The sequence below is a fragment of the Lepidochelys kempii genome, chromosome 27, assembly GCF_965140265.1.
Source record: "Lepidochelys kempii isolate rLepKem1 chromosome 27, rLepKem1.hap2, whole genome shotgun sequence".
Taxonomy (NCBI): Eukaryota; Metazoa; Chordata; order Testudines; family Cheloniidae; genus Lepidochelys; species Lepidochelys kempii.
In genome coordinates this window covers 19,054,594-19,341,263 of record NC_133282.1, presented here as the reverse complement: position 1 = coordinate 19,341,263, position 286,670 = coordinate 19,054,594, and the positions used below count along the sequence as shown (strand labels likewise).

At 47.0% G+C, this 286,670-nt stretch overlaps 6 protein-coding genes across 17 annotated transcripts in view; 2 read left to right on the top strand and 4 right to left on the bottom strand.

Moving 5' to 3' along the window:
• The window catches only part of DHX8 (DEAH-box helicase 8), an 18,190-nt gene extending 5,832 nt beyond the window's left edge, over window positions 1–12,358 (bottom strand). The window contains exons 1-18 of the mRNA XM_073326403.1: window positions 12,175–12,358; window positions 10,346–10,431; window positions 9,632–9,704; window positions 9,124–9,209; window positions 8,049–8,158; window positions 7,627–7,944; window positions 7,100–7,244; window positions 6,297–6,500; window positions 5,360–5,447; window positions 4,902–4,999; window positions 4,158–4,305; window positions 3,582–3,763; window positions 2,997–3,191; window positions 2,573–2,758; window positions 1,773–1,983; window positions 1,404–1,585; window positions 460–600; window positions 6–161 (exon numbers count right to left, since the gene is read on the bottom strand). Coding sequence (XP_073182504.1) covers window positions 6–161; window positions 460–600; window positions 1,404–1,585; window positions 1,773–1,983; window positions 2,573–2,758; window positions 2,997–3,191; window positions 3,582–3,763; window positions 4,158–4,305; window positions 4,902–4,999; window positions 5,360–5,447; window positions 6,297–6,500; window positions 7,100–7,244; window positions 7,627–7,944; window positions 8,049–8,158; window positions 9,124–9,209; window positions 9,632–9,704; window positions 10,346–10,431; window positions 12,175–12,286 — 2,721 coding nt within the window. The 5' untranslated portion in view covers window positions 12,287–12,358. The remainder of the gene's footprint in view (window positions 1–5; window positions 162–459; window positions 601–1,403; window positions 1,586–1,772; window positions 1,984–2,572; window positions 2,759–2,996; window positions 3,192–3,581; window positions 3,764–4,157; window positions 4,306–4,901; window positions 5,000–5,359; window positions 5,448–6,296; window positions 6,501–7,099; window positions 7,245–7,626; window positions 7,945–8,048; window positions 8,159–9,123; window positions 9,210–9,631; window positions 9,705–10,345; window positions 10,432–12,174) is intronic.
• A 101,871-nt stretch (window positions 12,359–114,229) lies between these two features.
• On the bottom strand, window positions 114,230–116,048 carry ARL4D (ARF like GTPase 4D). Its single transcript, XM_073325914.1, has 2 exons — window positions 115,924–116,048; window positions 114,230–115,403 (listed from the first exon to the last, which is right to left on the bottom strand). The coding sequence occupies exon 2, from the start codon at window positions 115,380–115,382 to the stop codon at window positions 114,777–114,779; it is 606 nt and encodes a 201-aa protein (XP_073182015.1). The 5' UTR covers window positions 115,383–115,403; window positions 115,924–116,048; the 3' UTR covers window positions 114,230–114,776.
• Window positions 116,049–119,386: 3,338 nt separating this feature from the next.
• CCDC200 (coiled-coil domain containing 200) lies at window positions 119,387–122,797 on the top strand. Of its 2 annotated transcripts, none has more exons than XM_073325727.1 (4): window positions 119,387–119,635; window positions 119,835–119,922; window positions 121,843–121,922; window positions 122,574–122,797. In XM_073325727.1, exons 1-4 carry the CDS (start codon window positions 119,558–119,560, stop codon window positions 122,598–122,600), a joined length of 273 nt encoding a protein of 90 aa, XP_073181828.1. In that variant the 5' UTR covers window positions 119,387–119,557; the 3' UTR covers window positions 122,601–122,797. The 2 variants fall into 2 exon arrangements, with proteins under 2 accessions (XP_073181828.1, XP_073181827.1); XM_073325726.1 differs by having other exon boundaries at window positions 119,390–119,635; window positions 121,840–121,922.
• Window positions 122,798–124,223: 1,426 nt separating this feature from the next.
• On the bottom strand, window positions 124,224–138,795 carry TMEM106A (transmembrane protein 106A). The gene is made up of 8 exons (XM_073325725.1): window positions 138,702–138,795; window positions 131,751–131,988; window positions 131,225–131,288; window positions 130,520–130,679; window positions 129,777–129,917; window positions 129,275–129,318; window positions 128,082–128,135; window positions 124,224–126,175 (listed from the first exon to the last, which is right to left on the bottom strand). Exons 2-8 carry the CDS (start codon window positions 131,968–131,970, stop codon window positions 126,055–126,057), a joined length of 804 nt encoding a protein of 267 aa, XP_073181826.1. The 5' UTR covers window positions 131,971–131,988; window positions 138,702–138,795; the 3' UTR covers window positions 124,224–126,054.
• A 2,447-nt stretch (window positions 138,796–141,242) lies between these two features.
• Window positions 141,243–169,968, bottom strand: NBR1 (NBR1 autophagy cargo receptor). Of its 4 annotated transcripts, none has more exons than XM_073326075.1 (22): window positions 169,673–169,968; window positions 167,933–168,043; window positions 164,555–164,617; window positions 163,165–163,183; window positions 162,357–162,379; window positions 161,326–161,544; window positions 158,973–159,047; window positions 157,594–157,811; window positions 156,391–156,555; window positions 155,567–155,773; window positions 154,163–154,322; window positions 153,328–153,619; window positions 152,693–152,841; window positions 152,080–152,155; window positions 151,421–151,531; window positions 150,350–150,511; window positions 150,088–150,222; window positions 147,813–148,176; window positions 147,447–147,541; window positions 146,606–146,687; window positions 145,635–145,740; window positions 141,243–143,663 (listed from the first exon to the last, which is right to left on the bottom strand). In XM_073326075.1, exons 2-22 carry the CDS (start codon window positions 168,032–168,034, stop codon window positions 143,487–143,489), a joined length of 3,000 nt encoding a protein of 999 aa, XP_073182176.1. In that variant the 5' UTR covers window positions 168,035–168,043; window positions 169,673–169,968; the 3' UTR covers window positions 141,243–143,486. The 4 variants fall into 4 exon arrangements, with proteins under 4 accessions (XP_073182176.1, XP_073182173.1, XP_073182175.1 ...); XM_073326072.1 differs by lacking the exon at window positions 169,673–169,968 and adding an exon at window positions 169,546–169,663; XM_073326074.1 differs by lacking the exon at window positions 169,673–169,968 and adding an exon at window positions 169,546–169,663 and having other exon boundaries at window positions 141,243–143,660.
• Window positions 169,969–170,264: 296 nt separating this feature from the next.
• BRCA1 (BRCA1 DNA repair associated) lies at window positions 170,265–272,815 on the top strand. Of its 8 annotated transcripts, none has more exons than XR_012156403.1 (24): window positions 170,266–170,432; window positions 172,855–172,954; window positions 178,016–178,069; window positions 178,423–178,503; window positions 179,015–179,103; window positions 180,886–181,031; window positions 182,050–182,155; window positions 183,141–183,186; window positions 186,404–186,552; window positions 187,935–191,396; window positions 192,585–192,670; window positions 194,935–195,109; window positions 200,060–200,192; window positions 203,212–203,411; window positions 204,180–204,505; window positions 205,501–205,588; window positions 207,191–207,268; window positions 207,582–207,622; window positions 211,705–211,788; window positions 215,185–215,239; window positions 218,100–218,173; window positions 218,733–218,793; window positions 219,909–220,081; window positions 272,748–272,815. XR_012156403.1 is itself a non-coding variant. In XM_073326067.1 (24 exons), exons 3-24 carry the CDS (start codon window positions 172,875–172,877, stop codon window positions 220,013–220,015), a joined length of 5,721 nt encoding a protein of 1,906 aa, XP_073182168.1. In that variant the 5' UTR covers window positions 170,266–170,432; window positions 171,625–171,696; window positions 172,855–172,874; the 3' UTR covers window positions 220,016–221,126. The 8 variants fall into 8 exon arrangements, 6 of the variants coding, with proteins under 6 accessions (XP_073182172.1, XP_073182168.1, XP_073182167.1 ...); XM_073326067.1 differs by lacking the exon at window positions 272,748–272,815 and adding an exon at window positions 171,625–171,696 and having other exon boundaries at window positions 219,909–221,126; XR_012156404.1 differs by lacking the exons at window positions 219,909–220,081; window positions 272,748–272,815 and adding an exon at window positions 214,189–214,337 and having other exon boundaries at window positions 218,733–218,758.
• Window positions 272,816–286,670: the final 13,855 nt, after the last annotated feature.

Below are 286,670 nucleotides of genomic sequence, written 5' to 3'. Positions count from 1 at the left end.
CCTACCTTAAGGGAGAGCACTGTGCTGGCCAAGTTTGTTCTCTGGATTTCAGGCACGTTGGTGGTTAGCATTTCATCTCGGTAAGCGCGCTCCGTGTAGAGTCTGTAACACTTTCCTGGCCCTGTTCTTCCAGCTCTTCCTGCTCGCTGCTTTGCCTGTGCCTGTAGGATTTCAGAGGGAACACAACATCTCAGAGGCAAGTAAGCATTATCCAGGACAATGGTTCAGTCAAGAGACTAAGTGAGAGAGGAATGAAGGGTTAGTTGTCTGCAGTTCTGTTAACATTATTAGGGGGCTCCTAACGCAATGCAAGGAGACATGATGCGCTAAACATAGTCTGAGTGTGATGCAAGACATTGTGTGTGGGAAAGTGGTATTTATTTCCCCACCTTGTTTCCATAAAATTTCCTCTAAGCCACAGATTTACTTCCCATACATTATCAAACATATGCTGTGTACCTGGGAAATTGGTGTAACCACCAACTGATCAATTCCAGTCTTGGAGTTATACACTTTCTGCTTCACAAACCCAGGATCTACCACATAATAGATTCCATCAATAGTCAGGGAGGTCTCAGCAATGTTGGTAGCAATGACAACCTGTAAGCAAGAGTACAGTCTGATTCAGATACTATCTCTGCTTGCCAACCAGACAGAAACAGAACTAAGCTAAACGAGTGTTGCTCTGTTTATACAAACCATTCAATATGGTATAATCAGACTGTTGCTGACACAACTGCTATGATTTAAAATTATTGATTATTCTCCTGCCAATATGTGTGAGCAGAGTTCTCCTTTCACCCATAAAAATGGCCAGATTTTAAACATTTGCACCCTGTTTTAAGCTTTAGGGCAGTACGTGATGTGAACACAGTGGAACTCATTGATAAAAACAAGGAAAAGGTTACCAATTTCTGCTCAAATAATTTTATGTGATCCATAAAAAGTATTTTTTTGCCTGGCTCTGCAACATAGCCCTTATGAGACAAGAAACTACCACAGAACGTGCTTCAAGACAATTACTGCCATCCTCTGGGAGCTGCTTCTAGACACACCTTTCAGAAACTCCGATTTCCGCAGAGGACAACAATGACCTTGAAAGGTAGCATCTAGAGAATCTTTCTGCTGAATCAATGTTATTTATAAAGCAATTCTGCGCAAAAGGGTTTGGGTTAAAATAAAACAGAAGAATACTTAAATGCCAAAAAATGGAGAATTGGCCAAGAAAAGTTCTGTGAGTTAAGCCACATAAGAGCTGCTGTTTCAAAGCTACAGAGCATAGTCTATAATTACTCTCCTCCCCAACCCATAGCAAATAAGATTCTGAATGGAATGAACAGTGTAACAAGTCCCACTATTAAGTGTTTCATCAGAGGGGGAAGCCGCCCTTTGCCTGGCATTACCTTCCTGCTGCCTGGTGGGGCTGGGTCAAAGATCCTGGTTTGCATCTCGCTAGGTAAAGCTGAATACACGGGAAGGATAATTAACTCTGGCACGTCGGGTCCTAGAGATTTCATTCTCTCATAAAGGATCTCGCAAGCTGTATCAATCTCCTCCTGACCAGTCAGGAACACTAGGATGTCACCTACAAAAGGGAATGTGTCAACAGAATTAATCCTGCTCCACACAACTTCTGTCTAACCACTCCCTTTGCTTCCTTCTTCCCCTCTTCTCTTCCATGTAGAAAGATCTCCCGTTCAGATGTGCTCCTTATCAAGCCATATGACCCCATGACACAGGACCCTGCCACCGCCAAATTTTATCAAACTTACCTGGTGGCTCCGTCAAATGGATCTGCATCACTGTGATCAGACTCGCATCCAGATAATCAGTCTCTGGTTCTTTCGTGTACAGAATTTCCACAGGGTATGTTCTGCCAGGAATTGTGAAGATTGGAGCTTCATAGAAATACTGGGAGAATTTCACAGCATCTAATGTTGCCGAAGTTACAATCAGCTTCATATCCTGACGTTTCTGCACAGTCTGTAGCAGGAGAGAACATTCCCATACCACGTTAATAGTGACAAGGGCAATAAATAAGGGCTTCAACAAGCCCCTTCGCTCAGTTACATTTTATTCCAGGTAACAAGAGGCTTCAATCACCTCAGGGACTTTGGTGGATTCGCAGAATCATCTAAATGCAAAGGAGGATACACTGTCCTTCTCAGAGAGGCAAAAGGCCAGAATCTCATGCAATTTAAAGCTAAGGCCATATTTAAAATACACTTCTCTTTTTTCCTAGTTAAGGGAACTCCCAGCACAGAGACCTTTTGTGAGAGGCAGACTGGGTTAAGTGAGACTGTTTCCTTATTCTGAGAGAGTTGCCTATTCATCCCCAGAAATGTTCTGAATTAAATGACCTTCATCTGTTGCCAAAACTCCATTTAATTTACAGTCAGAGCTAAGACCAGGTGAACTACTCCTGTAAAGGCACAGTCACCTTCAACCATAGCTCAGTTCTCACAACTGACCGTTTTAAGACATGAGGGTCTCAAAAGGCAGACATGCCTGTCTTCCTGCATTCTCTCCTGATATAACCTGCGGAGAGACCAGGGGCCAAACATAACATTACCTTTTTCAGAAGCCCAAAGAGCACATCAGTGTGAATGGTCCTCTCATGAGCCTCATCCAGCATGATGATGGCATACTGGGTCAGGTCCGGGTCAATCAGGCACTCCCGCAGTAACATACCATCCGTCATGTACTTGATGACGGTCTCGGGGCTAGTGCAGTCTTCAAATCGAATCGTGTAGCCAACCTACCAAACAAGAGATGGAAGCAGAACAATGGGTTTGAATGAGTAATTATGTCTCCACCCCTTACACTAAACTAACTGAATTGATGAAACAAAATTGTTGGCAATGATAATCCCAGGTTGAGTTATTCTGCCCCTCAATTCAAACTTGCCATAGACCATAGGTCAGTTATCCCATTACTGATTTTTCCCCACTTTTCATCGTGTTTATGCAGCTGCCTCCTCCAACACAGAACTTTACCTCCTGTCCCAAACAGCAACCAAACTCCTCAGACACTCTCTTGGCAACAGACATTGCAGCCACTCTGCGAGGCTGGGTGCACCCAATCTTTCCTCTTGACGTGTAACCTGCCTCAGCCAGGTATTGGGTGATCTGTGTCGTTTTCCCAGAGCCTGTCTCACCAATAACAATCAGGATCTGATTGTCATGAACTGCCTGAAAGAGGACATGTTAGAAAGTGCTTGTTAGGATTCTTTTTTTTAAATACAGTCAATCTAAGACTAGATGTAGCCCCCAAGTGCCCTCACTCATGCTGGCTCGGACAAAGTGTTCTGGCCTAGGTCTTGCTAACCAGCAAGCCAGTAAACTCTTTGACCACTCAGAGGACTCACCCTGCCATAAAGACTTGTGTCATTTGGGATCTTAGCTCCAATATTGGCCCTACTGCAGTTTTATAAAGATTTACAGAGAAAAATTATGATTTTAAAATACAATTTCATTCTTAAAACTCTCAAGTGGCTACTAATTTGTCAATAAACAGACCCAGTAACATTCATATTAATCCTTCCCACTCCAAGGAGAAGGCGGTTCCTGCATGGGACTTACCTGAATCAGCTGCTCCTTTAATCTGAAGATTGGGAGACTCTCCCTCTGCTCAATGATGGAAAGTTGGGTTTTTTTACCATAGGAGGCTTTGTTGCCACCGAATGCATGTTTCTTCCACTCTGGGATATCATTGGGCATCATTCCAATACCCCGCATGTTGGCAGCTATTTGTCTCCCATCCACTAAGAAAAAAAAAAGAGAGAATTTAGTTATCGCTCTTCAGCTCACATGGCACAAATGCAGTAATGAGCTAGATACAGTAAAAAGGCATTTTATAGATAACACTACAATCTGCCTGTTTAGAATTCGAATGAGCTGTTCTGGCATATTGATTGTGATTTTGGGCCTACTACGATTTTTGCCATAGTTCCATCTGTGCATCACTTGGTAATATGCTCAGTCCACTCTCCCATCACACTTTGACTAGAAGACTAAACATATAAGCTAAGCTCAAGATGAAAAAAGTCTTAAGTGAAGCGGCCACATACATAGACACCAAGATACTCTCCTGGAATGGTTCAGCTCCCACAGTGAATGGCACAGTAGATACTTAAACAAAGACAAGTCAGAACACACCGTCAGGAAGAGGATCCACCCAGTGTGTATTAAGTCCCATGGGGATAGAGTCCATCTCTGCTTCCCTTTGAGCTTGTTTGAGTTCTCGCCTTTCTTTGGCTAAAGCACTTTGCATCATTGCGGCCTGGGACAAGGAGCCATCAGGATTCTGAAGAACAAAAAACAACATACAATTACAAGCACTATCCAGTCCTGGAGCCTTTACTACCCCTCTCCTCTGTACACCTTTATTACAGCCCAGCCCATCTGTCCTCAAGCTTGAAGGCAATCTCTTTCCCACAACTACTTCAAAGGCTTTTAAAACTTTATTATTTCACAAATGCAGAAATATTTTTGATGGCTAGATTTCCAGGATGCAGGTGGCTGTGACTGTAAAATAGCAGACTCCCTTCATAGTCCAATCAAGGATGAGCTTACTGGTACTGAGGTGAGAAGGATAGTTTCCTGGCTATCCACACCTCATCAAAAACAAGAGGATGAGTGGGGCAGAACACCGCTTGGTTCTACCTCATTTTCTGTTAAATGTAGGCCGCATGTTAACCTTGCATTTCTATTCCATGATCTCATCTCACTATTACCAATGAAATTAAAACCCAACTATGTATAATAAAAAAAAGATCTCCAGCCCAGCGCTCCTGATTTTCTGGGCTATGGATACCAAGATTCCACTCATTATTGCTAATTCCAGAGCATTTACATAAAACCACCATGCAAGTTTTCAATCATTAGTCTGAAATCTCTTACCTTCACTATTTTAATGGGACTCATATCCATGCTTTGCTTGGTATGCCCTCGCAGGAATGGTGGCTCTTCTTCAACCAGCTCAATCTCAAGGTCCTCATCTAAAACACACAAATAATTCAGGTTTAACAAGGAGACAGATGCAGCTTTTTTTCAAACAAACTTCCACCGCAGGAAAAGGAAGCTACATTGCTGAAGTGTTTTCTGTGCATCCTGTTTACTGTATAATTACATATTCTACAAAGGTAAAAATGTCACAGGCAAGGAGAGAGCTCCCGGCCAAAGGCAACCAGCACTTCATTAACCAAAGGGAACCAGCACACCTGCCAGCTCCAGGTGTTTAGAGCTACTGCTAACTCAAACTCCTTACACTTGCTTGCATCAGAAGCTCCTTTTTGCATAGATCGCATACACAGAAAGGAATCTATTATACCCACAGTGAAACTACCAGACAATATTACCTTCTTCATCATCAACTTTAGGGAGGATCCCAGTCTCCTCATCAAAGTCAGGAAACTCTTCTTTCGAGAGCACGTTAGCAGCAATCATCTGGGAAAGGAATGGAGAGGGGAGGATTAGTTCCCACATGTGAACATCATTCAAGGGTAGACTGGCCCATTTAAGATTCTACAGCTCTCTGGGATGAAAGAAGGGTTCACTTTGCAAAGAGATAGGAAGTGTAAGTTCTCCCAGGACACTGTGGCACTGGGATTGTCTGAGGGGACTAGTGCCTATTAGTGTGGTACAACACAGTATAAATAGGAAAAAATAGGATGAAATTAAGAAAAGGACATTTACAATTAATATCAGATAATACATCCCAACAAGGTGATATACTGGGTTGTAGACTCCTCCCAAAAGAATTCAATTGTGACTTTAAAACTTCTCTGGACACAACATTGGTAGATGTGCTGCCTGGAACAACCCAGCATCAGCAGAGATGCATTAGTATGCCTAAACGGGCTTTTTAATCTCTGACACCTTGTCTTTCCTGGATTTTAGTGGTGAAAGATGCTGGAATGACAAGTGACGCTTCTAACAAAGATGTGTCAGTTATTAAAAGCACTGGTCAGATTTATGAATCAGGGATATAGGAGTGAGAGGCTCCACATTCCATTATGGATCCCTGCGGGGGGTTCTGAATACTGGCAAAGAGAGACACTAGTCTTACACTTAACTGGATCACACTATTAGCCAAAGACTACTCAAAGCCTTATGAGGTCAGAGCTTGGGAAACCCATATTTCAGACAGCTTATATCAGTGAGGAGGATGTACCCAAGAAACCATGGACTATTAAGAAAAATGGGAAGCTGGATGGTAATCTTTGAAGCTCCCCTACAACCACACTGAATGACATCGCCCCAGACACCCCAGTATGAGTTGGTAGTGCTTTACACCTGTTTGATTTCCCATTTCTCTGGGTCTGAAATCCGGGTGAGACGCTTCCGTTCAAGGCTATCATCCTCCACTTCAGGGGCATTCACCAGGGAGAGGTGACTGGGTCTGTCTGGATTCCTCATAGAGGTCTCTTCATTGGTCTCTCCAACTAGGTTTCTGCGTCGGTTTGGGTTCAAGTCTTCCCCAGTCTCTTGATCAACATCCTATATCAAATATGATTGACAAATTTATTAATCACTGTCCCACCTTTTCCCGAGATACCTGACCTGGACCTCCTTCCTCTACCAAGCATATAAAGGCAAGGATCTCTCCGTTTCCCAGAGGGGCCAAGCCCAAACACAGCCCATGTATGTGAAGACATTTCACTATTGTTTGTTTTTTAAATTAACATCTCAGAAGTGATTAAGTAGTCTGTGATCAGAAACACATTGTAGCCTGTAATTTAAAATAAAATGCCTTTCTCATGCAGTGAATGGAGGATGGGCATAAACGACAGCTTGGGGTCTGTCTGGGCACCTGACTAAAGACTTCAAAGTTACCACTTTATTTGGTTCAATGAGTGGTACAAACAGAGTTGAATGTTTAGAATCTTTATATGCAAGGCATCTGAAAAGAACATGTGGAGAAAACAGGAGTAGGAACCAATGGGTGGCATAAATACAGAACTATAACTTACAGGCTTTAAGTATTAAAATATGATACTTTGAAGGGATTCAAGTTAGTGTACAGCAATATTTGAAATACTAGAACTGTAAACACTCTCTTTCTCCACCATAATTTGATCTATAAAATTCTTCCATACCTTCATGCTCAGGCTGGTTTTGGACCCAGTAAATGATAGCACTTTGACCTTTACTCTTTGACCTTTGCTCACAACATCAGCAACATTAGCAACACGTCCCTCTCTGCGAAGTTCAGAAATATGAACCAAGCCTTCCCAGCGTTTCCTGTGGGTCACACGTGGAGAGAAGAGCATGAGATACTGTATATTACTCTGGGAACCAACTCTTCACATATCATTTAAGCACTTAAATGTCTTAAAACGTTTAGTGCTGAGAGGTTTTACTGTGTTTATAAACTGTCTCTGGAAAGAGGAACATTCTTTACTGTCAGCTTTACTTTTTTGAAAGAGAAAATTCACTGTGGTTGTGAAATGCAGTGTGTATCACTGGCATACCTGCCTTCGCCTAATAAGGCATCATACCTTTTTTCCTTTTTTTTTTTTAAGTCATATTAATAACTGAAATTGAAGCCAATGTTTATAATACACAAAGGAAGGATGATGGTACAAGAAGTGATAATGGCTCATTGTGAAGGTGAGATGGGTACCTTAATCCTTCCAGCTGCACAAAGCACCCAAACTGCATTATACTTGTGACTTTGCCGTTGTAAATTTCTCCAATCGAAGGCTCTTCAGGTGGGGGCCGATCCACATGCTTGTCCCTCCATCTGTCATTGCTCTTCTCTGCATATTTCTCTCGATCCTTACGGTCCCTGCTGGGACTCAGACTCCTGCTCCTTGAGCGGTATCTGGATTTCCCCTTGTTCTTATCCAGAGTCCTAGAACGTGACCTGGAATGGGATCGGTGTCTCCGTTTCCTGTCCCTGTCTCTGCTGTGACTGCGACTCCTCCTCTTCTTTTTTGCCCTAGCAAACATTAACAATCTGTGTTCAACTTTCATACAAGAGAAGGTCATGCAGACAGAAAATTTACTGGCTAGCCATGGCCCAGAGATGCGCTGGAAACTTACCGGCGGTCATTATTCCTTTGTTTTTCCTGCCCACCTGCACTAGGCATTAAAGCTTCAAGTTCCTTAAGAGCATCAACAGCCACTTTCACATCATCTTCATCCAGCATAGTCTATAGACACAGAGAATACCTCTTTAAAATGGCTGATTAAAATCCTATCACCAGCACAGAGCATTAATCTGTGCAATGGGACAATCACCAGAAAGAAGGAAAGTAGGAGAAAAGATCAGAGAAAATGTGATGTAAAGAAGCAAAGATATGGGGATCATTAACCAGGAGTCTCAACGCCAAAGCCTTCTCTGCCACATGGCTCTACCAGGTCTGCCTCTATGTATGAATTTGGAGACTGACTTTTTAAAATTGTTACTGAAACTTTAATATGCATGTTACTAGTAGGCATCTTGGGTAGCCTAGATTTTAATCCTAAAGTTTTGACACAAATTAACTTCTCCATAAGTAGATGCTTATTACAGTTCCCAATCTGATTAAAGGTATATGCTAATAATTCATTTCATCCACCTCACCTTCAAACCTCTGCACAGTTCCCACCTCTTCCTCTGCACTCTTCTGGATCTTCTGTCCAATCTACCATCTTCAGCTTTCCTGCTCTTTGTACCTTCTATCATGCAACCCCTTATAGTAGGTGTATAAGGGCCTTTCAATCTCAGGTGCCAAACACGTTCCTTCAAAACCACTCCTTAAACAAAGTGTCCTACAGTGGTCTCAGTGTCACCAGGCAGTCTTGCACCTGAAACATTATCTGCTTATTATGTTGTCTGAGTTAGACTGTGAATTTGTCAGGGTAGGGTCCTTGTTTTGTTGGGTGTTCTGCAAAGCAATGTTTGCCCTAAGAGAGCTATATTAGCAATAGTCCCCTGCAACTAACCTCCAGCAATCCCAAACCAACTACTTACTTCCCACTCCATTCTGCATTTTCATTTCTCATACCCCATCACATTTTATGCATTAGAAGCACAATATAGATGGTTATGTTAATGTAGCAACTGCAAACCAAGAGTGAGAAAACAAGCATATTTCCATTCACTGATTGTTAATGTGTGAAATTGCATCCTTACCCTGATGGTGGGATTGTCTGGCCTGCAAAGGGCTGGGAACAGGTCCTTCAGCTTTTCCTTTTCTGTTTTGGGTTTGACAACTACCTCTGTTTTTAGAATAAAAAAGGGTAAAAAAAAAAGTTAGAAGTGCACCTTTATCACATGGCTAGAATAATTTTCTACTGTCATTTCTGAAACGGAGTATTCATTTCATCTCTGAATGTAAATTTTACTGCAGCTTTTAAAAGGTGAATTAAAAGTAACTACATTTCCCCTCACAAAGGAAATTCTGATTAAATGAGATAGCAAAATATGCAATATTCTGAATTCTGCACTGACTCAGGCTCTCTTCGAGTAGCCCCAAAGCTTTGCACCAGCACTTCATGTAACACAGAGAACTCCACTGGAATGATAGTAGATAAGATATAAGAATAGCGATTTCATCTGTCATACCCACAATGTCCAGCAGATGCTGAAAGGGTTAGGTCTGTTTTCTATTGAGCTGCTGGAGCAGTGAGACTGTATTTACCTTTGCCTGTAGATGGCTTCGCTGGAGGCCGCATTGTCTGTATGAGACGTAACAAATTACTAATGAGGGAGTCCTGAAAAATTTGATAAAGCACAGAAGATTTTTTTAAGTGATTGCAATATTTTTGCACATTAGCACAAGGAGGATTTGTTAGCAGGGAACAAAAGCTCAATCCCAACTTCTAAAGATGTAGACGTATAGGGCCATAGCCACAAGAAATCACACGTACACCATAAAAGTTCAGTTGTAAAGAACTAAGACAAAAAGTGACTTGATTTTACAACGTTATGAAAATTCCATTTAAGTGACTCTCCACACCAGTCACTGGTTCTAACTAGGACAATCATTTTGACCTGTTTCTAAGGTACTTATCAGCCTGGTGTGTGAGCACCATAAAAAGTTTGTTTTCATGACACGTTGTTTTTCTTGCACTACATATGCATAGTAATAAGACACCAAAGAGCCCAAATGAGTCTTCAAAATTGCATAGTGCTTCACAGACTGCATCAAGCAAAGTTAAATAACGCTTAATTAGACAGAAGTGTGTGGAAGCCAGCATGTATGAACTATTAAATGAAAATAATTGCACATTAATAAACACAAATACTTAATCCTTGCAACTCTCTTTTAAATAAAAGATTCTCTCTGTGTTTACTTAATCCTTGCAACTCTCTTTTAAATAAAAGATTCTCTCTGTGTTCATATCTCACTTACTGTGAACTCAGCGCCATTCTTTGTAAGGGCAGTCTTGAATGTGTCAAATGTGGTGTTTTTCTCAGCAAGATTTATCACAAACTCAGCTGCAAAGAAAAAGTGATTGAGAGTGAAACAAACAAAAATAATTTGAAGTCAGGTCACATGCATTTCACTCTGAGGAAAGGGGCTGGCTTGGCAACCTGAAGTCCCTCATCTAGCCAGAGAACATGGAATGCATGGTCTGCAGCAGTGCAAGTTTCTCTATCTACACTGCCTTAAGTCCATTTTCAGGAACCCAGACCTGGAGGGATTGTGTCTCAGGATGAGAGGAGAGCTCATTTTCTAACTCAGACTGTCAACTCTTTGGGGGCTGGGACTGTCTTTTTGTCTATGTTTGTTCAGCGCCTAGCACAACTACTGGAGCTCAAAGATACTACCACAATACACACAATCAATAACGGACGTGTCAGGGCAATGAGGCTGAAGCTGGTTCCTTGTTCCCAATTCCTTATTTGATTATATAATAAATATTTACATAATTACACATTTACTTTTTTACCACAGTCACTCCTGTTAGTCTGATGAAATTTCTAAAAATGTAAATCTTACACTGAGGTTCTTGAAAACAAACCCTGTTGCCTTCTCTGTCCCCATATCTGCACCATCATGGGACCCAACCCCACCAGCCACACCATCAGGGGCTCATTCACCTGTACATCTACTAATATGATATATGCCACCATGTGCCTCCAATGCCCCTCTGCCATGTACATTGGCCAAAATAGACAATCTCTACGTAAAAGGATAAATGGACACAAATTCAGACATCAGGAATGGTAACATACAAAAGCCAGTAGGAGAACACTTCAATCTCCCTGGACATTCAATAACAGATTTAAAAGTAGCCATCCTTCAACAAAAAACCTTCAAAAACAGACTTCAAAGATAGGTTTCAGAGTAACAGCCGTGTTAGTCTGTATTCGCAAAAAGAAAAGGAGTACTTGTGGCACCTTAGAGACTAACCAATTTATTTGAGCATGAGCTTTCGTGAGCAAAGAGAAACAGCAGAGTTACAATTCATTTGCAAACTTAACACCATCAATTTGGGCTTAAGTAGGGACTGGGAGTGGCTGGCTCACTACAAAAGCAATTTTCCCTCTCTTGGTATTGACACCTCCTCATCAAGTATTGGGAGTGGACCACATCCTCCCTGACTGAACTGGCCTGGTCAACACTAGTTTTCCCACTTGTAAGGGTTTCCACTGAATGCACCCGATGAAGTGAGCTGTAGCTCACGAAAGCTCATGCTCAAACAAATTGGTTCGTCTCTAAGGTGCCACAAGGACCCCTTTTCTTTTTACGGACACAGACTAACACGGCTGCTACTCTGAAACTTGTAAGGGAACTCCCTTCTCTTCATGTGCCCGTATATATTCATGCCTGTACCTGTAACTTTCACTCCGTGCAGCTGAAGACGCGGGTTTTTCACCCACAAAAGCTTATGCCCCAATAAATCTGTTAGTCTTTCGGGCGGCACCGGACTCTCCTCGTTGTGCCTGTGGATACAGGCTAACACGGCTACCCCCCCCCCCGCGACTTGAAAATAACGTTGGCCTCTGAACAAGGAGCTGGGGACCAGGATCCAACTTCAGCCGCGTGTCCCGGCAAACGCCCAGCCTCGCATCAGCGCAGCGGCTCCCGCCGCCCGCCCCTTCCTCCTCCGGGGGGGGTCCCCTGGCTCCTGCCCCCCGACCGGCTCCGTCCTCCTCTCCCGGGGGTCACCTCAACCCCCCCCAGGGGACGCCCCCCGCCCCGCCGCGCCGCTCGCTCCCCGCCGGGCCCCTCACCCAGGTCCTTGTCGTTGATGCCCAGGTGATTGTCCAGCTCGGTGCAGACCTTGGACACCAGCGACAGGTACTCGAGCTTCGCGAGCTCGTCGGCGCCCGCCGGGTCCCCCATGGCCCCCGGCCCCCGGCCCCCGACTCACAAAGCGCAATCCACTTCCGGGTGCGGGCCGCGCCGGGGCTACGTCACGTACGTCACTGCTGGGGGTCACGCAAGGCGCTGGCCATAGAGACGGCGGCGCTGGCTAGAGCGGCTCAGGCTGGGGCCTGGGAGGGAGTCAGCGCCTCCGACTCTATGGTCTAGGGTGGCTGGGTTGGCGGGCTGGCCCTTTTCTTCCCGCTCTCTTGGAGGGCCGGGGTGGGGAGAGAGCTGTAGTGCCTGGCACAGTGCTGCCCTCAGCACTGCGGGGAGGCGATTCGCTGCCCCAGTGTCAGTGAAGAGAATCGCCCCCTCAGGAGCATATCCGTGAGGAGATTCCCCCCTCACTGTATGGGTCCCCCCATCCGTGAGGAGATTCCCCTGTCCCCCCCCCCAGTATCCGTGAGGAGATTCCCCCCTCACTGTATGGGCCTCCCCATCCGTGAGGAGATTCCCCCGCCCCCCCCAGTATCCGTGAGGCGATTCCCCCTCACTGTGTGGGGCCCCCCATCCGTGAGGAGATTCCCCCGCCCCCCCCTCCAGTATCCGTGAGGAGATTCCCCCCTCACTGTATGGGCCTCCCCATCCGTGAGGAGATTCCCCCGCCCCCCCCTCCAGTATCCGTGAGGCGATTCCCCCTCACTGTGTGGGGCCCCCCATCCGTGAGGAGATTCCCCCGCCCCCCCCTCCAGTATCCGTGAGGCGATTCCCCCTCACTGTGTGGGGCCCCCCATCCGTGAGGAGATTCCCCTGTTCCCCCCCCAGTATCCGTGAGGCGATTCCCCCTCACTGTGTGGGGCCCCCCATCCGTGAGGAGATTCCCCCGCCCCCCCCTCCAGTATCCGTGAGGAGATTCCCCCTCACTGTGTGGGGCCCCCCATCCGTGAGGAGATTCCCCCGCCCCCCCCTCCAGTATCCGTGAGGAGATTCCCCCCTCACTGTATGGGCCTCCCCATCCGTGAGGAGATTCCCCTGCCCCCCCCAGTATCCGTGAGGCGATTCCCCCTCACTGTGTGGGGCCCCCCATCCGTGAGGAGATTCCCCTGTTCCCCCCCCAGTATCCGTGAGGCGATTCCCCCTCACTGTGTGGGGCCCCCCATCCGTGAGGAGATTCCCCCGCCCCCCCCCTCCAGTATCCGTGAGGAGATTCCCCCTCACTGTGTGGGGCCCCCCATCCGTGAGGAGATTCCCCCGCCCCCCCCAGTATCCGTGAGGCGATTCCCCCTCACTGTGTGGGGCCCCCCATCCGTGAGGAGATTCCCCTGTTCCCCCCCCTAGTATCCGTGAGGAGATTCCCCCTCACTGTGTGGGGCCCCCCATCCGTGAGGAGATTCCCCCACCCCCCCCAGTATCCGTGAGGCGATTCCCCCTCACTGTGTGGGGCCCCCCATCCGTGAGGAGATTCCCCCGCCCCCCCTCCAGTATCCGTGAGGCGATTCCCCCTCACTGTGTGGGGCCCCCCATCCGTGAGGAGATTCCCCTGTTCCCCCCCCCAGTATCCGTGAGGAGATTCCCCCTCACTGTGTGGGGCCCCCCATCCGTGAGGAGATTCCCCCGCCCCCCCTCCAGTATCCGTGAGGAGATTCCCCCTCACTGTGTGGGGCCCCCCATCCGTGAGGAGATTCCCCCGCCCCCCATATCCATGAGGCGATTTCTTCCTCCACTTTCACAGCATTTTGTCACCCTGTTACATTCGGGCTTGTAACTGAGGAATGAGCCTCTGTCCCTACCTTCCCCTGCGGATGCTCATTCACAGACCTTTACAATACACACCAAGGGAAAAAGCTCGTCTGCTCCAGGAACTTTCCAGGCTGACTCCAGAACCTGAGGCTGAACCCTAAATTGCCACAAAGTAGCAGTCTGAGGGAAAACATCTGGCTCAATGAAATCCCTGCACCAGCCCATCTACTGTAGGGTGAAAACAAACATGGAGCCAGGCCTTCCTCACCCTACCTGCTTCACTAGGTCCACTACCTAGGGCACCAGCTAAACAATCAGAAATAAAATGATGACTGTCTGGTGGTAACCATTGCACATGAGATCTCCATCCATTTTGCCAGCCTACTGCAAATCAAGGGCTTGCCAAGTCATCCTGCAACCAGTACCAACAAAGTCACATTGTTTTTGGAGAAACCTCAACACAAATTTTGTTAGAGACAGAGATATTGAGTGTATGTTAATTAGGCACCTGGGCCAATTTAAAAACTCATCAGCATTTGGGTTGGATCAAAGCATTAGAAGAAAAAGCTGTCGGCTTTCTCTGGCATACAGAAATCACTAGAGAAATACAACCCAGTGATAATGCTACTGCTAAACCTACTGGACAGTATATATAAACCTTTTGTATTGTATGGAGTGAAGGCAGGGACCCGACCTTAGCAAATATGCTAGCTGGGACAAAATGTCACAGAAACCTTACATGCATAACTCTGCAAGTAACTATTACAACATTTATTCAATGGGCTGCAGAGCAGAGGTAGATGATTTCCACGCTTCTGGTGCCACCTCAACCGAAGCAGCAAACACTTCTCCTCTCTAAAGCACTAGAGAGCCCAAAACGAAATCCAAACAAAATCCAAACAAAATTCACTGCTATCTAACATAACCCTTGCAGCCCAGGAGCACTAAGCTGCTGAGCAATGGAACAAACAACCATCCCAGACAAATTATACAATACACCAAAAACACCAGTGTCAGAGTGACTGTGAAGAAAAGTTCGGAAAAGTTTGTTCAGAACTATCACCCTGCACATATACCTCACCGCAGTGAAATGTGCATAGCTAAGGTAGAATCTTACCAAATACAGAAACAAAGTCAGTAAACAATAGGTTGAAACTGGGAGACATAAAGCAGAGTGCAAGCCCAATGAGTAACAGCTGGCAACTAATGTGACAGAGAAGAGATCAGGATAGTGAGACACTTTGTACTCCTAATGTCCAAAATATGAGGGAATATGAAAATAACTACAAGTGGAGATAAAGGATAAAATCCCTAATGCACTTGTGAATCATGTTCTAAGGGACAGTCAACGTACCTATCTGTTTCAGGGGATAACAGGTGTACCTGCCTCAATCATAGCCTAGGCCCTGGGACCTGTGTCTTGAAAAAGATTCTGTTAAACACTTTATGGATTATAAGGAAAGGCACATAGATGACAGACATGTTGGGGAAGAGTCAACATGGCTTCTGTAAAGGGAAATCATGCCTCTCCAATCTATTAGAATTCTCTGAGGGGTTCAACAAATATGTGGACAAAGGAGGTGTAGTGGACATAGTGTACTTGGACTTTCAGAAAGCCTTTGACAAGATCCTCTCGTGCATCAGTAACTGGTTAAAAGATAGGAATAAACAGTCATTTTTCAGAGTCCTCCAAGGATCTATACTGAGACCAGTGCTGTTCAACATATTCATAAATGATCTGGAAAAAGGGTGTAAACAGTGAGGTGATAAAGTTTGCAGGCAGTATAAATTACTCAAGACAGTGAAGTCCAACACAGATGGTGGAGAGTTACAACAAAGGGATCTCACTAAACTGGGAGACAGGCTAGTAGGTGAGATGGATCATTGCCCTAACCTAATATGGCCATTCTTATGTACTACAACTGTAGTGTGGACAGTAAAATCCTGGGATGGAAGGTATTACAGGAGTACAAAGTGTTTCTGTTTTGCACTTTGTGTCAATGAGACTTAACTGATGTGTCATGGGCTGCAAATGTGTCTGCTGTCTTCCCACAAGAAAAATTAGGGCTGTATGTCTCCACAGCATTCCTTTGTCAAATAGTACATAGCAATTTAAAAGAAAAATCCAGACCCTGTTGTATATTGCATTTGACAGAGAGGAGGAGAGGCTGGGAAATTGAATGGCAAAGTATCAGCATTGAAGGAAAAGAAAAAATCCCTATTTCCTTCCAGCCCCAGTATTCTGCTGGAAAAAAGCATTTATGGAACTCTTAGATAAGAACCCATTCTGAGAAAATTAGAGTAAAATAGAAAAGACACTAGGCAGAAATTTAGTATCTTTTCATGAAATCTTAGATTTTTAGGAAATAGCACTAAATACATTCAAAACTGCAGAGACACCCTTAAATTCCAGGATCCACTATTTTTTTTCAGTGGGATTCTCTTCGTCCATTCATAATGATCCTAACCATGGTTATAAATCTGTTGCATATATTTCTGCTTCCACGGCTCTCTGCCTACGGAAGTAGAGTCTGCTAGTGAAGTCCCCCATCCCATGGCTATACTTGCTACGTGTGTCCAGTAAACACATTACTACAGGTGCTTTGCCAAGTCTCAGTGGTAGAAGTTGGGCTGATCTGCTCTAAGATGGACACAGTTGTAGGGGGCTTTAGGTATATATCTCGCTTCCAGTGAACATGTGTCTGTGCTTCACTACAGCTGATTAGACATCAAAGGAGGGTATCATTCCCCTGACTTTACAAAGCCAGTCGTTAGCATGACAGAAATTGGTCAGCAGCTGTTCCCGTCTTTGCCAAATGACAACTGCCATCCCTTCATTAATTGCTACTCTGGACTCTGCTCTTGGCAGCACTGACTTATTTGTATGCATTGACATCCAACTTCACCATATGATAATTCAGCAGCTAAAATGTCTTGTGTTGATGGCCAGAGGGAGAGGCAGATGGACGAGAAATTCAGAGCCTTGATTGGATTTCAGGCAAAAGCAGTTCAGCTGGACAGATAGTGAGCACCTTACCACCCCAAGGGGGTTGGAACAATAAATTACCCTTGAACAGAGAAATAGAACATAAATATTCAAATTGAATGCTGATGGAAACAGGCCTTGGTTATAATTTGCTTCCAAATATGCTAATGAGTCAAAAGGTCCCTGTAGTGTCTGAAGGAGATGCATAGCGACATTGCAACAGAAATGCTGGATTCTGCTGTCCTATCCCATCAATGTTCATGTCATGCAGGAATCAACTTTTTCCATAGGAGACTGAAGCCCAAAACCATTCCTCTGCAGCATGTCCTAGCTGGGAACGTAATGTTAATAGAGTCAATAAAAGTAAAAAAAAAAAAATCCTGATGTTTTAATACTGCATCTTGTATCCAAGGTGAATGTTTGTAAGAGACTTTACGATGCTAACTATGGATTCTGAGTTCTGTCTGAACAAGTGATAAAACACCGTCTATTAAGACGTTTATAAGTGGACTGGACAAAGTACTGAAGAATACACTATGGTACATAAATTATGAGATGCCATCACTTTACTAAGTGAGCACACCAGCACATCAATCAGCCTTTCAGTTATCAGCTAACTGTGCTAATCACTTGCATTGCAGTATCAGCTGCCTATATAGAATAGGGGAAAATCCTGCACTGGCCAAGGGAAGGGCAACAGATATTTTCCATTTCTTTGTTTCTGAAGCTGTTGCCTTAAGGCATGATGAAGAGAACTGTATAAAACTATTATACTTCAATGAGTATTTCATCTGCTCTCTGGGAGTTTTGTTTTTCATCAGCCTCTATATTTCAGACTGTTTGGAGCACAACATGGAAATAACAACATGGAATGTGACCTTGGAAACTTTGAATTTACTGTGTGTATGTAATTGTATGAGATTCTATAGTCTTTAGTTTTCACTTCCCTTTCACTTCAGATGCCCAGTGTGACCTTCGGTGGCCCTAATTCAAACTAAAGATGGCAGCATATTGGAAGGTATATTCAGAATTACATTATTTCAGATGCTGCTGAGTGAACTGCAGAGAGAACACACAGGGAGTATGTCTCATGCAGTTGGCCTCTGAGGTCTCTCTTCCCTTAGATTTGAGTTCTCTTAAAAAAATCTACCTTTTAAGACTTCCTACATGCAATGCAGATGCTGTGTGGCTCCAGCAAATATAAATTTCATGGCTCATTGATTAAATAGGTCATAAAAGAGTTCTAGCCTTGTATGTCTTGACAGTCTTCCAGGAGAAAAGTAAAATTCCAGCCAGCATTCTATGGTCATTCTCTTCTGTGGTCACATTCAAGGAGTGGAGAAATCCATGAAAAGTTAGAGAAGTATTATTTTTGCTAGACACATTCAGGGGGCCTGGTATATCCCATTGTGAGTGTGCAACCTCCATTAGTGTTATTTAAATAGAACTTTTCATTTTAATCAAAATGTCCCACCCTAATGTTCAGTCTCTTATTAAGGAAAACCCATTGTATGTGGACCAATGAGTGGTTTATATGGCGGAAGCCAAGCTAATTTCTCCCACCAAACTCTCTGTGCCCTGGCTCAGAAACATTCACTAACTTGCTAGCCAGAGAACAGATTTTCTTCTTGGCTCTATACATCTATAGTCTGCATGATAATAAGAATGGCCACTGGTTTAGGCCAATGGTCCATCTAACTAAGTATCCTGTTTCTGACAATGGCCAGTACTAGATGCTTCAAAGAGAATGAACAGAACAGAGCAATTATTGAGCGATACATCCCTTGTCGGCCAATCCTAGCTTCTAGCAGTCCAAGGTTTAGAGACACTCAAAGCATAGGGTTGCATCCCTGACCATCTTGTCATTGATAAATCTATCTTCCGTGAACCTATTTAATTCTTTTTTGAATCCAGTTATATTTTTGGCCTTTGAGATATCACATGGCAACAAGTTCCACAGTTGACTGTGCATTATATGAAGTAGTACTTTCTTCTGTTTGTTTTAAACTTGCTGCCTATTAATTTCAGAGGGTGACCCCTTGTTCTTGTGTTATGTGAAGGGGTAAATAACTTTTCTATTCACTTTCTTTATACCATTCATGATTTTATAGACCTCTATAATATCCCTCCTTAGTCTTCTCTTTTCTAAGTTGAACACTCCTAGTGTTTTTAATTTCACTAACATGGAAGCTGTTCCATACCCTTCTAAGCATTTTTGTTGCCCTTCTCTGCATCTTTTCCAGTTCTAATACCTATCTTTTGAGATGGGGTGACCAGAACTGCATGCAGTATTCAGGGTGTGGGCATAACATTGATTTATATAGTGGCATTATGATATTTTCTGTCTTTTTATCTATCCATTTCCTAACTACTCCTAACATTGTTAGCTCTTCTGACTGCTGTGCACATTGAGCAGATGTTTTCAGTGAACTATCCCCGATGACTCCAAGATCTCTTTCTTGGGTGGTAACAGCAAATTTAGACACCATCATCTTGTCTGTATAATTGGGATTGCTGTTTCCAGTGTGCGTTACTTTGCACTTATCAACAGTGAATTTCATCTGCCATTTTGTCACCCAGTCACCCAGTTTAGTGAGATCCCATTATAACTCTTTGCAGTCAGGTTTGGATTTAACTATCTTGACTAATTTTATATTTTGCCATCTCACTGTTTACCTCTTTTTCAAATAATTTATTAATATTTTGAACAGCACAGGTCCCAGTACAGATCCTAGGGGGATCATGCTATTTATCTTTCTCCATTGTGAAAACTGACCGTTATTCCAATCCTTTGTTTCCTACTTTTTAATATCCATGGTCGCTTGCCCAATTTATTCTGAAAAGCTATTGACTATCACATGGATGAGGATCCCTGTCTGCACTGTGCTCCCACATACAAGTGCTGGCCCAAAGATTCTCTTACACAGCTTCTCTCAGGGCCCCTGAATGTTCTGAGTTGGTGTTGCCTGTCTCTGTTGTTCACCACCCCCCTTGTTAAATTCACTTTCTGAGGCTGTGTTGAGAAGGGGAGGACAGGGATTTACATCACATGTAATTCTCAGGAGCAAAGTCACCAGATCTATTCAGCCCTTATAATAAAATAAAATACACAATGGGCAAAACGTCTAAAAAGGTTTTGGGCAGCATGTTCATTATACGGATGCCTGGATCTTGTCATCTAAGAGTTACATTTTTGAAGCCAGGAGAGAGAGATGTGTGATTCACTTTGGCCAGTGGGGGGCAGTAAAGGACCTGTCTATGTTTTTTAAAAGCTGGGATTTCTGAAAGGTGCTGGTATTTTTTTGAGGTTACATATGTACATAGGATTTGCCATACCTGGTAAAAGTACTGCTCCACCTAATCCAGGATACAGCCCCCAGCAGCAATGAATCATAGAATCATAGAATCATAGAATATCAGGGTTGGAAGGGACCTCAGGAGGTCATCTAGTCCAACCCCCTGCTCAAAGCAGGACCAATCCCCAACTAAATCTATAAATTTATGCTGTGTGTTCAGTTAAAAATCAGAGTTGTCTAAGATGTTTGCAGTACTTGCCACAGCAAATATGTGCTCTGAAGATCAGAGAGTTGCAAAGCCTGCTCTGAATGAGGAATCATCAGTTTTGCAACATTAAGATGTATTTTTCATATTCTATGACATTACATAAAAGTAAAACTACTTCCCCCTTGCATATACTACAGCTGGTTAATTTTCAAAGGTAAAATAAAAGTAAGCCTGTTTGAATTGAATAAGTAACAAAGCTTATTAGAGATACCTGATTTATATATCAGTGTCAGTTAGAAACATAACTTATTCCAATATTAGTTCATAGAATCATAGAATATCAGGGTTGGAAGGGACCCCAGAAGGTCATCTAGTCCAACCCCCTGCTCGAAGCAGGACCAATTCCCAGTTAAATCATCCCAGCCAGGGCTTTGTCAAGCCTGACCTTAAAAACCTCTAAGGAAGGAGATTCTACCACCTCCCTAGGTAACGCATTCCAGTGTTTCACCACCCTCTTAGTGAAAAAGTTTTTCCTAATATCCAATCTAAACCTCCCCCACTGCAACTTGAGACCATTACTCCTCGTTCTGTCATCTGCTACCATTGAGAACAGTCTAGAGCCATCCTCTTTGGAACCCCCTTTCAGGTAGTTGAAAGCAGCTATCAAATCCCCCCTCATTCTTCTCTTCTGCAGGCTAAACAATCCCAGCTCCCTCAGCCTCTCCTCATAACTCATGTGTTCCAGTCCCCTAATCATTTTTGTTGCCCTTCGCTGGACTCTCTCCAATTTATCCACATCCTTCTTGAAGTGTGGGGCCCAAAACTGGACACAGTACTCCAGATGAGGCCTCACCAATGTCGAATAGAGGGGAACGATCACGTCCCTCGATCTGCTCGCTATGCCCCTACTTATACATCCCAAAATGCCATTGGCCTTCTTGGCAACAAGGGCACACTGCTGACTCATATCCAGCTTCTCGTCCACTGTCACCCCTAGGTCCTTTTCTGCAGAACTGCTGCCTAGCCATTCGGTCCCTAGTCTGTAGCTGTGCATTGGGTTCTTCCGTCCTAAGTGCAGGACCCTGCACTTATCCTTATTGAACCTCATCAGATTCCTTTTGGCCCAATCTTCCAATTGGTCTAGGTCCTTCTGTATCCTATCCCTCCCCTCCAGCGTATCTACCACTCCTCCCAGTTTAGTATCATCCGCAAATTTGCTGAGAGTGCAATCCACACCATCCTCCAGATCATTTATGAAGATATTGAATAAAACCGGCCCCAGGACCGACCCTTGGGGCACTCCACTTGATACCGGCTGCCAACTAGACATGGAGCCATTGATCACTACCCGTTGAGCCCGACAATTTAGCCAGCTTTCTACCCACCTTATAGTGCATTCATCCAGCCCATACTTCCTTAACTTGCTGACAAGAATACTATGGGAGACCGTGTCAAAAGCTTTGCTAAAGTCAAGAAACAATACATCCACTGCTTTCCCTTCATCCACAGAACCAGTAATCTCATCATAAAAGGCGATTAGATTAGTCAGGCATGACCTTCCCTTGGTGAATCCATGCTGGCTGTTCCTGATCACTTTCCTCTCATGCAAGTGCTTCAGGATTGATTCTTTGAGGACCTGCTCCATGATTTTTCCAGGGACTGAGGTGAGGCTGACTGGCCTGTAGTTCCCAGGATCTTCCTTCTTCCCTTTTTTAAAGATTGCCTTATATTTCACAGAAAGGTGGAAATTCCCTGACTCGCACTTAGCCCAAAGTAGGCTAGGTCTTACCATGCACCAGTATAAACTTCCTGCAACAGCCCAACCTGGGACCTTACGACAAAGTCCTGCAGAAGTTTGAAAGGAAGAATGGATCATCGAAAGGAAGAATGGAGCATTGTGAGGAAGTGAAGTGAGCTGTAGCTCACAAAAGCTTATGCTCAAATAAATTGGTTAGTCTCTAAGGTGCCACAAGTACTCCTGTTCTTCTTACAACAAACACCATTGCCAGTAGCAGGTCGATCAAACCCCATGTTTATCGTTTCCTATAACAATAATAGGTTTGAATTGACCAATTGTTTTTCTCACAGATATTTCCATTTTCTCTGGGAAGGTTTTTCCTGTCCTACCATAGCTTTGCCAGAATTCTTAAGTCCCTTTTTACACCTATATAGTTAAATATAAGAAGTACCAAAAGTGCATTAAACAGAGTTGACCTGCTCAGGCCACTCAGTGCCTCAGCCCTGCTGTAACTCCACTGACTCCAATACATTTATTCCTACTTACACAAAGTCTGACTCTGTTGGGCAGCAGATTAGCCCCCATCATATTGTATGTATAGTTGGGGTTATTTTTTCCAGTGTGCATTACTTTACATTTATCCACATTAAATTTCATTTGCCAATTTGTTGCCCAATCACTTAGTTTTGTGAGATCTTTTTAAAGTTCTTCACAGTCTACTTTGGTCTTAACTATCTTGAGCAGTTTAGTATCATCTGCAAACTTTGCCTCACTGTTTACCCCTTTCTCCAGATCATTTATGAATAAGTTGAATAGGATTGGTCCTAGGACTGACCCTTGGGGAACACCACTAGTTACCCCTCTCCATTCTGAAAATTTACCATTTATTTGTACCCTTTGTTCCCTGTCTTTTAACCAGTTCTCAATCCATGAAAGGATCTTCCCTCTTATCCCATGACAACTTAATTTACATAAGAGCCTTTGGTGAGGGACCTTGTCAAAGGCTTTCTGGAAATCTAAGTACACTATGTCCACTGGATCCCACTTGTCCACATGTTTGTTGACCCCCTCAAAGAACTCTTATAGATTAGTAAGACGTGATCTCCCTTTACAGAAACCATGTTGACTTTTGCGCAACAATTTATGCTCTTCTATGTGTCTGACAATTTTATTCTTTACTATTTCAATTAATTTGCCTGGTACTGACATTAGACCTACTGGTCTGTAATTGCCAGGATCACCTCTAGAACCCTTCTTAAATATTGGCATTACATTAGCTATCTTCCAGTTATTGGGTACAGTAGCTGATTTAGAGGACAGGTTACAAACCATAGTTTATAGTTCTGCAATTTCACATTTGAGTTCATTTCTCCTTTAAAAGAATAATTTTGTTGAAGTTCTTTGAGACTGAGTTATGTGTCTCTGGTTGTGCTACCCAAGACATGCCTGCTGACACTGAGGCCTGACCAAGCTGCACATGACACCAGCATCTGTCACAATGACCCTTAACAGAGCAACAGGGAGAAGCCAGCATTGTTCTGCTAGCAGCCAAATTACCCTTTGCTGGAGTGGTGAATTCCTCTGGAGTCTTGTGACGTACACTCAGTGATCTACGTACAGTGCATGACATTTCTCTGGGCACACTCTTATAGCTAGTGTTCATGAAATGCCTCAATCTGACCTCAAGTGCTTTTCCTAGGATGGGGAGACTGATTAAAAAAATATGTAAAGCCAGCATGACTTCATCATTTCCATTATCCATTTTCAGAGAGTCTTCATTGGACATAAGTAATCCACCATCCATAGAATTAGCCTTAAAGGGTCCTATAAATCTAATTTCTCCCACATCCAGTACCCCCTGCCCTCCTAAACTGGAGGGAGCTCAGAGAAGAACAACAAAAATGATCTGTGGTTGGAAGTACTGATGGGGTAAGGCTAAAAGAGCTAAACATTTATAAGTTTCAGAGTAACAGCCGTGTTAGTCTGTATTCGCAAAAAGAAAAGGAGTACTTGTGGCACCTTAGAGACTAAACAATTTATGTGAGCATAAGCTTTCGTGAGCTACATCCGATGAAGTGAGCTGTAGCTCATGAAAGCTTATGCTCAAATAAATTGGTTAGTCTCTAAGGTGCCACAAGTACTCCTTTTCTTTTTGCAAACTTTTATAACGCAGCTGGGAGATGACAAAGTGGGTTCATAAATCATATCTGCACATATCTGAAGGATGTAAAAGCCAAGAAGAGGAGCAATGATTTGGGGTTGTACACTGGGGTACAATGAGACTGAATCAAGAAAGGGAACATGTATTATTTTATTCTTCATTCAATCTCTGACATGAACTAGGCACTCTAGGCTGGCTCTCAGGAAAACCTCCCCGACAGTGAGATGTTTCAGTCTAGGGAATAGTCTCCGAAGGGAAGCCAAAGAAGTCCTGTTGCTTGGGCTTTGAAAACTAGACTGGACAAACCACTAGAAAAAATGGCCTATGGGAATCAATCCTGCTGTAGTATGGAGTTGGACCAGATGGCCTAGCAAGGCTTTCCCAGCTTTCACATCTGTGATCAAAAAGCTGGTGCTCTTACAGAGCTCTAAAGGGAGAGAGAGGGAGTGACTATATTTTGTTGAAGCTTTGCTCTCCAAGGAAAGGAGTAAGGAAATGAAGGACAGTGCTGACAATTCCACTGCAGTCAGGCTGTCACGCTTATTAATGTTTAACAGGTAAATAAGCCACCTCCATAGTAAGTACACTGGGGCCCATTCAAGCAATGCTACATTGCCTCAGCACATCACATGTCTCTATCAGCAGAAATGATGGATCAGAACAATTTACCTCCTCTGTAGGAGCACTGGCTGGGTCCATGCATCTGTCCTCGGACTGATGAATGAATGAGACACCCCCATACTTCCTACTTGCACTGTTTACACTTTGCCCCCCGGGAACTCAACCCAGCTGCGAGGATTTTGAAGGATGAGAGTGCCATAACCCTGTTAATAGTAGCAGACCAGGGAGGGGAATATCCATGTGGGCGCCCTCTGGGGAGTGACAGGAGTGCATCAGGTTTTGTGACAGCTGAGGCAGGTCAGTTATATCAGATGGCTGCTATTTGGTGGAAAACACAATTGCTTTAGGCCAGAGAGATCAGAATGACCAGATGACAAAAGGGAGGCCTCTTTCTGCACTCAGAAAAAACTGGGGGCACTAATACATGCTCTAATGCCCACTGCCATGGAAATCCAGCACTAGTGAAGTAATTGGTATTGTTTGGCTTTCACGTTGACTTGCACACTTACATGAAATCCCGTGCTGAAATACAAGAGACTCTGGAGTAACAAAGTGTGAGGGACTGTTGTTGATTGGAATGTATACAAACTGTTCCTGCTATCTGAGGGTTATGCTGCTGTAGCCAAGGAGTGAATTCCTCATGTATTGACGAGGTTCTGCTGCTGTTTCCTTGGCATCTGTTAATTATTTTAAAAATGCCCCAAAAACTCCAGGTCTAGTCCTGATTGTCCTGTCTGCTACCTGAACAAAGAGGTGATAGGAGAATATCTGATTAGACCATAAATCTCATAGGAAACCATCAGAATTCACCTGAAAGCAGTGTTACACAAACAATAGGATGTGATGAGAGCATTATAGTGTCAGCATCAGTTCATCGCCAGGTTAGGTTTACTGCAATCAGTTATTTTTGTCATTCCAGTTTATCTTCTTATGCCAGGACACAATCTAACATGGGCTGGCCTCGGCTTTTGTGTATTTGACCTGAAATTCCCTCTTTAAAGAGGAATGCCGTAAGTTTTATAACCTGCTGCCCTCTAATAGACATTCCACCTCAGAGTAGTCCCCTTAACTCTCATTCTTGCCAGAGCCAGAGGCAACACATATGTGTGTGTGGGGTGGGGGGGATGGGGATGTGGGGTCATGCCCCCCCACCCTGATTTCTGCCAGGGTATATATGCCCTGCCCTGAAACCCACTTCATACCACCAGAACCTTTAAATTGTTCAACCTTCCCCTCCCCCACCCCTCCCAACTAGCAACAGTTAAACATAGTCTTTGGCCAGCTGTATGAGTTAGATGGATACAGCACAGTTCACTCTTGGTATGTGGTTCTACTATGCCAAACTCAGAAGTGCTGTGCATGCTGGAGAGAGCTAACATCTCTCTCTCTCCCCACTCCACCTCTTTATTCAATTTATGACGCTGGATTCTTCCCTTTATGTGGCAAATAATACAAAAATCCTGAGGAGAGAAGCTAAATTTCCAAATCTTGAGCCAGCAATGCACAACGAGTCTATACACAGAGAGAGCCAGAGATGCTGTGTTTCTTTGAGCATCCCCTATCAGCTTATACACACCATGTATGTGGAGCAAGGTAAGGCAATTTCACTTAACCTGCCTACTCCAGGATCAATGCAATCACCTCACTGCCAAGTAAAGCAGAAATTGGAAGACTCTGTGCAGTGCTATGCATGAAGTCTGAGGGGCTCAGCATAGCCTGCTGCCCTGATGTGATCTGAAATCACTGAACACACTGACCTGAGCTGGGAGGATCCAGGAGATTCCCCCACTAAACAGTGTTTGTCATGGTGTTAGACAGTCCCATGCCCAGCACAGGGCAGCATCGGTTCCCCTTAGAATCCTGCAGTACTCAGCATTCATATGACAGGTTTAGGTTAAGGGGGAGAAGTTACATTTTGATCAAATCAAGGAATTCTCCCCCTCGAGACATAGGCACAGCAAAGACTGGAAAGAGCCAGCCAGCCTCCTGTAACACAGACTCTTTATTCCAGGGCACCATGGCATCATCTTGACCATATCTGACCCATTAGGGGAGCTGGGTCGTGATATTTTGGTGGAGAGGGGAAGCTCAATCGAACACTCATCAATGAGTGCAAATACAAGCAATTGAAAAGCTATTGCTGGGGGCCAGTGTGGTCTCCCAGGCTCTACAGAGAAGCTTCACACCATTTCTTTCCCTTCCCTGGTGAGTGTGGACCTTTTAACATGATTCATGCACAATTCTTTGCATGTGATTTCTAATGTCTCTGTGACTCAATTAAATACTTCTAGAGCTGGACTGAAGCAGATCTGCCGTGGGGACTGCCAGAGGGGCTGAGCACCAAGAGGGCCAAAAGACAGGCTGATGTGAGAATGAGAGAATAATAGGCAGGAATGCATCAGTGAATGGATTCACTAGACAAGGCTCACATTGTCGTGACATCAAGGTCACAGGTAAACCCAGAGGCCTTCATGAACATTGATTTCCAGTCTCTGTTTCACTCCAACTCCCAGGTCTTTTTGAGGTCTCAGCTGTAATTACCTGGTGGAAACACCACAGATATCACTGGCAACTGCCTCCTCTTTACAGGATCACAGTAATTATGTTGATTTATGCTGTTGAAGTGAAAATGAGCAATCTGGTGATGTAACTGAAATTACTGTGTCCCCGTCCCTGCTCTATTCCACCTGGCTGTGCTGCAACTTGAACCGTCTCCCACTGCAATTAAGTGCCACAGTCACTGAACCCAGAACAGGAAGAGAACACTCCCACTGACTTTTTGTCACATTTCCCTTGTGTTATCCAGACCGGTGACCTGCTAGGTCACTCTAATCCTTGACTCTGGGAGCCAGCCAATCTCTCTGGTCCCAGACACAACCCTAGGAACCTCTGTCTTGCAGTGTCCAGTTATGCCCGCTGGATGTTGCAAGCTTATATGAGTTCATCAATTTAACAAAGAAATTGATATGTACCAGGCTTATTATCCCAAGGGAGTCTCTGACACGCTTCAAACCAAACACACTGATTCAGGTAGAACAAACAAACAGATTTATTAACTACAAAGATAGATTTTAAGTGATTATATGTCAAAGCATAACAAGTCGGATTTGGTGAAATAAAATGAAAGCAAAACGCATTCTAAGCTGATCTTAACACTTTCAATGCCCTTACAAACTTTTAGATGCTTCTCACCAGAGACTGGCTGGTTGCCCTTCGGCCAGGCTCTCCCCTTTGATCAGTGCTTCGGTCGCTTGGTATGGTGTCTGTAGCTGTGGGTGGAAGAGAGAAAGAGAACACGGCAAATATCTCTCCCTTTTATCATGTTCTTTCTTCCCTCTTGGCTTTCCCCCCCCCCCCAGAGTAAGGTGAACATTACCTCATCGCAGTCCCAAACTGACCAAAGGAAATGGGGGGTGACTCACTTGAGAGTCCAACAGATCCTTTTGTTGCTGCCTAGGCCAGCATCTTTTGTTCCTGTGAGGCTGGGCTGGGTTTGTCCCATACATGCCCTGATGAGGTGTGAACTGCCTCTCTGCTCTTGGAGAGTTTTTGCCTGGGCTTATTTTAAGCCATGAGGACACATTTTCAGCCTCATAACTATATACATGAAATTATAACCTATAACATTACTGTAACAACAATTACTATAACATCACTATAACAACAATGCTTAGTGCATCATGAGCCTCCGAAGACACCCAACATGACAAACTTTGCATTGAATACCACACAACCATTTTACAAGGATGAACATGGGGGTGTTGGGTGTTCCACCGAGGTACAGAGCGTCACATTTTCAAAGCCAATTCTAATAGTATCAACCTGTCGCTCACCTCACAAAGGAGATGGACAGTGCAGGGTGCTGAGCAATGAGACACATCTGCCACTCTGCTATCCCCAGTCTATGTACATGGAGAGAGGGATTGAAATAATAACACATGGCATGGTTGATAATGTCAGTATAAAAATTCCCATTGCCTTCCGTGGTACAGGATCTGGCCCTACATCACTCCATCACCTTGAAATCCTCTGCTTGGTGGTAGCATTGCTGCATGCTCACCATGGAAACCTGGCAGCGTGGATTCCCCCACACGCTGTAGAGGACTGCAGCATAAGAGATGTCGTGTGGTCCTGGGGCCCCACGTTTGCATACATTGTGTTGGTATGGCAATGTATATAGTGTCTTTAACACCTAGGCGCATATGTTCCCAGAAGACACTGGACAGTAGACAAAGTATAATGAAATTGTCTGGTTTCTCTGGTAACAGGGATGTGTGGCACAATGCTTTGCATTGTAACTCTGTAGGAGACATATCCTATGCAGAGGATCTGGAATTTCACTTCCTACACCAAAGCAATCTCCTTTCCCACAAACCAGTAAGGATGAGAGTCCCCTCATGGTGCCCAGTAACCTCAAAATCCTCAGCCTTGTTACAGTGGGCATGATGGACACATGGCCATCTTTAAATCTGCCCCTTCATTTTAAGCTCACTCTGCTGCAGCTGCTGCTGATCCACCACACAGACGGGGCTCTGAGCTGACTGTGCCACTGGTGAGTCTACTAGCCTTTTGGGGACAACTTGTCCTGACAGTGAATGAGGGCAGAGTAGGGATAACATAACAGATTAACCAAAAGGAGGGGTGGAGAGGGAACGTTATCTAACCCCTCTGCCACTGCATGTCAGAAGTCAGAAAATTGGAGCTCAGTACTTAGGTACCACAGAGATGAACAATTTAAATGCCAAGGCAGAGAGGAAGATCCAGGGCTTGCCAGTGTCAAAGTGCTGGCTCGTTTGCAAGGCTAGTCTGCACACAAATCACCATGTTTGTGGAGGTGGACCAAAAACCCAGTGATCACATGGCACAGAGGTCAAGCGTTCTGACAAGGGATGAGAGAAACTGGACAGTCATCACAAGGGCCCATAAGAACATTCCCCAATGATGACTAACAAATACATTTATCAAGCACACACCTGCAGTTTCATTCCATCAGCTGATCTTCAGGAACCACGGAAAGGACAGAAGAGGATGATTCCATACAGAACAAAGCTGCATGAAGGGTGACTACTCTGTGCATACCTATAATTACATATAATAGTATTATACCCTGCTATTAGAAGCCAGCTTCAATAGACACAGCATTATATCTCCCAACTATCCTCCACATCAGAGTAGTTGCTGGTATATTTATTGTGTGACATAAACAGCTCCTTTCCACCTAATACATATTTATTCCAGAAATGAAAGCAGAGTGTGTTTTGCCTTAAACACCCAAGGTTTGTAGCAGAATAGGACTGCAAAGTAATGCAGTGCTGTGCCTTTAAGAAAAAACAGGCTTTATCCAGCAGAAAATGTCTGCTGTTCAGAGAGCATTGGGACTCAATTTTGAAAAGACAAAGCAGCAAACACATATATCACACAGTCACATGTAAGCGCACACACACCTCCCCACAGCTTTTCATTAAAGGTGTAACGAGACCAGCCTATAGTGCATTCACTGACTGCCAATAGGGACCAGAGAGACAAGGTGGGGGAGGTAATGTCTTCTATTGCACCAACTTCCAATTGGTTGGTGAGAGAGATGAGCTTTTGAGCCACACAGGTCTCCCTGAGGTCCAGAAAAGGTACTCTGAGTGTTACAGCTAAATGCAATCTCCTTTCCTGCAAACCAGATTGTTTATCATAAGTAATTACACATATTTCCAGGGATCATTCAAGGTGAAGGCTACAACAACATTGCATGCACTAAGGCACAGAGACAGAGCAGAACCAAGACATGGAGAAATGTCCCCTTGAACTTTGGGGCATTCAAAATCCAGACTGAAATTGTGCTACTATTGCGCTGTCAGTCTGGTGTGTGTGCTTTGAGAGGCAATTTCCTGTCATTATTTAAGGACCACAGGAACCAGGAAAGAGGCTGGACACAAGCTTTGGGAAGACTTTGCCCAGTCCTATGGGGCCCTCACATCAGATAGTTCTGAAGTAGTTTGGGAGTGCCCTAACTAAGGGTATGTCTACACTATGAAATTAGGTCAAATTTATAGAAGTCGGTTTTGTAGAAAGTGTTTTTATAGTCGATTGTGTGTGTCCCCACACAAATGCTCTAAGTGCATGTAGTCGGCGGAGTGTGTCCACAGTACCGAGGCAACCGTCGACTTCCGGAGCGTTGCACTGTGGGTAGCTATCCCACAGTTCCCACAGTCTCTGCCGCCCATTTGAATTCTGGGTAGAAATCCCAGTGCCTGATGGGGCTAAAACATTATCGCGGGTGGTTCTGGGTACTGGGTGGTTCTCCCTCCTTCTGTGAAAGCAAGGGCAGACAATTGTTTTGCGCCTTTTTTCTTGAGTTACCTGTGCAGACGCCATACCACGGCAAGCATGGAGCCCGCTCAGCTAACCGTCACTGTATGTCTCCTGGGTGCTGGCAGACGCGGTACTGCATTGCTACACAGAAGCAGTTTATTGCCTTTTGGCAGCAGACAGTGCAGTATGACTGGTAGCCGTCATCAACGTAGTTCTGGGTGCTCTTTTAACTGACCTCAATGAGGTCAGGGGCACCTGGGCAAACGTGGGAGTGACTCAGCCAGGTCATTTCCCTTTTAAGTTTCGTCTCATGGCGATTGAGACCTACTGGCAGTGCACTGTCTTTTAATCAGCAGCCAGTAGAAGATGATGGCCAGCAGTCATACTGCACCATCTCTGCCGAGCACCCAGGAGATGACGTTGGCTAGCGGTCGTACTGCACAGTCTGCTGCCAGCAAGATGTATAAAGATACATGAAGTGGCTCAAAACAAGAAATAGACCAGATTTGTTTTGTATTCATTTTCTCCTCCCTCCCTCCGTGAAATCAACGGCCTGCTAAACCCAGTTTTGAGTTCTATCCTTGAGGTTTTGAGTTCTATCCTTGAGGGGGCCATTCTGTTTCTCACAAAGCCACCCCCTTTGTTGATTTTAATTCCCTGTAAGCCAACCCTGTAAGCCATGTCGTCAGTCACCCCTCCCTCCATCAGGGCAATGGCAGACAATTGTTCTGTGCCTTTTTTCTGTGCAGATGCCATACCACAGCAAGCATGGAGCCCGCTCAGATCACTTTGGCAATTAGGAGCACATTAAACACCACACGCATTATCCAGCAGTATATGCAGCACCAGAACCTGGCAAAGCGAAACCGGGTGGGTAGGCGACGTCAGTGCGGTGACGAGAGTGATGAGGACATAGACACAGACTTCTCTCAAAGCACGGGCCCTGGCAATGTGGGCATCATGATGCTAATGGGGCAGGTTCATGCGGTAGAACGCGGATTCTGGGCTCAGGAAACAAGCACAGACTGGTGGGACCCGCATAGTGTTGCAGGTCTGGGATGATTCCCAGTGGCTGCGAAACTTTCGCATGCATAAGGGCACTTTCATGGAACTTTGTGACTTGCTTTCCCCTGCCCTGAGACGCAAGAATACCAAGATGAGAGCAGCCCTCACAGTTGAGAAGTGAGTGACAATAACCCTGTGGAAGCTTGCAACACCAGACAGCTACCGGTCAGTCGGGAATCAATTTGGAGTGGGCAAAGCTACTATGGGGGCTGCTGATGCAAGTAGCTCACGCAATCAAAGATCTGCTGATATCAAGGGTAGTGACCCTGGGAAATGTGCAGGTCATAGTGGATGGCTTTGCTGCAATGGGATTCCCTAACTGTGGTGGGGCCATAGATGGAACCCATATCCCTATCTTGGCACTGGAGTACCAAGCCAGCGAGTACATAAACCGCAAGGGGTACTTTTCAATAGTGCTGCAAGCACTGGTGGATCACAAGGGACGTTTCACCAACATCAACGTGGGACGGCCGGGAAAGGTACATGACGCTCGCATCTCCAGGAACTCTGGTCTGTTTCAAAAGCTGCAGGAAGGGACTTTATTCCCAGACCGGAAAATAACCGTTGGGGATGTTGAAATGCCTATAGTTATCCTTGGGGACCCAGCCTACCCCTTAATGCCATGGCTCATGAAGCCATACACAGGCAGCCTGGACAGTAGTCAGGAGCTGTTCAACTACAGGCTGAGCAAGTGCAGAATGGTGGTAGAATGTGCATTTGGACATTTAAAAGCGCGCTGGCGCAGTTTACTGACTCGGTTAGACCTCAGCAAAACCAATATTCCCACTGTTATTACTGCTCGCTGTGCACTCCACAATATCTGTGAGAGTAAGGGGGAGACGTTTATGGCGGGGTGCAAGGTTGAGGCAAATCGCCTGGCCGCTGGTTACACGCAGCCCGACACCAGGGCAGTTAGAAGAGCACAGGAGGGCGCGGTGCGCATCAGGGAAGCTTTGAAGACCAATTTCATGACTGGCCAGGCTACGGTGTGAAAGTTCTGTTTGTTTCTCCTTGATGAAACCCCCCACCCCTTGGTTCACTCTACTTCCCTGTAAGCTAACCAACCTTCCCTCCTCCCTTTGATCACCACTTGCAGAGGCAATAAAGTCATTGTTGCTTCACATTCATGCATTCTTTATTAATTCATCACACAAATAGGGGGATAACTACCAAGGTAGTCCAGGAGGGGTGGTGGAGGAGAGAAGCACCAGGAAGGGTGGTGGAGGAGGGAAGGACAAGGCCACACAGCACTTTAAAAGTTTAAAACTTTAAAATTTATTGAATGCCATCCTTCTGTTGCTTGGGCAATCCTCTGGGGTGGAGTGGCTGGGTGGCCGGAGGCCCCCACCCCCACGTTCTTTGGCGTCTGGGTATGGAGGCTATGGAACTTGGGGAGGAGGGCGGTTGGTTACACAGGGGCTGTAGCGGTGGTCTGTGCTCCTGCTGCCTTTCCTGCAGCTCAACCATACGCTGGAGCATATTAGTTTGATCCTCCAGCAGCCTCAGCATTGAATCCTGCCTCCTCTCATCATGCTTCCACCACCTTTTCAGCTTCAGCCCTCTCTTCAGCCTGCCACTTACTCTCTTCAGCCTGCCACCTCTCCTCCCGGTCATTTTGTGCTTTCCTGCACTCTGACATTGTCTGCCTCCACGCATTCGTCTGTGCTCTGTCAGTGTGGGAGGACAGCATGAGCTCAGAGAACATTTCATCGCGAGTGCATTTTTTTCGCCTTCTAATCTTCACTAGCCTCTGGGAAGGCCTTTTATGATGAGATTACTGGTTCTGTGGATGAAGGGAAAGCAGTGGATGTATTGTTTCTTGACTTTAGCAAAGCTTTTGACACGGTCTCCCACAGTATTCTTGTCAGCAAGTTAAGGAAGTATGGGCTGGATGAATGCACTATAAGGTGGGTAGAAAGCTGGCTAGATTGTCAGGCTCAACGGGTAGTGATCAATGGCTCCATGTCTAGTTGGCAGCCGGTATCAAGTGGAGTGCCCCAAGGGTCGGTCCTGGGGCCGGTTTTGATCACTATCTTCATAAATGATCTGGAGGATGGTGTGGATTGCACTCTCAGCAAATTTGCGGATGATACTAAACTGGGAGGAGTGGTAGATACGCTGGAGGGGAGGGATAGGATACAGAAGGACCTAGACAAATTGGAGGATTGGGCCAAAAGAAATCTGATGAGGTTCAATAAGGATAAGTGCAGGGTCCTGCACTTAGGACGGAAGAACCCAATGCACAGCTACAGACTAGGGACCGAATGGCTAGGCAGCAGTTCTGCAGAAAAGGACCTAGGGGTGACAGTGGACGAGAAGCTGGATATGAGTCAGCAGTGTGCCCTTGTTGCCAAGAAGGCCAATGGCATTTTGGGATGTATAAGTAGGGGCACAGCGAGCAGATCGAGGGACGTGATCGTTCCCCTCTATTCGACATTGGTGAGGCCTCATCTGGAGTACTGTGTCCAGTTTTGGGCCCCACACTACAAGAAGGATGTGGATAAATTGGAGAGAGTCCAGCGAAGGGCAACAAAAATGATTAGGGGTCTGGAACACATGACTTATGAGGAGAGGCTGAGGGAGCTGGGATTGTTTAGCCTGCAGAAGAGAAGAATGAGGGGGGATTTGATAGCTGCTTTCAACTACCTGAAAGGGGGTTCCAAAGAGGATGGCTCTAGACTGTTCTCAATGGTAACAGATGACAGAACGAGGAGTAATGGTCTCAAGTTGCAGTGGGGGAGGTTTAGATTGGATATTAGGAAAAACTTTTTCACTAAGAGGGTGGTGAAACACTGGAATGCGTTACCTAGGGAGGTGGTAGAATCTCCTTCCTTAGAGGTTTTTAAGGTCAGGCTTGATAAAGCCCTGGCTGAGATGATTTAACTGGGAATTGGTCCTACTTCGAGCAGGGGGTTGGACTAGATGACCTTCTGGGGTCCCTTCCAACCCTGATATTCTATGATTCTATGATTCTAAGGAGAAGATCCTGTGATCCTTGAAACACATGCAGCTGGTGGAGGAAAAAAAAAGGGACAGTGGTATTTAAAAAGACACATTTTATAGAACAATGGGTACACTCTTTCACGGTAAACCTTGCTGTTAACATTACATACATAGCTCATGTGCTTTTGTTCCAAGGTCGCATTTTGCCTCCCCCCAGCGCGTGGCTAGCCCCTCCACTCTCCCCCATCCCTGTGGCTAACTGCGGGGAACATTTCTGTTCAGCCACAGGCAAACAGCCCAGCAGGAACGGGCACCTCTGAATGTCCCCTTAAGAAAAGCACCCTATTTCAACCAGGTGACCATGAATGATATCACTCTCCTGAGGATAACACAGAGAGTTAAAGAACAGATGTTGTTTGAATGCCAGCAAACATACACTGCAATGCTTTGTTCTCCAATGATTCTTGACTACGTGCTACTGGCCTGGAGTGGTAAAGTGTCCTACCATGGTGGATGGAATAAGGCTGCCCTCCCCAGAAACCTTTTGCAAAGGCTTTGGGAGTACATCCAGGAGAGCCACGAATGCCAGGACAAATTAATAATTAAACATGCTTGCTTTTAAACCAGGTATAGTATTTTAAAAGGTAGAATCATAGAATCATAGAATATCAGGGTTGGAAGGGACCTCAGGAGGTCATCTAGTCCAACCCCCTGCTCAAAGCAGGACCAATCCCCAACTAAATCATCTCAGCCACGGCTTTGTCAAGCCTGACCTTAAAAATATCTAAGGAAGGAGATTCCACCACCTCCCTAGGTAACGCATTCCAGTGTTTCACCACCCTCCTAGTGAAAAAGTTTTTCCTAATATCCAACCTAAACCTCCCCCACTGCAACTTGAGACCATTACTCCTTGTTCTGTCATCAGCTACCACTGAGAACAGTCTAGAGCCATCCTCTTTGGAACCTCCTTTCAGGTAGTTGAAAGCAGCTATCAAATCCCTCCTCATTCTTCTCTTCCGCAGACTAAACAATCCCAGTTCCCTCAGCCTCTCCTCATAACTCATGTGTTCCAGTCCCCTAATCATTTTTGTTGCCCTCTGCTGGACGTTTTCCAATTTTTCCACATCCTTCTTATAGTGTGGGGCCCAAAACTGGACACAGTACTCCAGATGGGGCCTCACCAATGTCGAATAGAGGGGAACAATCATGTCTCTCAATCTGCTGGCAATGCCCCTACATATACATCCCAAAATGCCATTGGCCTTCTTGGCAACAAGGGCACACTGTTGACTCATATCCAGCTTCTCATCCACTATAACCCCTAGATCCTTTTCTGCAGAAATGCTGCCGAGCCATTCGGTCCCTAGTCTGTAGCGGTGCATGGGATTCCTCCATCCTAAGTGCAGGACTCTGCACTTGTCCTTGTTGAACCTCATCAGATTTCTTTTGGCACAATCCTCTAATTTGTCTAGGGCCCTCTGTATCCTATCCCTACCCTCCAGCGTATCTATCTCTCCTTCCAGTTTAGTGTCATCTGCAAACTCGCTGAGGGTGCAATCCACACCATCCTCCAGATCATTTATGAAGATATTGAACAAAACCGGCCCGAGGACCAGCCCTTGGGGCACTCCACTTGATACCGGCTGCCAACTAGACATGGAGCCATTGATCACTACCCGTTGAGCCCGACAATCTAGCCAACTTTCTATCCACTTTATAGTCCATGGATGGCCACACTCTTGATGTAGTGTTTGGATTGGGTTGGAGGTGTGAAATTTGGAAACTAAGCCCCTCAAAGAGCAACCACAACGTCCATTGATCAGAGGTTAGGTACACTCACCAGAGGTCCCTTCTCCGTCCCTTCTCCAGGAGGCAGCCTTGGGTCAGTTCGGGGGGTACTGGCTCCAGATCCAGAGTGAGAAACAGTTCCTAGCTGTCAGGAAAACTGGTTTCTCCGCTTGCTTGTTGTGAGCTATCATCTTCCTCGTCCCCAAAACCTGCTTCTATGTTGCCTCCATCTCCATTGAAGGAGTCAAATAACACGGCTCGGGTAGTGGTGGCTGAACCCCCTAAAATGGCAAGCAGCTCATCATAGAAGCGGCATGTTTTGGGCTCTGACCCAGAGTGGCCGTTCGCCTCTCTGGTTTTCTGGTAGGCTTGCCTCAGCTCAAGTTTCACGCAGCACTGCTTTGGGTCCCTGTTATGGCCTCTGTCCTTCATGCCCTGGGAGATTTTGACAAATGTTTTGGCATTTCGAAAACTGGAACGTAGTTCTGATAGCACGGATTCCTCTCCCCATACAGCGATCAGATCCCATACCTCCTGTTTGGTCCATGCTGGAGCTCTTTTGCGATTCTGGGACTCCATCATGGTCACCTGTTCTGATGAGCTCTGCGTGGTCACCTGCAGCTTCCCACGCTGGCCAAACAGGAAATTGAAACTCAAAAGTTTGCGGGCCTTTTCCTGTCTACCTGGCCAATGCATCTGAGTTGAGAGTGCTGTCCAGAGCGGTCACAATGGAGCACTCTGGGATAGCTCCTGGAGGTCAATACCATCTAATTGTGTTCACAGTACCCCAAATTAGACCCAGCAAGGCAGGTTTCAGCGCTAATCCCCTTGTTGGGGGTGGAGTAAGGAAATCGATTTTAAGAGCCCTTTAAGTCGAAAAAAAGGGCTTCATCATGGGGACGGGTGCAGTGTTAAATCGATTTAACGCTGCTAAATTCGACCTCAACTCTTCGTGTAGACCAGGGCTAACTGTTTGCTGGCTGCACTTCAGTGGGGTCGCCCAACTGTCCTTTCGAGTAGCATATGAGACAGCACTTTGACACTGAGACCCTTAGGAATGAGCCTTGTTTGGCAGGCTTTTTCCAGTGAAAGTCTCCCATTTATGTCTCACTATAACCTCCCAGGTGTTTAGTGATCTCATAGCGTAGCCGTCGCTGCATTATTGTATCCACTGTTACCTAGCTGTCCCTGTTTGCTTGGTGCACTCAGCATGTTCTCTCTGCATGAGCCACCTTTGCTATCTAGCCTTCAGGAGTTCTCCAGAGAGAGCTTCCCAAAATCCCAGGGCAAAGTGACATCATCCACAATGATAAGGTGACTTAGGCCCCGCGTTGCTAGTCTATGTGAGATAATAGGCTGTTCTTTTAATGATTTGCGGTATGAATAACCAGCCACACTGAATTTCTCTCAGGGCTACTTTCACTTAGAAACACAGACAGGGCTGTTTTGTTGTGCACATGCTGAGCTACATAATGTGCTAGTCCAAGTATGCTATCTGAATATGTTCCAGGGCTGCCAGGCTGCAGCCTTAGCCTCGCAGCAAGCTGGTTGATCAGTTCCAAGCTGTAGAAATAAAAAGCCAGCCACCTAAGGAAGCCTTTATTTCTGCTTATGTGTTGATGTATCTGTGAGCTGCAGAGATGATGAGAAAGGGGAAGGAGGGTGTTTACATCTGTCCAAGCAGACTGGTAGCTCTGTGTCCCTTCCTCCCCAGTCCCACACAGCCACACTAACCTGGAGAATGTCCTTGTCAGGTACTGTGGTAGGGTAACTTGTGGCTGTGTGCATCTAGGGACGGTGGGGGGCAGACACAGCAGGGTCAGCAACAGAATTATTGACCTTCACCACAATACAATTTTCTGCCTGGCCAGTTTAAAGAACAGCTCCATTGACTCAGAAAAAAAAAGTAAGAGATAAACACGGTCAGGTCTGACATACCCCAGTGCACACGCACACAGTCCAATACTTGGGCAAGGAAAATAACAAAACACAACTCTTTAAACACCAGCTTTGTTGGGATGAGGAGTGCTCACCTCATTTCACAAAAGGTACTGGTACTGTACCCTTCATTATAAAGCATTTAGGAGATCGGGCCTTGGAAGCTCTTTGCATCTCACAGACATGCTCCCATGACTGCAGGGGCTGGCAAAGAAGCTACTCAGCCCCAAGCTAGAAACTCCATTAGTCAGTTTTGGCACAAAATGAATGTTACTGGAAAGATCCTGTTAATTTCCCAGAGGTCTTCCCTGTGAATTTTTACCATTAGAAGCATAGAATCTATTTTTGTATTAGGGCTTTGTACTGGTGCCCATCACCATAGTATCTGAATGTCTCTCAGGGTAATAGATTGGCATAGTGAGGTTGCTGGTGGATTTCCTGGTGTTAGAGGATGCTTTCCAGAGGCTTTGCTTGATTCTTGGTTCTGTTGATCCATCACAAGCAAAGCTGAATCTAACATTTTGTCTGTCACATGTTCATGTGTCATGTTATGTACAAATGATGGATCTGACCAGTCAGTGATTTCCTCTGGGAGGGAGAAGAGACTGTAAAGTAGAGACATTAGTTGTTTGAAAATAAAGAAAAGAAAAACATCATAAAACTGAACTGGGAACGTGTTCGCCCTCCAAGAACTGCTTGGTATTAATAGAAGATGCTGTCAGCAAATTCCTTGCAAAAAATGCAAAACAATACTAAAAAAACCAACAACGCCTACTTCTCAGCTTAGAGCTCTCTGTCTGAAGCTGAATTAGGCAGGCTGCTGGTTTTTGTCATGCCAGCTCCACCCCTGACAGAGCAGAATGCAATGATACAATTATAATTGTCCTGTATTAATAGGGAGGGTCTCTTTTTTTAATTACAGAGGACACCTAAATATCGTGCTTTGAAGTTCTTTATAAAACATTATAGATGGCCTTGCTTGTAAACCCCTGACAAGGGGAATTGGCAAATGGAATTTAAATGTAACCTTTATAGGGTATAAAAATGAATAATTTATGAAGGCTTGTTAAATATCTGATGTTCCAAATATAAAGGAGATGTACACTTTATGCAGGCAGCTCTTTAGGGTAACACAAGACCTTGTGAACCCATCTGCAGCTACAGATAGTTCAATATTTTATTAATAGTTTCCGTTCTTATTGATATCCAGTTACCATGACATACCACAAAAGTAAATGAATTAAATAAGTTTATCAAGAGTCTACAGACAGGACAGTAACTTTCCATTATGTATGCTTTTATAGGTAGAATGCTTGGACTTATACTACTCCCACAAATCAAGCTCACTTCCAATCTGCTCAGTGAGGAAGGAGTCACATGCTCCCCAACATTATGCTGTGCAATGAATATAGGATAATCTTCCTAGGACACAAGAAGGTTATTGGCCCATATAGCATTCTCAGATATCATGGTGATGGGCATATTCTATAAAGCTGGATGAGGTAATATATTTTATTGGACCAACTTCTATTGGTGAGAGAGACCAGCTTTAGAGCTAGAGGTCTGGGAAAGATGCTCAGAGTGTCACAGCTAAATAAGAAAAGGAGTACTTGTGGCACCTTAGAGACTAACCAATTTATTAGAGCATAAGCTTTCGTGAGCTACAGCTCACTTCCTCAGATGCATATCGTGGAAACTGCAGCAGGCTTTATATATACACAGAGAATATGAAACAATACCTCCTCCCACCCCACTGTCCTGCTGGTAATAGCTGCAGTTTCCACGGTAAACATCTGATGAAGTGAGCTGTAGCTCACGAAAGCTCATGCTCAAATAAATTGGTTAGTCTCTAAGGTGCCACAAGTACTCCTTTTCTTTTAGCTTATCTAAAGTGATCATCAGGTGGGCCATTTCCAGCACAAATCCAGGTTTTCTCACCCTCCACCCCCCCACACAAATTCACTCTCCTGCTGGTGATAGCCCATCCAAAGTGACAACTCTTTACACAATGTGCATGACAATCAAGTTGGGCTATTTCCTGCACAAATCCAGGTTTTCTCACATCCCCCCCACCCCCATACACACACAAACTCACTCTCCTGCTGGTAATAGCTCATCCAAACTGACCACTCTTCAAGTTTAAATCCAAGTTAAACCAGAACATCTGGGGGGGGGGGTAGGAAAAAACAAGAGGAAACAGGCTACCTTGCATAATGACTTAGCCACTCCCAGTCTCTATTTAAGCCTAAATTGATAGTATCCAATTTGCAAATGAATTCCAATTCAGCAGTTTCTCGCTGGAGTCTGGATTTGAAGTTAAAAAGCTAAATAAAAATCAAACAGATAGTTTAGCATAAGTAGTTAGCACATTTTGTAAGGGACCATTCAAGGTGAAGTGGCCCGTTAACACCCCTGTAGCTGTGACACTTGGAGTACCTTTCCCAGACCTGGGGAAGAGCTCCTTAGAGCTCTTGTCTCTTATCACCAACAGAAGTTGGTCCAATAAAAGATTACCTCACTCACCTTGTCTCTCTAATCTCCTGGGACCCATACAGCTAAAACAACACTGCATATATAAAGCTGAACAGAACAGTGCGTTTAAGGTGCAGGAACAGTTTCTTCAGGGAATTCATTTTCTGCTACAGCTGCAGTTCTAGATATGTGGGTGGGAGATGAGCAAATGCATCACATGTATCTGTAAGCTGCTCTCTTCCTGGCAGTGAAGATGATGAGCACATCTGCAGCATTGCCAACATCTGCAAACTAGTTTCTTGCTGGCTGTGAGCCACCTTGGCCACTCATTCAGGGACTTGTTCTTGTAGAACTTCCAGTGACAAAGACATTAATTACAGTGGCATAAGGGGAGTTTCTCTCTCTGTCCCAGGTTGGTGTATGACAGCAGTCTCCTTCCGCAGAACTTGGCCAAGGATTTTGCTTTCTTGGTATCAGATTATGTGATGTTTACATGAGCTATAGGTTCTTTTTCTATGGCTGTGTGTAAGGATGAGTCAGAGCCATAAACCAAGGCAGCAGGGACTGCAGCCATGAGAATCAATAACATAATTTATCATTATGTTGGCACAATACTAGTATACAGTTTTCCAGCAGAGTCTGTTCTTTTTCCACATAAGCCTATGGAGCAGTCCATCGATTTTCTTAAACTAGTTTTCTAATAGCACTAGGGAGCTGTTGGGAAGCAGGCGTCTCATCCCACATGTCCTGCAGAGCAAAGAGCACACTGACATTCTGTACATTCCACAAGACTCATTTCGGAGATAAGAGCAAATGCACCATCTATCAGTTTTTCTACTGAGTCCATCCCAAAGTGAGGAAGTGAAATCTCCAGTTTATTTACTCCAGGCCAGAAATACAAAAAATAGCTGGCCTAATTCACTAGTACTATATGTCCCTAATTCTCTCCACAGTGCCTGATAGAGGTTTATTATTACAGTGAAACCCAGACAAGAGACCATCTTTATTAAACAACCTCCCTCCCTAGGAAACTTCCCTGGAAATATCCCCAAACGTACTGAGTACAGTTCCGATTCACCTTCATTAGCAGATCAGCTTGGTCACTGGTCACTCATACTGTATAATACTATACTTCGTGTTTCTATAGGACTTTGATTAGAGGAGCTCAGAGAAGATGTGTGTATTATGTTTATGATTTCTATATTAATGTAACCCCAGTGAAGAATGGAATTCTCCTATCGGCATCTCTCCCATATCTGGAGACATGAGAGTGTGGCAAATTGCCAGCACTACTTGGATGGGTCTCACACTTTCTCTTCTTGGGGAGGGTTCAGGGCACTGTTTCTCACCCCTGAGCTTGGGTATTAACTGCCCCACTAGTATCCTAGAGGAGGGGAGTGGAGAGGGAGGGACCCAGGCCTACCCTCTACTCCGGGTCCCAGCCCAGGGGCCCTAGGAATAACGGTAAACCACTTGAACTAGTGGTTCCTTCCCCTGAGCTACTTCCCTCTCCTGCCCTTCAGCTTGTGGGGCTTCCTGCCCTCTCTCTGCACAAACCAGGTGCCCCTTTGCCTAGGGTCTTGGTCTTCTTAGCCCACCGCAGCATTTCTCCAAACTCTCCTCTGCTTCCCTCCAAACTGCTCTCTGCTCCAACACCAATCCACTCTGCTTCAACTCCTCCAAACTGCTCTCTGCTCCAACACCAATCCACTCTGCTTCAACTCCTTCCCTTGTCTGATTGAAGCAGGGAAGGGTTTATCAGGTGCTTTAATTGGCTTCAGGTGCTTTAATTAATCTTAGCAAACTTTCTTCCCTCTACAGGGAATAAGGCTCCCTTCTAACACCCTCTTGCTTCGAGGAGCGGTGAGCGCTGTCCGAGGTTCTCTGCTCGGTGACCCCATCCAGTTCCTCCATCTGACCCTTTGATTGAGGGGAAGAGCGAGAGACCCCAGTCCCAGCCGTTGCCGCTGTGGATACCATCATCACTGTCACCTAGGAGGGGTCCTATCCCACGTGGTGTACGTCCTCCCCACCCCCCAAACCGCCCACCCCGCAGCCGTGCCCATCTTGTCGGGCACCCTCAGCAGAGGAATAATCGGTGACACTGGGCGTGGTAACTCGAGGGGGTGGAAGACCATGAGTGTCGAAGAAGCCCCCCGCTCTAGGCCACCAGGTAACTCAGGAGGGTGGAAGACCATAAGTGTCGAGGAAGCCCCCCTGCTCTGGGCCCAGGCTAGCCTGAACACTTCTCCCTCCTGAAGGCTGCTGTGTTATACCTTGTGTTTGCTTTTGTTTTGTTGCATAGTTTTGCTTTATTCTTTTTGGTGATTCTTTGTAAGTGTTACACAAATAAAATTCTTTTCTGCTTCAAAAAAAACCACCCTCTTGCTTCGAGGAGTGGTGGTCACTGTCCAAGGTTCTCTGCTCGGTGACCCCGTCCGGTTCCCTCCTTCTGACCCTTTGATTGAGGGGAAGAGTGAGAGACCCCAGCCCCAGCCCCAGCCGTTGCTCCTGTGGATACCATCATCACTGTCACCTAGGAGGGGTCCTATCGCACGTGGTGTACGTCCCCCCCCACCCTCAAACCGTCCACCCCGCAGCCGTGCCCATCTTGTTGGGCACTCTCAGGAGAGGAATATTCGGTGACACTGGGTGGGGCACTAGGTAACTCGAGGGGGTGGAAGACCACAAGTGTCGAGGAAGCCCCCCCGCTCTGGGCTCAGGCTAGCCTGAACACTTCTCCCTCCTGAAGGCTGCTGTGTTATACCTTGTGTTTGCTTTTGTTTTGTTGCATAGTTTTGCTTTATCCTCTTTGGTGATTCTTTGTAAGTGTTACACAAATAAAATTCTTTTCTGCTTTAAATAAAAACAAAACAAAACACCCTCTTGCTGCCCTCTGGCCATGCTGTATCACAAGAGTTATTGGGGGAGGAGAGGAAACCAAGAACGTGGTGCTATTTGGAGTTTGTGAAACTGCTGGAACAGTTCGTTCCTCCCTCCCTAATTTGAGGGTTTATGAAAATTTTGAGTTTCATTCATTATTTTTCCCCTTTATTTAAACTGTTGATTTTTCAAGGGGAACAATGAGATGCTCAAGCCTTGCAAACCTGCTCATGCATATTCCTCAGGTATTAGGGTTACATTTATTAAATGCATCCACACAAGAGCATCTTACTGATCTCTAGCGCTCCAGCAGAAGCTCAGTGTCAGATTCTCAGCTTCACTGATACTCTTGGTGAAAAGTCAAGGCCTCTTGATCCACAATGGATACAAATCCTTATAGAACCAGAGTCTTCCTTTACTAAATCTGGCCAGGTAATAAGCTGTTTTTCTGCCACATTAATGTCAGTTCCTTGCTTTGCCATAATTAAGTCATCTGGCTGTCACTTTGCTGTCATGTGTGGTCTGTATTTGAAGCACAGTGGAAGCTTATATTGTAATATATATTACAATTGATAGTTCCTTATATCTTATGCAAGTTGGGAAGATCTGTCTGAGGCCAAGACAATTCCCTTTCTGCATTTTAGCTACTGACCTTTAATATTATAATTATTGTTTGTATTATGGTTGCATCTAGAAGTCTCAGCTGAGGCCTGAATCCTGTTTGCTAGGCACTCTACAGACACAGAGTGAGAGAGGCCCTGCCCCAGAGATCTTACAATCTAAATAGACAACACAGACACAGGGTGGAAGGCAAAGCAGAGGCACTGAGAAAGGAAATGGTTTGTCCAAGGTCACACAGCAAGTCATTGACAGAGCCAGGAATAGAACCTATGTGTCTGTGCAGTGCCCAATCTGCTAGACCAGGGGCGGCCAATCTGAGTCTAAGAAGGAGCCAGAATTTATCAATGTACATTGCCAAAGAGCCACAGTAATACACCAGCAACCCTCCCCCATCAGCTCCTCCACCCCGCTCCCAGCACCTCCCGCCCACTGGCAGCCCCGCCAATCAGTGCCTCTCCTCCCTCCCTGCACCTCCCGATCAGCTGTTTTGGGCTCGGGGGGCGGCAGGGAAGCACATATTAATTTCTGAAGAGCCTCATGTGGCTCTGGAGCCACAGGTTGGCCACCCTTGTGCAAGACTACACTGGTTCTATACCTTAGGTTAGAGCATGGAGCAGCAGCATCCAGAATACCCATTAAGAGCCCAGCCAGATCCCATTGTTTGGGTCAGGGACAGCCCCTGCATCAGAACTACTGAGGTATTACCAAAAAGAAAAGGAGTACTTGTGGCACCTTAGAGACTAACCAATTTATTTGAGCATAAGCTTTTGTGAGCTACAGCTCACTTCATCGGATGCATACCAAATTCATGCAGAAGATCAATGGCAGAGCCCGGAAGAGAATTGCGGTTACTGAAGTCCCATGTCAATGCTTCTCTACTGGATGGTGCTACTGGGGCCTTCACATCTAGATGTTGCTCGTGCCAAGTCACTGGCCAGGTGGCCTGGACACAAGAGTGGAGCCGAGTCGTTGTCAGATGCGCATCCAATGTTCCTGGAGGGTGGTCGTAGAACCAGAGGTATTACCAGATCTTAATGACCCTGACAGTCGGGCATTGGACCTCTGTTAAGCAGTGTTTGCAACAGCAGGGATGTAACACATGGTGACCTGTAATTTAAGATGCCTCTCTCTGCTCTTCCTCAATCCCACACTGCAGATTCTGTCTGGGAGAAGCTCAGAATCCCACAGAGCAAAGGCCTTGAGGTGACCCAGAACTATTTCTTTGACAACATGATGGGAGCCACTCCTCATCGCAGGAGGCAGGATACAATGCCTGCTTGGTCGAGGAACAGGATTGTGTATATCCCTATGAAGTGTATAACATTTCACAGGTACTGCCTCGAGAGTCCGTTCTGCAGCTCTGGCTGTGGTTCAATCAGAGTTTAGTGCATCACAAACACAGAAGACACTGGTGTCTCTTCTTCTCTTCCCACCATCATTCTCTGTTGTTAACACCTGCAGAAGTTGGCTCAGTGAAGCTGGCATTCAACAAAAGGACTGGAAACTGGCAGCATTTCCAAATCCCGGTTTACTTCATGTGTTGCCAGTTAATTACCATCCGCTGATGCCTGCCCTGGTTTGGATAACTCCATACCAGCTCCAGCTTTAGATCTGGCTCCCTGAGCAGGAAATAATTAACATTAGAAGAGTGCTAAAAGGTTGGAAATGTACACGTAAGGATCAAAGCACCAACAGCTCAGTAAAAAGATGGCTGGCTCAAGTCACAGTCCCTGGCCATTTGAATTTCTGCCTTTTGTTGAGGTTAGTCACAGCTTTAATATGCTTTAATGTTTTTCCTTTTCATTATGATGAAGCCTCAGTGTGTATTTGGTACACAAGATGAGACTCCTCAAAAAGCTCCTCCTGAAAGCTCCTGAAGTGATCCATCTTGCTCTCAGGAAGGTAGACCCAACTTTAGCCTGATTTACAGCTGCTAGAACTCAATGGATCCAATCCTTTGGATTCTAAACTTCTTTCCATGTCTGTCTGCCATTCATCTCTATGGGCCTGATCCAAAGTTCATTAAAGTCAACAGAAGTTTAGAGACTGGGAGTGGATGGGTCGTTCCTCAGACATTCTTGTTAACTGCTGGAAATGGCCCACCTTAATTATCACTACAAAAAGCTCCCGCTTTCCCCCCCCCCTTTGCTGGTAATAGCTCACCTTAAGTGATCACTCTCTTTACAGTGTGTATGGTAACACCCATTGTTTCATGTTCTCTGTATATATAAATCTCCCCACTGTATTTTCCACAGTATGCATCCGATGAAGTGAGCTGCAGCTCACGAAAGCTTATGCTCAAATAAATTGGTTAGTCTCTAAGGTGCCACAAGGACTCCTTTTCTTTTTGTGAATACAGACTAAGACGGCTGCTACTCTGAAACCTGTAATACATATAGTGCTCAGAGCAATATCGCCCTTTGCTGCCACTACAAAAGTAATACCCTTCTGTTCTCCTGGAGACGGCTTTTCCTCCCAACCCAATTAAAAGTTTTAAAATGCTACAAGACGTATATGTCAGCTGAAAGATATGAGAGCTCCAAAGGCCTGGAATGCAGCTTCCTATTCTTACTGTTCCTGCACAGTAATCAGGCTACAAGCTGCCCTTTTTATAACCCTCTCAGAGCCTTCCATGTATCACCTCTTACAAAGCAGCCTGGAACAAGACTAGTTTTTAATTAACTTTAGTATCTATTAAAGTGTTAGAAACGGCAAAATAATTCCCCTTGAAATAACACTGTTACAGACATGCTTAACGTGATTTAGCAGCGCTACAAAGATTCCTCAGACCAAAGGCATCCTCAGCTTCCCACCTCGCTTGCTTTTTTTGACTCTTTCAATGCATGAAAGATATAGGGCTGGGTGAGCTCCAGGGCAATACACAAGGTGCCAATTGCTGTGTTGTTTCTGGCCTGCGCAGGAAGGGGCGATTGACTCTTTTAACTATGCCCCAGGAACCCCAGGGCAGTGTCTCAGCCACGTCTTACCGATAGCCGTGGGTGTGTGTGCAGCCAGGAGCTGTACACCACCGAAGCCATCAGTGTGATGCACCCTATGAGAATGTTAGGTAAACCCATATCTTTTAAAAGCGACTAGAGTTGAAACTGAACATGAGTATGGAGCAGCAACACCCAGGACACCCATTCAGGGGCAAGCCAGATTCAGTGCTTGGATCTCATCCATGGGGATGTAGCACTTGCTAGACTAGGCAGTCCATGTTGTCTAGCATCCTGTTTCTGATAGTGGCCAGCATCAGATACTTCAGAGACTGGAGCAAGAACCCATTGGGGGTAAACTGTGGAATAAACTGCCCCTAGAAGTATCTGCCTGACCCCATCCAGTTAGAGGTTCATTTATACCTTCCGCAGGAGGATTTAGATTCCTTTCACACTCCAAAGGTTTTTGGTTTATAGTCCTGTCACATGCAACAGGATGTTCTCATCCACATAGGTGTGCAGTTGTAATAAACTCTCTGTTCTATTGAAACGAGCACCAACATTGCTTTGTTTTAAGGACCCCTTAATCTCTGTTCTTAAGAGACCCTGTCCATCTCTCTATGTATTTCTAGTGCATGTTATCTAAGCCCCAGTGACTGCTCATGGTTCCATCTGCCACGTCAGGTGGTCTAGCCTGCTCTATATACTGTTTGTGCCACATGGCGGTGGAGGAGTAAGATTGTTTGACTGCTTTGTCCCTGCAACTCTGCTGGGGATGAGCACTATGGGTCTGTACCTCCAGTGAGAAAAAAATACAAGCCAATGCTGCCATGCTCTGGATCTGATCTCATTCTCCCAGGGAGATCGTAAAAGGGCAGAACTCAGAAGAATTAAAGAGAGGGTCAGGGTGATGGATCAAGGGTCTGACATCTGTGCAAACAGGAGAATCCTGTTGTGTTAATTTAGAAAGAATCAAGGGGCCCAAAGAGTAAAAGTGTCAACATGACTCTGTTTTACTGTCCAAACTTAAACAATGTTAAACAAGGCTTGGGGTTTGATATACAGAGACCTCAACCCATAGGTGCTGGAACTTGGAGTGTGGGGGTGCTTGAAGGAGTTTCCATTATATACAGGGTTTACAGATTGGTTCAATGGCTCTCAGCACCCCCACTATAAAAATTGTTCCAGTACCCCTGCCTCCACCTGCTTAGTACCATGGCAGACATACCATTCAAATTCTTTTTAACTTTTCAGAAAAGATACAGAAAAAGGAAAACCAGTTAAAACATTTGAAATGTAAAGTATTAAATAGGCTTTATTTTAACAACATGCCTTGTTCCCTTTCACTTTAGCTGTAGAGTCTTTAGAAGAAAAAATGCCATGTTTGACAGTCTCTTTGATGGTCCTAACGATCATTTTAGGGGAAAAGACTGTATATTATATACAGTCTTTAAGATGGGCTAGAGCTGTTGTTGTTAAAGTTCGATTAAGTTTCCTAGAAGATGAAACAAGGCGAACACACACAAAAGAGGGAGAGAAAAGATAAAAAATGCAGCTCTGTCTATGGTTTTGACTTTCACTCACAACCTCACTGCTGAAGAAGACAGGCAGAGCACCTGGTCTTAGCAGCCACGCCAAGACCTTGCAAACCTGGGGCATTGAATTGAGTTGCCTCTTTAATGACTCTGATCCTTTCCTCTTTCCAGCTAATTGTATTTGTTTTTCCAAGAAAGTGACTTTAGAGAAATGCCATGCAACTGGGACCATCATCAGGTTGTTCCCATGACTGACACAATCCAATGTATTGCTTCAATGACCTAGAGATGCAAAAGCCCTGTTATGCCCCATCTGGTCCTATCCCTTCAGACAACAAAGGATCATTTTCACAGGGCTTCATCCTGCCCTAGTTTTAAATGTCCAAGGCTGTGGGGCTACTATCACTTCCCATGGGATATGATGCCACAGGCTAATGCATTTCACTTTCACTAAATTTCTTCTGACATTAGTCCTAAATTTCCCTGTCTTAATTCCATCCCATGACTCCTAGTTATACCTCCTTGTATAACCCTGTACAACCTTTCCCTTCTGGGATTCACCCTTCCATTTTTTCTTACCTTGTTACCATGTCCCTGTCACCACAGCTATCCAGATTTAGGGAATGATTTTGAAAAGCGCCTAAGTTACTTTGCCCCTGATTTTCAATGGAACATGTGCTCCTAACTCAATTAGGTGGACACGTTGAAATTCCCATCTTTAGCTTTTTCAAATGTCTCCTCAGGAGTCAATGGCTCCTTTCTGAACTCCTTCCTGTATGCCAATATCTTTCTGGTAAGGTGGTGCTCAGAACCATCCCAGGTACATTCTCCCCAGAGCTGTAGAGAGGGACGCTATGACCTGCCTGCTTCTTGGTCTCTGCATATGTAGGCTCAAAAATTGTACCAGCCCAAAATAAAAAGCAGCATCAGTTTGAAAATGGCTTCACATCAATCCACAACAGCTGCTCAGTTGTTATTCTGCAGCTAGACAACGTGCTCACGGGGATTTGGGCTTTAGGCAAAAGCTTATATGAAAGCCGGCATTACACTGGAATCTCATCACCGAGAGCAAAGCTCTGCTTGTGGCTTCTTTTAAGCCTATTTCAATTCACCTCCTCTCACAAACAAAACAATCTATGTTTTCTTCATTGCACAGGTCTCTCATTAAACACAAACAAGGTTTTCTGCAGATGAGCAAATCTGCACGAGGAATTTTATCCAGAAGTGAAGCAAGGCGAGATGTTAACCCACCTGGGAGATCCCATCACTGCAACAGAGCAGGTCCCACCTGTTCACAATATCTTTATTGTGTACCACTGTCAATAATCCAGTGGATAATACATCATTCAAATGCAGCTACACAATGCACCAAACTGGCCAAAGAATACCAATGGAGCAGCACCCAGGCCCCGGTGGTTGGGGTAGTGATGGCACACTGCCAGCAGGTAGGATAGCAATGGGGCAGGGCCTGAGCCCCAGCAAGTGTGCCAAGCAGTGCCAGGGCTCCCTTGTCCTTAGTGCTGCACAAACACATAGAGACAGTCCCAAATCCTGGAGAGGCAGGGGGCACTGCATGGTCCCCAGTAGATGGGGGAGTTTGAGGATGGTAGCTCACACATATTGACAAATTCTGTGCCTTCACATGATGGAAATCCTGAGGTGGACAGAAGGAAGCTGCCAAAATATCCCCTGGCACTCACATGGCTTGAGATATTTCCATCTCATTTTATTCTGCGTATAGGAGGAGACTTTCAAAAGTACAAATTGGAGGTAATGGGAATTAGGCCCCTGATTTTTCATGGAAGTTGGGAACCAAGCCTTTGAGAATAATTCCTTCTGTGGACATCGGCGCAGCACCGGGCATCGAAGCGTATGCGTATGCGGAGTGTGCGAGTTATTTTCTACTCAAAATTATCTGTTCTCCAAATGCACCAAAGCAGTGAAAACCCAACAGGGAAAAGCAGACAAAAGGCTTCAAGACAGAGATGTAATCTTGACATAAAGATCATTGAGACACCAGTAAATGCTAAATTCAGCACCAAAAATGCTACAAGCAAAAAGGCAGCAAGGATGGTCCCTCATTCCCGTGGCTGTATTTCTGTTAGTATATTTTTATGCTAGATTGCACCTGCCTTTGGACCTTTAATCTGGATTCTGATCCGGCTCCACCCTTGACTCACTGTGTGACCTTGGACCAATCTATGCTTCTTTTATCAAAAAATCCAGGGTAATAATGATCCTAAACTACTTCAGAGAGGGGTTGCAAGACCATGCTCCTCTCTGGTGAATGGTTCACATCAGCTCTGCGCCAATTATGTTTCCTGTAGAACACACCCCAGAATGACCCCTAGGGAGAGGGCCCAGAGGTGCAAGGGTCTCTCTTTCTTATCAGATTTCTTTCCAGTCTGGAAATCTGGGGGAAGAGTGGGAGTGAAGACACTGGAATGAAAGAGGTTGCCATGTAAAACCAGGCCCTTCACGGGGAGGTGGCAAGACAGGATGTGTGGAAAAGGCTTTGCCCTCTTCAATTAGGATGTGTGATAGCCACAGGAAATGACATACCTCTGTAATCTTCAGAGTAGCACACACCTGCCAAATGGCAACTTGTCTTCAAGGGATCCCACTGGGGTTTCACACCTGAGTGTGCCAGAAATTACAGACCGAGAGCCCAATTATCAAAGCCTGTATAATTACCAGATGAGTTACCCTGAGCAGGCCAGACTGTCCTTTAAAGGGGACACTATTGTTCTATGGGTCAGAGAAACATGATTTAAATACAAATCATGGGAGCAATGCAGCATTATTTCTCTCTCTCTGATGTATCTGTACTTCCAGAGCGGGGATAAATGGCAAACAGGACATTCAGAAAGGGGTCCAGAAAGGGGTCAGAAAGGGGTAGAGATTCAGAGGCAAGGCAGAATAATGGAAGCCTAACACCTAGATCCCATCCCCAGGTTCATACATTACGGATGCTGGCTCCAGAGGGAGTCAGAACAGATCTCGGCTCCATTCCTGCCCTTTTACAGGGATTCATCTCATACAGCAACCACACAGGTTATTTTCAGTCTGTTCTTTAATTGCAGACGTCACCAGGCAGACCACTTTCAAAGCAGCCAGCCTGTGTTACAGACAGTGACCAGTCTGTACTTGACGGTGAGCCTCCTCCGCTGCCCCCTGACCTCACAGCTTTCCAGACTGACAGTGGGGAAGTTGCAGGAAATCCCAGGCTGTTCTGCAATGGAGGAGTAAAGCGAATCTGCTCCCTTTTTACCTAGAAAGAGTAGGTAATCGTTGTACCCTCCTGGGTCAGCCAGGGTAGGGGAAAGGAAACAGTAAATGGCACCTGAGTGCTGAGCGGGAACCTGTGGACTGGAAACGGGCAGGAGCGAGGGAGCATCAGAGAATGCTTCATGTCATTGGGGATTTAACATTGAGGGTCAGAGCTAGGTAGGAAGCAGAATGTGAGAGAGGGCTAATGGCTGCTGTGCAGTCAGCTGAATAAGTCTGTGATGTGTCGTAATAGCCATGGCGTATGGCCTGCAGCTCCCCCTCCTCCCTGACTGGGCTACTCTATCAGTTCTCCAAAGGGCCCTCATAATAAACTGCAAGCCACAAACTCCCAGGCCAGGGCAGCCACAGAGTCTGAGCCAATGGCCGTTGGTGGGGTGGGGATGCTGCACACACTCAGTAAGCTGGAATTCATGCACTGTGTTCACCTCTTTTGTCGACTGATTCCTTTTGTCGTTGAGGAAGGTGACGTCGATGGCTCCTCAGTTTATGAGTCTCAAGTACAAACTCACAGCAAGGTGAGAGACCCCCAAATGGGTAAAGGAGTCACCCTGCCCCCTGCAGGTTGTACAGACCATGCTTTTACAGCAGCCCTGGTGCAAGGCATGTCAGCCAAGCCAATCTGCTGTCAGACCCCTCGCCATCCAGGGTACACTGGTGTCATAAATATAAAGGGAAGGCTAACCACCTTTAAATCCCTGCTGGCCAGAGGAAAAACCCTTTCACCTATAAAGGATTAAGAAGCTAAGATAACCTTGCTGACACCTGACCAAAATGACCAATGAGGAGACAAGATACTTTCAAAGCTGGAAGGGAGGGGAACAAAGGGTCCTTTCTGCCTGTGCGATGCTTTTGCCAGGACCAGAGCAGGAATGCAGGTCAGAACTCCTGTAAAGAGTTAGTAAGCAATCTAGTTAGATATACGTTAGATTCTGTTTTGTTTAAATGGCTGATAAAATAAGTTGTGCTGAATGGAATGTATAATCCTGTTTTTGTATCTTTTTATAATTTAAGGTTTTGCCTGGACGGATTCTCTATGTTTTGAATCTGATTACCCTGTAAGGTATTTACCATCCTGATTTTACAGAGGTGATTCTTTTACTTTTTCTTTAATTAAAATTCTTCTTTTAAGAACCCGATTGCTTTTCATTGTTCTTAAGATCCAAGGGTTTGGGTCTGTGTTCACCTATGCAAATTGGTGAGGATTTTTATTAAGCCTTCGCCAGAAAAGGGGGTGTAGTGCTTGGGGGGATTTTGGAGGGGAGACGTTTCCAAGTGGGCACTTCCCCTGTTATTATTGGTAGACACTTTGGTGGTGGCAGCATTTAACCTAAGCTGGTAAGAATAAGCTTGGGGGTCTTTCATGCAGGCCCCCACATCTGTACCCTAGAGTTCAGAGTGGGGAAGGAACCTTGACAACTGGCATCAGTGATTTGGCCCCACCTTTTGCACTCATCCTTTGCTAAGTGAAGATATAAGTAGCAGACTGAGCTCCCAACCTGACCCATCATCGATCAATCACTACTGAAATGTTGACCCACACCTCTGATTGAACCATAATGCCAGCCTCTGTCACCCACTTGTTACATCTGCAAATAAGCACTTTTGTGCTTTCTCCCAGGCTCCCCTCCTGCTTGGGAGGAGCTCCCCAAAAAACATCTGCAAAGCTACTTCATTGTCCACCTTCAGAGCCCTCCTCAAAACTCCCCTTCACTGTGATGCCTACAAAAACCTTGGCAATGATTTGACTGCTAGTGCGCTGAGACCACTGTCTGTCAGGCTGACCAATAGCATCTCATTGTTTTCTTGTGCTCCCCTATCTGTCTATCTGGCTCCAGCTGTTGTCTCCTGTTACCCTCAGATTGTCAGCTCTTTGGGGCAGGGATGGGCTTTTTGTATTGTGTTTGTAAGGCGTCTAGCACCATGGGGGCCTGGCCTATGATTGGGGCTCCTTGGCACTATGGTAGGAGAAATAATAATGCGGATTTACTGCACTGATGTCATGTTCAGCCACTAATTTCTCCATAAAGCTATCTAGTTAACTTCACCACCAGATCCTCAGCCAATATACTGAGCGGGTGAGCGGCAGGACAGTGTTCTCGCTTCTTGGAATCTTCTGCTTTGAACCATGGTTTATGGACTTGGGCAGAAGCATTGAAACAATATGTAAAATTGGGGGGCTGAGAGCCATTGAACCAAACTGTAAATCCTGGATATGTTGGAAACCACTTCAAGCCAGGGGGTGCAGCAGCCCCCACAGCACCTCGACTTCCAGCTCCCCTGGAAGTGGGTGCTCTTAATTCTTCAATGGAGCTCAGTCCTCGTAAGTCTCATTTGTGCAGGAAGTACAAGGTGTACAGCTACTTGGCAGAGTGGCTTGCAGAGCGCCCTTTGTTCAGATGTCCATGTGCTGACCCCTAACGGGTGCAGCTACAGAAGACATGCTCTTAAGTAATCCATACTAGCAGAGTGAGAAATAAATTGGTTAGTCTCTAAGGTGCCACAAGTCCTTCTTTTCTTTTTGCGAATACAGACTAACACGGCTGTTACTCTGAATACTAGCAGAGTGTGATTTTTGTCTCCTTCTAGTGGTTGGTCTAGGTAAGAGGGTACGAAGGCCCTAGGTTCGAACTCTGCTGATGACTCAAGTAGGGGGGCCATTATGAAAAGCTGGTACTAGGTCACACCTACTCCTAAGCATACGGTGTGCCTCATAGTCTGTCAGGTTCAGGACCAGGGCTGGAGAAGCTTTATGGACCACCCATACCCCCAACAGGCCTTGTGCCTTGAAGAGGGTAAAGGAGATGAACTCCAGAAAGGAGAAGCAGAGAGAAGGAATATTCCCTCCCCACCAATGCAGACAGCAGCAGAGCCCGCTGCATTGTGACAGCCTTATTACGGTGATTAAATTGTCCAGCAATGGTGACAGATTGGGCGATGCAGGAGGCAGGTTAAAAACAAAACAAGGCAGCTCATAAAATATTCAGCATCTTACTCAGCAAACAAAGTAACCCATCCATCACTCCCAAGGCTGTCAGGGTGCATCACAGTCCCGCAAGGTGGGCTTCCTTGATAAGACAAAGACAGACTCTGCCAGGATGAGATCATTATTAGCCAGCTGTTAACTTCCCTCATTTGCATCTCTATTTTTTTAATTATTAGCATAAACTGAAGGAGGTGGAATGGTCTGATGCAACCCAGCCACTTTGTTTCCAGCAGAGCCAGGCCAGTCTGGTTCAACCAGTGCCAAACTGGTCTCCCAGTGCCAGACTGGTCTGGCTCAACCAGAGCCAGACTAGACTCCCAATGGCAGACCGCTCTGGTTCCACAAGTGCCAGACTGGACTCCCAGTGCTAGACTAATCTGGTTCCACTTGTGCTGAGCTGGTCTCCAGTTCCTGGCAGCATCTTCATGGCAGAAGCCTCCTGGATATCCATGCACTTATTTTAACGGATATGCTACATCATACATGCCCTTCATTGTCTGTTGAACTAGATGTCCCACCTGTGTTCCAGAGGCAAGCTGGGTCATAGAATCATACCATATTAGGGTTGGAAGAGACTTCAGAAGTCATCTCGTCCAACCCTCTGCTCAAAGCAGGACCAACCCCAAATAAATCATCCCAACCAGGGCTTTGTCAAGCCGGGCCTTAAAAACCTCTATGGATGGAGATTCCAACACCTCCCTAGGTAACCTATTCCAGTGCTTCACCACCCTCCTAGTGAAATAGTTTTTCCTAATATCCAACCTAGACCTCCCCCACTGCAACTTGAGACCATTGTTCCTTGTTCTGTCATCTGCCACCACTGAGAACAGCCTAGCTCCATCCTCTTTGGAACCCCCCTTCAGGTAGTTGAAGGCTGCAATCAAATCCCCTCTCACTCTTCTTTTTTGCAGACTAAATAAGCCCAGTTCCCTCAGCCTCTCCTCATAAGCCCAGTTCCCTCAGCCTCTCCTCATAAGCCCCAGCCCCCTAATCATTTTCATTGCCCTCTGCTGGACTCCCTCCAATTTGTCCACATCCTTTCTGTAGTGGGGGGCCCAAATCTGGATGCAATACAGTCCTCTAGATGTGGTCTCACCGGTGCTGAATAGAAGGGAATAATCACTTCTCTTGATCTGCTGGCAAGGCTCCTACTAATAATGCAGCCCAATATGCCATTAGCCTTCTTGGCAACAAGGGCACACTGCTGACTCATATCCAGCTTCTTGTCCACTCTGACCTTCCCACCAAGTAGTGTGGTAGAAGAGTAACCTCTCTCCCTGCGTATGCAAGTAACCAACTGCATGCAAGCCCCCAAAACAAGAGGATTCCAGCAATAACAAGAGAATGTAGCTTCATCCCAGGCTGCTCAGATACCTAGCACACATGTGAATGTTCTCCAGAGCTATATAAAGCCTGCTGCAGTTTCCACGATATGCATCTGAGGAAGTGAGCTGTAGCTCACGAAAGCTTATGCTCTAATAAATTGGTTAGTCTCTAAGGTGCCACAAGTACTCCTTTTCTTTTTGCGAATACAGACTAACACGGCTGTTACTCTGAGAGCTGTGTGAATTCACCTCAGCTCCAGCAGTCCCCTGTGCTTCTAGCCCTTCAGGGCAGGGCTCTGTAACTGATCACACACATTCTCCTGTTTCACCATGCCACATAAATAACACTAAATCCAATGCCTCAGCTGAAAGTGGGTACCATGACTCAGTGACCTGTTCCCTGGGAGGGCCTGGTTGCAAGCAGAGCAGAATTCAGCACCATGCCAGGCACAAGAAAATCTTTTGTTAAATAATCTTTTGTTAAATATTTTGTTAAATATTTTGCACAAGTGATGCCGTTGACTTCAGTGAGACAGCTCTAGCCCCAGGAGTGAGGGACTACTCGACCTGAGAACAAACATCAGAACCAGGCCCTTCCTACCGAAAATCTGCACAGATTTGGAGCACCGCTGGTCTAGATAGAACAGCCACTTTTCTGGCAGGTTTTCTGAGCCCTACTAAGAGTCAGGCTACTCGAGAGTTTCTGAAAACAAAACTGAAGCAAAGGCATCGGACAATGTTGCCTCTGTAGCCAAAGGGATTGTCCCAGTGAGCCATGCCACTAATGGGTTTGAAAGTGGCTGGGGCATTGATAAACAACAGCCTCCCTGTGATCATAAGACTCCACTCTCTCCCCGAAGGCCAGCTGTTGTAGCTATCCATCCATCCTAGGGTTTTATTCTGTCAGACTGTCATAGTGAGCACTTCACTGGGTCATGAGCCCTTCTCCCTTCCTGTTTGGGGTAGGAGATTCCTTTCAGGGGGAGGGGGTAGAGGGCGTGGCGGTTATTGCTGCTCTCTGCTCCGTGTGCCTATCCCAGCGCTAAGCTGTAGCCCAATGCTGACACTGGCGTTCCTCCTAAATTCAGGAGAAGTGGCAGTGACTAATGCTGAGGCAGGGAGGAGTGCAAGGTGATGAACACTCTCTGAATGAAAGTGCCTGCGTCTCACACACCTTTCCCTTAGGTGAGCAGGTCACTGGCACCCTCTCTCATGGGAAAGAGGGGAGGGGAGCCAGAGTTTGAGGTATTATTTGAAAGAGAAAACAAACAGCTTCTGTCAGGTTTGAGGGGCAGCCTCGCTGGAAAGGGTGACGTACTTGGAAAAAGAGAGGGAAAGGACAAGCTTTGGCATCAGACCAGACATTTCATCTGCCTTCATGCCTGTCCAGCTGCCCTGCGACTGGCATTCCTTGCTGCTGAAGCCTTGCCAGTCCTGCCCCTCTCTAGCAGCCGTCTGGAGAATGAGGGACTGCGCGTCACATGCCTAGTGAACACTGCATCATTCAGCTACTATTGTCACTATTAACACACGCACATGGCCCTGTAGAGTGGATTAAACATGAGGAACAAATAACCAAGTCTCCCAGCACATCACATGGGTGCAGAGTGAGCCCTGGACTGGGAAGTTTCGCAGGGCAGGGGATTCTTCAGGAAGATTTCTGAAAATTGCTTGGTGCAGGAATTTAAGATGATCATGTTTCCCAAAGGGAAAACAGGACACCCGCAGCCACTCGCCTAAGCCCTTCCTTTCCCCTCCCCTCCCCTCATCTTCTCCCCCCACATGAGACTGTTGCCCTGTTGCTGGCCCCCTGCCGGCCCCCTGCCTGCTGGAACACTGCCTCCCACTCTGGCATCTCCGCTCCCCTTCCCCTCACATTGCTCCACACCGCATCCCACCTTTTTTTTTTTTTTTTTACAAAAGTGGGCATTTGTCCTGTTTGCTTTTGCCCACTGATCCAGTCAACATGAGCAAACAGGACAAATGCCCACTTTTGCCAAAAAAGTCAGGATGGGTGGGACAGGGATTAAAAAAGGGACTGTCCTGGCACAACCAGACGTATGGTCACCCTATGCAGGATGCTAGCATGGGGGTATTGCCCGCAGCTGTGTACACTGCACGATGTTCCTCCCAATTTCCACCCACATGTCAGGTGAGCTGCATCGTGAGCTGCAGGTGCAAAGGCTGCTTTTGCTGCTGCCAGTTATTCTGATGTTACTAAGTGGTAGTTGCGTGCATGGGGCTGTATAAACAGGTGACCATGAGCCAACAGGACATAGCACCATTTCTGGCAGCGCCACAGGCTTTCAAAATGAGAACAGGGGAGACTCTGGTTTGTTGTCTCAAGAGATGATTTTCAAAGGCACAAATGGTAGCTGGATACCTGGTGCTCGCTGACGTTCCATGGCAGCTGGGCACCTAAAATCCTCCCTGTCTGGGTCCTTCTCACAACTGAACCTGCCTGGCTGGGATAAAAGCTTTTCACTTGCTCACAAACCTGTTAAGAGATTTCCTTTCTTCAGGGCTAGTGTGTTTCCAGCATCTTCTTTTCATTGGGGCCCTAAAGCTGCCGGTCTGGTACATCAGAGGTGGTGCCTTTGTGGTCATTTTCTGCCAGCAAGTCATGATCTGAGCCTGTTACTCACCCATATCTGCACAGTCCCGCTGGGTCAGACATCTGCTCTTCTCAAGCCACAGTTTAAGCCCTGACCCTTTAATTAAACCATCAGCAAATCTTAACCTCAGAGTTCACAGTCTGAGATTATTATTACAAACCCTGAGCCAAAACCTTTTCTGAGCCAGGATGTTAAATAACTGCAACAGGCAGGGCAGAAGGTCCCTGCTAAAAATTGTTATGCTCAAAATTCTTGCTTTGCACTTCAGCAAACGTAGTTGGTTTATGTGCTGGATCTTTGAACTATTGGTATCAGCTTCCTAAATCTTATCCCCATGCACGGAATGGCCAGTTGTGTTTGTGAATCAATATTCTACCTGCAGTTTTAGAGAACAGTATGCAGCCTGCAAAGGAAGAATTCTATGTGCACAAACATACAGAGAAATCCCACAGAGCACTGTGTGTATATTACTGTCTCTTGGGCTGATTAACAGTGGAAAGTGTTTTTATCCTTCAAACCTGTAGATCTGTTACTGAAGCAACATTATTCATTCTAAGGCCAGAATTAGAATAGAATTTATGTGATCTGAACACTGCCACCTTAATGAATCTGATAGGTTATGGCCCATAAATCATGTGTTGGGATGTAAATTACTATGCTAGATGCATTCATTCCACTGCTGGTATTCACACAGTGAACTTTCTGACCCACTCCAGAGGGATATTAAGAAAACACAAATGGAGAATGAATTGCCACAGCACAGGAAATGTTCCATTTGGAGCCAGTTCTGCTGGATTTATTTAAAGAGATGCTAGACAAGTGTGTTTATAACCAACTCCAATGAGAAGTCAGCGTTATAGTAAGTGGGGGAGAGCTGGCTATATATACATGGCAATCCAAATCTCCCCTTAGCTGAGGCCTGGCAAAGAAAGTTGGTGATACTGGTGCACACAGACAATAGCCTGTATGCTTTGCAGCTCCAGAGGCCATTTTCCAAAACATGGCACCCATTAAATGGATTAAAAACTGGCTAACTGATAGGTCTCAAAATGCAACTGTAAATGGAGAATTGCCATCAAGCAAGTGTGCTTCCAGTGGAGTCCTACAGGGATCAGTTCTTGCCCCTGTGCTATTTAAAATCTTTATCAATGACCTGGAAATAAACATAAAATCATCGCTGATAAAGTTTGCACATGACACAAATATTGGGAGAGTGGCAAATAAAGAAGAGGGCAGGTCATTGATTCAGAGTTCTAGATCACTTGGTAAACTGGGCATGAGCAAACAATAGTCATTTCAATACAGCTAAATATAAATGTATACATCGGGGACCAAAGAACATTGACCATACTTACAGAATGGGGGACTGAATCCTGGGAAGCAGTGACTCTGAAAAAGATTTGGACATTGTGGCGGATAATGAGATGAACATGAGCTCCCAGTGAGATGCTGTGGCCAAAAGAGCTGAAGTGATCATGGGGTGCACAAAACGGGGAATCTCAAGCAGGAGTAGAGAGGTTGTTTTACCTCTCTATTTGGTATTGGTGCAACGGCTGCAGGTTTGGTGCCCACAATTCAAGAAGGATGTTGATAAATTGGAGAGGGTTCAGAGAAGAGCCACTGGAATGATTAAAAGATTAGAAAGCCTGCCTTATAGTGATTGACTCAAGGAACTCAATCTATATAGCTTAACAAAAAGCAGGTTAAGGAGTGACTTGAATACAGTCTATAAGTACCTACATGGGGAAATGTGATGGGGCAGCTGCCCCACACTAGCAGAAAAGGGGTTAAAAGCAGCCCTAAGGAGGCTGCACCGGAGGCACCCAATTAGAAAGGATCCTGCAAAGCCTCTTCAGATTTAGGACCACAGCTTGACTTCTCTGCTGGGCCAAACTTTGAGAAAAAATCAGTTTCCTGCTTTTAGTTTTGTGCTCTGGGCTTCATGAGTCACAGTGCATGGGGAGGGCAGGGTGACCCTTCACTAAGAGACACTCTGGTAAATCAGGTAAGAGCTAACAGGGGAGAACCAGGTGACCTGCTGGGCTGACAGCACCTTCTGCTAATGGGACTGGACTTATGGCTGAGCCTAAGGGAACATCTGTAAAATTCCTCTACTGAAGGGTGGATTTCATATACCTCTAGAGCTAAGGCATTCTCTGAGCCCAAATACACCAGCTTGTATCCACTCTGAGGCTGTTCTTAGCTCCCCTTCCAGAACAGCATGTCAGCAATCATGCCTGCCTTTAGAGTCTGAGAGAAATGCTACAAGCAGACATGCCTGCTCAGTGCAGGGGAGTTTCCATCCAAACACACAGGGGGTCCTATCTAGACACATCCATGTATTTGGAAAAAGAAAAGGAGTACTTGTGGCACCTTAGCGACTAACCAATTTATTTGAGCATAAGCTTTCGTGAGCTACAGCTCACTTCATCGGATTCATGTATTTGGGGGACTTTATCCAAGCACACACATAATCTTCACCACTCCTTTCTGCCAGGGAAACTTACAAATGTTAAGTCCAGAGCAGAAGCCAAACTAATAAAATAAATGTAAATTGAAGACATTTATGTTCATAATGGCTTTGGAAGCAGGTGATTCACAAGACATTAGAACGCAGACAGCTTTAGTATCTGCCAGGACAAATTACACCATCGCTGTCAGAATCATTGCAAAGTTCATGTAAAATATGGCATTGGACACAATTAGCTCTTGTTTTTCATTAGTAAATTATTAACTGAACGAGCAGAGATGATGTGGCATTCAGTTCCGGTGTTTGTTCTGTATCTGCATGGAAAATCACTTCATTATTCAGAATGGATTAGCCATGTAAAGTACAAGTGCATGGCACAATCTCCCCCCCCTATGAAATATCACACGAAAGTACCTGATGTGTTTTCCTGTCTGTGTGTTGTGAGCAAAGTGACACAGGTAGATTGGGTGCTCCTATTCCCGTCTCTCATGACACAAGAACAAAGGGACAGTCAATGACCTTGAAAAACATATTTAAAACTGACACCAGGGAACACTTTCAGAATGTACTGTTAGCCTTTGAAACTCATTGCCACAAGATACAATGGAGGCCAAGAGCAAAAAGGATCCAGAAAGGATTGAGTTTTAATATATATAACACCACCACCCAGAATTGCATTAGTGCAGATGGGCGTGAGGGTGCATGGGATCAAAAGCTTCATGCTTCAGGGAATAAGCCAATTTCTAACTAGTTGGGTTCGGAAAAAAATCTCTCTGTGGGCATGTTGCTCCATTACTGCCCAGTGCAGAATTTCTTGCACCATCTTCTGACACATCCGGTACTGGGCACTGTTGGAGATGGACCCCTGGGGCTGAACCAGTTTAGCAGTTCCTATGTTTCTATTAAAAAAAAAACCTTTGGAATAATTAAAACTGCGCCTGTAGTAGCCATAAGCCAAGGGGGGGCTGCATGGCCCAAAGGACTAGCAGAAGGCGAGGGAGCCAAGAGTTGGGGGGATCTCAGTCCATTTCCTAGTGAGAAGGTGCCCCCATCTCAACTCTCCCCCTGGTTGGCAACTTGAGTGAAATTTAGTCACGATACCTGTCAATACTGAAAAGGCACCACAGTGATTTGTAATGAGGGGGAGCCAGGGCAATTCTCATGATCTATCCCCTGAGAGGCTCTAATGGGATTCCCCCTCCCCTCACTATCTTTTAGCAGTTTGTTCAATATATTACAGAACATCCACTTCATCTGGAGCTTCAAGACCCTACATTGTCCTCCCACTGTCTCCAGGAACATCACCAATTAGAACAGCCGCATTAGGTCAGGCAGCCCAATGGTCCATCCAGCCCAATATTCCGTCTTCCCTCAGTGGCCAGTGCCAGATGCTTCAGAGCTATGAAGCCCAGAGGAATTTGCGGGGGATTATTATTCTCATTGAGAAAAAGAGTACTTGTGGTACCTTAGAGACTAACAAATTTATTAGAGCATAAGCTTTCGTGAGCTACAGCTCACTTCATCGCTCACGAAAGCTTATGCTCAAATAAATTTGTTAGTCTCTAAGATGCCACAAGTACTCCTTTTCTTTTTGCGGATATATACTAACAGGGCTTCTACTCTGAAACCTATTCTCATTAAGAAATTCAAACCTCCAGCAGCTTCTCTCTGGCTCTTAGATCCCTGTAATCCTTAATGAGATCCCAGCTGCAAGCTGCAGAAATCAATAAGCATCTTCTTTGTTTTGTTGAGTTTTGAAGAAGGAAGGGTGATTTCCCATTAGAACTCACTGATAAGCCCATTTGTATGGATGTCTGTGCAGCAGCCCAGGGCCAGGGGACGTTGATGCGAGTGCTGGGGGTGGGGGGGGAGCTGAGGGGTATGTTCCGATTTGTCAGTGATAGAGAACAAGAAAAGGCCACATTTATTCCTCATCTGCAGGCTCACACTAGGCACTGATACATGCAGCCTAATCGGTTTGCCAAGATACAAGCAAGCAGGAGACTTGCCATGGGCTGCTGCTTATCCTAGTATCTGACATCAGACTCTCTCTAAATTGAAGTCTGCTCTTGATAACAAGCCATCCTGTATGCGTCGCACCTCAAGGAGAAAAGGAGAATTTCAGCACAAAAGATGTGAGAGTCTCTTGAAACTGCTTGTTTAAAAGTGATCTCTCTGAAAGCAAAGGACACCACTGGCCCTAGAGCTGGACTGACCTTCAGAAAAGGGTGTGTTAGTGGCACATTGAAAAGGTTCACAGAGCACCCTCAGTTTCTATAGCCACCTCCTCTCAGGCACAAGACAATGGGGAAATAATAAGCTATTCTTGCTTATCCTTGCCCAGGACTCACTATCATTTTATCATTCCAGAGCTTGTCTTTTTAGAAACAGTTGCTAGCTGGAAACATTTCTGGTTTAATCAATAGACTAGGGACCCTGTTCAGTACAGAAACTGTCCTTTGCAGCCAGAGGTCTGGAATGTGTCTTTAGGGAATGACAACACAGAGGTAAGGTCTGTTTTAAGGAAATGCAAAGGAAGGAGAGTGATTTTACAACAGCACTAAAAATACAAGCTCCATTATTCTCTGAGGAGGAAAGATATGCCAGCAGTGTTTATCTGCAATCAAGGGCTATTCACTTATCACCTCTCTCATGCAAATTCTTCATCAGCCTCTTCAGTGTAGCTATTCATCCCTTGAATTGATGGCATTGACACAAGAAAACTGTGATAGCTCTGAACAGGAAAACAAATTCTAAAATGCAATAGAAACTGTCAGGTTTCAGAGGAACAGCCGTGTTAGTCTGTATTCGCAAAAAGAAAAGGAGTACTTGTGGCACCTTAGAGACTAACCAATTTATTTGAGCATGAGCTTTCGTGAGCTACAGCTCACTTCATCAGTGAGCTGTAGCTCACGAAAGCTCATGCTCAAATAAATTGGTTAGTCTCTAAGGTGCCACAAGTCCTCCTTTTCTTTATCCAGTATTTGGAATTCTACTGCAAACAGCAGAGCTAGCAGAAGTTGCCTATAACTGCATGGACTAGCCTATAGCTCATCTTCTGTACAATTTTTTTAAACATTATTTGTAATTGTGCTGGATATGGATGCAAACTACAAAAACAGCATCAAAGCCATTGACAAGCCCTAGTTAGGCAGGGTCCTGGGTACACTGCTCTCAGCTGTAGTGCAATCATGGGAACTCAGCAGTTTCCTAAGGGCTGTGACCCAAGGTGGGTCATGAGGGAGTGCACAGGGCACATCCTAAATGGCTGGGATGGAAAGCAGAGTGAGACAGAAGAATCCTTTCCCATTGGAAAGGGCACTAACGGGGCTCAGGCACTTCATTACCATCAGGTCTGTATTTTAGCAATATTGAGCTGTGTTCTAGAACAGAGACAGGGAACAAGGAAGTCACTGGCAAGGAATATTCTGCTAGAGGCAACCTTTGGAGGAGGAGCAAGGAATTGTACAGAATGCTGTCCCTCCCCCTCCCCCCCCATAGATACCAGCAGTTTAGTGCTCAAGAATGTTCTGCTACTAATTACCAGCCCTTGGTTTTTCCAGGTAGCACAGTAATTAGATAGAAATCTGCCCATTAAATGCAACCAGAGGAAGGATTTTGGCTACGTAGTGCTTACGTAGTGTGTGTCTCCGAGAGTCTGGAGGAAGAGCTTTGTTCTGCCCCAACTGCTTCCTTGGGATAGGTAACAAGATCAGCAGTCAAATCTGGACAAGGCAAGTCTGTGCTCAGCCGCCCTCCCGGAACTGGTGCACAAATACCTGCAACCAGCAGACTTGCTCTTACCACAGGGCATCTGGGAGAAAATACTTTTGGCTGAGCTCAGAAGCCCTAAATATTGGAGCTTGTTATGGAAACAGTAATGGACACTGTGACAGCTCAGGTTATAAATGGTGTTCATAAACCAGAAGCAATCCAGAGAAGGGCCAAGGAACTGATAAAGGGATTGGAGGAAGGGGGTTGAGAATGAGATGATGAAATGCATCACTCGTGGGGATAAATTTCTACAGGGCCTCACTGTGGGGGAGAAGGGAAAGGAGGAAGGGTGTACTTGGAGGGTAAACCAGGAGCATCTGTTTATAAGACATGACATACTCAAAGCAGTAAAAAAGTTCAGGATAGTGAACATCTAGAACTTACAATAGTCTCCCAAGGGCAAGCGGAGCCAACAACAGAGATACCCGGGTACAGGCTAGATAAAACCCTCATGAACATTCTAGAGCCGCAAGCCTCCAGACAGCAGGGGGAGGGCCGGGTGACCTGTCAGCCCTTTCCTACCTCTGATTCTGTGATTAAACCCCCCTTCCTAATGAGCTCAGCCCAGGAGAAGAAATCAATTGCGTAATTTCACCATCTGGACTATAATCACTCCCCATCAGCACCAAATGATGGGTTTGTGACACGCATCAGACCCTCCCTCGACACCTGGGATTCAATCCCGTGAATTAGCTAAATCAGCTGAAGTTTGGGTATTTACTGCAATTGAAATAACATAAAAGCTTTCCACACTTAACATCTCAAATGCATTATGCTTAATTTGCAAGGAATAAATGGGACAGAGAATTCAGCAGAAGCCCAGACAAGTTTGCCTCTGTATAACTCGAGGTTGCTGCTCTGCAGACTAGGTTCGGAGGTGCAGGGAATGTGGAAGATGCATTGTTTCCTGTGATGCCATGTTCAGTTCTGAATTCAGAGGTCCAAGCTCCGTAATGTTTCACTCTGCAATAGGATTTTCCACCAGTTGAAACACCAACACCTCAAAACATTACAGTTCTCCAAGCAATAATAAATATTATCCATCAGGAATGCAAGGCCTTCTCTGTTGCGATATCTGCATTTTACTCTGTGGTATCATGCCCTATATTTATTGTTGCAATTTTTCCACACAATAAGTTTATTTAATTTGTAATATGTCCTAGGGATTGTAGTAGGAGGAGTTTAGGTGAGCTGTAGCTCACGAAAGCTTATGCTCAAATAAATTGGTTAGTCTCTAAGGTGCCACTAGTCCTCCTTTTCTTTTTGCGAATACAGACTAAGACGGCTGCTACTCTGAAACCTATTTTTGGTATGTAATTTAACTCTTTCCCTTCTCTCTACCATTTGTACCACACAGAAAATGCAGGTTTCAGAGTAGCAGCCGTGTTAGTCTGTATCCGTAAAAAGAAGAGGAGTACTTGTGGCACCTTAGAGACTAACAAATAAAATGCAGTTTTCTTTAATGGGGAATAATTTATTGGAATTCTAAGCCCAAAAATGTTTTAGCGAATCCAGCTCTTTAGTGACTTTCTCTTATTACTGATTGGCCCGACTGGCTACTGGCACACAGCAAAAATCTCATCCCTCCCTTGTAGCTATTCACTAAGGCCAGGATCCTGAGCCTGAGCCAAGTAGCAGGCAGGGTGCTTGAAGGAGCCCTAAGAGAACTATAAGGACCCCCTCTTTACTCTGTTACCTCCAGTCAAAAGGAAAAAGGGGTTTGTTCCAGTGCATGGCCCTGGCAGACAATAATTGAGTTCAGTTTGGCTGCATAGGAATGACATTGCTGCCCTGGGCATGATGTAATACTGCCCACTGTGAGTTTCAAGGATATTATGCAGGGACATTTGCTTATTGAGAGAACCTCTTCCAATGGCACTGGGAAATCAGCTCAAACCTATGAAAGGACACAGAGCATGTGACGGGGCTGCTCTCCTCCAAGAGTGGCCAAATCCTCTATGCTCTGAGAAGAAACTTGTCAAAGCCAATGTAATGTGACTGAGTTCCAAGGGCAGCAAAACAGGGTTGTGAAGGCAACAAAGATGCAGGTTTGAGGTGGCCTCAGGTGCCGTGGGGTCCCTTGCAGTTCAGCAGTTTCTTACTCTTCAGGTTGTGTATGAATGAAAGGAAGCTTTGAGTTATAGAAAGTGCTGGAGAGTGAAGGTCTGGAGGTGGAGCTGACTTGAGCTGCCTCCTCACCTTGTGTCACCGGAGCCTTTACATGTTTCTCATGCAGGATCCTTTGATCTTATTTCTTCAAACATTCCAAAGGCTCAAACAGTTTAACCCGGAGCACCTCCTGACTCACATTCTCCCCACATGCTCAATACTCCATGCTTTCCAGACTGTCCTAGAGTCTTTACTCCTGAGCCTACAAGCAGACCAGGGCACTCCCCCCTGCTTAAAGTGACAGCTTCCAATTCCAGCACAGTCCTCAATACTCCACAATGGTCAAAGGGGGATGAGGAACAAAAAACTGTCTCGCAGGCCTACCCCAAAAGACCAAGACCAGCCATCACGTGACATACTGACATGACAGTCAGGCATCAGGGAGTAATTGAAGGAGCTGCCAGAAACATCCCCTGCTTCTTTATTACCGGCACCACTGGCAGTGTCTCCTATAGCAAGGCCGCCTCGCACTTTCCATCACAAGACTCCATGTTCAGTTGCTTATAATTTGGCCAAGCTTAAAACTGTTCAAGGCTGAGATTTTCCATGCCATGTGCCTGCCTCAGGCTGAAAATGTGTGAAAAGATTCGGCTAAACCAGTTCAGCTGTTTCTGACAGGAGGTTAACGAAAAATACATTGTTTTGTCCATATTAAAAAATTCTTACAATTGTTTTGTTGCATCCCCAGGCTTTGCAGGAAGGACTTGGCATTTGGCAGGGTGATTGCCACAGTGTCAGGGATGTGCCTTTTGCCATCCCTGTGAACATCTGCCCAAATGTGGCCAAGTTATAAGTCTCTGAAAAATGCACATGCTCAGTAGAAGTTTATTGACTACAGACAGCACTATTCTCCTAAGATCCTCTCTCCACTGAGCATGCTCCATCACCTTGCAGCTCCTAGTCACCATCATAACAAAGCAACTGGGAATGCTACATCCCAGGACTTCAAGGGATGAGCAGGGCTTTCCTTGCAATCACCTGAGTCCTTTGATAGGAACCCAGCCAAATCTTAATGCTCCTTTAACACAGTTTTATCGGATGCCATTAAAATAACACCATACATCGTAAATGTGCTGGTCTGGGAGGACTGTGCCAAGCAATTACAAGTCACACACTCCAAACAGAACAATCCAGGCCTGCTTTTAAATTCACAGGCCCACAATATAAACTACAAAACTTGGGGAGAAGATGCTGTATGGCACCAGCAGGGCTGTGTTCATGCCTTTTTGCCACGCCTGATATATTTGGGCTGTCAGACAGGGACACAGCAATTTGCATAAGCAGCCACTGTTGTGTTGTGGTCTCTGAGGGAGGTTTAAGGGCGTCTGAGCTAACGGTTGGCACAGGATGCGCAGCTCCTTACGCCTCACATAAATCTGACAACTTTAATTGAAACCTGTCACACTGCTGAAGGCCTGCTGCAAATTACATTCATCAACAAATTACAGCAATTAAAGTAAGGGACTCCAGATGACTGTGGGTGGCAAGTCCGGCACATGGCAGCCATTTATTAGTAATTAAGCCTTAGCAAATAAAAAAATCAGAGGCATCAGTCTGCCAGCATATGTGACAAGCTAGAAAGGAAGTGCCTGCCACTGGGCTGCTAAGTACAGAGACAATGGGGAGCCTAGACAATGAAATTGCCATTCAGTGAGGGTCCAGGAGCACCATGTCGCAGGCAGACTGGTATTCATAAATGACCTCCGAAGGCCTGGCCCCTGGGACAGGAGTGGAAATCTGATGGCCCGCAGAGGTAAGGATGCACTAAGTCATGAGATTGGATGTGCAGTGAGCTGCCCCCTACTCCTCTAGCCAATCTGCACAACAGAATGAGGAGCCATTCAGTCCAGAGGGAAGAGGAGGTACCTGCAAACCTTAATTTGCTGGCCAGGTCCTTGCCACCAGACTACTGCGATCAACACCATGCAGTCCCTACCCTGCAAGTACTGCTCACATACCTAGGCATGAATCTCAGCTAGAACAGGCAGCTGGATTGGAATTCCCTCCTCAATGTAGAGCAGACACAAACCTTCAGTTCTTCTCCAAGAGAAACCCAGATTATTTAGTTGAGCCAAAGGCTGTCACCTTCCTCCCCCTGCATTCTCCACTCTTAGCCTCCCAGACCCAGGCTGTGCAGCTGAGCATCACTATAGTATGGAGCAGCCTGACTCTGACTCCATCCCTTGTGCGGCACCAAATCTTGTGGTGGTTTGTTTGGGCAGACAATGACCAATCGCTGTCCGCCTTCCCCTGGGCCGATACCAGCTATTAGTGAGGTGGGAATTAGGAAGAAGATGTAAAGGAGACAAACAAGCCAGATGAATTGATTGGTCCCTGAGCTCAGTGCACTTGAATTCCCTGGAACTTGCGGCATGGTGCAGAACTCTGGCCAGGAGCAAAGAGAGGCTGAGGGGCAGCGTCTCTGAGGAGGAGGGGTCCAGGTGCATGCCCCAGTCTGGCTGCATCAGCTCTTCTATTTTTCTGAAGTTACTCTGTATCAGCAGCTATCATTGCAAGATCAATGAGGGATCTGAGGTTTGTTAACTCTTGGGAGACCATAGGGCAGGGGCTGGGCTCTGAAAGGGGACTTCCTGGGAGCAGTTAGTGCTTAGTTTAACAAAGTTCTTATTTGCAGACAGCCTCAGAGTGGTTCCTTTCCGAGACAGCCACCTCAGATCCCCAAGGAGCACAGAGCCCCAAGGCTGGGGCACAAATCTGTGAATTTCAATCCATCTTGATGCTTATCCGTCCCCCCTCACCACAGTTATCAGAGCCTATCACAGAAAATAATTGAATTTATCCCACCAACCAGAGTGAAGTAGGGAACTACTGTTAACTCACTTTATAGGAAGTGTAAGTGACTGGCCCAATGTCACAGAGGGCAGCTTTAGCAGAGTAGGAAACTGAGCCCAGATCACCTGAGTCCCAGCCCAGTGCCTAAGCACAAGTCCAGCCTTCTCCCCTTTCCTTCCCTTCCATCTAACATCAGAACGTTTCTCAGCCACGGAGTTCTGGACTCCATTGAAACGATAAGTGGAGCCTGAAAGCAGAGCGCATTGCAGCGCCAGCTGTTGTCCCTGAAAAGGGGCATTCTCAGCATTCAGTTTCCTCTCCTACTCTGCACCAGGAGGCTTCTGTGTATTTCACAATCAGGAAGACAGAGGAGGTGCGATTCCTCCATCTGTCCTGCCCAAAGGAGATTTATGACTCACATATTAACAGCCAAGCAAGACCCTGCTCAAATGGGCCCTTCTCAGGCTGAGGTCTCCACATGAGGTGAATAACAGAAATCCTTCCAGGTGGAGCCATGCAGTCTTGTCCAGTGAGGGACAGTCTAGCCGCACCAGGAAAGCACTTGGTAACGAAGCAGGCCCTGCTCGGAGACAAAATTCCAGTCAGGTTCTAGGATGCAGGATTCTGCAAAAATTCTTGTGGGAAAATGCAAAACTTCACTCAGAAAACATCTTATTTGCTCAAACACACACACACACACGCCCTGTTGGTTAGCTAATGTTGCCTGGATTTAATCGGTTTAGTCACAGTTCGCTGTGACTGGTATCTCATGTTGGTTGCATGAGAGGATGGAGTTTGTGTTGTGCATGGACATACACTGCCGCGTGGCACAGAAAGCCATGGTCACATGTGTGCACAGACACAACACACATGAACATCTGCATGCTGAGCAGGACAGGCAGTTCTGCATATTCATAAAGAACTCCTGTTTCCTGCTGTGAAGTTGCAGAAATTAATCTGGTGCCATTGGAAACTGTCCCAAGGGATTTCCATGAGGGATGGTAAGGCTGGTGGTTTGCCCAGACAGCAGCCACTAAAAAGATGTGTTTGCAAGAGTGACGAGCAATAGTTTCCACTGGAGAGACATGGGGCCCTATCATGGGACATTAAAACTCTCAAGAGAGATGGAGAGTTGGAGGCAAAGGAGGGCCATTCCAAACAGTTAGGGGCTCCCAGCCTGATGGAGGGGAGGCTCCTCGCTGCCAGGAGCAGCACCACCTAGGCCAGGAAATTCTGAGAACCAGTGTAGGCCACCCCCAAGCAGAGCTCAGAAGGGAAGTGCCTAGCAGAATGGGATTCTTGAATGGAACCTGGGGACTCATAGGTCTCAGAGCAGCCTCCTGCTGGCTTTTAGCGAGAGGTGAAGTGAGGGGTGGATTGGCATCAGTGTACAGTGAGGTGCACAGTGGTCACACCGAAGGCATTGTGTGGGCAGAGCAAATGCACCATCCAGCACACAGCACAAGGTGAACATGCCTTCCACGCTACAGGACACAGCGCGGGAGCGGCACGGAGCGAATGCACTGGCTGGGCTACAGGGTGTCACGCAGGGCAAACACCCTCCAGGACACAGGGTGCAGATCTTTCCTCTCCCACAGCCCAGGGGACAAGGAAGAGGAGAGTTCTGGGGAAAAGAAAGCCAGGGATTCCCAGACAAGCTGCCTGAGGAAGAGCTGGGAGACCAGCCCTGACCACCCTAGCAAATTGTTTTCCTGAAACAAAGGCAGCTGGGAAATACCTGGCCACGGCTCATTGTGAAACCCTTGGAAATCCCTGGTTCCAGACAGTGCTGCCTCCTCCCCGCTATGGTTCCAAACAGTTCCACCCACCCAGCGCTTCTGCACTCAGCCTTTCACAGCTGATTGCACCTTGCTCTCCTCCATGCTCTCTGCACCTTCCCTTTTGCTGGGGTAGCCATCCGCCTCTTGTATTCCCTGCATCCTAGGGCCAATTGCGGGTGAATGCCGCCACCTCCATCCCACATCAGTTATAGCAGACTTGGGGCTGCTCTAGCTTGTCACTGATTCCCTGATCCAGCAGTGCTATGCCAGCAAGGGAGCCCTTTCAAACAGGGGTGTTCCCTGCAGGCTGTTTCCAGTCCCTGATGCTGCAAAGGTGGCACAGAGAGGCCGCAGCACAGGGGAGGATCAGCCCCCTCTATGGCACAAAGCATCTCCATGACTCTCATTCCACATGTTTGCTCCCTGCATTAATTCCAAGGGAACAGCCCTGAGTAGCTGGAATCCCATAAACTAGGGTGAAGCCCATTACATGCAGGGCTCAGCCAGTGGAAATTGCTTTATCCTACCCCGGGCTTCTCATAGCATTCTCTGCTAGGGCAATGAGCCCATGGAGTATAGATCTGCTGGCTGCCTCCAGCCATACCCCAGGACTGCAGAGGGGCTCAATAGCTAAGCCCTTGCAATCAGGATTCAGCACTAATCTCTGACACCTGCCTGGTGGCCTCTTGCAATCACTTATCCCTGTCACATGAGCCTTTCCATCTGATAAGGAGGCTGCAATTTATTTACTAACAAGGAAATGGAGGAATTTTGCCATGAAGGAATCCTATAATCTGGAGACAGCCTGTGTCTGGCTGGTGATAGCAAGCGCATTCCTGCAGCCTGCACAGACACCCTGCAGGCCTGTGGGTTAGCTAGACACAGCTGGCTTGGTGGGGAGAAGGGGGGAGCCTTCCATGGGCTCTCATGGGGAAGGGGCTTAATGCTTTGTACCCTATATAAGGACCCCACCGGTGCCCTAGCCTGGGCTGCCCTGGGCCAAGTCTGGGTAACACAAGAATTGACGTGGAGTCAAATAAATGGGGAGCCCTGGGAAGGTGTCATTTGTGTCCGCTGCCCCGGAGCCATTTCTCATCTGTGTACATGTATCAAGACACTAGAGCATCCCCTGCTGGCAGCACTGGCATTTGGAGCCAGCGGCAGGCGTTATGGGCACAGGCATCCTGAGGACGAGAACAGCCATAAAGCCGCACTGGTTAGAAACCATTCAGCTCTGAGCTGTCTGCGGCTGGCTTTACACAGCAAGGAGTTTGCCATCTGGCTCAGTTCATATCCCACGCGTCATAATCTGTCTCCCTCCCCAAGCCCCCATCGCTGTCTGATTCCCCCTTGATCCCCCACCACTGTCTGCCTCCCCCTGAACAACCACAGTCTCCATTCCCTATTAGTTTGTTTTCCCTGCAATCCACATGTTCCTTCACCCCCCACTCAGCTTTTATGCCCCGCACCTCAGTATGGGTCTGAAACCCTACTTGTCCCTCCCTCCTCACACTTACCCTGCCTGCATCTGTGTTCCCCCCCACACACACACACAGTGTAACTGAGAGGAACCAATCAGTGTTGCCAACTGTCACAGTATTGGGGGGGTTTCTTAAAGCCCCAGCTCCTGGTGTTATTACCTGGAAATCTCAGCTTTTGTTAAAAACAAATGTTTCTAGCCTTGAGGAAAATGTGATTTGATTGCACCCTAAAAGCTCTGAAACCAGAAAACAAACAAAATGACCTCATTTGCCCACGGTTCTGCACAAACACTGGGACAGCCAGTCCCTGCCTCAAAATGTTCACAGCTATGGGCTATCACCAGCAGGAGAGTGAATTTGTGTGAGGGGGTGGAGGGTGAGAAAACCTGGATTTGTGCTGGAAATGGCCCAACTTGATGATCACTTTAGATAAGCTATTACCAGCAAGACAGTGGGGTGGGAGGAGGTATTGTTTCATATTCTCTGTGTATATATAAAGTCTGCTGCAGTTTCCACGATATGCATCTGATGAAGTGAGCTGTAGCTCACGAAAGCTTATGCTCTAATAAATTGGTTAGTCTCTAAGGTGCCACAAGTACTCCTTTTCTTTTTACAGCCATGAGTGCACACCTGCCCTCCGGGCATGTCAGAAGGGGACACAGGCAGAGGAAAGCAGACTGTAGCCCTCACACAGGACATTGGAGCACGTGCATGTTTTCACCAACTTAATTAAAACTAGTGGGAACTTGACCTAAACCCACATGGGGGGAGTCCATCCAGAGTGATCCCTGGCGGGTGCAGCGGGGGTTTCACTCTGCAGCATGGTGTGCAGTGCACCCCTCCCGATGTGGGTCACTCATTAGCTCAAGGTGCCCTTCAGCGCTCTCTCCGCGATGCCATCTCTGCAGTCCCTTTATTGAGTTATTTTTACTAATCGAACAATTTAGGTTTTCTCAGCACCAGTTAATGACATTAGTCTCGTGTGAAGTTAAGAAAACAAGGAATTTTTTCCCAAGTGCCACAGGTTCAAGCTGGTATTTTCCCCATAAAGCATCTTTCAGAATCTTACAAGTGAAAGCTGTAACGACCTAAAGGTGTTGGGATAGTGCCTATTCCTGTGGTAAACAGGGCCTGGGTCACTACCAAGGATGCAGAGACAGCTGCAGGTCTCTCTCAGAGCAGGTAACCCAGGACACTCCTATGAGAGCTGTATGAGGCTCCTTGGTTTAAAACTAACAGAAAAATGCTGAATAAACAGCTGTGAATAACGCAGAGAAAAAGATGAAGCTAAATGTATCTTCCGTTGATTTGTTTTTTTGGGGGGGGGGGTGCCCAGAGGCAGGAAGTATTCTGGGTCTGTCCTAAGACAATGCCAACGTAGAGCATGATGGCTAGACTTGCATGTAGGGCTCTCTATGAAACCCAGCACATGACTGTCAGGCACAAGAGGAAGGACTGTGCAATAAACAGGCGCAGCTCACTTTCCTGCTGCCCTAGGCATGGCGGACAGTGGCTTCCAGCACCCACTCCTGCTGCAGTCCCTGAACGGCAGATGCAATAATTAGGGGCATGGTTCCAGGTCATGAACTGTTGTGCACTAAGAGAAGATACTGGAAAGGGCATCTTACAAGTATATGCCATGGGTTGAAAAGCCAGGGGAAGGGATTGTTCTGTACAGAAACTTCCAGGGGCCTCAGCGCTGGCAGGAGGCATGTACTACATGCTGATTATAAGGATGGATGATGAGAAGAAACAACAGAAGAAATCTAATAAAATGAAGAAACTGTGAAGGCAGCTTCAAAGAGCTTCATTAATTCTTTAAAGTGCGAGCAAGTGCACCGGTTTACAAAGGCCATCGCTGCCTGTAGCATTTGGAGTTTTGCAAACTTGATATCTGGTGACCAGCTGGTCTCTAAGGAAGAGTCTCTAATGCACTTTGCAGCACTTGAATTGGATACATCCTGCCAGGGGATATCCTGTTGAAGGGGTCACATGCCCCTGACTGTTTGCAAACAGGCCCTGCTGAGTTCACCATATGCTTATTTGTGTCCTGCAGCGGGATTCTCCGCATCCCAGGGACTAAATCAGTCCTTCTTTCTCAAGCCAAAGAATGACACTCCACTCTCCACAACAGACCCCACCCCTCCCTCTGGACCCTGCTAGGAGTGACAAAACAAACATGACATTTTTGGCAGCTCTTAGAAGCTCTCACCCCAAAAAAAAATACATCTGAGAAATAAATACCAGGGAGCAAGAGGAGTGATTCAAGCGTCAACATTGGCACAAGAACAAATGGATAGAAACCGGCCATGAATAAGTTTAGGCTTGAAATTAGACAAAGGTTTCTAACCATCAGAGGAGTGAAGTTATTGAACAGCCTTTCAAAGGGAACAGTGGGGGAAAAAACCTAATTTGTTTTAAGACTGAGCTTGAGAATTCATGGAGGGGCTGGTATGATGAGGTCGCCTACAATGGCATATGGCCCATCTGCAACTGCTATTAACAAATGTCTCCAATGGCCAGAGATGGGACACTAGATGGGAAGAGCTCTGAGTTACTATAGAGAATTCTTTCACAGGTATCTGGTTGGTGGGTTTTTCCCACATGCTCAGGGTCTAACTGATCACCGTATTTGGGGTCAGGAAGGAATTTTTCCCCAGATTGGCAGAGACCCTGTGGGGGGTTCACCTTCCTCTGCAGCATGGGTCACTTTCTGGTTTGAATAAGTGTAAATGGTGGATTCTCTGAAGACTTCAGAAACTCAGCCAGAGTTTAGGGGTCTGTTACAGGAGGGGGTGGGTGAGGTTCTTTGGCCTGCAATGTGCAGAAGGTCAGACTAGACCATCATAATCGTCCCTTCTGGCCTTCAAGTCTATGAGTCTAAAAAAGTAAAAAACAGTTCTTAGTTATAAAGCAGCCACTGATTTTGGGGGCCCAGCTTAAGATCTCTTTATCATGAGGAGCTCCCAGAAGGGTGCAGAACAGTAGTTTGGGGAATGGAATCATCTGAACTTCCAGGGTGAGAGTATTTCATACTTAGTCCTCAGCAGCAGGAAGCTCCCTGCTCCTCCTTGGCAGCTCCCTCAGCTCTTTGCTCTCCCTTGGCTATTCTTTAACTCTGGGAAGCATGTTGAGTTACAGCTTTTGAAGAAGGACACTGTGCCATATACCTGCACAGGGAGAAGGTGTCTGATAATAGAGGGCTCTTGAATCCAGCAGCCAAAAGCGTGACAAGATTCAGTGGCTGCAGGCTGAAGTTACACTCAGTCATTTGTGTCTTGTTTCAAACTGGAAATAAGTTGCATATTTTTAAACAATGAAGGCAATTAACTATTGGAACAAAGCATGAGATAAATTCTCCATCTCTTGGACATCTTTCTATCTGTCTTAGGTGCTTAGCTGGCACCCATTACCATGTAATCTGAACATCTCTAAATCTTTATTTATCTTCACAAAATCCGCATGAGGAAGGACAGTGCTGATAGCCCCATTTCCAAGATGGAACACTGAGGCACAGAGACTGGGACTTGCCAAAGTCAAACAGAAAGTCTGTGTTGGAGCGAAGAATTGAATGCAGGTCTCCAGGTTGAAGGCTAGTCCCTACCACTCTTGTTCTAAAATCCACCTCTTGTTCAGCCACAAGTGTTTGGGCTTGACATCACTAGGTGGAATTCCCGGCCCTGTGCTGCAGGAGGTCAGACTAGATCACCTCAATGGGCCCTTCTGGTCTTAAAATCTATGGGCCAGATTCTCTCTTTCCCTGCAGCTTGTGCCCTCATTTGCACTAGTGCAAAGTGGCAGTAGAAATTTATGAGTCACAGCGGTAGTGTTCTGTGCCTTCTTTTCACTGGTCTAATTGACTACTCCAACAGGCTACTCCAACAGGGACTCTGGCCCTATGAATCTAGTAAGCGAATTTGCTCTGTTTAATTAGTGTTACAAGGAATGGTGCCAATTAGCGGCTAAGTGTACCTGTTGCATTATCCCTCCCTGCTGCCCAGGCTGCACCTCCCTCCTGTGCACACCAATCAGAATAATTCCCATGCCATCCAAAGTAGTGTATAGTGCGAGCAAGTCTCCACCATCCCTGTGTCTCCTGGGCCGCTCCCTGCATGTTCTCTGCGTTGTTAAATCTAATAAGCTCTCCCTCACTGGGTGCTGTTCAGTGGAGGCATTTGCTCTGTCAGCCCCTTTTACATGCAGCTCCAGCTGCCCCCCTTCCTCCCTTGGTGTGCCAGTTCCTGGTCCTCAATGCATCCTCAAACGGCAACAAAGGCATCTTGGAAGAACTTGCCTCCTGCCTCCCCCCACCAGAATGACACATGTGTCTGGGCACCAAATGGAAAGTGCAGGCATGAGGCATCCCAGTGGGGACCCGGCTGAGGTCTGCCTTTATTGAGGGTTTCCTCCTTGCCAACAGGACGTTAGCCACAGAAGAGAACCTGAGGCCTTCTGTGAGGCACGCACACACACAGAAGGGTTTGAGACTGGAGTTTCCTGCAGGCCTCTGCAGAATTCCTCCCATAGCGCCATGTGTCCTCTGGGGCCTGCACCACTCTGGTGCCCATAAGCTTATGAACCACCTAAGTTCTGTGAGAGCCCGCTGCCACAAGCATGACTTTCACGCCCAGCCGATTGCCCAGGCAGCATCGCCTGCTTTTGCTGGGCACACCTTGCACTTGGCAATGCAAATCGCCACCTCAGTTTCGATGCTGCCCCAGTGACAGCAAAAACAATAACAGGGAGCAGCCAGGGCGCCACGCCGGGCGGTGGCCTTGTTGTGATCTCTGAAGGGATTAAAGCGTGACAGCTCAGGCTCTTCCAGGAGCAGTGGGGCAGGGAGCTGGGCTTGTGTCGACACATCCGCAGAGCTTCCTACCTGCCAGGATGCCACCGCACGAGCCTTGCCATGTTCTTGGCTGCCTGCTGTTGCGTCCAGGGATCTCCCCATGCTGAGCAGCGTCAGCAAGAGGGGCTGCAGCACAATCCTAAGCCCTAGTATTTTATTTAGTTATTTGGGATTAAAATACTAACGTGGCCTGTTGGCACCAGCGCTGTTACCTGTAAAACAAAACCAATTAAATCTCAGCAGCATTAAAAGGATCAGAGCTACAGGACCCGCTTCATCAGCCAGGAAGCAATCCCACGCACCTTCTCCCACAGGTGTCTTTTGCAGTGCTCCTGAGAGTCCCCAAATCTGGACCAAGGCAGGGGGTAGGTTCCAGAGCCTCGAGCCCTCACGGAGGAACTTCAAAAAACAGGAAGGAGGATTTTAAAAGCAACCAAGGCCTGAGCCCACAGCAAGAGTCTGGGAGCAAAATCTAATAGAGAGAGATCAAACAAAGAGCCATCACTGCTACCCATTGGCCTCCCCTCCCTCTTCCTGGTGTGTCAGGGCCCAGTTAGCCTGTATAGGGCCTGTCCCCATCAAATAAAGGGTTGGGGAAGGAGAAGCCAGTCAGGCGCCAAGGACTTTATTGAAAAGGCTCCCTGCTACCCAGAGCGAGGGGAGGAGAAATACTAATGTCTGGATGATTAAAAGGATAAAAGGTATTGTTAGCCAGCACATTTGAACTAACACTCCAATGCCCTGGCGGAGACAGAGCAAGTTGTATTTTAACTTCGTGAACACTTGCAGGGAGCCTAGGTTGCAATGCTATCAGCTAATCACGTTCAGTTGTAACTTGCGCTGTTTAGTGTACTGGGGTGTCAATGGTTTTTAAAGCCAGCCCTTTGTCCCCAGTGTTTGTGCACAGGGAGGACCCAAGAGGCCTCTGGGCACTGCTGCAATGCAAATAAAAATACCAGTAATGGGTCAGAGCTGCTCCTCTCCTTGTATTGCTGGAGAGGTTCCCCACCGCCCTGTCCAACTCCCCAGTCCCACACGCTTGCATCCCACTAGTTCTATCTAGCAGCGCCTGCAGCCTCCCCTGCGGATTCACCCAGGAGGAGGTGGCTAGGGAGCAGAGCCGGGGATGCAACTGACCTTTGAGATGCAGCATACTCTGCAGAACTGTTTGCTCATTCAGCTCTGAGCTGATGCTAATGATTCCTGACACGTGTATGAGGAGCTGTCTGAGTCAAAAGCATCTAGCAAATAATTGACTGGGGAGACTTTTGAAAGTAGGGCAGGAAAGCTACAGCAACAGGGAAAATGTGACTCTCTGAACAGCTGCAGGCAAAACCAGGTCTCTTGTGTCTGCCTGTCCCCTCGGCTCCTGTGACACCTCACAGCCCACTTAATGGAGCTCCCTGCTAAGGGAAGAGAAGAGTTAAAATGTGCTTCCCAGCGTGCCAACCGAGCACCTGCAGCAGTGGAAATGCAGAAAAGCAATAAAGTTGCTAAATAACTAGTTCCAACCTAGCTACACCCATGATGTGCTGCATTCCTCCACGCCAGACACAGATCTGACTCTCCATTCACCAGAGAGGGAGCAAATGCCTTGCTAAGCTCTCCTGCTTCACATCCCGGACCAAGAGGTGCTAAAGGCCTAAAGCACAAGTTTATTGCAAAGGCTCCTGTGACCCAGGAGGTGGGGAGGAGAAATAATAAAATACTGATTGTCAATACTTATTTTTATTTAAAACAGCAACAACACCTCTCCCAAAAAGAAAAGGAGGACTTGTGGCACCTTAGAGACTAACCAATTTATTAGAGCATAAGCTTTCGTGAGCTACAGCTCACTTCCTCAGATGCATATCGTGGAAGACACCTCTCCCAAGCTCTAGACGCCTGCCATCAATTAACAATGCAGTCCATAGGCATAGATGCCACCCCATCAGCAAATGCAGATTGACAGCACCATATCCCACACCTCAGCCCACCCCAAAGAGAGAGTTCTTCAGCCTGCATTGAAGGTCAATAAACGAGGGTTGTTCCAGGCTGGAGTGGGGGGCAGTGAAAATTCCAGGCGAGGCTCCTTCCTTGGGAGCATGCTAATAGGCAGGATCATGCTCATAGCAGCGCAGGGGCTGGACGGTTGCTTGGCAGTGGGAATTGTTAGTGGTTTATTTTTTGGTATTTCATGGGGATGGGGGCAGGAGGAGCTAATGTGGGTGATTTTACTAATAGTGTGTTACAAGCTAAACATGTCATTTTAAACCTAAACTATGTTAATTGGAAGATAAATAAATTCCGGAAACGTTTGCTCAGCAAAGCACTAAAAATTGCTGAAAGGCCTAGTGCTACAAACATGGAAATCCAACAAGCACCCAACAATTCAAGAGAGGAACATAGCCAGCATAAGCTTGGCCACCATAGAAAGAACTGTATACTGTCACAGAGATACCGAGAAAACTTCTCAGAGATATAGGGTGCTTTCCCGGATATACCTGAATGCTCCTGTTAAATAATTGGGGGGGGAGGGGGCTTGCTTCACCCTCTACTCTTTCTCCCTCCTCTGAAATTTGCTTCTGTTCTTTATTCTATGTTAATATTTTTTCTTTAATTTCTCCATACATAAAATAAGGATAAGGCAGAATAAGATGTAAAACTAATTGGATTTAGTTAAGGTTAGAAAAGGTTCAGAAAAGGGCAACTAAAATGATTAGGGGTTTGGAACGGGTCCCATATGAGGAGAGATTAAAGAGGCCAGGATTTTTCATCTTGGAAAAGAGGAGACGAAGGGGGAATATGATAGAGGTATATAAAATCATGAGTACTGTGGAGAAAGTGAATAAGGAAAAGTTATTTACTTGTTCCCATAATATAAGAACTGAGAGCCACCAAATGAAATTAATGGGTAGCAAGTTTAAAACAAATAAAAGGACATTCTTCTTCACTCAGCACACAGTCAACCTGTGGAACTCCTTGCCTGAGGAGCTTGTGAAGGCTAGGACTATAAAAGGGTTTAAAAGAGAACTGGATAAATTCATGGAGGTTAAGTCTATTAATGGCTATTAGCCAGGACGGGTAAAGAATGGTGTCCCTAGCTTCTGTTTGTCAGAGGGTGGAGATGGATGGCAGGAGAGAGATCACTGGATCATTACCTGTTAAGTTAACTCTCTCTGGGGCACCTGGCATTGGCCACTGTCGGCAGACAGGATACTGGGCTGGATGGACCTTTGGTCTGAGCCAGTATGGCCGTTCTTATGTTCTTATGTTTTATGTTGATTTTTATAAACAAATTGTGTTTGTTTGTAAACTGTGTAATACAAAGAACTGATTTAGTGTGTGTATGTGTGTATAAATTGAGAAAATGGTGGGGATTTTACACAGTTTTACAGTCAGCAGCGTGAATATAAAATGTGAACAACACACAGTGGGTTCCTTCCAAACTGATGCTTTGTGCAGCACAAAGCTGATCATGCCCCAGAACTTGTCTCTGCTTTTCCCACTCGGGATCCACATGGGCCCTTGCTCAACATGCAGCCTGTCGGAGCAGGGGGCCACCAGCTGCCCTAGGCTAAGCGCAGCTGGAGGCTCCCATATCACTGTTAAATGCCAAGTAACCCCCCGATTTTGGGAGGTGGAAGATCCCCATTGTGGTAGTGCAAAAACTCATTTACTTCCCAGTTAAAAACTTTCCCTTTCATCACAGATTCCTCATGCAAACCAGCTTGCACCTTCCTGGGTCTGATGGGAGGATTATGAGGCAGAATGACAGCAAATGAAAATGTGATTTCGGGAGCCTCGCTGTAATCAGACAGACTGGGGTTGTTCCAAGCACAAGAGCCTCATCACAAACCATCTCACGAGAGATTAGCTGCAAGCAGCTGCTGCTGTCCAGGCTCTTTGCAATCACCCAGGCAAGTTAAGATTCATGCAATGCACAGATGGAGCCCAGATCCCCCTGCCGCTCCTGCCTCTACAGATTAGCTATTATGTAAGGAATCTCCGGCCTGCAGACAGACGGATGGACCAGTGGGAAGGGATGTGGGTGAGGGGGGATGTGGTCAGTTCCAGCCCTAGAACTGCTCTTGACTCTGATCAACATGACGCTTTCAGTTAAATCTCCAAACGAAACAAACGCTGGACGCTGCAGAGTTTGTCCTAGGACCAACATTGCTCCGGTCGCCCTGCATGAAAATAAATTTTTAAAAAGTAAAAAAAAAAAAAAAAAGGACAAGATTGCAAAACCTGACACCTTGTAACTGTGTAATGACACCCTCATGTTCCCCCAAAGCCCCCAGCAATTAAGCAATGGGAGCAGGTTTATTTTCCTTTTTTTTTTTAAATCTCCACTTCCTAGACCAAGTAAGAGAGGGAACAGGAGACAGAGGAGAATGGGAGGGGTGGGGAGACGGAGAAAGAGCAGAGAGCACCTCTGCAGAGCACGCAGGGAGGGGAACATGAATCAGATGACAGGGTATTTACAAAACACCATTAATTGGACATCCCAGATTTTGGCAGTTTCAGGTTGTCTGAGCATCACCCACAAAGGCCTTGTCCAGGGGCTTATTTCCCTGGGAGCAATAACAGAATTTCCCCCTTCCCTGACCATGATTTATATCTTCAGGGGCTTGACTAGAAAAGAAGCCCCCGCCACTTACACATACATCCATGCACCTCCCTCCACGATCATAGCTCTGGGTTCTGGGGGTTAAAGAAAACCCCCTCTCGTGGGATCACAATTATTACCAGCCTGGCTGGGAACCTGGCAAAGGGCTGGGGACATCTGAAGGTGCAGTTCTTCGTCGGATGGGTCCGCCAAGCTGCAGCAATTGGATCATACTCAGTGCTCCCTGTAAGGCACTGGGAAGAGTATTTTGGGGTAACGTGTTGAGACAGGCTCTCCTCCATTTCCAGCTGGGCAGGAGCAGGCAGGCCCCTCTACCCCTGGGGAGGAAAGGGTGTTGTGAGGATTCATCGCTGGTGTCTGTACATGGCTTGGAGCTGCAAAGCACTGTAAATGCTGAGTGTTTTCCCATCCATGGTAATTGCTTAAGACTCACCTCGCTGCTGACGCAAGGCCTTTCCATCCTTCCCGTTATGATTCAGAGTGGTGCAGGCTGCCAATGCTGGGGAGAGCACAGTGCACTCGCCCCAATCACCGCAGGTGTGGTAGCTCTCTGGTAAAATCTCTCCAGGGCTGGAGAGGTGCCCAAGCCCAGCACTGAAATGCACCAGGAGGCCTGGCGGAGCTGCTTGCTTAAGAGACGGGTCTCAGGAGCTGTGCATTGTCTCTGGCAGAGGGACGGGGGCCTGTATTGGGAGGTGGATTACTCACAGATGTAGGGAAACATGGGACTAATTCCTGCGAGAGTTCAGCCATTATCACGTTTGTGAGAATGAAGGGCTGTCAGCTCCCCGCACCCACCCCGTCCCACTGTCTTCTTTGCCACCACCCTGGGGGAACACGCCTCCCAAACCTGCCCCTAAAGCCACTGCCCAGTCCTCCTCCAAACTCCTCCTCAAGCCGCACTTACCTGTCAGAGCAGAAGGGAACCTGCCAGATGAGGATGACTAGGGAGGTGGCCAGTACAAATGACTGATATTTACTAGATACTGCTAGGCATGCACAGGGGAATTCATGCAGCCATGTGCTCCTGCTACCCTTAGGCCCCAGTTATCTGGTACCCCCCACTGCTTCAGTAGATGGTAAGCACTTTGGGAGAGAGGCTGTCTGTCATTACATATTTGTCCAGCACCCAGTACAAAGTGTCCCTGATGCTGAATGGGGCCTCTGGTGGCTACCACAATACCAATAATAAAGGAGAAGACCGTAACACCATAGGGAGTCTGGGAAAACCCAGTCCTGGTGCAGACTTCCAGCCGGTGACTCCTGGCCAGCAGTTCCTCTGTCTGGGCCAGGGCCTGACAATCTCACCAATTTCTAACGTGGACAGATGGCCACTAGGCTGAGTGCCAAACTTGTTTTCACTTCTGTGACCTGAACTGGACTGAATCTCCAGGCTCCAGTGGTAGCTGGTTAGGCAATGCCATCAGTATGGCACAGAATCCGCCTGCACCACGTCCTGTAACAGCAACCCAGAGCATATTGCTTCTGTGCATTGCCTCTGCATTGGGCTTAGCGTGGCTGGGAAGTGGCTAGCAGGACAGCAGGCAGCGCTGGAGTCTCCAGTAATTTGCACCTTGTGCATACGACCTCTCTCCTCTAAGGAACTCAGAGCCCTTCACACACTCCAAAGTGCCAGTACCGAGGAAAGTGCCAAGGTTCTTGGGTTCATGTTTCCTGTGTCTCAGGCGGGTGAGTGTGTGCTGCAGAGGGTGGAGCAGCTCTGAGTTAGGGTGTGGGTTTCTTTCCCAACATGAACCCAGCACACCTGCCCTGCTGGAGGCATTTTCCATTGAGGCAGGTGGGAGCAAGGAGTGCTTGGAGAGGCTTTCTGCAGCGGGGGAAACCCTCAAAGTTTGAAATCTTCCACAACAAGATTTTGGGTTTTTTAAATCGAGATTTAGTGACATCCCCAACTGCAAACAGGCTGAATTGTTCAGTCTCTTCTATAAACCGGGCTGCAGGGTCTGGATGCAGAGCTGTGTAGGAGCAGAGTCAGCCCTGGGCCTGTTCTGTCTGCACTTGCTGTGGGACACCTCTGCTACCTCAGTCTTTTAAAGTGTTTTGGACCAGAAGACAGATGCAAACCACCAGCTGTTTCTCCCTTGCAAACCTGGGTGGGTTTGAGGGTCAGGTAAAAGCATTTATACATTTTCCCAAATCCAGAAGAGCTGCAGAAAAACCCCAATGTGCCAAGGAGACGGAGAGCCCCATAAACCTATTTGTAAAGATTCTTCCTTCGCTGCACATGCCTGACAGAGTCCCCACGCAGGACCTCTCTGCTTGTATGAAATCAAGTTCTGTGCAGCTTCTGCCACTGCTCTGAGAACCATGCTGGGCTCATCCTGACCCCGCCCACAGCGTGAAGGGCTGCTCCCAAGGAACACGTGGACTTTCTCTGCCCCAAAGCAGCTGCACTAAGAATGCCCTGGCTGTGCTGGGGCCTCATGTATCAAAAGCAGCATGTCTGGACTCCCATTTCTTGGGTTCTCAAGGTGTATCCTTATACAGCATCATTAATCCCCCTCCCCCCCACTTGTTGCACACAGCACCCTGGCTCTGTCAGGGCACCTCTGCTAATTTGTCTGTTGCCAGGGTGCTGCAAAATCATATCATGCTTCTCAGTCCAGAACAGATGTTTCTGAAAGAAAAGGGAACAAACAAACTGCCGTGGAGAACTGTGGATTGGAACTTCTCGTTGAGTCACTGGTTGCATGGCATCAGCCAGGATATAGAGAGATATATTTAGATTCCTCTTTTCTATAAACAGCCTGAGATCTTAGCCACTTACATGTCCGCAGGCCTATGTATTGGATTGGCCTTAGTATCTGAGTTACCATCAGCAATCACATTTCCTGTGAAAGGTATCTGCCTCCAAATAGCAGCCACGCTGATGTTCAAAACTCTGGCCAAAACTTTCAGTAGATCCGGGTGCCTACAGATAGGTCAACAGATCCACATTTAGGTACTTAAGTAAGGGTCTAGATTTTCAGGACTGAGCACCCAATGTGGATGTCAGCAGCAGCTGCAGGTGCTCAGCACCTCTGAAAATCAGCTAATTTTTATCTACCTCCTTTATATGGATTTAGGTGACTCATTTTTAGGTATTCAGATTTGAAAATTTTGCTCTATGAACATAGTGTGGATAGAATTTTACCCCCATTTCCAGCTCTCAGAAATTCTTGCTTGTCTGGCTACTGGCTACTTCCTCCCCAGCTGCAGCCACAGCGTCTCTTGGCCTACGACAATCAGATCCGCAGAGGTTCTGTTCCAGAGAGACCCAGCAGCAGCCCATTTGCCTGGATTTCTGCCCTGGCAGTGTTCGACCTGCTACTAGGGCTGTGGCATGAGACCTCTTCTTAGCATCACGGGGCTCAGTCTTTCCTTTGTAACCATTTCCAGCTTGTGACCCTTTGGGACTGCCAGCCTCTTCCCTTGGTCTTTCTCAGGTTCCTATTAATTTAAAGCCTGGATTATTTTGCTCAGATGGTATATTATGTGCTATTCTTCCCACTCCGCTCCAAGACTAACCCTGGCTCCCTTTGCTACACAGATGGTATGTAAATCTAATTGCTGCCTTCATTGATATGCAGATGATATGCAAATCTATTTGCAATTTTTTTTTTCTTGACCACTCCAAAGCTGTATCTTCTTTCAGGGCTTGTTTGGACAGTTTGGGATCCTGGCTCATCATCCACAGCCCAAGTGAACAGCAGATGGGGTGGGCTCCTCAGAAGCATGCACCGTTGACCACACCCTGCTCCCACTGCAAACCAGTGGTGAAACACGCATGGACTTCAAGGCCTGCCAAGTTAGGCCAATGCTTTGCTCTTTAAAAAAAAATCGCTCCTGATGTGTATTGCCTGCCGAATTTGAACCCCACCTCCTGCTAGTCTCTTGACTCAAACTCACGCTCAATTTGCATTTAGAGACAGTGGTCCCTAGTTCATCTTTTGTAGCTCACTAAACATATTGACTAAGGCTGCTCTTTGGTGGCATGAGAACATTTTGTCTCTTTGCACGAGAAGGGAGGGCTGGGCACTAGACACAGGATGTGGGGACATGAACTAGATGGCTTCTAAAAGGGATTGGCCCTTTATTTGGGTATCAGGAATATACAGCGTTATCGTTCATTCTTACAAAGATCTGGGAGAGATAATAACCCTTGTGCAGGAGAGCTTATGCTGCTTTCTGGCTGAGAGACCAGGCTGACTGGGGGTTTCTTCCACCTTTCTCTACAGAGCTGGTGCTGGCCACTGTCAGAGACAGGAGACTGGACTAGATGGACCTCGAGGCCGATCCAGTCTGGCAACTGCTATGTTCCTATGGTACTCTATCAGCATTCCCCAGCTGTGATTTCTGTGATCTCTAGAAGCTCTCACTCACACACACGTACACGTACACGTACACACACACACCCCTTTGTGATCCACTGCGGTAAAATCATTTCCCCCAGTTCCTTTCAGAGAAACAGATGAATGGATTTCAGCTGGTGCAGGTCTTAGTGGCTCTCTCTCTCTCTCAGCCAAGTGCCAAGGCTGCATATGCCTGAGCACTGAAGACAGTTATTGCTCATCTCTCTACATTTTTATTTGTTGCTCATCACCATGATATGGTCCATTTACCCAGCTTGCATTCCAGCGTAAGACATCCATGTTCTGGCACTGTGGCTTGTGTAAGTTGCTAGGAATTGTGAGCACTCCAGGCTGCCAGCAGGAGCTACGAGCGATAAATGCACACCATTCCTGCTGGAGTCTTGTAGTTTTAGACAACTCCTTTAAACCATACTTCTGTGTCTGCAAAAAGAAAAGGAGGACTTGTGGCACCTTAGAGACTAACCAATTTATTTGAGCATAAGCTTTTGTGTCTGCGGGTGATCATTGCAGCTGTGTCCCAATGACATGCATTGTCTCTGCACTGCTGACTGCACTCCGGAGCCAAGGGGTGCCTTGCTACCAAGGTGAGGGTGGCTCACCAATCTGTGGGCTTTTCTGACTTGCTGGTGGTTTTCCTGTTCCTCCCACTGTTTTCTGCCAAGCTTTATTTCAAGAGCAGCTTGCCACATATGTGACATTCAATAGAAGAAAATACGTGGGCAGCTCTTTAGGTTAACATTGAATCTCATGCACCAGTTACATCCTGGCACGTTGCATGTTGCTTTCAATCAAGGAGCAGGGGCGTGTGCAAGGGGGAAGCAAGCATGGCACAGGGCCCCCCAATAATCGTCAGGGGCACAGAACTTCTCTGGCCCTGGGGCCGTGGAGGCAGGGAAGATTGAGCTCCTGCTTGGGCCGGGCTGGGGCAGGGTGGAGGGAGGGAAGATCAAGCTCATCCCTGGGGCCAGAGGGGAAGTGGGGGGGCAGCGAGCTTCTATGCCCTTCCAAAGGGGGTCAAATTTAAATTCCTGCACACGCCTCTGCCAAGGTGTGACTTGGGGTCCAGAGCACAAGACTGAACTGGGAGCACAAGTTTCCCACTGCAACCTGCCAGTGCACCTCTGTCCTTCCACACCCCCCCACTATCACAGCTCACATGCTCACCTCTTCACCCTGCCAATGCACCTCAGTCCAGCCCCACAGCAGCCCCTAGTGTGCCAGCCCTGATCACACACAGCTCTGCCGCTGCACCACAATGCTGACCGCTTCACACACAACCGTTGCAGTGCTGTCACGCACTGGTTTTGGTGTCCTCTGTATTACGTGGGGACTGAGGCAACCAGAAACCTTCACCTGTTTGGAAGCTCTAAACTGACCCTGGTTTGCAGTGACCTCATTTTTAACAGAATCTTTCTGTAAAAGAAACATGATCTTGGAGGAGCCAGCAAACTCTGCACACACCTCAGGGTTGGGAAAATGTGCCCTGTCTGAAGTCGGGGAGGAGAGCCCAGACAAAGCAGAATGAATACAGCGGTCCAGCGCAGCCCCAGGGGGTGCCATTGACTTCAGGAGAGCTCCCCAGGGATGAACAGACCTGGCATGTGATTAACGAATGGACCAGCAGCAGCAGCATGTGGGTTGGGGTCAGGGGAGGTCTTGGAGCAGCATTTTCCAAGGCCAGCGCTGACTCTAATGTGTTTCAGAATGTCCAGCACCCACTTGGCCCCTTATTTTCTCCTTTTAATTTTAAATACTGGCAAGGAAGAGACATTGCTCAGTGCAAAGGCTTCAGTTTGGTACTTCCCCTGAATCTTCTCCCTCCATCCCGGTGGCAGTCCTCCTCTCACTGGCTTGTCAGCTTCCACATCAGGTTCAGACTTCAGCCTCTTTTCCTGCTCAGCCCCTGCCTGCATCTCTGCCTCCACTTCCTATTACGGGCCTGTCCACTCAGGGGCTGCACCAGCCTCTCCTGACTGCTCCCTTTGTCCACTCTGACTGCAGCATGCTCCTCCCCTCTGCCTAGCGGCTTGGAACAGCCTGCCCCTGACTGTTGGCCAGACTCTTGTCCATGGAACCTGCTGTGTAGCTACTCACTTGCCTGCCCCCGGAAGATGCTTGAGGCTGGGACTTGCTGAGCTGCTCAGCACCATGTGCCTTTCCAGTGCTGCATAAACTAGAATTGTTCAGAGGCTGTTTGGAACAAACCCCACCCCCGCCACCAGAACAGGGCCACTGATTGTTCACAGCCACAGCCAGTGGTCTAGAACAACCCAGGAAGTCAGACCACCTTTCCTTTCTGTGTGGCCACGTGGGTGATGGCTCCTGAAATATCTTCTGTTGTAACATGGGGTCCCAGTCTGGAAAAGGCTGAGAACCCTTGTCTAGCTAAAACAAAGCCTGGGGAACCAGACTATTAATAATGCCACTCATGAGCCCTACTGGTGACCAAACTTCATCTCTACCCCTGCATCTTGCCTCCAAGAGCTCAAGGATTGTTCTGATTGGCCAGTGTTCTTTCTTCTAGGCAGGGAATCCAAGGAGCGACAAGCAACTGAAATCTCCAAAATAAAATAACTTGCCTGGCAGCCCCCGGCCTTCCCAAGGCACCTTTGGAGCAGAACTCAGCTCAGTGACCTGCCCTATGACCCACCCTGTCATTCATAACAACACCTGGCACCCTTGGTGCCCTTCCTCCAGGGAGCTCATTTTGCTTTACAAACACAGGCAACAAACTCTGCCTAGTTCCCCGGGCACCTTGCTGAGTGCGAGAGGGACAGGTCAGGGGATGGGTTCCCTGAATGGCCAGGATGCAAAGTGCGGTGAGGAAAGATCATCTCCCACCACTTGGGACGTGAGGCCAAGTATCCCCTTGTCTGCCCCGTCAGCTGTGGCTGCAGTGTCGTGTATAACTACGCAAAACCAGAGGAGAATCCACCTTCCATCACAGCAGCTTCCGGCGCAGAGCTGCTCCGCAGGCAGCGTGATCACCGATGACATCAGCCTGGCTTCGTTACAGTCAGATTCACAGCTGGAGCTTGTGCAAAACAAAACCCTGCCCGCGGCCAGCACCCGGCGGGCAGGTCTGTGTCGGCTGCATGGATGCACTGAGCCCAGTGGACCGTTTCATTCTTTAACCTGTCTGTCTATCTAAGAGCCTTCTCTGGCCTGCAGTACAGTGGTATCTGAGCACCGCACCGTCTGTGATGTGTTTCTCCTCCCAACAGCCCTGTGAGGCAGGGCACAGCTGGGAATTGAAGCACAGAGAAGCTAAGTGACTTGTCCACGGCCATACAGGAAGTATGTGGCAGAATATAGATTTGAACCTGGGAGTTCCAAGTGTCAGGCTAGCACTGGACCATCCTTGCTCTCCTTCAGACTGGGACCCAAGAGCTGTCACTGTCAGTCTGTGTGTAATTTATGTCAGCAGCGTCCCACATGTGGCAGGTACCTCGCTCCTCTCCAAAGCACAGAGACAAACCCAGGTACAGTCGCCCAGATGTAGTAGAACAGGGGTGGGCAAACTTTTTGTCCCGAGGGCCACATCGGGGTTGCGAAACAGTGTGGAGGGCCAGGTAGGGAAGGCTGTGCCTCCCCAGACAGCCTGGCCCCTGCCCCCTATCCGCCCCCTCCCACTTCCCGCCCCCTGATTGCCCCCCTCAGAACCACCAACCCATTCAACCCCCCTGCTCCTTGTCCCCTGACTGCCCCCTCCTGGGACCGCCAGCCCTAACTGTCACCCCGGGACCGCACCCCCTACCCAAACCCCCCCCCGCTCCCTGTCCCCTGACTGCCCCGACCCCTAGCCACACCCCTGCCCCCTGACAGGCCCCCGGGACCCCCAATCCATCCAACCCCCCCCCACTTGTTGTCCCCGACTGCCCCCTCCCGGGACCCCATCCCTAATTGCCCCCCCCAATCCTCCCCATCCAACCCCCCCTGCTCCCTGTCCCCCCCTTCCCGGGACCCCACCCCCTATCCAACCCCCCTGCTGCCTGTCTCCTGACTGCCCCCCCAACCTCCTTCCCATCCAACCGCCCCCTATCCCCTGACTGCCCCCAGGACCTCCTACCCCTTACCCAACCCCCCAATCCTCCTACCCCCTTACCAGGCTGCTCAGAGCAGCAGGACAGGCTTATTGGAAAGCCTGGGAGGTGGGTGGGTACAAGCTGCACTGCCCGCACAACGGCATAGCTATGGGGGAGCGGGGACAGCGGGGGAGGGGCCGGGGGCTAGCCTCCCTGGCCGGGAGCTCAGGGGCCAGGTCGGACGGTCCCGCGGGCCGGCCATAGTTTGCCCACCTCTGCAGGAGAGCCTTTTCTATTGTTTCCTGCTTGAGTCATCAGGAAACATCCCAGCTATTAATGGGAGCTGGCATCTTAAAGCCCTGAAATTGGAGGCTGCAGGAGGTTGGGGAAGCTGAGAGTTTACCTCTCAGTGTCGCTGCGAACAGCCTCCTTCCACTTACTGTGCGTCACCAAAGTCTCAAGCAATTTCCATTGCCTCCAGCGTGGTGTGAGCTGGGGCCTCAGGTTAATGGCCCAGGACGGAACATTTAATTCCCAGGCTGCTTGGGGGCAGGGGCCTGCACTGTCCCATTCACTGTTAATTCTGCATCGGATTGGGGAGGAAAAATCCTGCCACCCGGCTGTGCTCCAAAAGGTCAGGTTAATAGTTATCCCATGCCACAGCCATGCTCAGATTAACCCTTCCTGCGCCAGGGGGACAATGCTGGGGGTGTGGAGGGGGTGCAGTCATACTCCATAGGAAACGCTTCTGAGAGTGAAGCAACCTCCTGAACACGGAGTGGGAGCTCTAGTGCCTGGGAGCCTGAACTCCTGGGTCCTTACCCAGCTCTTCCACTGACTTTCAGTAGGATTTTGGGAGAGTCATTTCTTTAGGTTGTAAGCGCTTCTGAGCAGAACCATGTCTTCCTGTGTGTTTGGGCCATGCCAGCTCAGCCCCACTCCCTGCAGAGCTCCAGCCTTCGTCCTGTACCAAGCCCACGTAGCTCCAGTCCACTCTTGGTCTAGACATGCCCAGGAAACATCATCTCAGCCCCCTTTCTCTGCTCTCTCCCAGCTGTATCCGGGCCTTGGCACCCGCTCCCTGCAGGGAGCTGGGAAGTGCAGAGGCCCTTGGCTGCAGGCAGCCAAAAGAGAGAAACCGCAATTAGGGAGTGGCATGAAATGCCTGAGCAACATGCCTGCAAAGCCAGGGGAACACATGGGAGCAGGAGGGATTGCAGCAGCTGGGGCTTCTGAGCTGGCATGAGTTGACCCAGAGCCAGGCACAGGGCCATGTCTGTCAGACCTGATACACATGAGCCCCCATTGAACTGACTGAGGCTGCAGGTGGGCAGAGGCAGAGCACAGGGTTTGCACTCATAACACCTCATAACTCTCACTTGGCAGCGCATCCCGCGATCGCAGAAGCTGAGGCTGGGGCTGGGGCTAGGGCTGGGAGCAGACGCAGATCTGACAGAGGCACTGAATGTCTGAGGAGGCTCGAGTTGTCCCTCAGCGATGATCACCCAAGCTCTCTGCCTCATTCCCTGGAGCCACATCTGCACAACACTGGAGCAGTTGCCCTCACCTGGGGGGGGCAGCTACTCCTGATGCACCCCATAGGCTGGGGCAGGGCGTCCCCACTGCAGAGCTGTATGCAGTCTGAGCACGGGCTGGGAGACAGGACTGAGTCCTGAGTTCTAACCCCAGCTCCGACTCCGATGCCCTCTAGGACCTTGGGTTCATCACTGGCCTTCTGTGCCTAAAGCTCGCTGCCTATTTGATGGCCATAATAATACACGGCTGCAGCTCAGAGGGGTTGTGAGCTGCTGCTTGAGAAGCACCATGGATGTGCAGCATATTATTATCATGGTGTATCCTACAGTGGCTCACAGACTTTGACACCGATGCAGCTTTCCTATTATTTACTTTTATTACTTAACCAACAGATTCAGCCTGAGGTGATCTATAACTGTAACTTCTGACAAGCACAGGCAAGAATCTGGGATTCTGGCATCTGACCCTTTATCTCTGTTGCAAGAAGCAAGGTATGAGTTCCACTTTGCACAGGTGGACGGCATTACTGAATACCTAAATTACAGCACAGCTCTCTGCAGTGCCCTTGCAGCAATTAGCAGCTAATGAGCACTGCACCCCTTGATAACATTCAGCTTTAGCTGAGCAGTGACACTCACATCAAATCCAAACTGTTCCTGAAGCTGATTTGGAAATGAAAATATTAAGTATCTTCTGACACATAAAGGGCCTCTTGATCGACATTCCCATTTGATGCCCTGCTGCTTTCAGATCTTCTCTCTGTTGGGGGGCAGAGGAGGGGTTTTCCCTCGGTTTCTTACTACTCCGGAAATTTGCTTGAAAACAGGATCTTTATTTCCTATAAGCTCCAGCTGCTTCCTCCCTCCCTGACATCACAGTCCCTTGTTTGTGATGTCACCATTGGTTGCTATAGAGATTATTCTGACATCACAGATTCAGAAGCCAGCTGGGGACAGATGCTGATGGACCCATCAAGGAAAAAAGATCATACAAATGCCTCTTGAAATGCCAGTATGTGGGGAAGAGAAATGCAGCAATGTACGGTTATGAGGCAGAAGAGAAATCACTCCAGAGAAGGCATTAGCAGATCTCACCTTTATTCCTACATAAAACAAACTTCAGTGCAGCCTTCTACTAATAAGTTATCCTCATCAGTCACTTAAGATTTGGCACCTCTATAAAATCCTCCCTTCAAGGATCTTGAAGTGCTTCAGAACATACAGGGACTAAGTCTCCAGCTGTGTTGAAGATAGTGCAGTGTTATTGCCCTCTTCTCATAGGCGGGGGAGCCAAGGTAAAGAGAAGCGAAGTCATTTGGTCACACAGCTCTTCTCTGTAGACTTGAGGCTAGAACCCAGGAGTCCTGACACCTGCTCTGTGCTCTGACTTAAACTAGCCCAGGCTTGTCCCCCTCAGTTCAGGTCCTCAAAAGGGAATTAACTTTATGTGGATTAAAATCCCTATTTCTGTATTTTTCCCTTCAGGGCCAATCCAGCAGCACCAGGCCTGGCACACAGGAACCCAGGGCCTGCGTCGCAGCGAGAGGCCAGCCCCTGAACCTTGGTGCGTGAAAGGGTCCACACCAGGAGCACAGTCTGTGCGCAGGATCCAGGTGTGAGTGGGAAACGCCCAGGTGTGCAGAGCTGTGTCCCAAGATCCCATTTACTCAGCTTCCTACACAGCTGGAAACACCCACCCAGAGCCAGCCCTGGTTGCAGACACGCCCTCACTCATCCTTCAGGACTCTGTTCCATGCTCAGCCCACGTTTGAGAGGTTTGGGGTGAGATAGGACACGATGCTGCCAACACCTCATTTATTCCGGGACCTTCCTGCCTGCATGGGGCTGAGACTGGGCGTGGGAGGGAAGCAAATCATGGACAGTTTCTCTCTTGAAGCTACAGAGGTTTTTGTGCTAATCCAGTGCTTGTGCATTTTCCCCACAGGGGGATTCCTGCTAGTTCCTGTCACTGAACTTGGTCCCCTTCCCCGGGCAGGCGCTGCCTCCCAGATACTGAGCTCAGCCAAGGGAACGCTGCTGCCTTCCTGCAGGAGACCCTCGGAGGTCCCCATCCACCTGCCAGCTGCAGAGACTGCTCCCTGCGTGATACATCCTGTGGGCTGGTTAAGCACTCAGGGACAGGGGTGCTGTGAGCACAGTTCTCTCAGTGCTAGAAAATCCACCATCTTTGGGTACCAGCCTCCTCCAAATGGAATGGATGGATGCAGCCTTGCCAAGGTTGTTGTAGGTGTGTGGTCCCTGCATGAAGGTTACCAGGGTCCTCCTTGTCCCTCCCATTGGAATATGGGCCATTTATGCCAGGTGGACTGGTGCAAAGGGACTGCAGACCAGGTGTAAATCCCCTGGCACAGGAGAATCTCTGCAGCAAGCTGCGGTGCAAGGGGCATTTGGGACTGGAAGGAGACAGGGGCAGGGCACAGGAAGGAAGGGTGCATCAGGGCGAAGTTCAGGTGGACCTGCACCCTGCTGGTTCTCCACCCCTGCAATGCCCCAGAGAGGCCAGTGAAGCAGGTGCACAACCGAGGGCTTCCCTGGCCTGCACTGGGGACCACACAAGCCCCTACAAACAGAGGCGCAAGCTGCCTTCCCTCTATTCCTGCACCAGCGTGGGCATGAATCTGGCTTTGTATCCCGACCAGCTGCTCCTTCATAATCTTTCCCCACCCCCTGAAATCTATACAAAGGATCAGCCCAGGGCCACCCTCTGGATTTAGTAGGTCACCTGGCTGAGCCCGCAGTGCCCAGCACCTGTCCTGCCGCCACCCCAGCAGTGCCGGTTCTTCCAGTGTTGTCCTGCCAGCCTGCCCGGGTGAGTCATCTGGGCAAAAGCTGCAGAGACTCCATCCTGTGCCACTTACAGCCAGCCCCACATGACATGCACGAGGCTGCTCCTGGGAGGGGCAGCAACAGCCCAGGAATGATCAGAACTGGCCTTCCCTTGGAGTCTCTCCTGGTTTGGGGTGCACGCCTTACCGAGCCCCCTGCAGGGAGTGGCTCTGCACAGCTCTGTGTGTATAAGAGAGGGATTCTGTTCAGAAGACCGACAGGCAGCATTCAAAGCTCATGAGTGACGGTTGCCAACCCGCCAGGACTGGCCTGGAGTCTCCAGGAATTAAAGATTAATCTTTAATTAAAGATGATGTCATGTGATGAAATCGCCAGGAATATGTCCAACCAAAATTGGCAACCCTATGTGGGGAACCCCCAGGGCTCCAGCAACCAGGAGCCTTGGGAGTGCTTAGCCCAGCCATGAGCAGAGAGTGCACCGTGTTCCCCAACTCAGGGAGGGGATGGAAATTAGACAACACTCTGCAATTCCTCGCCAAGGTCACAGCACAGCTGCAGCCCTCCCCTGGAGCACTGCAGGCCACACAGCTTTGGAATGTGCCTCAAACTCTCCCAGGTGAAAGCTGGTCTTGTTTATTAATTAGGAATTAATTCTTCTGTATGTGATGGCTCCTCTAATTATCCAGGAGCAGGTTCTGCTCTTCCCAGGACAGGGAGCAGCAGCCTGTCCAGAGGCCAGCTTCTTGCGGGTGGCTGGGCCCCAGCGCGAGATGTTAGCTGGGGGAGCGTGTAGCGCCATGGGGCACAGTGCCCTGTTGTGCTGCGGTAGGGCCCAAAGGCTCCTGTCAAGAGAGGGGCACCATGGCCCTGGGCCTTATGCACACACTGCTGCAACACAGACCCAGCAAGGAGCTGTGCCTCGCACTGGAGGTTCCACAGCGTCCAGGCACTGTAACAGAGCATCTCAGGACAAGCTCCCCCCTCCAGGAGCCTGCTGCAAAGTACTAGGTGTGAGAGCCTACCCTACGGTGGCTCATGCTCCCAAGTGCAGGCGAGCACCAACCCCCAGGCCAGCTGCAGTCTTCACAGAGGCCCCCAGGACTTGCATTTTGCTAGGGAGGAACAGAGAAAATATGAAAAAGAGGAAATATATGGCTGCAGAGCAGAGCTTCTTATCACAACCTGGGACGCTCGCTTTCCCTGCCGCTCCCTCTCGGTTCTGGGGTTTCCTCTGGCTTCCATTTGCCCTACATTTTCTTCTACTTTGGACAAGGCTGTGCTAACACAGATCCGGGGGAACCAGCTACAAATGACCCCATCCACCTGGGCTGCTGGCATGTGTCTCTGCACAATGGAGGGGAAGAGGCCCTGGCTTTTAAATTATCAGTAACACTACACTCTGATCCAGTTCTCCTACACGGTTCCTCTTCTCCACAACATCTGTCTGTCTCTCTGCCATGACTGTTACAACCCTGCATGCTGCAGTGTGCTTCCTTAAAAGAAACTCTGAATTAGGCAGTGCAGACACGCCAGGCAGCACAGTTAGTGCTATGATTGATACACCACAGGCTTGCTCATATCTGGCTGTGCTCTGGCCAGCCCCGCAGTCCTTCATTCAAAAGAGTCAGCCCTGCATGTCAGAGGCTCTCAGGCCGCTGCATCCTTACACATGGGAGGAGACCCGATTCAGAGGTACCCAGAGCCTTGCTACGTCCCCATGTCATGCACCAATATCAAATGCTGGGGTTTCATGTCTGGTGAGTCCTTGCCAAGCTATTAAATAGTGCAAGAGAAAGGTTTTTTAAAGAGAGATTCAAAGCGGTTTTGGCTGGGTCAAAACCCAGCTGACCCCCTGGGCCACAGAGGGAGCGATTTCAATATCTATAACGCATCCCTGATGGATGGCGCTGGCGCGTCTGCTCCCTCCCTCGGCAGCTCCTCCCATTCCCAAAGCTGTTCCTAGATGTGCCAAATTCCCCTGATATTTAACCTGTCTTCTCCCTGTGCAGCAGAGTCTCGCTCTGGCCACACTGACAAATGGGGACCTTGTGACATTAACCTGAACAAACTTCCAGCTTGGAAGCTACCCAGGAAACAGGTCCAAGCTCTAGTAACAACGGCTGGAAGGTGATTGATGTGGGCAGAACTGTGCCTGTAGACCCCAAACCGGAAGGCTCCTGCCTCCCAGCTGTTCTGCAGCTCTGGGAGGGACGGGGGCTCTGAAATAATCCATAAACACAGTGGTCAGCAGCAAGGCGGGCGAAAGGCTCTAGATTCATCAGACTGTGATCCAGGCTAGGAATGTGACTTGGCTCATATGGTTTCCTTATTTTAGCTGCCACAATCATTATGTGGGCTGCAGATAGAACCTGGGGGAGCAGTGATAAATGTCAGGTCTCTCCCGCGGGCTCTAAGCTCCCTGCTCGCCATGCCAGTGTTCTCAGTGCTCGTCCCCTGGCAGCGGCCACTCAGCACCTTTGCTCTCCCATCCAGGGGGATGTGGGCCAGAAGCTTTGGTGCAGTAAGCCAGGGCAAAGTGGCCTTACACCAGCCAGAGCTTCTCAGTGGAGAATTCCCCCTGCAGGGGGGGGATCCCCGCAGGTGTCGCGTCCTGGAGGGAGGTGAGCCACCCAGGCCGCACCTCTGACATAAGGGGGCATATCGGGGACTGTGTAGGGAGCTGAGCTGCCCTACACATGACCTCCACCAGCGCAAGGGCCTTTCAACAGGCTCTCTGCAGCCACCTCTCTGCCACGTCCAAGCAAACTGAGGTCTTTGTTTTCAACCACCTCCTGCTTCTTGGCATGGTGCACGTCTGCCAGCTCTCTGGGGTGGGCCTTTTTGCTTGTGCCGCGCTGCACAAAGGAGTCCCAATCCATGATGGCGCCTCTAGGCAAAAAAACTCATAAACAGCAGAATATCCATAGAGCTGGCTTTGCCCATCTCCTCAGTGGGTAAAAGCAAGAGCAAAGCCAGGGGCTTGTGCTCAGCATGGACTGTTTTCCTGCTTCCCAAGGCAGGTCCACACTAAAAATAAGACCAATGAAGCTCAGTGCAACATCTGGGAGCTAAATGCTGAGGCTTCCGAGATGGTGCATTTCTGGAGCAAGAGGTGCTTGGCTGGCCCTGGGCCTCACCTGACACTGCTGTGCAGGAGGTCACAGAGGGCATAAACACAGTGAGATCCCAGCAGCAGCAGTGTCTGTAACACATGGGGCTTTTCGGAGCCAGGCTGCCCGTCTGCAGCCATGGCCTGTCTGGCAGCACAGCACTCAGCCCCAGGAAGCTGTTATGCATTATTTACAGTGGCTCCAGCATTGTTTGTGGATATTGTGCTAAAATCTTCTGCACCAGTGAAGTTTAGCTCAGCGGGATCTGCCCCTTCCCCACAACTTGACAGAGATGGGTATAGGTCAGGGGGCAAAACAAAGCCAACTGCTCACAAAGCCTGCATGCAGCATGGGGAGAAGATGATGGTGTGAACTCTGAGCTGCCCAGCCCAGGAACATTGAGGAGGGGTGGAAGAACAGAGGTGCATCCCCATAAAGAGAGAACAATCTTCACCCCATAGAGTGACCCCGGCTTGCTGGGGATTTAATCCGCTGACAATATAAACCATGAGAGAGAATCCCTTGCTCCTGAACAATACACCCGCAGAGTAAGCCCAGCAAGTCAGTGACACAGGTGTCTGGGTTTTTCCTGGGCTCTGTGCCACTCTTTCAGAGGGAAACGACGCTGTGCTTTATTTGGATAATACTTGGGAACCAACGAAACACCTGGATGCTTAGCTGAAACTCTCTCCTCTTGGCCTGCAGGACAGATGGGACCGACCTGTAATCATTTAAGTATCTGTGTTTAGGATTCTTACTGCTGAGCTGAGCTGTGTGCAAATAACCTGCCTCTACCTGAATAGCAATGAGGTTCTGAGGAAATGCAGGTTTCAGAGTAGCAGCCCTTTCCCCATGTTTATTTTTCCCCACTACTGTTCCTCACACATTCTTGTCAACTGCTGGAAATGGCCCACCTTGATTATCACTACAAAAGTTTTTTTTTTCTCTCCTGCTGGTAATAGCTCACTTTACCTGATCACTCTCCTTACAGCAAAAAGAAAAGGAGTACTTGTGGCACCTTAGAGACTAACCAATTTATTAGAGCATAAGCTTTCGTGAGCTACAGCTCACTTCATCAGATGCAAGTGAGCTGTAGCTCACGAAAGCTTATGCTCAAATAAATGGGTTAGTCTCTAAGGTGCCACAAGTACTCCTTTTCTTTTTGCGAATACAGACTAACACGGCTGTTACTCTGAAACCTCTCCTTACAGTCTGTATGGTAACTCCCATTGTTTCATGTTCTCTGTGTATATAAAATCTCCCCACTGTATTTTCCACTGCATGCATCCGATGAAGTGAGCTGTAGCTCACGAAAGCTTATGCTCAAATAAATTTGTTAGTCTCTAAGGTGCCACAAGTCCTCCTTTTCTTTTTGAGGAAATGCAGCACATCCAGTTTGCATAGTAATGAACCTCTCTCTGCCTGAAAGGTGTTGATTACAAAAAGGCGAGGAGGTTTGCTTGCCCGGGGATAATGAATGCCCCCCTTTGTAATGTTATGGGCTGGGCATGATTGCAGAACATGTGGCAGAATCCTATGTCGGTGTGTTGCACACCAGGAAGAGGAGAGGGATGCCTTCCTCCACAGCCCATGTGCAGTTAGACACCTCCCTGCTTAGGGAAATGAGTGGTTTGTAAATCCTGACATGGTCACATTGGAGGGGAGGACATTCTTGCTGGCTGCACTTGGGCAACCTGACCAGAGAAGAGCTAAGTTTGAGAGGGGGCCCTGCTTGGTTGCTATGGTGACCAGGTAATTTTTATTTATGTTAACTTCTTCCCTATGCGCCATTTCTGGTTTCTGTCAGATCTGCGAAAACCAAAATGTGACACTTGTGGTTAAGCAGAGCTGGCTGGTTGGTTGTCTGTTACCTGCTGCTGCTCTCCGAGGAAACAGAACTCTGTCTTCAAGGGACATGGCAGCCTTTCCCAAGGTCAAAGGGTACGGAGAGGCTGCAATCTTCCTCCAGAGAAGTGCCACAGAAATGCCCACGGCTTTCAGTGTGGGGAGACAGGAGGCCTGGTGACCTACGGGCATGATGTGACCCCCATGCCTCGGCCCCCTTGGTCACTGTTAGCATCATTTGCGTTGCAATAGCACTTAGGGGCTCCACTGTGCCAGGCACTGCACAGGAACATCAGGAGACGGTCCCTGCCCCAGGGAGCTCCCAACCTGGACAGACAAAGGCTGGGCACAAAAGCAGAGGCTTGGGAAGTGGGGGGTGTGATTTGCCCAAGATTAACCAAGATTGTCAGTGGCAGAGCGGGAGGGCTTGTCCAGGGTCCTAACCACTAGACCTCACTGCTTCCCAGGGGGTGAGTACAGCAAGCTATTCCCATCCCCTCTGACTTGCTGGAGGAGGTCCCTGGCCTCCCTTCCTCTCCCACTCCAGCTGTTCATGAGGACGCTGGCACTGTGCCAAGCATCCGTGAGTCTGAGCGAGGGGCTCACTCTCTAAGAAGGACCCGACCCCTCCACCCCGAGCATGGGGGGCAGGAGACCAGCTCAATAATTCATGCCAGTTGTTATGCAAAGAGCAGGCTGGCTGGTCCCTGAGGCGGGCGCTCTGACTGCAGAGGAGGGAAGCTGGTAACGAGGGCCAATGCGGGAGCCAGCAAACAATGCCGTGAAAAGCACTAGATAAATATTCACATAATGCCTCTCCTCTGAGCAGCCACACAGCTGGCGAGAGTTGCCAGGGAGGCTGGACGGGCCATGGGCCAGCACTGGCTCAGAATATCTGACTGTCAGGGGTAGGAGAGGTGCGTGTGTCCCCTAGGACAGTCACTCATGCCTCACGCGCCAACCCAGCTTGGCCTGTAATGCATTGGCAATCTGAGAGCCCTCCAGGAGGTGCCGCAGCAGCCAGCCAGGCCTTGAACAGGTGGAGAGGCAGGCAGAGAGCTGGCCCCAGCCATTGGTGGACTCCTGCTTCAGCAACATTGATTCATCAGAGCTGGGGATGAAGTTGCATAAAAACTATGGCAGCCCAGCAGCACAGGCCACTGCAAACACATCCCCCCATGCTCTGCACAGGCTCCCCCATGAACAGAGGCCAGCCCACAGTCTCTGTCCTGATTCTGAAATCTCTCCATGGGACTGGCCCTGGCCAGCGGAGATGCCTCTCACTGTTACTACGGTCTCCCATGACTTCTGTGCTTCACCAGCACAACAGGACTGTTGGCCAACAGCCAGGTCTAGCCTGTGGAACTCACTGCCACAAGAGATGTCTTCTCCATCTTTGCTTCCCCTCGCTAGCACATCGCCAAATTGAATCAAGCCCTCACTTATCCCCGTGCCCTGTGGCAGGCAGGAAGGAGAGAGAGTTCCTTTGCTGTGCGTGTTCTTTCCAGGGACTTCTGTGCTACACTTCAGTGAGAAGGGATCTAGGTAAATGGAGACTGGAGCTGGAAGAGAGGATGTGGGGAAATGCTGTCTGAATACTAGGACACAAGCCCCTCCTGATGCTCAGAGCAGAGGGCGCTGAAGGTACTGTCCGTGTAATGGTAACTGGGTCACTTCTCTCTTCACTGAGCAGGACTTTGCCCTCGTTAGCACGTTTTCTTTCAGTCCCCTCCTTGTACTAACTGCTGCAGAACCCCAAGTGCTGGGGATGAGGGAGAAAACTAGGATTAACCAAAAACCAAAGACATTTAACCTGGAACCAGCCATTCTCTCCCCCTTGTTCTTCACGCCTGGCTGTAGCATGTTGGGAAAGGGGGACTAGAGGTAGCTGCCTTTGGCTCCACAAGGATCAGTTACACAGGCCCAGAGGATCAGCAGAGATGCCTGCTCTGATAGCGGCGTCAGATGCCCTCTTCCTGCTCTGGGCCTGGTGCTAATTTCTGCTTTGATCATTTGGATGAGATCAAACAAGTTGCTCTGGATGATTGAGGGAGGCGCTTAGAGTCTGCCCAGGACATGGCAGGCATTGCTGCTTCACGGATGGCAGTGAGTCAGCAGCGCACAGAGGATTCCTCAGGCAGGGATGTGAGGAGCATCTGGGCTTCTACAGACAGGGATGGTCAGAAGAAACCAGGCAAATGGGAACTCAGAGACTGAGCCCCATTCCCTGCCTGCTTACCAGCACGTCTGCAGGAGAGCATGCATGCCCTTGTTTGGGTACGCTTCCACAGCAAAGAAAAACCTGCAGCTGGTCCGTGCCTGCTGGCTTGGGCTGTGGGCCTGTTTCATTGCTGTGTGGAGCTGAAGCCTGAGCTCTGGGACCCTCCCACCCAGCCCGAGCGCAGACGTCTACACAGCAATGAAATAGCCCCGCAGCCTGAGCCCCCCGAGCCCAAGTCGGCTCACACAGACCAGCTGTGGGTGCCTCATTGCTGTAAAGACATACCCCACGTGTGCTCTTGTACCATGGACACACCTGTGTGCACCCTGACTTGGATCATACGGCTGCAGGTCTGTGTGAGCCCACATCTGCTCCTGCACATGGCAGTATGTACCCACATGACAACATTCCTGCATGGGCCTGTTGGTACATACTGGAGTTTGCAGTAGTAACTAGGCTGCTGGGGGTCCGGATGGCTTAGGGGGCTGAAGATGTCCCCAGCCCAAAGGGCCCAGAGAGCCGGCAGCATGCAGGGTACAACAGGAGAGAGACGACACTGGCAGCAGGGAGCGTGCAGGGGAGATGGATCATGGAACAGAGTTCTGTATGCACCTGGGTTGCCTCGCAAGCAAAACAGCAGTGAACTGTCCATCAGCCCCAGGGTCTGGGACACAGGAGCCTCCCTCTGGGTTTGGTTTGTTAGCTGCTTCCTTCTGTTTCTTGTGTTCCACTCACTCCAGAGGAGGCACGTGAAGCTGCAGAGCTGGCATCTGCTGTACTATACCATTAATCTTCCTCCCCTTGTGCCTTTCACAGGTGGGCTCCTTCAGCTCCCTGGAGAGCTGCAGATGGGTTTCAAAAACTGCAGAACACAGCAGGACTCCTAGTCAGCTATCGCAGGCATGCCATCCCCTGCCCTCCATTGTGGCGCTGCAGCCAGGAGGTTTTCCCACCTCTATTGAGATCAATTCTGCACAGCCCAGAGAAGCGTAAGAAACCAACTGATGCATGAAATGACCCTTAGAGTTATGCACGTAGATGCAAATTACAGAGAGTCCAGGCCCAAAGAGACATTGAATTCCAGACCAATAAGCCTACAGTATCCTACTGCCCCATGCTTGCCTGAATTTTCATGAAGAAATTACAGTCTACAGAATTCTGAGCCAGTAATTTATACAGCACTTTGGACAATATTTCATCTTTCCTTTCTATTGATCTTTGGCCTGTGCTTTAGTCTAATAATTATTCCAGTATTTCATACTTCATTTTACAATGTTCTTCAGGAGAACAGAAAAGGCTGTTTATCTTTGGGAGAACAGATGGGAAAGAAAGAGACTGCAGCCAGGAATTTCTTCTTCTTTGGAGCTGATCAAACTCTCATGGTTGAATTGTCAAGAATAAACATAATCAAATAGTGTTGACAACTTCAGCTGAGAGAGCAGAATGCATTTCAGAAGGAGACCTCGGCCTTTGCATATTCCTTCTCTACACACACACCAGCTGGCAGCCTCTAATATCACACACATCAGAACTCACCACGGATAAAAATCTTCCTCTTACAGCAGACACCCCAGAAGCTTCTTGTAGCACCAGAAAATGTGGGACCTAAATCCGCCAGGCGGATTTTCAGTTCCTAGCGCCCTTCCCTTCCCATTGCAGCATCTCAGTCTGTCTTTGCCTTGAGTTATTTACCAATGGAAAACAAGAAGCATACACAGTCCTGGGAGCCGGATGTGTACGAATCTCAGAGAAGGGTGGGGAACCACTTCTGAGAAGTGGGATGAACCAGGGGATGAAGTGTGGGGCTATGAAGTGAGAATCCTGGGTTCTGCCTAAGCCTTAGTTTTCTATAGTATCCGTTGCCATGGTAGCAAAGTCTGCCACTTAAACTGAAGCACCCACTTAATTCCCACTCAGAGATCAACTGCCTGGGGCAACCTTGGCTCTGTTCTGTTAGGAATCTCCCGTCCCAGACCCCCACTACGAGCTAGTGGGCTATTCCTGCCTCTTGAGGAGGAAAGGGGGCCCTGTCTGGTTTAGGTCATGGCAGAAGAAGTGGCAGGATCAGTCTCTCTGGAGTGTTTATACGTCCCCCCACCCCTTGGTATACCAGCACCAGAAGCCCAGACCAGTCAGGTTTCAGCCTCCATTTGTCAGCCTGACCTTTGGTCTGAGTTAGCTGCTAAGTGCCACCCTTGCCCAGGGCTGAGCTGGATTCTTTCGCAAGGGACCAATTCCTGGGCCTTGTGAGGGCTGTGTCTCCAGGCCTGCTCTGGGGTCGCAGACAGCGCCCTTGTCCCTTCCCCATGTGGTCCCTTCCCCATGTGCCAGCATAGAGTCAGGGCCCCGCTGCCTGTGGAGGGCCCTGGGCAAACATCATCGCCGGCTGGATCCTCACCGTGAGGTGGGCACTTTCCCCATTTGAAACAGAGGCTGAGGCCAGAGTTTTCAGATGGGCCCAGCTCCCCTTAGACACCAAGCCAAGGGAAGATGTTTTCAAACGTGCCCAACCCCCACAGCTCCCATTATCACAAAGGAATAGCCACCTCCCGCCTCTGCTGAGGGCAAAGGGAGTCAAGGCAGGTCAGGACTCTGACTCAGGAATCCTGGCATCCCGTCCAGGGCTGGGGCTGCATCATTCCAGCTCTCCAGGGTGCCCTCTCCAAGGGAGCTGGTGATGGCAATCAAGGAGCTTGCCCATCAGGTTGTGAATACATGGTGGAAGTTGGGCCACGTAACAGGAGATCAAGAGTAGGGAGGGTGGTTGAGAATCTGACGACGGGGCAGAGTCCAAGGTTCTAGTGGTTTGCCCCTGTTTGTCGAGCATGCCCCAGGCATCCATCTCTGCAGAGCTGGGTTCCCACAGAGCCTTGCTGTCAGGCAAGATGTGTCAGGAAAGACCTGTCAGACCAGAGGCCGTTGCAGGTCAAAGGGAGAGAAAGGGCTGGGAAAGCCTTTGAGAGAGGGACCCATGTGGGGCTAGTCACAGCAAGGTCCTCAGCCCACGCTGCTTGTCTCTGAAAAGAAGAGAATTTACGTGGACATCCCGAGTTTGGCTGCAGTGACTTCAGCGCTTCTGAGCCTCCAAGACTGCTCCCTAGAGCTAGCCCTACATGGTACCAATTCATCCTTACAGCCTTCAAACTGCTTAGCCCTCCTAGCACGCACATGCCAGCAAGGCTCGCCACAATCCCTCGGTTTAACTGGTCAGTTGCGCCCAGTGTGGCCTGCCAGCAAATCTAGTGCCCGGGAGTGGCTGGAATAATGAGACTCTGCTGTAGCCCCCAGACTTTCCCCTTGTTCCCTTTCAGTGAGCTTGCTTCAGTTAAAAAAAGAGAGGAGCCCATGCCTGGTTTGTTTGCAAAACCAGGAGACTTGATGCAAGTGCAGCCCCTGCTCAAATGTTTTCAGCATAAATATGCCTGGAGATTCCCTGAAGGAGCCCTCCAACCTACTCCAGGTTCAGCCAACCACTGAGCTGCATCCGAGCTAATGCATTCACTGCCCACCCCTCCTCCACAAGGTGAGAGCCAAGAGCATCACTCCACAGGACTGCATGCCCTGACCTACTTTGTTGCACTGAAGTTTCCCCTTTAATTAAAGCGCTGACCAGAGAGAGGGTCTAGCATCTCCAGCAACTCACAGCTCAGATAATGAAATGTCACATAAAAGAGAATTAGCAGAGTTGTGAATTTCATGTACAGATTTAGTTATGAGAGTCTCTCTGCAGTGTGATGGGCATTGGGGTCTTTGGTGCAATCATACGACGTAAAACACAGCAGCAAAAAGCTGAGAGCACGTCTCTGCCTTGCTGATCCATTGCTGAGCCATGAGCCGTGGCCCTCTGGGGACTGGCTTTATTCTCTATGCTGTCATCCTGATGCAAAGTCCAAACTGCTGAGTGTATGGAGGAGCAGTGAGCCACACAATCTCACAACTCACATTTTATACCCAAATTTCACTTTCCAGCCAAGAATCTTGGTTTCCCACCAAAGCATCCCAGAGGTTTTGCTTTGGTATCTTGTCTAACTGCAGGTGTCAGGACAGTAGACGGGCAAGTGTTGCCAGCAAATTCTGCGGAGACAGTCACCTCAGACTCTAAGAAAGGAGAATGCCCAGGTCAGCATTTCCACCCCTAGCCTCTTTCACCCTCTTTCTCCCTGCTCTGCAGTTGTCTCCTCCCATTTATTTGGCTCACTGGCTCTGGCTCACTTTCACCTTTTAAATCTCTTGAGCCCTGCATAGTCAGGAGATGATTGTACTGAGAATGAATAACTTCTCCTTGCGCACATGATCCACCCATGGGTGTTTGCCTTTTATAGCCTTCCCAGGTAGCTTTGATACAGTATCACCCACACTGTTTGTAGCAGGCACTTATCCCTTCATTGACATCACCTCCTCCCAAGCTGAAATGCGGGGACGGCTCAGCCCAGTTCCTGGAGATACAAGCTATTGCAGTTCTTACAGGAAAGCAACATTTGGCAGCTGGATAATGGCAAGTAGCCGGCCAGTCCTGCACCGTGCCCCTGGTCATGGACACCATGAGCCAATGGGCCTTTTCCATCTCTCACTGCTGTGCCACGCTGAATTCTGGGGGTAATCTGGGCCAGGCTCTATCTAAAGTGGCCCCTGGCAATAGAGTCACTGAGCACCAGCTTCAGCTTTTGAACTACCCCAATCGCCCTCCAGAAACATAAGCTAGTTTATAATCAGCCATGTGTGTGCACCAGTTCGCAGACTGGCCCAGGGCAAAAGGCTTTTGTGTTTTATTCCGGAGAGGAAATCTTGACCCAGGTGTTTCAAGCAAGGAACCAGGAGCCACATTTTCTGGGCTCTGCTACTGAGCTGTTGGGTGACCTTGGGCAAATCACTTAGCCTCTGTAAAATGCCAGTGTCCCTTCCTCGCAGAGTAGTTGTGAGGCTCAGTTAAACAGGACTTATAAAAGACTGAATTTTCCAATGGAAGCCATGTCAGTGCTGTGTTATCATCATTGCCTCCCCCAAGAGGGGCAGGAAAGTTGAATCTCTTTAGTGCATCTTTCCCAGGGATCAGAAAGAAATTAAGTCGGCAGCACTCTCTCTATGCACTTATACAGAGCCCTCTCTCCAGCCCACCTGAGCTCCATTAGAACCCAGCATTTCAGGAGAGGGGTTTGCAGCCCACTGCCTCTGGGAGGAACGGGATTCCTCTCTGAACCACTGGCCAGCAGCCCACGGGAAGAGCTGGGTAGGAGCGGGCGCCGTGCATTCCTCTACCCAAACATCTGCTTTAGGCAGAGGCTGCAAGGCTTTGTCCAGGTCTCTAGTATTAGCCCTTGGAATAAATCTGCCCTCGAAGACCTTCTCCTCTTTGGTTTCACTCTGTGTGCTCCTAATGCAGCCTGTTTTGGACAGGAAGTTCTATGATTGTTTGCTTCCTGAAGGCACTGGATTTCTTAATGTGTGCTGTATGGCACAAGGAAATCCTGGAAGCCCCCCACCCCAGGCACTATATCAATAACCAAGATATACTAACAATAACTAATAGCTGTAGGAAACCTCCATCAGATAGTTCATAGATTTTAAGGTCAGAGGGGACTGTTTTGACTATCTAGCCTGCCCTCCTGCATGGCACACACTAGAGAACCTCACCCCTTGGTTCTGGCAGTGGAGGGAATCATTCTTCCCCGCTCCACGAGGGAACACTGCTGAGCCCACTCACTCGTGGTCAAACTGAGGCCTGTGCTTTAGAGAAGCCACCAGTCTCTGTTGAACAGACCCCAAGTGTTGAGGAATTAAGCATGCGGGGGGGAGGGGGAGACAGAGAACCTGTTCCAATAGGTTACCCTCACACCAGGAAGGTTCTGCCAGTTCCAGTCTCTGGTCACAACAAGGCCATTCCCTTGAGTGTATTCTCCAGGTATGCGTGAGATGCAGCAGAAAGGAGGCTGCAGTGAGAACAGAATAACTCATGCTCTCTCCGCTGCAATTCTCTAGCTTTGTGTGGCTCAGCAGACCAGGTGACGCCTGAGGCTACCGACAGCAAGTAAACACAGGGCTTTGTTAGTTCTGCTCTAGGGGAACTTGCCTTCTCTTACAAGGCAGACCCACTTTCCACCATGGGGGCTGAGCTCTCAGGTTAGGCTTTGATGGGGTTATTTGGGGCTCACCTGCTCTGCTACTTAATCACTGCAAGCAGCCAGTTGTATAAGTTAATTAAAAAATTAACAGGTAACAACAAAGCTTGAATTAAGCTCATTATGATTTTGGAAACTCAGCATCTCACCCCCAGCCGACTCTCCTCTCTGAAGAGTCCCAGTGACATATCCTGCCAGCTGGGAAGCTTCAAAGCATGCTGAAAAGATTCTGTGCATTGACCCACCCCCATCGCACAGCCTCCCATGTGATTGCTCAGTGCCAGGTCCTTGACCTCCCAGGTGATGCCATGGGAAACTCTTAGTGAAAGCATATGGCCTCCTGGTCCTGCCATTAATCAAGTTCTTACATTCCCCACCTAAAGCTGGAGGGGGATTGCAGGCACTACTGATTTAAACAAGTCAGCAGAACATCCTAGGGTGGGGTGTTGGAGCCAGAGAGGATGCCAGACACACAGAGCTGTATGTTCCTTATATAACAACCCCTAGGGGATTTAAACTGAGCGCAGTGAGCTTGGTTACATAAAGAGATTGGGGCTGAGGCTCATTCTGTCAGCAGGGCACCTTGCTTTCTGTGGCTCAGAATGGGACTCTGCATTCCACCACTTAGCAAAGCTCATCTAGCTTAAAACGCTCAGACAGTGTTCCCCTCCCCTGACACCCATGCTAACTGGGCCAGGAACCCTGCTCAGCCCAAATACCCTGGCACGTGGGCACGGGCTTTGCTCTCCCTTCCCCTGCTGCTATCTGGGGAGAAGTGGGTGTGGCTGCTGCAGTAGCCTGGGCCCACTGCTAGCCCCGTTCTTGCAAGAATCTGAGCATTGCACTCGTATTAAGCCACCTACGGGTCCTGTGGCAGCCCAGGCTCAAGAGCCTGAGCTACAATAACTCAAGGCCCACAGGTACAAACCTGTCTACCCAGGCTCCCTCTCAGCTACAGCTTAGACATGGCAAGAGAGAGACCTAAGGGCTTATCCACACAGGGAGTTACTCTAGTGCTCTGACTCCCAACTCCAGCAGCTCAGCTCCTCCTCTAAGCCCCAGACAGGTTTCCTAGTCTGTGACGATGCTAGTACAATGCGAAGAGCCCCCACTGCTCTCCGGCCCCTCCTAGTTCAGTGCTGCTAAGCTAGCAGACGCTCTCCAAGCTGGAGCCTGCCTGCAGAGAGGGGTAGTGGACCTGGGGAAGATCTTATACAGGCCGGGTGTGACCCAAGCTGCCATCAGAGAAGAGCGGGATTGGCTGTGAGAGTAAATTGGCATCCTAGTGGAGCATTTCTCATGAGGTTCAGCTGAAGCCATTCAGGGTCTCGCTAATAAGGAAAACTACCAGTATGAACTGAAGGACTAAGTTTGAGGTGCCCAGAAAATCACTGGCACAACAATGGGATCCACAAAGCCTAGGGTTGCCAACTTTCTAATCGCACAAAACTGAACACCTCTGCCCTGCCCCTTCTCCGAGGCCCTGCCCCCACTCACTCCACCCCCCCACCCCCGAAACTCGCTCTCCCCCACCCTCACTCGCTCATTTTCACTGGGAGGGTGGGGTCCCTTTTCGACTGGCTGTTCGACCTGAGTTAGGCACCTAGGCAAGTCCCTGAACAATGTACTGGGGCAGCTAGATACCTGGGAACCACCTAAACTAGCCAATGGGAGATGCTGGATGAGAGGGGTGCGTCCTACGTCCCACCACTCTCACAGAGCAAAACGCCATAGACCCGGGCTGCAGGGAGGCACCTACCTCTGCTGACGATCCCCAGCTAGGACTCCCTCTCCCAGAGCCTGGTGGCTTTGGCAGCTAAAATGCAGGCAGCAGTGGTTCAATTTCTCCCTGCCCCCATCCAGGAGGGGCGAGATCTAGGTTCAATTCCCCCCTCAGCCTGAGGGAGGAAAAAGGATTTGGGGGGGCTCCCACTTCTTATACACTCTAACCATGGAGCTGTGAGATACTCTGATATGGTGCTACCTCAATCTCTCCTGTTCAAGCTATTCCCCGTTGAATAAATAACTGAAGTGTCATTAGAGCAGGGGCCCTGGCCCCTGAGTTTCCCTCCAGGCTATAGGGTCATTCTCATGCTTGCTCTGGCCTGAGGCACTCAGGGATTCTGATGCCTACACTCCTTTATGGATCTGGGCCTGCTCTCCTGAAGCATGAGGATTTATAGCTCCCTTCCAAAACCATTAAACTCTGAAGTGTGTGTGTGTGTGTGGTGGGTTCCCCCTGGTCATTGCCGCTGATCTCCTGGGGTGGGATGAGGGGTATGGGAAATCAGCTAGGACACAGATCAAGAGGGTTCTTGGCACAGGCACCAAGAATCCTTAGAGAGTCAAGGTAGAAAGATCTGACCTCACCCACCTTAGCTCTGATATCCTGGGACCAACCCAGCTACACCACCAGGAATCTTTAGTACGTTTAATCTGCCTGCAGAACAAAAAGAAACACTTCCTTCTACTACCCACTCCTCAGACACCTGCAACCCCTTCCCTCCTCCAGGCCCCTTTCTCCCCATCCCTCCTCAGGCACAGGCCCACTTCCCCTTATGATCCTGACCTTGGCCCAGGTTCTCAGAGGTACTTAGCACCTGCCTCCCCTGGGGAGTTGATGGGAGCTAGTACACAATTACCTCTAAGGATCTGGGTCCTTGTGACTGACACACTGCGGCTGTGATGGTCCTTCTGTGTCAGGGCTGGGGGGCGAAGCAGAGCAAGACCAGCCAGCGTGATCATGCTCACAAAGCTCGTCCAATTATTTAAACAGCTTTTTAGGCAAATTATGTGCAAACCCTTGCTGCATATCCCTGTCATCTCTGGCAACTAACCCAAACCCAGGGCCCACATCGGGCTAATACCAAGGAAGAAGGGATTCTCTGGGAGGAAGTTAGTCCCTACCCCCCCCCCCCCCCCACTTCCTTTCCTGCTGTGTGAGAAGTTGTGAATGGTCCAGCTCCCAGTTCTCTGTGCTTAAAACCACTTCTTGGCTCCTCAGACTCTGCTGCTCTTCCCCATGGAGCCCCTCAGTTGCCATAAGACTGCGCCTTCTCTTTGTCTGGAAAAGGGGAACGAGAGCTCTTCACGCACAGTTCATGATGGAAACTGCTTCCGCTCCCGGAACATGAGACACGGCAGCCACTCCCACAGGTCAGGGGGCTCCGACCCCACCACTGTCCCACAAACTGCTCAGCTCACCCAAGGGCGCAGAAGTGAATACAAAGGTATAATCTTGTTTAGCGAAACAGGCTCCAGCCACACACACACGACCAGCTTAAGCTGAATAAACCCTGCGGTGGTCAATATTTATTCAGACTGGTCAATATTTTATTCAGACTGGTCAATATTTATCCAAACTCGTGTGGCACCCAAGACATTTTTACTCCGGGTCACCTTTGGGGCTAACGCCCTCCGCAACTGCTGCATTTACCACCCTATTGTTAAAGGAGTGGGGGGAGGAACATCTTGTGTTCACAGGAATGGAACTGTCCTGCGTATTCCTCCCCCAGCCCTCCAGTTCCTGTGACAGCAACCACGTTTGTTGTCACCTTTGTACAATTAGAATTGCTAGGGGTTAGGCTGCAGTGTTGTTAAGGTGTGTGTGTGGGGGAAATATATTTTATTGGACCAACTTCTGTTGGTGAGAGACAAGCTACACAGAGCTCTCAAAAGTGTCTCTCTTTCCCCAACAGAAGTTGATCCAGTAAGATAGGATCTCCCCCCTCTGGAGCACCAGTGGGTGTTTATAGCCTGTGAACAGCCCAGCTGCTACAAGGAAGGGACCCAGGGTAGCACATCTGATCCCAGCCAGTTGGGTGTGAGGGAAGGAAGAAGCCTTGGGCTTTTCACAGTTACTTAAAGACTCCTAGCTCATTTTCACCCATGACACCTACTCAACTCCATACAGGGCACTTCAAAAGGTGACTTTGGTCTAGAGTTTCAGGGGAGCAACTTTTGAGATTTACCATTGACAGAGCAGTAGGAATTGCCACTCCGGATCTGGTCCGGTGACCAACACCAAATGCTGGAGAGGAAGGTAGGACACCCACAGTAGCAGAGTGAAATAATTTGCTTCCTCCCAGCCCCCACATCAGGGCTCATCCTGGTCTCCAGTAGTTCAAGACTGGTTTAAACCTACAGCCTGAGATTTAATATCCCTCCTTTGCTGAATCTGGATCATCACTAGTTATAAAACTCCAGATACATGCAGTATGGGAGCTGCAAGGGCTTACCACCCTGGAAAAAAAACGATTGGATTGTGATTTTGTTACTATTCATTAGTGCAGCAGTCAGAGATTTGGTTGGTTTCTTTCGACCCCCACAAGAGCTCACTCCCTTAGCATGGAGACAAGGATAGGTTAGATTTCTGTTACTTTATGTTTAAAAGCCTTCTTTCCTTAAAGACAGCCAACTGTTTAGCAGAGGTCATAGGTTTCAATAAAAGGCAGTCCTGCCTTTGATCCCAATGTACCGTTTGTCCTGATCCAGCCAAGGGAAAGCTGGAATCTTGACAAAGTATGAACTCGGACAGCATGAAAGTAAAGAGTCAAAGCCACTCCCAGCTATCCAATCTCTCTGTTTAATAACTTATGTTTAGTTCCTACAAAAAAACCAAACACACGTGGTTTATAAAAAAACAACCCAGTAATACAAAGATTCCCCTCCCCCACCTGTCCTGTAGCAATGATGGAAATGAACACCCACACGCCTAGAAAACCCACTTGCAGTGTTTTCACCTAATGCAGGTTGCCATCAAGTTGCAGTCTCCTAACCCCACCCTACCTCTCCTTTAAATTTGATTTGGACACATCAGGGGCCATTGCTGTCAGCCTGGCTGGGGCACTCCGTGTGTCCTGTCGGCCGGCGGGCACAGGTCCAGACCAGTCCCTCCAGCACACTCCCATTGGAGCCATCCCAAATCCTGGAGCCAGATTCACCGGGCAGGCACACGCAGCCCCCAGAGGGTGCTGCCCCCTAACAAAGTCCTCGTCTACACGGGCGATTTAGCCACGCGGGGGTGAGCCAGGCCTGGCACGGGAGCCGCTCACCCCGCGCCCAACCAGCAATGCCCTGGCAGCTGGGTGGGGCCGGGGCAGGCCCAGGGGGCTGCTCATCGCTTCTTCTTGCTGTGTCGCAGCATTTTCTTCCTCTTGAGGATCATTTCGTAGAGCTTCTCCAGCCCCTGCTGCAGGCCCAGCCCGTCCACCGCGCTGCAGCCCTGGGTGTAGCTGAGGGTGGCGGCGCTCAGTTCCTGCAGGGCCAGCAGCTTCTCCACCTCGGAGGCCGCCAGCGCGCCCGGCAGGTCCTGCTTGTTGGCCAGGAGCAGCACGGGGACGCCCTGGTTCTCCGACGTCCGGGTGATCCTGTGGAGCTCCACCCGGGCCTCCTCCATGCGCTCCCCCTCCGCCGAGTCCACCACGAAGACCAGCCCGTCCGTGCGGCGGGTGTAGGACTTCCAGAGGGGCCGCAGCTTCTCCTGGCCGCCCACGTCCCACACCTGGAAGGCGATGGCGCGGGAGCCCCCCAGCGGCACCCGGATCTTCTCCGTGTTGAAGCCCTTGGTGGGCGCAGCGCTCTTGACGAACTCCTTGAACTTGAGCCTGTAGAGAAGCGAGGTCTTGCCGGCCGCGTCCAGCCCGATCACCACCACGTGCAGCGCCTGGAAGTGCGGCAGGAAGGCCGGCGCGGGCGCGATCTCCGCCAGCTGGTTCCCCATGGCGCTACGGGGCGCTCCGGGCTGCGGCGGGGCAGAAGGACAGGGTGAGCCGCGGCAGGGCCGGCCCCGGCCCGAGACCCGCCCCCAGCGCCGGGAGAGGCGAGGCGGGGGACCCCCGGGCCAGCCAGCCCCACTCGCCGGGAGAGGCGAGGCGGGGGACCCCCGGCCCGAGACCCGCCCCCAGCGCCGGGAGAGGCGAGGCGGGGGACCCCCGGCCCGAGACCCGCCCCCAGCGCCGGGAGAGGCGAGGCGGGGGACCCCCGGGCCAGCCAGCCCCACTCGCCGGGAGCTCGCCCCGCGGCGGACGCTCCCGGGGCCGGCGTGGGACCAGGGTCCTTCCCACGGGGAAGGGAGCGGGCCGGGCCGGGCACCCGCCGCGCCCCGTCCCCCTGGGTCCCTCCCAGCTCCCATCCCCACGGGCCAGTTCGCCGGCGGGGTCCCAGCGCCCCCGCAGCCAGGTTGGTGGGGATCCCCGGGGAGACGCCCCTTCCCGGCTCGCTCCCCGGCCGCGCCTCCCCCCTGCAGCCCCCAGCCCGTTTACCTGCCATAGGGGCCGGGGCAGCCCGGGATCGGAGCCTACTCGTCCGGCAGGGACCCGCCACCGAGACCGCCTCTCTGCGGCGACCGGAGCAGCGGCTGGAAACTCCTGCAGGGGCGGCGGCGAGGGAGCTAAAAGCCTCCGCGCCAGCCCCGTGATGTCACAGCGCCTGAGCCAATCAACGCCAGCCGCTGCGCACAGCTGGCTCCAGCTGTTTGCCCCTGGACAGGAGCCCGGAGCGTAGAGCCAGCCGCGGGGAAGGAGGGCGCAGCCCCAACTCACTGCGTGACCGGCGCGGGGGAGAGCTCGTCTTTACATTCGTTTCCCCCCTCAGTTTCCCCCCCTGCGCCCGCCTGCTCGCAGTTCCCCTGGCCCCGTCATGCTGGCGAGGAGTCACAGCTTTCCCAGGACAGCCAATGTGTATGAGAAGGCCTGGGGAGAAAGGGAAGGGACCTGACAAAACAAATAAAAAATAAGTCTCCCATTATCCCAGGCAGAGCCTTCTCCCCCAGGGGCATGAGACACAGGCCTTCACCTGCAAATCTCATTTGGCTGAGATACTGGGGTACTGGACATTACAGAAAACCCTAAAATATCCATCATCTGAGACTGGAGGGAAAATCCAGTGGGATCCTCAAGGCGCACAGGCCCCAGGGCAAAGCCTTGTTTTCACAAAGAAAGCTCACAGATAGTGTTAGTAGCACCCCGCTCGTTTCCTTATGTTGGGGGCTGTCTAGAAGGACTGGCTGAGGTGCGGGTGTGCCTGCAAGCCGAGAATGAAAGGTCCCTTTGTCACTGGTAGATGCTGCTCCCCAAATGAAGGTGGTGACCGTTAACAGTCAATCATGAAATTAAATATGCTTCCTAGGAAGGCGGCTCCTGTTCTAGGAGGATGTATGCTCTGCATGACAGCTGTCAGTCATAGCTGGTGTTATTCGGTAGTCTTTTTTCCATACTTCAGCTCCTGCTAGCCTTCAAGGTAGCGATACTCACCAGGCAGTGAGAGCTCATTTGCTGACAGAGAAGCCAATTACGCAAACTTAAAAGGGTTAAAGGACTAAACTCCTGCTATCTTTGGGAGATAGTGGAATCCAATAAATAGGTGACCGGGAGCATAAGCAAAGTACCTTGCAGGCAGACGCCTGCTCACCCCTCGGCTGTGTAAACAATTAGGGAGGATCTAAAGCAGAAGGATGGTCTTGACACTAAGGCAGCGACCTGGGACTCAGCAGATCTGGATTCAGGTCCTGTTTCTGCCACAGGGTCCCTGTGAGATGTCAGGCAAGTCACTGAATCTCTCTGCACCTCATCTCCCTATCTCTGAAAGGGGGATGGCCCTATTTCCCTACTGCACTGTAAGGGTAAATGCATTAATGGTTGTGAGGTGTTTGGATGCCACCTAGGTGGTTTTGGCAGGGCTATGCGGAGTTCCCACCCAGCAGATTAAGATGCTGCTTCATTCTGAATGAAGCACTTGCATAGTCTCTAGGGTTTCCAAATAACCCAGTTTTGATTAAATAGGCCCATGTTTGAGAGGCACAGAGAGGTGAAGTGACTTGCCCGAAGCCTACACAGCACAGCAATAACAGAGCCAGGAACAGAACTCAGGAGTCCTGACTCCCAATCCCTTCTGCTCTCACCACTGGGCACAATTCCCTGTCCATGTATAATACAGCCCCTTCTTAAAACGGTTACTACTACTTATGCACCCGATGAAGTGAGCTGTAGCTCACAAAAGCTTCTGCTCAAATAAATTGGTTAGTCTCTAAGGTGCCTCAAGTCCTCCTTTTCTTTTTGCAGATACAGACTAACAGGGCTGCTCCTCTGAAACCTACTACTTATAGGAGTCACTCTAGATTTAGCACTAATACAACCCCACTGTTCAGGCCTATGAATCTGCCAGTCCACCTCACAAGTGGGTGATGACCTAATTTAAAGGCTGTCAATACACTGCACTGCTATACTTCTCAAGCCAAGCCAAAGAGATTGTCATTGACAGGAGTAATTTAATGGGAAGCATCTAATCCTGTTGGAAGCCAGCGGTGGATGGTTCAGGGAACAAAGAAGTGGACCTTTCACCTCCATGCCCCTGCTGTGAGTCCTGCCTGCTATCTCAAGTGAAATGAGTTTTGGTAAACCCAGTAATCCACTACACTTAACTCATTAATGTAGACAAAGCTGGAAGCCTCTATTCAGGGATAATACCTGAGACTGTCCCTAAGCAAAAAGAAAAGGAGGACTTGTGGCACCTTAGAGACTAACCAATTTATTTGAGCATGAGCTTTCCTGAGCTACAGCTCACTTCATCGGATGCATGAAAGCTTATGCTCAAATAAATTGGTTAGTCTCTAAGGTGCCACAAATACTCCTTTTCTTTTTGCAAAGACAGACTAACGCGGCTGTTACTCTGAAACCTGTCCCTAAGCAGGGACTCAATAGCTTCTGGCAGCAATGATCCTTCAAGGCTAAAAGTAGCAGTGAGGAAACAAAGGTCAGCTCCCGCTGTGGCAGGCCCACTTCCCTGGTGCATATACCCGAAGGAGAGAGCATCAGTCCTAAACACCCTCTTATATTTGTTCCCCCTATTCTCTGTTTCCCTGCCCACTTGTTTGTCTCACTTCTTGCTTGTAAACTCTTTGGGGGCAGGGAGTCATTTCTTACGCCTGCATGGTGCCTGGCCCAGTGGGTCCCATCCTGCACCAGAGAACTGGGCATTACCACAACAGAAATGTTCAGTAACAAGCACCACCCTCAGTTTTTCAGTGGGATGTTTTATTGCTGGCATTTGATAACTCTGGGGCACCCGGGAACGCAGTAGGTGTTTGTAACACCCACTCTTGGCTCCGAAGGAAGCTAGACACGGACAGGAAGGCAGAATTTGCAGCACCCTTGTGAAGTGTAAGCCACTCCCGGAGAGAGGGAGGCAGAGTTCAGTGCTTACAGGGCCTAAGGAAGCTGCCAAGCGAAACCAGAGAACTGGATTCCACCAGGCTGAATAACTGTCCGCAGCCTGCGATGGGCAGGGGGGCTGTGCTGGCAGGAGACACCCCAAGCCCCCGCGGTTTGAAACCTGAACAGCCAGGTCCGAGTTCCCGAGCAGGGGTTGGGAGATGGGCGCCAGCTGCCCCCACCAGCCCTGCGCGGATGTTCAGCGGGGCCGAGCGCCCACGGGCGCTATTGCCGAGGGCGCAGCACCCGGTGTGGGGGGCCCGAGCGCAGCCCAGCGCGGCTAGGGAGCGGGCGGGACCGGGGGCGGCCCCGCACCTGCCGGACCCCCGGCGCCCCCAGAGGCGCGCCTGGCTCCCGGGGCTCCGCGCGGCCCCCGGCTGGTCCCGGCGCCCGCGGGCGGGGATCCCGGGGGCTTCTGCGGCACCCCCGGAACGCCGGGCGGGCAGCGCCCCCTGGCGGGCAGCCCGGGCTGCAGGGGCCGGGCCGGAGGAGGGGCCGCAGCCGGGGGTGGGTCCCGAGGGAGGGCCCCCGGCCGGGGGAGGGTCCCGAGGGAGGGCCCCCGGCAGGCGCAGCGGCTCCCCGGACCCGGTTGCCGGGCAGCCGCCGCCGCATTGTGAGGCCGGGTCCCCGCGGCGGCAGCTGGGGCTCCCCTGGGCAGAGCCAGCCCCCGCCCCGGCCCCCCCGCCCCATGTCCGCCTACCACTGGGAGGCCCGGCGCAGGCAGCTGATGCTGGACCGCAGGAGGCGGAACCAGCTCCTCCAGCAGGTGTGCGCGGGGGGGGCGTCCAAGGGCCGGGGGGGGTAGCAGCGGGGGTGGGGTGGAGAAGGGGGCAGGGAGGGGGGCAGCAGCGGGGGTGGGGTGGGGAAGGGGGCAGGGAGGGGGGCAGCAGCGGGGGTGGGGTGGGGTAGGGGGCGAGGACCCTGCCAGGCGGCTGCTCGCTGAAGGGACGTTCATTCCCGTGCAGAAGGCGCAAGAAGCCTCCAAGAAGGTGCCTGAGCAGAGGCCCGAAATCAACACCCCCCAGCTGCAGCCCCAGAGGCCCCCCGCGCCAGGTGAGGGGGAGCTGGGCAGGCTCTTGCCAGGGCTCAGGAGAATAAGGGTCTAGGCTGTGGCAAGGGGGCACTGTCCTTGGTGGCAGCTTGGCCTGCACGGGGGCAGGGCAATAAACATTTGTGAAACCCCCTTTTTGGGGGGAGTTGTAACATTGGAAGATATCAGAATCGTTTCCTAGGCTGCAGTGATGGGCACAGAGTCAGAACCTGAAACGACCCGAAGGTCCACCCCGGTGCCTGCCCCCGACAGTCGTATCTTAGCCGTAGGGGTGCTGATGAGCTCCGTGCTTCAGCTCCAACTGAGGATGCTCAGCACCTCTGAAAAATCAGGCCTTTTTCTCCTACCGACTGCTGGAGGCAAAGCCTTCGCTGCATGAATAACTGAATGGAACCAGAACTTGAGAAGAAGGCGCTAAGGATCCCATCCTCACCTTCACAGCACTGGGGAAAATTCCTGTAGGGAAATGAATTGGTCCACTCACACATCATTCCACACCTGCAGCTTTTAACTTAGGTGGCTGGTGAATAATACATTAACAGATGAGTAAACTAGTAACTGAAGCAGAGTGCAGGATTTACAGGAGAATTGAGTCAATGACTGAAGTGTAGAAAGGAGACTGTTAGGACTAACACAGTGTTTCCAGTGGCTAGTACAGGGGACTGTAGGTCAGGGCTCCTGGATTCTGTTTGCCAGTAAGTCTGAAGGAGTTATGAAGTTTAATTCATTAGTGTTTGTAAAGCACCTTGAGATTCAAACCATGGCCTAGAATTCCAGAAGCGGCCCTTGCTTTAGTGCCCCCCAAATAACTGCACTGAAACAACACAGCCACAACTACCAGAGAGAGAAAAACTTCACGTGCAAAAAGAGAGGCCCAGCTGAAAATCGGGCCCTAGGTGTAAACAAAGTTTGTGTAGACAAAAAAAGGGAATCAAAGTAACAGCAGTTTAGTTCAGTTTTAGTTATTTTAGGGTAAGACTTATTTCAGATCATGTGTCCCCTGTTTGATTTAACATAATCAGAACAGGACACACTTTGTCCAAAAGGAGTTAATCCATTAGGGAACGCAGGCAAACCATCCTCTTCAGAAAGGCCTTTCCACCTTTGTCCTGACAACATTTACACCCTCTCCACCCAACCTCCCCCCCAAAAACAACAACTAAAACTCTGAAACAAATCAACCTAAAAACACCAATATAATTAATTAAGTTTAAAAAAAACTAGAACTCTGCTTCCACACAGTTTTAGTGTTCAACACTCCACTAGGTAGTCACCATTGCTATCAGTTTTATGTTGAAGGCCCTATGATACTTCAGCGATGGACAGTAGAATAAGACCCTAAGATAGATAGAAACGTGTCCACACACAGAGATGCACCAAAATAATTAAAAGCGTGGATTAAAACAGAGTTAGCGCAGTTCCAGTTTGTGTCTAGACAAGCCCTTAATAGCTCTGACCCTATCAGACAACCGGGGGAATTGCAATAGTCTAGGTTTCCTCAGCCCTATTAAGATGGGAGTGAAAAGCAGGGTGGAAGTTCTCTCTCATGCAGCATTGTATCAGGTGTTCTAAAAATAAAGTCAATCCTTAAATTTTAGCTTCATAAACCAACAATGCTACACATCTGAGGCCAATCCTAAACTCGAATACACCACTGCAAATCCCTTTCACTAGGCCAGTTTTTCATTTTATCTTCTTACCACTTGTTGCTGTTTTATGGCAGTATGATAGCAACACAAAGGCATGTCAAGAAATTCTTGTGAATCTGCCTTTGTCCCAGAGGTGCAGTGTGGGTGGTTCTATGGCTCTTCATGGCTTTGCAGTTATTCAGGGCAAAGGCATTTAGTAAAATAAATTCACATTCGGAGAGTTTCTGCAAAGGCAACTGCATTTGGTTAGTAACTTGTGATTTGTTTCAGAAGTCACCTGCTCCTGCCAGTGCTGCCCATGCAAGTGTCATTACGTGACGATAAGCAGCGCAAAACTGCCACGTAGATTCTCAGTAAGTTGATGGGGAAGAGGTGAGAAAAGAGCTGGGAGCAAGAATTAGCTGTTTGCTTCCTTGATGTAAGGGTGTGATCCCTGTGCATGAGCATCCTGGGTTTCTCTGCAAGGAAATTCCCTAAGAGATTTCAGAGCTTTCATCTTTTGTTGCCATCACAGCCATCTTAATGAATCTCATCCACATCAAGAATTAGGGTTTCTCTCATCTTAGGTGTTTTGCCACTTTAACTATACCAGTATAGCTAGAGCAGCAAAATGTTCCTGGCATGAACGCAGTTACACTGGCATAAAAGACTATACAGCAGCCTAACTTATTCCAGTTCAGCACCTTTATACTGAGTATAATGAGAAGTTATCAGCAAGAGAGTCACCTGAACTGTTGCTGGAGGTAAATTCCTCTCATTTCTGCATAAAACTGTTTTCTTGCCAATACTGGATCATTATCTAAACCCCACTGCTGTCCACTCCTCACCTCTGTTTGAAATTCAGTTGTGAATGTTAAGAACATGGTTCCTTTTGTTTTTAAAATCTTTTACAAATCCCACCCCCCCCCCAAATTATAAAATGATGTGGCCTAAAACAGCCACCATGCATGCTTCCATCAGACACAAGAAACATGGAGACAAATGATCTTTCTTTACCCTTCCAGGCTGTACAATACACACAACAATGGTAAGGACCGAATAACCAGCAGCATCGGAATGACTCCTCACCTAGTAACATGCCTTTAAGCACCAAGGAGCTCCAGACGAGTGCAGCTAAATCCAACACCATAAAGAAGCCATCAGCATGAAGAACACATAGGACCTGCCGGCCACTTCCCAACAGGGGCTGTAACCCTTAATGTGTAATAAATTCTCCCAACCCACAGAATGTTATGAGGGTATGGTCTCTCTTAAGCAACCAAGTGCACCTTGCATTTGCATATCATCCATTCACTTTGCAGCAACCTCCCTGCTAAGACAGTTACACCCAACCAAGGCCAGGTACCTTACATTAAAACTAAGCTAAGTTCAGACCAAGAAAGCAGCATCCTTAAGAATTGACGTAGAACTTTTAAATTAGTGTCACCTGTCCACACACTGAAAATCGATTTGATAGACAAAATTCTGAGGGAAGAGACAATAAATACAGTGACAATTTTAGCCCATTTTACTCCACTGCTTATGATCAGGAATCAGATTATCCTTCCCAGTCCGAGTTGGTTTTGTTCAATCCTTCCCCCCCGCCTTTTTTTTCCCTTTTTTTGCAAGGAAGCCTGGCATTTCTTGGAAGTTGTTATTATTGGAAAGAAACATTTCACCAGTGCCAGCATTGGCACAGCTCAGGATTTTTTACACGCTGGATGAAATCCTGCGAGGGTTTCATTGGGACCGTGAGGGTGAGGAAGAAAGTGTATAGCAGTGACAAATTTGTTCCTGATCTGCGAAGGGAACAGTCTTTTTGACAGAATGATCCAGGGGTGCTGCCCTTTACTCTGGCAGAGCAGGAAATCTGCTCCTTTCCTACCCTGGCACATTCATCCTTCCAACAGCTGCTAATAGAGTGACTGCTAATAGAGTGGGGTCTCCATCCTTCGTTACCTAATTGCACTAACTTTAATAACCCACACAGGGGAAGACAAAGAAGTCCACTGTAGATACCGAAAACGTTCTAGTTAAGAGGCCAAATTCGAACCCACAGAAGCAACAGGCAGGGGAGAAGGAGAGTTTTGTGCCTTAGGCATATGAATGGGAGTCAGGAGATCTAGGTTCTGGTCCCAGCCTTGCCATTAACTCATTGCATGACTTCAGACAGGTCCCTTTCCTTTCAATTCCTTATCTGTAAAGCTGAAATAGTCACACATCCCTTCCTCATGGGGTGGGTTATGATGAAAATGCACTGATGTACGTGAGGTGATCGGACACTGAAGAAAGGCCTGCGAATAGAATTTGATCTCAGTGTGCTATATTTACAGCTAGAGAAACAACTGCCCTGTAGGAGGCTACGATGCACAACCCGCCGGTGAGAGCAACTCCTGCCTCAGGCCTCCTGCAGAAAGTAGCTGCAAAACCCCTGGTGGGTGCCCCGGACATTGCTCCCCTAGGGGGGATGCTCAGGATGCACTCTCATGGGGCCTTGCTTTTCCCATTTAAAACCTCCCTCCTCCCTTTTTAAGCCCTAATATGCAGTGATCCCCACTGGCCAGCAGGGGTCATGTCACGCTACGAGGAGACGGGTTTCCCCAGGGAATCAGGCCCCCCCGCTCAGCACTCTCAGGAGTCGTCCCACCACAGATCATAAGGAGAAAGCACCACTCTGATTTTACAGCGCCCTTTTTATTTGTGAACGGATTGGCGCAGGCAGGTGACAGGCACAGCCGTGCCAGAGCACAGCCAGCTCTCCACGACTGCGCCGGGGCAGAGACAGCAAGAAGAGAATGGCAGAGCGGGTGCAAAAACACAGCAAATGCAAACACACATTGAGAGACGGTGGAGAAGGACCAGAGCCAACAGGCAAGTGACGCTTTCAGAACACGAGGTGCTTCCTCAGGCAGGGATTTAATCTATTGCAACCTTAAAGGAACACACAAACAACCAGGAAAAGACACTTAATGATTAACGTGTGTCTGCTGAAATGTGCTAGTCTGGGAGCCCTGGAGACTGGACCTCTGGATCCACAGAGCAGGTAGATGAAAGGCAAGCTACGGCACACTGCCCTGCTGGGACCTCCAGGAAGGTCAGGCCCCTAGGCGTCTCTGCTGAGAGTGCCACCCCAGGGGCAGGGGGCTGGTGGATAGTGATTAGTTCTTTGCTGAGGCACAAAGGTTTCCTCTCCCAACTGCTCTGATGCGTGTTGCTTTTCCCACCATGTCTCACCTGGCTGGAGAGGTGTTTAGGGCAATGCTGGGCCGCTCCGGGTCAGATCATATGCCCAGCAATTTCTATACATCCATCCGTCCAGGCAGAACGTGCCAGCCATTAGCAACACTGGGATCTAAGGAGGGTGCTCACGCCCAGGGGTCTAGCAGGCAGTAATGTGAGTGTGTGTCCTCTGCCTGAGCTGTTCCTACAGCGAATGAGTCTGCACCCTACCAGTCTCTGGAGAGAGGGTGGAAGAGCAGCCAGGGATCCTCCCCTCATAGAAAATGCTACAAATAGGTATAAACAGCAGCTGTTGTTTCCTGGCATTTGCATGAACTGAGATTTTCTTATCCAAGTAAGATTCCTGCCACTTGTTAAAGTTCAACTCCTTAATACAGGAGCCCAGCAAATGGAATGTGCTGAGTGGAGAATGCATGATGGGCTCCTCACCTCCCTCTGCCCTCTGGGACGTAGCAATCCCTCCCTCCCCTCCCGCCCTCCATGCTGCAAGGATCCACTTGCTCTGGTACAGTTTGATCACTTTGGGTACAAGGCAGACCGTGGCTGCTGCATCGATCTGGACTGCACAACCCTTCATGCGAGACGATCCCTCTGGTGGGATTAGGAAAAGCCAGGGAATGAACATACTTACCCAGCCTCCCTAGCAGAGGAACTTGGCCCAGCATCCACTACACCACCCTTACCTCTCTCTGTGCAAACCAGGCATAGTTTTAGCACATTATTCAGAGCTTGTTATTTAAGAGCCAGAGGTTCTTAGATGTCAGTTCAAACTGGGTTTCTCCCTGCTTTGCAGAGCTGGGGGTGTAATTGCAATCCAAGAATCACTAGGAGAGGCACTCTCCAGCCAAGAGCGTCCACACCACAGGGCTCAGGCACAAAAATGTTATTTGTCAGGAAGAGCTGATTTGACCAACAAGTAATGCCTCCCCTAGTGAAATACTGCACAGGATAAGGTAGCTAACAACCTAGCAGAGTTCTCTGAATCTGCTAATACAACAATTTCCCTATACAGTGTATAATCTGCTGACACCAACCACCATACAAGTTACAAATGGGAATTGCAAACTCAGAGCAGCATGTTCCAAGTTCATGAAATTTTGTCAGTCTGTGACCAGGAGACAGCAGCAGATTGAAAGTCTCCTCCCAAGGGAGAGCCAAATGTCCTGTTTAAAATCACAGTGGCTTGGAAGAGAAGCCCCTGGAGTGGCTATGTCCCTGGTACAACTTGCCTTTGCGACAGGAGAATGTCATCGTCCAGAGACTCTGTCATGGTGGGCGGTGGTACAGTGGGTGAGGCAGCGTTGCGTTCCCTCTACAGTCCACATACTGGTAGCTCTCAAAAGCCAGTTGCTCCGAGTGGCACAGGTATGAGCAGGTCAGGGTGCCCCTGCAACGCACAGTCACAACAAGAATCCATTTTACTTGAACTAGAGAGAGATTTGAAAGCACCAAGCTGGATCTTCTGCTGGGATTCACTTTAAGGAAAAGTTCCATTGTGGCCTTTCCCAGCCACTCAGACAATTCTCGTCTTTCTTACTCTGCAGCTCCAAACCACTCACACCACAAGTCCAGGCCGAGCTGCCCCGTTTCACACATTTGTGGGGGGGCGGGTCCCTCAGACCGTTTATTTTTAAGGCAGCATTTAAGCGATCCCCCATCAGCAATCTGCAATATTCTTCTAACACAACCTTTAAAGCTGGACCCATTCACTGCTACGGCCTCTGCACCTCTGTGCTGCTCCGCCTGATCCTTAAACGTCATGCTGAGCAAACCGAGCACTTGTGCAGTCGAAGTGACGACGCACGGCGACAGCAGCACATACCTTCCCGTTCTGTTCTCAGGTGTTACAGCAAAGAACAGCGTGTACCCCACCATGCCAGGCACCGCAGGGCTAACGCCACTGGGAAGCGGCACACCACAGAAGAGAGGCAGCAAAGGTCACCCCTGAGTCACCTCCCGCCGCCTGCGAGTCCAGCAGATAGATGGCGTGGCTGCAGGAGCTGGGGCGGAGCATCAGCACCACCGCAGCTGTTCACGCCATCCTAATCGATGCTCAGCCCCATCACCACAGGTCTCAGTCCAGAGGGGATACAGACTGTTCAACTGCTAGAGCAGACGGGCCAAACCATTCTCACCCCACAATGCACCACGGGGACTTGGCCGCACTGTGTCTAAGTCAGTGGTTCTCAACCTATTTAACATTGTGGGCTGCATATGCAGTCCACAATGCATTATGTGGGCTGCATCCAATACGACATGTATGGCCCCGAGGATGCCACATGGGCCACAGCGGAGAACCACACTCTAAGCCATGGTTCAAGAACAGCGTTGGAAATGGGTTTGTCATCACTGCTCCACTGGCAGCCAGACAGGAAACTGCTGTCAATGGCAGGTCAGTTTCTGGGTCATGTTACTGACCAACCCCTGAGAAGGATTGTGTGGGCCCACACTCACTCCCACCTCCATAGGAGGAGGAGGCAAAGCTTTCTTGGCTTGCCTGGTGTGGGCCATTCGCACTGGCCCGTTCAAAATACAGCACAATTCATGTGCAGTCAAGCTGAGTGCAATGCCTTCAGGCCATCTTCCTGACCAGGACCTCCCCTGCAGCCAGGATGTCTGCAGAAGAGAGAATGTGCTTTGTTCCTTCACACCCTGGTCTCACAGCCATCTGCGCATCTGGGGTCTTTGTTCAAATGCTGAAGACCTCAAGCACCAGTCTGAGTCACTCTGCCCTCACATGGTGGATGTACAGGATCTATCCTCTGGGGAACAGGCCAAGCTCATTCTCCCCCACACAGCCTGCACCATTCACCCCAGACACAGGTATAGCTGTTCCCAATGCAGGCTGAAACAGTACCACTGTACAAGTCACCTCACCAACCCTCTGGGTTTGCACTGCTGGAGCTCTCTGGGAGCTGAAGTCAGGGCGTGTTCCTCTGCACCAATAGCTTGGGTGACTTTCCCCTTAAAATTCAAATAACTGGTGCATCCGATGAAGTGAGCTGGAGCTCACGAAAGCTTATGCTCTAATAAATTGGTTAGTCTCTAAGGTGCCACAAGTCCTCCTTTTCTTTTTGCGGATACAGACTAACACGGCTGCTACTCTGAAATAACTGTTACACACCCACGCCAATAGTTGCAAACCTACCTGAGGAAAGACTAATTAAAACTTCAAACAGTCTTGGTCTCTGAAAACACTAATATGAAGGGAAATTCAGATTGCCTCAGTGAGGAATGTTTGGGACAGCGCAGATCAACAGCGAGTGATTTGCTTTGAACCAAATGCCACTTACTGTAAGTGCAGTAGAACGTTGTGGACTTTAATTTTGATCCAGGTGCAGATGTTGCTTAGAAGACAGAAAATAGAGAATTAATTTTGCAGTACAATGTTTTCATCACACAAAACCCGTCTGCACCACAGAGCAACCCAGGCCTGGGGAGAAAGCGCAAGCTTCTCCTAAGTACTTCTCTGATCAGGTCTACACTTGGAAAGCTTTGCCGGTGTGGTTGGACTGATCGGCTTACTTGGCAAAGCACTCCTTGTATGGATGCTGCTTATACTGGCAAAGCATATTCCTTTAAACCTTTAGCTGACAACGCTTATTCCAGCCACGCCCCTCTCTCCTCCTTGAGCACGATAAGCTATACTGGTGAAAGTGCCATTTTGCCATTATAACTGCATCTACATTAGGAGCTTTTACCGATGCAGCTGATTTGGTCAGAGATCACACCCCCGACAGACATAGCTATGCAGTAGAAGTTTGTAGTGTAGACGTGATACCCTCCCTGCAAATGCATCAAGCAAAACAAGATGGGAGAATTCACATTCTGGCAACACCTAGTATCTTCCCCCACCATGGGCAGAGCAGGAAACAGATCGCATGAGATGCCTGTGGAGAATCACCAAACTGCTCATTCATAGAGATTGGGGGTGGTAGATACACTTAACTGCACACAGATGGACTAATCTGTATCAGGCATTTCCAAACCAGATTGATTAATCTGTGGGGGGTATTAGATTTGAAAGTTATACAGTCTTGTCAGTTGCAGGCTGGGAAAACATTTAATGCAGAAGAACTAGAAAGGAATAGGAAGGGGGTCAGGGATAGCTCAGTGGCTTAAGCATTGACCTGCTAAACCTAGGGTTGTGAGTTCAATCCTTGAGGGGGCCATTTAGGGATCTAGGGCAAAAATTGGGGATTGGTCCTGCTTTGAGCAGGGGGTTGGACTAGATGTCCTCCTGAGGTCCCTTCCAACCCTGATATTCTATGATTCTATGAATTTAAACTGGACATGCTGGGTTTCTGTCCCCACATGATTACACATATGAAACTCAAAAGGACACATTCTCAGCTGCACTGCAGGGTCAGACAGAAAGAGGCTATGGCCCAAGTTATACATTTATGCCAGACTGCCCCTTGAGAAAAGCCCAGAAACATTAATGCTACTTATCAGCCAGGAAAGTAAGTCTCTGAGAAATACTTACTAGGTATTATAGTCCTGTATAAGACTGGAGACCGTATAATATATCTGCAAGTAAAACAGAAGAGTTAGTTGGAGATTTACAGTGATTACAGTAACCATGTACAGGTGCAGCCCAGTGATCTGAGCACATAAAGAGTTAAAGATTATCCCATCAATTCCACACAGCTCAGAGCCAGTATTTAAAATCCAATCCACACTGTGTTGGGACCAAGTTACAACATGGCAGATCTCGACATAGTTACAATATACAGCATGAACCTGTGCAGGAAACACCCATATGAGACTTCAGGATTCGGTCTTTTGCCTCCCCTGTTTGCTAAGTACTGGCCTGGGCCAGCAGGTGAATGGGCAGCTGGAAAGACAGGAATGGGGGTGGGGGGTGAAGGGACTCTCTGCCCCTGGGGCAATAGAAATACAAGGCAACAGAGAAGGGGACCACTATCTCTCCCCACCCGAAGGGGGCCAGACCTTTTGACAGGGCAGCAACAGGCAGCAGTACCCACCTGGCCGCTGCGCAAAGGGCCGATATTCAGGAGGTTCTTCTTGGTGGTTTTCCCTATCACCAGGGACAGGTGTAAGACCTCAATGTCCAGTTGGGTGACAGTGACTGCGTAGAAGTTGTTGTTGGTTACATTCAACACATTCTAAGGAGAGAGAGAAACTCAGCCTGAAGCTCTCACACAGCGAGGGTAACGCATGTGCTCGATTTCCGTGCAGTGACCTTGCAGCACCACAGCCCTGCAAACGCCAGTCCTCAGACACTCATAGCTTGGCTGTGGCAATTCCCCTCTGCTGAGGATTGGCCCAAGGAAACACCCAAGATCACATTTGGGTGAGAGTCACTGGCTCTTTAAGTTACAGGAGCAAAACTCCTCACCTGCCCCAGAGCTGCTCTGGGAATCACTTGCTCCCTGCTCTGCTCCCTGTGCCACACATTCATGGCTGGGCTGAAAGTGGAGGAAAGATACAACACACAACGACAAACAATTCCCAACATTTGTTACATAGTCCGCTCACTTCCACCCGGCAGCACCTCCTGCCCCATCACACACTGCTCCACCAACATGCCTCATTTCTGACTGGCCACTCCAGTCTTGCCTGCTGCCCCACTGTGCTTACACAGCTCTGCCAACTAGCTCACTACTGACCTGCCGCGCTATCTCCGAGACTTAGAAGTGAGCCAAGCTATGGACTGATAATGGGATATGAGCTCAATGTCACCGTACGCGCTGAGCTGAGAACTCACTGTCATGTTGAGATCGATACTGGAAATGGTGGAATTAAAGGCAATGGAGGAGGCATTCAGCCCTGCGGGCTGCACAGCGATGGAGCGAGGGAACAGGAAGAATATGATGAGAGATGACATCAGCAGGCAAATTGTCACAGCAAGGGACACATAGAGCTTCCTGTAAGACAGCATCAAAGGACCATAACTGCAACAGTGGCCTAGCACTGCCCACAGCACTGTCCTAGGCTAGAGCCCTGTCTCTACGGGGTTGGACAAGCACAGGGGGGAGTGAGTGCCCGCTCAGACGCAGTGAGCACCAAGACATGAGGGCCTGCGAAGGGACTGTGTAGTAGCCAGTGATAGCAAGTTCACCTTGGGGCCAGAAGGGGGTGGGGTTCAGACCCCGAAACATGCTGCTTGTCACTGCTGGAAGTTAGCAGTCCCACGCGGCACTTTTCAAACAGAACTAGCCCAGAATCCCAGCCCACAGTCCCTCCTGCATGAAGAAGTGCTGCTTGTACAGCCCACAGCCAACACAGAGCAGATGCCGTGCAGGCACCAAACCCACTGCAGCTCGGGGCCCAGTGAGAAACAAAGCTTTTAAATGAACTTCTGCAAACAGATTCCTCATGTAATGCTGTGCACCCTAGCTGCATACATTTAAACGCAGTCAGAGCATTAAAAGAACAGGGGAGAAAGAACAGGGGAGAAACAGGACTTTACGTTCGTCTGGGCTTCAGCCTCTGGTCACCATATGGAATCAGAGCCACCAACTGCTTCTCTTGCTCTGAAAGACAGAAGATAAGAGGTGCAGGTCAGAAGAGATGCATCGCACTGCATGCAGTAGTGAACAGGGCACATCGGGCTGCAGAGCACCACGCTGCAGTTTAGGGCCTATCAGCATTCTCGTTACAAACGCTGCCCCGTTCAGAGGGATGCAGGGATCTAACTCAAATAACCCTTGCTGGCTTTGACCTAACATAGAGACAGACTGAGCTTTGCTCACATAGGGCTGCATGGATACTTTCCAACAGCCCCAGTCTTGCACTGATTAACACAAGATGGAGCCAATTGCAGGCTCTCTCTTTAGTACAGGATGGAGATTGCAGGTCACAGCATGCAGTGCTCCATCCTGACTGGTGTTCCATAGGGCGCAGAGCTGAGTGAGAAGCAACAAGCAGAGGTCAGATTGGTGAAGTGCCTGGAAAGGCTGAAAACCACTGACCAAGCACACACAAGAGCCACCTACCCCTGGGGATTCTTCCCGTTCCCTGGCACGTTGGGCAGTTGATGCAGCCCCGACTCACAGTGCCTACACAGGGCATGCAGGATGTGGCAGAGTCTCCTCCATTGATAGTGCCATAATTGGTGACTTCATCCTCACCAGCCGATTTCCTGTGCAGAATCGATTTCTCTCCCCTCTCCTTCTGGACAGAGACCTTCCAGAACTGGGAAAACGTTTCACCCATAGTTGAAAGAGTTTTTCTCTAGATCCAAAAACAAAAACATTCCAGAAAAGACGTCTCTTTACTGATCAGTCCTGCTAACTCTTGTGTTTTTAATAGCAAATATTGCAATAGTTGGAGTACTTCCTAAAGCCCCACGTCCTGGAGTCATGGGAATGTGTCAGAATCTCAGCTTTCAATTTAAAAAAAATGAAAAGTAAGTTTTTCTAGTCCAAATGGTTACAGGGGAAAACTTATCTCGAGCGTGAGCTAATGGCTACAAAAACAGAAGGTAAATAAAAAGAACCCAATGTGTTTTGGTTTTTCCAATCTCATTAATTTTGGGGGTCTGACTCATGAATTTTTGAATACTTGTGGGTGGCAGCACTTCAAAAATCTACAAGTAACAATTCCCAGGTTCTTTCCATATGTCAGATCGCTCACCCTATTGGCAGCGAGAATACCGTGTGCACACACGCATGCGCTCACTTTTGAATGCATCAACCCCTCACCAAACTTCACCTTACTAAACACATGCCTAATTAAAATCAGATCAGTGTTTGTCTCTCCCCTTTTGTTTAAGCCAGAATGACTTCTCAGATCTTCTTCCTAGCTCCCTGCAGCCCCTTGCAATCAGAAACTCGTGAATCAGCTGTTGCAATGAGCCAGGCTTATTATTAAAGAGCGTTTGCAACTAAAGAAGAAAAATAGCAGAAGTGAAAGAACAATATTCTACCACCAGACCATCTGATTGCACCTTCCTCCATGATGTCATCTGCCGGCAGAAAGGAGAGAGGATTGCTCCCTAGTCGAGGCAGTCTCGCTTTAATGACTGAGACACAGGCTGCTTCTCAACAGAAAGGGCCTAAAGGAAGACCAACTGCACTCACCTAGAAAGTTATGAGGCTGGACGTAAAGAACCACTCCTGATTCTTGCTTGAAACACGCGCTGGAGAAAAGAACTTGGGGATGGGGCACAACACCCACGGACACATCTAGATCTTTCCTTTAGTCCCCAGACCAGTGCTGCTGAGCTCAGCATCAGAGTCTAGCAAACTCCGGAAGCCACTTATCTTTATCACATGGAGGCAAGTAGTGATATTCCTGGGTGACAAAGGAAGCATCTGGACTTCATTAAAGTAAGGAGGTAAGATAATCACTGCAGCACTGCTGATTTGATCACAGGGTCACAAGGTTTCAGAGGAGCAGCCGTGTTAGTCTGTATCCGTAAAAAGAACAGGAGGACTTGTGGCACCTTAGAGACTAACAAATTTATTAGAGCATAAGCTTTCGTGAGCTACATCCGATGAAGTGAGCTGTAGCTCACAACAGCTTATACTCTAATAAATTTGTTAGTCTCTAAGGTGCCACAAATCCTTCTTTTCTTTTAGGGTCACAAGGGGATCTCCCCACAGCAGCTCCCTGACACCCCATTTGCTGAGTTACTGCATCCACTGAGCACCCAACCCTTTTGCAACCCTGCAGCTTGGAAGGCTGCAGGGGAGACCATGGGCTCTGATGCCGGAAAAATTCCAGTGACTCTGCGACTTTTGATCCCAAGCTTTTCTGCTATGGACCCATCCCCTAGCTCTGCAGCTTCCTTTGGAGAGCTAGACAGGGGTTCTCAAACTTCATTGCACCATGACGCCCTTCTGACAACAAAAATTACTACATGACTCCAGACAGGAGGGGGCCAGAGCCTGAGCCCCCCAACCCTGGGCAGAGTTGGGGGGGTAGAGCCCTGCCACCCCAGGCTCAAGCCCTCTGGCTTTGGCTTCAGTCCCAAGCGGCAGGGCCCAGCGAGCGTAACGCTGGCCCTGGTGACCCCATTAAAATGGGGTTGCAACCCACAGTTTGAGAACTGCTCAGCTAGAGGCTTCAAAGATTCCTCTAGCCAGTTTGGTCTCAGCCTCTTACCCTTGCAATTTTCCCCATTAATACTTGCGCTTTTTTTTCCTGTTCCAGGAGTAAAAAATGAGGAGGAGGAGGAATTAAAGCGGTGGTTTTTCATCAACTGGGATAAAAGACTACAGGGGCTGGGAGACGCCTGCTGATGTCAAGGGAAAGCCAAGCATAAGGTAAACCCTTTCCTTTGCTAATTTGCAGTACATTAGGAGAACGGCACTCTTTAGCTGCGACTCTTCATTCCCAGTATAAAATTGCTCTTATATGCTTAACCCCTGAGGGAGAGGGCTTGGGCGGATGCGGTTTGCAAGATACATAAAGGTGGCCTAATAACGTATGTAGATAATCTGGGCGCTGGGAAGAAGCCACACTGACTGTGTAACTACTATTATTTATACAGCACCACGTGTGTGCATGGCACTTTACAGACAAGAAAAGAGCAACTCCTTGATCAAAGAACAAAACAGAGTTTGAAGGATAGTGCTGGAAGCTGATAAACGAGTATCATTTCAAAAGGTCCAAAACACTAACAGCTCGCTGCCTATCACAAGGGACAAGTGCATCACTAGCGATGCTGCGTGCAAATGCTAGGCCAAAGAGGCAAGAAGGCTTTGCTTGTTAAAAGCAACAACCTGGGTTGGAGTTAGTGAAGGCAGCTATAAAAAATAAAAAAATAAAATATAATAAATGGAAGAAAGGGGAAGCTGATGGTAATGTATATAAATCAGAACTAAGGAACCGTAGAAAATCAATAAGGAAAACACAAGGAGAAATCTGTGGCCAGCAGAGTTAAGGACGGTAAGAAATTTTTAAAAATATATTAGCAAAAAGAATCCTGACAATGGTATTGGTCCATTGATAGATGGAAACAGTAAAACTATCAGTAATAATGCAAAAAGGCAGAAGTTTTGGATAAATATTTCCATTCTGTATTTGGCAGGAAAAAAAACAAATGGTGCAGTCTCTTCCTAGAGTGATGTTAACACACTTTTCATTCCACTAAATATCTCTGGAGGATGTTAAACAGAATCTACTAAAATCAGAGATTTTTAAACCAGCAGGTCCAGATGATTTACATCCAAGATTTTAAAAGAGCTGCTGAGGAGCCCTCTGGACTGTTAATGATGATTTTCAGTAAATCTTGGAGCACCACGGAAGTTCCAGAAGATTGGAAGAAAGCTAATGTTGTGCCAATTTTTAAAAACAGTAAATGGGATGACTTGGGTAATTATAGGCATGTCAATCTCACATGGACACTGGGCAAGACAATGGAGCTGCTGATATGGAACTCAATTAATAAAGATTTAAAGGAGGGTAATGTAATTAATGCCAGTCACTATGGGTTTCTAGAAAGTAGATCCTGTCAAACTAACTTGGTATCTTTTTTTGACAAGATAATAAGTTTGGTAGATAAAGGTAACGGTGTTGACACAGTATACTTAAGACTTCTGCAAGGTGTTTGGCTTGGTATCACACAACATTTTGATTAAAAAAAACTAACAATATAAAATGAACACGGCACACATTACATGGATTAAAAACTGGTTAACTGATAGATTTCAAAATGGGAATGTAAACAGGGAATCCTCATCAAGCAGGTGAGTTTCCTGTGGGGTCCTACAGAGACTGATTTTTTGCCCTAAGCTATTTAACATTTTTGTCAATGACCTGGAAGAAAACATAAAATAATCGCTGATTAAGTTATTTACCAAAAATTGGGAGAGCGGTAAATAATGAAGTGGGCAAGTCACTGATTCAGAACAATTTAGATCACTTGGCCAACTAGGTGAAAGCAAACAATGTGTTTTAATACAGATAAATAGAAATGTATCCATCTGAAAACAAAGGACGTAGGCCATACTAACAGAATGGGGAACTATATGCTGGAAAGCAGGAACTGAAAAATATTTGGGGAGGCATCATGCTGGACTGCTGCTGGAATACTGTGTCCAGGTCTGGTGCCCACAATTCAAGGACATTGATAAATTGGAGAGGGTTCAGAGAAGAGCCACAAGAATAATTAAAGGACTAGAAATGCTGCCTTACAACGACAGGCTCAAGCAGCTCATTATTCAGCTTAACAAAGAGAAGGTTAAGGGGTGACTTGATTACAGTTTAGAAGAAGTTACACAGGAATAGAAATTTGATAATGGGCTCTTCAATCTAGAAGACAAAGATCTAATGTGATCCAATGGCTGGAAGTTGAAGCTAGACAAATTCAGACTGGAAATAAGGTATGTGTTATTAACAGTGAGGGTAATTCACCACTGGAATAATTTACCAAGGGTCGTGGTGGATTCTCCATCACTGACAATTTTTAAATAGAGATTGGATGTTTTTCTAGAAGATCTGCTCTAGGAATTATTGTGGGGAAGTTCTCTGGCCTGTGTTATACAGGAGATCAGACCAGATAGTCACTGTGGTCCCATCTGGCCTTGGAATCTATGGATTACTGGCCTCCAGGAGAGCTGAGGCTAGGTATAGCAGAAGCCCCATAGGAGGTAACACTGCCTCCCCAAGAGGGAGATTGTGTCTGGGTTTGGGAACTTGTGCCATGACTTCCGTTCAGTTCTCTCAGTCGCACAGGGTTTCCTCGGGATGAGCAGTAAAGGGGTTTGAACTCCACGGTGGTTTGGCAGGGATGACACAGCTTTAGACATCCGAGGGTGCCATTCACACCTCTGCAGTGCCTACTAAACACACTGCCATTCGCTTGCCTGGTTAGTATTGAACATCTGCCCCTCCATTTGCAAAAGTACAGTCCTGGTAGGCCGCCCCAGCACCTGTGCCATTCGCTCCCCTGTTCCACTCTGATGTTTGTGAGCTTGCACAAGTGGCTAGGAAGGAGCAGGACCCCTTTTCACAGGGGCCAAGAGAGTGGGGGTTTGCATGAGATCTTTCAAGCTCAGCCCTTTTATTTGTGATATGTTTCCTGCTGACATGGCTCATCAGTTTCCTGCTTGCTTAGGAGCCAGTTTCAGTGCTTTCGAACAGGGCTATGTCATTTCCTTCTGGCCCTATGGGGTTGGGGGAAGAGGTAACAGATTTGGGGGTTGGATTTACCTGGCAGGGATCCCCCACAACTGGCTCCGTGCATGGGGAAAAGGGCACCAGCGTATTGGAGGCTGGAGGTGCCTCTACGGGGGGAGCAAGTTACGAGTACTGGGGAGGATATGGGGGCAAGGTTCCTCCATGACTAGCTCTGGGCACAAGGCTGGGGGTGGCTTGGACTTGGCGTGTCTGTGGCAGGGAGCTGGGGGTACATGTAATGGGGGCAGTGCTGGGTGAAGTGGTCCCCCTCATAGGGCAGGGCACCCACGGCTGGCTGTGACGGGGGATGTCTGCAGAAGGGAGCTGGGGCTGCATGTAACAGGGGGCGGTGATGGAATCCCCCTTACAAGGCAGGGCCCCCATAGCTAGCTGGGCCTTGGCGTATCTGTGGAAGGGAGCTTGGGGTACATGTAATGGGGGCAGTGCTGGGGTCCCCCTCAGGGCAGGCTGTACCTGGGGGGTGTCTGTGGCAGGGAGCTGGGGGTATATGTAACAGGGGGCAGTGCTGGGGTCCCCCTCAGGGCAGGCTGTACCTGGGGGGTGTCTGTGGAAGGGAGCTGGGGGTATATGTAACAGGGGGCAGTGCTGGGGTCCCCCTCAGGGCAGGCTGTACCTGGGGGGTGTCTGTGGAAGGGAGCTGGGGGTATATGTAACAGGGGGCAGTGCTGGGGTCCCCCTCAGGCAGGACCTCCATGGCTGGCTGTGACTAGGGGTGTCTGCAGAAGGGAGCTGGGGCTGCATGTAACAGGGGGCGGTGATGGGATCCCCCTTACAAGGCAGGGCCCCCATGGCATGCTGGGCCTTGGCATGTCTGTGGCAGGGAGCTGGGGGTACAGGTATTGGGGGCAGTGCTGGGGCCAGCGCCCATGGCTGGCTGGGCCTGGGCAGTACTGGGCCCCCCCCCCAGGGCAGGGCCCCCATGGCTGGCTGGGCCTGGGGGTACATGTAATGGGGGGCAGTGCTGGGGCCCCCCAACAGGGCAGGCCCCCATGGCTGGCTAGGCCTGAGGATACATATAATGGGGGACAGTGCTGGGGCCCTCCTCACGGGGCAGGGCCTCCATGGCTGGCTGGGCCTGGGGGTACATGTAATGGGGGGCAGTGCTGGGGCCCCCCGACAGGGCAGGCCCCCATGGCTGGCTGGGCCTGGGGGTACATGTAATGGGGGTCAGTGCTGGGGCCCCCTCACGGGGCAGGGCCCCCATACCTGGCTGGGCCTGGGGGTACATGTAATGGGGGGCAGCGCTGGGCCCCCCCCACGGGCAGGCCCCCATGGCTGGCTGGGCCTGGGGGTACATGTAATGGGGGGCAGCGCTGGGCCCCCCCACGGGCAGGCCCCCATGGCTGGCTGGGCCTGGGGGTACATGTAATGGGGGGCAGCGCTGGGCCCCCCCCATGGGCAGGCCCCCATGGCTGGCTGGGCCTGGGGGTACATGTAATGGGGGGCAGCGCTGGGCCCCCCCACGGGCAGGCCCCCATGGCTGGCTGGGCCTGGGGGTACATGTAATGGGGGGCAGCGCTGGGCCCCCCCCATGGGCAGGCCCCCATGGCTGGCTGGGCCTGGGGGTACATGTAATGGGGGGCAGCGCTGGGCCCCCCCACGGGCAGGCCCCCATGGCTGGCTGGGCCTGGGGGTACATGTAATGGGGGGCAGCGCTGGGCCCCCCTACGGGCAGGCCCCCATGGCTGGCTGGGGCTGGGGAAGGGGAACACCGGGGAAGGGGGCGAAACAAGGGCGGGGGGCGGCCGGGCCGCTCGGGGTCCCCCCGCCCCGCGAGGGCCCCGGGCCCGGTCTCTTACCCCGGCGGCGGCTCCTCCGGCCCACGGCGGCAGCAGCAGCCGAGCCAGCCCCGCGGGGGAGCGGGGCAAAGCGGAACCAAACGCGCCTCCGGCCGGGGGCGGGGCGGGGCGGGGCGGCCTCTCCCCGCCGCTGCCGGCAGGTGCGGCTCGGCCCCGGCCCCGGCCCGCCCCGGGGGCCGCACCCCGCCCGGCCTTCGCCTTAGCGGGGCAGACACGGGCTGCGCCCGGGGGGCCTGCGGGGTTCGCCCCCCTCCCCGCCCCGGCCAGCCCCACGGCCCGTCCGGCCCAGCGCCCCGCCAGCGCCGGGAGCCCCCGAGGGAGCGAACGGAACCGGGACGCGCCCAGTGATCCAGCCCCTGGCCCCAGCCCTGGCCGACAGAGCCTAGGGCCACCATTCTTGCCCATCCTGGGTACTGGTGGACTGATCCTCCATAAACTTATCTGGTTCCTTTTTGAACCCTCTTAAGTCTTGGCCTTCACATCCTCTGGCAAGGAGTTCCACAGGTTAATGGGGGGGTGTGCTGAGAGCTATTGAACTAAACAGGGTCTAGAGTAGCAGCCCTGTTAGTCTGTATTCTCAAAACAAAAAGGAGTACTTAGGGCACCTTAGAGACGAACCAATTTATTTGAGCATGAGCTTTCGATGCATCCGATGAAGTGAGCTGTAGCTCACGAAAGCTTATGCTCAAATAAATTGGTTCGTCTCTAAAGTGCCACAAGTACTCATTGAGCCAAATGGTAAACCCTGCATAGAACGGAACCCACTTCAAGCCCAGGGGTGCAGCAGCACCCTCAATTCTAGCATGTATGGTCATTGCATCCAAGCACCCTTTGAAATCCCAGCCCCACCCTTGGATTTTACACAGCAGGAACAGGGCAGCTCTACAGCCCCTCTCAGCCCACTGCTGGCTTTCAGAAGTTTTCTTAAACCAGTGACCCACTTCCTCATCAAGTGAGCCCTTTGGAGGTGGAAATGTATTTTAGGTTAGGAGCAGGAAAGCATGCTGTTCTCCCACAGCAAGGCTGGGGGTGTTTTTGTGCAGGTGTACAGCAAAACTGTAGGCTTGTTAGGCCAGTGCCAGTGAGCAAACTGTGCCCTTTAAACAGACAAGAGAAGAAACTTTATGCCTATATGCAGAATTCTGCACAGTCGCTGAGGGTGGCTTAACGTTGGTATTACCACCACTGGCAGATTTAGAGCAGACTGCACAAAAATTTCACCAACAGTAGTGTCATAGGAAGATTGATAGTAGCTGAGAGAGGAGGATGTTTCAGGAAAGTTGAAACAGTAATTAAGTAGAAAGGGATAATAGAAATAACTACCAAATGGATTTTACCTGCCACCATTACAAAAGAAAAGGAGTACTTGTGGCACCTTAGAGACGAACCAATTTATTTGAGCATGAGCTTTCGTGAGCTACAGCATCCGATGAAGTGAGCTGTAGCTCATGAAAGCTCATGCTCAAATAAATTGGTTCGTCTCTAAGGTGCCACAAGTCCTCCTTTTCTTTTTGCGAATACAGACTAACACGGCTGTTACTCTGAAACCTGTCATTACAAAAGGATGGCAGAGCAGATCAGCACCTTTGGGTCCATTGTATGAAAATAATCCAACAGGCACAGCTATGGTTCCGTTATGGCCACAATCACATTTCATTATTTTGGTGTTTAACATTGTCTACACAGGACTTTTAATCCCCTGCTCTGGCACTTCCCTAGCTGAAGCTCCCTCCCTATGACTGTAGAGAACTACTGAGAGTCGGATTAAAAGGTGTCCTGTTTATACCACTATTATTCTACAGAACTGCCCCCAACTGTGGAATTGCATAGAGGATTGTGCAACAGTGAGAAGTTTTAGGCTGTGTCACAGTCTACGGGTCGCTGTTCTCACATGATTGGCTCAGGGCCTGAGCACGCCTTTGAACTGTGGTTACAGCTCAACAGAACTATGATAAAAGTCGAGCTGCACACTTTCTACCAGAACAGTAGTAACAGAATGAGGAAATGAACCAAGATGTCCACTTAAATCACAGCTAGGAGTAAGAAGTTTGATTCAGACTATAGCTGCAGAATCATAATGCTCAGCAGCTCCACAGAAACATTAGTTAAGTGACCTCAACATCTTTGTTTAACCTTGCTGTATTTATCCCCTTATGTGTCAAAGAGATTGCATAAGAGCCCTCACCAAAGCTGTGCCAAAACTGGAATTGTTCAGATGCTTTGTTCCATACTTCCTGCTCTCAACCCTGCTACCTAACATAAATGAACTTTTTTCTTGATAAGTAATCTGCATAGTGAGACAGTCAATCACTAGTTACGTGAAAGGAAAACACCCAAAGTATCCTACTAGTTCATAATATCAGAAATGTACTTGTCACTCCCATTGTGTTACTGCAAGGCTACTAAGTGCACTTTAAGAGTTTGATGAACAAATAGTTAAGGATTTTATTATAAGGACCGAGGCAAAGATTTTTAATTTTTTTTTTTTTACATCACATTTGAAGACTTTAAAGTGCTTATTCTAAATAATATACAAAGACCTTATCTGCACTATGGAATATATTATAAATTATATCATGCATCATTAACAAAATATACAAAGCCAACAGAAATATATCTTAAGTCCAAGCATACATTATCTAAAACGATCAGGATACAGGAGAATGGCTTAGAGTTACAACAGTAAAACTAACCCAAGCATTTTGGAGGGGGAAACTAAAGAGAATAGGTCTTGCAAACTTGAAAGTGTTACTTGCAAATCTTTTAGTGTTTAACAACTACTTAAAGTAGCTCAAATGGAAACTTATTTAAAAACACAAACAAAAAAACCCCACCCACCCTAGTATAAAGGTATGTATTTAAAAAAAAAAATTCTTGTTGAACAATCCAGATCAAAGTAAGATGCTTACCAGCAACTGAACTTCATCCTCACCATTTCATTCTCTGTAAGCTTGAGCTACAATACTACAGACCAGAGTTTGCACACATACTGTAGGTGATGGAAAAAGTATTAAACTGTAGTTTTATCAAGTGAAGAATTATCTAGAATTGGTCCACAGCAGATAGAAATGTACTGGGGAGAAACACTGCAAAATAGTCTCACTGTATTTCAAAATAAATGTTTAACAATTTATCATCTTGCATCTTCTATAAAAATAGGTTTTAAACAAAATTGTATCTGATACATATTTTCTTCTAATACTTTATTTAATAGAATCTAATTTATATTTGTATGGCTAATGATTATTATATAGTCAATCACAATACTGACACTGCTTTGGACTCTTTATCCACATCCTGTCAAAATATTAACACCTTAATTAGAAGCAGCAGAGATCAGAATATAATGTGTTTTCGATACTGTCAATGGTATGAGTTTTGCTGTAGCAAGGACAAAAAAAAATTCACTTACACCATGACAGATTCAAAATAAGAGTGTAGTCTACACTGCTGTCAAATCCAAACGACTGGGTTCTACGTTACGAAGTACCGGCACACTACTGCACAGCAGTGGACACTGATGGTTTCTGGTCTCTTCCAAGAATCAAACCCTAGCTCTGACAGGTTTCAAGGGGAATTATTTTCTCAGATTTTCACCTCTCTCAAAAACTGCACATAAGCCAAAACGGCAATGGCACTGTACCATAAAATATAACTGTATATAGCATAACCTGATTCATCAAGAGACTGGGTAGTTTATGCTGCTGGAGTTACTGCTTTTTTTTAAACCAGAAGTCAACCAAATCCTACTTCTCACTCCTACTCACATTCCCAAACATAACTAGAATTCACACGCCCATATAGGCCTGACCTATCATATTCTTCAGTTCTTTATCAGTAAAACAGAAGGTTTGCACTGGAGTGATTTGGAAAAAGTAACAGTCAAACCTTCATCCTTTGCAAAAGGTCCCTAAGAATTCATAGGTGGACTTTTCCCTGTAGTTCTATTCTAATTTAGGAAAATATTTTATGCAGGCTGTGTGACTTTGTACTATTCACCATTGCAGATACTGGTCAGGAACTGCTGGTGAATCAATTTCTCATGCTTCATTGTATCTACAATGAAATTAAAAAATGAAATTCCTGATCTTCATTAAGTACATTTAAATTAACACGGGTTATACTTTCAGTATTTTAAAATAAATTTTAAGTCATGGGTTTGTTTTTTTTGAAAGGTGTCTCATGTGAGCACCCCGTTTCTTTTTTTAAAAAAAGAGTGCTTAGTCTGTATTTTTAGTCTATTAGTACTTCTATCATGCATTAGAAAAAAGTCAATTTTTAAAAAAAAAACCCTCAGTAGAAGTGGCAACCTGCTAGCTGTGTGCAGATCTTGAAGATTAGGTAAGACTACATTTAACAGCAGTGTCTGGCCCCTCTTCCCAATGTTTTGTTTTGCTGACCTCAGCATGAACAAATATCCCAACTGCCCAAAAACAACCTATACAGTAAAAGAGGAAGTTGTCACTTTTGTTGGAGAAGTTTAAAATAATTCTACTGAACTCCCAGATACAAGAGATTAGTATCAAATCAGATTTAAAACTTGTTCAATTATCTATCCAGTGTCTAAAGCAAAGTTAAAATTCTGGTCTTTGATTCATAAAATTCTGAGTCGCAGGTGGCGTGTTTGAGATTTCAGTGAAGGAACAAATCAAGAGTTCAAGAAAAATGGAAACGAAGTGCTTCTATCCCCCAACCCCAAAACAGAAGGAAGCCTGGGAGTAGTCTGCTGCTGTGGTGTTTAATAACAGTCTGGTCAAATATGGGTGCTTTGGCTACCAGGAGGAGTCAATATCTGCTGCTGTACCAGTCATTGTTATTGATCTGAAGCAATTCGGTAACTACTTGCACTATGTTATAGTTGTGTTTCTTCAGCAGTCTCAGGTTTAACTGCCTGTCACAGAATCCCATCTCACACAGATTGGCTAGGAGAGTGGCAGTCTGCTCTTCTGTAGTTGTAGGCTGCTTAAAGAAAAGAGAACCCTTTAAATTCAAAATACGGAATTGACTGAATAGTCATCTCTATTTCAAAGCAGAAAACTTAATACTTTATAAAAAGATTTTAAAGCTAATCTTAGCTTTATTTGCCGCTAAATTGTTTACAGTCTCTGATATTTGAAATGACCTCACTTTTTAGGGTTTCATTTAGCAACCAAGAATTAGTCTGCATGGGCTGTCTAGTGCAGCTGGTTAGTGCATTAGCCCTTCAGAGATGGATTTAAGTATCGACTCATGTTCCAAATGAATCAAGATTACCATGTCCTACCCCACTGCAGGCAACAGGAGGATCACCTCTCAAACTACGCTCTTTGGGGCAGGGACCAGGTACAGCCACCCTTTATATGTGGTTGTACATTTCATCACCCTACATAAAAAAAAGTGTGTATGAGGAGCAATCAGAAAGGGTTAGAACTGAAGTCACCCTGGGGAACTTGAAGAGTCTGCCAGCACTATGGCTAGTACTAAGCAGTGCTACGGATTTCACAATAAGCACCAACTGTTCTAGTTTACAGAACAATTTAAAAAAATCAGTGATCTCTTCCAGGAAACACCTGGTTTATTTTATTTTAATGATATGATATCAGGATGTGTTTAGAAATCAATGCAAGTTACTTGCTGGAGAAAACACAGAATAATCCTAGGACCATGAGCAAATCATTATTTTAATGAGTAACTTGGTTCTTTAGTTACTCATGAAAATAACTAACTGTTATATGCTCACTGGCCAGAAGATGGATGAGATGAAAAAGACCTCAATGGGTATGTCTACACTGCAGTTAAAGACCCTTGGCTAACCCGTGCCAGCTGACTCGGTGTGGCGGGGCTCAGGCTAACAGGCTGTTTAATTGTGGTGTAGACATTCAGGCTTGGGCTGGAGACTGGGTTCTAGGACCCTGCGAGGTGGGAGGATCCCATAGCTCAGGCTGCAGCCCAAGCCCAAATGTTTACAGTGCAATTAAACAGTCCCAGGAGCCTGCGAGCCTGAGTCAGCTGGTAAAGGCCACCTGCAGGTGTCTAACTGCAGTATAGGCATACCCTAAGAGGCATCTCCCATCTGCAACTTTTATGGTTCCGTGCTGTCAGGAAAAACAGTGCAAACAGACTTATTATAGGGAGGTAACTCAATAGTTCCTAGCCATATTGGAATATACAAAGCCTTAAACAGCTGCTGAGATTTATTAGTGGTGGAAATAATGGTGAGATGATTAGCCAATCCCAAAAGGCACACACAACAAAGCAACAGATGACTGTTATTACACTAGATAAAACAAGGGTCTGCAAACACTCTAAAGACATCATGGCTGAATGGGACACAGGTGGTTCACTGAAGGGCAACTCATTTTTCAGGGCTGAGTGGTTGAAACAATTCTCCTTCTTCCAATTGGCCGAAAGTTACATTGGAATATTACTACATCAGCTGTCCAATCACATCACTACTTTATACAAGTCACTCCCTCCAATAACTTCACCTCAGCTCAGTCAACAAAACATAACTGTAAATCTTTCCCAGCAAAGGAAATGGTATATCCCTCATTTTTGCATCTTAAAATCAAACTGCAGAATAAAAATAACCTTCAAGACACTGGAGTCAATGTGATAACCATACAGAGCTCAACTCTGACAGTTCAGCCCCCTTTTCAGATTTACTTGGTATGAAGCCAGTTATTGCTTTGTATGAACTGCTAGGATTACTAATGTCCCCCAGTTAACCATCTGTTGTTTGGCTTTCCTGAATTAGTCAGGGAAGCTGTGCTAGTGTTTCAACTGCAGACAGTTACTGCCAAACCTGTTTAATATTTTACTGTTCCAAGAGTAAAAGGACAGGAGTTTTACCCCTATACAGGGTAACAAACACATAATTAATATTTTTAATGTAAGGTTAAAGTTCTTAAAAAAAATCCACATAGTGCATCAGAAAACGAGAGATATACATACCTGTTCTGCAATGGACTGTCCAGCAAACAGTGCTTTGTAGGCAGAGGCAGCAACAGACAAAGCTCCTTTAACTAGCCCTCCTGCAATGCTGCTTCCTTGGGGGTGTCTGTGGAGAAGTGTGATGTTATCTGAAGTCAGTAAAGGCAAGAGTGTATTTCACTTACAGTATCTCCTTGTTAGAGAACCTACTGCAATGTAAGTCTCATTGGAGAAAATGGGGTATAATCAAAAGGAATCATTCAGAGGCTATTTGTGGAGGTCAATCCATTTCTTTTAAGACACCTTATCAACAGGTTTTATGTAAGTATAGAAAGAGTGCATTCAAGACACACTTAACAGCTTTCTACAGTGGAACTATTATTTGCTTGCCCACAGAGATCTACAGGGTTGTATGTGGGTATGTAGCAGCATACTGTGTTGCCTGCCAAATACCTCTCTCAGAACAATCCTAACATCCAGATTTACCATTACCATTTCTGGTCTCTATTGGTCCCCTCAACTTAACCAGATATTCTGCCTGGTCTCTTGACCATTTTCTTTTTAGATTACTATGCTATACATCCAACTCCCAACATCATCTTTATAAGCTGGTTGCATTCTCACTGTGTCTTTAGTTTAAATTTTTCCCAAGACCCAAGAATCTGAAAGACCTGGAGGCAACAAACCAGATTTTCAGAAGGACTCAGCTCCAACAGAAGCAGGCAAGTCAAGGGCAAGACTTTCAAAGTGGTCATCAACTTTGGTCCCTTCATTTAGGGGCATAAATCAGAGAAGAGCTCTTTTAAAGATCTGGCCCCATTGAATTCGGCATTGATTTCTGAAATCTTGAATTGAATGTTGCTAAGACAGGCTCCCCACCATCTCCACAGACTACAAAGAGAACTTATGCCCTTAACTGCTTTTCTCAGTTTAAAGAGATGCGAGGCCAAGATGCATCAATTCTGAAGTGATAAATGATTGGTTTCAATTACCTTGTGTATTCTGGGCACTTCAATTTATTATTATTTACAATTCCTGAAGGTCCTGGTCCAGGAAAGTCTTCATATCTGGGCTCTAGAAGTAAATCAAAACAAGTGAGCAAGTGCAGTAAACAAGCATAGTAGACAGCTGAGGTTTGCGCATGTGAACTGAAGTGAGTAGTGAGGTTCCTACAGTCCACAAGAAACTAAGTTTAACACAGATATCACAAGCTTGTAGGCCAACAGTTCACCATACTCTAAGCTGGGTGCTGCTGCAGCTATCCAGTGTTTGGGGATTATGGGATAAGAAGAGAGGGAAAGTGCAGGGGTACTTATCTTTCATCCCCCTCGCCCTTTTTCCCCTGCACCCTCTGCATTCAGAAAACACCACTGAGACAGATTGATTTCCACAGGGCCTTTTGTGGCAAGCCTAGGAGTCCCACCTCTGCTACATCTGCCTCTGAAGATCTCTCTTTGCCAGGAAATGTGGTCAGGATTAGCTAGCACATCTCCAAATCTCTCTTCAGGCACATTTCTACCCAAACGAGAAGTTAAACCATTACTGGTGGGATAAATCGAAAAGCAGAAAGGGATCATTTGTGTATAAAAGAATCATTCTGACTGTATACTGGAATACTTCACCCCCAAAGAATTTATAGTATAAAAGACAGAGTGTTGGGAGAAACTGCATCTTCCTTTGCCTCTATGGCAACTAGCAGATTTTAGACACTACTTTAATAGAAATAATATGCTGCAGAACCCAATAAACATGTGACAATTAACTACCTGGACTACTAACAGTGTATGGTACTAAGCAGCCACCCATAGAATTTATAATATATGCTGCAGGTACCTTCTCTTATTTGATCAGGAACAGCTGAAGGTATTTCCTCTGTAAATGGCAAATTTGGTTTTTGGAGACTGTGGCTCTGAAGAGAAGAGGGGTTCCTGCAAAAAAGTTATATATAAAAACATGTACAAAGATACAGAAGCAAAAACCACAAACCTCAGTTCTGGAGTCAGTACAGGCTGCACAGAAGATGCTGCCTTAAACGGTACAGCAGGATCTGAGACATTCATACTTGCACATACTTTTCAAACAGCACAAATGTAACTTTTTTAGTTTGTACACAGGGCTCAGGCTCAGTGCCCCACAGACATAGAAATTCCATCTTTAGCATTTTTGTTCTGGTCACAGAAGCACCCACACCCTCCATACCTTTGCAGTTGGGGTAGGGTGCCGACGATCTCTGGGGTCAATGGTACTGCATCCAACGTCTGTGAAGTTGTTAAGATATCATTGATATTATGGACCTGAGGCTGGCTCTCTCCTTCTGGGATCACCATCTCCATTTCAGCGTCTATTGCTCTTTCCAAACTGGGCTGAGAGAGGGCAGAGCTATACATAGACTCTCCCAGTGGACGGCTGGTATCGAAGCACTCAGGGAGGATAATGATATAATCCTCTGAAGAAGCAGAGGACACTTGGCTTTGAACTTCATCTTTAACATCCCCTTCCTGTTCATACTCTGCGTCGCTAGGCTCCCCACTGAGATTTGCTCCATCAGACCCTGCAAATTTCTCTAACAGAAGAAAAAGAATGGTGTACTAGAATTTTGCCATTAAGACCAGCTTGGCAACAAAGGCACCATTTGCCTACAAACACAAGACGACAAGCTCAGAAACAACTGCAGGACCTTTGGTGCCAAGGCTGGCCAGGTTTTTTTCCCTGTGCGCATGTAGTGATGGTATGGGCTTTTGATTGGCTAGGAAGCAGACCTTGTCTAAATGGCCTTTGGCATGAGATTGGTGGGGTTGCACTTTGTCTTTGCTACTGCCTGGCATTCCAACTGTATATCAGGTTGTTTATCCAGTGCTCACACAAGGGCAGAGGGGTGAGGAACTGCACTATGCCTGGGTACCTTAAGTTAGAAAGGCACTGTGACACTCCATCCCATATTCTTCACAGGGATATTATTATAATAGGATTATGGCATAATTATGGTGCATTTTGTACAAGATGGGCCATGTGAGGGGTCTTGCTTAATATGATTATCCTATTTGTATGTATGTTTCATTTTTGTACCTAAAGTTATGAATATTGACTATGTATCTGTATTTCAAATGTGCTTACTCTGGGTAACGCCCACAACTAGACTTTCAGGTATAACAATGAAGAAGCCAGACAGTGCTGATGGCCTATCAGCAAAGACAATGGACCCTGAAAGAACTTAACCTTCCTGCAAACGTTCCAGACGGTCTATAAGTAATGGCTCCTATGACTCAGCAAGGTAAGCAAGGCCATGTGACTAGGCCACATGACTCTGGACTTCCATGCTGAGACGTTTGTATTTTTCCACAAACTGGTCTAGGAACCAAGTTTAAAACAAAGGGTTCCTACCATATGCTAAAGCAATATAAAGCAGAGTGACATCTCTTGTTCTTTACTTCCCACACAAGAGGACACCTGGAAACACCTGAGGAACAAAGACTGAACTGGGGGGGGGGGGGAAGTACTGGACCCAGGCTAAAGGGATTTCTAGCCTGTGTATGAAAAACTTGGGGATTCCAAGCTGTAAAGCAAGTGCAGCTTGTGCTTTAAGAATCTGCAAGCCTGCTTATACATCACTCAGGCTGAGAAACTACTAAAACATATCCAATCTAGTATGTTAAGCTTAGTTTGTGTTTTTGTTTATTAGGTAATCTGCTTTGATCTGTTTGCTATCACGTATAATCTATCTTTTGTAATTAATACATTTGTTTTTGCTTTATCTAAACCAGTAAGTTTGAAAGAAATGCTTGGAAATCTCAGCTCAAGGGGCAAAGGCTGTTGAAGAAATAGCTGTGTTTTGTTGACAGCAGAGCTCTCTCCTGTTGACATAATAAAACCAGCTCAATGAGCAGTGATAGCTAGGTTGGTGGGAGAGCATCTCCTGCTGACATAGTGCTGTACACACAAGTGCTTCTGTCAGTGTAACTTATGTTGCTCAGGGGGATGTTTTTTTCACACCCCGGGAGTGACAAAAGTTTTTCCAACATAAATGCTAGTGTAGATACGGCCTAACATGGACACAGACTGAAAACCAGGCCCTTCACCTAGTGTTATGACAGACACCTACCCAACTAGAATTCCCCTTTCAAGTTTTCATTAGCCCCCTGTAGTTTAATTCCATTTTGCAGGAGAAAACTGTTTCAACTGCTGCTCGGTTAGAGTACAGACCCCGATCTTCTAACGCAACAATGATTCCCTTCCACAGACTTCTAATTGTATTTCAGAGTTTATCACAATTCTTAACATGGGATCTATTACAGCCTTAGAGTCAGCCATTCAAACACACATTTGACCTCACTGGTTGGTTTTTTTTTTTTTTTTTTAAAAAGGCAGTTCTAAATCAAAACAGGAATTTTAAGAGAAGTCCTATCCTGTGTTAAGAAGGAGGTCAGATTAGATGATTACAGCGGTCCATTCTGGCCTCAGAATCCATTTTACTTACCAAACCTATTTTCCTCTGTCTGTTGGCTCTTTGACCCCATTTCCTTGGGTTTGGAAGTGGAATTACTTTTTGTCCTAATAGCTTCTTCACTTTTTACACTGTAACTGAAGGTGTCTTGTAGTGTTTGCAGAGAGCCTAACAGAAGAAACAGGAAGAACAGTTAAAATGCTGTACCCACCTTCAGGATGAGGCAATTTATTACCAAGGTTCAGCTGCACAAAATTAAATAAAGCGACAGAACTCAGCTGAGGGGAGCACTCACTCTGCAGTGATTTCTTCCTTTGAGGGGGTTTGTGGTCAGGTGCAGCATCCAGGGTGAGTGAGCGTATGACTGTTTCACATACAAACTGAGTCCCACTCATGTCTTCTTCCCCTTCTTCCAAGTTCACTGGATGTTCAGCCTTCATTGTCACCATGTGAGCATCTACAGGACAGCAGGCTTCAATTACCACTTTGCAAGTGAAGTACCCCAGCTTATTTTAGAGGAACGTATCACATGGACTATGTGAAAGGCAGCCTGACCAGGGCAGAGGCTAGCACAAGTAAACCTCTAGGTTTTCAAATGTTATTACTTCTTTGAAACAGATGCATTCCAGAGTTCACTTCCTTTAAAGTTAAATATAAGTGAGTAGAATCTTGAGAAACGCATGGACCAGAGAGACTGCAGTTTTCTGAGCATAACTCAAAGCACAACTGCAAGGGGGAGAGGTTCTGAGTTCTGGAGATTTTCTAACTGCTGTTTCTCACAGGATCTAAAATCCACGTGAATCCCGCAATCAGAGTGGATCAGCCAATGGTAGATTATGAGCCAGGCATTCTCATTTGCTCCTCCATAGAAAGGGTTAAAAGGAGCAAACATTTAAGACGCTAAAGTAGTTTGGACTGAGAGCTTGTCTACACTACCACGCAGGGTCAATTTAAGACTCAACTTCAGCTATGTGAATAGCGTAGCTGAAGTTGACGTACTTAGATCTACTTCCTGTGATGTCTTCACTGCGGTAAGTCGACAGCTGATGCTCTCCCGTCGAATCCGCTTGCGCTCCTCATTCTGGTGGAGTACCAGAGTTGACGGGAGAGTGCTCAGCAGTCGATAGACACGATAAATCGGGTGGGTCGTGTAGACAAGCCCTTAGACTCAATGAGCAGAAATGCGGAGTAAGGCGGCACCATTTTCGCTGCATTTCAGGCCACAGCGGCAATTTAAGGCAACAAAGAGGTTGCAACAAATTTGGTGGTGGCAGCAGGTAGGTGGTTCCCACTTACAGACCTTAAACTGCTAGCAATCTAGAGAAAACGGGAAATGTTCCTGGGGACTCCAAGGGTGACCACTTACCAGGTACTGGTTTAAATCCACTCCCCTCATTTTCCTCCTCTATCTGACCCAAGCCAGGCTTCTCTATCAGAGGGCTATCATGTGGCAGAGGAGACATGCATGGAGTCATGTCTGGAAAATAAAGGTAAAAAAGATTTATTTGCATTACAGGTAACTGTAATATGCATTACTGCTAAACAAAAGGCAACCTTTCAAGCAATTAGCCATTTTTAGGTTTAGCACCCCCCTCAGGTTACTTGCTCCAAGGTTGATGGAGACTGAGCATCTGAACAAGCACCTCAAACAGGCTGATCTATGATGCTCCACTGACACTGGCTGGTTGGGTGGACAGAAGAGCAGCCTCCCTTGAGGTCCATCACCTTGTTAATGGTGATGCGAGTGAGAAAGGGAGTCAAAAATGAAAGCACAAGAGACCCTCAAGATTCCGCTGGGCCAGAGCAAGGGGAATTCTGAGCTAAGTGCAGAGAAGAGCTCATTACTCTACCTCTGCCTCAAGAGGCAAAGTCTCACATGCAGAGTGCCAAATCGCTTCTCCAGCATCTCAGTCCATGGAGACCCAAAGGAAGAATCGGCTGTCTGCGTGACCACAGTCATACTCCTCTATTCTATGTCTCCTGGAATGGGAGATGCTGTGCACCAGAATTTAAGAAGTTCCTTACCAACAGGAGTGTTGTGTGGCACTCGCTCCAGTTCCTGCACAATGTTAATGTCCAGCAGCTCGAAGGACAGCAAATCCTACAGGAGAAAACCCCAGATAATTTCCATTAGTGTGCCCTGCACTGCACCCCCACACAGAACCTACCAGCACCACATTTATTATAAATAAATCTATTCCACTTCTCCAGTGGCCTCAGAATTTCAGGCAGGCTGCAGCTCTCTAGTAGGACTCCTATGTCCAATGCAGAAGAATAGTTGTGTTTTTAAAATCAGTGAATTACCAGAAAGAGGGAGGCTATACAGTGGGAGCAAAGCACATACAAATGCCCTTTATTAGGGGCAAAGGAGGTGCCCATATAACTCAGTGTGGAATAGGTTCTACTGGGATAACAAGATAGGTGGCATTCCTATTGTAGTGGCAACAAGTTCCCACTACTGGTTGCTCCAGGGAAATAGTAGTTTTACTGAATCAGAAAAGCTTTGGCCTGTATTTTCTTGAACCCAAAACAGCTGACAGTTCAAGACAGAGGCAACTAACCCCTGTGAATCTCTATGCACTTTACTAAAACCAGGGCACAAAAAATCTTTTCTTCTGCTTTTAATTTAGTATTTTACCTGTGCAGTAAGGAGATCAACTGATGGGATGTAAAACTCTCTCTCACTGGGGATATTTTTAATCTTCAGAGGGATGGCTGGCACTGGCAAGTCTGTCTGCTCCATCTCCTCACCAGCCTGCTGGCCTTCTACTTCTAATTTTGAAGAAACTGCCTGCAGAAAACCAAGGGTGGGGAGGAGAGACATCCCAGAGGCACCTTAAATTAACACCCTCTGATGTTGCAGGAGGCTCAAAAATAGTTATATAAAATACGAAGCCAGAATATTATGTAGAATGACAGTATGAATATGAAAAAAGCCTCATTCCACCTACTTTGGAGCCTTACGGACAGGTGCAAATCTCATAAGAGTGGGGTCTTGCAAGGTTTCAGTTACAACAAAAGCCAAAAAAAAAAGCACCTGCAATACACCGCAACAAGTAATTCCAGGTTCGGCAAAGCAACAGGTAATATGTTAGCAACTACAGCAACAAAGTTAGGCCACCTTTTTTAAACAATGGGAAACAACTGAAACAATCCCCAACACTAGATCAACACTGCGGGAGGACGGAAGCAACTACACCATTACACCAAATAGAGACAGACACTATTTTCTCTTCCATAGGTAGAGCCCATCATCATATCAGTTTGGGATACTTGCCTCATTTCTACATGAAGCGTTATCCTTTAGACTGGAACTACAGGTCTTCTGATTTCTCTCCAGACAGGCAGTGACTGGGGAGGGATCCACAACAATGCTGCACCAAACTCTGGGCCCAAACTGCTCTCCCTTGTGTGACAGCCGCCAATGAGAAGCATAGGTCCCTTCTAGAGGAGGAGCAATAAACTCGACAGAGACAATCCCCACTTGCCCCGCTGGCAGGGATGGCACCAACACGTCCTTTTTTTCAGAAGACCCCAGGGTCAGGTTTCCCCACATGAATTTCAGCTGAAGGATAAAAAAACAAAACCAACTAGTTTATTGGCAGCCTAACCTCCCCCACACTCACCAGCTCTGCTCTTTCAGCGGAGGACCCTTCTAACGAACGCTTCAGGCTTTCTAAGTAAGTCACAGTCTGGCACAGGTTGATAAAATATTGATGTTTCAGTTTTAATTTTGGTCTAGACTAATGAAAGGAAAAGGCTGTGGTGCTGTGGTCAGATGTTTGTATGTGTGATAGAAGCAAAAGCCGATGACAGAACCACCATGCTGTGGGGCCCCTCCCCCCTGACAACTCACTAATTCAATATAGTTTCCCAAAGTTATGGCGGTCATTAACCCCTTTTCTTCAGTCCTCTGCCATCTATTCTGAGGAGTGCAAGAAGTGTACTCTTCTATGAGCAGACTAGCCAGAACCTGAGGCAGGTGTTGCTTTGGCTGCAGTCAAAATCAAAATCCCCGTCCATAGCCAACACATACAAACATTACCTCCTGCAACTTACTCAAGTGATTTACAAGTGTAAACACAGCAATAGCAAAACAGGGGGGCACCTTGGTGTCTGAGTTCCACTCCACATTGCCAGTGTTCTTCATTCGCCAGTGCTTGATAAACTTTGTCCCTGGTTGTATATGAGTCCCGTCAGGCAAATTCTCATCCACGAATGCTGCGCTCAGTGTAGGGACAACTGTTGAGCAGGGCAGGATAGGACTCCTGAGTACAGAGCAAAGCACAGAAGCCACTCTGAAACTGATTGAATCAACCAGACTGACCTATTTCAGCTGTCATTCTTCTCCTCAGCCTGTGGAAGGCAGATCCAAAGCCCTAGCATTTTAAATAAATATCTTCCACTTATGTTCTAAAATCCCACCATTTAAGCAGTTCGTCTTCCTTTGCTTATAGGGGTCAAAATAAAACATTTTTCTGAAAATTCCCCCTAGTATAAAGATTAATATAAATGAAATAATTTGTTCCGAGCTGGTTTACTTTCATTTGACAGTTCTTTGGCCTAGAATCAGCAAAACATTTAAAATGCATACTGAAATGCTCTGTTGAATCAGAACACTAGTATCTGGTCAGCCTCATCATTTCCCCTGTAAGGATTCTCTGCAATAGATGGGTTTAAATGTTCCCCCCGACCAACCCACAAAAAAACTTGACAGAAGGCTTAGGGACATGTCAATTTAAACACAGGTCCTGCACTACATTTCAAATTAGTGTCCTTTAAAAGAAGTGGAAATATTTCCTATTTAGTAAATAGGTAACAACTGGATCTACTATACTCATGGAGAGTTTAAAGTAGCTCCAACTAATGTTAATTGGATTCAGACATGTATAAAGGGAAAATATACACTCCAATGATTTTAAAGGAATGAGAAACCAGAGATATTACATGTTTTAAATCTGTACATGCATAAAGTAGAATGATTGAAAAACTCAAGCAGACTTCTCCACTTGGAAGACCCCCATCTAATGAGACAACAGGGTGCTATAGCCTCCACTCTTACCTCAGCATGGTCTTGTGCAAAACCTGTGCACATGGAGCACAGACTAGATTCCAAAAGGAGCCCGTCAGGAAGACAATAAAAAATGCAGTCTGTTCAAATGAGGCACCAAGTCAACTTCAATTTATGTTGCCCTCCCTCCTTGTCATTCCACCTCAAATTTACACCCCTCATGCTCTCCCAACGCACACAAGATGCCCATCTTATGCTCCATATACACCTGTTTTCAGATTTTTGGTAAGGGATAGGATTTTAACAAACAGCATCAAACTTTGCAGTCCTCACTAGGGCAAAGCTCTCATGGAATCTCTCTGCCATCGGTGAGAGTCTCCAGGATTTAGCCTTTCATTATTTCATAAAATTCTAGATGACATTTTAACCTCGTCGCATCACAGGATCAAGAAATAACACAGCTATGCACGAAGCACTGCTCTGGCTCCCAGCATTCCTTACATGATGGCACTGGGTTGCAGGCTCTCTGGTTTGATAGTGGGTGAGCCGGTGATCTCCAGCGCATGGACAGAGTTCCACAGGTGAATCTTCCTGTGCAGCTTGAGCTGCTTTTTAAGCTCTCGGACTTCAGCCTTGCGCTGTTTCTTCTCCGCTCGTAATCTTTGCTTTTCTGCCTTCAAAAATCTTTTGTCCATCTGTTTCTGGAGCCTGTGAATAAAGACATCCAGCTCTGTACAACATACACTTAGCTACCGAACTGGAGTTCAGCTTCCATCAACAACACAAATTCTAGTTCTGCCAGGAATGTTTCATGGAACACTAAATGAAAAGCCTCAGGCTTCTACGAGCAATATCCCAGTGACATCTTCTGAAGGGCACATTTCCCAAAGAATGGAAATCTGCAACAAATCCTGAAGAGTAGCTGGTGAAGATATTCAATGTGGCACTGATGGAAGAGCTAACTCATGGAAGTCACATTAACGTATGTGGCATCACAGGGACGTACTGAACTCGTTAGGTGCTGTAGAACCCAGCTATGAGACAAGAAAGGAGAAAAAAACCTCTGCCTAACTAACTATCTCTTCCGCCTTCTTGCTGAAGAGTCTAGGACAGTCTTGGATTTAATGTGGCACAGACATATGCTACTCTGCTTAGTCATCTACTCCATATTCTGGAAATGATGCATATGCCAGTTTCCACTTCTTGCTTTCTTCTATATCTGAAGTCATAAAAACCTAAACAAAACTGCAAATATAGGCGTTTTCAAACTGCCTCCTGCAGACCAGAAGAACATTGCCGTGTAACTGAGGCAGCTATGCATTTACCTAACTTGCTCCAGAGTAGCAGGGAGACGAGGGGAGAACTGCCCAACGCTGTAGGTCTCAGAGACACATAGAACAGGTCTCCGCAACTTCAACAAGACATGATTAGGATCATGTGCATACGTCCCCGCCTCACACGATTCACAGATACTGTAGGCTGGGCACACACTGCAAAGGAAGTAAAGGCAAGCAGGTTACTTAAAAGTAAATAAAGGAGTGGGGTGTGTGCGCGCGCGCGCACCCTCATACGGGCAACACCCCCATCTCCCTAAAGCAGCAAATCACTGTATCAGAACCTCTGCATATTAGGCAAGACTACTTGTGTGGAGCAGGGGTCGGATCCATCATTTGTGCAGCCACCTCTATCGGGAACATTCTTTCCAAGCCAACCCCATCCAAGACATTGAGTCATTTCCTCTTTAGTGTCACATCTTAAGACATGCCTTACTCAACTTATGAGTGACTGACTGCAGATTGTTTTGCGACAGAGGGTAAGAAAGACTAAGCAAAATTCTCTGTAAAATATACTGCAGTACAGTGGATGATACAGTGTAGGGGACAGGACACCAGAGCTCTTAGCAGCCTCCCAGGGCTGTAAAGCAGATGTACTGATGAAATGAAATCAGTGGAAGTATCTCAATCTGTATGCTCTGAGTGACAGAGGAAATATACATCAGATTGAACTATGTCAATTGCTACAGTTGCTATTTAGGCCATAAAAGAACCAAGTATTTATTTGTACAGGAACTCAAAGGGCAGCTGCCCCTTTTTATGGGATGTGTGTTATCGCACAGCACTTAGATACCCATCAGTATGATCCTTATAAATGTATTTGTAATGCAGGGTTCAGGGCTTGGAATTCTCATGTGGCGATGGAAAAGAAGAGGAGAAAAAAAAAGGTGCACCAGCCGAGTAACCAATCACGGCCCACAAGAGAACGATGTACGAAAGACCTCATGATCTCCGATCTAGGCCCGTATGCCACTGGGAAAGTTGCCAGATCACCAAAAGCACATGTACTGGAACAGTTGCTGATTATGCAAGACATGCAGCAATGGACACGGGGCATCTGAGACCAGGATCACACCTTGTGGATTCAAACTTTTGAGGTTTTTCCAAGTTCCAACAATTTCTCATCCTATAAAGCACAGGCATGCAACATGGATGTGTCACTCTTCTGAACAAGCAGATGCCATCAGACTGTACCTGCACTGGTAGCGGATCCCCACAATCCGGGTGTGGCAGTTGCTGCAGGAGATTAGCCAGTCACACTGGCTGCCTTGTGTCGACTGGGTCTCTGGAGCGGGATGTGGTGTTACGGTGGAGCTGCTGGATGAGTCTGGGGGCCGATGATGAAGGATGAGCGTCTCACTTAGTTTTTGCTCAAGTTTCTCAACAGTTTCTTTAACTACTCGTTCCCTAAACTGAGGAAAAGAAGGTGGTCACCAATGGCACCTGCCTGGACAACTTTAGGTTTTGGTCCACATAGTCCCAATATCCCCAATTTTTAAGACAAAAAGTTCATTGTTAATTCCTTTTCCTCTCTTGGCATCTTCCAGGCTGAAATCAGTGGAGTATCATCCTCAGAGAGCCAGTTGGCTTTTTACAAAATACCAAACCACTTATTTTAACGAATCAAGTTTGTAGCAGAAAAGCTAACAGAAGATTCTAAATACTGACTCTATGGCACAGCTTCCTAGGCAGGTCAGGTAACTCTGGGAGTTAGGTAAGTCTAGAATTTTCCCTTAAACTCAGGGTTTGCATGGATCTTCCCAGACAGCAAGCAGGTCTTCAGCCTTCATTTTTAGAAGATCCCTAAAAGTCTGAATCTTTACTTACCTCATAAATAAGCGGCTGCTTAGTTTGTGGTGCTATTATTACAGGGATCATTATTACTTGGATTAGTTCAGGAAGGAAGTAGCTGATTATTCCTGGCTAGTTATCTCTCCTGTGAGCTTGTGTATTAAGGAGCTGATCGACAACAACATTAATATCCATGTTAACAGTCTATATGTTCTACTCACTGGTCTCCTAGGAAGCGTTACCTTTAGTGGCCTAGCCTCTCTTAATTGTTCTGTTTATGTTGTGGTTCAAAGTCTTAAGAAGCCCTGAGGGATACACCTGTTGAACTGGTCAAACAGGACATTCTAAGAGTGACACCATATTATATGCAAGTTCTTCCGGACAATGACTAGCATGAGATCCTAAGGGCTGTGTGGAATGCAACATGGATTCTACTGTGGCAGTCTCCCAATGGAAAGTGAGAATCCCTAAACTACTCCAACCCTTGTCAAAGCTAAGATTATTTAAAATCAGATTGGAAAACATTTGTAAATGTTCAACAAGGAACAATCCAGCTTTGACAAGGGATAGAGCAGTTGTAACTTTCAGCGTGGACCATATCTTAGGCAACAGCTACATTACAGAATTGTAGTGGTTTCTTGATATTTAGAAGCCAAGTGCCATCTGCTTTAAGGAAACCAGATTAACCAGACCTATACTTGTAAGAAACAAAATCCTCCCCGCATCCCCCACAGTGTCTCACATAAACCTTTGAGAGGACAAAGATCCAGGGAAACACTTACTGATTCCAAGTAGCTAGTAAACCACTCTGGAGGCTTTTCATTGGTTCCTTCAGCTTCGTTGCGATTTACCTTTTGCTGTAGAGCCAAAAATAAATTGCAAACCTTAAATACATAATTTCCTTGTATGTATCTCCTATCAATTTGGGATTAAGCAGCAAAAACCCCAACTCCAAATACATTCCTTTCCCCTTCCCCCCCAGCCCCATGAACAGCCAGGAGAGTTCAGAACATATTCCCCTCAAACACCTTTCACCCTGAAACTCTGTTTATGGTATGTCTACACTACGAAATTAGGTCGAATTTATAGAAGTCGGTTTTATGTATTCGAGTGTGTGAGTCCCCACAGTAAATGCTCTAAGTGCATTAAGTGCATTAACTCGGAGTGCTTCAACAGTACCGAGGCAAGCGTCGACTTCTGGAGTGTTGCACTGTGGGTAGCTATCCCACAGTTCCCGCAGTCTCCGCTGTCCATTGAAATTCTGGGTTGAGATCCCAATGCCTGATGGGGCTAAAACATTGTCGCGGGTGGTTCTGGGTACATGTTGTCAGGTCCCCCTTCCCTCCCTCCGTGCAAGAAAGGGCAGACAATCGTTTTGCGCCTTTCTTCCTGGGTTACCCGTGCAGAAGCCATACCACGGCAAGCATGGAGCCCGCTCAGCTCACCGTCACCATATGTCTCCTGGGTGCTGGCAGACGTGGTACTGCATTGCTACACAGCAGCAGCAACCCATTGCCTTATGCCAGCAGACGGTACAGTAGGACTGGTAGTCATCATCGTCATGTCCGAGGTGCTCCTGGTCGCCTCTGTGAGGTCGATCAGGAGTACCTGGGCAGACATGGGCGCAGGGACTAAATTTGGAGTGACTTGATCAGTTCATTCTCTTTAGTCCTGCAGTCAGTCCTATTGAACCATCTCATGGTGAGCAGGCAGGCAATACGGATTGCTAGCAGTCCTCTTGTACCATCTTCTGCCAGGCAGGCAAGAGATGAGGATGGCTAGCAGTCCTATTGTACCATCTTCTGCCGAGCAGCCATGAGATGTGGATGGCATGCAGTCCTTCTGCACTGTCTGCTGCCAAAGATGTAAGAGATAGATGGAGTGTATCAAAACAAGAAATAGACCAGATTTGTTTTGTACTCATTTGCAAACCCCCCCCCTCCCCCCCGCCTAGGGGGCTCATTCCTCTAGGTCACACTGCAGTCACTCACAGAGAAGGTGCAGCGAGGTAAATCTAGCCATGTATCAGAGGCCAGACCAACCTGCTTGTTCCAATAGGAACAATAACTTAGGTGCACTATTTCTTATTGGAACCCTCCGTGAAGCCCTGCCTGAAATACTCCTTGATGTAAAGCCACCCCCTTTGTTGATTTTAACTCCCTGTAAGCCAACCCTGTAAGCCATGTCGTCAGTCGCCCCTCCCTGTGTCAGAGCAACGGCAGACAATTGTGCATCTGAGTTGAGAGTGCTGTCCAGAGCAGTCACAATGGAGCACTCTGGGATAGCTCCCAGAGGCCAATACCGTCGAATTGTGCCCACAGTACCCCAAATTCGACCCGGCAAGGCCAATTTAAGCGCTTATCCACTTGTCAGGGGTGGAGTAAGGAAATCGATTTTAAGAGCCCTTTAAGTCGAAATAAAGGGCTTCATCGTGTGGACGGGTGTAGGTTTACATCGATTTAACGCTGCTAAATTTGACCTAAAGTCCTAGTGTAGACCAGGGCTCAGTCTCCTAGAAGACCACTGGAAGCCTCGTAAGCAAGCCACTGTCTGCATACACTAGAAGTTTACTGGCAAAGAGTCCTGTGGCACCTTATAGACTAACCGACGTATTGGAGCATAAGCTTTCGTGGGTGAATACCAATGCTCCAATAAGTCGGTTAGTCTATAAGGTGCCACAGGACTCTTTGGCGCTTTTACAGATCCAGACTAACACGGCTACCCCTCTGATAAAAGTTTACTGAAAGCTTCCTCCATTATTAGCATTAGCTGCAAAATTACACACTGAAAGCTAGAGAAAATTACTTGAGAGCCGCTAGTTTGTAGCTGAGAATTACAGAGGGAATCAAGGCTTTAGGAATCTAACAATCGCACCTCTTCTAATGTTTAAGACCCCGTCCTCGACATTAAGGATTCCTTCATCCTAATATCGGACCAAAAAAAAAATCCCTCCTCAGTTGCATCCAATCAACTTTACTGATTTCAGTGGGTTTGAACAAGTGTGACTGAGGGGCAAAATTTTGACTCAAGCCTCCATCTCATGTACAGGTAGATGACTACCAGCCTGCAATAATAGGCTATCAAGTGAAACATTTCAAAATCATTTGTTTTGAACAATACAGCTTTGTATCCTACCTGTGCTGTGGTTTCCCTTTCAGCCTTTAAGTCCTGCCCTAAGGCCTGAGCAAGCATGGAATAGTGTGAGAGAGGTCTCTTTCCATCTTTGGGAATGGATAGTTTTTCTAACCCAGCTTTTTCACAGACTTGCGTGGAACAGGAATGCGAAGTTTCACTTGGAAGGGAGTTTACTTGATACACTTTCATTTGGAGCTGATTTCCTTGTGTAACTGCAATCTAAGTGAACAGTGCGTGACACATACACTTTCCATTCTTGCCATTTCACAAGCAACAAGCAAGTTTTCCTACAGAAACATACTACAATGGTATGACAGAAAAGCCAAAAAAGCAAGTGACATGCCAGACTACAGTCAGCTGGTCTCTATTACCAAATAAAATAATTAGAAAGTCATAATATAAATGGAACGGAAAGCAGACAGAGCTTCTGTAGGTTTTGCTAAATCCACAACAGAGCAGTTTATCTGACCTGATAAACAGGATGACTAGGAAGAACTTTAGCCCTGGAGCAGTCAGGAGATTACTTCACAGTTCTTTTGTTCTTGAATATTTAAACATTATTTCCAGAACAGAAATTCAAAATTGAACCAAGTGATGAAAGGATTTTTCTTGTGCTAGTTACACAGCAAGTGGTTTACTGTTTACAGCTGCTCTGACAAATTAACCTTAGATTCAGCAGCTGAGCTCATCACCACTGTAGTTTACATTACTCAGGAATGCAGGACTGGAGCTTGTATGTGGTAAGGCCTTTAAGAGCCTGGAAGACCATGCGTCGGAGTCTCTTTTGCATTCTCTGAATATTGTTTTGTTTTTTAAGACGGGAAACATTTGGGAAGTCAGTGTAACAATATTTTGGCCTGGAAGAACTATTCTAATAAAGTCTTCAAACTAGCATCTAAAACTAGAAAACTTTACAACCAGGTTGTTCTGATTCCCCACATGCCAGATAGCCTGAGAAAAATCCAGCACTATGTGGATTTCAAATATAGAGATTTTTTAAGATATCAGAAAACGTTACAGGGACCAGTTACCTTCAGAGCTTCTTCATATTCCTCTAAAAGAAAAAAGAAGAAATGCGTGAATACTTCCATGTCCTAGACATAACATGGGGCATTTAGCATGTGCTATTTGGGTTCCTGTGTCAGGAAGTGGTTGCTCTTCCTCAGGGACACGATAGCATTTAAAGGGCCTTCTGCAATTTACAAAGTAGCACAAAAGACGGTATATGCATCTGCAATCTGGCAATGTAAAATTTCTCCCTTCATTTCTACTCATTTCTCATAATTCCCATACAACCAGCCAATGGATCACCAAAAAACCCTTAGAACTCCGCAGAAGACCTGAGCGTCAGGACCTACCCAGGTAGAAATTCATGACATCAGCAGCCTTGATGGACCAAACAGCCCTTCATTTGTGAAGAGCTTGAGCAAGGAACATGATAAAGCCAGCAACCAGCACCCAAGCATGGATTCCCCATCCAGGGAACTTTAGGGGGAGGAATGATCAGATGCCACTCACACAGAACAAAAGCAGGACAATTCCATGAGAGCAACAGAACTAGCCAACACTCCACAAGCCTTTTAACAATTTAAAAACCATCTCTCTACATAGCTTCCAGCAAAGTTAATAAGTCAGGGAGACACCAGAAGGATGGTTAAAAGGGGAGTCTTAAGACTAGCAGTGCTATAGATTTTCAGAAGCCCAGACCCTCCCTCTTCACCACTGAGATGCCCTGAATTGGCACGGCCTAGCAGTACCACATTTCCCCAGAAACTTAAGCAGAGCTATTACTTTACTAAAAATAATAAACCAAGTATGAAAAGCAAAGTAATACCTTACCTTCGCTATTGATAGAGACCTGTGAAGAGAAATAATAGTGAGCAAAAGCCATCATGTCATTAATATTTCCTATTATTACTCCCCATATGTTCCAACAACTACATTTGAAAATTTATTTTCAAATAAAATTCTCTTATTCAGAATTTCAGAAACACGGTCTTACTTCTGTTACCTCATTCTCAATCTCCACCCAGGTGTTATTTCATCCAGCTGCATCTTGTTATTAACATAGATTGTATGCTCTTTGGGTCTTTCTACTAGATTTGTATACCAATCCCCAGCTGAGGCCTCGAGGCACTACTAGAACACAAACACAATCCTGTCTACGAGAAGCAAGTTGGAGAAGATTCCATCCGTGTCTTTGGGCCATTGACAGAAACCTATTACCTTTCACGGTGTAATGCTCAACTGAATTAGACACAAGCCAGCCCCATCTCCTACAGTTTGCCCGATTAGTAAGTGTGCACAGAAAAGTTATTAATCCGTTGCATAAAATAGATCCTATTTCATCACTACAGACTGTTGATTCTGAAGATCCTGGGCAATGAGTCATCAGTTAGCATTTTGGAATGAAGTTTAACAAGAGAGCACCTAGTCTTCATAGGTGTGCCTTAAATGATAAAGGGAGACTCCATTCCTGTAATCTTTTTCTGGAGACAACACAATACTGATCTGTTTGTTAAAGTACCAAAAAGGGCTTTCCTCAAAGCTTCCAGAAGTGTTTGCTTTTCTCCCAGCATACAAGAGCAGCTGTGAGCTATCCAACAGGGGTAGTGTTCAGGAGCTTTCTGAGAGTTTTACTGTGATCTCTAACTATATATTGAGAGGCAGTGAGTGGGTCAGGTTATGCTATGCAGCTAGTTACCCAAAAACAATAATTACAAATAGGCAATTTACTCACTCAGAAGGGAAGCATCACTTCACAGAGATCATGGAGTTTGAATAAGACATGCAAAGAATTTGAATGCTTCACGTCATAGAAATAAGCCTAAATTTTCCATGAGAAAGGGCATGGACTAAGGAGCTAGGGCTTTGCAGTGGCTGACAACACAAGTAGCTACAACCCTGTGAGTCTCCAGGAACAGGAACATCCCTCCCACATAACAGCATGGAACTACTATAGGTTTTCACTAGGCCATGGGAGATGGCAGCAGGACTGCATTTTTCCATTTTTTTTTTTTTTTTAAACAGGAACATCTCATTTTACAAGAGGGGAAACCAGCAAAGTGAATCCTCCATGTGGAGCTGCAGAGTTCCAAAAGGAATTAACTCTGACCTGTCTAGCAGCTACAAACCATCAACTTACTGGCCTCACACTAATGTTTCCGGGGGGGAGGGGAGAGATGGATTGGGGGGACGGGGACACAACAGGAATCACTAACATAAGTACCTCATCATTATCGTCATCCATGTATTTGATCTGAATGTTGCTTAGATCAAATGAAACTTTCACCTGCAAGTAAAATTACAAAGAGTGAGACAGGAACATGGTCATTCTCAGTTAGTCATAGTTATTAATAGGGGAGACTGTTAAACTCTCCCCTCCCATTGTCTCTCATTTGAGATCAATCAAGTTTTATGAAATCCATTTTTCTGCAGTCAAATTACATCCCTCTCTAGGCCTTACACAATTTAAATACCCATCATGACCAAGGGCAATACTCCCCTTTGATCCCTTCTTCGTTAGTTAATATGCACCTAACCCAAGCTTCATTCAGCAACCTTTCCACTGAAACAGGATTTACACAAGGTTAATGGTCCTATTCTGTGTAAACACCCTGCAGTAAAGAAAGGCTGAGGCAAACTATTTTTAAGCACCTGCACTTTTACACAAACAAGCAATCAGGAGACAGTTTACTCCTGAAGAGCCTTTATTTGACATACCTGCTTTACTTGTCCCCTTGGGTTTCCAGATACTGAAGCCACATAAGCACTCAGAGTAAAGTACCTTACTCTTGCATTACCCACTACCTGATACTCTGCTCTGTGGGACCACACAGAATCTCTAATTTCAAGTGTTTCAGATTCAAGAAAATGGTTCCATGCAGCCATTCTGTATTTTGCATTAGCAGAAGACCTTGAATGGCTCCAAATGAGCCATAAACACAGGCAGATGCTTCTTATTGCGATAAGTCTTTGAGGTCCATGTATGTTTCCAAAATTATGAAATTTAAATAAGTAAACAATCCTTTTCTTTCCCGTAGCAGATTCAAATCTCTCTACTTGACATGAGGAATAATTACATATGGGCCAGTTTTCTGCAATTCTGAACCTAGTAGAGACAACCAGTGGGGACGGAAGACACATGAAAGCTGAGTTTCTTATACTGTAGTTTCCTGAGAACTTGAGCAACTCTCCAGTGAAATAACTACAATCAGTGTAGCGGATCAGGCCAATAAATGCAGTTGTCCTCAAGAATATACCCCAGAATCAGTACCTTTGAACAGTGGTCTCAGCACTCCTAATAGAATCCCTCTCTGCAGGTTTATCATTGCCATTTTATCAATAAATTATCTGCAAAGCTCCCCGTTGAGAGGCTGCAATACTGAATGTTTTGGAGCATCTGCCCCAGCACTCAAGTATCTCAGTGGAGCTATAGGAAGCACTGCAAATTGACTCATGTCCCTCACTCCCGGTGTGAGTAGGAGATGGGAGTACAGACCTGATGGTCCTGTCCTTTCCTTCCCTTTAGAAACATCGGAATAGCTTGTCATGCCAATAAAGTATTCTGAATCTGAACTACAACTCCTCCCAGAGTATTACAGTGCAGCTCTCAAGGGAGTTAGAGCTGTTTAGTTCCTGAATACAAGGATGAGTGAGAGCTGTGAAGCAGGGCCCTCTCCCAAGATGCACCATTCAAAGATCATAGCCAAGTCTTATATAGTGATTGAAAGTAGAGATGTAAGCGGATAACTGCCCATTATGTCAAGAAGAACATAAACAAATCAAAAAGGAAAAAGATGGGAAGTTATTGCAGGTGGAAAAGAATTTGGTGCATTATTTCTGCTATGGCTAATGGAATTGTGAACTCTCCCAGACAGCTATGCCAGTGAAAGCATTTAACTATAAAATGTTGGAAATGCAAATCCAAGCTAACACTTTTCAGTGACCAGTCACCTAACGTATATGATATACAGATTGGTACAAGTGATTGTGAGAGTCCACACACACAGCTTATATGCAAGATAAGCACTTGCGTCCAAAAGGTAAACCAGTCCATAAAAGAGCACTAACATAACAAGAAGCTGATAACTCATGTCAGCATTTCCACTGCACCTCAGAACAAAGATCAAGTTTCAGGAGAACCAGTCAGAGCCAAGGCAGAGAACCATTAAGGTACATTTCAGAGTAACAGCCGTGTTAGTCTGTAGTCGCAAAAAGAAAAGGAGTACTTGTGGCACCTTAGAGACTAACCAATTTATTTGAGCATGAGCTTTCGTGAGCTACAGCTCACTTCCTCGGATGCATACCGTGGAAACTAAGGTGCCCCAAGTACTCCTTTTCTTATTAAGGTACATTATTTCCTTATGTCTATTTTGGTAGGGAAGAGAATTAAGAAGTTGAGGACAAGACAGTGCATTTGATAGTAGAAAATGCCTAAATTTGAATCCTTAGTAACTGTTAGTGCTGTGGAAAAGAACAGGATATGGAGACATTACCTCTTACTTTCAGACAAGCCAAATGAAAGATTCCAACTTTCACAATAAAATATAATTTCACCCCAAAACTAGCCAGTTGCAACCAATTTTAGAAAACACAATCAATGATAAAAGGGGGTGAGATTTAGAGAGATGAAGAGACAAAAAACAGATGATAGCATGATTATGACTCCTAAAGCTGAAAAGGAAAGGGAGAGAAGCTTCATTTTAAAAGTTTTCACCGATTAATCAAACATAAGAACTTCACTATGATTTTCAAATAACATAACCAAATTGGATTAGTATTCAAGGCAACCTGAGTTTTAGATTAAGTTTACTAAGGCCACGTCTACACTGTATCAGCCATGTGCTCCTAGTGTGGATGCAGTTTATAGCAGCAAAGCTGCACTTTTACCATACTGCCACCACTAAAGAAAACAAAATACACCAGTAAATGTGCAGTTTTGCCAGTATAACTGCATCTACGCTAGGGGCTTCTATGGGCACAGCTACGTTGACCAGAGATGCTTCTCTTCGCACCCCTGACCAACACAGCTACGCTGGCAGAAATATGTAGCATAGACATAGCTAATAGCTTAATGAAATTTAGAGGACCCTGTGTTTAACTGCATCAATAAAACGAACTTTAAGAACTTCTTCACAGTGGCAATTATCTATTTCAGTGGTTCCCAAACTTGTTCCGCTACTTGTGCGGGGAAAGCCCCTGCCAGGCCGGTTTGTTTACCTGCCGCATCAGCAGGTTCAGCTGATCGCCCACGGTTCGCTGCTCCAGGCCAAAAGGGAGCTGCTGGAAGCGGCAGCCAGTATGTCCCTTAGCCTGCGCCGCTTCCAGCGGCTCCCTTTGGCCTGGAGCAGTGAACTGCGGCCACTGTGAGCTGCGATCGGCCGAACCTGCGGACTTGGCAAGTAAACAAACCGGCCCGGCAGGGGCTTTCCTTGCACAAGCGGTGGAACAAACTTGGGAACCACTGATCTATTTTAACATTCCCTTTAATTTGCTTTTCTCAAAAGAAATACAATTGCCTATATTAAAAATAAAAGTTCTTTAATTCCTAGATTTCTATAAAAGTTTAGTATACAGGATCCATCAATACAATTCCAAAACTCACCATGGCTTCCACATCAGCCCAGGTAGTGTTTGATGAATCTGAAACCAGGAAACTCTGAGTCTCACCTCTAAAAGTCACACTGAGGTTTACCTGGGGCTCCATGCTGTGGGGCTATGGAAAAAGAAAGACTGTTACCCTAAAATATGTTAAGACACTTCAGGCCAAATCCTCTTCTGGGGAAACTGAATGCAACTCCACTGACTTCACTGGAATTGTGAATTTAGTCCTTAATATTTAAGGTTTGAACAAAGATGGTTAAAACAACAGAGGTGATCTTAATTGAAACGCTTGCAGCACTTTTGTTAGTCCAGGAATTAACAATACTTTGCCTTTAGAAATGACAGGTTTGTTCACACAAAGGACACACGAATTTTCAGCCATTTCTCTTCACAAATTGGCCACCCAACAGAGAGTTCAAACAGAGTCTTGGCTCCATGTCAATCCTGGAAATTTGCTACACCTCTTCCAACAACTATTTACATTGCAACCTAGAGTCAGGTGACTAGCAGCAACTCCTTCTCTCAGTCCTCAGTGGGCTAGGATGTATTCATGATTGATTGATCGATCACACAGCTGAGTGCGTGCATCACTGCCCTTTCAGGCGATGTCCACACAGCTTTTCTCTGTGCTTAAGGTAACCAAGTTTTTCTGACACTCTGTTGTTTAGTCAATACATTTGTGAGAAGCAGGAAACAATATCTAGGTTTTGCAGAACTTGCATTAATCCCATTTCAGAGTAGCAGCCGTGTTAGCCTGTATTCGCAAAAAGAACGGGAGTTCTTGGGGCACTTTAGAGACTAATAGATTTATCTGAGCATAAGCTTTCGTGAGCTACAGCTCACTTCATCCACTGAACGCATCCGATGAAGTGAGCTGTAGCTCACGAAAGCGTATGCTCTAATAAATTGGTTAGTGTCTAAGGTGCCACAAGTCCTCCTGTTCTTTTTATTAATCCCATTGCTGCTAGAGCCTGCTTAGAGCACTAGGCAAGGCCGCCTGCGGTCCGGGAGTCTGCTCCCAGGCCAATTGCCAGGGGAAGCTGCCCTACAGCGGATGCCAGCGGTGAGAGGGCTGCCCAGCTCCTCGATAGGATTTAAAGCCAAGGCCACTCCTTTCAAACCCGGACGCCCAGAACCCAGCTTTCAGGAGCTGAGCGGTCTCTGGGACAGCAGCGACCGGAGCTCGGCACCCCCACAAGGCAGAGAGGGGGCCTGACTCCAGGGGAGGGACACGCGGGCCCGCGGGCGGCCAGGACGCGAGAGCGCAGCGCCCCGTCCGCGCCCGGGGGCCGAAAGCGGTGACGGGCTCGGCAGAGGGCACAGAGGCGGCTGGGGGGCAGAGGGTCAGGCCGGGCCCAGGGCACGGGGCAGAGCTGGCCGGGCCGAGGGGCCAGTCGAGGCCCGCGGGCCGACCCCGGGCCGGACAGCCACGTACGTGGCCGGGGGTGACGCTGCCAGCCAAGGGGCGCGGACAGCCCGGGGGCCTGCAGGGAGAGCGGCCCGTGACCCGCCCCGGGCACGGGCGGCGGGTCGGGGAGCCGGCTCGGCGTTCAAGGGTCTGCCCCGGGGCCGGGCCGGGCCGGGCCGGGCCGCCCCGCCGCTGGGGGTCCTTACCCGCCTGCGGCCGCTCCCGGCGGGGACGGGGGACCGCTCCGCGGGACCCTGGGCAGGGGGAGGCTCCCGGCGCCGCTCGCTCCTCCCTGTCGCGAGAGAGGCTCCTAACATGGCGGATTCACCTCACCTAGCCCCGCACCGTTTACTGCCGCCCGATTGGTCCGCGCGCCTGCCACTCACAACCTTCCTCCTTCTGATTGGTCTCCACCATGAGGGGTGGAGCCACGTTTTTGGGGACCATAACAATAAACAAGACGGGAGCGGGAGGCTGGGTCCGGGGCGGAGCGGTTTCCGACACCCTCCACTTCCGGGGTGAAGTGCCGCTGCCGGCATGCAGCCGCCTGAGGACGGCAACTCCCGGCACGCACAGCGTCGTCTCCCCAAAGGCCAGCGCCCGACGTTCCCCACCTCACCCGGAACCGCGACTCCCAGGATGCCTCACTCTGGCTACTACAGTTCCCAGCATACACCACTCCCCAGAGGGGCTGGCCTGCGCAGTGCATGCTGGGAGTCGTAGTCCTTGTTGGGGCGGCATGTACCTCCTAGGCTGGGCCTAGCTCCAAACATGGCCCCGCTCGGTGAGGGAATCCAGGCCTGCTGGAACGGCAGGCCTCACAGCTCGCTTTACGCCCGTGACGGAATAAACAAGCCCAAAGGTCACATGGGGCAGCACAGCCAATCAGCTGCTGTTCGTCTACCCTACGTGACCCTCACTTCCGGGTGCGCGAACAGTCATGTGGCTGTAGTGGAGCCAATAAGGAGAAACTTTTCTCCCCACGTGACGCGAACTGAAACGTGTGATTGGCTGCTTAGGTGCGGTGGTTTCCTAGGTGATGGAAAGGGCGCGAAATGCCTTCGGAGCGACTGAGGCGTGAGAAGTTTGGAAAGTGAGTGTGCGAGAGGAGCAGGGGTGGGGGAGGGTGTCAGGGCCGGAGGGGGGGGGGTGTGGGGTGGTGGGCAGGGCGGGGGGTAACGCCTGGGGTGGGGGAAAGGAAAGAGGCAGTGTATGGGCCGGGACGGGTAGGCCCCAAGCTGGCAGGGCTCGGGCGTGGAGTGCATGTGTGGGGTAGGCCTCAAACTGGTAGGACTCATGGGTGGGGCAGGGCCTGGGGCAGGGGAGGCCCTTAATTGGCAGGGCTTGTGGGTGGCACAGGGCGCAGGCAGCGTTTGGGGATGGGGGTGCATGTGTGGGGCAGGGCCCTGGGGCAGGGGGTAGGGCCCTAAACTGGCAAGGCTTAGGAGCTGGGGGAGATGTGCAAGGCAGGACCTCTGGGGGCTAGGGGACAAGCTGATGCAAGGGGTAGGCTTGATTCTGGCAAGGTTTAGGGTGGGGGATGATCTGGAGGGATAAGCCCCTAGCTGACAAGGTTTGGGGGTAAGGGGCATGGCGTGACAGGGCCCGGGGTGTAGTGAGTAGGAGCAGGAGAGAGCTCTGTCTGGGGAACTATTACACTCTCTTGGTTTGGCTGCATTGGGCTATTGTTGTCTGAGGGAGGACCCCCACTGTTGTGGTTCTGGGGTGTCGACACACTCATTCTCTTTAAATGACGGGCTGTTGTGATTGCTCTTGGGTTTATCCCTTGGGTTTATCCCTCCTTTCAACTGTTCTGTTTCTGAGGACAGTGCTAGGCTGTCTGCCTCTTGCGCTCTGGCTGATTCTCCCTTGGGTTTTTCTGTGTTAAATTTACACTGAAGCAAGGACAAAAGTAAAGACATTGCTGCCCCCATCTGTCTGAGCTTCAGAACTGAGTCTATGCAATAATCCCTTTCAAGTGAAAAGTCTCAGACCTAGAAACTGCCATCCTTGAATAAGGTGGCACAGAGTGTCCTTTTGGTTCAAAATCTAGATCTGATCCTTCAGGCTAACACTAATCTGAGCTTCTGCAAGTGTCACCTGCTTTTGCTGCTGAGTGCTCACAGTGACTATATCATGTTTTGTTTCTGGTCTCTAACTGCACATTATTTGAATAGCCCATACTTGTAAGAACTAAACTGATTTCATTCAATTTTGATTTGTATACTCTTGCCCTGATACTCATAACTCCAAAAGCTGATTTTATTCCTTGTGTGATCTAATAGGTTTTCCAGATTCCAACTCTACTATGTCAACTACCATTATCAGATAATTTATCATGCTTTCTGCAAGTTAATGTAAGAAATATTAAATGTTTTATGTAAATCTATGGATATTTAGCTTTTCATTAGTTCTGGAAACTGTTCATGTGCAAGGCCCTGATCCTGGAAGCATGAGTCAGTGGAGCTCAGGATTGGGCCTCCTCACAACTAAGGCTATGTCCACATTGCACTTTCATTGGTAAAACTTTTGCCAGTCAAGGGTGTGGAAAAAAATCACACCCCTGATCGACAAAAGTTTTACGGATGAAAAGCACCAGCGTGGACAGCGCTTTGTCAGTGGGAGACGCTCTCCTGCCCACAAAGCTACCCTCGTTGTGGGTGTTTTTATTTTGTCGGCAGGAGAGCTCTCTCCAGCCGACAAAGAGCAGCTACACTGCGTACCTCACAGCGGCATGGCTGTAGTGTGTCACAGCTGTGCTGCTGTAAAGTGCGCAGTGTAGGCATAGCCTAAGATACTTGTGCATACCCTAACCATTTCCTGCTTTGACTATTCTAGCCTCCTCTTCTTGACGTGCACCTCACCCATTTCAGAGTTATGGGTAACAGTATGTTTCCCATAACTCTGAAAGCCCTGTACTTGTTCACTATCCCTCTGCATATTAAGGTCAAATTCTGACCTTCAAGACTGAGATTCGGTTCCTCCCTATATCTTTAATATAGTCTACTTTCATGTCCTAATCTGTTCTGTCCACCAGTGATGCCAGCTTTTGACTTCTCACATAAATCTCTGCTGTTTTCTATGCTGCCTTCTGTGTCTAGAAAACTCAGCTGAAACCTATTCACTAAGGCATTACCCTCGCTGAATCCAGGTCCCTCCTAAAGACTCACATCTGCCCCAAAGCCTCAAAGAAATAAACTAAGTCATATTTTAAATGAAAGCTTGAAAAAAAAGTTGTTCATCAAGAAGTGTACATGAGTTCGCTGAGTCTCCATATGATCTTATTTCTGTTACTTTACCCCACACTACTCTATTCCTCTGTGGTCAGCTTCATATGTAATGTCAAGTCGAAATTGTCAGTTGTAAACTCTTTAGAGCAAGGATCCATGAAATTCTCTGAGGAGCCTAATACATGCTACATAGTACATATTAATGTAGTAATGGTCACATTGCAGGCAAATGTGAATGAGAGATTATGTGCCAGAATAAATTGCAATGACATTTCGTTTTTGTAGATTGTGTTTGGAATTGAGGAATGGACTCGTCTGTGGCTGCCATTGGAGATGTGCAAAGTGTGCTTTTGGCTATGCAGAAGAACTTGGAGTGCCCAATATGGTATGTCAGGAGAATAATCTGGACTTCATACTATGCAGTGAATTATGACACATTGTTTATTAACTTTTTTTTCTTGTATTCAAACATTACTTACTCTACGCACAGCCAGAAAAACACACAGAATAGTTGGGGCCATTTGGATAATGAATATTTGGGTTTTGTGAGGTCCAAGCATTCCGTATCTCAGAGAGCTTATTGAGAAAATATTTGCATCTGCTCGGATCTAAGCATGAAGAGTTAAAAACAGCACCTGGATACATGCAACAAACGTGTTCTAACAAATCCTGCCTTTATTAACGAGGAAGCATGAACCTCCCTTAACTATTCAGTAGTGGGGGAAAAAAACTGGCACTGGCTGGATCCAAGTGCTGCTTGTGAGAGAGCCTGGATCCAGCCTGTTTGTCTCTACACAAGGTACATAGTCCTTTAAAACAAGCAGGATGTTAAAATGTTAAGGGTCAGAGTTAAAGCCAGGAAATTCAGAATTCTTGATGAACTTAGGACAGACTCTTAATTTCTAAGAACCACATATGTGGTAGATTTTGCATTTAATAGCAAACAGTTCAGGGATGAAAGGTCTGAGTTGAGTTTTAAACAAGCTTAACATCTCGCTTTTGCCCCAGTGACTAGAAAATGAGGTGGCCTAACTGCAGTGGACATGTTATAGTATAATCTCTTCCATTGTAAAACCACAGTGTAGAAGACTCTATATTCTTTTAGAGTAACAGCCGTGTTAGTCTGTATTCGCAAAAAGAAAAGGAGTACTTGTGGCACCTTAGAGACTAACCAATTTATTTGAGCATGAACTTTCGTGAGCTACAGCTCACTTCATCGGATGCATACCGTGGAAACTTTATGATGACTCAAGTGTCACTGTACTGCCTCTTCTGGAGCATTTAGGGTGTAATAATCCTGGTGCTTCTTTGGTAAATATCTGAATCACTGCATGATTTGTTATGACAATAAATAGCGAACCATTTGAGAGCGGCAAATATTAAAAGGTCATAATTGCTCAGAGAGAAAATATAATCCAACACAGTTGTCAAGGTTTTGCTTTCAGGTTTGCCTGGTGCTCATTTTCTACCCTGTTCTGTTCTCCATATGTGTATGGAGCTCCTTAAATGACGGTAACAAAAAGGAGTCTGGTGGCACCTTAAAGACTAACAGATTTATTTGGGCATAAGCTTTCGTGGGTAAAAAACCACTTCTTCAGATGCAACAGTACAAATGACAGTAGAATATCTCGTCTGAGGGGAGAGTTTTGCCCAGTGCAATCACCTACTCATTGATGGGAGAACTCTGAGAGGCAACATGGATTTGATTCTTAAAGCGAGCAGCATATTTGCTAGATAATAAGCCATGGAAAAATGCATAGTCTAACTTAAGAACCACTAAGGCAGAGAAACAGTAGATGGCAATCCTAAAAAATACTTCTGGGATTTTACAAAACTTACTAAGCTCTCATGGTGGTAATTATAAAGTGAGCAAAAAGCTATGGATACTGTGGAAGTTGGGTCCATTTATTTTGCATTTTCATGAGAATCTGAGTCATAAAAGTGTAATGTTCTTTCTTTATTACTCTAGCAAATAATCAATTTTAAAAGTTAGGAGACTCATAAAAATTAAGGATGCGGGAATGAGAGTTAATGCTGATGCTGCTTTTTTTACTACTATTGCTGTAGATTTTGCTATTACCAATTATTATTTAGACTCTTTTGCAGCAGAAACTGCTTTATTTGCTTTGACCAAGTAAAAGTCATTTTGATGTAGCCTTTTAATTGGAGTCATTGTGGTACTTGGCAAAGTTTATATAGTATGTTATTCTTCTCTACATTATTCACTGAGTTCATTGAGCTGAAATCCATTTCTGTGGCAGCTGTTGAAAGAAGAATGGTAGCAGTGAACAGAAAATACTTAGCCTGTTCTTACATGCTGCTAATTTCTGAGATTCTGGGATTCTGAATGATCTGAACTCCTGATGTGGATACAAGAACTGTGAAGCCCTTAAGGCTTTCGCAACATGACTCGGCCTGCTAACACCATGCTTGCCTAGGTGTAGGACATTTTATCTAAATAAAGGGAAATTTTTCCACATGTTGAAGGTAGGTTGTACTTGCTGACTTTAAGATGGCTAAAGCCTGGAAACGGTTCAAGTAAATCCCTTAGGAGCGTGTCTCAAAGCCACAACAACAAAGGATTCAGGATCAAAAGTGAGTTAAAGTTTTGAAGCCAGTCCTGTCTTAAGAACAGCTGAAAGAGTTAAAATGATTAAAGCCAAGTTATTTACTGAATGTTTCTTTCTGCACCAGGTGGATTTTGCTACTGTAATTCCCTACTCCATGTATTTCTTTTATTTTTGTACTGAGGCTAGAGCAGATTTGACTATTTTGACCTTGTCTGCCCATGCTCACAAGAAATGTATGATTCCAGCCAGTGTGCCATAACTTAGTTTTGAAAGGTAGCGGAAATGGAATTTAACTGTTATGCTAAAGATCACAGTGTGGCAAAGGACTGTCCCCAGTGGAATCGTTTTTCTAATCCCTTTCTGATTTTCTTTTGCTCTTACTCCTTTCCCTCTGTCCTGCTTAGAAACTTATTTCATATCTTCCCTCTAGCGATGGTTGCTTATGTGTGGGATTGGGGGATGGAAAAGGTGGGTTGGTGGTAGGACATCTTTGAAGTCCTTACTTCCTATTAAAACATAGTATGTACTGGATTTTTGGATGGAAAATGAGGGGCTTAGTAATATCATTCACTGATTGGGCAGGTCCTGTCTTTATGAGCCTTCACCAATCCAAAGGTGGGTGTGTGAATGTTCTTTATGAAACATGTCATCCTGAAAAATAAGATGCTGAACACAGTGCAATGAGCCATTTTAGTAAAAGATGTGGCAGAGGAGGAAATGTCTCTCTTAGCCTGTTAGTCAGTGTTTGCAAGACAAACTACAAGAATGGTTTCAATCCTGTTTTGTTTGTTTTGTTTTTTAAAATTATTATTTTATGTTGGAATTTTCCTGTGTTCTGAGTTTGTTTGCAGGATGTCCGCCTGTTTTGGGTTATAATTACTGTGCTGGAATGTAATTATTCCAGATCTGTGGTATTAGATGAGGATGTGGTACCCTAGCTAGAACTTGCTTTCCAATAACATTGATTTCTGCTCTATGTGCTGTATCTCAAAAAGCAGTAGGGTTGTATCCAAGCAGGGATTGTCTGTTTGCTTCAGAGCTTTGAGTTAATCTAGTCAAGACATGAGAACCATCATAATCATAAAAAGAAAAGGGGGACTTGTGGCACCTTAGAGACTAACAAATTTATTTGAGCCATAAGGTTTCGTGAGCTACAGCTCACTTCGTCGGATGCATTCAGTGGAAAATACAGTGGGCGATTTTATATACCCAGAGAACATGAAACAATGGCTGTTACCATCACTCTCATTACAGTGTGTATGGTAACAGCCATTGTTTCATGTTCTCTGGGTATATAAAATCGCCCCACTGTATTTTCCACTGAATGCATCCGACGATTTTATATACCCAGAGAACATGAAACAATGGCTGTTACCATATACACTGTAACGAGAGTGATGGTAACAGCCATTGTTTCATGTTCTCTGGGTATATAAAATCGCCCCACTGTATTTTCCACTGAATGCATCCGACGAAGTGAGCTGTAGCTCACGAAAGCTTATGCTCAAATAAATTTGTTAGTCTCTAAGGTGCCACAAGTCCTCCTTTTCCTTTTGCGGATACAGACTAACACGGCTGCTACTCTAAAACCTATCATAATCATAGTGCACTTTTTGAGGAGTTTCCAGCATGGTGCAGTCTCTATTAATTAAAGTTGTGCAACTGGACTATTCAGTGCACAGTTTAGGAGTGCTTCTATGTTCCTCACAAACTCTAAGTAGCATCTGCAAGTCACATGTTCTAGGAGATTGGGTCTCATCTCAGCAGGCTAGAGGAATGCTGTCTAATTGGGAATGAAGCTGTTGGCCCTCTGGAAACTACAACCAGTATGGAATGTGGCAACCCATCTCCCCAGCAACATGAGCTACCGCAAAAACATCAAACTTGTCTTCTGCTCTTTTCAGAGGCTCACCATATACTACCATCTCAATTCAAGGACTCAGTCCTAAATGGTTTGAGTCCAGGATATTTAAAAGATCCCTAAAACTCTAGGACGAGGACTACAGATGAAAGCGCTGCTTCTCTGGTTCAATGGAACTATCCAGAGCAAAGATAAAGGTCATTTGTACAGGAGACAGAACTTTCACAGGGGGCTTTATCCAAGACTGGAACAGACTCCCACAGGAACTAAGAACAACCACAGCCATCTCCACCTTCTGCTCTAAATGCAGTGTTCACATCTTTGACCTTGCTTTTGCTAATGTCAATACACAGCACAATGTACTTACATTCAATTGATATAAATAAATAATTTTTAAAAATAGAATAAACCACTCCACACACACAGTTTCCCCTTGGGAGAAAAAGATAATCACACCTGACAGATGCTAGTCATATCACTTGGACTTCTGGAAAATGCTCATATTGCAGTGATGGGGGCCACATAACAACCTGAGTAGAATAGAATTGGTATAGGGAAGGCTTGTATTCCCAGTGTTCCACTCTGACCCCTTGTGGAAAGAGGTTTCAGAGTAACAGCCGTGTTAGCCTGTATTCGCAAAAAGAAAAGGAGTACTTGTGGCACCTTAGAGACTAACCAATTTATTTGGAGTGGAAGAGGACATCTTTTGTAGCTGCAAAACAGCTTGTCCCTTGCCATGCTGAACTGGCATCTCCAGAAAGCATACCTTTTAGGTAGAGAGGAAGAAAGAAAGAAATTGCTTAGAAAAACTAATATTGTGCAATAGGCTGCACAACTGGAAAACTCGGCCACCTTGCCTGGTGCCCAAACAAAAATTATGTTGAATATTCTGCTTTTGTTGGCAAAAATTATGTATTTTTTTTCTAGTTCAATTAATTTTTTGCCTTTCTATCTTTATTTTTGTTGTATTGTCTTTTCAAATGTATAACTGTAAATATTTTTTTTCCTCTTCCAGTTTGGAGTTGATAAAAGAGCCAGTCTCAACAAAATGTGACCATATATTCTGCAGGTGGGCCTCCAAACTTCTTCAGCACATAATGCTCTCTGAGCATACTCTCTCCTATCAATGCTAATGGAGTAGGCTACTTCATAAATTAATGATTAGCTATTTCAAGAGAAGAAAAGCCTTTCCAACTGAGAACTAGTTGCAGCTTCGTAGACCATTTCAGAAACAATTGGCTCAATTTGGTTTAAACTCTGTAGTAATAATGTAGGTACTCAGCTTGACAATGACAGATTTGTACAGATATGAGATTATCCCAGCAAAGTGAAACCTATCAAAATGGGTGCAGCTTTTTAGAAAAAACTATTTCTTCCGTTAAAATGTATTACCAGCATGATTTTTCCTCTTTCTTTTAATAGATTCTGTATGTTTAAACTTCTCAGCAAAAAGAAAAAAGGCCCAGCACAGTGTCCACTGTGTAAGACTGAGGTTACCAAAAGGTAATGTACTCTGGGGACCATGGCGTTGGAGAGAGAGAGAGAGAGAGCAGATCCTGTTTTATGCAAATGTCTTCACCAATAAGGAACAAAAAATTGAAAGAGTAGAAAAATAGGAAGAATTGTCCCTTAGCTTTTTCTGTGACCATCTCCAAAACAGCTGTATGGTTCAGAATCTACTCTTAGGAAATGTTTGTGCTGTAAAATATCTCAGATTTCACAATTGTTTAACCATCACAGGCAGTTTCTGTGCTAAAGCTGTGTTAGAATAATTAAGTATAAAATTATAAGGATAATGTGTACCACCTCTTGGTTTATTCTGAAGTGAATAATACTTTAATTATAGTAATAATGGCTTGGGGGAGCCTCTGCTCCTTGGAAACCGTGCATAGCACTGCCTCATTTTCCACATACCCAGTTGCATCCCCCTCCTACTTAGCTCAGATTCCCAGGGAACTAATGGTAACTTACCCATGCCTTCATCTTTGACACACATCTGTTGTTTTTGTTTCAGAAGTCTTCAGGAAAATCCAAGATTTAAGCAGCTAATTGAAGGGCTACTGGAAACTATCCATGCTTTTGAACTTGACACTGGAATCAAGTGTAGGTATTGCTTGTCTCAAAGGGCCTGCACTGATATGGTAAACTTTTGGGCATTTGTGTCAAAATTATATGTCCAATGCCAAAGTCACTATGCAGAACTCCAAGGGGTGGGTATTTCAGAAGTGTTTCATTATTTAGGGCCGTAAGTTGTAAAGAAAGTCACTCGGGCACTTCTGAAAATCTCACCCCAGGACTTTGAGGACTGTTCTGTGTGTGGAATGACTGCGGTATCTGACCATATTTTCAGTGTTCATCTGAGATATGTTTGTACTTGTGTTAGCTAATTCTGTAACCATGTCTAAAGTCTTATCCTGCTTCCTCTCTTTCTGATGCCCCCAACTCCTCTTACTGTGTCTTTGCTTTCTTCTATTCATTTTTTTAACTAAACTGTGATATAATGAATTTTTAGCCTAATGAGACTGAATTGTGAATCACTGCAATAATTACATTTAAATGTACACTCTCAGTCATGTTGTTCTGATATGAAACGATCCGTTCTAGCACACGGGAACTGGTAGACTTTTAGATACATATTTTTGTTCATATTTTGGAATAGGACTTTCTTATGGGAAGGTGTTTTGATATATGGAGTTGGACAATTCCTCTCAGGTTTTTTAATTGTTTTGTGTTGCTTTAAAATTACTAGTGTTAGGCCCTGATCCTGCAAGCTGATCCATGTGGTCATATCGATTTGCCTGGGCTATTGGTTTTTAAGAATGGGGCTTCAGTAAATTAGTTGTAAGGAATTTCTCATGAATCTAGGTGAGGGGTAGTTTTGTAGTTTAAAATTAATACTAATAATTTGTTCACTGCTAGTCTTAAAATCAATAACTTTCTTTTCTGGGGCTTGGAGCATTATGTACAAGATACAATTGTACATACAGGACTTCTGTTACTGTTGCACATGATGTATTAGTGTCCAGTTCATGGATATTTAATGGTTATGGTGGAAGAAAGTTTACATAAGTATGGCCATACTGGGATCTCTCTCCTGCCATCCATCTCCATCCGCTGACAAACAGAGGCTAGGGACACCTTTCCTTACCCATCCTGGCTAATAGCCATTAATGGACTTAACCTCCATGAATTTATCCAGTTCTCTTTTAAACCCTGTTATAGTCCTACTCTTCACAACCTCCTCAGGCAAGGAGTTCCACAGGTTGACTGTGTGTTAAGTGAAGAAGAACTTCCTTTTATTTGTTTTAAACCTGCTACTCACTAATTTCATTTGATGCCCCCTAGTTCTTATTATTATGGGAACAAGTAAATAACTTTTCCTTATTCACTTTCTCCACGCTACTCATGATTTTATATACCTCTATCATATCCCCCCCTCGTCTCCTCTTTTCCAAGCTGAAAAGTCCTAGCCTGTTTAATCTCTCCTCATATGGGACCTGTTCCAAACCCCTAATCATTTTAGTTGCCCTTTTCTGAACCTTTTCCAATGCCAGTATATCTTTTTTGAGATGAGGGGACCACATCTGTACGCAGTATTCAAGATGTGGGTGTACCATGGATTTATATAAGGGCAATAAGATAATCTCCATCTTATTCTCTCTCCCTTTTTTAATGATTCCTAACATCCTGTTTGCTTTTTGACTGCCACTGCACACTGCGTGGACGTCTTTAGAGAACTATCCACAATGACTCCAAGATCTTTCTCCTGATTAGTTGTAGCTAAATTAGCCCCTATCCTATTGTATGAATAGTTGGGGTTATTTTTTCCAGTGTGCATTACTTTACGTGTATGTTTCCTAATATTTTTCTTCTATCATTTCTCAGTTTTAAACAGTCAGGATTTTTCTAAAAAACCTGTAGAAACCAATTCTACTGGGCTCCTGGGGAAGGAAGGTTCCATCATCCAAAGTAAGGGCTACAGAAACAGACAAAAAAGAATTAAAGAACAAGAGCAAGAAAGTCCTACCTTGGTAATTTTTCTCTTCTTTTTATTCTTAATCTCTCCTGCATCTGGAATATCTTCTGATGGCTAATGATTTAGGAATGCAACTCTGAGTTAATTTAAATGAGCCAAAATCCTTATATTGTGTTGGTTTTTAAATGACTATTTGACTGAAATAACTCTCCTTAAAGATGTTGCTTGAATAAAAGGGCTTCATTACTTTTTAATATGCAAGGTTGTAATATATATTAATTGTTGCTGAAATTACTGCTATGAGGTTTTTTCAACTAATGTATAATGGTGAATCCTAAATGAATAACTATTAAAAGGACATTGCAGACTTAAAAAAAAACTATAAAAGAAAATTACTTGACATTGTAATAGCCCGTAATAATCTTGAAAAATAAAAACTTTTCAAATGTTGCCTTTCCACTTCAGTGTATGTCCTGTGAGAGCTGACAGTAGCATGAGCTTCTGTTGGATATTTTTTCTACTCCTGTGCAACTGGTGATGTTGGGGGAAGAACTGATTTTTGCAGCAGAGCTTTAAAAAAAAACCTTGGTTAGTTTACAGTCTACCTAGCCACTGTTTAATTTTTTGGTAGTAAAGTAGTGAATTTGAAGAAAATATTCTTGGCTATTTATAATCAAAGATATTTCCCAAATGGGTGGTAATTTTTTTGAGCCTAAGCTCGTTCCCAGGACCCATTAGGACGCTTGTCTGATCTGCCAAATATTGAATAAAATCCTATGCTAAATGTGGCAGAACTATAACAGAAATGCTTTGAAATGTTAAATGAGTAAAAATTACATTTCTGCTTCTACACCGGAAGAATGTTTGTTAATTGCAGAATGCCTCTCAAATAAATCGGGTAAAGCCACTCTCATGAACTGCACGTTAAAGTTCTGTACAGAGTCTCCAGATACAAACATTCTCCCTTATGCTCCATAACACATCTGACCGTCCTACAGATTATATAATTCAGCCTGACGGTCTTACTTTTGTTTTTTGCAGTAACTACTTCCTCTGTACTCTTTTATTGGCAGGAAGCTAATGCTGGTGCCCAGGTTGCAGACAACATGGTCAGGAGAAGTTCCCTCAGAAACAAAAGGCAGAAATGTGAATCTGGTAAAGCAGTGTACATTGAATTTGGTAAGAACCCCTGAGTGTAAATGTACTAATCTAAAGCATAATAATGCTTGTATAGCACCTTTTGCCTGTGCATTGCAAAGTGTTTTACAAGCAGTTCTCTCTGTTTCATAACCCAAGAACAAGGGGACATTTTAATTGTATTGGGTGGGAAATTCAAAGGTGATTAAATGCTTTTTCAAACAATGCGTAATTAAAATATGAAACTCACTGCCATAGGCAGTTTGTGAGGCCAGGAACTTAACAAGATTCAAAAAGGGATTGGGTAGTTATATGTATATCAAGAATATCCAGACTTGTTAAAAATGATTATGGTAATTAAACCTTGTGCTTCAAGGTTTAGGCCAATCTCTAAGTGCTAGAGATCAGGATGAGACCTAATGTTGGGGGCAGATTATCCCACATCTGCCTACTGTGGGGTTTTGACACCTTCCGCTAAAGCAGCTGGCACTGTCCACTGTCAGAAACAAGATACTGGACTAGGTGGAGTTCAGGTCTGATTCCATATAACAGTTCCTGTGTTCCTAATTAATTTAGACTTGCACCATCCTTGGGAGTGCAGAATTCTCCACTTATAAAAAGGAAATAAACTGAGCCACAGAAGCCTGGGCTGGGATTAGAATATAGCCAGAGCTCCCAACTTAGTCTCATGCTTTAGACACTAGCCAATGCCTTCTGTATTGGATAAAAAATTAGAAACTCCAATCAGAACTTTTCTTTCACTAGCTGGCTCTGTATAAAAAGTTTTAGTACATTGTTTTGTGCTGGGGGCAACAATGTATCTGCACAGAGAAATTAGACTCGGCATAAATTGCTGGCATGATCAAGGTGGAGTTCACATAGCACAAGCTGAAAGAACTTAACCGTGAAAAAGACCAGGGTATAAGTGCCTGTGTGAATACAGCACATTGAAACAATGGCAAATCCTGGTTTGCTTTTTGAATTTTTTCAACCAGAGTGCTAATCGCTGATTTGATTTTTTTCCCAGGATCTGATTCTTCTGAAGATCTTTTTAAAAAAGCAGGTGGTTGTGGGTAAGTAAAAGAGAACAATACTTGGAATGTTGTTGGTATTTTCTAGTTTAGCTCATTTAACCCCTTCCTGTTGGGTTTTGGAGGATCAGATGTGCTGCAGTGCTGTCAGGAGGGACCTACCGCATTTAGCGATGCTAGGCACCTTTGACGGATTTTTCCAAATAGACAGCAATGCTGTAGTAAACATTATTCACAAAACATGTCTGAAGACATGTTTACAGTTAAATCCCATTTCTACCCACATTCTGCACTCCCTTGACAGCTAACAGTAGTGTCCCAGGATTCACATCCATAAGTCGTTATGGAAAATATTATGTTTTTCATTCCTTCATACATTTCCAGATACATTGGTTTTTCCACACTTTCAAAAGGAAAGCCATTCCTAGGCTTCCAATTTCTTCAGAGTAGCCTCCTTGGTTGGATGTATATGATCCCAGATAATTTAATTCATCTACTCCCTCTACAGCTTGACCATTAATCGTAATGTCCATTTGTATCATGTTGTTATTGATCATGGCAACATACAAGCATTTCATTTTTGCCACATTCAGGAATAGTCCTGATTACATGTTTTTACAGGCTCCATTATTCATTGCATTGTGCGCGTGGTTGCAGCAAAAAGTGTCATGTCAACATCAGCATATCTGAAGTCAGTTAAGAAGTGTCCACCAATAGAACCTCAGCTCCTTCCACTTTCAAAACCTTCCAAAGCTTGAATTGTAATAAATTTTGTGAACATGTTGAAAAGACTAGAGGGCAAAATTCACCCTAGTCTCACACCCAGCTCAAAGGAAAACCAATTGCTGCTGTTCACGCCATGTTCTGTTGTTGACAGAAGAGACTTGCAATGAGTTCAGTTCGATGCTTTGGAGTCTCCATGTCTGCCTGTATCCTCCGCTGATGGTTATGTCCGATGGTATCACGTAACCAATGGGTGTTTATACTCCTTGTTTTCAGTTATATGGATATTTGCAAATTTGATCATCTGTGTCTCATTCCTCTCTGAAATCACATAGTTGTGGTGGTAGTTCTGCTCCTATCGTACTTCATGGTATCCTGAATTATGTAGAGTAGCACTTTGCTCATGTGCGATATCAGGGAGCTGGTACAACAGTTACTGCATTCTGTTATATCCCTGTTCTTTGGTAAGGGCAGAAAGATTCCCTTTGTCCACTTGTCCAGCCAGTTTTTAGTCATCCATACATCATTGCAGATTTTCCATATGAGATCAAAACTGTGGACACGAATCGCTTTTAGCAATTCTGCTGATATGTTATTCACCCATGGTGCTTTCCTAGGCTTAATTTTCATAATAACACACCCCGCTTCCTCTCTCAGGATTTATGGCTTCAGCTCTGTATTCTCTTCTCTGCTGCCATGTGTAGTACATGGTTCTGATGAAGGATACAGATTGCCACAGTAATCACTCCACTTGCATTTGATATTGTAATCTTCAGTAAGAACTCTATCATCGTAATCTTTTATTATGGTTGGTCATGGGGAAAACTTTTTAGTAAGGAGACTGACCACTGGGAGAATAGCTTTTTGCAATATTACTGCCTTTATAATTCTCAAGTTCCTTGCATTTTGCCCTATTGTGTTTACTCTTGCCATAAGAACATAAGAATGACCATACTGGGTCAGACCAATGGTTCATCTAGCCCAGTGTCCTGTCTTCCAGCAGTGACCAATGCCGGATGTTTCAAGAACGAACAGAACAAGTCAATTATCAAGTTCTATAACTCCTGTCCTCCAGTCGCAGCATCTGGCAGTCTCGTCTTGTCTGCCTTGAATCCATCTGCTCAATTCCTTTTATTTTCTCCTGCACTCTTCAGTCTTCACGCCTCTCTTTCACTCTGCATTGTGTTTTTGCCAGCTTGAACACCTTTTCCATTAGCTGTAGTGCCATCTGACCCTGGCTTTTTGGAATGTGTGGTTTGGGGGCTTTGAGCATGATAGTTTTCATTTTATTCCAGAGTTTATTCAGGTTGTTCTCCTCTTTCACCTGTGACAACGACTCAGGTGCATTCTTTACAGAAGTCATGTAGTTTTTGTTGATTTTGGACAGGTCCAGATGCAGTGGACCTGCCAAACATGTTATCCTAAGTTTTAATTTTATGTTTGAGGCAAACAGTTGATAGCCTGACTCACAATCTGCACTCAGGAAAATCTTTGTCCATTGAATGCTTGTTCTCCAATGTCCATGTATCGTTACATCGGTGATTTGGATCTTTGTCACACTGTCAGATGACCTCCATGTCTATAAACGTCTAGGATGTTGGGTGAAGATTATGATTGTAATGACTAGATGATTAAACAGCAGAATTCAACTAAACACTTTCCTCTCTCATTTTGTAAACCCAGATCATTGTTTCCCCTTACTACTTTGAGAGCTTACAGCTCCAACTTTCTCATTCAGGTCTCCAGTTACAAGGGTGATATCTTTACTTGGTGTTTCAATGAGTGTCTTTTCAAACCGTTCATAGAACTCATCAATTGCATTGTCATCAGCTGCTGTTGTAGGGACATAAACCTATATGATCAACATTAACTGGCTTATCTCAAAGGCAAATTGTGATGATTCTGTTGCTGACTAGATTATGTCCAAGTACGTACTTGGAGGTTTCCTTGGATAAGATAAATGTAATCACTTTTTCTCTCACTTTCACAGAGCCTGCATAGTACATGGCATACCCATCCATCGTCATGAAATGGCCCCTGCCATTCCATCACAGCTCTGAGATTTCACATATTTCTATCTTGCATCTTTCCAATTCTTTGGTCACAATGGCAAGCTTCCCTTCCTACACAATCCTCATGTTCTAGGTTTCTATTCTGATGATTCATTTATGAAGGTTCGGGTCATTCTTTTCCTTGGTGCAAACATCAGGTACTGTATTTTCCAAAGGATTTGGTACAGCACCATCATAACCACAACAGTTCGTTTTCTCGCTCCCCCCCCCCCCCATATGAGATAGTGTAAAATCAGGTACAAGGGGGAAAAAGACTTCAGAAAGGGTTACCCACACTCCGAGGGGATCTGGGTTGGATGAGAATGAATCCTGAAAGATGATGTCTTCAGAGGAGCAGAAATAATAATTACCTGGTAAATAATCTTTGTTTGCTATGGGGTATAAAATAGTATTTTCTGATTATGTCCAAGCACTATTGCACTTGTGACTACATGGATTTTCTTTTTCATAATCCTTCCCAACAGAATGGGACACACAAAATTATTTCAGACTCCACCTCAAAAAGGAGAACGGGAGGAAGAAATAAAGTATGCTGAGAAGGAAAGTGAAAGTCCATACAACATGTGGCCTAGCACGTCAGATGCAGGAGAAATACTCTCATCGGATATCTTAGGTATGTGTGATATTTTTGTGACAGATAGTGCTTATGGACAGGAAGGAAGTTTGAAATTAGAGTATTAATTTTGGCTTCCTATAAATTAAAACTTTCATTTTCATGTTTAGGTAATATGCACACTCAGTACTGTACTGAATTCATTTTTCTTGTTGACTTTGGCTAGAGTGTGTGTAGTTTTGAGGCTAACTGTTTACAGATTAGACACACAAAAATGTTAGACATTTGGTTGTCTGTATCAGACTCAGATATTTAACTGTCTGTGTGCATGGAAACAGAAAAATGAACTCGTTTAAAGGGCAAAACAAATTCATCTCTGCATGGGTTCCTATATCACCCTCATCATGTTAGTATCTGAGTGCCTTCCGTTAGTGCATTAAGCATCATGGTGAACACATGCCACGTGGTTCAGTGTTTCTCCCATCCAATCCCCATATGGAGAATAGTGTGTGCAGTGAACTATATTGGTAGGATTTTGTTTTTGTTTTTAAATTAAAGAACACAAGTTGAAAAAGTACATCTTGCACTTGGAGTGGAAAGTGGTGAGGTTTGTGATGGTCTGTAGTTCCTGTGGGAGCTCATTCCACAATCTCATTTCACGTCTCTGCCTCCTGCACAGACGAGCGTTATCCTTATGGGAAAAGTTCCATTTTGCAGCAGAGTAGTCTACCAGAATTCTCATCCTAGAGCTTTAGTCATCTTTTAGGTGTCCTGTGCTCAAGCCATAGAGCACCTTGAAGATAAGGACAGAGACACTGAACTTAATTCAATTCAGAGAAATTTCAGGAGCTGAAGGGGTTAATGAGGCTCTTTCATGACTGTATAATCAAACTACTCATAAGGAGTTCTGCCTTTCTTTTGCTGGTGAACTTTCTGTTAGTTCCAGATATTCAAACAAAGTCTGCTTTTGTAACTTACTCATACTGGTTTTCGTAATTATATTTCTAAAAATGTGTTGAAAGACTGGCAATTGAAAGACTTATTGTAGTTTAAATGGAATAACATTGTATAGAATAGACATTAAAACTTGATAACATGCCCACCTAAAAATGCAGAAAAATGAATGACTTGGTGTTAATTAGCCTTTGAAGATCAGGGAATAGAATAGTGTAGAGGGAGTAACAAAAACTCTGAAATTAAGTATCCTGGAAAAATGAGAGATGAGCTAGGTCTGGAATATCTTTTGTTTAGTTATCTAGTGAGTCTGGTAGTTGTACCTGAGTGTTCATGTAGGTAGGTTTTTTAAGCTATAACTAGTTTTTATTAATAAAATTAAAATTCCGTGTATTTGCAAACAAAATATTAGCTGTTAAGCACTTCATTATTCCTGTGTACACAAACCCTGAGGTGCTTAACAGCTTGCAAGTCTTATGTATTTTCAGGTGAATGTGGTGTCTCAGAGGAAGACAGCAAAGGCACTTGGAATGGCATCGAAGACTTCGAGGCTGCTCAAGTGAATGTGGCTGAGGGTCATTTAAAAGAGAGCCAGGGCATTTCTGCTTCAAACTCACAGGCAGAACAGCGTGACAGAACAGGCAATGCCAGCTCTTTACTGAATGAGGACACAAGTTTATTCCACAGTGCAGAAGAAATGGATGCTGGGGAAACTCCATTTAGTAGTGAAAACAAAGAGTCTGGCTTAGCGCACAGCTCAGAAAACCAATTAGATAAAAGCAAGAAGTCAGGTAATGGTGTCCAGCATACAGAAGCTGTAGAAACATGTCAACCTGAGAGTAACTCCCTGCATGAAAGGGAACCTGCTTTGGAGAGTCTATTGCAGCCCAAGACTCTTCACGGCAATCCTTTGAGTCAAGTTTCTGGGAAAAGACTGAAGAGAAGCATTCAAAAAGTCAACGAGTGGTTTTCTAAAAGCAATGAGATGCTCTCTTCTGGTTCCTCCCAGGATGCTCCTGCTGGGGCATCTGACACACAAGATGGAGATTCATATTTATCAGACAGAGAGTCCTGTATTTCAGAGAAGACTGACCTGATGGTAAACTGCACAGAAGTTGTGGTGGGATGTGAAAATGATAGGAATTTGTCAAAATCAACTGTGCATAACATAGAAGATAAAATATTTGGGAAAACGTATAAAAGAGAGAGAAAGTCAAACCCTCTTGTCCACACGAGAGAGATGCCACTGACTCCAAAAGTGGAAGATGTTACTACTGATATGAAACCCTCAAGTAATTCCAGAACAAGTAAATTAAAACGGAAAAGAAAGACTGCCTCTGATCTCCAACCTGCGGACTTCATCAAGAAGAGAGATGAAAAGGATCTAAAGAAGCACTCTGAGGGTGTTAATCAGTGCATTGTTGGTAGAAATGTTAGAAGGAAAAAAGGTGGTGAAGGTTCCACTGTTGTTAATGAGAGTCCCATGGATGTGAAAAATGGGGACGATATATCAGCAGAACTTTCCCTCCGAGAGGGGGAATCCATATTGAAAAATGATACTGAGAAAGTAACTTGCAACAGCACTGATGGAAAGCTGGCTCAGGATACCCGTGACCGAAAGAATACTAAAAAAATGAGAAGCTCATTAACGAAAAGAAGCAGACATTCAGCTAGGCCCGTGTGTGCTCTGCAGCTGGTAGTGGATAGAAACTCAAGTTGCCCTGATCAGACTGAGCTGCAGATTGATAGTTACCCAAGTAGTGAAGAGCCAAAAAAAGTTGATTCAGAAAATAAACGAGTCAGACGCAGCAGGAGGCTTCAGTTACTGACTGAAAAAATGACAAAAGAAACCAGGAGAAGAAGTGAGCCAAACGAGAGAGCAAGAAAGCATGCCAGTGAAAGCAAAGATTCCTCCTCTGGATTGCAGATGAATGTGTTGGTCCATGTCCCTGAATGCAAAGACCCTGATGAGCAGCAGGATGTACTGAACCATAGCATACCTCTGTCAGACACTGATCTGAAGGGTAATGCCTTGGAAGTAGATAAAACACCCCCTAATCCTGAAAATTGTTCTGATGGGATGCAAACTGGAAAAGGCCTTTTGTATGACGAAATATCAGTGAAGGATTTAAATGCTTGTTCTGTTGTGCCTGATACAGATTCTCAAGATAACGAAAATCAAGGAAGCCATTCACTTCTGCAGCCTCATTCCACAAATGTGGATCAAGCTGCCTGCCTAGTGCAGAATTTGTCTGAGAATAATCAGTGTGCTGCATTCGAGCCCAAGAACAGAGAGTTGTGTGCGTGTTCATCCAAGACTAATAGACATTGCACAGAAAATGACTTGGAAAGTTTCAGAAACTCAAAGTCACATGAAGCTAAAATCATTTCAGAGTTGAACACAGAAACTGAAGACAGTGAGCTAGAAACACAGTACTTCCGAAATATGTTCAGACATTCAAAAAGACTGTCATTTACCCTTCATCCTAGTCCAGTGAAGGAATCTGTGACTGAAAGCACTGCTTCTGAAACTCTAAGGAAATCAGGTGCTAGCAGTGTAGAATATAGGCATAACAATAGTGACTTAAAAAATGAACCTCCATATGCTAAAAAAACCTTGGGCCTGGATGAGGTTTGTGAGAGAGATGAGCCTAAAACATGTGAATCTGCTAAAGGTATTTCTGGGCGTAGTCCAGGAATTCACTTTTCCAGGGACACCGAATGTGGACATGTTAGTGACGATGGCAAGAATATTTCACAAGTTCCAGATCAAGTGCAGTTATTCTCACCACCAAGAGCAGCCACTGCCAAGATTAAGAGTAGGAGCAGGAGCAGACTGCAAAAACGAAGGCAACCAAAGGAAAAGAGAATTTCACCTGAAATGGTGATAGAAAGTCAATTAAGTCAGAACAAAAGTAACGGAAGCCTAGGTGACCAGAGAAATATAGAAGAGCGAATTTCCCAAAGAACTGATTTAAGCACAATTAATGAAACAGGAAGCAATCAAGGAGTAAAAGCTGAAGAAGCTGAAAACAAAGGGCCAGTATTAAATTTTCAGCCCAAGCCAGTGCTGGTATATCCTGTAGTTTGTCAACAAAGCCCTGCTGAATTTAGCTGCAAAGTAATTGAAAAGAACGGTTATGAAGGGGAATGCAAACAAGTAAAGAGTGATAAAGAACAAGTATCCCAAATTGCCAGCATAGGTGTGCCTGAGTGCTTAATTTCAGAGGAGGCTCTGGAACAGCCCACTGAAGGTACTAGTGGTTTTCCATTGCTGTCTGAGACCCCTGATGGCTTATTGTGCTCTGCTGATGACATTAAAGAGAACATAAGCATTTGTGAAATTGATAGGAAAGAAATTTCTGCGGTATTTGTTAAAACAGGTGAGAGAGCCTCGTTAAGAGAACTGGACAGTGGCAGCAGTAGTTCTAAGTCTAGGTCTCAAAACTTTGTTCGGGAACCCAGAAGACCAGCCTGGAAATTGCAGTCCTCCGAGGAGGATTCTAGTGAAGATGAAGAACTACCTTGCTTTCAGGCATTAATATTTGGCAAATTAGTAAGCACACCATTGCAGCCTACAGAACAGATCATGTCTACAGTAGAGTCTTCATCACCGGAAGAGATTCTAGCATTGCTGAACAGTAGCAGTGGCAATAATAAAGCTGTACAGAAATCGCCTGGAGTCATCTTGAGAGATACATGTGTTTCTCCAAGCCAAGAGTCAGAATGCTCAGTTAACTTATTTTCTTCCCAGTCCAACATGTCAGAAGATTCAACCAATAGACTACAAGAGCTGAAGAAGCCCATAACACTAGCTTCTTGTTCCAAAGAAATGAGCAGTTTCAGTGGAAGCAGAGAAGCTAGTCCAAATGGTAATGAAGAGCTGACAGGAAGAAAAACTGATTTGGAAGATGGACACCAACGAGACCAGAATGTGCAACCAAATTTAGGTACAAAGTAAGATATCCTTGCTCCAATTTATTATTTGTATTACTGGATACTTAGGAGTCCCATTGTGTCAGGCGCTGTACAAACACAGAACAAAAAGACAGTCCCTGCCTCAAAAGCTTACAATCTAAGTAATGTGCAATCAAATCAGAAGTATAAATAAATTTACTTTTCTGCATTTGTGTTCATTTTTGTTTCCTTTAAGTTAAATTCTCATAGTAATTCTTAGAGCAGAGAGGAAATGACTAAAATAGAGCCTGGAATTAATTTGGCCCCAACCCCTGTTGACTAAAGGGCTGAATTTCATATGAGAATTTGATTCCTAGATCTGCTGACAAAACTTCACTGTTCGTTCTAAGGTGGTTTTTCCAGAAAAAATATCCATGAAAGTGGTAGTCGATATCTTTTGCTGTTCAGCTCTACATTACTTACTACTCTGAGAAGTTTTAAATTCACAGGATAATTACTTTTTTTTTTTCCTAAAGATGCTTACATAAGCTATTCTTAGGACACAGACCTAAGGTAAAATTTTCAAAAGCTCTTAAGTTCCATTGATATTAAGTGATACTTAGGATGGGCATAATTAGGACTCCTACGTACTACAGTAATAGAAATAAATAATAATATTTTTCAGAAGTGCCCAGGTGACTTAAGAGCACCAGTCCCATTGGAAGGGACTTGTGCTCTTGTTACTTTGATGCTTTAGAGCAGTGTTTCCCAAACTTGGGACGCCGCTTGTTCAGGGAAAGCCCCTGGCGGGCCGGGCTGGTTTGTTTACCTGCCATGTCCACAGGTTTGGCCAATTGCGGCTCCCACTGGCCGCGGTTTGCCGCTGCAGGCCAATGGGGGCTGCCGAAAGCAGCGCGGGCCGAGGGAGCCGCAATCGGCCGAACCTGCGGATGCGGCAGGTAAACAAACTGGCCTGGCCCACCGGGGCTTTCCCTGAACAAGCAGCGTCCAAAGTTTCGGAAGCACTGCTTTAGAAGATCACTCCCTTAGGAGCCTATGTGCTTAAGTCACTTCTGAATATGGGACTTTTGCTCCTTTAGTCATTTAGGTGCTTTTGAAAACGTCACCCTTAATCTCTGTATTGTGAACGTACAGTGATGGGCCCCGTGGTGAGTGAGAGATGTCGTTGTTGTTATTAGTAGTACTTTTTTATATATGAATCATAGCTTTTGTTTTTCAAGGTGAAGCATCCGGATATGACAGTGAAGCCAGTCACCAAGGAGATTCTTCTGGGCTGTCCTCCCAGGGTGAGATCCTTACCACACAGGTATGCAAGTTCATGCACTGAGCTCTCTAACTGTTTAACGCACTTTCCAGATATGGTTGGATAGTATAAAATCTAGGAACTAGACAGTCATGTGAAAATTATGGAGCTACCATCACCGGAAGCCACAGATCTACAGAAAAGGTGCGGTTAGTTTCAGCTACTAAGCTATCCAGAATTGCAGAGCTGCTTTAATGCTGATATTTGTCAGATTTTGCCTTATGCATTAGCAACACATTCTACTACAGATTGTTCACCATATAGCATTAAGATTTTGATGCTTAATTGTGGGTGGTGTCTGTAACTTCCCTTCTGCATTTGATTAGTGCTGGAAACCTGTGCTTCAGACACCAAAGGTTTGCATTGGTAGGAACTGATGTTGGATTTATGGTAAAAAGGCTTTTAAAATTATAACCCTGGTTAACTATTATTATCTGATTCCAGTTGTCTGTGGGGAAAGAGGTACTGGATTGTTATGGTGATTAATTAGAAGCACAAAGTCTTTGCCTTCTTGGTCACTGATTCCAGACCAGACCACGTTGAAAGAGTGGTCTGGGTCATTTATACTGGCTGGTTGACCTCAGTCCAGTTTCCAGTGGACAGGTCTCCACACAGAACTTCCCCTTGGCCTCCTGTCACACCCTGTTGGCTGTCTCAGCAGAGAATCCAAGGAAGAATAAACTTAATCTTTCTGTTGTGTGGGTGGCCCTTCCATGTTCAAACCAGTGTGTGCTGCACTATTGCAAGTCATAGTTTGTACCGGTGTAGCACAGCTATGCTGTGGGTTTACAGTGGTGCAGCTTCATTGGTGACTGAGGCCTTGTCTACACGATAGAGTTAGATCAACACAAGGCAGTTTTCATCGACCTAACTATGTAAGTGTCTGCACTAAAATTTTGCTTCTGCGATGTAACTACCTGGCTACGCCGACTTAATAACTCCATCTCTATGGAGGCATAGAGTCGACGTAATTAGGTCAGTGCAGTGTTGGTGTAGACACTGTTTTTCTTTCAACAACTGTTACTGGCTTTCAGAAGCCGTCCCACAGTGCCCCACACTGACAGTACAATCAATACAAGTTCTGCCGGTGAGGATGTGCACCGCTGACACAAGGAGCCAAGAGTAGACACGCACAAGCAATGTAATTACTGTGGCGGCTGTATGCCGAAGTAAGTTATGTCGACTTAATTTTGTAGTGTAGACATGCCCTGAAAAGCCCAGTGTACACAAGTCCTAAGAGCTTTGGGCTGGACTTGATGAAAGAGTTATTCTCATTTCTATCTTGGTCAGTGATGCAATAACCAGAAAGTTCCACATGGTGGCAGTGGTGGAACTGGCAACGTAATAGCCACTGTTGTTATAGAAACCACCTCTGTCCAGCTTGGGAAACTGTTTATAAAAGCATCCTTTGAAGCCATGTATTCTGTGAGGCGTAAGAAGGTAAATGGCATATTTTTAGTAGAAGGCACAGCAGTTTTCAAGGATCAGAGACAGCATTAAGAAGGGAAGGGATGCAATATTTTCCTATTTGAAAACAGCTGTTGGGATTCTGAGTTATAGTGGAGAGCAAACATAAATTTTAATTAGAGGCTCTGTACTACCACTTTCTAAATAAAAGGAGTACTAGTGGCACCTCACGAAAGCTTAAATAAATTGGTTAGTCTCTAAGGTGCCACAAGGACTCCTTTTCTTTTTGCGAATACAGACTAACATGGCTGCTACTCTGAAACCTTTCTAAATAAAGTGGCCTATTAACCCTTCATGTACTAGGCTCAGTATGCCTGGAATTCATGTAACAGGGACCTTTGCCACTGCTGAATAAATAGCATGTGCAATTTAGGACCAATTCAGTGGGCATGCAAGGGCCATTTTGTTAGACGTGTTGTCTTAGGGCATTCAACAGGTTAAGATGACTGGAAGGAAAAAGTAGTAATCGATTATTGGAATTATGTAAATCATTCTGTAGAAGCCAACGCCTGTATTTGCTGCTAACTGCGAGGCTGTGATAACTTGGAGTCTGTTTCAAAATGTTTTGCAATTGCAAAGTGAATGTATTTTTTTTTTCTTCTGCCATGACATGGTTTGTTTTTACAATAAAAACTCAGTAATTTCCCAAGCACCCAGTATGTAAATGAATTACATTCAGTATGTTGAATCAGAATTGTTCTGCTGTGGTTCCATTCACAACTATTTGAATAGAAGTTATTTTTTACTGTTTAGCAATTGAGCTGACTCCTGGTAGCACAATGTAGTTTCTTCTATTGCAGCAGAAGGATGCCATGCAAAACAACTTAAAAGAACTTCAACAGGAAATGGCTGTACTTGAGGCCGTGCTGGAAGAGCATGGAAGCCAGGACTTTGAATTCCCAGCCCCACACAGTGAACTGCCTCTTTCCAGAGTGGAAGGAACACTCGCAGTGGGACAAACGAGACCAGCTAGAGGTAACAGAACATCAAAGAAAATTATTTTTAACCTTTGTTCCAAACAACTTGCTGAGAATCTCATGATTATTTTTCCCCCCAGGAGCTGAGGTGTTGGGTTGAGCTGGCTTAATCTTAATATAGTTTTGCTTAAACTCAATTATTCAGTGAAATGCACAGAATATAATAGTGGCGTTTTTGTGCTTATATGATTTACGTGGTAAAATTCATAGGCTACAAAACACGCACTTGTCTGTTCCTGACTCTCATAAAATGATTCTTGCTTAAGATATTTTCAAAAAGAAATTAGGTAGGCCTCATGGCTTAGCAATACTGATCCATGCTGCTTGTTTTGTGGGCATTCGTTCCAGTCTGACTGTCTTTGGTCCCTTGGATGGATGGGGGCTGTGAGAGCTGCTAAATCCTCCAAGAGGTCTCCACCTTCTCTCACTGTAGGACTGTGCTTTGGCAAAACAGAATGGAGTCGATTTCAGTATCGCTTGGCTGTAGGTGGTGATGCAGGACAGGTCCAGACTGCTGACAGGTAGAGAGGGAGGAAGTAGATGTTTTATAGTGGAGTGTAAATTCTCTGGACAGGATGTGAACAGAGTCCCTCCTTGGGGACTGCAAAGAAGAGCACTGACTCTGAGAAGTATTTAAATCAGGTGTGGGCAAACTATGGCCTGCAGGCTGAATCCGGCCCACCCGCTGTTTTAGGCTGGCCCTCGAGCTCCTGCTGGGGAGTGGGGGCTGGGACTTGCCCCGTTCCGGTGCTCTAGCCGGGGAGTAGGGTCAGGGGGCTGCTCCACGCAGCTCCTGGAAGCAGCAGCATGGCCCCCCTCTGGCTTCTGCACGCTCCAATGGCCCCCTCTGGTGCTCCAATGGGAGCTGTAGGGGCAGTGCCTGTGGACGTGGCAGCGTGCAGAGCCGCCTGGCCCTGCCTCCGCATAGGAGCCGGAAAAGGGACATGCCACTGCTTCCATGAGTCGCTTGAGGTAAGCACTGCCTGGAGTCTACATCCCTGAGCCATGCCCCAACCCCCTGCCCCAGCCCTGATCCCCCTCCCACCCTCCAAACCCCTCGATCCCAGCCCGAAGTACCCTCCTGCATCCGAAACCCCTCATCCCTAGCCCCACCCCAGAGCCCGCACCCCCAGCCAGAGCCTGCACCCCAACACCAGGCCTGATCGCCCTCCCACCCTCAATCCCAGCCCGCAGCACCCTCCTGCACCCCAAACTCCTCATCTCCAGCCCCACCCCAGAGCCCATCCCCCTGCTGCCAAAGTCCTCAACCCCCGCCCCCCGCACTCCGCCACCCCAGACCAGAGCCCCCTCCTGCACCGTGAACTCATTTCTGGCTTCACCCCAGAGCCCCCACCCCCAACCAGAGCCCCCAGCCCCAATTCTGTGAGCATTCATGGCCTGCCCTACAATTGCTAGTCCCAGATGTGGCCCACCCCTGATTTAAATTGTCGTGGGAAACTTACCGTATGAATAATACGCTGAGGATAGGGTGAGGCCCCCTGCATGTGTGTATACTAAGGAAAGGGCTTTAGTTAGGCTTTTGAATATGACATTTCAAAGAAATTCATAGATTTTAAGGCCGGAAGGAAGTATTGTGATCATCTAGTGTGACCTGCATAACACAGGCCAGAGAACATCCACCAGCATTTCCTACTTTGGGCACAGTAGCTTGTGATTGCAGTAGCACGCTTTTAGAAAGGCCTACAATTCTGATTCGAAGACTTCAAGTGATGTTGTATTACCACATCGCTTGGTAAGCTGTGCAATGGATAACTGCCCTCATTGTTTAAAAATGTGTGCCTTATTTCCAGTTTGAGAGACTTACTTCTGCCCGTTACCCCTCCTCTTTGAGGGCAGCTGGAATAATCTGAATACTAATATGTGTAATAAAACCTTGTGTTCAATTCATTATCCTGTCAAAATTTACTGGCTGTGGGAATATCACTGCAGGATTCTTTAAGGTAGGGTCCAGAAGTGTTTTTCATCACTGCTACAGGGGGCCAGTCAAATGGCACAAACAGCCTATGGTTTCCTGATCGTTCTTTCGGTTGGTGTGGCTCGCATACAGTGTGCTGTGCATGTCTTTGGTCTTGTACCTATAGTCTTTCTAAGAACTGAAGTCTCTTGTCAGTGCAATATGCTATGGCTACACCAATGGCTCTGCTGCTCATGTGTTACTAAGTTAATTTTTGTTGTTGCTCAGGAGTTCATGGATGAAACACTAGAAGAGTCGGTTGCCATGGTTAGTGGTTTAAAGTGTTTTTCCATCAACATGTTGTTTTGTGGCTGTCTTGCGTTAGTTCATCTCCTAGATAATAAAGCCCACAGTCTTCTTTCAGTAAGCAGCACAGTGCTCCTATTTGGTGTATTTTCTTTGACTCCAACTAATTGCTGACTCCGTTCTAACACTGAGCTCCTTGTACACGGGGATTTAGAGAGCTAACTCTAGAATATCTATGCGGTATCCTGCGTCTGCATCATCTGTGCCTTGAGGTCCGTAAATAGATGGTTTCTCTCTGGCTTGCTCCTTAAAGGCTTTGGGCATTTAGCTAAGATGAATCCCCGCTGTCGATTTATTGTGAAGGAGAGGTGGGCCTAGGTGAAGCCACGATGTTACTGTAATGCCTTGACTTCCTACGCGTGCACTGCTGCATAGTTTGTGTCGTTTTATTCCTCCTTCCCACCTACACTAATAGAGGGAGGGCTTTTGTTGGAATTTAGCATTGTTAGGTTTCTGTTTGTGTTTTGGAGTCCTTCTCTCATAGTACAAGGGACACTGTCGCCTGAGAACCAAATTTCTGATACTTGTTTTTCTTTCTTTTGTAACCGTTGCACCTTAAATACTAAACTGAAAGAAAAAATATTTTTTGTTCAGTTTGTTTACAGTTTGCATCAGACAGAACTCTGGGCAGAGTCAGTCAATTGACAATTTAATTTCCTAGTTTCATACTCAAGGGTGAGGTCACTGTACTAATGTACAGTTCCAGGAGCCTGTGTGTGTGCTCTTTCGCAGTCATTCTGTGAACTTGTAACTGTGCAATGTGCTTGCATCCCACAAGGTGGGCATAGAGCTCTTCCCTGTGTATCACAATCAGTGGAACTGAAGTCAGAGGACACATGATCCCTGGAGGGACTGTTATTGAGGGGACAGCAGTGGAGCGGGTGTGTCCCCGAGTTAGACTGCAAGCAACTCAAACTCATGGCCAAAGCAGGCCACCAGGCTTAATAAAGTTCCATTTATCCAACTTAACCTGCATTCAGCTTCACTCATTGTGAATGAAACACCCTGGACTCTTCCAGAAAGCGGCGGGGGGGACTGTAGGTACAAAATGAAGCCAAAGAGAGACCAAAAGAGGTAGGGGCAGTGGGGCCCGGCAAAGGCTCCAGGGCACAGGCAGGGGAGCAGGTCACACAAATATCAGGGAGCAGTACAGCCTGCATAAAATTAAAAAAGGAAAAAAGATACAGTACAAGTTAAAAAATGACCAGGTTGAATCACTTAAAGGCACCCTTTCAGAAACTTGGGTTTAGCGGTTGACAAATGTCAAGAAGTCGAAGGGCTTGTTTACATGGGCCCGCAGTTCAGACTACACGGGTATGAACAGCCGTGCACGCCAGAGTGCTGGGCTGGGACTGCCTCCCATGGACGCTTCTGGTGTGAACTGAAAGGTACTTAGTTCACATCCCGTTTGCAACGATAATGACAGCGATGGAAAATGGAAATTCCAGTCACAAATGTGCCTGGAACATAATGGCTTTTTAATTACTGTTCATAACCCTTTCCTTTTTCCATTTGAACAGACTATTCAGCTGCTGTGTGAGCAGTCCTCTTACGTTTTGAGTTCAAAAATATCCTGTACTTTAGGAATATAATTCATGTGATTAAACTTCTCCTATGTCTCGTAACTGAAAAGCGTGTTGACACTGGTGGGCCTAATTCGGTATGAGAGACACATTATTCCTGGTGGAGCTCACTTTGGAATGAGTGTTTGTGTGACATTTCTAAATTCAATAAGCCAAACTCATAAGATAACTATAAATACAGTGTTTGAGGATTAAGTTGGGAAATCCAATGATTAGTTTCCTTCAGGCTAGAAAGTGACTTAAAACAATTTTAATTAATGCAAACCTTGTTTACGTTGTCATGCTAGAATATGGATTTCAGGCTTTCTCATAAAAGCTTAAAACTGATTACAATTATTGATGGTTTGTTAAAAATTACAAGCATCTCCCAGCCATTAAGTATTTGCCTTTCTAAAACACTTACTGGTGAACAGAGATACGTTAATATGTTTTTGAGGCTTTATAAATAAAAAGTGTATAAAATAGCAGAATTTTGCCTTAATGTTTCTACTTTTCCCTATTATTTCATCCTTAGTTTCACCTAACGCATCAGTTGACACCTTGTTTTTGTAAATTATTGAATATATGAAGTTTGCTATGTTTCAAATGGGGAAATATTTTATACACATTTTGATTTGGGGACATTGGGATTTTATAGTCTGTAAGACGTAACTTTTTCTTTTGCAGGGGTCAGAAATTAATATGGTTCCATTTTTTTCATGATAAGTGCTGCATTATAATTCTGCAGCATACTGAAAATTACGTAAAAACTAATCTCATTTCATCATTATTGACAGTAAAATGTGCTACTGGCACTATAGTTCGCTCAAACCGTGTATTGTTCGTATGTAGCTGTGTGTCCTTAGCCTAGAAAATTGTTCTTTTTCAGTCATTCTTCTGGTGATAACGGTTGCATATGCCTGTTGCTTTACTTGATGTTTTCCATTTTTTTTATCTGGAATACTTTCTGTTTTAAAACAAATCTGATTTGTCTCAAGGTTGCTGCTTTAAAGAAATAATTGAATTCTTCCCTTAAGAACAAGGTTGAAAACACTAGTGTTTTTATTTCTCTTGGGTTTTTGTAAATATTGTTTTTCTTTTGAAGGAACAGCATTAATTTCAGAAGTAAATCTTGAAAATCACAAAATCAGCAGTTCAAAGGGACTTTCAGCTGATGGGTTCCATGTAATGCCAAGTGATCATTCCAACACAAAAAATAAAGAGCTAGAAGAAGAAGGGTAAATGCTTTTTGTTTGTCATTTATGGTCTTCTACGAACAATTAGCACCTTGAAGCAGAAAGGCTGCATTTTGTTAGTATTTCCTTGATTGGCGATTCCATTTCTAGCCAAAATAATTATTTATTTATTTATTTTATTTATTTTAGATATCATGTAGCTTGTTCTGTCATCTCTGTTTAATGATAGACACGCAAACTATTTCAGTGATGCAGGATTAACCCTTTTGCAGCATGCATACAGGAAACCGGAGTTTAGAGCAGACTTGTTTTTCCGTCTTTCGGGATAGAGAAGTAGGGGCTGTTCTTGTGTTGACTGTGTAGAGATCAGTGGGACCTGGAAGTTTCTTTTCAAGGCCCTCCAGTCTATCAGTTCAAGTAATAGGGATAAAATCCTGTCCCCACTTAAGTCAATAATTGACTTCAGTAGAGATAGGATTAAACTAGAGATGGACTATTCTACAGAAGTGTGATTAGTTTACAAACGATCCATATTGTATTGCGCCCTGAAGTTATTTATGGCCAGTGCCTTTGGTTAGTAGAAAAGGAAGAGTTTGGCTTTCATTTTTAAATGAAAACAGGCGCACACCGTACAAATAATTGAAGGGTGTAAACATCAGGGAAGAACAAGAAGAATTCAGGTTGATCTGAGGAAATGTAATTACAAGTAACAGAACCAAATTGAGTAAAGGGGAAAACTTCAGGCTAAATATCATGGAAACTTGCCCCAGCAGTGAGATTTTCTAGACTGGAATAACAAAGCCCCATCAACTAGATCCTTTAAATTTGTACTGTACAAAATACTAGAAAACAAATTGTAGGGAGCAAGTCGCCATTGGGCTTTGGAGGTGTTTAGTAGGTCTCTTCCAGCACTAATTTCTATGATGTGTGCCCAGAAATAAAATGTTAAAACTAAAATTACTGGCAGATACTCTGTCTGTAATAAGATGTAAGCATAGGGAAGACAAACCTCTTCTATGTAACTAAGTGCAGGAAGATAGTTTGAAATATTTATTTATTCAATCACCCTTGTTTAATTACTGTTTGGTGGTTGATTGTGTGTTTCCTAAATGTAAGCATACATTGCACATGTCTGTCAAAGACAGCTGGGAGATGAAATAGGAACTTGAGGTATTGGTTGGAGGAGATAGGGGAGAAAAGATCAATTGGGCTGTCAAGGGATTAAAAAAAGTAATTGTGATTAATTACGCAATTAAAAAGATTAATCGTGATGTTAAACAATAATAGAATATCATTTAGATATTTTTGGATGTTTTCTACATTTTCAAATATATTCAATTACATCACAGAATACGAAGTGTACAGTGCTCACTTTGTATTTATTTTTATTACAAATATTTGCACTGTAAAAAACCAAAAGAAATAATATTTTTCAGTTCACGTAATACAAATACTGTAGCGCAATCTCCTTATCATGAAAGTTGAGCTTAGAAATGTAGAATTATGTACCAAAAAAGGGCATTCAAAAATACAACAACGTAAAACTTTGGAGCCTATACGTTCACTCAGTCCTACTTCAGCCAGTCGCTCAGACAAACAAGTTTGGTTACAATTTGCAGGAGGTAATGCTGCCCGCTTCTTGTTTACAATGTCACCTGAAAATGAGAACAGGCGTTCGCATGGCACTGTTGTAGCCGGCGTTGCAAGATATTTACGTGCCAGATGCGCTCAAGATTAATGTCACTTCATGCTTCAGCCACCATTCCAGAGAATATGCATCCGTGCTGATGACAGGTTCTGCTCAATAACAATCCAAAGCAGAGCAGACTGACTCATGTTCATTTACATCATTTGAGTCAGATGCCACAAGCAGAAGGTTGATTTTCTTTTTCAGTGGTTTGGGTTCTGCAGTTTCTGCATCTGAGTGTTGCTCTTTTAAGACTTCTGAAAGCATGCTCCACACCTCGTCCTTCTCAGATTTTGGATGGCACTTCAGATTCTTAAACCTTGGGTCAAGGGCTGTAGCTATTTTTAGAAGTCTCACATTGGTACCTTCTTTGCATTTTGTCAAATCTGCTGTGAAAGTGTTCTTAAAGCAAACATGTGCTGGGTCGTCATCCAAGACTGCTATAACATGAAATATATGGCAGAATGTGGGGAGTTCAGTCACAAATTTAATTAATGCATCAAGAAGCAGGCAGCAGTATCTCCCATAAATGTAAACAAACTTGTTTGTCTTAGCGATTGGCTGCGCAACAAGTAGGACTGAGTAGACTTGTAGGCTCTAAAGTTTTACATTGTTTTGTTTTTGAGTGCAGTCATATAACAAAAAAATCTACATTTGTAAGTTACACTTTCATGATAAAGAGATTGCACTACAGTACTTGTATGATGAAAATTGAAAAATACTATTTCTTTTGTTTATCATTTTTACAGTGCAAATATTTGTAATAAAAAATAATATAAAGTGAGCACTATACACTTTGTCTTCTGTGTAATAGAAATCAATATATTTGAAAATGTAGAAAAACATCCAAAAATATTTAATAAATTTCAATTGGTATTCTATTGTTTAACAGTGCGATTAATCGTGATTAATTTTTTTAATCTTAATTATTTTTTTAAATTAATCATGTGAATTAACTGCAATTAATCAACAGCCCTGATATATTGGTCCTGTGAAATCAGCAAAGATTTCTGTTCTTTTTAAGGGAGACCCAGGTTCTAGCAAAGTTTCTGGAACCTAGGTGCATGGAGAAAAGACCAAAATTAAGTTTGTTTCACAAGGCTGGATAGTGTGGTGAATACAGCTGGTATGTTGTTAAGCAGCAAGCTATTAGCATTTATCCTTTGGGGTTAGTTTGAGAAAATTTACGTGACGGTTCGACATGTCGACATGCAGTTTTTTAAAATATTTTAATCAATTTGAATTCAACAGTACTGCTTTTGTGCCTTCATACTAGTTCTGTTCCTAATCATTCCCCAACATGTAATTCCACTGTTGCTATCCAATGTCTCTGATAGCTAAGGAGATGATAAATTGTTCATAATTCTTTTCTAGTTTGAGGTTGCCTGCTTTACAGCTTTCCCATCCTAAATCCCATCTTTTTAAAAAAGAAGCTCTGGAGCAAGGCCACTGGTGCCCGAGCCTTTGGAAAGCCAAAACTCGCTCTCAGGAGGGCACATTTCAGCGGGTTGGTGCGGCAGTGCTGCTGGAACAAGAGGCAATGAAACCATGTAATCGGTATAGACTTGAATCAGGTAACTCAGAGGACTGATCAAACCCAACATCTGCCTTTTGGCTTCTACTTGTACCCCAGTCACTGGTCTGGGTTATATCTCCATAATGAGAGAGATCGTGAAGAACATACATTTAAATTAACTGTATAGTGTCGTCTTGTGAATCAAGAGACTTTTAATCTTTTGAAACCTGGATAATTCCTGGTACTGTTTGGGAGGGGATAGTTCTCTGATACAATAATGAATTTTAATGTTTTAGTCCCAAATTCATAGTATTCTCAGGAAATGCTAATTGTAGCCTGATATGTTTCACAGGTGTTTGAGCACCTTAGCTCTAGATCAGGAAAAATTATGATTCTTGGTGATTTTAAATAATGAATGAGGTAAAGGTGAAGTAGTGAATAACTAAGCAGAGAAAGGTTTCAGAGTGGTAGCCATGTTAGTCTGTGTCAGCAAAAAACGAGGAGTCCTTGTGGCACCTTAGAGCCTAACAAATGTATTTGGGCATAAGCTTTTGTGGGCTAAAACCCACATGCTGTGTATTTATACCTCTCTACTGTATTTTCCACTCCATGCATCTGATGAAGTGGGTTTTAGCCCATGAAAGCTTATGCCCAAATAAATGTGTTCGTCTTTAAGGTGCCACAAGGACTCCCCGTTGTTTAAGCAGAGAAAATGACTGTAGCCTATAAATTTAAGAGATGGAGCAACATCCTCCAGCATGACTGCAATGAGAAACTGTAATTAAAGACTGGGACTGTTTCAGTTACTGATTCCTCTTTCCTTCAGAAAATGCCGCTGAGCAGGAATTTGGAACAAAGCTAAACACTGCAGCTGTTCCGTGTGGGAATGAGAGCAGGACTCCAAACAGCTCTCCCTTGAAATTTTCTGAAAGACTTACAAACTGTCAAACTGCAGAATCAACAAATAGTGCTGCCATATCGTGGAATGCTAATAATGGGAAGAGCACTCAGGGATGTAAGCAGGAGAGAAGGGCATTTTCCTCTGCATCTGCTCTGCACACTGGAGTTGTAAAAGAAAATGCCAAAAGCTCAGTTGTGACCTGTAGGAGACAAATGTCAATTGTGGCATCAGGTCTGAACCAGAGTGAGCTTGTAAGTGTGTTTCACTACCTTTGTCAATCCCCTGTTAATATATATATACCATGACCCCTGTGATCCTAAATAAAATTTTAACCTCACCCTAAAGAGATCTATATGCAACAAAACTTAATTTAACATGAATTACCCATTAATAATACCAGAGTATTTGAAATTAGATACTGCCTTGTTAGCTAGTACTGATAAATATGGGGGTTTATATGTAATGATGCAATTAGGTATGGTTCAGAGCTTCTAAATGGATTGGAAAGCCATCCACATAAGCAGGCAAAAAGAAGGCTCGTTGTTCCAAAGCAAGGGAGACTCTCACCTCAAAGAACATAATTTTTTTTTATACATTTGAGTAGACTTCTTGCAAGTTTTAGAGGCTCATAGCAGTAGGCTAGAGCCAGGTATGATGCAGACAAGTGCAGCTGGAGGAGTAACAGAGCTGAGTAATTTCTTTTACTATATAGCTATTGATTTTATTTTGTTAATAGATAACTGGAAAACTCTAGATTTCTACAACAATGAACATGCTAGTTAAAATCCTTCTTTGTAAGTAGATTGAAACGGATGGTTATATCACTGAGCTTTCACATCATCTGGACTTTTAATGTTTTGTTGCCATCAGAAGTTGAATATTGGCTTAATGCCTCTGATAACTGCAGCACATGTTTCCAGATTGATCTGAATTACAGTATAATAGAGTATTGCTTTACTTGAATTCATGTAAGCCAATCAAATAATTTCTGTTGTTAAAGGCAAAATGAATGTCATTTTTGAAGTAACGGTTGTGTCTATGTGCCTGTTGGCATAGAATATCTCCATTTGTTTCAAAGTACCTCTCCACTGTATGTTGTACTTACAACTTCCATTGACATATGTTTAATTTCTCAGCCATATTAGAAAGCTAATCTTGTAACGTGGAAGCTCCTATTCAAAGCCAGAGATGTCTAATGTTCCAATTAAATCAATTCTTTTCTAATTCAATATTTATTTGTTTTCAGTTATTGGTGCAGAAGTTTGCCAGGAAAACCCAGAGCACTTTATCTAATCAAATTACTGAAGGAACAACCCATGTCATAATGAAAACAGGTGTGTTGGAAGCTCTGTGAACAAACCAGATATTTAATGCCACATAAAACACTAACTCCAGGCTAAATAAAGAGCACATTGACGGTCATTCAGCATGATGGTCTGAAGATGTTTGATTAGGATGTGGGATTTACAGTTCACTGCTCTTTTATTCTTTATCAGAGTTTGTGTGATCCCGAGTCTAAACTAAAACTTGACCCATCTGTCTTTTATTCCATTTCATGGAGTCCAGATGAGAGGTTTCTATTTTGGTTGCTTGTTTATATGGTATCATTGACATGGTAACAAGTAGAATTTGAAATTGACATATCATTATGATGAGTGATTGATGTCCTGTCACCTCTGTAGATTTAAGAAGGTGTCAGTAGCACGTTGACTTTAGATAATTCACAACCAACCAAAGGGAGAGCCAGACATTTTTCTTACAGCATCCTTTGTCTTTGTTTTAAAAAGCCCACTTAAATTCTTTCTCAAAAATCCAAATAGTCTGATGTAATCAAAAACAGACCAAAACTGAATTTTATTTGGCTTTTTAATGGTAGCTGAAAAACGAATGGAGACCATACTTCCATTGGAACAAAGTAACAGTGTTGCAAGATCAGGTGCACTTTTCAGAGTACATTAGCTTCAGAAAGTAAAAGACCTGTACCTTTTTCTTAATTATTATTATGGAACTTAAATTGCTTTTTGTTCTTTAGTAGAGCTCACTGATCTCTCTTAAAGACTTGAATAAACTTTATATAAACTTTAGTACACAGAACAGCTTCAGATTTTACAAATGCAAATCAAACTCTTAACTGATTAGCATAAGATTCATTGATTGGTTTTCAAGAAGGCATCAAACCTCTCTCTTCACATTCATTACTCAAAATTTAAAATGACTTGGCATAGGTTAGTTTTAAGCTCCTTGCTAAATCTGTTTTATCAGCAGATGTTAAAAAACTTTAAAAATTAAACTGTAAAGTATTTGATGAGCTATTGCTGTTAGTTGATCTGCTGTGTTACAGGATTTAGTTATTTATAATATTAAAATAACCTACTCTGTCCTCAGTTTGCTTCATAAGAACATTTCAAAATTCTTCAAAATTTGAAGTGACTCTTCTTATCAGTTTAAAAAAAACAATGTAGGAAGGGAAAAAAGTCTTTATCGTTTTTAATCCATTAGATCCTCAACATACTCTTTTTGTCCTCTCCTTATGAAAGCTGGTGAGGCAGTCACAAGGGGAAAATCAGGAGGATTTGAATGTTTCACTTGCATACGAATTCAGAGTCTTGTATTTTGACTGGTGTTCTATGCCTTTCCAACATCTCTGAGCTCAGGTCAATAGGAAACCTGGGCTGGAGGGTGCGGGTGTACAGTCAGAGACTCTCCACTGACTACCATACTAGATTCCTCCCTTTTAGCAGACCCAGGAGGGGGCAGCATTAGGACATTGGTACTTTGAACCCCCCTGAAAATGCCTTCGTCAACAGTGTCATTGGGCAATATGTGTTTTTCTGGTGGTTTATCACTTTAAATACAAGTCAACTGTCAAAGTTGCTTTACGTTATTTAGATGGCAAAATTGAGAATGATACCAGTATATTTCTACTTAATCTGCAGATATGGAGCTAGTTTGTGAGCGGACACTGAAGTACTTTCTGGGCATTGCAGGAAGAAAATGGGTAGTTAGCTATGAATGTAAGTATAATACTCTTTGGAGCAGCTACGTGTCCCATCCTCCCCAGTTTCCTAACACTACATACTTTATATTTCATATTTAACATATTTTAGCATCTGGTATTTTTCAGAGTACCATCTGAATATTTAGACATTTAACGATAATGCTCAGTTTTTCTTTTTTTTTTTTTTAAAGTATCCATTGCTTCATTCAAATAACTGTAAGTGACCTCTCCCAAAGAAATACTTTCTCTTTATAATTAGACTGTTGGTGCTGATTAGAGCATCCTGCCTGATTTAATGTGATCTGTTCTTCTCTGCTCTTTTTGTTTAGGGATTGTTCAGTCTTTTAAGGAAGGAAAGATACTTGATGAGGTGGGTGTGATGTCTTAAGAGTGAAATGCAAAATATGTCCATTGCACTAGCATCCAGACACTATGGCGATGAGCATATTAATCATGTCTGAGACAGAAACAGGAATTAAATATTTGAAACTGAAAATTAGTTGAGGGTGTTTGGGACAGAGGAGAATTTGGCATAGGACCAGAGTCGAGATTCTAGGCTGTACCAAGAAACGTCACTGAAACCCACAGTTCTGCAGAATGCACGTATTCCATGCTGCTGAACAAAGAGCCTCCCCTGTGATATTTTCTTGACCTTTTGTCTAGCAACGGTTCCAAAGATAAAATACGTCTCTTGATATTGGCAAATGCAAGGTGGAGGTAATTACCTGCTGTGTGTATGAAGGAATAATGTTGGAACACAACCATGTCCAAGCTCTTGCACTTAATTAACTGATCTATAGCCAACTATTGAAAACTTCCCACTGCAGCATCTTCTAACTTTGTAGTGCAGTTAGCTACCTGAGACTAAAGCATGGATTAGGTGGTATCTGCCTCTCTTTATGTATAGTGCTCAGATTTTTTGCCTCAGGCACAGATTTTTGCAGAACCTTGCATAAGGAACATAAGAACGGCTGTACTGGATCAGACCAAAGGTCCATCTAGTCCAGTATCCTGTCTTCTGACAGTGGCCAGTGCCAGATGCTTCCAAGGGAATGAACAGAACAGGGCAATTTCAAGTGATCCATCCCTTCTTCTGGCAGTTGGAGGTTTAGTGACACCCAGAGCATTGGACTGCATCACTGACCATCTTGGCTAATAGCCATTGATGGACCTATCCTCCAGGAATTTACCTAATTCTGTTTTAAACCCAGTTATACCTTTTGGCCTTCACAAAATCCCATTGCCATGACTTCCATAGGTTGACTGTGTGTTGGGAGAAGAGGTACTTCACAAACTTTGGTCCAGTGCACAATTTCATAATTCTGATGAGTAGAAATGGATGTCTTGCCTGCTCCACCCTCAACTTCTCTGGTCAAAAAACCCTAGGCTAGCATCCAAAGCCAAGGGAGTAGAAAAAAACTACTAATCCCAAAAACTCTCTGGGAGACTTCATCATTCTCCAGCTGGGTCTTACTTTATCCATTATGGAGGCTCCTGAAACTCTGGTCTCTCCAGCGAGCAATATGGGGCATCTACTGAATGCCCTTCAGTCTCAATTAATCTTCTGTTTCAAGCAATGTGAGAGGGGTTTTCAGGACAGATTCAGTCTCCCTCATTATGGAAACCACTACATAAGTCTGAAGTTGGGTGAAAATATGAGTTGTCTTTTATTTTTTTTTATTTATTTATTAATTCCCTGCCAGTTCTCCATAGAAATCTATGAAGGAGCTTTCTTAATGTAGTGAATAATAGACAACTGAGAGACAGATGCAGACCTAACATTATCAAATAAAGCATTGTATTTACTGTTAATCTAAATGGCAAGTGAATGCTTTGAAATAAAATAGATGTTGAAAATTAAATAAATTAAGTTCTAGAGGTTATGTACTGATAGTTAATTTCTACTGAATGAGATTTGCCTCTGTAAACTGATTGCCACTCTTCTGAGTCAGTTCAGCGTGTTGAATAGAATTTGATTAGTTTCTTTTAAAGAAACACTTATGTGATTAAGCTGAAGGATTCATAGATTCAAAGCCCAGAAGGGACCACTGTGATCATTTAGCCTGACCTCCTGAGTAACACAGGCTGTATAACTTTCCCACAGTGATTCCTAGACCACATCTTTTAGAAGAATTATCCAGTCTTGATTTTAAAATGGCCAGTGATGGATAATCTACCATGAGGGTAAATTTTTCCAGTGGCTGATTACTGACCTGTTATAAATGTACACCTTACTTCAGCTTCCAGCCATTGGATCAAGTTATATCTTTCTCTGCTAGAGTGAAGAGCCCATTATTAAATATTTGTTTCCCATGTAGATACTTATAGACTGTAATCAAGTCGTCCCTTAACCTTTTCTTTGTTAAGCTAAATAGATTGAGTTCTTTGAGTCTATCGCTATAAGGCATGTTTTCTAATCCTTTAATCATTCTCGTGGCTTTTCTCTGAACCCTCTCCAATTTATTAACATCCTTCTTGAACTGTTGGCATCAGAATTTGACACAATGTTCTAGCAGTGATCGTACCGGCTCCAAATATAGAGGTAAAATAACCCCTCTACTCCTATACAAGATTCCCCTGTGATCATGAGATGCATAAACATTAGTACTTTTGGCCACAGTATCACACTGGGAGCTCACGTTCAACTGATTATCCACCACAACCCCCACATGTTTTTCAGAGTCACTGTTTCCCAGGGTAGTCTCCCATCCTGTAAGTATAGCCTACATTCTTTATTCCTACATGTAAACATTTATATTTAGCCATACGAAAACACACATTATTTGCTTGTGCAGTTTACCAAGTGATCCAGATCACTCTGAATCAGTGATCTGTCCTTTTCGTTATTTACCACACTCCCAATTTTTATGTCACCTGCAAACTTCATCAGTGATGATTTTGTTTTTTCTTCCAGATCTTTGATAAAAATGTTAAATAGCGTAGGGCCACGAACAGATCCCTGCAGGACTCCACTGGAAATGCACCTGCTCAATGATGATTCCCATTTATAGTTAAATTTTGAGACCTAACATTTAGCCAGTTTTTAGTCCATTTAATATGTGCCATGTTAATTTTATTTCATTCTAACTTTTTAATCATAGTGTTGTGCGGTACCAAGTCAAACACATTACAGAAATCTAAGTATATTACATCAACACTATTACCTTTATCAACCAGATTTATAATCTTATAAAAAAATAAATATATCCGGTTAGTTTGACTGGTTCTAATTTCTGTAAACTCAAGGTGATTTGCATTAATTACATTACTCTGTTTTCATTCTTTATTAATTGAGTCCCATGTAGCTGCTCTTTTATCTTGCCTGGGATTGATGTCAGGCTGATGTACCTATAATGACCTAGGTCATCTCGTTTACCCTTTTTAAAAATTGGTACATTAGCTGTCTTCCAGTTTTCTGGAACTTACCCAGTGTTCCAAGACTTATTGAAAATCAACATTAATGGTCCAGCAGGCTCCCCAGTCAGCTCTTTTAAAATTCTTGGATGCAAGTAATCTGGACCTGCTGATTTAAAAATATTTATCGTTAGTAGTTTCTGTTTGGTATCTTTGGAGGATGTTAGTGGAATGGAAAGAGTGTTTATGCATCCGATGAAGTGAGCTGTAGCTCACAAAAGCTTATGCTCAAATAAATTGGTTAGTCGCTAAGGTGCCACAAGTACTCCTTTTCTTTTTGCGGATACAGACTAACACGGTTGTTACTCTGAAACCTATCACCATATGGTGAGACTATATCATCTGTTTTTTTCCCCCCAAATATGGAACAGAAATATTTACTGAACATTTCTGCTTTTTCTGCATTATCAATGATAATGCTACTATTTCCATCTAGTAATGGTCCATTACCATTGTCAGCATTCTTTTTGTTCCTAATATATTTTAAAAATTCCTTCTAATTGTCCTTAACTCTGCTGGCCATAGATTTCTCCTTGTGTTCCTTTGCTTCCCTTATCAATTTTTCTACAATTTCTAACTTATGATATATAGGCAATTCGAGAATTTCTTCTCCATCAGTGTTAGGAGCCTGGGTAGCAAACAAGAGGAATTGGAATTGCTCGTTTTTTTAGCATAAGTTCAATCTAATTGGTATTACTGAAACCTTGGTGGGACAAGTCTCACAACTGGAATGTTAAAATCAATGGTTATAACCTATTTAGAAGGACTGAATGAGGGAAAGGGGGAGGGGGAATGGCATTCTATGTCAAAAATAGCATTACTTGTTACCAAGTCACTGATAACTCGGAAGAAAATGATCTTGAATGCTTCAACATCCTAACAGATAAAGGACAAGGTTTTTTAGTCAGTCTTCTGCGTGCATTTGTTGTAAGGTTTCTAGTTTCTGAAATCTGAGAGCTGTTTCCTGCCTTGGCCCAAGGGGCTCACTATGCCGGCCTTTTCTGTCTCTGATTTCTGATTCTTTGCATTATCTTCCAGTACGACTTTGAAGTGAGAGGAGACGTGATCAATGGGAGAAACCACCAAGGCCCTAAGAGAGCTAGACGATCCCAGACTGGAAAGGTACAGGCACATCAGCATAAGAAACCATTCATAGCTGTCAGAAGAATCCCATTCTACATAAACGGTTGTTTATGATGCCAGCTGAATAGCTGAAATATTTTTAAATGGTCTTTTATCCTCCCATGAAATCAAATGTACAGAATTGTACATAAGGGTGTAGTTGGCTCTGTCTCTGCAGTGCTGCTCCTAGAGCTTGCCAGTCATGCAACAGAAATATTCAAATGTTTTTGCATACCATGAGTGAATTACACCTTTTATAATATAGGTGTGGGCTGGCTCAAAGGAAGTGCTCTGCTATAGAGACAGCTCCCTGGGAAACTATTTGCAATCCCTCTGCCTGATTAAGAATCTGTGTTGATAGGTTCTGAAAGGAGATTCTATAATCCTTCTACAGAAAGTAGAATGAGTGAGATACAAGACATGTTTTTGCAGGCAGGGTAAATTTTAATTAAAAATATGGGTAGGTGATCCTCCAGGCTCTGGGAAATGGAGGCCTGGGGGAGGAAAAGGTAAAACCAATCTCTGCTAATTCTCATCTAGAAGAAACAGGCAGTGTTTCCATTGATCACCTGCTGTTTAACCTCTGAAACTTTCTCTCTGTACATGAAACTCTGTTCCCACGATTTTAAGCGTAGGATTTTCTTTTTTAAGATAGTTATTTATATTCTGTGTGTAGGGACCTTTTGACTAAACTGCTACAGAAAACAGTTTGCAGAGTGATGGAACTGTAAAATACTAAATGTCATGCTGTCTTGCCACTGCAGTAGGAAAGAAATGGGTTTGTACAAAGCCAAATCTCAAAATGATAAATGTTGTTTATTCTTGAGTTTAGGGCTGTGTTCAAATTGCACTTCAGCTGTTACAAAAAATGTAGCAAATTTGAAATTTTATCTCTCATTTATCGAATCTGGGTGCTCATTATCTTTGAGGTCCTGTGCAAATAGTCTGTGACCTTAAAATGTTGCAGACATAGTTAGTTGCTGTTTCATACCACATTGTTTATGCCATCAGATGGGAAAGCCCTGCCCTTATCCTGGAACCACATGAGTTTTTCCTCAAACTCCTTCCCATTAACATTTGTCATTCTGGTACCAATCCCTCCAGTTGGCTGGGGAAATCTGCCATGTTCTCATAGAATGGGATAAATAATGCTCTGTGTGACTGCCATTGGAAGGATGGCAGAGCCATCAGCTGGAAACACAGCCTGTTGTCTCCACTGGGCTGGAGAACGAGAAGCCAGAGGTTCTCTCTTGAATTGAATCCTAGTGCACAGGAGAGAGAGAGGCAATTCATCCCTGATCTTTCCTCTCCGTAGTTATATAAGTATGTGCAATGCACTTATTTGGAGACATTTCTCACCCTGCTCTTTGGTAATATTCATTATTCTTGTATTTACAGTTCCTTAACCTTTAACAAGATACAAGACTTCATACAGTGTTCCTCTCCTTTTTGTAACAAAATTGCCAAACACAAGTTTTAAACCTAAAGAAACTCCAGCTTTATCCATTTTTATAGCATACGGGTTGCTTTGTGGAGCAGCAGCGTCTTGTATAGTTCTCTGGGCTGGCACTTGTGGGAAGCAGCAGTAGAAGGAGAAAAATAAAAATAAATGAAAAGGAAGATGTAATCTGCATGTACTGTAGAAAGACTGTGCTCTTCAGTCTTTGCCAGCAATATAACTGATTTTTCTCTTTTGCTCCTATAGGAGCTAAAATAATATTTTTCAATTCTATGGTAGCTTTCATCCCAAGTTTTCAAAGTCCCATATTTTACCAATATTAGTGAATAAAGACTTGTAACACCCTGTGAGTGTAGCTAAAGATTAGCACCTCCTCAGCTACAATTGCAATGCTGTAGGTTACTGTATCCATTGAAAATGCATAGGAAATTTAGATAGTGTGATTACTCACTTTGCAAATTAGGCAGAATAGTCCTACTCTCATGAAGGGTGCTATTTTAATATGACCAGAAGGAGTTTTATACCTCCTTCAGAAGATGGCATCTCTGAAAGCACAATGCCCCTAACATCATGCTGGAGTTTTATTTCAGTGCTGACTTGGAGATAAGTATGCCACATTCTGTTGTTAACACCACTTCTGTAGCACCTAGGTTTGGTAGTTGGAAGTGTAATGATTTGGTGCATTCCTGCCTGCCTTGTGATATCTGCTGAGCTCACAACACAAGAAGGTCTGGCTGCAGCTGTGCTTGTTGATTTATGATCCGTATTCTGTGATGTGTTTTCTCTGTGTGGTGCCCGTAAAATGTCAGGATCAGTGTGATGTTCACACTAAACTACTTCTAAATCAATGAAGTGAGCTGTAGCTCACGAAAGCCTATGCTCAAATAAATTTGTTAGTCTCTGAGGTGCCACAAGTACTCCTTTTCTTTTTGTGAATACAGACTAACACGGCTGCTGCTCTGAAACCTGATTTTGGATGTGTTTGCTCTGACTTTCTGAGGATAACAGCACTGCAAGGGCTGGATGTGGTCTGGCAACTCTTCTCTCTCCCGATTTATAATGGTCATTGGAACTTCAAAAGTTATCATAGGTGTTGCAGATTTTAATTGAATGATTAAGCAAGTGGGTCATGGAACAAGCATTAACTGCAAAATAGCTCTCTCCTTGACATAATAAACCCTTTTCATAGGAAAGAAGAAACTTTATACCTTGCCTATGGGCCACTGATGTGAGGGTGGTTGACCCAATGCTTCATGAATGGGGATTTCTGTTTCTGAAACAATTGTTGAAATAATTCTAGCAGATCCCAAAGAACTTATTGTAGGCATTATAAATGCCTACAATAATGTAGGCATCCGATGAAGTGAGCTGTAGCTCACGAAAGCTCATGCTCAAATAAATTAGTTAGTCTCTAAGGTGCCACAAGTACTCCTTTTCTTTTTGCGAATACAGACCAACACGGCTGTTACTCTGAAACCAGTTTTAAATTAACCAGCTAGCAGTGAGGAAATCCATTCATGTTCAAGCTGCACGCATAACAAATAAGAGAAGTGAGGGGTGTATTTTCCAAAATATACACTGTGATCTTATATACATTAGCATAAGTCATATACCAAAGTCACAAGAACTAACATGTCCCAGAGTATACCTGTATACTGGGGTGCAGGGGTCTCCGGTGCTTTCATTCTTCAGACAGCTTCATGAGAGAGAGATTCCTTTTCCAGTCCCACAACCGTCCCCTGCTTGGTTGTCAAAACATTTAATTTGTGGACTGCCAGGAAGAGTTTACTGCACCACAGCTGCTTCACAGAGCATAACTTCAGAATCCCAACCATAGAGGGACCTCATACATCACTCTAATAAAACAAACATTTCATTGAATGTCCATTCTGCCCTGGAACCACATACCCTCTGTTCACATGTGCCTTGTTTTTCAGCTCTTCAAAGACTTTGAGATCTGTTGCTATGGACCATTCACCGATATGCGCACAGGTGAGGGGAATGTACTATCATTTCTAGAATCCACAGAAAATATCTGCAGTGGTCATTGCAAATTCTCCAGAATTGTTGCCTTTGCTGACCCTTTCATGGAGACCCACCTTTTCGGGCTATTTAATCTGCAATTTACAGGATAGCAAAATGAAACATACACTAGGTATTTTTTCCCAGTTTTATCTCCTTAACTCATAAGAGGCTGCTTGACTTTAAAAAAAAAAAAGTTTGGATGCAATTCTTTGTTTTGGGGGAAAACTCATCATACTATGATACACAGTCTGTCCCCTGCTGATCTCAGGAGAATTCCATCTCTGTATTGGTGGCATAGGGATGGCACAAAATAGAATAAGATTTGGCTTTATAGAACACTTTTCATCTTGGAAGTGTGTCCCCAAAGCACTTGCAGTGTGACTAGAGGCCCTAACAAATACAGTGATGGCCCCAAGCACTCCTTACAGCACAGAAATGTATACCATGATGTTGCTAATGTGATGGTGTTTTTAATGTAAGGTGATGAGCCCTATAGAAATGCCTATAAGTAAATTGAATAAAAAGAAAAGAACTAGAGCCTTGAGGAAAATATTGCACAGCTTAGGATGATGGAAAGTAAGATCTCCAAGTTCTCTAATGGCCACCTATTCCAATTAATACTCTTACCACAAGCAATAAATTAAAGCACTAGAGACCAGTAATAACGAGAATGCTGTGCAGTCATGGGGTTAGAGCGGAAGTGCTTTCTTTAAAAAAATTTTTAAGAGTCTTGACAAATCTGGCATTTAGATTTTGTACTGAATGTGGCAGGTGTCAGTCCTCTAAACTGTCAGAAATATCAAAGGACTAGATTCTGTCACCCTCCAACTGAGCCGTACTTTACACTGCGTGTAGCACCACTGAAATAAATATTACTTGTGGGGTCAGGTACTACTCAACCTGAGGTGAGGATGGAAAATTCAGGCCTATGTAAACAGCCCAATCAGAGAGAGAGAGAATCTTGTGCCTCCTGGCTCCATCTACCCAAGTGTCTATAGAAGACTGTTCAATTCTTATTATTACTCAGTAGGCAATTCTTAGAAGAATCTACTTAGCCAGAAATGTCTAATTTCATGATTATGCTCCCTGGTTATGGAAAAATCTTTGGACAGAGTCTGTAGGGTTGCCAGGTGTCCGGTTTTCAACTGAAACACCTGGTTGAAAAAGGACCCTGGCAACTCCAGTCAGCAGTGCTGACTGGGCCGTTAAAAGTCCAGTTGGTATGGGGCTGGCAGGCTCCCTACCCAGCTCCACGTGGCTCCCGGGAAGCAATTGGCATGTCCCTCCAGCTCCTAGGCATAGGGACAGTCACGGGGGCTCCATGTGCTATCCCCGCCCCGAGCACCAGCTCTGTAATTCCCGTTGGCCAGGAACTGCAGCCAGTTGGAGCTATGGGGACAGTGGGCGGGGGTAGCCCATGGAGCCCCCAGGTCCCCCCTATGCCTAGGAGCCAGAGGGACATGCTGGCTGCTTCCTGGAAGCCACCTGAGGTGAGTGAGCTGCACCCCTCACCTCCTCCCGCACCCCTGCCCTAGCCCGGATCCCCCTCTTGCACTCCACACCCCTAGCCCCAGCCTGGATCCCCCTCCTGCACCCCAACCCCCTACCCCAGCGCAGTGAAAATGAGCGAGTGAGCAACAGAAGGAAGGGTGCTGGAGTGAGCAGGGGTGGGGCCTCAGAGAAGGGGCGGAGCAACGGTGTTCAGTTTTCTGCAGTTAGAAAGTTGGCAACCTTAAATGTCTCCCATTCCCATCGGTATCTGCCTTGGCCACATAAAATGTTTTTAGAAGTAATCCTTCCATTCAATGTTTGAAATTTTCTGTTCACATTAAAAAAAAAAAAAAAAAAAAGGCACGCAGATGTGTAAGCACCACTATCTCTGGAAAAAGCTTATGTACTCCCTGTTGAACATTTGAAGTTATTTGAGTAGTTTTCTGCCCCCACACACAGCTCCTACCCATTATCTTCTTAACAACTGAGACAACCACAGTGTAACTTTATCTCTTCCTGATCTTACAAAAGAGCAGTTGTGAAAAGTAAAACACATATTAAAGCCTGCAATTATGTACATAGGATAAATAGATGAAAAGGATTGAAGCTTTCTCATTAGTTTAAAGCTGCAGGTATGTGGAGTCTCTTTATGGAGACAATTAAGCAAAACTTGTAGCTTAACTTTTCAGTAGTAGAAGCACATATCTTCCCATCTTTGCTCTTCATTCTCTTCCCTGCAACAAGCTCTGATTTGTCCAGTATCACATTTATTTCTGACTGGATGAATTATCCCCACATCTCTTGACATTTACAGTAATTCCCACAGCATGTGCAGAGCTCACTCCTAGTGCCGTGATGAGCAATTACAGGCTCCTTCTGCTTAGGAGATTTTGTTATGTTTTTTCATCAAGAGTTCAGCAAATTAATGGGAATTAAACACTTTGGCTAGTTTGTGTTAATGAGAAATTATCCCAGATCGCTAACTTCTTATTCCAATTGTAAAGTCACGCTTTGGCTCTTTTAAGTTAAGATGAACTGACTGGCAGCATTTTTTCTGGGGGCTGTTTGTTATCTGCCTGGGACCCTGAGGTTCCCATGATGGTTCTCCCTGCTGAAGAACCTAGGATAGGACTATAGTAATAATTGGCCTACACAGGCTAGTAAGAGCAGGGCTCCTTGTTCTCTGCTTATGCCACAAATAAAGAGGATAAAATTATTTCACTTGTAACAACCACTCTAGCAAGGTGTGGAGAACCAGGGCTGGATCTTTGACATGCTGGTCCCCAGGGCAGTGCAGTCATAATTGTAACATGCTACTTTTGTCTGACTTAATCAGGTGATCTAGAGTGGATGGTGGAGCTTTGTGGCGCCTCAGTGGTGAAGCAGCCTCACCTGTTCACACACAAAGCTGTAAGTATTCAGTGGTGATGGGTGTAAGGTAAACTGTCCTATTGATCCCCCCCACCCCATAAATACTTAGTGATTTTTGGTGCTTGTAAAAGACTGATTTATGCAGATATAGATAGAGGTAGGCGCTGTTCGCACTTCTGTGGGTGAACCAGGGGCTGATCTGTAGCAGTCCTGTTCCAAGCTTGGCCTCTCCTGAGCACAGTGTCAGTATGTCAAGACACATGCTGGTCTTGCTGTGTTGAGGTTCACAGAGACTGTGTACAAGCTGCCTAACTCATCTCATTGGGGCTCACCTCTGGCTTCAGCTTTCGGGAGCAAAAAGGCTCTGGTGCATTAATTTATCTTCACCAAGTCTCCCTGAACAGAAACCCTTGTAGAATATCCTTACAAACTTAATACACTTTTTATTTTTCCTCCTCTTGACTCCTTCGCTGGAGCTATGCAGTGAAGCAAAGAAATACCAAGTTATTGCTATCTGCAGACAGACAGGAAGGATTGATTTTATGTGATACAAATAATGGTAGCTATTTTTATCTTGTTTCTTATCTTGAAATCCTAGAACTCTACTACTGTAATAGTTGTACAGCCTGATGCTTGGCTCGAAAACACAGGGTACAGAGGTAAGATTATATGGAGATATGGATTGCTTTGTGCTGCACATGGTGAGTGCCTTATGGTTCCACTGGTCTGGGTAATATAATAGAAGTAAGGTTCTATAAAGGAAGCAGAATAAAGTCCTTTTATGTTTGGAATTGGGAGCACATTCCTTCATTTCAAAACAGACACAGTTGGTCATTTCAAACTTTTCCCTTACCTATCTTGAGAGTAAACAAAGTCCTGAGAGGTGGTTTGCCAGGCAGTCTCCTCGCCTGATGTAGAGTAGGAAGGTTGTGATGAAATGTGAATGTAAATATGCAGCAAAATAAACTGCCAGCCCATGTACCCTGCATGTCTCCAGAGTCAGGTTTAACTGAAATTATCCCTGCCAGCAGGGCTACTTTCTAAAATTTACAAAGTTTAGGAGAGGCTTTGCATTGTAGAGACCAGTGAGATCTAGTAGAAAACCTCAGCTGAGACAAAGAACACCCAGGAACAAGCAGCCAACAATCTTCCTTTCCCAACCATTCAAGCGCCAGTACCCCAACCCCAAAATAAAATATAAAAACCTCGCTTGTCTCTGGTCATCCACCCCACTTATTTACAAAAGACACAGCCCCTTGGCATTTAGTTTTCTGGGCAGTGGTTGGGACAAGAGGATCCCTGAGTTCCTCTCTCTCCACGCCTCACCTAAACTGAAAAATGGATGTAATCCGGGAGCATTTTAATGCCACAAACACCCTTTTGTGCCATCCTCCCCTAGGAGTGTGTCCTCACATGTCTAGAAACATGACCTACACACTGAATGTGTGTGTGCATGGAGAAACTGAGAGTCTGTGATTTGGAAATCCTTTAGCAATGCTTATCGAAGACTGCTCAGCTCACTTATCTTTATTACTCTCTCTTGTATGGTAGTTTAAAGAGTTCCTGTGTAGATACTGCCAGTTTGTCAAGTGGCCATGAAACAGCTGCATTTTATGCAATGTCAGGAAATATAGAGTAGTAGCCACCATTTAACTGATTTGAAATGATATTTTGAACACCGTTAATGAAAATAATGCTGAAATAGAACAGCTCACAATCTGAATCTCACACTGACCTGCAGATATTATTTTATCATTCATATTTTGTTTTACAGCAATCCCTCAGAAGTGTACTGCCATGGTGACCCGAGAGTGGGTTTTAGACAGCGTTGCATGCTATGAGTGCCAGGAGTTTGATACCTACCTTGTGTCCCAGTCATGATGGTGCTGCTGCTCTTCTGTTCCCATTGCTCAGAAATCCTTATCAGTGCAGGCACTTAAGGACCAGGTATTTTTAGAATATCTTGTACACCATGTGTCTTTTAATAAGCAATGTTGTTTCAAGACAAATTATCCAAAGTTTTACTTAAATCAGCACAAAAAATATTTAATTCTGCCTTTGCACCATAAAAGTTGCTTAACGGCTACTGTTTAAAGACTGTAAAACTTCTTGCTCGAAGTAGTCCTATAAAATCTATGTGAAGTGAGTCAAACAAATTTGTCACCTATCAGGAATTTAAAGCCAGACCTCCAAAGAGAAACAATGATGCATTATTTACCACCCCCGCCAGATCTTGATTATTTGCTCCAGGATGTTTTGGAAACCTAACTATTTACAAGAGTTATATGGAGCTTGAATTAACTCAACAGTGCAAGTGCCATTTATTTCCCTGATTTTTGTTTGCATAATAGTGCTTATACCAACACATTGAAATATAATCGTTTTGGGATCAGTGGTACGTCAACTCATTTTATTGTGGACCATTGAAAAAGCTGTTTTGAAAATAGTACAAACGGTTCTTTTGTTGTTTGTTGGTACTTAACTCTTAATTTCTCTATCCTAAAGACTTATCTACAAGAAAGAGCCTAAAAAAGAAGCCAACTTAACCAGCAGTCACTAAGAAGTTAAAGTAAATCAGTCCTTAATCCCCGTTAGTGATTGCTCTGTGATAATTTTAGTTCTATATGAGAGTATTTGTAGCATCCTGATGTAGTAGTAAACAAGATGCATTGTCATATTCCTGCTACCTATAATAAGCCCTAAAAAACTCTTTGATCCTAATACTTCATGCCTGCAAAATGAGAGGTCACAAGGAGAAAGAACATATTGCTTTTGCCTGTTGCCAAGGAATCAACCTTCATAAATAATATTGTACTTTCAGAGCAGAAAGAGAAACTGTTTTCATAAAGTTATATTTTTTAAAAATTGTTTATAGTACAGTTCAAATAATTGGTTGATACAATGACCTGCAGTAGGCTGGTCTAGAATATTTGTATAAAGTATATTTGTAAATGTTAGAATATTCAAAGCAAATAAATGTGACTGGCAAGTATTTTCCTTAGTTGTGCAGCTCTCTGGGTGTGAATCAGCCATTCAGCCTTGGTACTGAGACTCATATGGAAATATTTCTAAAGTCTAATCTCCTGGCAATGGTGGGAGGTGGAGGAGGAGGCCAGCTGGAAGAGATTTTATAATTGTACATTGGAATTTCAGAGCCGGGGAGACAATTGTATGTAGGTTCCATCAGAATGAGGAGTAGATGTGTTATCAAGTGTCAAACACAGGCAGATGTAGTCTAGCTGGGGCTTACTACGAGTAGGATGGGTGCTGGGAGCATTTGCCTCAGTCTACTTATATTGCTATTTTTCCTTTTTTTGGTTCCTTTTTCAAGCTTGTGTGACCTATTTCATAACTGCCACGGCTGCTCAGCACAGCCTCACCTTCAGGCTGACATTCCTCTTATCTCGAGAGTCCACATTGGCTTTTTTATCTGCCTTTCGAAAGATTATAGCTATCGGGGTAAATGTTGCCTGTTAGATGAGAGGGAAAAGCCGAGCCCCTCTCGCAGCTGCCACTGTGAAATTATTCCTCTGATCTGGACACAAGAATTGTCCTTTCTCGGAGGTAACGTAATAGTTCCTGCTAGATTATTGTCAACAGGCACAATACGTGTGACGCTGTCCTCCTCCCTCTGTGAAAAGCTGCGTTACAGGTGACAAGGTCTCTGGAAGCTGTTTCTAAGCAGTACCATGTGCAAATTTTGCATAGTAATCTGCATCTGAGTTAAGCTTTGAGTGAAAAGTTCAATTATTTTGAGAATCCAGTTGAGGATTACTCTACTTCATTGAAGCCGCAGCTTGCCCCTCCGCCTTGAGGTGTATTTTCTGGTTTTGGATGCTTTAGAACTTTATGTTCACTGGATCACTTTCTCTTTCCTCCTCATTCTGTTTGCCATTTAAAAAAAAAATCACCAGCTTTAGGGCAGTGCCTTAAACTGGAGACTAGGTGCCAGTTCCCTCACTCTCATGCTCCAGGTCAGGATGGGCTGGGAGTCCTGCAAGGGCAGCTCTGAAAAAAGGGAAGAGTCACATCACATAGTGGTGACCCTCCACCTCATGGGCAAAGTTTGTGCATGTCATAGGGAGCTCCCAGGGTGAGGGTCTAGAGCTCAGAGAAGGACTTATAGAGCCTTCAGGGGGAAATTAAATAGCTTCACCCAATTTAAAATCTGGTTAAATTATATGGCTTCAATAAATTACGGTTGGCACCTCATTCCCCATCATAAGCATAGATTCAGATTTTATATTGTATTGGCATGTTTCTTGCAGCTTTCTAGTATCTCTGTCCTGAGACTTTTCTCTGTTCCCTGTGAAAAGGCTGCATTCCGGCACATCGCTGATGTGTAACGACTGAAACCAAGCCCCTAGGACATAGCAGATTCTGCAACTAAACTATGGGTATCTGCTCTAGTCTGACAGTACTCTGCAGCTAAAAGCTCAACTGCCAGCTTCATCAGGACAATCTGAGGTTAAGCTCCTAGTGATCAGGATCGTGTGCCCTTTGTGATATCCTGGGGTGACTTGTGTGCAGAAGGTGAATCCAAAAAGATCTTAGACATATCTAAAACACTACAGCTCCTTAGGATTAGACACTGAACAAAATTATGGATGAGCGTGAAGCTCCAGAGAGGCTTTTCTCTCTCCATGCTCCTGGATTGATGGGGTTGCGCGTTGCCAACGATTTATACTGATAAATGTGTTATTGTTAGGGAAAGCATTATCGAAAAGGTGTGACTTACATTTCTATCTGAACACAATAGGGCTGAGGCTCAATCAGATCTCTAACTCAGCATTTCTCAAACTGAGGTCCTTGACTCCTCCCCCCCTCCCAGTGCCTCCGCCGTGGAACAGCTGTTCAGCAGCGTGTAGGAGGTGCTGGGAGGGAGGGGGAGGAGGCGGAAGAAGAGGACAGGGGTAGGTCTTGGGGGGGAAAGGGTGGAGTGGGGGTGGGGCCTGGGGCTGAGCAGGGGGCTTAGGGGTCCACAAAATTTTTTAAATCAAAATGGGGGTCCTGGGGTTACTAAAGTTGGAGAATTGCTGCTCTAACTACCTAATTCCACTAAACAGCAGTGGGCAATAGCTAGCTTGCAAGGCACTGAAATGATTCAAAACTAACAAGCTTCCCTAGGATTTGAGCAGTAGGTATAAATTTAACTGGTTCTCAGATTTTACTCTCAGGCATGGAGAGGGACGGCAACGTCTGTATGAAGTCTGAGTAAACAATATTGCGATGGCAGAACCAGCACTTAGATTCAAGTGTATCCAGTGAGGGACAAATTGGAAGATTCTTGAGAAATAGCAGAATTTGGATGTCTCTCACTACACCAGCAGAAAGGTCAAGTCAAGTAAAATCCTTGGAAAAACAGCAATATCTGTAACTACCGCTGCTAAAAGCAAATGCGGAAGTGAAGGGATACTCATCAAGAGCTTAAATAGTTTATATCCACTGTAATAGGGTATATGCCTGGTAAAGGTCTGATAATATAATTACATAAATTCCTGAGGAAACACCTAAAAGGAGTAGATGAAAAGTCTTTCAATAGCACCTACCATTTGAGATTGTGTCCACAGTTCAAAATCTCCCATATCAGTCTGTGTTGCAGGAAGTGTGAGAAAACGAATGCTGTTTCATCTGTGGGGTGATGAGAGCAGCTATACAACCTTCTGTCACAGTTTCAGGGTAACTCTCCCCAACCCCTACCTCTGTGGTCCACTGCAGGAGTGCCCAGTTAGGCTTCAGGTCTCCAGCCTTCCTTCTGACCAGGCAGTTTTAAGGCTGCACTGCTCCCTGCCTTACACTGTGATATCCCCAGCAAGCTAGGCTGTCTAACGGGCAGCGCCTGTGTTTTTCTCTCTCACAGGTCTGTGAGCAGTGTTTTGCCAGCAGTTACTAGTGGTCACACAGCTCTTTCTAGCAAGCACCTTTGTTCTTAAGGTAACAATATTACAGAGAAACGTAATAAACAGATTTAAACACACATGAAATATAGCACAAGTCATACATCAGTCTGCTGGGGCCCTTCTGCAAGAGTGGAGGGCCCCCCTTGGACAGACAGGGCTGAACATTTGATGGATCAGAAAGAAGGCCCAGAGTGCATTTAAAAGCAACCTTTTTATGCCAAAAGCCCTTTCAGTGTTGGTCTCTGCAAAATGCCATTTGAACCAGTATACACCAGCATCCCTGAGGGGTTGGGGGGGTGTTAAGTGGCACCTCTCTGGAGGAGTTTACAACCTAAGTGATTCACCTTAATCTCCCTCCACTGTTTTGGTTCCTGGGAACTCTCCCTGCTGGATTTGTAGACAGCCCCAGGCCCACAATGATGTATAACTATACAGTATGGTCCCCAAAGAAAGCACATGGGATTGGAATGTCTGTCAGATATCCTGCACCCATGTCATCCCCAGAATGAGCTAACCATGGCTACAGCCATTACAGAAAGGCCACACACAACAAGCCATAGTGTACAGGGACTCTGCATAAAGTTACACAAAATGCAAAACTCAGGCAAAGGGCTGAAGAGAAAGGCCTTGAGCAGTGATTCTTTGTGCAGAGGTTTCCTGTTTGTGTCAGTTTGTTTTGGATGAAAGTTGGATTTTCCTAGATTACTGAGGGATTAGAACAGTTATGGCTGATGTTGCCACTGCACTGTCTTCCTGTAAATATGCATGACAGTATGTGTTGATGGGTGTGTTTGGATGGGTATAAATTTTGGTGGATTCTTATTTATTTTTGGTTGTGGTTGGAATGTTTCCTTGATGATCTGCTCCCAATTGTTACAACATACAGTGTAGGGGAAATAAGGAGAGACAATGCAGGGACAGCCTGTCAATTACTGTTAAAATAACAAGAAAAAGGGGGAGACTCAACTAATAGAATTGATACTGGCTCTTTAGTTTGCCACTGAGTTGGAGTCTTTCATCTCCACTGGTTCCAGTCCTGCTCTGGTGAGTGGTCCTCAGAAGTCACTATTATTGACCCCTGGGAAGTGAACTGGGTGGGGTCTCGATCCAGTTCCTAGTAGTGCAAATGTCAGTCACAAACACAATCCTAATTAGATTGTTCCCTTTGTTGTGAGCATCGTGGCAGAGGCCTGAGATTGAGTTATGGAGACTGAATGCACCTCTCGCACCTGGAAAGATATCATTAAGATTGCTCTCCAGATAAGGTAGCGTCTTGACAAAAGTTGATCCAAAACCAGACTGTAGCTTCCTCCAGAGAGGAAAACGCAACATTTGCTTTCCAGGAGGCTGATTGGAATTCTGAAGGCAGCAAAGTGGGCATAGTCACCATCACCCCTTCTCTGCATAGGTCCCCTTTCCTTCAGTGTCACAGGTATGTGCTGAGGTAAAGCAAGTGACTTGAGAGAAGATGCCCTACTCTACCTTGTAGCGCTAAGAATCAGAGGGCCAGGCTGAAATAACTTGCCCACCTGGAATAGTAAGTTAAAGCATCCGAATCTGGCCCTAGGTGAGCAGGGCCATGTTTAACCATCTTTTCTCTCTCCCTTCTCCGCATCTGTTATAGACTCTTCTCCTTTGATGCACTTTGGTTTTACATTTTCTTGGAGGGACCACATCACGTTTCTAACTTTCATTTTATTTGTTAAAAGAAAAGGAGTACTTGTGGCACCTTAGAGACTAACCAATTTGAGCATAAGTTTTCGTGAGCTACAGCTCACTTCATCGGATGCAATCTGTTACTCTGAAACCTGTCATTTTATTTGTTGTTATTCCTTCTCTCCTCCCTACATCTGTATAACAGTTTTTATCTTGGACTTTAATTTCCTCCAGTAACTTCTGTTCTGTACAGCTCCTGCCCCCTTGCTACAATCTCCCAGTAGCCACACTGCCTCATCAATCTGAAACCTATTCTCTTTCGAATTTCTCCTCTAATGAGGTTATTACCTCCTTCAAGGAATCCAGCCTCTCTGTCACTGCTTGGCTGCCTCTAGCAATAAGGAACGTTTTACAAGATTCTAACGGCCCAAAATGTCACATCAGCTCTTGAATAAGTTCCAGCTCAGCGAAGAAAACTCTGCTTTGATTTTCCTGGTTTAATTTTTGGCCCCTTAACTTCAGATAAACAAAACAGTGAGGAAAACTTAAGCAAGATGTAAAGAAGGCTGGCTTGAAACCATGCTCTCTTGCCCCATCTCCTGTTTGTTCTTTATTCTGTGTGTCTAGCCTCAGTCCTCCTGCAGTTTGGGAATATGAATGTCATCTCGTCAAGTCTAAATTCAGTCCCTCTCCAGAAATCTAACCTGACTTCCCTGGAGTGTGAATGTGGGATCCTCGCTGAAATAACGGTTTGTCTTAGATGTTCAAATATTGCACTAATGAGGCCAGATAGAGGTCTGGATTGACCGTCTCTTTAGGGGCTGGTGAATAAGCGGGTGAAAGTATTCTGTTTTCCTACAGCATGTTTGTGCACGTACAACTAATGCTAGGCCAATGGACTGCATGTAAAATAGAAAACAGGAAACCGGAACATGAGGCTAGAGCAACAATGAGTATTATCCTGGCATCTCCCCTGGGTTAGGTTGGCTGATCCTGAGTGTCCATAGCTACTGTGAGCTCATATGCCTGTCACTCAGAGGCCCGCTATAATAGAGACCTACAGGGATCAAATTCAACTATATGTGACCTTAAAAACAAAAAATCTAACTCATGGCTGAGCATTACAGCAGAAAGCTACATGGTTTTGTGATGTTAGAAGCCTGTTTTCGGAAGTGCTTGACCATCTTGCTTATCAGTGCATTTAAATCGGTTGTACTGTTCACTCATGAGATGCATTCCAGAGCTTACCATGTGGCATGTAAAATCCCTTGCCTTAATGTTAATTCAGGCAAGGACTTGTTTCTAGGAGAGAGAGCTTGAAACTAGAGTCACTTTTCTACAGACTGGTATATAGAAAGTTTGGCCAAGATTTTTAAATGTTGGTGCTCAACATTAGTCACCTGAAGACGTGAGCACCCATTGCGCCTGTTGATGTCAACTGGAGTTGTGAGTGCTCGGCATCTCTGCAAATCTAGCTGCTTATTTAGGTACCTGTCATTAGCCACCCAGGTTTGAAAATGTTGGCTTTGGTCTCTCAAAAGTGTGTTTCTCCCTGTGTAACTAAACATGGCTCGCCAAAGCTAAAGACTGAAGTTGAAAGCGCTGCCTTTGTGGAGGAAGGTTTAACACAAAGCAGCATTGCAGGGACTCCAGTTGTCTACTGAAGATTTTGCATTGCATTTAATTTCAAATGGAGGAGTCAAGTGCTGCTGCAGTTGACATTCTTGTGGGAAATGCTCTATACTCAGCAGGCTTAATGCCAGCGACACAGAATCTAATTGGAGTTTGCTTTGTAGCTTGTGACTTAGGAATGGTAAATGAAGGCAATGATAGCCTGTAGGAAAGGTAAGACAAAGCTGTCAGCACCTTTTCTGAGGCAGCATGCAGGCCTTGGACGAATTGCTCTGTCCAGTTTATTATCTTGCAGCACTTCTGGATATTGTCATGTGCATCTGTATTAAATATTGGTGTTCCCCTCTCACCAGGAAGGCCGGAGAGTTTTTCAGTCTCCAGCATATATGTGCACTTAATGCCGAGGCAGCTTTACCTCTTGGTGGGGCCTTGGAAGAATCACTTCTCCTTGTCTTCAGAATTCACAGTGTAATCTTAATCCACCGAATATGTCTTGGTCTGAGTGACCCCTCAAACAAAGGCAGTCTATATGTAGTTTTATCACGGCTTGCTGGCAAAGGCTCACTCCAGCAGACAGGTCCTCCCGTGTTTCGTGATTTCTGTCGGTCTGCCATTGTGTGACTTCAGCAGCTCCGGGTCCTGCTGAAAAGGTGGGGCTGGGTCACATGCAAGTACTCTGGGAGTCTGGATAATGGTGGGTTTAAAGTTGGTGTCCGCAGGTAGCAGCCCCCTGAACTATCCATATTTTAAAAGTGGGAATGATAGATTGTCCTATAAGACCTTACAGTAATTTGTTACTTGGAGAATCTCCCTTTTCTCTCTTTTTTTTTTTTTTTTTAAAACACAAAAGCCCTGGATGCAGGATCCCTGGGCCAGATTCAGTAGTGACGTAAACAGAGGTGCACACTACAAGCTAACGGAGAAAGAAGTTGAAGTGGACGTAAGATAAATTAGAGGAGGCCCTCCTTTCACTTATGCTTCCCAGTTACTTGCCTTCCCTGCATCACCTCTTTCTCAGCGTATCAGGCACACTCACTCTGCACACCAAATCAGTGCAAGTTATGCTGCTCACACTAGCCACCTATGCCCATTCTTTGACTAACTTACCCACTGTTTTCCCAGAGATCTAAATGGGGCGGGGGGACTACTCCTTTTTACACCAGGTCTGAATTTGGGCCCCTTGTTTATAACTGTAGGACCAGTTCTGGCTCCAGCCATGCTCCCTTATAGAAAGCAGTTTTCAAAGGCGGTTCAGTACAAGAGCTGGTTAGCTGTCTTGTTGTAGCTGTCTGCACCCGTGGGAGGGTGATGGGACAATGGGAGCATCTGCTCTGGGCATTCTGAGGAAAGCTCTGACAGTGTCCTGTGATGTACAGACTAAAATCATAACATGCCTCAAGGTGCTTTGGAAAGGGAGTGAAAACAGTCTCCAAGCTCCAGGCCTCACTCCCTCCTGTATCTGGCTGTTCCCACAGAATCAGTCTGGCCCTGGAAGCTCTGTGGCTTTGTAAGAGTAGCTCATTCTGAATGATGGGTAGCGGCAAAGAGCCTAGACCATGTCAGGTAGTTGTCATTTGGCCCAGCAGTTGCCATGGCAACCTGATAGCATTTTGCTTTTACCCGGTGGCATAGATGTAGGTGGGGAATGCGAAGGAAAAAGCAAGACGACTGGACTGCTACTCTTCCAGGAAGCAGGAGAGGGTACTCACGCGTAGGAGTAGCAGGGCAGGGGACAAGGGACAGCCAGATCACATTTCCCAAATGAGTTGGCAGACAGAGTATTAGACTTTTAGCAGCTAGTCGGACTCCATGTACAGGATTGCTTAACACTAATATCATCTACGACGAGCTCTTCAGCTCAAGCCAAAATATCACAGTGAGCAAAGATATATAACTTAATAAAGAGTGTCTGTAGGTTTAAACTCCATTGCCATTTTCGCTAGCGTGGTGTAACTCCCTGCGTAGGCCAAGTGGCAGGCTGTGTATGGTGGTTCGTTCCCACGCGTGTTTCAGAGTTGGGAGGCATTTCCATTCTCGTTTCAGCAGGAGGGCTGTTCTGAGTGTTCCGTCCTGTTTCACCTACTGCTCCATATCAAGGCACCGGCACTTTCAAGTGTTCTGGAAACTCCATAGAGCTTCTGCGCAACAGCCAAGCTGCTCAATGGAGCTGGTCAGCTTCCCTCAGCCCAACTTCGCCTTGGTGCAGGAAATGTGGGCTCAACTATTGTCCACACGCCGTCAGCCTCCTCCCTGGTATGCAGCCAGGACAGAGGGAAGATTCAGGAGGCTTCGTCACAAACACAGGCCTCTTCCTGTGCCACTTTATGGGCTGTGTTTTAGACCTCTTTAGAACTTGCTGATTTTGAGGGTGGAGATCTAGTGTATTACCAAGAATTGTGGAGTTCCTGAAGGGCAAGGCCTGCAGTACCTGACCTGGAAGTGACTGCTTCATCTCTCACCTGCATACATTGTTATCTCTTTCCTTCACTGGGGGGTGGTGCTGCTCAGATCCCAGCATGTGGGAGTTACAATCTAGGCCTGTTTCCAATTGGGCTCCTTTACAAAGGCATTGCTAAGGACTAAATGGGATTAGGGCATCTGGTTCCAATTTGGTCCAAGGAGGTAGTGACCTAAAGCCATGTTACATTCTGTGGAATGATTTGGTAGCCCCGGCCTCCTGCCCCAGTGACTAGTGAACCCTTTGTCAGCTGGCACCAGAGTTTGCATCACAGCAGGTATCCTGGGTATTGCAAAAATCAGCAGCATCACACCTGCACTAGCTTGGTGCCCTGCCAGTTTCTGCGCAGGAGGCAAGGGCTAGATGGACATGGAGCCTGACTTCCCTTCTCACCCCTTCAAAGTGGTACCCTGGCCAAAGGCTGAGAAGCAATGAGGGGTCAGCGTGAGGAGGCTTGTGTAAGGGGACTGTTGTTCCCTTACTAAAACTCAGTGGGGGTGTTTTGGTTGCTAGCTCCCAGTACCAAAAGAAAGGGGAAGGGTCGATGGGGAATCAGGACCCTGAGACTGACAGTCCCCAGGAACAATGGGGAGAGGCCAGTGCTCCAGGTCAGCCTGATTGACAGGGCGGGCAGGCTAATCAGGGAGGCAGGAGGCCAGGGGGGTCCCGTCCTCCGAGTGAGCTGGATTTGCCTGGGTCAGACAGACAGAGTGGGGCCGAGCTAAGGAGAGAGCAGGGGCCCGAGCTGAGCTGTGGAGCAGAGCTGGGCCAGATCCAGAGGGGCCAGAGAAGCAGCCCAGGGAGAAGACCTGTCCTGGGAGCGGAGCTGCAGCAACCAGAGCCAGAGGGGCCAGAGAAGCAGCCCAAGGAGCCAAAGCCAAAGCAGCAGCCGTGCTGAGGCAGAGGGGTGGAGCTGGAGCTGACGCCGAGTGGAGCTGGAGCCGTCCGGAGCCGGGTGCGGTGAGCAGCTGGGGAGAGCGAGGGGGGACCCTGGGCAGCGGGCCCAGCGCAGGGAGACGCTCCCAGCCAAGACACCCTGCAGGCCAGACTTGGAGGGGCATCGTAACCTGCGGGGGGGGGGAAGCTGGGAAGAAGGGTCCTGCCTCCTAGAGCCTGAGGGCGTGTGGCCACTGCCAGAGCAGTGTCCGACCCGCAGCATCCCTGCCTGGGACGTGTGAGGAACAGGCTGAACTGCCCTGACGTTCCAGAGACGCTGGATGTGACGTCCCCGTGCCGCAGAGCTGCGTGACAGGTTTTCCTTTAACCTTTCACTTTTTTCCTTATTTTTTTAATTGATTGCTGTTTATTAAATTGTCTTTGTTTTGAACTGTATGTAATGATCAGTGGGTCAGGGAAGCATCGAGAGCACCCCGGAGTGGAGACACCCTAGCCCCTGCCCTAAGTGATCACGACAGGGTTGGGGGTTGAGCCCCCCAGGAATCCTGGGCCCAGCCTTGTCGGGGTTACGAGGACTCTGCCACACAGGAGAGTGGAAGGGAGCCCTCGAGGTCAGGCAGGCCTCTGGGTAAAGGAAGTGGGAGCGAGGACTCGGATCCTTTCACTAGCCCACTTAAGTGGGGTAGCACATAAGCCAGGAAAGTTTCCCACAATAGCGGGACCGTTCCCTCGCTTACACTTGTTTTGCCACAGCCAGTGCGGCAGGGCTGGTTCTCTGGGAGGTGTCAGCTCAAAAACAACTGAAAACAACTGAACTGCTAGAGTGAAGTGTGCCTGGGATCCTGCCTCCCCAGTCCTCATCTGCAGGCTCTGCTGCCAAATCACTCGTGTGCCCATAAGTCTATGTGGGGTTTGGCTCACATGTTAATTCACAGAAGGAGGAAATTCAAAATTAAATCTGCCGTAGTGTAGCCCAGCATTTCCCAAACTGTGTTCCGTGGAACACTGGTGTTCCGCACGATGTGAATAGGTGTTCCATGAAAGAATCGTAATTTTAAAAAAAGGGTCTTGCACTTGATTTTTGTACTACTTTATGTGCACTTTCCAGTTAGAAATTGTTAGTTCAAGTTATTTTAAATTTGTAATTTTGCTTTGTTTTATAAAATAAAATATATTTGAGCATAAATAACGCAATTTTCTATTTGAAAACCAACCGACTACAAAATAATATTAGACGTGTTCCGTAAGTATATACCGGGTGTTCCGTGGTCAAAAAAGTTTGGAAAATGCTGGTGTAGCCTAACTTCCAGCCTCTTCTGTGTCTCCTAGCCCTTTCCTAGGCATAGCAGCAGGTGCAAATAATGTGACGTGGTTTATGCAGGCTTCACCTCCCTTGTGCCTGGACAGAGCCATGCCATGTGATAGTTTGCTTTGTTGGGCACAGATCCTACAAACAAACACCAGCCTTAACTCCCACATTCCTGTGCACTCGGCAGTGTTTGTCACAAAGCTATCCGTGTTAACATTTAGAGAAACAAGGAGGGTCAAGTAATATCTTTTATTAGACCAACTTCTGTCCCACAAGGCTACACCAGCCCTGCATACAACAAGTGTGTTAACTTTCACATTGATTAGTTCACAGCAAAGTTTGCTATAAGAGAGAGGTAGTGAACATGTCCCCTTTAAGAGTTCAAGGAGCAGATGCTGTCCCGCAGTGGCCACTGAAACAGCCCAAAGAAGTCTGTCAGGAAATTAGACTGAACTTGTGTGCATGAATGGCATCTTCAGCTCATTTGCTTACTGGGGCGGGGTGGGGGAGAGAGAGGGAAGCTGTTACAAGTGTCTCGATGTTTTGGATAGTCCCTGAATCTCTGCTACACCCATCTTTTAAAATAAAACCAAAAGGAATAATGAACAATGGGCTATGAAAACACAGCATTCTGAGAACAGAAGAAATATTGCTTTTAAAAAATTAAACTAGAATTTGATTGTTTTATTAATATTTAAATTACAATGAATCCACCAAGACTGTCTTACAAAACCATTTATTTGTTCGTTACCTTAAGGGAAGCCTGTAATTGCTTTTTTAAGTTGTATTTGCATATTTCTATATTGGCATTGTAAGTCACTTTAATGACATGAAATACACATCAGCGATGATAAGTCAATGCTTCAGTTTGTGGGGAAGGGCTGGGCTGATTCAGATATAGAATGGATAAAGTCAGCATCGCAACTGGGGTGATTAACAGTGTGCGAAGGAGTACTCTGAGCCCCACCATCTGGAGGCACGCAAGCTGGGAAAACGGAGCTGCTGTGGCTCAGTGACACTGAAAGCCTGGAAAGAGGGGATAACAGTCCCACTGCAGCTTCCAGCAAGTCAGCACTTGGTTCTGCAAGCTTGATGGTAGAGCTGGATGGGAAGAGAGGGTTGGGCCTTGTAGTAACGGGGGTTTGTTTCATGTGTTCCCACAATAGTCATCCAGCCATGCCGCTCATTGCAAACGGGAAAGAATGGAGCCCAAAGACCAGTGGCCCAGGCCAAGTCAATAACATTCTGCAGCAGCCCTTCACCATATATTCAGCAGATGGAAAGAACTTCAATCAGAGAGAGAATCTGGTCTCACTGGTTGAATGTAATATGGGAAAATCATGCTAGATGTTTGCACGCTTGATGAAACAATCCTTTCAAATTGAATGATCACCATGTTGGTAGCAAACTCCTGCCGTTCTGCCTCAGATCTTTCCCACTCCCTAGGACTATGCATTTTGGCATGCACACATCTCTTGTAACCAGAGCGGCAGAGATGGTGGAATAAACTGAGCACAGGCAAACCAGGTGCAGCAAAGCTCTTCATGAGACATCTTGGCTGGAAAGGGGAGAGCCTGGGACAAGCCCACATTTTGTGAGAGAGAGCTGGATGCCCTAGTCCCGCTACTTGTAGGAGCTCTTGACCATACCTGATAAACCTTGCATAGGCAAAAAGTTCCTATCTCCATGTCAAAATCATCACTTGCTGAGAGGAAGCACAGTCAAGAGGGCTGGGGAGTTGGTGGGGGTGGGAGGACAGGTGCTAGGAATCCCTGGAATCTAATTCTGTATTGGCCACTGTGTGACCCCCGTTGATAAAATTGAATAGGAGGATCCACTTAGCAGGGATGTTGGGAGGATAAATCAGTTTGTGTAACACTTTGGAAATAAAGATCAAATGTTTGTGTAAGTGGTGCAATAAAATCTAAAATGTCTTGATTGACCATTATCAGGGGGTAGCCGTGTTAGTCTGTATCCACAAAAACAACGAGGAGACTTTGTGGTACCTTGAAGACTAACAGATTTTTTGGGCAGAAGCTTTCGTGGGTAAAAAAAAAAACACGTCTTCAGATGAGGTGGTTTTTTACCCACGGAAGCTTATGCCCAAATAAATCTGTTAGTTTTTAAGGTGCCGCCGGACTCCTCGTTGTTTTTGATTGACCATGTCCACTCTCTCATGGACCACTGTGGGCATTAACATTTTGCAGACAGGAGCATTATGGGGCTGGGGTGTTTTGTGGGGTGGGATACTTAACACCAGCTGGAACAGCCAACAGATTTCAATGACCACCTCGTATTTCCTAATATTAGGTCTTTATGTTAATCAGACTTGTCCAAACAGACCCCCACCCACACCTGCCATCACTGTAGACCACTGTGAAGGCCAAAAGATCCATCTCTCTGGGCGCAGGGCTAGAAGAAGCAGTGCGAAAAGCTTTCATGTACAAATGCTTCAGCAGAGGTCAGTGTCCTAAGTAAAGGGACAGTGAGATGCAGGTGGGGACAAGCAGACCCAATGCAGAACATCGATGGGGATTATTGCAGCATCTTGGCACATCAGAGTGGACAAGGCTCATAAACAGAAAAGAAGAGATTAATTCAAGCTCCCCTCTGGTGCTGAAGTAAGGGGTACAGGGGTGCATGGTCGTCTTTGGCACAATCCTTCTGACGCAGGCAAACATCTTGCTGTGGACTGGCAGCAGTGGGTTGCCTCATGTGCCACTGGCCACAGAAGATTCTAATGCTGCAGCGCCAGCAGGCAGCCACCTGCCCGTGGAGAGCATCTGCCTGAGTCCTGACAATGGCCAGGATTCAGCCTGCTATTTTCTGTTATTTTTCAAGAAAATGTCACTGCTCGGTTATGTAATTGGGTTTTTTACATTTACTTGCACGTCAGTTGCCAATTTGCCATTCCACGCGACATCCAGCTGCAAATGTGCAAAACCACAGCTGATAAGGGTGGAGAATTACTGGCTAATTCATTGCATCGCTCACTGGATCTGAAATAGATTCTCTGTTATCATGCAAAATGCTGCAATGCTCTGTAAGGCTGTCACAGAGGTGGGAGAATGGCGTGAGATTGGGTATCCATGCAGATTAGCACAGCTAGTTGTTTGTTTCAAGTTTCATTTTGCAATATTTTTTTACTCTAGTAGTAGTTTTATGACTTCAGGTTATTAAATGGGTTGTAAATTAGGACTGTAGAATCTGGGTGACACTTGGTCTCTAGTAAATGGGATGAGTCCATGTCTTTTGTCAGGACGGTGATACCGGTTTTTATTGGTCCCAGGGAGACAAGGATTTCAGGGCTCATCTTTCTGTCATGCTGTGTAATTACTGAATGGCTGATGCTGTGGCTGGATGGGCACTGGCTGGGAGGGAACTAGGCAGACAAGGTAGAGGAGATGACATCTTTTATTGGACCAGCTTCGGTTGGTGAGAGGAGACGCGCTTTCGAGCTACCCGGAGCCCTTCGTCAGGTCTGTGGGAGGAAGTGGCAGAGGTAGTTGCCAGAAGGGCAGGATTCGGGCAGACCCAGCGGTACCCAAATGTTTGCAGTTTCTCTTTGGTTTATCTTCTCTGCTCCTGGAGTCTGCACCCTTTGGAGATTTCAAAGGGCAGGAGAGGGAAAGTTAGCAGTGAATTTGCATAACATATTTGCTAGGAGCAGAATGGAAACGTAATTGAGACAGTGATCCTGTGTCCTGGCTGGAGTGTGAGATTTTTAGGCTTGAGAGGAGGTGTGGTATGGTGGTCATGGTGCTCGCCTAGGACTTGAGAGACCTGGGTTCAGTTCCCCGCCCTGCCTGAGACTCCCGGTGTGACCTTAGGTCAGTTACTCCGTTGCTGTGTGCCTCTGTTCCCACCTGTACAATGGAGATAAAGCCCTGTGCTTTTGAGACGCTATGGCCACAGACAGACATATCCGCTCCTGCCTCTGTTACGCCTCAAGTCTCTCTCGAAGCAGAAGACACGCCTGAATTTGTTGGGTTCTGACCCTGACGCCCAAAATGGCCTCTGTTGAGATGCTGTCACAGGTGGCCTCTTGGCCCTGGGCATTTCATTATTTGTGTGGAGGAGCCCGGCCCACTGTGCACAGTGCTGAACAAACGTGCAGGACAGAGACGCTCACAATCTAAAGCTGGGTAGGTTTGGCAGGGAGTTTCAAACCTGTGTGACTGCAGCTGATCTGAAGTGCAGGCCGCCACCTCAGCTGCTGATACAGGGCCGGGCACCAGCAGGACTGTACTCCGTCCTGGCGATGAATCCCACAGAGGCAAACTGCTCCCAGCGATGAGCTTCTGTTCTATCGGCATCTAGTGAAAATCCTCCCGTCTTTGCCCCTTCAGGGCTGCCATACTCCAGCCTCAGTTGGGCAGCAGGAATGGAGAGTGAAGCCTGCAAATCCCACTCCACCCCCCGTGTCAATGTGTAAAACCTGTATAATAACCTGGGCACAACTGGCCAGGAGCACCTAGGCTGTACTTGCATCAGGAGTAGGAAAGCAGGCTCTATACAAGCATAGTGCGAAGAGTCTCAGAAATCTGCTCTGGCTTCTGGTGTAAAGTTGCCGGTGTTTCCACACACGCTGTTGTAGTTCATCACCTCTCTGCCCAGGCCTGACAGGGCCCAGGAGGGCTCTGGCACAGGGATGCCAATCAGGTGGGCTTTTCCTGTGCTCTTGTCTCGCCCCAACACTGCTGGAAGCTTCCATCTTCTTTGTAAATGTTTGAAAATCTCTTTCCTTCCTGAACTGCAGCCCAGTTAAGTGATGGCACTGCTCCTGCAGTCAGCCGAGGACTCGGGGAAGGGCAGCTCTTTAGCTGTTCCAGGATGGGAAGCCTGCCCGCTCCACCAACGTACCTTCATTGCCCGTGCCTGTCTGTTCAGATGGCATCATGGCCTCTCACAAAGTGCTTAGACTTTTGCCCTCTTCTGCAGGGATGCCGGGCAATGATGCATGTGGGCATGTGTCCTGCATAACCCTGCAAGAGGCTGCCCTCTAAAGGAACACACCACTGAGCTGTTTGCCAGCTCGCGTGCATCGGTGCTGAAGCTGGCAAGCACTGGTGGGGTGCCTAGAGGACAAAGGCAGGGCAGCTCAGTTACAGGGAATGGAGACAATCAACCCAGCATGTCACAGTCACTCCAGGGCCCACAGATGTCATGTGACAGTGGGAAAGACTTGTTTTCTTCTAACACTGAACAAAGCACCAACAGTGTCCCTCTGTGCTCCACTACAGAGCTTCTGCCCAGACCTTTCCCCAGCTTACTGATTGGCTTCAGGATTAAAGGAACAGCACGCAGCTCTTCTCCGCTATTCTAAAGCAACAGGGCCTGGTTAGAGTGGAAAGCTGCTCTCCTGGAATCAACGTGAGCCACATCCCTCCCTGTTCTATCGTGTGCAGTAGCAATTTGCTCCCCAATGTTGCGCACACTACACCAGGTGTTTGCGATTCGGAGAGGTGGTGCTGACTGGCTAGGCCATGCTGGGGCCGCTATGGGAATTACCCAAGCATAAGGAACAGCAAAGTCTCAAATACCATAAACTCCCAGAGCCCTAGGGAGAGTGTCTGCATGGAAACGCTTCCAGCTCTATGAGCAACACATGAGCCACGTGCTGGCTGCAAGGGGAAGAAAGCAGAAATGAAAGACAGGCAATTGCTACAGCTGATGGCAAAACCTCACACAAAACTAATTCTGCACCTGCAATTAAAAAGGCTCCTCTTTATATGTGGGAGCAGGCGCTCTTTGCTCATGTGAGGGGCACCTGGGATTCTTCCTGGCAGCCTCCGTACCTGCTTCTGCTGTTACGTGCACCCCCCAGGGGCTGACAGGAGGTAGCCTGGGTTGAGAGAAAGTGTTCCCCATGTGTCCTCAGAACATCCACCTGGCTTGGCTTGTGACTCTTTCCTTTTGAGCTGACGGCTCAGGGGTAAGGCTACAATTTAGTCACGGGTATTTTTAGTAAGTCATGGACATGTCACGGGCAATAAACAAAAAGTCACGGCCAGTGACCGGTCCATGACTTTTACTAAAAATACCCCTAACTAAATCTTAGGTCCTGGGAACCGGGGGCACTCCAGTGGATGCTGCTTCTCTGGCTGGGGGGAGCAGCTTAGGACACTGCTGCGGCTCTTGGACTGCTGCTCTGGGGCAGCACGTGGGACTAGCTGCCCGGGGCCACCCCAGCTGCTCAGGTGGCCCTGGGGTCAGCACACCAGCTGCTGCAGAAGTCACGGAGGTCCTGGAAAGTCACTGAAAGTCACTGAATCCGTGACTTCTGTAACCTCCGTGAAAGACTCTCAGCCTTATTCATGGGAGCCTAGTGCCTGGAGCTGACCCCATCCCCCGGCAGCAGGGGCTGGGAGAGTGGCACTAAGCAGGCCTGGCCCTGACATTCCACTGCTGTTCCTCTTCCCCCAGCCCCAGTAAACACAAGCCCAGTCCAACTGCAGAAGAGGCAGAAATTACCTCTCCAAAAACTGAAGCCAAGCCCAGGTCCAGAGAGTGCTAACCCTACACGGGGGCACATGCAAAGCTTTGTACTCCAGCCCTGTGAGCTGGCATCAACCCAGCCTGTCCTTTCCTCCCCTCAGTGTGCCTCTATCAACCCCTTGAGTCTGATCCTCCTTGGCCAGTGCGCTGCCCCACCCTGTCTTTGAGACGCACACGCCCTCCATTAGCTAACTGGCTGCCCCTTTCCTGTTTGCAGGGTCGTAATATCCTCAGATGACCACGGCTATGAGAGAGATGATGAGGGGGGAGGGAGTATCTTTGATTGGACCAACTTCTGTTGGAGAAAGAGGTGCGGGAACTAGGAGTACGGGGGGGTGCTGCAGCACCCCCAGGTTTTACACAGGGCTCTGCTCCCGGCCCTGCATGCGGGGTCCTGGCTGTCAGCCGCACGCCTGGGTTTTGCTCCTGGGCCCGTGCCCAGAGTGCTGCCCCTGCCCCCAGCTGTGGCCCCAGGCTCAGCCCCCTTACCCTTTTCTGTGCCCCCCCCCCCCCCCCGGAGCCGCAGCCCTGCTCTCGACCCCAGCTCTAGGGGACAGTGGGGGGCACAGCAGCCTCACTCCAAAAAGTGTTCCAGCACCATTGAGAGCTTTCGAGCTGCCCAGGGGTGTTCCATTACTATCACTCACCAGCTGAATTCCTGCCCCCCAGAGACCACCCCAGGAATTGCTCCCAGCTGTCAGCTGTGACTCTCCAGAATGGGAGCCCTGTTGGTCCTCAGGCGAGACAGGTTTGATAGCAAAAGTTATTCCTCTGGAACATGTCTGGCAAGGCAGTCGAGAGCCCACACAGCCCTGCGATCTGCAGAGATGAGCTAGTGACCTGGCTTGCCACCACAACGGAGCAAACGCGCCAGCAGCCAGCCCTGAGCCCTCTTAGAAACTGTCTGGTCTAGGCGGGGGGAGGTGATTGTCCAGGGTCTGTTCTGTAATATATGGGAACTGGTGCCTAGTTAACATTCATATATGCTAATCAGGCAGAGCTTTGTCTTGCATCCTTATCAGCCATGCTAATGTGGAGAGCAGCAGGGAATAGAGTGCATTAAGGATTCAGGCTGCCCTGTGTTTTGCTGTTAGGCAGCACGTCCTAAGGCAGAGACAGAGCCCTGCTCAGGTTACGTGAATGCTGTCAGAATAACTGTCTAATTGTTGGTTGCTTCATAGCTATTGTGCAGGCAGCAGATTGAAGCAGCAGGGAGAGGTTGTGGACTGCAGGGGTAATTAAGCATCAAAGGAAAAATATTACCAGCTAGTTAAGAGCTCTAAGTGCTTGGAAATATTGAGTTCTGGTGTGGGATTGCACTGCTTATGGAGGGAAGCGCCCAGCCTTCACGGGAACAAAACAGCACCGTTCGCAGCATGTCTGTGTGAAAATAACAGTGCTTCGTCCTGCCCGGCAGCACCTCCGCCACGCACCTCCCTGCCAGGCCAGAAACCTGCTTACAGAGACAATATGGAAAAAGAAAAGGAGTACTTGTGGCACCTTAGAGACTAACCAATTTATTTGAGCATGAGCTTTCGTGAGCTACAGCTCACTTCATCAGATGCATGCCGTGGAAACTGCAGCAGACTTTATATATACACAGAGAATATGAAAAAATACCTCCTCCCACCCCATTGTCCAGCTGGTAATAGGTTATCTAAAGTGATCATCAGGTGGGCCATTTCCAGCACAAATCCAGGTTTTCTCACCCTCCACCCCCCCCACACAAATTCACTCTCCTGCTGGTGATAGCCCGAATACAGACTAACACGGCTGTTACTCTGAAAAGAGACAATATGGCTTATCCTTTCTCAATGAGTCAGTCCCTTGTTTCAGAGTAGCAGCCGTGTTAGTCTGTGTCTGCAAAAAGAAAAGGAGTACTTGTGGCACCTTAGAGACTAACCAATTTATTTGAGCATGAGCTTTCGTGAGCTACAGCTCACTTCATCGGATGCATACCGTGGAAACTGCAGCAGACTTTAGAACCCAAGATGGAAGAATCCAATGCACAGCTACAGACTAGGGACCGAATGGCTAGGCAGCAGTTCTGCGGAAAAGGACCTAGGGGTGACAGTGGACGAGAAGCTGGATATGAGTCAGCAGTGTGCCCTTGTTGCCAAGAAGGCCAATGGCATTTTGGGATGTATAAGTAGGGGCATAGCGAGCAGATCGAGAGACGTGATCGTTCCCCTCTATTCGACATTGGTGAGGCCTCATCTGGAGTACTGTGTCCAGTTTTGGGCCCCACACTTCAAGAAGGATGTGGATAAATTGGAGAGAGTCCAGTGAAGGGCAACAAAAGTGATTAGGGGACTGGAACACATGAGTTATGAGGAGAGGCTGAGGGAGCTGGGATTGTTTAGCCTGCAGAAGAGAAGAATGAGGGGGGATTTGATAGCTGCTTTCAACTACCTGAAAGGGGGTTCCAAAGAGGATGGCTCTAGACTGTTCTCAATGGTAGCAGATGACAGAACGAGGAGTAATGGTCTCACGTTGCAGTGGGGAAGGTTTAGATTGGATATTAGGAAAAACTTTTTCACTAAGAGGGTGGTGAAACACTGGAATGCGTTACCTAGGGAGGTGGTAGAATCTCCTTCCTTAGAGGTTTTTAAGGTCAGGCTTGACAAAGCCCTGGCTGGGATGATTTAACTGCGAATTGGTCCTGCTTCGAGCAGGGGGTTGGACTAGATGACCTTCTGGGGTCCCTTCCAACCCTGATATTCTATGATTCTATATATACACAGAGTTTATATATAAACAGTCCCTTGTTTGGAGCTCATTAACATGCACAGGAACCAAGGCCACCTTCTGCAAAGTCAGCCTGGCCAGTGTGTCCGAGCACTGGCTGCAGAGGAGAACACTCAGTAGAGGGAAACATGGAGGTTCCAGGCCTGCGAGACACTCTGGCTATGGGACACTATCTGTAGAGAACTAGGCCTTGCATGCCCGAGAAAGCTGTACTCACGTACTGCAGGGTGCAAATTTAAACCAGTGCAACCCCTGTTCGGACAGTCAAACTGGAGCAAACAGCCCAGGCTGGGATCACACTTCCCCCACTGCCTCAGGCCCAGCCTGGCAGATCAGTGACAAGGTCACACAAAGGAAGGTTTCACCGCTTTGATTGAGAGTCACGGTGATGCCTGGGCCTTCTCTCCAGGGAGATTTGGGCAGGGTTAACTACGGCTATGACTTTAAATTAAACTACAGGTGTGGGTGATAGTAATGGAACATCACTGGGCTTAAATACCATGAGGCTGCTCTGAGCAGCTTCCTGGGGTTCAGTTTAAGTCCTTGGGCTCTGATTTAATACTCAGTGAGGTGCTTATGCCAAAAGGGGAGTGTGCCTCCCAGTGGTTTGCATCAGTGAACCAACTGCTGTAGGTCTGGGTAGGGACAACGGCATGCTCCCCAGGGTTGGAAATGCTCCACTTTTCCCAGGAACAGATCCTGGCAGCCACAACCCCCCAGGACTGGAATCTTCTCTCCAGCAGTGGGCAATACCTGCTCTTTCAGAGAGAGTCACACAATGCACTTGTGGTTCTGTGTTTCTAAATCACAGTACTGCAGGAGCTCAGAGCACTTTACAGACATGGAAGTGGGGGAGGGAGGTTTGTTGGTTTTTTATAATTTAATTACTTTAATGTCATTTTCTACAGAGCAATATAGTTAATTCAGTATCATCAGTATTTATACACATATGAGACTGAAGTCATGTCCTCCTCTGCTTACTGCCAAGTACAAAACAGCTTAAATAGGCTAAAAAGGTTTCATGTACAGAGCCAGGAGGTGGAGCACAGACTAACTTTGGCCTGTGGAGGTGAGAGGGGGAACAGCCCAGCTGATTGCTGCCAGCAGGGCAGGGCTCTGTATTATTACAGGTCCTCGGGGGTCTGCCAGGCTGCGAACTCCAGCCACCATTTTTTCTCCAAAAATTAGTTGCTTTTGTAGACCAGAAAATTCGCCTGACTCCTGCTCTGTTGTCCTCTCCCCAGGTCAGCGAGTCAGTGCCTTGGAGGGAGCTGTAGCAGGGCCCCAGCAGCCAAATGGTTCAGGCAGGTTGGTGTATTCTTCCCTGGAGAAGAATCCACCACTTGCCAGCAGAATTTAGAAAAGGCATCAATCCTATCCTGCTTCTCCCATTCCTACAAAGAACAGCTGTAGCTCCAAAGCAAACAGAGCACATGAGACTCATCTCTCTTCCAGCACGAGCTTTCACTGCTGGACCCGGCCATGCTTAGCAGAGGAAGCCAAGCAGAGATGATTTCCCCTCTCCTGATGGAATATCTGGCAGGCACCCAGGAGGACACTGGCATTATCAGCTCATCTGGTCCCAAGCTGATTGCTGGGGTGAGGCCAGGGCAAGTGTGCATGTGTAATATATTCACACACTTGCACACGCGCGCACACACGTGTGCATCCAGGAGAAAAGGAACGTACTGTAACCCAGGCCATGAGCCAGGTAGCATAAAGATAGCACTGTCAAAAGTTTAAGAAGAAGTTAGATTCCCTCCTTTCTGCTGCAGTTTCTTTTGTTTTTATTGAGGCCTTTTCCACGCGACAGACACAGCTAACGCTGCTGCAGTTTTTCCATTTTTAAATAACAATTAAAAAGACCTGCCCATACAGAAAGCTGCTGGTGCCCAGATAATTAGACTTGTAGCCCCTAAAAATAATCCCTCTACCAATAACGAATCAACTCAGCCAGGCAATAACTCAAAGCAACAAAAAAACCTGTTGAACATCCCAGTGCAGAAACATACCCTTGACCTGCCCCCAAAACCCTGACGCATAAATATGTGGGTAAATAAATGTTCATACAAATAAAGACATTTCAAGGTCAATTGTAGCACAGAACATCCCTGCCCCGGAATAGCAGGTGTATTCAGCTTCTTCTAGATTCTTTACAGAGAAGAATGTGATGGGGGTGGAGTGAGGAGTGACTTGGACAGGTTTGAGTCTGAGCTGATGGAGGATTATTCGTTCATTCAGAAATATGCTTGTACCTGCTGGAGTCGATCTCGTGCCCCAGGGCGGGGAGGAGGGAGCGATCGGGACATGAATAAGCATTTCAAGGCAGGGAAGGAAATGCCGGTTCTCTGCCTGTTGCTGTCGCTTTGCTGCAGGCAGTGGTCAGCGCAGAGGAAGGTGTCCTGCCAGCTGCCAGGAACTAGGTTTCCAAACATTTTCTGCCCAGGATCTCAAGGCACTTTACAAATACTAATTCATCCTCCCGATGCTTCAGTGGGGCAGCATCATCCCCATTTTAGAGCTGAGAGGTCTCAGACACACAGAGGTGCAGTGACCAGTCCCAGGTCGCATGAGTAAGTCAGTAGCACAGTTGGGTACAGAACCCAGGAGTCCTGGTAGCGCATCTCCTACTCTCATTGTCAGACCATGCTGCCCTCTCTCTGAAAGAGATGAAAATACAGCTGGGGGACTGAGCCTTGTCGGTGGCCTGGCACTGCAGCATTCTCCTGTCTCTGTGGCCTGGTGGTCTGTTATTGCGTGGTTATTTTAACCTGTGCTCCTGGGAATCCCATCAGGACACAGGCGTTTCTGTGCACAACGTATTAATGTTGCTAATGAGCAATGAGTAGCTGAACTGCTCTTTATTTAACTAATTTACCCTTAAAACAATTCTTCCTTTGAGCTGGGATCCAGACACAAAGGGTTATTTCCCTGCAGAGCTGAAGCGGTTCACAAGAGAGCAGCTTATTCATGGATGTAATTAGAACGCTTGTCTCACTCCTTACTAGAGTTAATAGTAAATCAAAGAAATATTCCACACGCTCCTGTAATTATTCTCGGTGATTTGTAAATTGTATCCGTCTTGTGGCTGGTGACACTTTATTTTGCTGCTATTATGAATCAAACCCTTCTGCACATGGTACGATCTAGCTTGGGACAACGTGCCCCCATGGATTCCCCCTGCATCGGGGCAGCAAAGTGCTCTCAGCAGCAGCCATGTTTTTCTTGGGCTCTCTGAAGCTGAGTGCTGCAAAGCCGCTTGGACAGGTTTGAGTCTAAGCTGATGGAGGATTATTCGTTCATTCAGAAATATGCTTGTACCTGCTGGAGTAGATCTCGTGCCCCGGGGCAGGGAGGGGGGAGCAATTGGGACATGAATAAGCATTTCAAGCCAGGGAAGGAAATGCCAGTTCTCTGCCTGTTGCTGTCGCTTTGCTGCAGGCAGTGGTCAGCGCAGAGGAAGGTGTCTGGCCCTTCCTGGTGAGATGAAGGAAAAGTACCGCCAGATACATCACAAGTCCCTGTTTCGGGAGACAGCCTGGCAGCTCAATGAGTGCAGCAAACTTAGCTGCGTGGCAGGCTGAGGTGAGGCGGGAGGACAGCATACGGCTTTGCTGCTATGATGATGATCAGCATGCAGAGAGCTGACCTATTGCAAACTCTGCTCTCAGAGGAGGCTGCAGAACTTGCTGTCACTCTTCCAGTGCCCTCACCAAATGATCTCACCCGTGTGGGGAAGCCTGTCTCACTTGGACAGAATGGGGGCACAGCCCATCAGCCAGGCATCCAGCACCCCCAGACCAAGGCTGCAGTTGTTGCTGGGTTCACTCTTGCTCTCACTACCCCATTCAAAGTCCCTACATGATACAGCCGCAAGCTGCTCCAGAGGGAACCCAGATCTGAACCCCCAGCCAGTCCTAACAACCCCTGAGTGATGCTCCTGTGTTGACCAGAAGTTGGAGTGAGAATAACAATAGATCTTGAGAGACCTGCTGGCTCCCAACACGTCCCATCTTCTCTGCACTGTGGTATTAGACCGTCAGCTCGGGGACAGGCGCAGGCTTCTCTCTGTCCATGTACAGGGCAGAGCATGATAATACTGAATGCATGCATCATAATGGTACACAGCTCTGCTCCAGTGCATAGGTGCTGGAACTGGGGGCTGCTGCACCCCCTGGCTTGAAGTGGTTTCCATCATATCCAGGGTTTACAGTTTGGTTCAATGGCTCTCAGCCCCCTCCCCCCCACCCCCCCATCCGTACAAATTGTTCCAACGGCCCTGCTCTAATAATGCCACAGAGAGTGAGGTGCTGGTGACCAGAGAGGGGTGGGGCCTGGTTATTGAGCCAAGAGCTTGCCACTGCAGCAGATCTGAACCACCGCCATCCCACTCCAGTTGGAGGGGTTGGATTCTCCTCCTTGATGCTGCAGTTCAGACTCCCAGCTCTCTGCTGCCAGAGCCTTTGATCTGACAAACAAATCAAGTTGCTGTGGAGCTGTCATTGATACGGAGCTAGGTGATGACGGGGAGCCCAGACTGGAGCTTCTTAGATAGTCATGATAGTCTCCATCCCCACGCTCCCCTCCCCACGCCACATGCTGCAGTTCTGAAGGATTGAAGGGGGGCAGAAATCAAAGCAGCAGAGAGTTGCTGTGACAGACATGCAATTTCCTGCAATATTCCTTACTGAAGTAGGTTTACTTGTCTTTGGGGTCCATTGAAATGAATGGTTTATGTATTGTTGTGGGCAAGGATTGTATGTAGCCTCTCAGGGGGAGATGTGAGGCCTGGGGGCTCCAAGCACTATGCTGAATGATGGGCCAGACAAGAATGGATTCTTGGACCAAGGCTTGTGAAATGGTTTTCCTGGGGAATAGCTAGGGGGCGGTGGAGGCAAATTCCCCAGCTCTGGTTATGCAAAACCCCAGCATCCGATGAAGTGAGCTGTCGCTCACGAAAGCTTATGCTCAAATAAATTGGTTAGTCTCTAAGGTGCCACAAGTCCTCCTTTTCTTTTAGCTTTTGGAAGCTACAGCCTGAAGAGTGTGCCACTGTCTACTGATCACCTGTTGCATGAGGCCAAAATCAAAGGGCCAAGCTGTAGCAAGGAAAGACTGAACTATTCATGGTGGTTCTGGTTCTGAATCTGAGACAGTTATGTACTTGTCACCCAGGGGAAAAGCCAGCTGTGGGTTTTGAAGGACTGACACCTACCAGAGCCTGAGGGTGGAATTGGGATGATCTCTGGTAAGCTCTAGCCTGCATGTAGGTTCTTTTATTGTTTTTAGCATGTCATCTCTGTAACGCTTTCACCTTAGCATACATGTGCTTATATATGAAGAGCTGGGTGGTAACTTGTAAAGTGAAGCTGTTCGTAGCCTCTGGAGAGAAAGCAAAGCACAGACGCTGGCCTTTTAGGCAGTCTGCCTTGCAGGGGAGGATTTCATAGCATCGGCAGGGAACTGCAGCCTGCGAAAACCCGTCAGGAGGGAGAGCGAAGCAGGTCTCTTTTCCAGGAGAGGTGACAGCTGAGCAACCGAGACCCTAGATAGAGTGGGGGCCCTTGTGGGACCACGGAGGGGGAATACAGGTGCCGTTGTCCTGAACTGTGATAGTTGCATCGTAGATAGTATGCTGCCCTGGAGCAGTGCAGCATCCCCACCTCACTCTCTCCCCTCGGGCAGACCCAGCTCCCCTGGCCATTTCATGCACCCCCTGGTCCAGAGTTGCCTTCCAACCTAGTCTGTTCCACCCGGAGTTTTACAGGGATGTCTCTTTCCCGTTAAAGTCCTGACACCAGCCAGGTCCCTGTCGCTGTTCCATGCTGTGTCAGAACAGAGACGTCTGTGCGCTCCCAGGCTGGCCTCACCCAGTTCCTGAGCCGCCAGCATTTGCGTGGCCAGCACCCAGTTTGGACTTGCTCTGCAGGCTGAGTCAGACGCACGCTGCTGCCTGGGGGCAGTGCCATGCAGCTCTCACTCAGCGAAGTAGTTAATGAATTAAACAGTTTTTTGTCTGGGAAACATATGTCTCTAGCAGACTGTTTCCAAACTGTCTGCGTGTCGTAGCCACCTGCTCCTCTCCTCCCTCTCCTCTGCCCAGGAATTGGATCACTCTGGTCTCCTTATCCTCAAGTTCAAGGTCTTCATCCTTATCTTCAAGGCACCAGTGACCTCGGCCCAGGATACCCGCCTGCCCCGGCAAGGGCTGTGGTTTGACAGCTCCACTTCTTGGGCACAGTGAAGCTGCCACTGCAAGGGTGAATCTGGTCTGTGAAGGAGCCGGATCCTCCCCAGGGACCACACTGTGGATCGAACTCCTCTGAGAACTAAGAAGTGCCATAAACCTCCCACCTGCCACTCCGGTGCCACACACACGTCTCCGAGCTGCCGCTCCAAACGCACACGCAGCCCAGCAGCCAGGAAATATAGAGGAGTAAGAATAACAACCAAAAATCACATAATCTTCCCTTGGAGAAGAGAAGGAAGAGAGAGAATCCCCCAGGCTCTTAGTCATGTCAGTTCATGCACGCCTGGAGCTCAGATCCTGCAGGGATAAAACCCTGCCTCCAAACTCTACTACAGTACGCTCCATCTCCTCTGCCCTCTCTAGATCCCCTGGCAGAAGGGCCTCAGTCCTGCACACACACCACAGTCCTAGAGCCTGGTTAAAGCCCAGGTTCTTGCATGGCTGCTGGGTCCAGCGATTCTCCAAACTTCTGTTTTATTGATTAGCTCCTCAGACGCATCACGACCCTTATGCTGCCGAGTCTTGGCAAGCGCCGTGATGAGTGAGTCAATGCTCTCATCTCGCATGAGGCCGTCCCTCCCAGTGCTGCCTGAATTTGGGGAGAATATCAACGCGTCCTGCTCTTGGGTGCTGCTGCAGGCAGTTCAATGGCTGGGTGGCAGCCCTCTAGAAGGGAAGGGCAGCTGGGAAATTCATTCCAAGAGTGGGAGGTGCCAGTCCCCGAAAATCCAGGCCTCTTTTCCTCTGCGAGGGGCAGGACGTTCCCAGTTTCCTCCAGTTGCCATGGGCTGTGGAACTGGATACATCTCCATGACCCCACCTGAGGGTGGAGGAGGGGACTCACTTTCCGCCCCCTGTGCTCTCTCAGTGGCATGGACACCGCGTGTGCGTCAGGTCCTGTGTCCCTGCTCAGCTCGGCCATAGCACTTCAGCGCTAACCTCCCGCACCCCCTGCTCCGTCCTAGACTCCAGCGGTCTAATGCACCTTGGTCCGGCCCAGCAACACTTCTCCCCATACACACTAGTCCGGTCCCATGAGCCACACACACAGCGCTGCTGCTGCCCCTTCGGACTGCCCCACAGCCCCCCCGCTAGCTCATTGCTGGGCTTCCGGAGCAGTGTGGGTGTAACACACCAAAGTCCACGAGCGACTGGGGTAAGCCCACCTGTGGCCGAACCCAGCCGTGGAGCCCAGACGGCTGCTGGTGGAGTTCTGCTTTCGGGCAGAGCTGGCAGGATGTTTGCGTTTCTGATCCCTGGCTAGAGGCGAGTTACCCCGGTGAATGGAGGCAGGTTACCCAGGTAACTACTCTAGAGTTACTGGTTTCCACGGCATGCATCCGATGAAGTGAGCTGTAGCTCACGAAAGCTCATGCTCAAATAAATTGGTTAGTCTCTAAGGTGCCACAAGTACTCCTTTTCTTTTTGCGAATACAGACTAACACGGCTGTTACTCTGAAACCTACTCTAGAACATGTTAATTCCCCACCCTTTGATTTTCCTTTCCTGGTGCTGACTCCTGGGCACAGTTCTGCAAACTCTGGGTTCCTGCTTGGAACCAGCTTCACAGAGCCACCGACACTGGAGAGAGCCCATGGGTGCTCAGGGCAGCAGGAGTGCTCCCTATGAGACTCTCAGACCTTTTGGCAGGTCTGGTTTTTAACAGCCCAAGCAAGGAAGTTCCCCCCACTTCCCTCAGGACTTTGCTGAGACACAGGCCACTCCACTTCCCACTGGCTTGTTGCAGAGCTGGGGAGAGATGAGGGAGAAAGGCCAGGATGGAGCCAGGCACCAGGATTACACGACAGGAGCTATAACTTGGCATCCAGCTCCCTCTCCCCAGCCGGGCCGCATGGAGCCAGGGGCGAGAAGAGATGGGGCGGCTGTCTCAGGCTGCATGCGCCCTTGGGGGACATGTGACATTTCCTAAGGATGCAAAGCCTCCAAGGTCCCCAGGTGGGGCAGCGTCCGAGGGCAGCTAACTCTGCGTGGGGCACCACTTGAGCTGAGAAGGGCTGCCCCAAGGAATGCGAGTGGTGTTGAGCTGGGATGAATCCCTGGGCAGGGGCTGTGCATGTGTGGCATGTATTGGCTTGGGGCACTTGGGGTGTCAGCTTCATCGGGGCCCGACTCCCAGGGAGCTGCATGGCGTGGTGAGAGGAGTAGTGGCCGAGCTGGGGTGGAGGGAGGCGTGTGGTGCCCAGCAGGAAGGTCGGCTTGCAGAGCTGCATCAGCATGCTTTTCAGGTGTTTACAAGACAGGATCTGACAAAGGGCAACGTCTGAAGGCAGTGTGGTGGTTCTCCCAAAGGGATGCTGTGTCAAGCTCTTTCCTGGAGTTTTCAGTTTGTTTTTCGTCTTCTATTATTCATAAAAAGCCTTCTCAGGAGCTGGAGCATGAGGCGCTTTCTGCGCTGGGGGGGTTGTCCTTTTCCATCTGCTGCACAGTGATATTTGCCTCACACCCCGCCCCCTGCACACACACACTCCCCACCCACGTGTTGGGTGGAGCATTAACCCAACCCAGCTCTGGCTCCTTGTCCACTGTCCTGGGTACCACTTGCCTCACTGACGGGGGCAGAACAGTCCAAACCCCTGTTGGTCCGACATAAACAGCGATGAGTAAATATTCTTAGTGGCCCAGGCAGAGGAGCTGTCTGCCCAGGATGTTCCATCACCTCCCCTGGTCCCGTCGGGTAGGGCTGGGGCCAGACTTTCCTGCCCAGCACTAAGCGGCTCTTTGGTGCCTGCAGTTTATTCCCACCCACACCCCTCCAAACCCAATTCCCTGTTAGTGGGAAGTTCCCTAAGGGAGCAGGTTCCCTGTGGAATGTGGTCGGGCTGGAGGAGAATCAGCGAGTCTCTGAATGGGAGGAACAAATGGACTCGTCAGCATGTTGGGTAGAAATTCAGTGATTCGGGGAGAGCAGGGTGCAGGGTACAACAGAGGCCATTCCGGCTGGGATTGCCAGAAGGGAGCAAGGGCACCAGGCACCCAAGGCCCATTAACTGTCACTGGGAGTTCACTGGCCCCTGCCTGTGTCTGTTGAAAATCTCCTGCTCTAGGAACTTATCCTTCCAACAAAGCCCGTTGCCAACTGTGTCCACATATCTATTCAGGGGACACCATCACAGGGCCTAATAACATCAGCCACACTATCAGAGGCTCGTTCACCTGCACATCCACCAATGTGATATATGCCATCATGTGCCAGCAATGCCCCTCTGCCATGTACATTGGTCAAACTGGACAGTCTCTACGTAAAAGAATAAATGGACACAAATCAGATGTCAAGAATTATAACATTCATAAACCAGTCGGAGAACACTTCAATCTCTCTGGTCATGCAATCACAGACATGAAGGTCGCTATCTTAAAACAAAAAAACTTCAAATCCAGACTCCAGCGAGAAACTGCTGAATTGGAATTCATTTGCAAATTGGATACTATTAATTTAGGCTTAAATAGAGACTGGGAGTGGCTAAGTCATTATGCAAGGTAGCCTGTGTCCTCTTGTTTTTTCCTACCCCCCCCCCCCAGATGTTCTGGTTTAACTTGGATTTAAACTTGGAGAGTGGTCAGTTTGGATGAGCTATTACCAGCAGGAGAGTGAGTTTGTGTGTGTATGGGGGTGGGGGGGATGTGAGAAAACCTGGATTTGTGCAGGAAATAGCCCAACTTGATTGTCATGCACATTGTGTAAAGAGTTGTCACTTTGGATGGGCTATCACCAGCAGGAGAGTGAATTTGTGTGGGGGGGTGGAGGGTGAGAAAACCTGGATTTGTGCTGGAAATGGCCCACCTGATGATCACTTTAGATAAGCTATTACCAGCAGGACAGTGGGGTGGGAGGAGGTATTGTTTCATATTCTCTGTGTATATATAAAGTCTGCTGCAGTTTCCACGGTATGCATCCGATGAAGTGAGCTGTAGCTCAGGAAAGCTCATGCTCAAATAAATTGATTAGTCTCTAAGGTGCCACAAGTCCTCCTTTTCTTTTTGCGAATACAGACTAACACGGCTGTTACTCTGAAACCTGCTCTAGGACATAAACCCTCTGCCACCAGCCATTCTCTCTGTGGGCAGCATTGCACCAGAGGCCAGGTGAATTCATCCTGGGGCTTTTCCCTTCATCCTGAGCATCAGGTGCTGGCCCCTGCCAGAGGCCAGGATGCTGGTCTGGAGGGACCAAAGTTCTGGTGCAGTTTGTTTGGCAGATTCTGCAGCACATTGCTTGGTTCGTTACTCGGTGATGCTTTTGGTTCTTAGATTAGCAAGTGAAGGAACGTAAAATGAGTGCTGGGACCTAGGAAAGATGCACATTCCGCAGTGCCTTGTCTTAAACACTGAATTTTAAAATGTTCCCACCCCTTTCTCTGACTTGCACACGGGTTTGTGTGCTTCATTCTGCAATAAATAGCGCTTTTGAAATATGAGGGGTTTGGTTGCGGGAGGGAAGCAGAGGAATTCTGGACTCTCAGCCAAGCAGCCAGACATGTGTCTCCTTAATTGTGGGCTGACAATGCTAATCCACCAACCAGCTGGCAGAGAGAACCGCCCACTGAATGCACAGCCCCCCAGCTTTCTTCCCCAGCAACCCTGCTTCATTGCTGCTCCCCACGCAGCATGTTGCCAGCTGGAAAAGCCACCAACCCATCCATTGTCTTTCAATCCTGCTATGGAAATCAGATAACAGAGATGACAAACAATGCCCCGAATGGCTTTTCACACCCCGGCCAGTTCCTTTGCTGCTGTAAATAGACTTCATTGACTTCAACAGAGACTCCCTGATTTACCCCATGCGTTCAAACCTGTGGGGAAAGCAACCCCCCCATGCTGCCTTCACACACCCTATCCCCAGGGACCCCAGCAAAGCCAGGCCTGGGCAGGGGAAGCAGCATCTGCAGGCAGGATCATGGCCAATTTGCAGATAATTTTCAAATTCTCCAGTCTCGGAGCTTTATTACAAACACAGTCAGCTGTACCAACGCCCCCAGCTCAGCCTTGGGGCAGAGAGGTAACATACGTGGGGACATGATTGTAATTTGCTCTGTACCTGCATCAACTGAAATCCATGGAAACCAATATCTCTGCATGAATTGCCTCCACTTTTCAATCAAATCTAACAAACCCAGCAAGTCAAGAAGGTCCGTTTGTGTGATCTGCCTTGCAAAGGCTGGTGTCTACTTCTCCATCCCTGCCACCCACCACAACGCCTCCAATTTAATAAAAGGAGTACTTGTGGCACCTTAGCGACTAACAAATTTATTAGTCTCTAAGGTGCCACAAATACTCCTTTTTTTTTGCAGATACAGACTAACAAGACTGCTACTCTGAAACCCTCCAATTTAATACACACTCACTGCTAATTTAATCACAGAGCTCCTCTCATGAAATCCACTCCTCCATTCGCCCTGCATTCCCCTGCCTCTTATTTGATGGCACATTTCCTCACCATTCAGCAGCCCCAGTTACTTTCAGGTGCATTTTAAAATGAGTAGTGGATGAAGAGCTCTGTCAGACACACAGAGAGAGAGAATCTGTTAGGTTTCTTTAGTATGAAACTACTATGCAAAGTGTGAAATGAAATTCACAGGTAAAATCACCAACTCTCACATTTTGGGTGCTGTATAAATAAGGTGTGTTTGCGCACACATACGTTGTGGGAGTCTCTGAGCCCTGCCTTGGCAGCAGTGCCGGTATGAGTGTAGGTTTCAGAGTAGCAGCCGTGTTAGTCTGTATTCGCAAAAAGAAAAGGAGTACTTGTGGCACCTTAGAGACTAACCAATTTATTTGAGCATGAGCTTTCGTGAGCTACAGCTCACTTCATCGGATGCATACCGTGGAAACTGCAGCAGACTTTATATACACACAGAGAACATGAAACAATACCTCCTCCCACCCCACTGTCCTGCTGGTAATAGCTTATCTAAAGTGATCATCAAGTTGGGCCATTTCCAGCATTTCCCTTATCTAAAGTGATCATCAAGGTGGGCCATTTCCAGCACAAATTTGGAAATGCTGGAAATGGCCCAACTTGATGATCACTTTAGATAAGCTATTACCAGCAGGACAGTGGGGTGGGAGGAGGTATTGTTTCATGTTCTCTGTGTGTATATAAAGTCTGCTGCAGTTTCCACGGTATGCATCCGATGAAGTGAGCTGTAGCTCACGAAAGCTCATGCTCAAATAAATTGGTTAGTCTCTAAGGTGCCACAAGTACTCCTTTTCTTTTTATGAGTGTAGGGTGTAACTTGGCGCCCTCATTCTTTGTGCACGGGGTTGATTTTCTATTAATGAAACCGTTTTTATTATACAAAGTATCTTCAATTCCTCCAAGGAAACAATTAGGCAAATAGCAGGAAGGGTGAGCTGGTAAGGGGGGCTGGGTGAGACATGCAGTATTCAATGTATGTAATATGAGGGCTCCTGCCTCATATTAAGAAAGCAGGACAAACAGCAAGTTATCTCAAGTGCCTATACACAAATGCAAGAAGCCTGGGAAACAAGCAGGGAGAACTGGAAGTCCTGGCACAGTCAAGGAATTATGATGTGATTGGAATAACAAAGACTTGGTGGGATAACTCACATGACTGGAGTACTGTCATGGATGGATATAAGCTGTTCAGGAAGGACAGGCAGGGCAGTAAAAGATGGGGGAGTTGCACTGTATGTAAGGGAGCAGTATGACTGCTCAGAGCTCCGGTATGAAATTGCAGAAAAACCTGAGTGTCTCTGGATTAAGTTTAGAAGCGTGAGCAACAAGGGTGATGTCGTGGTGGGAGTCTGCTATAGACCACCAGACCACGAGGATGAGGTGGACGAGGCTTTCTTCCGGCAACTAACGGAAGTTACTAGATCGCAGGCCCTGGTTCTCCTGGGAGACTTCAATCACCCTGATATCTGCTGGGAGAGCAATACAGCGGTGCACAGACAATCCAGGAAGTTTTTGGAAAGTGTAGGGGACAATTTCCTGGTGCAAGTGCTGGAGGAATCAACTAGGGGCAGAGCTCTTTTTGACCTGCTGCTCACAAACCGGGAAGAATTAGTAGGGGAAGCAAAAGTGGATGGGAACCTGGGAGGCAGTGACCATGAGATGGTCGAGTTCAGGATCCTGACACAGGGAAGAAAGGAGAGCAGCAGAATACGGACCCTGGGCTTCAGAAAAGCAGACTTTGACGACCTGATGGGCAGGATCCCCTGGGAGAATAACATGCATCCGATGAAGTGAGCTGTAGCTCACGAAAGCTCATGCTCAAATAAATTGGTTAGTCTCTAAGGTGCCACAAGTACTCCTTTTCTTTTTTATGAGAGGGAAAGGAGTCCAGGAGAGCTGGCTGTATTTTAAAGAATCCTTATTGAGTTTACAGGGACAGACCATCCCGATGTGTAGAAAGGATAGTAAATATGGCAGGCAACCAGCTTGGCTTAACAATGAAATCCTTGCTGATCTTAAACACAAAAAAGAAGCTTACAAGAAGTGGAAGATTGGACAAATGACCAGGGAAGAGTATAAAAACATTGCTCGGGCATGCAGGAGTGAAATCAGGAAGGCCAAATCACACCTGGAGGTGCAGCTAGCAAGAGAAGTTAAGAGTAACAAGAAGGGTTTCTTCAGGTATGTTAGCAACAAGAAGAAAGTCAAGGAAAGTGTGGGCCCCTTACTGAATGAGGGAGGCAACCTAGTGACAGAGGATGTGGAAAAAGCTAATGTACTCAATGCTTTTTTTGCCTCTGTCTTCACGAACAAGGTCAGCTCCCAGACTGCTGCACTGGGCAGCACAGCATGGGGTGGAGGTGACCAGCCCTCTGTGAAGAAAGAAGTGTTTCGGGACTATTTAGAAAAGCTGGACGAACACAAGTCCATGGGGCGGGATGTGCTGCATCCGAGAGTGCTAAAGAAGTTGGCAGATGTGATTGCAGAGCCATTGGTCATTATCTTTGAAAACTCATGGCAATCGGGGGAGGTCCCGGACAACTGGAAAAAGGCTAATGTAGTGCCCATCTTAAAAAAGGGAAGAAGGAGGATCCTGGGAACTACAGGCCAGTCAGCCTCACCTCAGTCCCTGGAAAAATCATGGAGCAGGTCCTCAAGGAATCAATTCTGAAACACTTAGAGGAGAGGAAAATGATCAGGAACAGTCAGCATGGATTCACCAAGGGCAAGTCATGCCTGACTAATCTAATTACCTTCTATGACGAGATAACTGGCTCTGTGGATGAGGGGAAAGCAGTGGATGTGTTATTCCTTGACTTTAGCAAAGCTTTTGACACGGTCTCCCACGGTATTCTTGCCAGTAAGTTAAAGAAGTATGGGCTGGATGAATGGACGATAAGGTGGATAGAAAGTTGGCTAGATTGTCAGGCTCAACGGGTAGTGATCAATGGCTCCATGTCTAGTTGGCAGCCGGTATCAAGTGGAGTGCCCCAAGGGTCGGTCCTCGGGCCAGTTTTGTTCAATATCTTCATTAATGATCTGGAGGATGGTGTGGATTGCACTCTCAGCAAGTTTGCAGATGACACTAAACTGGGAGGAGAGGTAGATACGCTGGAGGGTAGGGATAGGATACAGGGGGCCCTAGACAAATTAGAGGATTGGGCCAAAAGAAATCTGATGATGTTCAACAAGGACAAGTGCAGAGTCCTGCTCTTAGGACGGAAGAGTCCCATGCACCACTACAGACTAGGGACCGAATGGCTCAGCAGCAGTTCTGCAGAAAAGGACCTAGGGGTTACAGTGGACAAGAAGCTGCATATGAGTCAACAGTGTGCCGTTGTTGCCAAGAAGGCCAATGGCATTTTGGGATGTATAAGTAGGGGCATTGCCAGCTGATGGAGGGACGTGATCGTTCCCCTCTATTCGACATTGGTGAGGCCTCATCTGGAGTACCGTGTCCAGTTTTGGGCCCCACACTACAAGAAGGATGTGGAAAAATTGGAAAATGTCTAGCAGAGGGCAACAAAAATGATTAAGGGCCTGGAACACATGACTTACGAGGAGAGGCTGAGGGAACTGGGATTGTTTAGTCTGCGGAAGAGGAGAATGAGGGGGGATTTGATAGCTGCTTTCAACTACCTGAAAGGGGGTTCCAAAGAGTATGGATCTAGACTGTTCTCAGTGGTAGCTGATGACAGAACGAGGAGTAATGGTCTCAAGTTGCAGTGGGGGAGGTTTAGGTTGGATATTAGGAAAAACTTTTTCACTAGGAGGGTGATGAAACACTGGAATGCGTTACCTAGGGAGGTGGTGGAATCTCCTTCCTTAGAAGTTTTTAAGGTCAGGCTTGAGAAAGCTCTGGCTGGGATGATTTAATTGGGGATTGGTCCTGCTTTGAGCAGGGGGTTGGACTAGGTGACTTCCTGAGGTCCCTTCCAATCCTGATATTCTATGATTCTATTCCTTCCCTTAGCCTCTAAGAACAAACCAGGAAGGTTTGCTGCGCTATTAAAATTAAGGTGAAATCTGATAGGAATTTACAGCTCAGGTGAGAGGACGTGGAAGGCTGGCTCCCTGGTCCCAGACTCTGTGCAAGTGAGTGCTCCTAAGTGTGGGGAAGGGGCTGTCTTTGGTGGAAGGGAAATGAAGTATAATTCTGAGTGAAAGGAGAGCTGACGCTGTTAAGGTGCTAAGTCCTGCCAAGTGTCCAGAAAGGTTTTCCCTTCACTTACATTTATAAATCTTGTCATCAAGCTAATAACTCCCAGAGAACTATTCGGAGCACGGCCAGGCTTTGTGCTCACTGCTGGGGACCAGGAGGGACAGTGGGGGCTGCTGGCGACAGGGGAGAGAAGGTGTACAGAAGGGATGAGATGGGGGAAGGTGCCAGAGGAGACACAGTCCTGGGACTGAGTATGATCAAGTTAAAGCTAAAGATCCCCCACCCCCGAACGGGGCTGCTGCTCTGTCTGCGCCTTGCACCTGACTCCTCCGCTCCACTATCCCACAGGGGTACCGAGGGCTAGAACAGATTCCTAGATGTAAAGGCCAGGAGGGACCATTTTGTCCATCTATTGGTGACCTCCTGTATAATACAGGCCAGAGATTTCTACCTAATGGTCCCTGAATCCAGCCAATAATTTGGGGCTGAGATAGCTCAGTGGTTTGAGCATTGGCCTGCTAAACCCAGGGTTGTGAGTTCAATCCTTGAGGGGGCCATTTAGGGATCTGGGACAAAAATGGGAGATTGGTCCTGCTTTGAGCAGGGGGTTGGACTAGATGACCTCCTGAGGTCCCTTCCATCCCTGATATTCAATGATTCTTCTTAGAGAGATGTCCTGTCCTGGTCTGATACCCCATCCGCCTTTCTCCACCCCTCCGGGGAGCTGCAAGAAAAGCACTCAGACTTCTCCACTTTATACCTTAAACAGGAGAAACTGAACTGAACCGAAGTAAATGAAGCAGCTCTGGCTTTCCTCACAAGGTTTTCCTTTCTTCGCTTGAGGAAGTCTTGGTCCCCAGGTGTGGGGAAAGGAGAACGAGAGAGACGTTCACTGGACCTTTTTGGCAGCTCAGAAAACCTTCTGGCTGAGTTTGAGGTTTGAGCTGATTGGTCCAGCCATGGCAAAGGAACCCCACGGGAAGGCTGAATTGCCCAGAGAAAGAGGATGAACAGTAGGCGCTGATGGGTGCCCAGGGAGTTCACTATGCCCCTGGCCGAGGAGAAAAGGTGATTTGCTCTCCCAGGAGCGTTCTCAGGGATCACTTGCTCTTGTGAATTAGGCCTCTTTGTCCAGCACCGTTTCCAGCGAGAGCTCGGCTTAAAGACAAGTGTTGGTTTGTTAGGTGCCAACATGAAGAAGGGGGTGGCTGGTGTGATTTTGAAACGGGCAGATTTCAGTGTCCCAGTGGCCGCACAGCAGCAGGCCTCTGGCAGATCTCCGTGCAGTGGTTAGCGCCCTGTCCCCAGAACTCACCGGAACTGCAGCTGCAGCCTGCTGTGAGGCCATGGTGACTTGGGGCTAGGGGAGTCTGGCACCTCCTTTGGACTTTGGGGGTCTCATACATGTGCTCTGCTGCCAGGGTGTCTGGTGCTTGTGCCTCACTTGAAGAGAACCTGACAGCACATGGGCCACACCTCTGTCCCCGGTAGCACAGTGGAGTCCCCAGCTCTTGTCTTTTTTTGCCTGGTCCAGCCTCCCATGACAGAAACATGCCTGGGAATCCCTCACTCTGGCTCAGGATCCTGGATCCCGGGATGATTCCATGAAACCTCGGCAGGGAGCAAGCAAGAGAGGCCTTCCCCTTTCCCAGGGGGACTTGTTCTGTGGGCTCAGACATTCCATCGAAGACTCCAGTTCCTTTGGCTGCTTCTGACCCTGCCTTTTGCTGAGACGCTGCTGGGTGTACAGGGCTGCCTACTCTGCCACCCTTGAGCCCCGCTGGTTGTAAGCTCCCTTCCTACCTAGTGTTTGGCAGGGAGTGGGGGCAGGCGGTGAGTAGTTTCTGAACAGCCAGCTCCGCTTTGATTCCAGACTCTGCTTTATTCATTTCTGCTTCCTCTCTATGACCCGCCACCTCCTGCAGAACAAAGGCTTGTGTTTTCCTGTGATGCGAGCTGGAGGCACTGGGATATCGGTGGATAAAGCTCTTAGGCTGGGACGTGACCTGGGGCTGCTGATGTTGGAGAAGGGAGGAAAGAGACACCCCCCTTCCCCCCGCCGTATATGTCAGAACCATGCCAGATGCACGGTTGCTGGCTGCCTGCTCTGCTAACTGCTGCCGGTGTCCAGACTCCTGGCCTACCCCACTGAGGAGGGAGCACCAAGGCTGCTGATGTTCTGCTCTCCTTGTCTCATCGGATGGTGGCGGGTTCCTGGTGCTGCTGGCCACAGGCAGAGGGGGAGCGGGAGCCATCCAGGCCGGACTCTCGGTGGGCCAGGAGGCAAAGAATGTGGTGGCAGTGTGGCTGAGCAGCATAGGGGGCCTGCGTGTTGCTGAGAACCAGGCCCTTTGTCCCACAGAGAGGAGACAAAGGAGCCTGGCAGGTGACCGGGGAGGTTCCATGCCTCGTGCATGCAGAATCTTCAGTGCAGCCCCCAGGGCGATGGCAGGGGCTGGCGCAGGGACCTGCCTCCCAGGCACGTGGAACCTTCCTGGGCAACACGTTTTCCCCTTTTGCAAGCCCCAACCATGGGACTTGATGCTGCTTTGCTGGCCAGGAGACATCCCCCTCGCCAGCTTGTTCCTCTCGCCCGTGTCAGGCAAACTGGCCGGAGAGCAGCACTGCTGAGTCTTGGGTAAATGGGCACCATTACCTGCGGTGTCATCAGAACCTTCTGCAGCAGGGCCAGATGTGGCCCTGACACGTTTTTAATGTGTCAAGTGTCATCTGGTTGCGGCTGCTTCTCGGTGGGGAACTCTGCCTGCTCAGAAACCAGCAACGCTGGTGAGACAAAACCAAGCCCAGGTCAGCCAGAGGCTGGACCTGCAGCTGGACTGCAGGGGGATTTGGATCTGGGACTCTGGTTCTCCCTCTTACGGAGCTAGGAGCCACCTGTGGGATTTGGGTCTGGGCTCAGTTTCCAAATCCCCCCAAAGCTGAGGGCTGTTTGGATCCCAGTTGTTAGTCTGGGCACGTCTCTGCTGCTCTGCAAAGGAGAGAGGACAGCGGGTTTGCAGCATCAGCATTAGCTGTGCAATGTCTGGCCATGTGACTGCCCAAATGGCCCCCCGGGCGGGAGCCGAATGGAGAGCCAACCTGTCATTGTGCTGAGGCAGAGTCTGCGGGTGACTGACATTGTGGGAGAGGATGGGCTTGGACAGCAAAGTGATGAACTGCTCCCTGGGCGGGAGGTGAATCCAAACAGCCTCAGCATTCTGAGGTTGCCTGTCTCTTGCTGGCCAATTGGTGTCAGTTCCTGCTAATGCCTGGGGCATCTCTTCATACTCAGGAAGGAAAGCTCAGCTCTAGTGCCCTGCACGTGTTCAGGAGAGGAGACAAGTCTCTGCTCAGAGGGCAACAGCTGCACGGCCTGGTGGTCAGACGGGCTCCCCCCAAGCTCCCCTCCCACATCTCAGCCCGTCTCGGGGCTGGGGAGGGAACGGAGCCGTTTCTTCTCTGGCCCAGCCCCGGCATATTCCCAAACACTCAGCAGCTCCACAATCTCAGTCACACTTGGATGCAAACCAAATGTGCTGTGGGTCAGACTGAGGTCCCTCCACCCGTGTCTCACTCACATGCCCCCAGCTCTCCCATGACTTCGGAGGAACACCAGGCTGTTCAGAGCTGGGCTCTGAACCCCTGAAAGGCCCAAATTGCCCCAGCGATGCTCTTCCATGGGAACTGGCTGGTCAAAAAGTGCCCCGAAGCCCACAAGGGTTCTGCCGTCTTTGTCTTCCATGTGTGGAAACGGTGCATCACCTTGGGGCCGCCTGCCAGGCCTCTCTTCCCAAGCAGTGGCTGCAATGACCCAGCCAGCTCTGGTCCTGTAACAAGTGTTGTCTGGGACCGGGCTCTGTCCCGCAAAGCTAGTGTACCATTGCACCGGGGCTATAGAGTTATAGACTCATGGAACTGGAAGGGAGCTCGAATGGTCATCTAGTCCTTCTCCCTGCACACAGGACTAACTATTATCTTCTAGAGGGACCATCCCTGAGAGGTGTTTGTCTAAAAAACTCTTCTTAGAAATCTCCAATGACGGAGATTCCACAATCTCCCTGGGCAATTTATTCCAGGGCTTAACCACCCTGACAGGAAGTTTTTCCTAATGTCCAGCCTAAACCTTCCTTGCTGCAATATAAGGCCATTGCTTCTTGTCCCGTCCTTAGAGGTTAATGAGAACAATTTTCTCCCTCTTCCTTGTAACAACATTTTATGTACTTGAAGACTGTGGTCATGTCCCCTCTCAAGTCTTCTCTTCTCCAGACTAAACAAACCCAGTTTTTTCAATCTTCCCTCATAGGTCATATTTTTAGGCCTTTAATAGTTTTTGTTGCTCTTCTCTGGACTTTCCCCAATTTGTCCACATCTTTCCTGAAATGTGGTACTCAGAGCTGGACACAGTACTCCAGTTAAGACTGTATCAGTGCGGAGTAGAGTGAAAGAATGAGATAACGCTTTTAAAATAAAGTGTTTCTTATTTTCTACAGGAGCTCCGACAATATAAATGATCTCTAGAGAAACCCAAATTTGATATGCTCTGGCAGCCTCTCTGCTAAATCTCCTTCCCTGGTGATGGATTGACTTCATGTCCTATGAGTACTTGCACTTTCCGCTTTGCTTATGGGAATAAGGAACAGACTAAGTGGTTTCCTTGGGATGTGTTTCAAAGATATTGGTTTCTACTTTCACTCGAGCCATGCAATAGCTCTGCAGTCTGTCTGCTAAAGAAATTCCATGGGAATCTGTAGCCATTATAGCGGACATTTTTCTGAGGGTAGTCAGACTGTATCAGCTTTTCCATAAGCATCCCATGCCAAGGGCTCTTTAATTGGGAAGGGTTGCAGGTTTGGATGCATCCGATGAAGTGAGCTATAGCTCACGAAAGCTTATGCTCAAATAAATTGGTTAGTCTCTAAGGTGCCACAAGTCCTCCTTTTCTTTTTGCGAATACAGACTAACACGGCTGCTACTCTGAAATCAGTTTGGGTAAGCACCCAAAAGTTTTGGTTCTCTACAAACTTATCTGCACCTCAGGCTGGGGAATCTCAAGAGATGTCCAGCTGGGTCAGAGAAAATACCAGCCCAAGGACAAAGACTTAGTACTTTTGTATCCAACACCAGTAGGGCCATGAACATAAATATTCAGGGCCGTCCTTAAGCACAAGCAACATACACAGCTACACTTGGGGCACCACTGGGTCTTATTCCAGGGGGGAGGTATTTTTTCATGCTTTGTGTGTATAGAAAGATCTTCTACACTTTCCACAGTATGCATCCGATGAAGTGAGCTGTAGCTCACGAAAGCTTATGCTCAGATAAATTGGTTAGTATCTAAGGTGCCACAAGTACTCCTTTTCTTTTCACTGGGTCTTAGTGTCCCCTCTCCTGGCTTTCCTATCCCTGTTTTTACCCTTCCTACAGGCTCTCACAGCTGGCTGCTGCGGCCTGGTAAGTCTTCCTCGGGAGGGGATCCAGTAGTTAAAAATGAAAAAGCCTTCCAGCCTGCGAGACCTATTAGCAGAACATTGAAACTGTTAAAGAGCCATTCAAGGGGTAATGAAGCCATTTAACAGGCATTTGCCAAACCCCAGGTATATACTGTCAGTTTCTGCATTTACTGACAAAAACAGTTGTGCATTACTATAATATTTACTCAGAACATGTCAGTCTACAGGACCTTAGTTTAAAATTTGCTTTAAAAATATTTCATTAGTGTGTTGGTGAAGATTATAAAATCACATCTCTAAAAAATCCTTGCACAGATTTTTAGATGCACAATCATCTTTAGCCTTAAATGCTTGGATCATATAGTTTTTTAAATAAATCCTTCAAAAGACCACCCTTATCTAAAATACACATTTTAATACTACAGTTAAAAAAAACTTGCTTCCAAAGTCTTCCTGTCCTTTCGGTCCATCCCTTTCTCCCTTCACCCCCTCCCACCCCCATTGAAGAGAACCTTAAAGGGACAGGTTTCAGAGTAACAGCCGTGTTAGTCTGTATTCGCAAAAAGAAAAGGAGTACTTGTGGCACCTTAGAGACTAACCAATTTATTTGAGCATGAGCTTTCGTGAGCTACAGCTCACTTCATCGGATGCATACCGTGGAAACTGCAGAAGACACACAGAGACCATGAAACAATAGAAGCCCTCTACACCAACATTCCACACAAAGATGGACTACAAGCCGTCAAGAACACTATCCCCGATAATGTCACGGCAAACCTGGTGGCTGAACTTTGTGACTTTGTCCTTATCCATAACTATTTTACATTTGGGGACAATATATACCTTCAAATCAGCGGCACTGCTATGGGTACCCGCATGGCCCCACAGTATGCCAACATTTTTATGGCTGATTTAGAACAACGCTTCCTCAGCTCTCTTCCCCTAAAGCCCCTACTCTACTTGCGCTATATTGATGACATCTTCATCATCTGGACCCATGGAAAAGAAGCCCTTGAGGAATTCCACCATGATTTCAACAATTTCCATCCCACCACCAACCTCAGCCTGGTCCAGTCCACACAAGAGATCCACTTCCTGGACACTACAGTGCTAATAAACAATGGTCACATAAACACCACCCTATACCGGAAACCTACTGACCGCTATTCCTACCTACATGCCTCCAGCTTTCACCCTGACCACACCACACGATCCATTGTCTACAGCCAAGCTCTACCATACAACCGCATTTGCTCCAACCCCTCAGACAGAGACAAACACCTACAAGAGCTCTGTCAAGCTTTCTTACAACTACAATACCCACCTGCGGAAGTGAAGAAACAGATGGATAGAGCCAGAAGAGTTCCCAGAAGTCACCTACTACAGGACAGGCCTAACAAAGAAAATAACAGAACACCACTAGCCGTCACCTTCAGCCCCCAACTAAAACCCCTCCAACGCATTATCATGGATCTACAGCCTATCCTGAAGGATGACCCAACACTCTCACAAATCTTGGGAGACAGGCCAGTCCTTGCCTACAGACAGCCCCGCAACCTGAAGCAAATACCAACAACCACATACCACACAACAGAACCACTAACCCAGGAACCTATCCTTGCAACAAAGCCCGTTGCCAACTGTGCCCATGTATCTATTCAGGGGACACCATCACAGGGCCTAATAACATCAGCCACACTATCAGAGGCTCGTTCACCTGCACATCCACCAATGTGATATATGCCATCATGTGCCAGCAATGCCCCTCTGCCATGTACATTGGTCAAACTGGACAGTCTCTACATAAAAGAATAAATGGACACAAATCAGATGTCAAGAATTATAACATTCAGAAACCAGTCGGAGAACACTTCAATCTCTCTGGTCACGCAATCATAGACATGAAGGTCGCTATCTTACAACAAAAAAACTTCAAATCCGGACTCCAGCGAGAAACTGCTGAATTGGAATTCATTTGCAAATTGGATACTATTAATTTAGGCTTAAATAGAGACTGGGAGTGGCTAAGTCATTATGCAAGGTAGCCTATTTCCCCTTGTTTTTTCCTCCCCCCCCCCCCCCCCGACGTTCTGGTTAAACTTGGATTTAAACTTGGAGAGTGGTCAGTTTGGATGAGCTATTGCCAGCAGGAGAGTGAGTTTGTGTGTGTGTGTGTGTTCCCGGGGTGGGGGGGGTGAGAGAGCCTGGATTTGTGCTGGAAATGGCCCACCTTGATTATCATACACATTGTGAATAGAAAAGGAGGACTTGTGGCACCTTAGAGACTAACCAATTTATTAGAGCATAAGCTTTCGTGAGCTACAGCTCACTTCCTCAGATGCATATCGTGGAGTGGTCACTTTGGATGGGCTATTACCAGCAGGAAAGTGAGTTTGTTTGTGGGGGGGGGCGGAGGGTGAGAACCTGGATTTGTGCTGGAAATGACCCAACTTGATGATCACTTTAGATGAGCTATTACCAGCAGGAGAGTGAGTTTGTGTGTGTATGGGGGTGGGGGGGTGAGAAAACCTGGATTTGTGCTGGAAATGGCCCATCTTGATTATCATGCACATTGTGTAAAGAGTTGTCACTTTGGATGGGCTATCACCAGCAGGAGAGTGAATTTGTGTGGGGGGGTGGAGGGTGAGAAAACCTGGATTTGTGCTGGAAATGGCCCAACCTGATGATCACTTTAGATAAGCTATTACCAGCAGGACAGTGGGGCGGGAGGAGGTATTGTTTCATATTCTCTGTGTGTATATAAAGTCTGCTGCAGTTTCCACGGTATGCATCCGATGAAGTGAGCTGTAGCTCACGAAAGCTCATGCTCAAATAAATTGGTTAGTCTCTAAGGTGCCACAAGTACTCCCTTTCTTTTTGCGAATACAGACTAACACGGCTGTTACTCTGAAACCTGTCATTGTAGGGAGAGTGGTCACTTTGGATAAGCTATTACCAGCAGGAGAGTGAGTTTGTGTGTGTGGTTTTTGGAGGGGGGTGAGGGAGTGAGAGAACCTGGATTTATGCAGGTTTCAGAGTAACAGCCGTGTTAGTCTGTATTCGCAAAAAGAAAAGGAGGACTTGTGGCACCTTAGAGACTAACCAATTTATTAGAGCAGGAAATGGCCCACCTTGATTATCATACACATTGTGAAGAGAGTGGTCACTTTGGATGGGCTATTACCAGCAGGAGAGTGAGTTTGCGGGGGGGGGGCAGCGGAGGGTGAGAAAACCTGGATTTGTGCTGGAAATGGCCCAACTTGATGATCACTTTAGATAAGCTATTACCAGCAGGACAGTGGGGTGGGAGGAGGTATTGTTTCATGGTCTCTGTGTGTATATAAAGCCTGCTGCAGTTTCCACGATATGCATCTGAGGAAGTGAGCTGTAGCTCACGAAAGCTTATGCTCTAATAAATTGGTTAGTCTCTAAGGTGCCACAAGTCCTCCTTTTCTTTTTGCGAATACAGACTAACACGGCTGTTACTCTGAAACCTGTCATATTTTTTAAAGTTGGTGAAATTTCATAAACATGTCTATTGTTATGGAGATCACACAAAGTAAATTAGTGTGCCCTTTTTCTAAAAGCAATGAACATTGTTATGAACAAAATAAAGCTCTGTGACTGATTAATTTAAAATAATGTCTTTGTTTCAGTGAGTTAAATATGTAGTAATCTGGAATGATTACTTTATGAAGGCTTAAGAGTACATTTAAAATATAAAATCAGCTCAGAAATACTGATTAAGAAAATATAAAACAGAGAAGAGCTGCATCATGTATTCCATAATATTTAATGTTGTATTAAGCAAGACAGCTGACTCACCCTTGCTACAAAGTTTTTGCAAAGAAATGTCTGACAAACTTCAGGGCATATCAAAAAACCTGTGACTGACATTTTTTATTCCCAAATTGAGTGCTTTTAATTAGGTACCTTCTGCATGTCCATTCTGCATGAGGGAGAGGGTACAGGGGTCTCTCCGGGGAACTGTGACTCTCCGCCACCGTGAGGCAGGCCTGGTGTCTTGTTATCCTTTGCTGCCTCGGCTCTCCCTGCCCCCCCATACCGGGCTGCGAGCTCGGGCTGCGAGCTCAGGCTGCGGTCAGGCATAGGGGCACCAGTTTAATAATACTGTGTATGGCCCCATAAATCCTAAGGACAGCCTTGTAAATATTCATAGATTATAAAGGCAAAAGGAAGCACTTTGATCATCTTGTCTGACCGCCTGGATAACACAGACCAGAGAACATCTCTGGGTTAATTCCTGTTTGAAACAGAGCATAACTTTGAGAAAAACATCCAATCTTGACTTCAAAATTGCCCGTGACAGAGAATCCACCACAAGCTTTGGTGAGTTGTTCCAAGGGTTAATTTCCCTCAGTGTTGGGGGTTAGCCCAACTTTCTCCAGCACCAGGACAGCTCTAGAATTCACTTCAGTTTCAGTTTTGGAAGGAGGATCAGGTGGTTTCTTATTTCATCCAAACTGGTTCACCCAGCTGAAGTTAAACTTCGTTATTAAAAATACCGACAATATTTCTGTGCTCAGACTCCTGCCTGAGAGCGCAGTAAATGAAGGGGAAGGGCCTCGCCCCCGATGACATGCAGGAGCTTTAAGATGAATCTTTGCAGCAAACCCATCAGAAGAGCTGCTCTCCGTTTGCAGACCCACAAGCAGCTCTGGGCAGCCTGCACTGCAGCCATCCCTCAGGAGAACTTGGAGAAAAGTAACTGCAGCCCAGGCCTGGCCTCGCTTTCCTTCTGTGCTCTCCATAGTGTGGGGAAGGCTGGGTGGCACTGGAATTCAGAGTCTTTGCCGCCATTATCGTGGACTCTTGTGCTTCCCTTGTCCCCTGGGCACGTGCATAAGCAGCGCCCGCCTTGTGGGTACATGCCATTTCGGAGCAAAAGCAACAAGGGGAATCAGACAAGAAAGTTAATACAGGAAGAAGTGCCAAGGTGGTGTCGCCAACTCCCATGATTTTGCCATGAGTCGCATGATAATTATTGTTTTCCTTAAAGCCCCAGCTCCTGGAGTCAGGTGGGCCTGGGAGGATTTCAGCTTCATGCTTAAAGGAAAAGTAAGTTTCTGACCCCAGTGCCCCATAAAGGCTCAAAGAGCAGAAGGCAAATAAACAGAGCCCACCTCTATTGTTGTTACAGAATCTCAGGATTTTAAAGCCAGTCTCATGGTTTTTGTTGAGCCTGACTCACGATTTTTGACCATTTGTGGTTGGCAATATGGCAGTGAAATCCAGCAATTCACTGAGGGCGATTTCCTTTAGTCCAAGCGTTAGAGGCTAGTGCTTTGAAGCAGAGGCCCATTGGGCTAGTCTTGGCTTCCCTGGGGTGGGACGGCATTTGGGTGAGGTTTCTCCAGTGTGTACAGACCACGGATTCATTGCAAACATTTCTACAGCAGGGGCTTCCGTGTCACCAGCCCTACCAAAGCCATGGGAATGAGAGCAGCTGAGGGGGAAGATGTGGAGTTGGGCGTCATCCAAAGAAAATCTCCTCAGGAGCCAGATTTTCAGCTGATGTTTAATATTTGCCACAGGCCCTTTGGCTGCCCGTCCAGCAGTGGCAGGCAATGCGGAAGTGCTCTGTGAATACAAATGGGGACTGACTGTGAATACAAATGGCTGTAACCTTGCCTGTCACTGGGGCAACTAAACAGATTCCTTCCTTGTGAGCCAGAAAGACACGGGCAGCCTCCTGACTGGGAGTGCAGTGACATTTGGAAAGGAGCCTCCCAGGGCTCTGGCAGGGGACAGCCTGGCCACTGCAGCAGGGTTGGCCCAACCAGGGTGTTCTCTAGCCCTCTCTCTTTCCCTAACCACGTCTCTAGCAGCCGCTCCCACTGTCTGCTCATGTGGCTTTCTCGAACATAGAAGCTGAGCCCCTCACAGCCCCCTTTGGCAGGGCAAAGCTGGTGGCCCCCTCTAACAGATGAGGAACTGAGGCACAGAAAGGCCGTGATTTGTCCAAGCCCACCCCGGAGGCTGAGGTGGCAGGGAACTGAATCCGGCTAGCAGCCAAAGCACTAAGCCACCCTTCCTCTCCAATGCTGCTGTTCTCCCCTAAGACAGATTGGCCCTTGGAAGGAAAAATCCTTCCCCCGCCAGGACCCCTGCCATCTCTAGACCCTCGTAGGAATCAGAATCAGATGCCCAGCAAATGGTCTTGAATTTTGCCATGCGGCCACCCCCAGTAAGGGTGCCAGTGTGGTCTTGAGACGCTTCATCTGGGGCATAGATGTCTCCTCGGGGGTCACTGTCTGCCTCTCGCACTGGAGAAGTGCACAAGAGGCCGTTTTTCATGCCCCAGAGCATGTGGGGTGCAGAAGGGTGATACAATCTCTGTGTTAAAACAGCCCCCACCCACCAGCGTGTTGCTGTTCCCTGTGGCTCTGGAGGTCCCTGTTCTCTCCTGAGCCATGACATGGACCATTTGTACACAGGTGCTGACTTTTGTTTTTGCCTATGGGTGCTCCTCTCTGCCCCTCTCCCCCCCAGTACGAGTGGTGGGCGGGGCCTCGGGGGCAAGAGGCGGAGCGGGGATGGGGCCTCAGGCCAGCGCACAGGTGGAGTGGGGGCTTGGCCGCAGTCGGGGCACTGGGGCCCACAAAAGATTAATCCAGCCCTCTGGATGTTGAGCACCCCCCTCGAGCCCTAGAGCACCCACAAAGTCAGCACCTATGCCTTTGTCTGCTGGGGAGTCAGAAAGTGAAATATGATAAACACCAAGGAAATTGTAAGAGGGGCTGTCACTTCCTCTGTGCAGCACCAGGCACAATGGGGGCCCCGGTCTCAATAAGGACCGGTAGGTGCTACCATAATACAAATAATAAAGAATAGCACTAACAAGGTTAGGAAGACTCTTCCACTGCAGGCAAGAAACTTCATAATTGACCACTTGGGCATTTCATACTCCTTTCTCTGAAGCGTCATTGCAGGAGATGGGATTAGACAGACCCCTGCTCTGATCCAGCCTAGCAATTCTCATGCCCCTATGTACCCAGACAAAAAAAATCCAGAAGGAACTGGCATAACTGATACTTGGTGCAAATCCCTGGAATCTCATGAGCTACATCCAGGCTTAGAGCGCCGTGTGTTAGTGAGCTGCTTGTCTCTGGCAAATAAAAAGGAGAATCACGGCTGGATCTTGCATCTCACTGTAACGCGCACATGACACCCAGCTTCCCTTCTTCTCCTCCCTGCCTTCTTGGGGAGACAGATTGAGGACCGAAGATGTTTGAATGTAGCAGGGGCAGAGTCCACAGGCTCAGAGGGGCGGGTTCTGTTTATGAAGCCCCCTGGCTAGGGGCTGGTGTGTTGCCACCTGCCAGAATAAACATGTTAATTACCTGCATTAATATTCAGGCCGTGAAGTCATCAGCATTTGTATTTATTAATTTGTATAAATGGGACAAGCTTTCCAGAGCATTGCTGCAGACAGCAAATTCCATCAAAGCCCTTCCTGAGAGGGCTGTTTGCATACATACATTTCCATTCATTACAATGGCCTGATTGATTAAATGAAGTAAAGTGATTAATTAAGTGACAGTTGTAGGAATCAGCTGGGGTCAGAATAAATGCTGCACATAGAAAAGATGAGTGATTCACACCGGAACTCAAGACCTGCCTCTGAACTGCAGTGTCACCTCATTTGTTAGGAAGGGTTTTTGAGCACTTCATAGCAACAGGATGTAGATACAGAGAAATACAGATTAGACAGAAATGGCTCACTGAAAACATGAAGCAGCCAAATTCCAGAAGCCGCTTTGCCCCTCCTGTGAGCACGAATGGCTCATTCGCTCTTCTCCAGATGGACACGCTCAGCTGGGCATTTCTTGTCTTACCTGGGTCGCTCATTGCTCATGAAAGTGAGGAGTTAATGGCATGGCTAGAGCAGGAAATAGTGCCCACAACTGCTATGCGGGCTTCCCAGATACAGGGCCCCCTTCTGTCCCATCACAGCTCTGCTGACGCATCGCAGTCCCACCCACAACACCCCCTCCTCATGCCATGTGTGTTCTGCCATTCATTTTGTACTGGTCTGCATTGATAACATACCAGAATGATTTCCCCATAAAGGAGCCAGGTGCCTGAGGATGTGTTGGTTGGCTGGATGTGGGTATGGGGTTTCCACAGATGTCTGTGCAGATGCATGCATGGATGGAGGGGCAAATCATGCCAATGGTACCAATGCACAAAATCCACAATTTGCCTCAGTTTGAGACAGGTAAGCTGCATCTCATCCGTACATATCGCAGCTTTCTGTGTCTACACTTGGGGTACGCACTAGTGGCTGAAATGAGGACTAATTCTCAGTGTGGAAGAGGCCTAAGAAATGCAATGCTGCTAATCTCTGCTCTCCAGCCGTGTTCCTAATGCCATGGCTTGTCTGATGTGCGAGTGCACCACTCCACGGGATGGAATCAGAAGTGTTCAGCTGAGTAGGGTTGTCAACTTTCTAATCGCACAAAACTGAACACCCCAGCCCTGCCCCTTCCCCAAGGCCCTGCCCCCACTCACTACACTCCCCCTCCCTTATTCACTTTCACTGGGCTGAGGCAGGGGGCTGGGGTGCAGAAGGGGGTGAGGGTTCTGACTGGGGGTGTGGGCTCTGGAGTGGGGCCAGGGATGAGGGGTTCGAGGTGCAGGAGGGGGACTTCAGGCTGGGGGGTGGGGCCAAGGGATTCGGAATGCAGGAGGGGACTGTGGGTTGAGACGGGGTTAGGGTGCAGGAGGGGATACAGACTCTGCACTCGGGGTGCAGGTTCTGGGACGGGGCTGAGGATGAAGGGTTTGGGATGCAGGAGGGGGCTCCTGGTTTGTGGGGGCTCAGGGTGGGGGCATGGTCTTACCTCTGGCTGCTCCTGGTCAGTGATGCAGCAGGGCTAAGGCAGGCTCCCTGCCTGTCCTGGATCTACGCTGTTCTCCGGAAGCGGCCGGTAGATCCAGCTCCTAGGCAGGGGGGCCAGGTGGCTCTGCACGCTGCTCTCACCCTCAGGCACTGCCTCCCAGCTCCCGTTGCCTGGGAACCGCAGCCAATGGGAGTGCAGAGCCGGTGCTCGGGGCAGGGGCAGCACACGGAGCCCCGTGGACCCCCCTGCCTAGGAGCCAGACCTGCTGGCTGCTTCCAGGGCGCAGCGAGGTGCCAGGACAGGTAGGGACTAGCCTGCCTTAGCCCTGCAGCACCACTGACCGGACTTTTAACAGCCTGGTCGGTGGTGCTGACCGGTGCCACCAGGGTCCCTTTTCGACCAGGCGTTCCAGTTGAAAACTGGACACCTGGCAACCGTACAGCTGAGTGGCAAAGACCCAGTACTAGTGTCCTCTGATGGAAAGTATCCTTTAGTTCAGGGTGCAGAGGCCTGTGTTTTTGGAGCAGGTCTGTGATCTTTTGCTGTGACGTTCTGAAGGGCCACAGCACACAGTGTAATGACGAATATGAAATCCTAGGTGACCATGGGCTTCTTACAGAACTAAGTCCTGCCACAGTTGCACTGGACCACTGTATCCATGGCATGTATCCGACGAAGTGAGCTGTAGCTCTCGAAAGCTTATGCTCAAATAAATTGGTTAGTCTCTAAGGTGCCACAAGTCCTCCTTTTCTTTTTGCAGACACAGACTAACACGGCTGCTACTCTGAAACCTGTATCCATGGAGCTAGTCATGTACCGACTAGTGTCTCTGCGTCCCCATGGGGTTCTGCTGGATGGACCATCCGAATGGTTTACGTACGTGTGTGCGCATGGCTGCTGCTCTCCAGCGGCTGCAGCGCATAGATGATATGAGCCCAAATGCTGCCACCCGCAGCAGGTTCTCCTTTCACGCAAGTGAGAGGGGCCTTTGCATCTGGAGTGGAGCTGAAACTCTAAACCCATTTGCAAATGGGCAGTCTATGAGTCTGTGGTGGAAAGAAGCAGCCTGCGTGGGCCTAGAATCATTCCCTGCCCCTTTCATTCAGCTGGAGTGTGTGAGCCAGCAGTTACGCCAGGGCTTGGTTTTGAGTAATGTTCACGTTTTTCATTGCCCAGTGACACTGCAAAGCTATGAAATCCCTGATGGAAGGGACATGGTTAATCGCTTTCTCTCTTTTAAATTCCACTTTCTTAAGACCAGAGTGAAATATTTAATAGTCTCCACAATGGCACACCAGCATCAGAGACAAAACTGAGTCATCGCTTTCTCATTTCGTCCTTCACTACAGGGCAGAAAATCATTGGCTGGGATACAGACCCCTTCTGGAGTCTCCTGGTTGCCTCACAGGGCACTTCTAGGCTTGGAGGAGATTTCAGAGCAATGCTCACTTGAAAGAGAGTGACGCCGACAAACTGGCAGGCAAGTTAATGTTCTCCTTTGTTGCAAGCCTGGAGCGTCCTGGAGTTTCTCCACCTGGATAGTCTCACAGGGTGGAGGCCCCTGTCCCAGTCTCCCACCTTGGCTCATGGCTGGACATTTTGATCACACAGGATAAGACGGGCACAACCTGAGATGCATGTTAATATGGTGAAAGGACAATGCATCCTTAACTGAAATTACAGCTAGTACCAGTTCAGGGAGAGATGCTGGTCACTGGCATGCAGGTGACTCAGGAGAAGTGGCTTCCACATGCTGTTTGGTAAACTCCCAGACGACATTATAGCCCTGGGTGCTTCCCTTTGCCTTCATCCATTGCACTCCTTTGAGTCACTTCTATCAGGCTCCATCCCATTCTGCTGCCTTCCCCAAAGTATCGACAAGCACATGTTTCTCCTGCATTTCTGTAGCACAGACCTGATGCCCTCTGTCCCCCAGGGGTGCTGCTGCAGGGGGCTGGGAACAGGTGCGCCCTGATAGGTGTGTCACTTTACCCACATGTGGGGATTATATGCTGGGTGACCAGATGTCCCAGTTTTATAGGGACAGTCCCAATATTTGGGGTTTTGTCTTATATAGCAGCTTATTACCCCCCAAGCTCTGTGCTGATTTTTCACACTTGCTATCTGGTCACCCTAGACAAGAGACTTGCCTTCAGGAGTTCCAGCTGGTTTACACACTAGCATATCACCGGCCTCCAGAGCCTCCTTAAGCTCCATCAGTCTGGTACCATTTTGCCTTCACTCTGTCCAACATTTCTCACCCTGTGTCTAAAGCTGGCTTGACAGTCGGCCCCACATGTTGCTTAAGGACTTGCCAATGCACAGCTGAGCCGAGAACAAACTATCATTGCCTGCAAAGGCCTGAGAAAGGAACTGCCTGATGGGAGCACTGCGTCCGTAACAGCTGGGCTAGACTGTGACAGGCAGATGAGATGCTGAGCTCTGAGCACACATGACATTTCCCCCCATGGTCCTAGCCCCCTCATCCGTAACTGGTTGTGTCAGGGCTGGTTACATTCAGGCTTGAGAGAAATTGTGCCATGACCTGTCCTTACTCCACTGAATCCCTGCACTTTGAGCCAGGGAGATAAATGTTGCTGAACCCTGGGAGCAGTCAGTGGTGGTGGAGTATTTCAGCACATCGGACCCTGCTCTGCTGCTGAGCAAAGGCTCATGGCAAAGCTCAGATAATCCTGCCAGCAGCTTGATCCCACAGCCTCACACCCAGCTGGAACAGTTCTGCTTCCAGTCCCTACTGCCTCCCCAGGGGTTAAATGTCTCACAAGAGGATAAAACAACCAAGAATTTTCTTTCCTGGAATCCCAGAGTAATAGCCTGAGTTCTGGCAGGCAAGCTGTAGGACCCGTTCTGTGCTCAGGTGTGTCTGGATCTCAAACCTCAGAGGTGGGACCCTGTTTCACTAACAAAGGCAATTCTGGCCAAGACACTGGGGCTGTGTTCCCATGTCTCTCTAGAAACGCTCTTTCATGGAGACAGACAATGCCAATGGGCAGACAGTCAGCAGGGTTAATGTTGGGCCCCAGCCCTGACATGGGACCTGTAGCCAGACCCTCTCGCTCAGAGGAGGCCATGCTAGCAGCTGAAGCAGACTGATAAGAAGCAGAGCATGGTGGAAGCCTGTCTGTCCCCACTGGCTCTTTTCATAGCCCCTCTTCTCTTTCTCATTCTCCATCCCATTCTCTAACCTGTTTTCCAGTCTGATTTCCAATTCCTTTCACTTCTGCTTGCTTCCTGCATCCTCAGGCCTGAGCTCCGTGTAGCAGTAAGTGGTGGCATGGACCGCCCTGCCCTGCCCCATCCAGTGCACCCCCAGGGAACAACTTGCTCCAACCCACAGCATCCAGTGCAGCCACCAACATGCTTTGTACCAGGCTTGGTTTATGTGGGCTTTCCCCTGGTGCTCAGAGGGCTTTGCACGGATGTGCAGGTTGCAGGTGTGCAAGACTAGTGATGTTTTTATCACTGTTGCTCCCAGCGAGCTGACAAAAGTAAGGCAGGAAATCTAGGCGCAGGGTGGATGAGGGGAGAAGGCAAACTGTTCTGCCATGACACTGCAGCCCAGTGAATAAATTTAGCTGTTTTCTGCGAGTTAATGGAAATTATGCTGATGGCACCGTCAGACACCCGCTGCCCGTAAGAGGAGGCAGATGCCTTTGAAAAATCTCTCCCCGGTTGTGTTCATTTACTCCCCGCTTCCCTCTGATAGTTTCAGAAGAGCCGTTTGCAGATAAAAAATGAGCAGCTGGCTCTTTTCATTATGCAAACAAGGGCAAAGGCAGTAACTCTTCCAGGCTCTGCTCTTCTGGGTCTGGCTCTTGGGGCGTTTTTTGGTTCCTCTCTCTAATTCCTGACCCTACAGCTCAGCCAGCCTCTGCCCTGAGACTGTCCCCTCGGCTAAGAGAGCAAGTGTCATGGCCATTGAATGACACTTTCACCCATGTGCTCTGGAGAGTCGGGACTGGCAGTGGCAGGGAGAGTAGGAAGGAGGTGCTCGCTCGCGGCCAAGCTTGGGCTATAGGACGTGGATGGAATGTGCAGAGCTGGGAAGGGTCATTTCTCCTCGCACTGCTCTGGATCGTAGCTCCACCACACACCCTCTGTGACAGAATCATTTCACTGCTGCTCGGCCTGGGGCTACGGAGGTCTTTGCCCCAGCCAGTCTGGCTTTCACTCTAGGCAATGCTCCAGCAGGAGCCCACAGGATGGAGGAAGGAGAGGGTTATTGCTGAGCTGAATACGGAGCTGAGCTTCCCTGGAAGAAGACAAGGAACAGAACTGCCATTGCAGCCAGGCGCCTGGTGCTTGGATCCTGGGGGAATGGTCTGGATACAACGTGAGCAAAGGCTCTGCTGCTTGGAGGGGACAGCTCATGGAGCCACATTCGCGTGGCGGGTGCTGCAAGGAGCAGGAGGCCCCTTGCCCCTTTCTGGGCTGTTGTATCATCAATTACACGCAATCCGTCTGGGCCATGAGCTGTTGTCAGCACAGGTCTTTGGTTCCCCTCCCCACCTGTGCAGAGCCCCCCTCTTCTGTCGCCAGAGGAGCCTGGAACCAGTCCAGCTCTCTGAGGGAGAGGCGGTTGCAGGGAGGGGAGGGTATTCACAGTGGCTAGCGCCAGGCAGTGTTCTGACTAGGAATGGAGCAACAGAGGGCTGAGGGGAAGGCCCAGCAGATAAGTTAGGCACCAAGGTGCCAGGAGCACTCTTTGAGATGCTATGGGCACATTTGTCTCTCACCAAATTCTCTTTCCTTACCCCATGCCCCTCACCATGGTATCTGGACACTTCCCAGAGATACACTAAGCAACGTACTGCAAATACCTCCTACCCCTCATCTCCTCCTAACCCTCCCTGCTTCCCAGTCAGCACCAACCCCACTGCTTGCTGTGCCTGGTGCTCTGCCCACTCCTTCCCCTGACACAGCCACCACTCATGGGGATTGCTGCTGCTCCTGTCTTTGCACAGGCCCCACTCAGAGAGTGAGTTGGTTCCCACTGCAAATGCCTCGGACGGGTACTTCGGGATAGTAACAGGGATAATAATTGTAGCTATTTACATGGAGCTGATGGTGCTAACGTTTTTCGCAAGCTTATATGTAAGGGTCACAATGCCCACCACTGAAATGCAGCCACCTCTGAGGTGAAACCAGGCATCTCTTTAACAGCATGCAGAAACACTGCACAATGGCCACAAAGAGGGAACAGATTAAAACCACCATCTCCAGTGGAAACTGCAAAATGGATAAAAGTGTAGGTCCGCAGAAGGCAGTAACCTGAGCTGAAAACAGCAAGGACGTGGGGATCAACACCCCAGTGGCTTAACAATCTCCATCTCATCCGAACGATAGCAGCTCCAGCAGAGCATGGCCCCTAACATCATGGTGTGGTCCTGGCAATGGCCCAGTCAGAGGGAGGAGTGCCGCCTGTTACCAAGTCACTAACACCGCGTCCAGCAGTATTCATTGGCATTCACTGGAGGGCAGGACTGGCCCAGGCTAGCACAGGAGAGCCTGTGGGATCCTGCACAAGGTCATAGTCCCTATTTTCCCCGTCACTCGTTTAGATGAGAAAGAACAGTGATATTCACTGAGAGACAGGGGCACTTCCAGTTCCAAACAGTCTTGGCTCTTCCAGAGACTTGTTCACCCCCGTAATTTGTTCCACCCTCCTGTTGCACCTTGTCTTCCATTAGCTTCTGTAAGCTCTTTGGGGCAAGTCTTTTCCTATGTGTCTATGTGCCGGGCCTTCTACAACAGGCTGACTCCAGTCCTAACTGGAGCCTGGGGAGGCCATTATTAGTGAGAATGAGAAATTCTTAAAAAGAAAAGGAGTACTTGTGGCACCTTAGAGACTAACCAATTTATTTGAGCGTGAGCTTTCGTGAGCTACAGCTCACTTCATCGGATGCATGAGCTGTAGCTCATGAAAGCTCATGCTCAAATTGGTTAGTCTCTAAGGTGCCACAAGTACTCCTTTTCTTTTTGCGAATACAGACTAACACGGCTGTTACTCTGAAACCTGAGAAATTCTTCTCACTGACTTGAGCCAACATGGAGACAAGATCTGTTCTTCTCAGATAGAGGGTACAACAAAGACAAAATAATATTTTCTTAATTTGCATACAACCCTGGTGTGACGATGTGACGCAGCAGGGAGGGGGGAGTGTTGACCTGGGAATGTGCCCTGGGGATGGGAGACCTGAGAACCTGTCACCTGAGCCAGGAGGGGGAGGGGGAGGTAACACCTCTGCCCAGGAATGTGAACAGAGGCTGCAGCAGGGAACCTGCTGGGTGGGTTTAGTTTCAGTTTGGGGCTGGGGAGAGGAACACAGGGAACCCCAGGGCTGGGGTCTAAGCTCCCTGCTCCCCCAGAAGGACGTGATTGAGGGGTCCTGGTTGTACCCACAAGCTCTGTTTTGGACCGTGTTCCTGTTGTCCAATAAACCTTCTGTTTTACTGGCTGGCTGAGAGTCTCAGTGGATCCCAGGAAGAGGGGTGCAGGGCCTGGACTCCCCCACACTCCGTGACAACTGGTGGCAGCGGTGGGATCTACTGCACCCCGTGAACGGCGCTTCCTGCAGTAAGTGACTGGGGAGCAGTAAAACGAAGGGGAATTGACGGGGACCAGGCGTGCTGAAGATTCAGAGAGAGACAGTTTCGGGGGGCGGTTAACCCCTGGGAATGTGTGACTAGAGAGAAAGACTTTTGCAGTAACAGGGTCCCCCGGGGGATTGCAGCGAGCGGTCCCAGGGGCGGAGGAGTCTGCAGCTCGACCCTGGCAAAGAGTCGGTGACCTCAAGAAGGACTGGCACACGAGGGGCTTTTCCTGGAAACCGTGGGAAGTTGCCCGGCCTGCGAGTGGCCAGCAGGGAGATGTACGCTAAACGCCTGAAGAGCGACCTGGTGGAGCTGTGCAGGCAGAGGGGGCTGCGCATCGGGAGGTCCACCAAGGAACAGTTGATTGCCCAGCTGGAGGAGAGGGATCGCTTGGATGACCCGATCCCTGTCCCTGAGGGAAGCCGCCCGGCAGACGCAGCGTGGGCCCTGGGGCCTGACCGGGCTGGGAGGGGTCAGACTGCTGCTGAGGACATCCCGAGACCCTTCCTACCTATGTCTGGGGGAGGGGTTGGGGGAAGCCCAGCGAATACCGAGGGCACCCTGACCCCGGCACCCAGCAGGGGATCCTCCCAGCGGAGCTCCCCATCCCTGGAGAGGAGGCGGCTGGAATGGGAGAGGGAGATGAAAATGAGGGAGCTGGAGGATCATGAGAAACAACGTCAACATGAGGAGAAACAACGTCAACATGAGGAGAAACAACGTCAACATGAGCAGGAGGAGAAGGAGAAACAACGTCAACATGAGCAGGAGGAGAAGGAGAGGGAGCGTCAGGAGAAGGAGAGGGAGCGTCAGGAGAAGGAGAAACAAAGACAGCATGAACTGGAGCTGGCCAGGCTGAGGAGCAGTGGGGCCCCGGCTGCGGTGAGTGAGGGGGGACCCAAGACTGCAAGGAACTTTGATAAGTGCTTCCTGGCCCAGCGGAAGGAGGGGGAGGACATAGATAGCTTCCTGACGACCTTTGAAAATGCCTGCGAGCTGCACAGGGTTGACCCTGCAGACAGGCTCCAGTTTCTCACCCCCTTACTGGACCCCAAAGCCGTGGAGGTGTACAGCCGAATGACAGGGGCGGAGGCAGGGGACTATGAACTGTTCAAACAGGCCCTGCTCCGTGAGTTTGGGCTGACCCCCGAGATGTACCGGAGAAGGTTCCGGAGTCAGCGTAAAACGCCTGAGGTCACCTACCTACAACTGGTCAACCGGATGCAGGGGTATGCCCGCAAGTGGACAGCTGGGGCCCGAGCTAAAGAGGACCTGCTTGACCTAATCGTACTGGAGCAGCTGTATGATCAGTGCCCTTCCGACCTGAGGCTGTGGCTGGTGGACAAAAAGCTCGAGAACCCCCAGCACGCAGGGCAGCTGGCCGACGAGTTTGTGAACAGTCGGTCAGGGGGTAGCCGGGAGGAGCCCCAAAAGAACAGGCCCCCCCCGATGCAGAGAGAGAGTCACCAGGGGGCCTCCCAGCGGGGAAATAGGGAGAACCCCCTCCCAAGGGGAACGCCTGGCGTAGGGCCCCTCCGACCCGCTCGAGGGGACCAACGTGACCTGAGCTGCTATCACTGTGGCCAGAAAGGCCACGTACGGTCCCAGTGCCCCGGGCTCAGGGACAAACTGAGCAGACCCAACCTACCCAGGGTTAACTGGGTAGGGACCCAGCTGGACGAAGGGCAGACGACCCAGGAAAGGGGGCCTACCAGTTTACCACCTGCCCCGGAGGGAAGAGTACCCCAGGCCAACTCCACCAGAGGGCTGGAGGCTCTGGACTCAGGGTGCTCAGTTTACAGGGTGGGCGCGGGGCTGTCCCTCCGGAGAGAGTGCCTTGTTCCCCTGGAGGTGGATGGGAGGAAGGTCAATGGATACTGGGATACGGGCGCGGAGGTGACGCTGGCCCGGCCCGAGGTGGTGGCCCCAGATCGGGTGGTGCCCAACACCTATCTGACCCTGACAGGGGTGGGCGGGACCCCATTTAAGGTGCCCGTGGCAAGGGTACACCTGAAATGGGGGGCCAAGGAGGGCCCCAAGGATGTGGGGGTACACCACCATTTGCCCACTGAAGTTTTGATGGGGGGAGACCTAGAGGACTGGCCAAGCAAGCCCCAGGCCGCCCTGGTTGTGACGCGTAGCCAGAGCTGGCGAGGGGCACTGCGCCCTGACCTCGGGGAGGGTATCACACCGGAGGCGCAGGACCCTACCCTGGTGGGGAGGGAGGGCCGAGGGGCACGGCTCGGAGAGGCGGAGGCCTCGGTCCTGGCCAGCGAGAGGGAACCGGGCCCCGTCCCTGCCCCAGCCGCTGAGTTCCAGGCCGAGTTGAGGAAAGATCCCTCCTTGCGGAAGCTCAGGGACCTGGCCGACCTTGGTGTGGTACGGACCATGAGGAGAGGCTGCCAGGAGAGGTTCCTGTGGGAGAAGGGGTTCCTGTACCGAGAATGGGCTCCCACAAGGGAAGTAGAGTCCTGTGGGATCAGGAGGAAGCTGGTGGTCCCCCAGAAGTATCGCCGCAGGCTCCTGTACCTGGCCCATGACATCCCCCTCGCAGGGCACCAGGGAATCCGGCGCACCCGGCAGAGGTTGCTACAGAACTTTTACTGGCCTGGGGTCTTTACCACGGTCCGGCAGTACTGCCGATCCTGTGACCCCTGTCAGAGGGTGGGGAAGGCCCGGGACAAGGGGAAAGCGGCTTTGAGACCTTTGCCCATCATAGAGGAGCCTTTCCAGAAGGTGGCCATGGACATCGTGGGGCCTCTCAGCAGGACGACCCGGTCGGGGAAGAAATACATTCTGGGGGTGGTAGATTTTGCCACCCGCTAACCCGAGGCAGTGCCCTTAGCTTCCATTGAAGCAGACACCGTGGCCGATGCGCTCCTGACCATTTTCAGCCGAGTGGGGTTCCCCAAGGAAGTCTTGACAGACCAAGGCTCCAACTTCATGTTGGCCCTGCTCCGGTGCTTGTGGGAGAAATGTGGGGTCCGGCACGACTGGGCCTCAGCGTATCACCCCCAGTCCAATGGGCTGGTGGAGAGGTTTAACGGGACGCTAAAGATGATGCTGAAAACCTTTATGAACCAGCACCCGCAGGACTGGGACAAGTACTTACCTCACCTGCTGTTCGCATACAGGGAGGTGCCCCAGGAGTCTACCGGATTTTCGCCTTTCGAACTGTTATATGGAAGGAGGGTGAGGGGCCCCCTGGACCTGATGAGAGACGAGTGGGAGGGGAAGGCCACTCCCGATGGAGAGTCAGTGGTGGAGTATGTCCTGATCTTCCGAGAGAGACTGGCTGAACTCATGGGCCTGGCCAGGGAGAATCTGGCCAGAGCCCAGAGGAAGCAGAAGGTCTGGTATGACCGCACGGCACGGGCCCGTGCCTACGCCACCGGGGATCCGGTGATGGTTCTCATCCCAGTGAGAAAGAACAAACTACAGGCCGCCTGGGAGGGCCCTTTCAAGGTCGTCAAGCAGCTCAATGAGGTAAACTATGTGGTGGAGCTGTCGAACCGGGCGCACCACCGCCGGGTGTACCATGTGAATATGATGAAGCCATATTATGCCAGGGGGAATGTGGTGTTGGCTGTGTGTGGACAGTGGGAAGAGCAGGGAGATGACCCTTTAGTGGATCTATTCCCTGGGACCAGAGCTGGTTCCCCCCTGGAAACAATTCCCCTCTCGGATCAGCTAACCCCTGCCCAGCAAGCTGAGGTCAGGGAGGTGCTGCATCCGTACCGACAGCTGTTTTCCAACCAGCCTGGACGCACTAATCTGACTGTCCACCGGGTGCAGACAGGGTCGCACCCGCCGATAAGATGCTCCCCCTTCCGAGTCACAGGGAAAACTGCTCAGGACCTGGAAAGAGAGGTCCGGGACATGCTGGCTTTGGGGGTGATCCAGCCATCGGCCAGCCCTTGGGCCTTGCCAGTGGTGCTGGTCCCCAAAAAGGACGGGTCGGTCCGGTTCTGTGTGGACTATCGGAAGCTCAATGCCATCACTGTATCTGATGCCTACCCCATGCCCAGGCCGGACGAGCTCCTAGACAAGCTGGGAGGAGCTCGGTACCTTACCACCATGGACCTTACAAAGGGCTACTGGCAAGTGCCGCTGGATGCAGATGCCCGACTGAAATCGGCCTTTATCACCCCTCTGGGGCTCTATGAGTTCCTGACCCTGCCTTTCGGCCTCAAGGGAGCGCCGGCCACCTTCCAGCGCCTAGTGGACCAGCTCCTGAGGGGGATGGAGAGTTTTGCTGTGGCGTATATTGATGACATCTGTGTCTTTAGCCAGACCTGGGAGGACCACGTGTCCCAGGTTAGACAAGTGCTGGACCGACTCCAGGGGGCTGGGCTGACTGTAAAAGCGGAGAAGTGCAAGGTGGGGATGGCGGAAGTATCTTACCTGGGCCATCGGGTGGGGAGCGGCCACCTAAAGCCGGAACCAGCCAAGGTGGAGGTGATCAGAGACTGGCCCGCTCCCCACACCAAAAAGCAGGTCCAAGCCTTTATTGGGATGGCAGGATACTACCGAAGATTTGTGCCCCACTTTAGCGCCATCGCCACCCCCATCACGGAGCTATGCAAGAAGGGGAAGCCAGACAAGGTGGTCTGGACCGAGCAGTGCCAGGTGGCTTTCCGGGCGCTGAAGAAGGCTCTGGTCAGTGGCCCAGTTCTGGCAAACCCAGACTTTGACAAGCCCTTTGTTGTGTTCACCGACGCCTCAGACACGGGACTGGGGGCGGTGTTAATGCAGGAGGATGAAAAGGGGGAGAGACACCCCATCGTGTACCTGAGCAAGAAGTTGCTACCCCGGGAGCAACACTACGCGGCCATCGAGAAGGAGTGCCTGGCCATGGTGTGGGCCCTCAAGAAACTAGAGCCCTATCTCTTCGGGCGACACTTCACCGTCTACACCGACCACTCTCCCCTGACCTGGCTGCACCAGATGAAAGGAGCCAACGCCAAGCTCCTGAGATGGAGCCTGCTCCTGCAGGATTATGACATGGACGTGGTCCACGTGAAGGGAAGTGCCAACCTGATAGCGGATGCGCTGTCCCGGAGAGGGGGCCCCGAACTTCCCCAGGTCACTGGTCAGCGTGACCCCGCTCAGTTCAGTCTCGAAGGGGGGAGAGATGTGACGATGTGACGCAGCAGGGAGGGGGGAGTGTTGACCTGGGAATGTGCCCTGGGGATGGGAGACCTGAGAGCCTGTCACCTGAGCCAGGAGGGGGAGGGGGAGGTAACACCTCTGCCCAGGAATGTGAACAGAGGCTGCAGCAGGGAACCTGCTGGGTGGGTTTAGTTTCAGTTTGGGGCTGGGGAGAGGAACACAGGGAACCCCAGGGCTGGGGTCTAAGCTCCCTGCTCCCCCAGAAGGACGTGATTGAGGGGTCCTGGTTGTACCCACAAGCTCTGTTTTGGACCGTGTTCCTGTTGTCCAATAAACCTTCTGTTTTACTGGCTGGCTGAGAGTCTCAGTGGATCCCAGGAAGAGGGGTGCAGGGCCTGGACTCCCCCACACTCCATGACACCTGGCAACGCCAAAGATGAAACGTGTGGGAAAACTGGAGAGAGGGCATTTACCAGTGCTGAGAACAGTTTTGCCACAGTTCTAATTAGTGCCTAGATGCTACTAGAATTCACTGGGGAGTTTCTGCATATTTCCCAGCACCTGCTTGTTCAGATTTTATTAAAATTCCTTCTTTCATTCACATGGTTAATTGGCTCTGGTCCCAAAGAGCCAGGTGGTTTCCTAAATATTTGCCTGGCCCTCTGATGGCTTCCTCCCTACCACCTCCCTGTCTGTTTTGAGGCTGCAGTCTGTTTCCAAGTATCAAATGTCAGGCCAGGAATCTTCTGTTCAAACAGTAAAAAGGCAGCAGCAAAGTATGTGCTAGGAATGTGAAGTCAGTACCAGGAAATCAGCTCAAAGGGTGAAACTCTGGAGTTTGCATAACACACAGCAAAATGCCATATTTTCACTGAATCCTCCACTAAAATAACAAAGGGGTGCTGCTTTGTCATCTATCCTGGACTCAAAGAAGTCAGGGATGGGAAAGACCTGTTAGGTCATCCAGCCCATCCTCGTGCAAGAGAGGGTCACTCTCAATAGCCTATTTAATATGCTTTGGCTGGAGTGGGCAGAGGCGGTTCATGGTTTTGTGGGGTCCTGGGGCAGAGCAAGTGGGTGTCCCTCCCCACCCCTTCCGCCTGCAGTCCCCACCCCCACCCCACTCCCTGGCCCTTCTGCCAGAGAAATGGGATTGGGGCACAGCGGCTTCTCTCACTCCCCAGCAGGAGCGCCAGGCAGGCAGAGCAAGGTTGAGGTGTGGGGGCGCCCATTTTTCCAGGGCCCCCTATTGGCCGGGGCACCTGGGCACGGGCCCCATTGGCCCAGTGGCTAATCCGCCACTGGGAGTGGGCTGTAGAACATGTTGATACTTTGGTTTCTGTCTCTCCATCCCACATGCTTTGGGAATGGGCAAGCCTACATCCAGCTTTTTACAATTTGCAGCCATGTAATAGATCCAGTAATATTCTGTAAGTCATTTTCTGTATCTTTCATTGCTTGCCTGACCTGATCCAGTACTTCAAACAGACTTAGTTCATTGTAAAAAGAAAAGGAGTACTGTGGCACCTTAGAGACTAACCAGTTTATTTGAGCATAAGTTTTCGTGAGCTACAGCTCACTTCATCGGATGCATACTGTGGAAAGTGTAGATCTTTTATACACACAAAGCATGAAAAAATACCTCCCCCCACCCCACTCTCCTGCTGGCAATAGCTTATCTAAAGTGATCACTCTCCTTACAATGTGTATGATAATCAAGTTGGACCATTTCCAGCACAAATCCAGGTTTTCTCACACACACCCCCCCCACACACAAACCCACTCTCCCAAACCCAGTTCATTGTGGATAGCTGGAACAGAAGCCTAAGGTTGGATAGGTGAGAAGGGGGGAAACTGAGGCTCAGACAGACACCAGGAGCCTGAGGTCAAGGCCTAAAGTGTGAAAGGGACGGAGGGCTGAGGTGATGTCATTTGTGAACGATGGGATGCTGGACTGCGTCTTCTCACCTCCCTAGAAGGGCAGAGACAGAGGGAAATCAAGCCAGAGACCTAAACAGCCTGGCAGGTTCATTCTCTCTCTTCTCACCTCAGCTTTTCAGGGCTGTGAATGTTATACCTGTGAAACTAAATACCTATCCTCCAGTCCCCTGCACATACCCAGCCTAGGGGGCACTTTAATTTCCTCAGATTGGCTTGGCCTATTTACCAGCTAGGTTCCTATCCCTGCCTCCCTCATTCAGAGGAAATCGGCTGTTTTATAAAAAGAAAAGAAGTACTTGTGGCACCTTAGAGACAAACCAATTTATTTGAGCATGAGCTTTCGTGAGCTACAGCTCACTTCATCGGATGCAACTTAGGGTTAGGGTTAGGGTTATGGTTCTGCCTCTGGAGTAAAACATCTTCACCAGTGTGGGGCAAAAGCCCTGCCTGGAACGGTTTGAGCCCTATGCACCCAGCTTCCTCCCCACCTCCCCCAGAGGACTGATTGGCCCATGTCGGTAGGGTGCTTTGGAAATGGGAAGTGCTACATCAGTGCTAACTATTGCTTGTCTATTACCAAAGTGACAGAGCACTTGAATGGGGACAGCTACCGCACCGAGAGCACTGTGCGTTTAAGCAAAGAAAGCCAGTAACTAAGGGCTGCACAGACAGCGCGATGTGGGGAACTGGTAAAATACAACTCCAGGAACTGGGGGTTCTCACACAGGGGGGTTGCAGAAAGGCCTCCCCAAGTCTGGACCTCTCTCATTGCTGCGGATTAAATGCTACATCCGCAAACCCCCCAACACACTCTTACAAATAACCAGAGTGAAGGATGTTTATTACAGCCACCACTTTGGCTTCTCTCCATGTCCCCTCCCTGCCTTCCTCTGTCGCCAGCAGCTAGAAAGCCGTGGAAGTGGCAGGTTATTATATTTCTCTGGGCATTCTGCCAAGTCAGAAAGGAAAGTCCACAGTTTGGAACAAGATCCCTAACAAATGAATAAAGGGTCTAAGGCAGCTAGTCAGTTCCTGTCTTCTGGAGTCAGCAGCATCACTAAGCCCTAGAAATCGCAGGGTGGATGCACTTCCATGATGCGCCCCAAACCTGACACACATGCGTTCTCTGGATCAGAGAGTGACAGCAAAGCAAGAGGATGCGCTGAGAAACAGTGGGATCTAACCAAGAGGACTCCAGCCGAGCTGAGAAATTTAAAGCCCTCTTTGGTAGGGCACCCTGGCTGTGAATTCTTCTGGGGATAATTCTCCAGAGATCTGCAGCAACGCATGAACATAAGGCAGTCCCCAGTGTGTGGGACTGCGAAGCTGGAGAGCTGTCGTAGCAGGACAGGTTATCATGGCCCAGCTGCACTGGCAGCTTTTAGTGTGGAATCCACCTGTGGCCTGGAACACATCTTGCTGGGGAGGAGTACACACACACTGTCCTCACAGGCACCCAGCAATGTAAAGGATCCTAAAATGCTTCACAAATTAGCTATGAAATGGCTACATCTTGGAAGGGCAGGGGGCAACCCAGGGATATCCTGCTGCCCATACCAGGACATTAAAAGGCTCTGACAACATATAGGGGGACTGAGACGTAT

Bases quoted from the DNA above. Each gene is read 5' to 3' on its own strand.
- NBR1 (XM_073326072.1), bottom strand. From the start codon at position 169,656: ATGTTAGGAGCCTCTCTCGCGACAGGGAGGAGCGAGCGGCGCCGGGAG. The intron at 164,618-167,932 runs GTGAGTTTTGGA...TTTTACTTGCAG, and splicing joins GGGCTGATGTGGAAGCCATG to GTGAAAGTTTCATTTGATCT. The intron at 152,842-153,327 runs GTATCCCAAACT...TTCTGCAGGCAG, and splicing joins TTCATGTAGAAATGAGGCAA to TTTCTTCAAAATTAGAAGTA.
- TMEM106A (XM_073325725.1), bottom strand. From the start codon at position 131,970: ATGGGTGAAACGTTTTCCCAGTTCTGGAAGGTCTCTGTCCAGAAGGAG. The intron at 131,289-131,750 runs GTAGGTGGCTCT...TCTGTCTTTCAG, and splicing joins AACGGGAAGAATCCCCAGGG to AGCAAGAGAAGCAGTTGGTG. The intron at 128,136-129,274 runs GTAAGTATTTCT...CTGTCTTCTAAG, and splicing joins ATACAGGACTATAATACCTA to CAACATCTGCACCTGGATCA.
- BRCA1 (XM_073326066.1), top strand. From the start codon at position 172,875: ATGGACTCGTCTGTGGCTGCCATTGGAGATGTGCAAAGTGTGCTTTTG. The intron at 178,070-178,422 runs GTGGGCCTCCAA...TTCTTTTAATAG, and splicing joins TGTGACCATATATTCTGCAG to ATTCTGTATGTTTAAACTTC. The intron at 218,174-218,732 runs GTAAGTATTCAG...TTGAAATCCTAG, and splicing joins ACCTGTTCACACACAAAGCT to AACTCTACTACTGTAATAGT.
- CCDC200 (XM_073325726.1), top strand. From the start codon at position 119,558: ATGTCCGCCTACCACTGGGAGGCCCGGCGCAGGCAGCTGATGCTGGAC. The intron at 119,636-119,834 runs GTGTGCGCGGGG...ATTCCCGTGCAG, and splicing joins GGAACCAGCTCCTCCAGCAG to AAGGCGCAAGAAGCCTCCAA. The intron at 119,923-121,839 runs GTGAGGGGGAGC...GATTTGTTTCAG, and splicing joins CCAGAGGCCCCCCGCGCCAG to AAGTCACCTGCTCCTGCCAG.
- ARL4D (XM_073325914.1), bottom strand. From the start codon at position 115,382: ATGGGGAACCAGCTGGCGGAGATCGCGCCCGCGCCGGCCTTCCTGCCG.